The sequence below is a fragment of the Macrosteles quadrilineatus genome, unplaced genomic scaffold, assembly GCF_028750875.1.
Source record: "Macrosteles quadrilineatus isolate MER2022 unplaced genomic scaffold, UCM_ALF_1.0 Scaffold_5__1_contigs__length_97177068, whole genome shotgun sequence".
Lineage (NCBI taxonomy): Eukaryota > Metazoa > Arthropoda > Insecta > Hemiptera > Cicadellidae > Macrosteles > Macrosteles quadrilineatus.
Window position 1 is genome coordinate 13,175,146 of NW_026542598.1, and position 261,937 is coordinate 13,437,082.

General features: G+C 34.9%; 8 protein-coding genes across 14 annotated transcripts in view; 3 read left to right on the forward strand and 5 right to left on the reverse strand.

Annotated features, from left to right (window-relative positions):
* LOC128993829 (ADP,ATP carrier protein 2-like) overlaps positions 1 to 3,087 on the reverse strand; it is a 12,758-nt gene extending 9,671 nt beyond the window's left edge. Inside the window, exon 1 of the mRNA XM_054417877.1 lies at positions 2,850 to 3,087. Coding sequence (XP_054273852.1) covers positions 2,850 to 3,036 — 187 coding nt within the window. The 5' untranslated portion in view covers positions 3,037 to 3,087. The remainder of the gene's footprint in view (positions 1 to 2,849) is intronic.
* Positions 3,088 to 6,180: 3,093 nt separating this feature from the next.
* LOC128994831 (short transient receptor potential channel 5-like) lies at positions 6,181 to 8,448 on the forward strand. Its single transcript, XM_054419634.1, has one exon. It carries the CDS (start codon positions 6,320 to 6,322, stop codon positions 8,336 to 8,338), a length of 2,019 nt encoding a protein of 672 aa, XP_054275609.1. The 5' UTR covers positions 6,181 to 6,319; the 3' UTR covers positions 8,339 to 8,448.
* An 11,188-nt stretch (positions 8,449 to 19,636) lies between these two features.
* LOC128996028 (band 3 anion transport protein) lies at positions 19,637 to 95,180 on the forward strand. Of its 3 annotated transcripts, XM_054421146.1 has the most exons (26): positions 19,637 to 19,768; positions 24,884 to 25,015; positions 60,598 to 60,754; positions 64,576 to 64,685; positions 65,025 to 65,101; positions 67,594 to 67,766; positions 68,646 to 68,736; positions 69,028 to 69,167; positions 69,900 to 70,057; positions 73,192 to 73,372; positions 73,537 to 73,742; positions 74,557 to 74,637; positions 76,928 to 77,059; positions 77,660 to 77,857; positions 78,048 to 78,152; positions 78,602 to 78,797; positions 79,155 to 79,367; positions 79,996 to 80,144; positions 80,707 to 80,901; positions 81,654 to 81,772; positions 85,172 to 85,307; positions 86,205 to 86,461; positions 87,031 to 87,245; positions 88,238 to 88,446; positions 89,712 to 89,882; positions 91,230 to 95,180. In XM_054421146.1, exons 2-26 carry the CDS (start codon positions 24,968 to 24,970, stop codon positions 91,308 to 91,310), a joined length of 3,798 nt encoding a protein of 1,265 aa, XP_054277121.1. In that variant the 5' UTR covers positions 19,637 to 19,768; positions 24,884 to 24,967; the 3' UTR covers positions 91,311 to 95,180. The 3 variants fall into 3 exon arrangements, with proteins under 3 accessions (XP_054277121.1, XP_054277122.1, XP_054277123.1); XM_054421147.1 differs by lacking the exon at positions 74,557 to 74,637; XM_054421148.1 differs by lacking the exons at positions 19,637 to 19,768; positions 24,884 to 25,015 and adding an exon at positions 41,412 to 41,451.
* A 107-nt stretch (positions 95,181 to 95,287) lies between these two features.
* On the reverse strand, positions 95,288 to 139,854 carry LOC128994275 (ER degradation-enhancing alpha-mannosidase-like protein 3). The gene is made up of 19 exons (XM_054418691.1): positions 139,589 to 139,854; positions 136,539 to 136,879; positions 135,511 to 135,556; positions 134,391 to 134,491; positions 133,711 to 133,863; positions 132,561 to 132,714; positions 130,422 to 130,550; positions 126,135 to 126,338; positions 125,642 to 125,767; positions 123,311 to 123,415; positions 121,990 to 122,177; positions 119,408 to 119,570; positions 118,525 to 118,689; positions 108,037 to 108,135; positions 106,191 to 106,370; positions 98,002 to 98,121; positions 97,077 to 97,296; positions 96,525 to 96,625; positions 95,288 to 95,865 (listed from the first exon to the last, which is right to left on the reverse strand). The coding sequence occupies exons 2-19, from the start codon at positions 136,676 to 136,678 to the stop codon at positions 95,599 to 95,601; spliced, it is 2,661 nt and encodes an 886-aa protein (XP_054274666.1). The 5' UTR covers positions 136,679 to 136,879; positions 139,589 to 139,854; the 3' UTR covers positions 95,288 to 95,598.
* Positions 139,855 to 142,945: 3,091 nt separating this feature from the next.
* Positions 142,946 to 159,005, reverse strand: LOC128994415 (uncharacterized). The gene is made up of 7 exons (XM_054418973.1): positions 158,175 to 159,005; positions 153,491 to 153,842; positions 152,939 to 153,039; positions 148,052 to 148,262; positions 146,457 to 146,722; positions 144,248 to 144,399; positions 142,946 to 143,143 (listed from the first exon to the last, which is right to left on the reverse strand). Exons 1-6 carry the CDS (start codon positions 158,892 to 158,894, stop codon positions 144,253 to 144,255), a joined length of 1,797 nt encoding a protein of 598 aa, XP_054274948.1. The 5' UTR covers positions 158,895 to 159,005; the 3' UTR covers positions 142,946 to 143,143; positions 144,248 to 144,252.
* A 15,660-nt stretch (positions 159,006 to 174,665) lies between these two features.
* On the reverse strand, positions 174,666 to 184,873 carry LOC128995890 (piercer of microtubule wall 1 protein). 3 transcript variants are annotated; one of them, XM_054420925.1, is made up of 2 exons: positions 184,599 to 184,873; positions 174,666 to 174,910 (listed from the first exon to the last, which is right to left on the reverse strand). In XM_054420925.1, exons 1-2 carry the CDS (start codon positions 184,699 to 184,701, stop codon positions 174,720 to 174,722), a joined length of 294 nt encoding a protein of 97 aa, XP_054276900.1. In that variant the 5' UTR covers positions 184,702 to 184,873; the 3' UTR covers positions 174,666 to 174,719. The 3 variants fall into 3 exon arrangements, 1 of the variants encoding a protein (XP_054276900.1); XR_008490991.1 differs by lacking the exon at positions 174,666 to 174,910 and adding an exon at positions 176,934 to 177,016; XR_008490990.1 differs by lacking the exon at positions 174,666 to 174,910 and adding an exon at positions 177,400 to 177,502.
* A 10,339-nt stretch (positions 184,874 to 195,212) lies between these two features.
* Positions 195,213 to 236,724, reverse strand: LOC128994137 (synapsin). Of its 3 annotated transcripts, none has more exons than XM_054418438.1 (12): positions 236,669 to 236,724; positions 224,871 to 224,918; positions 217,436 to 217,546; positions 216,381 to 216,682; positions 211,024 to 211,114; positions 210,526 to 210,675; positions 207,801 to 207,936; positions 207,250 to 207,354; positions 206,030 to 206,235; positions 204,640 to 204,904; positions 203,447 to 203,639; positions 195,213 to 199,018 (listed from the first exon to the last, which is right to left on the reverse strand). In XM_054418438.1, exons 4-12 carry the CDS (start codon positions 216,550 to 216,552, stop codon positions 198,816 to 198,818), a joined length of 1,521 nt encoding a protein of 506 aa, XP_054274413.1. In that variant the 5' UTR covers positions 216,553 to 216,682; positions 217,436 to 217,546; positions 224,871 to 224,918; positions 236,669 to 236,724; the 3' UTR covers positions 195,213 to 198,815. The 3 variants fall into 3 exon arrangements, with proteins under 3 accessions (XP_054274413.1, XP_054274411.1, XP_054274412.1); XM_054418436.1 differs by having other exon boundaries at positions 216,372 to 216,682; XM_054418437.1 differs by lacking the exon at positions 236,669 to 236,724 and adding an exon at positions 236,534 to 236,591 and having other exon boundaries at positions 216,372 to 216,682.
* LOC128994319 (putative uncharacterized protein DDB_G0282129) lies at positions 221,397 to 223,679 on the forward strand. The gene has a single exon (XM_054418764.1). It carries the CDS (start codon positions 221,397 to 221,399, stop codon positions 223,677 to 223,679), a length of 2,283 nt encoding a protein of 760 aa, XP_054274739.1.
* Positions 236,725 to 261,937: the final 25,213 nt, after the last annotated feature.

Here is a 261,937-nt window from a genome sequence, read left to right on the forward strand (position 1 = left end):
AAGAGGATGTTTTAGAAGGCAACATAGCTCTGCCAACTGTCGTGCTGTTGAGTATAAAAGTGCGAACAAAACCTTTTAGAAGTGAAAATAGTTGTTGAGTAAAAGATGTTGTTGAGCAATGTGTTGACGTTATTTTTACAAATTTATCTCGAAGATGCGGCTAGTCCGGTTTATTTGACAACAATTCCTTCCTTTGGAGACCTCAAACAAATCACTCAATTCGAAAAGAAAACGTGGTAAAAACTCTTAAAAATACATAGGCCCACAAAGAGGGTTTTTAGCTTTATTTATTAGAACCCCAATACGGACCCGTTTAGAATCGAAATTTTGCTTTCAGGTTTTCCAACTCTTGATCATAATATTTAAATGACATTATGTCATACAATACCGTAATTGTTATGTCAACCTGTACTAATTGTTTTGTTAGATTAAAAGAAACAAATTGAAGGGCATCTTCTATATATTAATTACGCAAGCAGTTTTCTTTTCACAGTCATAACTCGATAACGGTTTGACGGATTTTAACGTTTGAGGTGTCAAATTAAAGGTATTTTCACGTAGATGTGCAAATACGTCTCAGAATATTAAGAAAGGGCACCACTTAAGTACACTTAAGAGCTAAAGTTTGGAAGGCGGCGCTATCTGTTGACATTAGATCAAACTCATTTCCTTTTGTTTACAAATAACATATGGACGTAGTTTGAATTATTTTTTAAGGTTAACCACAGACTGCAGGACTTAAAACTTCCAGAGAAAAGCTAGAATTTATGTTTTGTTTCAATCTGTTAACTAAGTCTGGTTAATAATAAAGAGTTGCCTAGCAATACTAGACAACAAAGTGTTTGTAATAGCATAGACTAACCAACGTATTGTGTGTGTATGTATGTTGTTAACGCATTAATTTCTTTATTTCTCAGTGTTTCGTGGAGGAAAAGACAAGAGCACCTTTGTTAATGAAAATTTCAATCCGAATAAAGTGTGCAGTAGTGAGGTTGAGGTGGTATTTTAACTACTTTTTACCGGTGTGAAAAGTAACTTTCAATTATAGGCCTACATTAGGGCTATGCCTCATAGATCTATAAAGCAATTCCTTTTATCATTAGATATAAAATATGGACTAACACGATCGGGAGACATTTAAATGCGAAGCATTCGTTTTGAATTTGAAACAGTCAGATATTGGATTTGCGAAGGTTTATTTGTATTCACATACAGTAATAGTTTTGCCAGCATATCTGGAAAAATGCACACTAAATATGCAAACCAACTCCTGTCCTGAATATAAGGTTTCAACTTACTACAATATTCCCGTACGTAGAACGGGCAAACAACTAGTATTTTTTTAAATTCTTTACATTAAGCTAAATAATGCGTTCTATAGCAATTCGCCTATAGCAATCCACTCAACAAAATTTCTTCTAGGATCCCCTTTCAAACACACCTTAAATAATACACCGTGTGTAGATCACCTTGGATATTTTTTCACAATAAATGCGTCAACAGTTATTTATTGGGCAGGTTAATTTTTCCATAAATCATTTAGAACTCAATATTATTTCGCTACAAAATTTGCAACAGGTTTTAAAAAAAATATCTTTAAACCTTTTTATTAAATAATTTTGTTTGCCAATTTAAAAATTACCAAACGGAAATTGAATCTATAATCAATTCTTCATCCCCATTGTTGATTACTGATCTCTTATCTACATTCATTTTGACCCACATGACCTTGAAGGGTCACCTTCAAGAATTGGCACTCTTGGAATAAATGAAACACCTTGAACTACTTTGCTACGTTATTTTTAGGATGTACAGTTACTAAATAATGTTAAAGCGCTCTCTTCTTCATAATGGGACTTTTGATAGTACACCTTATTGTAACAGTCCATCTATCACAAGTCCTAAACGTAATATGTAGTATTAACCCAGATTTATCAATATCAAGCAATCAGCTTATATTCCCTAGTGGAGCGATCCAATATAAATTCGTCAGGCTGTTAACCAACATGTAATATTGGTGATGAAATGTTTAGAAAAATTTAAATAAACAGTCAACTAGATTTATTGATTGTGATGCTATTCAAAGCTTAAGTGATTTTGTGAAACAGTAGTTCTTCATTACAAATTGTCAATATTATGACGAATTGTACAACAGTAATAGCTGTTCAATTTTGTACTCTCTAGAGTAAAATGTATGTACAAAAAGACAAAAAGACCAAAAGACAATCTCAAATAAAATCTCTCGTTTATCATTGGTCAATCCACTTCTAAATTTGGTCTATCTGTCCTCAATGTTTCGTTAGTTTGTTCAGTCAGTAGTAGGGCTAGGGATTACTTAAAATTCGATTCCTGCAGTTTAAGCCGTCACTGAAGACTTTTTCTTCCAAGTGCCACAATGTACCTACTCTCTAGTAGCTCTCCAAAATATACTATCTACTTAGCAGTTGAACATTTAACATTACATTACACGATCAACTTTCTGCTGAACTTAACACAGTTCCCATAGTCCAATCATGCTCGTTCGCAAACTTGTTTGATTTTATAGGTTTTCACAATGATCCAAACTGTCTACTTCGACAGTTTGCCTTCTCACGCTAAATTTAACTTCTCACTCCTAACTGACTGCCTACATACACTGTTTAAATTATTGTGATACATTGAAAAATGTAATCTAAATTGTTCAAACCCTTTGCACTGTATTCACTTGCGGTACTCGCACACACATGAGTTAAATATCAAACCGTAGATAATAGGATCTCTCACCACACTTCTCTCCCATAAACTCTGCATTTCTTTAGACGGACCCTCTGCAACTACCTCTACAGTTCACATGGATGTACAGGACTTACCCTTGTACCTCTGATCCTCGGGGATCTGCTTGGAGATGTGCTGGACCTGGAGAAGCAGCTTGACTCGCTCGATGGGGGCGACCGTGGTCTTGGAGATAGCGGCGGACACACCTCCCGCGATAAAATCCTTCGCGAAAGACATGGGATCCGCCAAGGCGGGTAACATGGTTGCTTCTTGGACGGACATGACGGACGACGTGGACCCTTGGTGAAGAAACTGAGCAATGTACGGTGAAGGAAGAGCGAGACCCGAGCACGGCTAAGAATATCGCCCCCACCACGGCGGCTGTGACGTCATGGCGACGCTGCTGCTACACGCCGCGACGTCTTGGTGTAGTACACGACCTTGTGGGGGGCGAGGGGGGATATACAGGACTTAAGTTTTATTGCAGTGGGTAAAGGGTATAGTTCATGTAAAAATGCTATACATGAAGAATGGGTAAAATTCACTGCAAAATTTAATGTCATTAGAAAGATTATTATTTAAATTTTAATTGTTAAATTTCGGTTGCTTAAAAATGGAGGGAATTCAAGTAATATAGAATTTGTTATTTGTTTTGTTTGGTTGAACCATATACTACTAGCCTGTGGTTGAACTCAATGTCGCCCCCAGGGTACATGAGGCTCCCGCGAAAGCTAAAGGGCGATTTAAAAAAGGTGTTGACACAAAAATTGTATATTATATTTATTAGTAATGAACTTCATACTGGCTGGGTAGCTGAGTGGTTTTCGACTAACAATCAAAAGGTTACTGGTTCAATCCTGAGAAAAGTCAGTAGCTTTTTGATGGTTCGAAACTTGTCCCACGTTTTATTGAGTTGAGTTACCTTTACACGAATGCACGAATACTAGGAAAATACCGATATGGATCAAAACCATAAACAAATGACGTTTTTGGCCCGAAAATAAACATTATTTTAACATTCCTTAAATGGAACTGCCAAAACATATGTTCATTGCTATTAATATAGGATTCGGGCCAACAACGTCATTTGTTTATGTTTATGATCCATACCGGTATTTTTCTAGTATTCGTGCACGATTGTTAATAAACGTAAAACGGATTTCTCCCGTTTTAGGGTAAACTGTACACGCTTTACTCCGTCGTAATAATGTCAAAACAAAACCAACAGTTATCAGATAAAGCGTTCTTTTTAGGCCACGCAAGTTTTATAATTGGTTAAGAAATTAAATACCCAATCCCATTGGAATGATAATCCTATACTCTTGTACGAGTTATGTCTGTTTATTTGTCTGTCTGTAATATAGGCCTATATCTTGAAAACCAGCGCAAGGATTTTGACTAAATTTTGGAATTTAGTGACTTTAAGTAATCAAAAGACTTGAAACATCAATTCATAGTACACTAGCAAATTACAAAATACAGTACAAAGGGGGAAACGTCAGTTGTAACTATTGAGCTAAGATTACACTCAAAAAATTACTCGGTGTAGGGAAAAATAGAGCAAGTGTTGATGAATGTTTCGTGTTGGTGACGTTTGAGTGCACTGGCGTCGACGCAATGTTTCACTCTTAAGGGTAGATTTTACATCTTTTACGCTCTCTTTTTTGTAGTTTACGTAATGTTAACAGCTGTATTCAGTTAAATTAGTATTAAAATTTATTGTATCACAATAATCTTTATAGTAAACAACGCTTGAATCGGACTTATCTGTCTTCAGCTAATCCATCATAGGAGAGCATTTTAGATTTAGAGAGTATTATCACGCTGAAGTTTTACTTCTAAAGCACGAGTTACCTTTATACTGCCTTTACAATAGAAATAAACTATACCGAGCCATGGCTCGGTCCCCAGGTACTAAATTTAATACCCAAATCAATGGGCCTGGAATGAAAATGAATATGGGACAGAATAATGCCTTAAAACCGTATTTTAAGTTGATCCGAATGGACGTTAAATTAAGAGAATATATTTAGTCCATGGTTCTATTGTGACAATACACCAAAATCAGACCAATTAATTTGTGTAACCAATTTTTAGAAAGTTTTTGAATGTACGTATGTTGCAAAGTCAATTTAAACGTGACATTGAAATGTACTGGTGGGTGATCTATCTTGGCACGGCCTTGCTCTAGTAGACCAAGACTATTACAGATGTTCAAACTATTTGGCCACTGACATGTTTGACGTTCTAAAGCCTCTCATCAGTCAAATACGGACTTAGTTAATGACTTAAATTTCGGGGAATAAAATAAGCAATAATCATTGAAGTACTTGAATGTTGGAGGTGAAATTAATACAGTATGTTTTTAAAACTTGATTTATCCAGAATAAAACTAAATTACATTTGGAAATTACATTAAACTTAAGATCTTCCAAGTATGCTTCCCATCCCATTTTAAAATTTAAAGCCTGTTTTGATGTGCTTTTCGTGTGTGTACATATGCCAACTGATAGCTATCTTAATTTATGGTAAACTTGTACAATATGAGCTTTTAGTCTTCAATATCAACAACACAGGAAGTGAGTCTGTTTTATTTTGCTAAAATGGTTTACACTTTGGTACATAGTAGGAGACAAAGATTAAATAAAATTAACACCCTTCATAATTAGATAGAAAGTATGCCTTTCTTGATTACTTTCTTATTAAATGGCGACCATACAAAGTAGGTATTTTAAGCCATGTATGAATGGAGATGAGTGTAGGATGAGTGGCGCGATCTTGTAGTCTTGTTAGTGACTAAGGCCGACATTCCTTAGACACAGCTATTAATTAATAGCCCATACAGCTAATGGCAACTAAGGGACCTACAGATTATAGTGGAATCCGAACCACATTTTTGCCTTGGTATATACGAATTGGTCTAATTATCAGGACAGTACTGCGGATAGTCGTAGTACTCACTCGTGCGGACGTTAATCCACACCAGGGGGTATCGCACCCACAGTGCATGCCTATAAATATCCACAATTCGTGACTACCTTAAAATTCCGTCCGAGCCATAATAAATTAATTTATGAGGATGTTTAAGTTTGTAGGCCTAGCTGTACAGTTTTGTTTAGCTGGGATGAAGAATAATAGAATAGTTATAATCAATTAAACCCCCTGTGTATTGATAAAGTAGTATACATAACTTGACATAAAATGTACTCAAATTATAAATTTATTGACCTCTATGGCGATTTGTTTTCAAAAAACCACATGTGAATGAAAACAACATAGACACATAAACAGAACAAGGTTACAGAATGGTGAGCTCATGAGTTTTTTTTATTCACCAGCCATGAAAATAAAGGTATCTTCTTTAAAAGATATTCATCAACCTTCAAAAACCTCATTGGCAGAGCAACATAAAGATGAGATAAAATTACTTGAGGAAGCCGAGCACGGGCGATTCAACGTTGTAAGGAAGGAGTTAAACAGGAATGAAAAAAACTACGATATAAACTTCGTAGATTACCAAGGATTCACGATTTTACATTACGCATTTAAGTTCAACAATGACGCTATGGTACAATTTCTGCTCGGGAACAAAAATTTAAAGTTGAACGACTGTTTGTATCATGTGATAAAATCCAACGAAATTTCGTATGTAAAGTTGATTTTGGAGCCCAAAGGAAAATATGAGAAGGAGATAATGTTCAGGGAATGTAAAGGATCATTGCACTTCCCGGGGTATCTAACTCCCCTAATGCTGGCTTCTCATTGTGGACATTTTGAAATTATGCAGTACTTAATCAAAGAAAACCACCCTCCGATACCTGTGCCACACGAACCAAAATGTGTTTGTAAAAAGTGTGTTACTGAACTGAGGGAGATGGACCCCCTGGAATGGGCCGCCAAAAAGCTGGACACTTTTAGAGCCCTGACTAGTCCATACTACATAATGTTGGACAGCGAAGATCCTATATTCACAGTTTTTCTGAGGGTAGAAGAAATTAAACTGTGGAAGAACGCTTGTTGGGAGTTTAGAAGAGGATTTGAGGAATTAATGAAAGATACTGAAACATTTGCTGCAGATCTGGTGTCGTTGTGCCGCACAGGACGTGAAGTTATCACTTTGTTGAGTGAGAAAGAAGGCTGCGACTGGATTGGAGAGGATTTTAAGTTTCCTAGATTGTTGATGGCAGTGGACAAAAAGCAGCATCTCTTTGTTGCCCAAACAAATGTGCAAGCTGTTCTAGAAGATGCCTGGGTTGGTAATTGGTATATGTGGAAGACTTGTGCGGACTCAAAATGTCTCTTATTCTTCTTCGGTCGCATTTTTACTTTGCCATTAGTGTGTTTGTTGTGTTTAGTCCCAGCTTTGAACTCAAAGTGGTCCAACTTCTACGATATCCCAGTGAACCGCATGATAACTTCTGTGGCGTCTTATTTAGTTTTCTTATTCCTTCTCTATTTGGCTTCTGATAGAGACAAAACAGGCCAAACTAGATATGAAATTCAAAATCACACTTTATGGCAGGTAATAATATTTTTCTTTGTCGTCGCTCATATTTGTTCTTCATTCCGGTTGTGGACTGTTCAAGGCACTCGACGCTTTTTCTCTTTTATGTGGAACACTTACGATCTATTCACCCAACTCATGTTCGCGATGACTTTCGCCTTTTGGATGTGTGCTCTTCTAACTCTGGAGACAATGCCGGACTTAGAACGCAAATACTGGCATTACCTAGACCCGCAATTGCTCGCTGAAGGTCTCTTTTGTATCGGAACAGTGTTGGCTTACTTAAGGCTTCTTCTTTTGGTGCAAATGCATCACACTCTAGGCCCTATGCAGATTTCCATGGGGAAAATGACAAAGGACTTCTCAAAGTTCATTATCATATTCGGTATCGTCGTAGTGTCTTTTAACGTCGCGATGTCTAGACTCTACGAATATTATGACGGGATGAAACAGATAGACCCAAAAACTGGAGCGGAGAGCGTCCAGGAAAGTTCCTTCGTGAGTTTTCAAGATACCTTTAAAGTGTTGTTTTGGGGATTGTTCACAATGTCGTCTCAAGAGGCCGCAGATGTAGTGATTGAGAACTTGCCTGATGTGGGCGAGCATCTGGGAAGTGTGAATAGCCACGACCTGACCCAGGCAGTAGGCTACGGTCTCTTCGGCGTGTACGAAGTCCTCACTGTCATAGTGATAATGAACATGCTGATCGCCGCCATGTCTAACACCTACCAGAACGTCACCGACAACGTGGACGTGCAGTGGATCTTCGGCCGCACTGAAGTCTACATGATTTACATGTCCCAAACAGCTGTTCCTCCTCCATTCAGCATTGTTCCTGCTGTGGGGAAGATCTTTTATGTGTACTACCAGAGACTGTTTTCGAAACAGTCACCTACCTCAATCAAACAACCTGAAGATGAAGAAAATCACAAAGGAATTGTTGACGAAAGCTATAACGACCTTATGAAGAAACTTGTTAAACGCTATTTGAACTTAAAAAATAATGCTGCGATTACAAGAAAAAACTATTTAGAACGTAATTCACAGGTTAAAGGTGACAGTTCTAAATTCATGTCGTAGTAGTATAGATATCTAGTAAGAATTAGCTATTTAGAATTTCTATTGGAAAACTACGTTTAATATTATTATCAAGCAGGCTGCTGATTAAATACTCGAATATCTTCTGTAGTACAGACCTAATAATAATCAATAATTTAATCATCGTTGTTGTTTCATTATTATGTTTTTATTGAATGAGAACATATAATGCAACTAAATATCTTTATTTGAATGAAGAAAATTACGATTGTTTTGCTTTGTTCGAACTGTTGTGTCGTATGAACTTACAGAATATAATGAATAGGTACTAGTAGTTTCATTCATTTTGTATTAGCGAAGACTAACCAACACAAGCATGTTTTAGTATCTATATGGTATTAGTTCATTCTTATATATACATATATTTACTTTATATGCACTATTGCATCATAACACCCATTATCATTGATTATACTGGGTTTGTTTCTGTATATAGAAAGCTATTGTTTCCTTTTGCTAAACACAAGCTACTCGTGCATTCAATATTAGACATTCCATCACCATGATTATGTTATCGCTTGTTTTCTAAATCGCAGTTGATGTGAGCCAACGACAGATTGTGCTGATCTAAATTACTAATTTCTGTCGAATACACAATATTGTTTAACCAAAACAAACTGTAATGGAACGAATTTCTGTGAGCTATGGTAACTAATATGTGTATCAGAAACAAAAAATTTGGTAGAAAATTTAATTTTAGACACAGCGCATTCTGTGGCTGGCTCACACAACTATGTTATTTTAAATACAAATTTGCGACTGCTGGTCCTTGTAGATGAGGGATGTCTACTTTTCAGCATCCAACAGTCAATGGACAATGGTAATATTCAACACCATGTGTAACTATTGATAAACATGAGTTTATTATCCACCTATTAAGGGTCGCCGGATTTCTACCCCCGGATATTTACCCCCATGAAAAAACGCCTACGTCACTTTGACGTCACATGTATGGGGGTAGATTTCCGGCCGCGAACTTTTAGGATGGATAAATTATTATGTATTCAATCAACTCGCATTTCACGATTTACTTAACAGTTGTAATTAATCAAAATGCTTATAAACCTGACACCGGAACTTTACCTCCGGAAATCTACCCCCAGACATCCACCCCCGGACATCTACCCCCGGACATCTACCCCAGGACATTTACCCCCAGACATCTACCCCCGGAAATCTACCCCCAGACATCTACCCCGGACCTCTACCCCCGGACATTTACCCCCAGATATCTACCTCCGGACATCTACCCCCGGAAATCTACCCCCCGTGCTACACTACGTATCGGCAAATATTCGTTGTTGTAGTTGATTTTAGTAATTGGTTTATAAAAATAATCAATGGCTCTTCGTTTAATAATTACCCTATAATATCTAGTATTAAGCATGTGATATGTCGTTGTCTTGTTTAATGTCATCTATCTTCCCAATTCATTAAGCTGTAACTGATTTAGGTGTCATTTTTAAGCTTAAGATTCAGTGCAACGCAAATGGTAATTAAACAGGATATTTTGATAAAGGGCTCCAAAAGTTTAACCCATAAGCTTTTGATTTATTTTCAGATAGTGATTTAAATGGTTGACCAATGTTCACATACATTCATAGCTAACGGCACATGTACGAGCCACAGAGCAAAGAATAATAATTATTATTCTTTGCTCTGTGGTACGAGCGCAGATCGTGAAATTTAAAACATATCACTGAAGGAGGTTATTTTCTGATTACTAGTGGTAAAAAATGCAATTAAATGTTGATAAAAAGCCTGCCACAGGTTGATTAATGAATTAATAATTTTTCACTATCAATTACCTCCTAGTAATACGAAATAGCAAAATCCCTATGTCGTAGACACTATCCGGAGTTTTACATTGGCTAAAAATTCTAGTTGTTTACACAAATAATTAATCGTAAAAAATAAAACATAAACATATTTTATGATTGGTTCTGGTTGTCAATGCTGGTTGTGAAATAACGGAGAATAATGTAAAAGAATAAAAATTGATATTTCGGGAGAGGGAAGGTACTTTTACCTCATGGTTCTTTTGGTTTTACGAATTTATTTTAATGAAATTAGAGTTTAGTATGAACATTGCTCAAAATTATATATTTTTTGGTCATTTTTACGTTTCATACATTAAAGAAGCCAAAACAAGTCTTTATCTCAATTTCTGTCTTGTCTGTCAAGGCCCAGAAGGCATTTTACGTGGCCTTCTCCTCAAAAACTAGAGCATCGATCGTGATTCGATTTAAATAGTCTTTTTGGATTCGGTGGATTGACACGACTAACTTAAGCCATTACAATATGGCCTCACTACTTTTGAATTAAAATACATTTTGTTCAAACCCCCAATTTTTTTGCATTTTTGTCAAGTTTAGACTACTCCTAATGTTTGCCAGTAATTAATGAAATACTAATAATTTGTTTGGAGAATACGACATCTATGAAATAACGAACAGCTGTAAAATATGAAAAGCTGGATAAAGATGATTTTTCTAGCTGTCTCTGGAAATTTGTTATTACATTTTGTTTACAAATACTACAACCATTTCCGATCACGTTTTATAATAAAATCCAAAACCAAGTAAGATAACAAACGTTGTGACTCACGTAAATAAACGGATCAAATAAATCGTAAGTGCAATAATATAAAACTAGTGTACATGTTGCTCGAATTCGAACAATTGCAAAGTACTAGGTGAAACCCGTCGAAATCGACGGTTACTTTCAAGGCTTACGTTAATTCATCTAACTGCGATAAATTGGGTGAAATATACATATTTTGAGCATTTAGCATTGTTTAAAGGGTAATAAGTGTAAAAAAATAATGATTTTAATTATTCGTTAGTTGTCAAATTTGGTTGATCATTCAATGATTAAAATATTTCCCATACCGTACGTCATCGGACTTATCGAAGTTATTGTTAGTATGTTATCTCTTCCTTTGGAAGAACCTTTAAATAGTATTAGAATCAAATTGGTGGGTCTTTTGTAGTTAAACACTTCTGTGATTTCATCAGTGTAAATATGATTTTATTTTAAAAGAAAATATTTTTTGGGAAGATATATTCTAAATTTAAAGTAAGGTATATACGTTACAGTGTAAGTTTGATTTTTCCTTCGTCACGTCGCGTCGATATCGTACTTCTGTGCAAATGAATGAACCCTCTAGCATAGTTTTGAGAAATTTATTGTGTGGTTACTAAAAGCTGGAATTCCTTGATATGGGGGATGTCAGTTGTCTCAGCCTTATCAATAACATAAAGTTGTCAAAATAATCTCTCTACGGAATGTTAGGTGTAGTGGAATACTTGAAGTGAAGTTGGCTTTTATTCTTGAACTGTTAGGGGCCTCCTCATTTATATGGTCTTGGCGGCTTCATTGGCAACAAATAATGCAAATGACATAGCAATGGGACATTTCGAAAAAGCAAAATACTGTAAATTGGCTGTTACGTATATTGACATTTACATATTGGTAATCAACGTATCTTATAAAGGATTATGTGATCTAGTTTAAAGGAATATGAACTTTCTGTCATGACAGTAGCTGCTTAAATCGTATTTTCTCTTTGTACCATATTTTACAGCCAAAATGTAGTGTTATTTTCAATAATGTTACCAACCCAGTGCGCCAAAGTCCGTAATATAGGCAGGTGCAAATAATCTGTCAAGATGGGTACCATTTTAGGCAAGGTTTCTATGTTTGGATTTTATTAGACACGATAAGAGCAGATATTTCTACATAAATATTTGATAAAACGAATAACAATGGATATTTACAATGAGTTTAAAAGAGTCAACTCAAAGATTACCGGTGTGTAACTAAAACCATGTTTATCTTCGTTATTGATAAACCTAAAGCATTCATCCGGCCGGTTTTCTCCTTCTCAAAATGCCTTGCTGTACAGGCAACACAGGTCATTGATAGAGGCCAATTGAGAACGAAAAGTCGTTTTGGTGTAGTGTTCCATCTCTTGTTTACAGTTGCAGACGATCTATTCTGGTTTTCAACCTGACTTAAAAATTTAACTGATTAGTAATCTGCTCACATTTCACCTTTAACACTGTTACTGTATAGTGTGAAAGTTGGTCAACCATTGGAAGCACCTTCTAGAAATAAATCAAAGGCTTAGGGGTCAACCTTTTGAAGCCCTAATCAAAATATCCTTTTTAATTACCATTTTGCTCTGCGCAAGATCTTAAGCTTTAAAATGACACCTCAATCGTAACAATCGGCGAAGTACTTCGGGTGAAAAAGGACTGTTACAGCTTATTGAATTAGGAAGATAGATAATGTTAAACAAGACAATGACATATCGCATGCTTTATACTGGATATTACAAGACAATGCTTAACCGAAGAGCCGTTGATTTCCGGGGGTAGATGTCATGGGGTAAATGTCTGGGGGTAGATGTCCGGGGGTAGATGTCTGGGGGTAGATGTCCGGGGGTAGATGTCCGGGGTTATATGTCTGGGGGTAGATGCCCGGGGGTAGAAGATATCCGGGGGTAAATGTCTGGGGGTAGATATCCGGGGGTAAATGTCCGGGGTGGATTTCTGGGGGTAAATGTCCGGGGGTAGATTTCCGTGCTATGGCAAATCACTTTATAATCAAACAATTACATGTTGATTATTTATTAATATATTGGGGGTAAATTTCCAGTCGCGGGCTGTTTCTCGACCGTGTATAGGCCCCACCCCTCATGACGTCAAAATGACGTAGGCGTTTTTTCATGGGGGTAAATATCCGGGGGTAGAAATCCGCTACCCCTATAAATCGATTAACATTCTGTAAACTTGAATAGTTTGACGAAAACTTTTAGGCCAATTTAATTTATATTATTATTAAAAAATCTAAATCAAAGAGCTTTATAGAGATTTGAATCTATTCTATCTTCATGATTGACAGAGAGGTTGCATGACCTGTAGGTGAATGGCGACATACTGGCAACCTGCCCTTGCCCAGCTGGTTATAGATTCCACTGACGAAAGGGGCGCATGTGACTCAAAATTGGGCCATGTTCAGAATTAGACAAATCACTGTAGGACGATCAAGCCTACCTCAAAAGTTCAACTGCAATGATGTTTTGTAGGAAACACATTGCATTGCATACTTCATGTGATGTTTTTTAGATCATGTATAGAAGGAATAGGAATACAGCATGCATCGACTTTAAAAAGCCTAATTGAATTCGATAAAACGTAACTTAACTTATTTTCGATCGAAGTTCATTAAAAGGAATAATTTCTATTGGACACTACATCAAAAGTCTTACCTTCATGATTGGTTTGTGTGGGTTTGCATTTATTCTGCTTAAAATTTTCACAAAAAATCCATGTCGTTGCCCAAAAATGTATAATTTAAAATTAATCAATTAATAGCTATAGATCATTCGCATAGCGCAAACGTGCCTTTTGTATTTCAAATTAAACTAATTAAATAAAACCTATTTAATTTAGCTTAAAGTAATTGACATCAAAATGAAAAAGTATATCGGTCCTGGACCCATGTCTTACCGTGCCACCTATGGTAATATAGCTACTTCCGGGAAATTCACTAAAAGAATAAAAATAAACCCCACCATATGTTTAAACGCGATCTTCAGTTAGGAAACAGTATTGGCTCTGGTTTAAGTTTATTGTACCATAATATTATTAGGGCCATCAACATGGAATTTAAACGGTAAACAGCTGACGAATGATTTATAATTAATTAATAAATAAAATTAGAGTTTTGTCTGTACATTGCTCAAAATTATAAATTTTTAGATTATTTTTCCGTTTTATACATTAAAGAAGCCGAAACAAGTCTCATCTCTATTTCTGTCTGTCGGTCTGTCTGTTACGGCCCAAGAGGCATTTTACGCGGCCTTCTGAAAAACGAGAGTACCTATCAAGATCCAAATCATTTTAATGTATTCACTGGATTAGCGAGATTGTCTTTAGCCATTAAAATATGGCCTCACTATTTTTTTAAATAAAATGACGGATGTTTAAAAACCCGATTTCGTGCGATTTTTGTCAAGTTTTATCCCAATGTCCATCACATAATCATCTATGAAATAACGAACAGCTGTTCGGATTAAGATTATTTTTTCTAGCTGTCACTGATATGTTTACATTAAATGTTGTTTACCAAATACCGCAAACATTTCCAATAACGTGTTGAAAGCAAAATCCAAACCAAGTGAGATTAAAAACGATTTTCCTTACATAAAGGATTTAATTTATCGAAAGTTCAATAATGTGTATTGTAACCGTAAATGAAATTGGAGATTCTTTGTGTATAAAATTGTTCTGAAGATTTGATAACCGGGAAAAAGACCTTGAATCAGTGTTGTATAGGGCTGGGCACTTACATTTATAAAATCATCGTTGCCAATAGCTTACTAACAAGGTTTTCACTCATTGACGGCGTTTCAATGGTGAAATATGTGAAGCGCAAAAAGGTAATTATATCGACCTCCGGACCTCACGCGAAATTAAAATTATTTTTTTCCAAAATGTTCGAAATTTCACGCTGATTTCAAAAATGATTGTCGTTTTTTTCGGAAACGTCCCGTTTTCCCGGAAAATGGGAAAAACGGGAAACATATTTTTTTGCTCAAAACCCATGTTGTGGGTACTCAGATTGTGCGGAATTTCCTCCTGAACAAGAATATGTAAATTGTATTACGATCGGACCACTATTAAGTAAAATATCACCGAAAAACGGGAAAACGGGGAAATTTTTCTTTGCTCAAAACCCATGTTGTTTTGTTGTAGGTACTACTGAACAAGAATATGTAGTTTTTATTACTATCGCTTTTAAGTAAAACATCACCGGACAAGTTACCTAACCTAACATAACCTAACTTAGGGTTAGATTAGATTAGGTTAGGTTAGGATAGGTTAGTTTAGGTTAGGTTAGGTTAAGTTAGGTTAGGTTAGGTTGAGTTTCGTTAGGTTAGGTTAGGTTAAGTTTGGTTAGGTTAGGTTGGTTTAGGTTAGGTTGAGTTTCGTTAGGTTAGGTTAAGTTAGGTTAGGTTAGGTTAGGTTAGTTTAGTTTAGGTTAGGTTAGGTTAAGTTAGGTTAGGTTAGGTTAAGTTAAGTTAGGTTAAGTTAAGTTGGTTTAGGTTAGGTTGAGTTTCGTTAGGTTAGGTTAAGTTTGGTTAGGTTAGGTTAGTTTCGGTTAGGTTAGGTTAATTTTTGTTAGGTTAAGTTTGGTTAGGTTAGGTTAGTTTAGTGTAACCTAACTTAACCTAACCTAACTTAGGAACTTAGGTTAGGTTAGGTAAATTTATCAATAACATGAGTATTGTAAGTAAACTAACCTAAACTAACCTAACCTAACCAAACTAACCCAACCAAACTTAACCTTACCTAACCTAACGAAACTCAAACTAACCTAAACCAACCTAACCTAACTTAACTTAACCTAACCTAAACTATACTAACCTAACCTAACTTAACCTAACCTAACCAAACTTAATCTAACCTAACCTAACGAAACTCAACCTAACCTAACCTAACCTAACCTAACTTAACCTAACCTTACCTAAACTAACCTATCCTAACCTAACCTAACCTAATCTAACCCTAAGTTAGGTTATGTTAGGTTAGGTAACCTGTCCGGTGATGTTTTATTTAAAAGCGATAGTAATAAAAACTACATATTCTTGTTCAGTAGTACCTACAACATGGGTTTTGAGCAAAGAAAAATTTCCCCGTTTTCCCGTTTTTCGGTGATATTTTACTTAATAGTGGTCCGATCGTAATACAATTTACATATTCTTGTTCAGGAGGAAATTCCGCACAATCTGAGTACCCACAACATAGGTTTTGAGCAAAAAAATATTTTTCCCGTTTTTCCCATTTTCCGGGAAAACGGGACGTTTCCGAAAAAAACGACAATCATTTTTGAAATCAGCGTGAAATTTCGAACATTTTGGAAAACAAATTTTTTAATTTCGCGTGAGGTCCGGAGGTCGATATAATTACCCGCAAAAATGTGAAGTGTGAAAAATCATAACTGCAGTGGGTGATTATAACAGAGGTTTGCCGGTTTACGGATGATGCTAAACTCGCTTTTCCAATGTGTCACTTTCGGTTTCTACTCACCGCTATGTGCTGCAATCGGTGGACCATACAGCCAATAAGCCCATTGACTGTATCTTGGGTAAGTAGGCCTACCCAATTATTCATGACAACCTATTCGACGACGATCCTTGATACCGGTACTTTTCTCTACGATACATGGCCTACCTACTTAGGAAATCAAATTAAAAACGTTAAAAAAACACAACATTGTGTGATTTTTTTTACATTTTTATTCGATTTCCTAAGTAGGGGCGTCGAATAGGTTGTCATAACTTTTTGTCAGAAAATCCAAAACCAAGAGAGATCAATAGCCTCGGAACTTTAAGTAAATTTTTGGTTTAACTCATTTAATTGGTCGGATGTACTAGTTCTTAACTGTAAACGTTGGTTTTTGGTGCTGGTTTTTTCCTTAGAACCGGTGGTATCAACAATAATAATTTTTACGTAGGTAACAACACATCACTATTTACAAATTAGTTATTGTTAGTGTTGCACCTTATTTATTACAGTAGTATTCAATTTAACTGATGTCTTACTGTATAAGTTTTGCTTTTTCTTGATATGTCATTACATTAGGTTTATATAATATATAATAGTTTTGCCAGCACATCCGAAAATATGCAAACCAACTGCTGTTCTTTATATAGGTAATAAGGTTTCAACTGACTACTTATAAGATCCCCGTGCGTAGAACGGGCACACAGCTAGTTCATCATTAAGAATTGTACTGACTCGACCTTTGAAGGGCTGTAGGTCGTAGCCCTTAGAAAAATGTAAATTCAAAGGAAATTCGGCAATAGCTAGGCTACGCATTATTTCAATTAATTTGACACATAAATCTTGTAGATCAGTCCAGTAGTCACTGAGAAAACAGACTTACAACTGTGTATTAAATATATAGATCCTGTAATATGTATTCTGAAATTACCCTCAACCGTCCATCTAATTAATCCAGTTCAAATAAACAGTGCAATTGTTTATAGGTACAGCTTAATTATATCAAAGACTGCTTTGTGTAGATACATTTTAAGGCAATTCTTAATCCTCTCTTGTGTCATTTCAAGAGCATTAATTATTTTGCAAATGGTACAATTCAAATTTAATACTTAAAGATAACGTGGGGATTTTGAATTTACAGTTTTTTTTATATTTTCTCCATAACCATTAAATGCATCAACAACCCGTCAGCGTACTAAATTATTACAATGGGAACATTCAGGTAATTGCCTATTTCCTATATGGGAAATTCGCCAAAATGACGTATAAGCGACTATAATGGAATATCTTCTAGTTACATTTTACACAAACCTAACAATAAAGATTTGGACAGAGACAATTCAGTACCAATAGGACAGGGGGTATTAAGTTAAATCCACGAACATGTTAAACCATTAATCACTAATGAAGGGCCACTAAGAAAATTGAAATAAATACAGTGGATATAGAATGATAAGAACCCTTAAACAGATTATTATTATAACGTTGTTAAATGAATAACTTTATTTTACAAGGAGTTAACCATAGTATCAAACTCCGCGGGTTCGTTTGTAAAAAAATGATAACTTTAGTGCGTTTACTATAGTACCATCATAGACTAACCAACAAGAGTAGACTTCTCATCCCATTGTAAATCTTAAAGCTCAGTCTTCGTGTCTAGTTCATAACAATTGACACTGATCGCTAGTGTCGAAGAAATTTTGATTCTATTATTTCAGTTTCCCCTCATGATTTGTTCTTTGCTGTTTGGTTGTATAACTAGGGGATGAGTTATTGTTTATGATTAATTTGGTTAAAAGAGGCTTCAAATGACTTAAATAACATGAAACAAACTTTGCAAACAAAACACGACCTCTAACAGCGCAACGGATAGAACTATAAATAAAATAGGCTTCGCTGTTCTATAAGGATGAGAAATCAACTAATATAAGAGAATATGTTTTATCATAGACTAACCAACTGTTTTATCTAGGTGCCATCATAGACTAACCAATACAAGTAGACTTCTAGAACAGTCACAAGGGGGGGGGGGCTAACCGGGGTCCTAGGGGTTCGGGGGTACCCCCCGAAAAATTAGTTTAAACTATGTCTCCAAAATGGCAGCTTTATACCATTTATTTGTCCAAAGTTACTGTAAACAATTATTTTACGCAATGTGAATGCACTACTGTATTACATGCAGTAAATAAATAAATAAAATATATATTTACAGTGGAACCTTGAAAAGAAGACCCTCAAAAACAAGTGGCCCTTGATAACACAAGTGTCATTTTCAAATACCCATAATTTTATATTGCCCTTATGCATATGTTACATATTTCAAACCTCTATAAGGAGTCAACCTTGATAACAAGTCATATTTGATTAATCCCCATAAGGGTCTTCTTATCAAGGTTCTACTTTATATATATATATACATGACCGAGGGGGGGGTGGTCGCCCCATTCGCCCCCCCCCCCCTCTGGATCTGCCACCGTAGACTTCTCATTTCATGCCATTGTTAACTTTGAAGCTGGGTTATCCAAGTTATTGCGTCTAGTTCATGTGTAGTGACACCAAACGCTAGTGTCGACGAAATATTGTTTCTATTAATAGTCGTATTGACTTCGAATAGTACAAGTTGACTTTTCACCCGACGGTGTATTATCAGAAGCCTGTTTTCATATGTGTTGATTGATTGGTTGAACTTCACATTGAGCGTTAGTGCAGACTACAAAATATATTCTCATTGTAGGGTACATTTATTTATTCTTGTTTTATCTTTTTGCTACACAGTAATAACATAGGACAAGTAAAGCAATGGATTTTTATAAGGAAGTTGTATTTGGTTAAAGTAGTTTTAAATTTAGTTAAATTACAAGATATAAATAGTAAACAAAATACGCTCTTTAGATGAACTGGGTGGAGGTGGGATAAACTTTAAATTCTTTCTTCGGCTGATCAACAAAAATGATAAATATATATATACTACATTAAGTAGTTTTAATCAATGATCAAACTTTAATAGTTTATGTAAAAATGCTTTTAAAATTTGCCACTATACTGCAATCTGCGTCAGCTGGTTCTACTAGTGAGAAGAAAAAGAAGACAGCGCCATAACCTAAACTAAACTGTAAACTAACTGTCATTACAAACTCGTGTTCTTGTACGAAAACGGTAAACAATTCGCTGAAGTGGTTACGGTTTGTCTTTGTCATTACTCAGCAGCTTTCCTTGCTGAAAGTGCACTGCATTTTGCCAACCTATTGGAATTTTTGCTGATATTATTTGAGTGAATAATTCAAACGAATCTGTTGTGTTCTAACTGTTGTATAATGAAAGCGCTTTCCATGCATTGGTAAGTTACTCACCAAACACATAAGTTTGTTTAAGTCTTAAGTTGTCCTACCTTGAAATACTCTTCTTAAATGTTTTCTTAGTCGTCTGGATAGGGAAGTACAAGTAATTTGTAACAGGAGGTCTAAAAACCAGCAAAAGTATTTAATTGATGATGTAAATTGTGTTGCTTGAACGTGTTGAAATTAACTGAATGATTATCAAGTGAGGTTAAGTTAGGTACTTATGTTTGTGTTGTGGTTCAAAATACATTGATGATTATACATAATAATAACTTATTGTGATATACATTTTAACTAAATTACACATCAAGGGGGTTCTCGGTTTTAACTCGGACAAAGGAAGAAAGGTCTGTTTTTGCAAGGCTAGGCCTAAATCAATTGAGTTAATAATTATAGATTTGCCTGTAGGAAGCTTGTTAATGGATACTTAGTACCTAGTCACTCATAAATTATCTCATAAAGATCCTAACTTGAAGGTTTACTCCCTTAAAAAGAAAATTTTCTATAATATTTCTGTTAGACTTACAAATTAAAATTTGGTAAGTTAGCTAAGTTAAGTTATCTTCTTTAGTTCCTCAATTTGTCACGGGACATTTAATCTAAACACCCCTCACACTTAACAATAAAACAATGCTAATCTACCTTTAATTCTGTCCACCTATTAGTAGTGATGGTTTTTGTTAAAATTCAATGAAAGAGACACAACTTCCACAAAAATAATTCACAAATACTATATTACTAGGTCAAACCCAAACCGAATAGTCTAGGCCAACCTCTTAAAGGTACAAATCACCTACGGTATTTGAGTAACTTTCTAAAAATATTGGCCATTACCTGTCGGACATGTGGATATAACACAAAAGAACAGGTCTGTGATCTAGAAAGTGACATAGCGGTACTGGTAGTATGAAAACATTATTGTGGTGATGGTTATGATTTGAGAATTCTTAGTACCGGTACACAAATATTAGTTAACTTTCAATTTCCTAGTTTTATCAGGTGAAAAAGAAAAGGCTCAAGTGATAGCCTGCTGTGATTGAGACATTCGTAACCCCCTATTAATTATGTGGATGGATCTTTCTGTCATTTTAGAGATTGTAGATAAACTTACAGACTGTATTCTATAATTAGGTAGTGCAACACCAAATTGCATTTAAAGCTAAAAATAACTAGACAAATGAAAACTCTCTGTCGATATTTGGCTCAGTGTTCCATCTGTTGGATTGTTGCGCCTTCTTGTCCAATATCAAGTCCTGACACTTTTACTTGCTATTGAAATCCTACTGTCTAAAGAAGGAAGCTAGGTAATTTGTAGACTATTATCATAAAGATATAGGAATATTCATTGTTTCCGAGTTTGGGCATATCTTAGCATAGAAACACACAGACAGTGTAGCGTAGGCCTACCTAGCACATTGTATGCTGTAGATGGTCTTAATAAGGCTCTGTCAAAGACGACTTGTATTAGTCTTGAGGAAAATACCTTTAGGTGGCAGTTTTTGATCAGTAGGAGAAGTGTCGGGGTGCATGAATTGTGTGAAGACAGGGACAAACATGGTGAATATCACCTCTTATTTCCAATCCTTAGGAAACCCAAGTCTCGGTACAGTATAGTCCCGCAAACTCGGCAACTCGGCACTCGATAACCCGACAGTCTGGATAACTCGACCATCACCTGGCTCAGAAAATTAGTGATTTTTGAGTCCGAGTTAAACATGGACTCAAGCCAGCTCAAGTCAAATCATTCGCAACTCATACCAATGATTTGTTGTAATATATCTGATGACTTAATACTGACTTGTAATATAAATATAAAAAAAGGCGGTTAAAAAAATATTCATTTTTTTTTACTCTACCGGTACTGAAAAAATAAAATTTTCCATAAAATAGGTCTAGACATATGGGACATACAGTAGATAAATTGCATGCTGCCTGATCAAAGGTGCGAAACATCTAAATCTACTCATCCTACTAGGTTCCACCTGAGCCATAGACCATTAATTTTCAGTGTGGCTTACCCACTGAGCTCTGTCGCAGACAGGTTCAAACTTGGTGGACTACGTTGCAGGTGTGTGTGATTTGAAATTTTGACCTAAGGTTAAGTTCCCTGTTTAGAGAGGCAATGTCATATACTAACTTTATTGGCATTAATGTACATAAAGCTGGTTTTTCCTAGGGAGAGGGAGAGCGGAGGCAGCTCTCCTTTTATCTTAGGTTCAGTAGTCACAGCTAGTCTGGGCTCGCGGCCGGGCCAAGGCGGGGGGTGTAGAGCGTAGTGTTTATTGCTCATTTCCAAAAACATCTGGCCCACACGGCTCTCTGGGATTATTCAGCGCCTCAGTGCTGTCTTCATGGCTTTGGCGTGGGGGACGGTTAGTACATAAGGGTCCGCGTGCCCAGGCTAACTGCGACTACTGTAATATTTAATGGTAGGCCTACTATTTTCCCAGAAGCAGAGCGGACTGCCACTGGACGATCCTAAAACTGCTTCCGCGTTTAGGAAAATCCAGCTTTAGTGAATGTTTTAAATTGTTACTCATGTCTTCCAAAAGTATTGGCCTTTGGTTGGAGTTTAAAGGGTTATCCTGATGTAATTAAATTATATATGTGTCAGACTTCAGACATGGATGATATGAAACCTTGTGTAGCTATTTAACAAAGACCAGCTTATATAAACATTAGGATATATCAATTAGCTATAAAAACATCAGGTGTAATGTAATTTATTCGAAATTTTAACAAACTCGCCTTCTTTACTGCTTCTGAGGTCACAAGGTGATTCCTCATTAAGTGTAGCTTGGTTAAATTTTCCAACATGCGTATGATTACATTGTATAACGAAGTTACACAGTTAACGAGGCATGATTGTCTTTTAACATTGTGTCGAACTGTTACAAGTCAAACCATTAGTCTTTGTGATACAAGCACTTGTAATGTCTTATCCAACATCTAGTGTGTTGTTATCAGTGATAATCATTGCATATACAGTAGAAAAGTTTGTACTCATATAATTATTCATATTCATTTAAGGTGGGGACATTTTTATATGCGTATTTTAACCCAAATATAGTTGAAGTATGAATGAAGAGTGAAGTGTGATGCTTGTGTAGCTTTGTTACTGACTAAGACCAGTGACTGCTTACAATGTTACATGTTTATCTCCCTCCCCAAATTACATTTCTTTGAATCCGCTGATTAAGTTAAAACTTTTGATTATCTTAAACTCTGAAGTGTTAAACAATTTTCTTGCCTAGAATCAGCATAATAATTGCGTGTTTACATTAATTTGAGTTTGCAAACGAGTACAGCTCGCATTCCACCTCGAATAAGTGTAAACCACAAATCTACTTGCATGCTAGTTGGCCTAGTGGAATGCGAGTACAAATTACATTTTGTCGTTCAAGTCACTTTCCAACCTGTCAGGTTGCTTTGATGTTCGGGTATCACCCATGGTGATGGTGGTATCCTTGTCTCAATATTATTGTTATCAGCTAGCTGGAAAGGTTTCCTTTCACTGCATTTTAAGAAATTATTTGAATTAGACAAAACCTTACCATAAAACCAGATATTAAACAATGACCCAGACATGTAGGCCTAGTAACATTTTACTTTAGTGGCCTAATAGGGAAAAAAATAAAAGTTAAAAAGAGTAATGTGGCTTAAGTTTTAGTGAGTTCTTGTTTCTGAACTCAAAACTAGGATTATGTTTAAAATCAATTTTCTTTTTTAAAAAATATGCTATTATAGGCTATATTTATTTTAACCTAAAATTGGTAATCAGAAACAATACCTGCCCCATTCTGATCATAACATAACAGACCCCCACATCTAATACTTATCATAAACTACCATTACTCAATCTACTGACAACGAACTACCCCTACTCACTGTACCGACCATGAACTGCCATTACTCACTGTAGGCCTTTTGATCACAAACTACCCCTACTCACTGTACTGACCACAAACTACCCCTACTCATTGTACTGACCACGAACTGCCACTACTCACTATACCGACCAAGAATCATACCCCCCTACTTTAATTTCTGACAACATCTGGAGTTTCATAACAATGTTTGTTTTCCATATTAATCTTATGGAGAAATACCATGAACTTAAAAGGGTCCCAGGGCCTCACTCTCTAATTATTTCCCTAAACAGAAAGTTTCCTGCACAACTTCACGTTACGCTCTTTCCAATGACACCAAAAACATGTAAATCGGTTCAGTAGTTTCGGAGGAGTAATTGTCACAAAAAACCTGCTTGCGTATTAAATAAGTACTGTATAGATATACGATTATGCTATATTTCCAAACAATAAACTGAACATCAAAGATAACTTCGTATTGATCCCCATCAATACGAAGTTATCTTTAAGATGTTCAGTTTATTGTTTTATCCTAAATTTTTCTATTTTGGAATTTTTTTCATCTTTCTGATAAGTTCAATATATTTTAAATAAAAAGTAAATGTATTTGGAAATTGAGTTCTAACCTAACATGTAACATAACATAACCTTAATCTGTTTTAATGAATATAAAAGTTGTGTAGGCTATAGAGAAGGTAACATACAAATATTTTCACATTCGCAGATGGAAAGTAATCAAAAGTCGAGAAATCATAGTCATTGTGTAACAATCTGCGATTTATTTTAAAGGTTCATAGAACTTGGTCGCCCTAAGCACGGACACCAAGATACTTTGTAAACTCAAGCAAAGAGTTTTCTTATTCTTTTTACTGCAGTGATACAGTACTAACAAATTGATTATCAGCAAGGATAAATCCCGAAATCAATCAAATGGCAAAGGAGGGGACTCATTTAAATAGCTAAACTAATTTGAAAAAATATAAAAATAATTTATAATCGATAGGCTACAATTCATTTTCCACGACAATAATCTACTTTTACTGAGTCTTTTGCGCTTACCCTTAACTCATGGTTTAACCCTCGAGACATGTGATAAGACCACGGTGACGTGCGATACTCGAAGGTGAGTATCACGCACACACACGCATGTACAGTACCCCCCCCCCCCTCCCCCACCGGCTTATCAGTTATCACTCATCAGTATCATTCTGTAGCCGCTCTGACATGCCGCGTGTGTGTTCGCAGAGGCACGCTCCACCTTCAGTTGCAGACTCCATATGACTGCCTTCCGCTACTTCACCGCTCTAGGAACTTCCCCAAGGAACAAGAATGAGTTTTTCCAGACGCTCGTCCACGTTGGCTCGTATAGGGATCAAGGTAAGCCACTTGTCATTGTTGATGTATGTTAGATGTAGGTTCGTGGTTCCGAATGTGCAGTTCATAATGTTATTTTTTTGTCTTTTAATGCTTTAGATTTATTGTTTGTTGTAAAATGTTTCACTTTTGGACATTTTGTAGTTTGATGTATTTGGTGTCTAGTGACTAGTGATTAGGTTATGTTGCCGCAAAAACCTAATTGAATTTACTTCGAGGATAATATAATTTGTCCCCATATGTAGGTTTTTCAAATATGCGACTATCGTTTCAATGATAAAAATATTTAAATTAGGTCAAAACGAATTTTTTTATCATCATTGTTAGTTTCAATAGTTTTACTTCGATGTGACACCGCAAAAGTTATCAAATTGTTATTTAAATATATGGCTTATATAAACCAAAATATTAATCTTAACGCCACTGATTTATACTGAATATTATTGTAACTACGTCAATTTTCAATTTTAAATTGTTAACTTACTGTGGTTTATACACAATGATATGGATTTTTGAAATTGTATATGGTGTCCCTTTCATATCCTATTAATTTTCAAGCTTTTCAATCATCGATTACACACGATAAAACATTATTTATATAAACAGTGTTATTTATGATAGTATGATTTCAGCCGAACAATAATAGGAGTTTGGTTTTGTGGTTGATGGTTATGATCAATGATAATAGTCTATTTATGATGGAAACGTGAGTTGAGTAATTCTGCTTATCAACAGACGTGATTACAGAATATAGTGCATTTTGAGTGGACCATCATGTTTATTATAATCACCATGTTCAATACAAGCATTTGATTTTTTTCTCGTGATCATAAATTAAATGGCCATTGACTTTGAATACATATGAACTAGACATCCTATCTATATGGAACCTGATCCTACTTATTAATAAGCCTACCTTATTGATATAGCTAGACGCCCACCACAATTATTAACCTGTATTGTAAAATTAATTCAGTGATGCATTTTATGAATCATTGTCACATTAATTTGACTTTTCACTGAATAACTGGAAATAAAATTGCTTGATATGTTTGAGCCCCCTGGTTTTAAATGTTTGTATTTTAAATATAGGAACAAAGTAGTGACAATCAAAGTTTCCGCTGTAACTATACAGTTACTTTCGTAACCATTTGATTCGCGTGTGTATCAGTAGTTTTGGTCCATCAACAGGGACGGTTTCATATAGTACAAATCCATATATAAATTCCAAAGTACCCATGAACTTTTGCGAAAACTACAAATCACACCACCATAAACCATATACTTAAAATGTTCGTCATGACGAGAAACCTTGCTCAAAACTATCCATTATTTCTTAAATTGCCCTTTAAGGTCGTAATTGTCGTAATTCCTTTCTAAAGGGAACGTTCCATAAACCTAATGTTAAAAATACCTCAGCTGTACTTATTTGTTTGCTATTTTTTTCAATTTATTACCTTATTAAAATCAGGTGTGATTATTTGTTTGTTACTGTGAAGGAAGTAGTAGGCTGGCATCGCAGAGTGGGGCCATGGTTTCCCCCGAGCAAAGCTCGGTCCCCAGGTACTTTCAGCTTAACTTACCAATCAATAGTTTTATTAATACTTATGGAGCCCGTGGGTAACAACTAGTTAGTTTCAACAATATTTAGAACAATTTAAACGTTTTCAAAGAAAATAAGGAGAGCAGCGGTTATATATTACAGTTGTAGTATAAGTTTGAATTGTAAAACAATGTGATTTAAGACAAAGCTATAACAAATCTCGAGTTTAATCACTTTTTGAAAGAAAACTGCATCTTAAATTTCAACTTTTACATGTTTAAAATCTTTTTAGCAGCTTTCCAAATTACTTGTAGACGTGACGAAACAACTTGCCTACCATTTGGATATCTAGTGTACTTATGTGCCATATAAACACCGGCCTGACATTCATCACGTGTTATAGTGTGTGCAGTATTAGCATGGGGTTGATTGATAGCGTGTTATTGTTGACACGCTGAAGGTAGGTAAAGGTAACGTCGCGTGCAGCTCGCTGAATAATGTTGAAAGTAACTGACTGTAAATGTAATGGAGAACCACCCCCAACCCCCTTGTTGATATATATCCAGTGCATACCATTACTATGATAGTATGCCAGTAGATTAAACTTACCACCGTCGTATTCTATTGTATAGTTATAAGTAATTTGTAAGGTATGTTTATATAGTTTATATACGGTGAACACAGTGTTTCGGCGTTTACTGGTCTAGTTTCTGTATCCAAATCCAATTATATGATTTGTACTATAATAATTACCATTAGTTACTGTAAGTATTTACTATTACATTATTATTGTCTTGAAATTATCTAAACTCCTCAGGACTTTTAAGTTGCCAAGTTAAAGCTTAACTGAATTTCTTTGAGTTTTATTGTTTTAAAAATACCAATAAGATTATATTTATTTATGCTAAAACGTGCTGTTGGAGTATAACAATCGGCTAATCACTGTAAAATCACGCTCAGAGAACGATATTTTACAGTTGTTGCTTCAGGGTGTGCAACTGTTTCGGGTGAATACGATAACCTATTTGACATCAGCAGCCATAAAAAATGGCTACTTTTATCTGGAGTGATGAAAAATATATATTCTATAATCATCAAATAGGTGTAAATTTTGTTTTGCGGTAAGATAGAAGAATTGCAACTTGCGCTCAAGACAGTTGTACTAACGTTATAAACGTGCCACTGTGAGTACATCGTGACGAACGGTTTGTTCTGTCGTGATCTCAGTTTATCTCTTTACATTCGGGGATCACGCGTAGCTTACATGACTCGACAAAATGTTACATTAAAATGTGTACCATATTCTGTGTTAATTTCAGACAACAAATATCGTAGGCTACAGTAGACTTTTCATTCCGGTCGGCACGGGACCGGGCCCTTGGCCGGGCGAATCCCAGTACAGTATGTTGTTTCTTTAGCAGTTTACCGACATTTCATTTCATCCTCGATTTATTCACCGTAGGCGCTCTTCATTTTCAGTCTCTGTTTGCCGTTTTCAATCACTTTGATATTCCATTTTCCTCAATCCTTTTTTTCTCAAAATCTTCACATTTGACGCTAAAACTGTCTCATGTCAAACAAAACTTTGGCACAAAGTCCAACACTAAATCAAGGACTGTTATGATTGGTTTTGAAAATTTGAGACTAGATTGTCCTGGACTTTGTGCGATTCATCCAAACAAGTCGGCGGTCTTTTAGACTTTTTAGTTTGTTTTCATACACTGGAAACGCATCATTATGTATGCGTGTTCTCCAATTCAATGCCTAACCAACACAATAGCTTAGTCATCGTATGGCGGACCGTTTCGCTTGTAATCGCTTCTTTGTCATTTTTATTAGTCAATTGTTTAGTTGAATCATTGCCACCTTTATATTGGCAACATTTACACTGAAAGTTTACTTTAAACACGTTTAGTTAATTTCCGACCAACTGTAGGTTTATGTAGCACATTTGCGGTTTGCTAATATTGTGGTTGGCCCAATCTTTTCAGACATCGATGAGGTAAGGATGGGTTCGATTCTTGGTTTATCCACGAAGGTTTGAGAGGTAAACCACTTTCCCTTAAAAGTGTATTTCAGAGATTTCTCTTTAGCCATAGAAGATGTAGGCTAAATATTACCAATTAAATATTTTGCTTGTGTATTGTTGTACCTGATAAATTAATTACCGAAGTATATTAAATGTTAGTTTTATGGAGAGTAATTGGGTTTCGGACATGGGATTTGTATTAGGGATTTGGTCATAGGATTTGTATTAATGTCTTAATAACATTTTTTCCATGACCGATTTTTAAAAACTACCCATACACATACAGTGGGAAAACACCACTGTCCATACTCATTCCTAGTTTCAGTACAGTCCTAAATGGGAGGTGATAAAACACATGTGTTGATAAACATCTGTTGATAAGGATTTAGGACTGCACTGAAACTAGAATGAACTCTTGTAGATGTAATGTGTGGGTTACTTAGAAAATAACTGTAAACGTTTGTCCGCTCACGTGCTGAAACAAGTCTATAAGTGCAAAAATTATTATGGACAGTTTATTTACACAATCTTCAATATGTACTAGCAATTCTGTCTCTATGACTTGCTGAGCATTACGAATTTCGAAAGTATATTTGCACCAAGTGCGCAATGCATGTAGATCACACTTAGCAAGCCTCACTCTAGTTAACACTCTGTTATGTTAATGTCGATATTAACACGTTATATTTAGCTCGGTGTCACAAATGTGCCTTTAAATGTGCTACCGAGGCCGCCTTGAAACCCTTATCGTGTCCCAAAATACAGTAACTGGTCTTAAAGTCTTAGCGCGCCTGTTGAGTGAGATTTATGACAGGTTTTACAATTGTTTTCTCAACAATTACATTAACCTTGGCACCCATTGTAATACTAGTTTCTACCACTTCCAAAAGATATTAGGGTACATTTATATATTAGTAGGCAAGCATGTTTCTTTAAAACCTTTTTTCTCAGCTCGTGTGCATCGTAGAGAAAATCTACGCATACTGTATATTTTCCTGTAGATGTGCAGAATCCCTTTATAAATTAAAGTAGGCTTCAAAATAAGCAAGCAAATTAAATTAAATTAAAAAAATAACATAAATAACATAGGCCTTATGGGTTGCCATGCTGGTGACGAAATGACAACGAAATACAAACATAAAATCAAAACAAATTGAATAAATTCCAATCACATGTTTTATTTACAGCGTGGGGTGAAATTAAAGAGGTTTTGATATTTTTGGTCGAGTATTCGACCGTTGGACGACCTCCAGTTTTAATAATTAGCTACGTATTATGCTTATTTTGAAAGGTAATTAAACCTAATTAATTCATGGAGTTTGTAGTACTGCAGCAGTTTACACTATATACTTTTTGATACTACAGTTTGATACTTTTTGGATGCTCGCTGAAGTAACTGATCCTGTTTCCTCGATCATTCGATAAAATACATACTTAAATACAAATACATTCAAGTAACGATTGTAATACATATTAAAACTTCAGTTACGACATGTAAAACCTCAATATACAGTCTTCCAATTCCACAGCCTTGTAAACCATTTTAAGAAACAGTCTAAATCATCGTCGTGTTGAATGTTAGCAGCTATGATTAATAACTAGTACAATAACAAACGGCAACTAGGTCCAGGAATCAGCTTTATCATAATCAGCAAACCGTAGCAAATGGAAATGTACATTACAACGTTGCAACAATAGAAACAGCTGATTCAATAGTAATTACTGTTATTTTTTGGTAAATGTAATAAGTCTAAATTCATTGTAATGTGTTGAATAGCAACAATACATTGGTAAATTTCCTGAAAAGAGTTTTCATTGCTCCTACAAAAAATTCAATTTACTTTTAAACGTTACAAAATATCCCTGTTACAGCAAAGCGACAAAACTACACATTTTTAAATTAATTATTGGACCTTCGAACAACTTTTTTTTGGCATCCAAATGATTGTTACTGTACTAATAAAAATGAAGTCATTTTTGTTCCTTCTGGGGTTGGTTTTTTGTTCTAAAAATATACATAGGTTCCAGACCTCTAGGTCTTGCAATAAATTCTACAAAACTAGCTAGGAATAATAGCTATACAAAGTAACCCTATATGGATGTAATTATACTTTTGAGGTCAAACACTTCTTGTTAGATGTTTCGGAGGATATCATTACTGCAAGTACCTTTTCACGTAAAAAATGTCATCCTCTCGTGCTCGTCTGCAATATTATGAAACTTCAGATTCAGAACCATAATCAAAAACTTTTTACTTGTATTGACATTATTAGAGAACTACCGATTGTTTGGAAAAACTTAATTTTCATTAGACATTTTTGGGTTTCTTGAAAAACTGTCCTCTAATTTCTATAAAATCTTACTAAAGATAAATAACCTGCAAATAAAATGTTTTGTTTATAATAAGATATGTAGATATATCAACGAAAAATTAATGTTTTCCATTTTATATGTTTAGGTATAACATAAAAATATTTGTTAGGTGATCTCGTAATAATTAATTATTTTACTTTTATAAGTTTTTCGTCGTTCTTAGCAAGGACTTTTAACGATATGCTAAAGTATGATGGTTTTAATTAATTTTAATTAACTAATTTAAACAGAAACTGAAAAGGAAATGTGGGATCTTGTTCTAAAGATAATGAGTGTAACAATGAGTTTGCAATCTCTTCGTTATCTTTGAATGCGTTTGCATAATGTATTTATCTTTAAGCCTTAAGCAATAATAGTAAATGGATAATCTTTTACGTTATCACCGCATTAGGTTTGTTAGATAACGGTGAACCATTGAACTATGTGATACGTATTATTACACCAGATATTTAGTTTTTAATATAATATTTAAATGTTTAATAATTTTTATATAATTTTTAATTTTTTTGTACCGGATGGAATTTTATGTCTAACTGAGTTGAAAGAAATTAATCCTTACAGTTAGCCTTTGATCTAATGTTTGAAGTACTTTTTCAGGACCGTATTAATTAGGTATTTAGGTAATTAGGTTCGAAATGTAACAAGTATTTTTTCTGGGAGAAAAAAAATAAATTTGTAAATCTCATTAGCAAGCGTGATAAATATTCTATATTCTACATCATTGTAAGAAATATTATTTCATCTGCATTGAATTTATGATTATGCTTACGAACTTCGTGCTCTATTTTTGATCTGATTTAATTAAAATGTTTTATATTATTTATCACAAGCATGGCAACCCATAAGGTCAATGTTAATTTTTTAATATTTAAATTTGGATTTTTGTGCTTATTTTGAGCCTATTTTCATTTATGAAAAGATTCTGCACATCTACAGGAAAATATCTTTCCAACGGTATGCGTAGATTTTCCCTGCGATGCACATGAGCTGAGAAAAAGGGTTTAAAGAAACATGCTTGTGTATTAATATATAGATATAGATAGATTGGTTAAAATTCGTATACACTTTATCTGTATATTTGGAGGATTTAGATACAATTAACAATGTGATACATAGACCATCTTGTCAGTAAAGATAAGATACAAAGTCTCATTGAAAACTTGTCGAATCTTGAGAAAGATTTGTAGGATGGGAGTCGTCATGCATGAACACTGAATTGATTTTTAATCGATTTGTATTGTTACCCTTACAAACTCACTTAATGAATTATCCAAAGACCCGGTCCAGCTAGTGACTTGTTATAACATTTTATCCACTAACAAATATATTTTGAAAACAATTACAGTTTGGTTCACGTAAATAACATGTAGTAACAGTAGAGTTAAGACATATTTTGGCAAACATGCGATTCAGTAGCATTAACATGTTTCTAAAGTAGCATACTTATAATACTTTATTTCAACGGCAACAATAATCAACTAAGGTTGAATGATTAAAAATTAAATTTACAAAAAGACAAACAAGTTGAGAAAAATAGTGTGAATTCTTGTGTCTACCACTATTTAACAAAGCAGTTCGGGAAATATTTGACGGATTACGATGCAAATTACACTATGAATCGGTGTACTGTCTGTTAATTTTTTGTACATGTTATTTAGTAAAATAAATTACAAATTTGATTAGACATAAATCAAGCACGAAATAAAATCCAGTATATGCCCAATATAATATAGGACAACATTTTAGGCCTGAAACCTAAGGACGACATCATAAATACACATGCGATGATCACGTACACTATATTAAATAACAAAACAATTAAATATTTCACACTGTAGCACACTAAAAGACACACAAATTAGCAATTAACTTCGATCATTGCATAACGTGTTATTAGTACGCTCTGAAATCAAAAGACAATGTCCATTATATAATCTTACTCAAAATTACACTCTTAAATGGGAATGTTTTGAGTTTTTAATCCGAGTCGAATATCTATATAATACATTTTACATGGAAGGTTTTATGTGTCGGGATTCTATTTGGCTTCAGACCAACGGAATCTACACTTAAAGACAACATGAATATAATCAATATGGAATGTGCAAAACCTCCTGCAGTAGTCAAATTAATTTTTGACGTCAGGCCTTACTATTTATCAAATTTTACTGCACTGTGTTCTCGTAGTAATGCAGTCTAATTTAGGCATTTTAACCCCAGTTTGACCCTTCCACTTACTGACACTTTAGTTGGACGCCGACTTATTATTATGTTGGAGTCTTGTCATCAATGTCTACTGCAAATGTGTTACTGTGTGTATACTACCGTGTAGTGGATGTTTCATTCCTATGTTGATTTTGTGTCTAGGTTTTATTTCTAGTTTTTCAATATTTTCATTGTGCCACTGCCAGGGTCTACTGTCTTAAAATATACTGCTTATACACAGTATGCGCCACAAATTATATGTAAGTTTTCATTCTTATACGCCAACTTTTTATTAATGTCCCATTTTGTTCGTGTTATCTTATTGTGAAAACGTAGTAAAAAAGTTGTCCTTCATTAGTAGATTCACTTTATAAGAGTTGTATGTTCTCGTGGAAATAACCTGGCCACAATCCATAAATGAGATTGCCATTTCTGTAGCCAAAGTCCAATAAAGTATAATAAATAGGACCTCTATAAACATTGTTACTACTAACACAATTATTAATGGACATGTGTGAGGTCAACATTGTTTTTGCGTTGCAGTGAGAGCATAGACTGTTGGAATTGATTGAAACACGATTGCAGTAATCGTTTGTGTAGGCCTATAATTATTTAAGTTTGTTGTAGACACAGACCAATATTCAGTGCAACATTAAATCTATACTAGCAGTTTAATTTTACTATTAGAAGGCCATACTATTACTCCTTTGACTGATAATATTTTGGAATAAAGGAATAGGACGAAAATAAGTACCTTTTCTTAGCCATACGTTTGCGAGGATTTTTCTATTACATTATATTTTAATTTTTCGTTCTTTTAACATTATACGCTCAGCTTGTCTGGCTTTTGTTTAAATTGTATACAACAAGGAAATTCCTGCATCCGATACGTGTATCTGTGTACTTATTGTTGAGAGGGCAGTGTTTGTAGATTGATCAAAATTAAAAATATTCTTCTCAGCCTCTTCAACATAGACAGGTAATCAAGTGATCGTGAGATGATTTTATAAACAACACCTTATCTGTGGTTCTTTAGATAGTCATTCGAGCCTTATCTGAATCTGCACTATTGCAAGAATACATTACAATAGGTAAAAGTGGAAAATATTTCTTATCAAGGTGTACAAATATGTAGACGTTGCAAAATCAAACGAAAGAGACTGTGATATGTATTGGAAATTCAAATCTCGATCCAGACATTAAGCAAAATTGTGCTTAATCAAATAAAGGTTACACATTTAGTTAGTGTTGCTCAGTACCGCCACATATGGTTTGTCACGCGCATTTGTCACCCATTCATATTTGCTTTGTATTATAGAAAGACGGGTTTAGTGAGGTTTTATGTAGAAGGCAGTATTTATCAATCTCTAGTTAACAGAGAAGTAAATTTGAAAAAAAAATAATAATACCGGTACCTGTACCTATACCGGTAGAATTTAGAAGTAGTTACACTATTGTATACACATTTAAATGACGATTCTATTATGCTCAGCATGAATTAATGTGACTTTCTTGCTTTCCACTGAAGTATTTTTGGCTTATCAACAAATGTTTTATCGCAGAGCCGTAAGACCTTAACACGTTTTACGTTCATAACTTAATACAATTTCTGGAATTATTGCTCTGTATCTCGAAGATGACGCATACGTTATCGTGTAGTCTACAGTACAGTGAAACATATACGTGACAATATTCAGATCATAGCTTTCTGAATGAGTTGGAAAACGCATGTATAATTACCAGTAATAATACACGTGTCTGCCACACCTACTTACTGTAGTTGGAAATTTTACACTCTTTTGAACTACGTTTAACATTTTTCATAGCCGATAAGTTGAAAACGTGTGAAATTTCGTGTAACCTAATTATGTACGGTTACAGCGGCTTACACGTTTTACTGCAAAATGTGGCTGTTTGCCTACTAGCAGTTTTGTAATTAATATCAGAAACAGATGACTATACATCTTATTCTCAGACTAAAGATGTTAAAAAGTGCTATTCAGCAATTATAAAATGTAAATGAACGTTTCAGTTGATAGAGCAATAGGCAGAGTGCTACTGGGACTTGCTGATTTCTGATATATTGACAGGCGTTTTACTAACCAAAGAGGGTATAATGGCACGTAAATTTTCAAAGCATGGAAAACTTGAAGGAAATAGAGTTTTGGTAGTAGCTCACTTGATTTGTTCATTCAACTAATAAACCGAAAGTTGCCAGCTCGATCCTAAGAAATGACAAAATCCTTTTAATTCTTCGAATCTAAACTCAGCTTTCCTAGACAATTCATCCAGTAACAACTCTGTGAAATCCATGCAAAACTAATCGTTCACTCGTTTTCGCCTTTAAGTACGAACCCGGATACAACTAGTCCTCTCTATATTTATAAGTCTCTCCTCTACTATTTTAAGTCAAAGGTTAAACATCACATGGAGAAACAAAAAATACAAAATCTGACAAAACATGCTGGCCCACCACCAACATAGCAATTTGAAGCTTGCATTGACACTCGTTTTATGATGTACACGTTTGTGTCGTACCTTGGATTATTCTCGAATAATCAACTACTTGTTTATTTTTATGGACATTCTATGAAATTAAGAATCAAAAATTAATATGTTGAAACTTGGCTAAGCAAATCTCTGATACTTATTAGGGCACAGTCGGACGCTGGCCCGAAGATCTGCAGTATGTTGTGTAGTGGGCGTGGCGAGCTACAGTTGACCTTCTGATGTGACTCTGACCTACTAGTAGATGACAGTGACATCGACATATGTATGTAACTGGTCTTACAGTGGGCGCTACAGTGTCGCCAATACTTGCCAAATAGGCCCCACTCAGGTGGAGAAAGGCAACCGTTAGTACTAGTAAGTATTGTGTGTGCTTTTGGGAAACAGTACCATTGATATGTTTAACAAAGCTGATGCTGTTCATGATCCTAAGATGTTCATGGAATTAATCGTTAAGTTGTATAAGCCAACGCACCAGTCTCTGTGATAATGTACATAGCTGAGTCCTGAGTTATTGTCTTCGCATAGCTTTCAAAAGGTTGTCGGTTCGATCATGTGAAAAGTCAGCAGCTTTTTGACGATTCTATAATAAGACCATACGAGAGGTCGTCCAGTGGTCGAAACTCGACCAAAAATATCTAATGTACTGTACTGTACTGTACTGTCTAATGTACTCACTCTTCTATTTTCACCCCACACTGTAAATAAAACATGTGATTGGAGTTTCTTCCATTTGTTTTGATTTTCTGTTTATATTTCGTTGTTATTTCGTCACCATGGCAACGCATAAGATCCATGTTAATTTTTTCAAATTTTTAAACTCATTTTTCGTGCTTATCTTTGAGCCTATTTAAATTTATAAAGGGATTCTGCACACCTAGAGGAAAATAGCTTTCTAACGGTATGCGTAGATTTTACCTACGATGCACACGAGCTGAGAAAAAAGGTTTTAAAGAAACATGCTTGCCTATTAATATATAGACGAGAGCACGCCCCGTGGTCGAAAAATCGACCAACAGTATGTTTTGTACAACCTTCTCTATTTTCACCCCACACTGTAAATAAAACATGTGATTGGAATGTCTTCCATTTGTTTTGGTTTTCCGTTTATATTGTGTTGTTATTTCGTCATCACCATAGCAACCCATAATACCCATGTTAATTTTTTAAAATTTCAAATTCATTTTTTGTGCTTATTTTTGAGCCTATTTTAATTTATAAAGGGATTCTGCACACCTACAGGAAAATAGCTTTCTAACGGTATGCGTAGATTTTTCCTACGATACACGCGAGCTGAGAAAAAAGGTTTTAAAGAAACATGCTTGCCTATTAATATATAGATAGATGGATAAAGAAACGAATGATCTTAGTCAGTGACAAAACTTCACAGATCATTTTAACTCCATTCTACACTCATCTTGAATTGACATTGACCTTAAAATACGCACCTCTCGTGGCTGTCTGTCTCCAAAATAATTATAAACAGCGTATAAAACCCCGCATTTATCATAGTGCCGTTTATAGAATCACTGCAAATGCACTTATCACTTACCACTGTATAGATATACTATTTACAATGTGGTTTATACAATCTATCTGTGTAGCTTTTACAACGAATAAATAAGCGATTGCATAGAGCATTTTAATCAATTGACACAGTTGCTAAATTTGATTAGAGTATGGCATTTGGAGGTCAATTAGAAACGTTGAAAAGAATCGATTTTACGCTTTTCCTGCTTCCTAGTCTTTCTGGTATTGTACTAAGAAGCTCTCGATTGAATGGATTTCGTATTTCAATAAAAATACCTATTCAGGGTTTGTTGGAATAATCTTATACGGCAGACATAACGATTTGTCTGCGTCTGGATATTAGAAACAGCATACCTGCATCTATACATTAGGAACAAAACTGTGTATCCGCATCCACAGATTAGTAACAACCATGTCTCTTCATGTCTACTATAGGATCATAAAATTAAACTATACAGTAGGTACAAACAATGTATTTGTATTTAGACATTAGGAACATAAATTTATCTGCAATTAGACATTAAGAATGACACTGTAGCTGTTTCTTAGATGAGTGTAACAGTGTAACTTTAACTCATCAGTTTTCTGCTCTGATGTGGAATGGCCATATGGAAATGGGTACTTCAAGTCCTATAAGTTGAAGGCCCTAAGAAACAGACTCCTGTTTTTGAAACGTATAAATTGACAATGAACATACGAAATGACACCCCAGTATCCATTGACAAATTGTGGAAAATATAGGTACTGTACTTAAACAAGCATTTTTATCTGTCAGATAAATGGTGAACAAGCAGATAAGTCTAGTGCTATCTGGTATCAGTTGATTCGGTTGATTTCTCCATTTAGCGAGGCACTTGAACTCAAGGAGAACTCGTACACGCATGGAACGAGTTGTGATAGTCATCCTGACATAGCGTGTGATCAGCTGGTCCAAAAATTTAGTTTCACATTGATTTTCAATATAGTGTTTGTTAATACAGTAGTGCTTTTAAAACTTGAATCTAATTCTGATGCTTGTTTCAAGCATAGACAAAAAAGTCAATTAAGTTTGAAAACACTCACATAGTCTAAATGTTCGTATTAGGGTATATTTTACAACTTTCTCTTTACTCTAGGTTGTAGTACAGTATAAACAAACAAGCATAGTGTACAACTAACAGGTTCGTTAAAGGTGTCATTGCTTATTAATTAAAAATATCCAACTAAATATCGACGTTAGAATCGACGTTAGAAGACCAAAATTTATAGAACTTTCCCCTTACAAATACTGAAAAATTCCAATAGCAGAGTAAACTAAAAAATAATGTTTGGTTGAAATCATTTCAAAATTAATTATCTTAACAAGAAATGCGAGCAGTAAAATGCTAAAAACTTCTGTTTCTGTGTGAACTGGACATAAACATAGCTTAAAGTTGACGTGGAGATGTTAAGCATTGGCCGTTTTGCAATTTCACAAAAAAATGTTGGTTTGTTAAATTACTACAATGATTATTCAGTTAGTCAAAATTCGAAAACTTTTGCAAGAACCAATGTGCTTGATAACTTTTAGACGTTGGCCGTTTAGATGAAACGTTTAATTTATGACTACATCACTAATTAATAGCAACTTTAATCCGTTAAAAATTAACAAATGCTATAATATCGCACTGTTTTGTATGCATCTCTTGTTTAATTAATTGAAGGACATTGTTGACCTATTATAGTGCAGCACGTACATTTATTTATATCTCTATCAATCATTGCTATAACTACATCGAGGCACGCTTCAGTTCGTACCCAGCGGAGATCTTCCTCGCTGATCTATCGACCACAGTCTTCTGATACATGGATGACATAATAGAAATATTTGGACCGCAAAATCTTCCTTTTATAAGTCAGCGAGTTTGTGTCCTTACGTTTCCAAAAGTATCACCAACAACGATGTCGAGTTACCATGTTATTTTAGCAACATTTTTACAGCACTGGCATAAAATTGGGTTTTAGCGAATATTGAACCGCTAAATGTCTAAGGACAACATTACTCGTTGTGGTTTGCAAATGTGTAATCTGAAATTTGGATTGGTATCAAGTTTAACTTGTGTTCGTTCCATGATGATTCGAATATGTCCTTATTTGATTAATTTGTACTTTAAGTGTACCTACATTTTTTGTTGTTGTTTAAAATACGATAGTTGAATCATGTTTAGACGTGAAATATGTTTCTGTATGTTTATTCTAAGTTTCCAAAACTGTGAGTCATATCAGAGATTTTAATCGTATTCTAAAGATTGTAAAGTCAAGGGAGATCGTTTTAATATTGTTTTATAATTTACAACACAGTTAAATATGCTTGAAAAATCAGGGTAGAATGGAATGAAATGTCTTGTGAAGCTGTTGAAGTTCAGATTGGACGCTTTTTAAAACCCCAATGATCAAGGACAGCTCAATAAAACTACTAACATATTATCAGTTCAGTGTAGACCTATAGTCAGAGGATTAGTAGATCCTTCTTTCAGATTAAGAAAAGAACAAAATAGCCTCTCAGCTCCTTATCCTATCTCACAATTTTAGAACAATATAGTCATACTAAACCGTATCATTGCAGATAACATGGACAAAGGTAGGCTAATACACCGCATCACTGTGTTGTGTATGCTACTTTGCACAATAGGTATGGGAACTCCATACACTTCTCACTTCTCTGAATTAACTTACCTCATCACAGCTGATTCATCTGTGTTAACATTATGCAGAATGAGATGTTTGGGTGCGGTGTTTTTAATGACATTGCTGGGAGAAAAGTCGTGAATTAAATTTATCGGTTATTTATGTTACGAAAGTTTATGCCCTAGGTAAGTTTAATTATTTTAATATTGACTTTTTGTTTAAATTTTAAGGCAACTTTTTTAAAGTTAAAACGCCCAGACTCATTCTCACCTAGTAATGATTTCAACCTGGAAATAACACCACACTCAAACACTTTTAAAGCAAATATTCCATACAATGCCATTCAACCCTTTTTGCTCTTAAGTCTTTTTCAATATCGATGCTTTTAAAGACACTTCAAGGTCTTTATCGCAAGAAAATGCTTTTTCAGTGTCCTTCTCAATTATTGAGCGGAGCGAATCTTTCTAACACTATAACTTAATAACGACTGAAAATATTTTAGCCAAACTTACCAAGGTTGTTTCGACAAATGTTTGGAATTTTTAGGACGCAACAACTTAAATTTTTGATAATGCTTATATAGGTATATATATTAAAAGTAACTCAAAGTTTTTAAATTTTATCATTGGGCTTATGGGGTGGTATGACGGTTACAAAATATCGACGTAAATGTAAACAAAACAAAGAATCTTAGCAGATATCATGTGTTTAAAATCTAGCAAATTAAACACAGTTCAAAGTATAAACATTCGGATGATGACCACTGATCAAATAATACAGAGACAGGAACACACCATTTGTAAACTACAGCCGATTGAATGGGTACAGCATTTTACAGATTTTATTTATGTAATCTAAATTAGGTCATAACAAATAATATTTATCTTATGTGATTGGGAATTAAAACAGCTACAATTAGATTACATTTATTTGTTCGTAATTTAGACATGAATAAATGTTATTGTCAATTTGCTGAAACAAATAATTTGTGTAGACATTTTTTTAGTAGACTTCTATTATACATACTAAATAAAAATGCAGAAATGTTAAAAGAATAGTTTAAATACGTTTGTCAAAATTGAGGATTTATACCACCTATTACAGTACAGTACTTTCGTTTTCGTAGTAGCCCTGGACAACGATGAAATAAATTCTGGTTTCAAATTGATTATCAGTCGAGTAACGTACGGTTATTTGTAAAACTTTGCAAATTTATTTTATTCGGTTATATGTGTTGTAGAGTATTTTATGTGATTCAAATTCTTCACAATTCTTTTATTAGTGTAATACATAGATATTTCGGTTCCAATTAAACCCTTACGGTTAAAGTGGTTTAACATTTGTTCAAGACGAGTTTCGACCAATATGCACAGACATATGGGCATTCTACTGTAATTACAATGTTTAATTTTTAATCTTATTAAGCGAGAGTAGCAAGTTGTGGAAGGTCAGATTTTCTCATCAGGTGGTGATTTGCTACCGGGGGTTGGTGAGGGGGTATGGGGGTTGGCGAGGGGGTATAGGGGGTTGGTATCGACTCTGACCCGGGCTACAGAGTCAGTGTTGTGCGGGATGTCATCCTCTCCACTTTAACACATATATGAGGTAACGATTACGTCCTTACCCATTGAAAATGTTTAATCTGTTGGTATATTAGTCGTATCAACTCAGTAATGCTGTATAGGTGTTAAATCTTTGTGTGAAAACAAGAGTACATATTATGATACAACAACTTTCTATGTATCAAAACCTGAGATTTTGTTATATTTAGTTCAATTTCAGGTGTATTTGTAATTGATAACATAGTTGTATTAATAGGTTTCGTTTAAATTATCCGTAGATATAATAATTTTGGAAACGGTTTATTGACAATCAAGGGTTGGGTGTCGATGGGTTTGTGCAAGTGATTTATTAGGTCGTACAGGAACTATAATACCACTTATACTCTACTTATATAGATTTCAATTATAATTAATATATTTAACGATAACAAAGTGGTCAAAAAATTGAGAGTTACAGAATAGTTGTTTCCAGGCGTATTGTCAAGGATTGAAGTCGAGGTTTGGCCTTGACACTGTATTAATGGCTACCCTGTTAACTTTTACTGGCCCGCTATTGTCATGATCGTTGAATTAAACTTACTCTCTCGTATAAAATACCCAATTTTATAACATTTATTTATGGATAGTATACATAATTGTTTTACAGTATTTACCACCTGTATACGATTAGGTCGTCTAGTTAAGGGATGAATAAGGCCTAGTTACAATATCGGGTATATTTACAGCGCCAACTCAATCCTAACAATTATTAGACATTTATATCGATAATATTGAAGGTCTTTTTATTGTTGAAAATGTTAAGTGAGTAATTTATCTCTTAGTGCTGTCAATGAAATCATCAGTACAATGAGAAAATGTAAAATATTCAAATATATAAGCGGAACGAAATGTTTGAGTGTGGAATGTGACTTCTAGTTTACCATTTACGTGTTCGCTTAAGTAAACAGGTTGTTAAATTTCTAGGTGTGGTGAAAATTAAACAAAGCCACCTGAAGTTACATAATGAAGAGAGTTACTGATTTACGTAACATTTATTCAGTTGGTGGCTAAACTACCTTAAATTTAATCCACTTCAGATGGACAATTTATTTTGCCCAATAAGTAAAATTATAAATGCTTGATTTGAGCATCGATGATTTATTCATTGGCCAGAAAGTACTTAAAATGTTTTTCGCTCAACATTTTCAAATGACAAGTATAGTCGAGTTGGGTATCATTTTACAGGTCTTGACGAAACATAAACATTGACATAAAGAAAACCAAAATCGGCTCACTAATAACAAAATGGCGCCCTAAAACGTTTCAAAACCAAATAACCATGAGGGTGGCAAAAAAATTAACTTGCACCCTCTTTAACTTTTTAACTATTCGAGATATTTGAAATCGGTTTGCGGCAACTCGTTTGGATATGAAGAGCGACAATAATTATGGTGAGTTTTGAAAATTTTGCCCTTAGGGGTAGCGGGGGTAGGACCTCAAAATTTTCAAACACCAAGTATAGTCGAGTTTGGTATCATTTTGTAGGTCTTGACAAAACATAACAATTAACATAAAGAAAATATAAATCGGACCATTAATAACAAAATGGCAGCTAAAAATTATTGAGACAATAGTTATTTGAAGTAGTATACCCCCGCTACCCCTAAGGGGAAATTTTTCAAAATTGACCATAATTATTGTAGCCCCTCATATCTAAGAAGGTTGCCGCAAACCGATTTCAAATATCTCAAATGGTTGAAAAGCTAAGGGGGGGTGCAAGTTACTTTTCAGCCACCCTGTATATTTTGATGTGGAAACTACTGAAGTACTTTTAAACTGAAGTTTGGAAAATGCGTTTAATCCTAAACAAGCTCATACATAATTCACACCTTCCGAACTACCCTTTTGATTCTCACGAGCGACAACTTTAAGCTGGCAACACCATTTAGCCCTTTGGCCAGTTTAACATCTTATAAAGTAATTATTCTAAACATAAATCTAAAATATATAAAAATTTTAAGGTATGTAAAATGTATTCTAGTAATTTAGTATGATACCTATTTAACAATAACCCCTGTAACAAATTAAGACCTATAGATAAGAATTTAATTTCGATGAGAATACTTTTTTTCTCAAACAAATCGTGCGTTTTATGTGCCAGTTTTAACACCGCTTCAACAGTAAAAATATACATAACGTGTTAAATACTATCCAATTAATTAGTCTTATGAAGGCCATTTAACTATCAATACTTTAAGTTCGTTGGAACAATTTTGCTTCTTAGTAAATATTTATGAACATATTACCAACGTAATAGTTTGTAATTTAGGGTCCCAATTACAAATCTAAACTGACAAAAATAGTATGCACCATCAAAATAAAACGATTTTGGAATATGGCAAAGATAAACAATAACAACTGTCTAAATGTGGGTTTATTCAAACTAGCTGAGATGTACCCGTGCTTCGCAACGGGAAGATGTACTATATCACCTAATCCAAACACTTGTTAAGTAGTTCGAATTTATAAAAGAAAAGCCACTAAATTTATACAAAAAATTATAACCTACATTGTAGTCCAACTGTTTACATGAAAATATATCAATAACATTATTTTCATAACTTACGGTTATAGAATCTTTATTTCATAATCAATTACATAGTTTTAGAATAAATAAACCAACCACATATATAATATATATAATAATTGTATACAATAATTGTACTTAACTTGTTTGGATCAGCTGTCTGAAGTTGTGAAATAAGCATTTGGTAGTTCTGTTTGTTTACATTGAAATGTCAACGTAAAGGTAAACATTGTGAATTTTCTCATGCTTCCATGGAGACCAATTATTAATATTTACTTTTTAATTTCTGACAACAGCTGGAGTTTCATAACAATATTTTTGTTTCCCATGTTAATCTTATGGAGAAATACGAAACTTTAAAGGGCCCCCGGTTCCCACTCTATAATTATTTCCCTGAAAAGAAAGTTTCCTACACAACTTCACGTTACACTCTTTCCAATGACACCAAAAACATGTCAATCGGTTCAGTAGTTTAGGAGGAGTAATTGTCACAAAAATCCTGCTTGCGTATTAAATAAGTATAGATATAGGTGTTTGTAATTGTAGGCTTTTAGAGTACGTTGACTGACGTAATATTTACCCATCCAAGTAATGGTATTATCTGTTGGCCTCATTATGTCATGACAACTTGCCAAAACATGTTTACTCAACCAGTCACTGAACGTAAGCCTGTTAACTTATGCTGTCTTGTCTGATACAGTTGATCGCGACACTTAGCATCGGTAATCCATTCGCAAAGTGTTTTAAATTGTCCTTACCTCCTCTGTATTACTGTGTAATGACTCAAAAACTAATGTTTATAAATATAGTCACTAGGCCTAATTAAATTACAAGCTAAGTCTTGTTATATTTTTAATATTTATTCATGTTCATTGTTAATATTATAAAAACCATATTGTCTCAACATATATATAATTTATAATTAAAATTTATTCATTGGCTTATTCAAAACTAATATTCAAAACAATTCCTCCAATTTAAATACGATGCATCTGGGTTCAAGATTATCAATAAATTTCAACCATGTTTTTATTTATGTGAACCCCAGAAATGATTTACAACAATGAACAGTGAGAGTGCAGTTAAGACATCCAAGAAGAACATACAGAAACTATTAGTTGTGATAAATAAATTGTAAAATTATAAAATTAAGTATTGTCAAAATATCCAGATAACCTGAAGAAAGAAGAATTTAGGCCTATATTATTCAGAATAAAATTATTTATAGAAGATTGGTGAGAAGATTCTATTTATTATTAACTCAAACTATAGACATCTCCAGGATCCATTTTGGGACTAAAACTACCTCCATATTTAATTAATATTGACAAAAGAAAAGAAAAATTAATCATCTTACTAAAATTCAGTATTTTTGTGGTAAACAAAAAAAACAGTTTTTTTAAAATTATTTTATATTACCATTTTGTAGCATTAATTTTCCCGTTTCCAACGATATACAACAATAAGTAGATTATTGACCCTAAAAATAATATAAAAATTCTTTCCTAGGAGTTTGTCAGCTGTTTTTCGACTGGGACAGTGCCTCCCGTTTTTTGTGATTTCCGAAAGTAAATTTTTTTAGCACATATATGTTCTTTTTTCTCGATAACCGCTAAAGATATCAATTTGATATTTTTTGGGCTTATAAATATTGCATAGATACATAACTGGAATTAATAAAAACGTCGTAATTACCAACAATACTAATTTTATAAATATACTAGCAGAGTACCCGTCCTTCGTACGGGGTTGGAATATCAGTATAAAATGCTTATTGCAGTTATACTCAAGCTTTGCGTTTGCAATAAGGAAGGACATAGTTTGATAACATTTGCTTTTTTAAATTTACAGTATTCTATAGTATTACATATCTACCATAGCCATAATGTTCTACCACTTCACCTAAACAATAGAGAAAAATAAATTATCAACAATTCGCAAAATATCACAAATTATTCATGAAATGAAAAACATAAACATAACTGTAAACAGTCCTACTTTGACAGTTCTCATTGCGAATCACAGTTTTTTGTTGCTGCTTAGTTCAAATTAGCTGTTTTCATAAATGCAAAAAAATATAGTGCTGCACCCTGTTGGTAAATCTTATAACTTTTTAATGCTTTTCCATGTCATAGAACTAACTTTTTTAGTTGAAACAGCTGACTAAATTCTTTAATTCCCTTTAAATATGAATACTCAAAAGGTTAACCTTGGGTATTACAGAGCCACAATTTTTATTTGAATCTTTTTAAATATTCTTTTTTTTTTTTTAAATCATATAAAATTTAAAAAAAAACTCAAAAAGTTATATTTTATACATTCCACATGTGCAATAAGACTAGATCTTTCAAATGTAAAAAAGGAGTCAGCTGTCTTTAATAGTTTTTAAAAAAAGGAACATATGTTAACATGGATAAGGATAGGGCGCACTGACCCCCTTAAGACAAAAATAAAATAACAACATATTTCGAGGTTTATTTCAACTGTTGAGTGTAGCAAGGACCAGCAAACTGCATCAATAGCGGTATCGTAATGCTAGGTATAATCGATTGATTGCGTGGTACTAAGAACGTAAATTTAACTATTAAATAACGAACGCAGTTTTACTATCTTTTCTTCAATATAGTTGTATCAGAATAACTTTGCACCGGTTTATGCGTATTACCTGACAGTGAGTTTAATCAATTGATTGCTTGGGTGTCAGAGTTGATGTACAGTAAATGTGTATCTGTAATCAGTCGAGTGTTAATTTATAACTGATTTACTATGTCATAGAGCAGGACAGCAATAAATGTTATTTGGCAAAGTGTTGTAAATTGATAATTGATAACAATTGTTCAATTGATAACAGTTATTTATTTGTAGGAGTTTAAATCATTTAAATTTACACTAGGTTATTATGGCAAACGAATGCCCCAAAACCAGCGTGGATACCCATATTTACCTTTTCAGAATAAAATTCAGTACTATAGACTGAATAAACATGTTATATATTATTTAAATTACTACTTGAACAGCATCGTACGTGTTATTAAATTACCTCAAAGTAAACATTACGTCAAATAACACTTGTAATAATACATTTACCCTTATACTCTTGTTGTGCCCTTAAATATATTAAATTAAAACCCATTTTGTTAGAGCCACTTCTTTCATTGTATTTAATAACAAAATCCAAAACTTAAAGTAAACATGAAACAATAATATATCAAACCAGATGACAAGCAAATAAACAAACTATTAATGTAGACCTCAGGACATCTCCCTCTTAAAGTTCTTCTATGAACCTCTTGGCAGGTTTAACAATTCTGGTAGGTCTGTGTATGGTTGAAGAATGATTATGTAGGTTGGATCTTGGTGTATGTGTCTGTCTTGGAGGAAGTGTCTGAGTATGGGGGTTTTCTTTATCAGGATTTTCTCTTTCTCCAGAGGAGAACATAGGGAATAAGAATTTTACATTCCTGATATATCTTCCTCCCTTTTTTGTTTCAACGTTATATTTCCTGTTCTCTAACTTCTCCTTGATTACCCCTTCTTCTCTTCGGTCCGATACCCAAACTTTAGCGTTTTCTGGGTAATCCTTGACCTGGGTCACTCTATGTCTTTTATTGAACTGTTGTTCCTGTTTCCTCTTTTCTTCCCTTTGTCTAAGTCTATATCTATTGTGATTTGGAGTGGCTGGAAGTAGAGTTGCTTTATTCACTGGTAGATTTGTTCTTAAAATCCGTCCCATTAATAGTTGTGATGGGCTATAACCACATTCCTTTGGCGTCGTATTGTATGCCAATAAGCCCAGATGTCTATCCTTACACTTCTTTAATATGTTTTTGAAGATTTTCACACCACTTTCAGCTTGACCATTGCACTGATGATGGTATGGTGAACTAGTTTCCACTGTGAAGTCGTATTCTGATTTGAATAGTTCCCATTCTTCTGATAGAAATTGCACACCTGAGTCTGATCTAATTGACTCGGGGATGCCATGCTTTTCAAACGATGTCTTCATTGATTTAATCAATATTGCCGTTGAACAGTTAGATACCTTATATACATCGATGTATTTGGAATAATAATCCATGAGAATTATGTATTTATCATTGTTGAATTCACAAAAATCTACTCCGATTTTCTGCCAGGGTCTTTCAGGAACCTCTGTAGGAATCATAGGATGGCGAGGAGGCACTCTGTCAGCAATGCATTGCGGGCAATAGGTTACTTTTTGTTCGATGTGATGATTAATTTTGGGCCACCATACTGACATTTTAGCCCTTTCTTTACATCTTTTAATACCTTGATGACCTTGATGAATATTATCTAACATTTCTTTTCTCAAGGATGGAGGAATCACTATTTGATTATTTCTCATAAGTATATCTTCATTGATCGACAATTCTGCTTGATGATCCCAGTATTCTTTTAATCTTTCATTTAATAGGTTCTTATTTTTAGGCCATCCTTGAATTGTAATATCTAACAATTCCTGTAATTCTTCTCTTTGATTTTTTTTTATTACATCTAATTTATTAGATGATACTGGGATTGATTGAACTACTGTTCTTACACATGCTTCTGCTTCTTCTGCAAGTTTCTCAATATCTTCCTCTTCAGTTTTGTTGATTGGCGCTCTTGATAACGTGTCGGCAGTTGTTAATTGTTTTCCTGGTACCCACAATATGTCGTACGAATATCTCATTAATCTCATTTTAAATCTCTGAACTCTTAGCGGCAGTTCATCCAAACCCTTACTACTTAAAAGAGGAATCAGAGGTTTATGATCAGTTTGAATTTGAAACTTCAATCCTGTTATAAAATTTTTGAAACGTTCACATGCCCATACTATTGCATAAGCCTCTTTTTCAATTTGTGCATATTTCTGTTGAGTCGGTGTTAAGCTCTTTGATGCGTAGGCCACAGGTTTTAAATGTCCTTGATGTTCTTGCAAAAGTGTTGCACCCAAACCATAAGCTGATGAATCGGCCGAAATTATAGTTCTCCTTTTCAAATTGAATGGTATTAAGGCAGGAGTTGTTTGTAAACTCTTTAAGGCTGTTTTAAATGATTGTTCTTGACTAGGACCCCAAACAAAAGCCCTATCTTTTTTTTAGTAGTTCCCTCAGTGGTTGAACGATATCAGCAAGGTTTTCTATGAATTTTCCGACATGATTCAACATCCCTAGAAATCTCCTAACACTTCCCACATCACTGGGTGTGGGGAAATCGATTATTGCTTGTAAGTGTTTGGGATCTGCTTGAATCATACCAGAAGAAATAATGTGACCTAAGAATGAAATCTTTGTTTTTCCTATTTCACACTTGTCATTTAAGGTAACTCCTTCTTTTTCCAATTCTTGTAACACTCGGTCTAGTCTGCTGTCATGCTCGGGTTTACTTTCTCCGGTAATTAAAATATCATCCATATAACACAAAATTCCTGGGATGTCTCCAATAATACTTTTCATCCTGTTACAAAATATTTCCGGGGCTGTTGAAATTCCGAAGGGAAGTCTTTTAAAACAAAATCTACCAAATGGTGTTATAAATGTTGTCAATTTTGAGGAACCCTCATCTAGCGGTATTTGCCAAAACCCCGAATTAGCATCTAATTTTGAATACCATTTGGAATTCCCTAGACATCCAAGTAAGTCCTCAACAGTATTAAAAACGTTATTTTCTCTCTGTAAATGGTTGTTTAAAGCTGAAGGATCAATGCATATTCTTACACTGCCATTAGGTTTAGGTCTTACCACCATTGGATGACACCACTCCGTAGGTCCGCAAACTTCTTCAATGATTCCCGCTTCAACCATTCTTTTAAGTTCATTTTTCACTTTTTCTCTTAATGGAATAGGTATGTTTCTAGGAGTTTTTAACTCCATCGGTACCGCATTTTGTTTCAGTTTAAGTTGAGCTCCTTTCTTCATCTTACCAATCCCATTAAATAAACTTGGATATTTATTCTTGATCTTCTGTAGGTCTGTGTTGATATTCTGGTTGCTACAATATTCACTTGACTGAATGTCATTTTTAACTCCTCTGATGACCCTTAAGAACCCTAGGGCTGAGATGCATGGTTTCCCAATCAATGCTTCCTCTTGACCATTGATCACATATATTGTTTGACGAGTTGTTTTATTCTTATACTGAATTACACCTTCAAATTTACCTAAAACTGTTAAATACTTCCCCCCAGGTGTTTTTAAAACAATGTTTGATTTAGTCAATAATTTGTTTCTAGCCATTCTTGGAGGCACAATCGTCACGTCGGCTCCACTGTCAATCTTGAAATGTTCCAATTTCCCATCAAGTTTTACATCAATTTCAAATTCATTCTGTTTATTGTAGTTCCTTGTTGTCGCTCTTATTTTCTTAACTTCAGCTCTGTTAATGTAATACCCGTCCTCGCTTCTATTATCCTGTTCCAATCTGTTCTCGGTATTTTCCTGAATTTGATTCAGGGTTGGGTTTCTGTATTTATTATTCTGTCTCTTTTTACAACATCGGCTGAAGTGTCCTTGCAATCCACAGTAGTAGCATTCAATATTCTGAGCAGGACATTCCTCCTTAGGATGCCTCTGTCCTCCACAGTAAAAACAATTAGAAGTATATTGTCTTATGTTTTGTTTCAAGTTCGGATGTTTTTTCACTTGGTCTATTTCTGCAAAATCTTGTTCTCTTGATCTGTTAACAGTAATTTGTTGGTTCTTTATAATTTCACTTTGTTTCAATCTATTTATTGTTTCATGCAAGGTTAGGTCAGCCATCAGTTGAAGTTCCTTAGATAACTTTGAATCTGTTATTCCAACAATGAGTTTATCCCTAATAAGGCTGTCTTTCATGTCTTTGTAATCACATGAAGAAGCTAATTGATGTACATCTGTTATAAAATCGGATATCGGTTCATTTTGCTTTTGTACTCGTTGATTGAATTTCGCTCTCTCATAGGTCAAATTCACCCTTGGTGTAAAATACTTATTAAGTTTTTCCACCACTTTATCATAAGTCTTTTCATCTTCTTCTGTTACTCCTGCTGCTATTAATACATTTTCTGCATTATCACCCATGGATATTATAAGGAAATTTACTTGCTTTTCTCCATCTATTTGATCTAAATTGGTAGCATTTCTGTACCTATTGAACTTTTTTAACCATGGGCCCCAATCTTCTGGTTTAAAGGAGTATTTATCAATGAAGCCCAATGTTGCTGAATGTTGTGTCATTTTAGATGTTTGTCTTCTTACTGTTATATCTGAGTTTTCTGAGTCTGACATTGTAATGCAGCATATATATTAGACACCCTGTTACTCAATTTATTGGGTCTTTACCGCTGCCACCATGTTGTGCCCTTAAATATATTAAATTAAAACCCATTTTGTTAGAGCCACTTCTTTCATTGTATTTAATAACAAAATCCAAAACTTAAAGAAAACATGAAACAATAATATATCAAACCAGATGACAAGCAAATAAACAAACTATTAATGTAGACCTCAGGACAACTCTTTACTCACAAGATGGTAAATACATATAAAAAGATTCGCCTATTGGGTCTGATGATGATTGGAGTGTCCAATCGAAATCGATCTCCATTTACTTATGTACTGATTTATGTATTTACCGTCTTGTGAGTAAACAGTATAAGTGTAAATATGTTATTACAAGGTGTTATTTGACGTATTTGTTGTACTTCCAGGTATATTATTTGGCAGTGTTTTAGTGTAAAAAAATTAACACCCTTCCATTTTTACTGTAAACACATTCCACGAGAAAAAAATAGTAACAAAATGTGTTGAACTGTTTTTTAAGGCAAGGGATCTCCACCAACAACGAACAACGGGTTCATTGTGACAGTAATTTAGTGTGACTAAAAATTCAAGGACGCTGATACGAATGTTGAGCAAGAAAAATGTGTAAGGTGTTGCAGATTTTAGCTAATGAAAGCCAGAAGGTGTTATGTATCACGGTCTGATAACAACATCTGTCTTGTTTTATCAATCTGCGAGATCACTCACTGTGGCGAGCGCAAAGGCTCTGGTGGTTTTGCAAATCAAATCACTTAGCAATAATTAAAACCTTTCTACAGTTTTACTTTTAAATACAGCAACACTTTGTGTCATATATGCGGCGTTTTCATTGCAACCGTTATAACTTTGTGTAATTATTTGGCGTAATGAAATAATTTTATAGACAATAAATAATTTTAATAAAAAATTCTATTACAATGCTATTGGTACTGATTGTGTATTAAATATGCATTCATTTTTGAATAAAGTAAGCGGGCAGCTCATTTTGCGGCCCTAGGGATAAAACAACCTGCTCGGTTCCTAAATAACGACGACAGCTGGCATGGCCATCAAAACGTAACTTTCAACCACCAATTAACGTATGTAAAATAGCTTAAAACATCGTAGTGTGGTGAAAAAGAGATTTTCCGAACGAATAAAGGCTTACCAATTGTTTGCAATGTCATACGACCAAACATTGTCAATTTTTTAGTCTTATAATCATGGACAAATATTTCATAGCATCTCAATCGTCACCGTTTAGCATATAACACCATTTACTGTGATCGGTATTTCTATTTTTAAACTTTAAATGAATTTAGTAATCCCATGCATGATGAAAATACGCCCTTCTCCCGAAGAGCTAATCTTTCGGAAACGTCAGAGGAAACATATTATGACATGTTAAACTGTACCAAACTTTTCAAAAACACAGTAAAATCCAGGGGGAAAATTTTTATCATACTGTCCGCAAAGCAGCCGTTTTTATTAGTTGTCTGATCGTCCGAAAAATCACCGTTTTCGGGTAGCTTCAAATAGAGAACACAAAAAACATAAACAATTGTAAATCTTTTGGTTCGCTAATCTCAATATTTGTTTATGGCAGTAGATATATACAAGTTCAGCCGTCTATCTGTGCGCGCGGGGGCCGGTGGTCAGGTTGCATGGCGGGAGGGTGGGAGGGGGCTCTTTTCTAAAAACATTGGCTACCCCAAAACGGCAACGGGAAGTTGAGGCAGCCCAAACTGGCCTGCAGGTGTAATCCTATTAGTGACGCTTCCGTGTACGACCTAGTACAATTTTGAATTATGTAAATTTTACTAAGGAAATACGAGGTCATTATCCTATATTATTAACAGTGACATAGCAATCATTTCTGTTTTTGTCACATTCCAATCGGACATATTATGCGGTTTTACAGCAACAATAAACGGTAAAATATTCACATTGCATATATTATTTACTAAATTGTTAGTTTCAACGATGTCAATAAGGATATTACCTTAATGTTGAAAATACCCCCGCCACAGCAAACCTGCAGACTAAGCGGATTTCCGTATGTCTGATTAGATTTAGGCCTACAATAAAATGTCTACTTAAAAATTTAACATTTATTTCCTATTTAAATAGAATTAATTTAACAGGTACTTAGGTTTGCTGCATTAGGGAGGGTAAAATTGTTTTTTTTTTTTTTTTTGGAAAATGTTAATAGTTAGTAAGAAATAAAAACATTTTCCAAATTTGATCAAAATATGTTCATAAACAAGCAAACTACAACAGTTTACTTAATCTCCATAAGAATAACATGGGAATTTAAAATTTACATTTTTTTTGTATGTAGTATATATATATTTGTTATTATTTCATATTTTCTACTTTTGTTTGGTGTACATTATAATTAAATTAGCTTTCTAAATACTTTATCATTCTCTTTCGATAATAACTACGTGTTGTGTATAGTATTTCCTTTTTGTTTATATTATCTTATTTTGTATAATGTATATAATTTAGCTTTTAAAATATTTGGTTATTCTTTTGAATAATAAATTACGCGTTGTATAATAGTATTTCTTTTTGTATTTTCATATTTTCTTTTTTTGTAGACTACGATTTAGCTTATTATATTTCATAGTTCTCTTTGAATAATGCTGTAACCAACACGTTGTATATAGTATTTTATTTTTATTTTGTATATATGTACATTTTAACTTAGCTTATTAAATCATTTATAAAAAATCTTTTGTTATTCTTATTAACTTGGCCTTTAGCTATACAAACATGGAATAGCAAGAAAGCACAATTATAATAAAATTTAAATATCTTTATGAGGTACCAAAGCACTTCTAAAGTGCATATTAAAGGTGAATATGAATGAAGTTCGAGTGCAAAATCAGTTGTGAATTACTGTTGGGTTGGTGGAAATGAGCGAACAATGCCCTCAGTCGCCCCTACCGTAGGTTTTCTGCAAGGATAGTAGCGAAGGGTTCGCGCGCACAGATAGACGGCTGAACTGTACATATATACTTATGGCACATTATAAGTGCTGTTTACCATTTGAAACACGCTTTATAAATACTGCTAATCACACGATATTTTAAGTTTTGTTTCTAAACAACAGAATTTTTAACATTGCTGACGTCTTTAACCTCAAATTATGTGGTCTAATTTTGTAACGATAGAAGGTTATTTCAACAGTATGATGAAAATAGTTGTTCATCACACTGAGCGAAAGTGTCTTTTTGGTACTGTATTTTCAAGCACGGCGATTGCGTACCGGTACCAAAAAGAACCAATTTCGCTCCTAGTGACGAAATATACTATTATGTTTTTAAAATAAGTTAAAATATCTTTTAACACTTTTTTTTCTTTTGACCATGAAGTAAATTAACGTTGAGAATCTCAAATAGTCTTTTTAAACCATCAGCGATGACGATCACTCAATTTTGTCTGGTAGAGTAATTGTCTGGTGCTATTTTCGTCCTAATTACTTGACTTTAATCTAGCACAGCCTTTGTCCATTAGCCCGTGGTTGTTCCTAGGGGTAGTCCGGGGAGGGGAAGGTGTTTTCGTGGCCCGTAGTGTTATACAACATCGGCGCCTTATATCCTAAGAGAGCTTTCTGCACCTCTCTGCTGATTAAATACTTTCGCATCCATTATTACCTCGGGGGTTCAGCCACGTTTTCCTCATTCGCAACTCTACTCTGTAATTTGATATGGTAAATACTGTGCTATATCTAAAACATAAATATAACAAACTGACACTGATTGCTTTCACTCTGTTGAATCGTCAACCGTTTTACTTTGCTGTGAATTAAAAGTCGCCATTTGTTTTCAACTACAACATTTGGGGAAACTTTAGAAATTTTTTTAAACAGAAGGTTATTGTTACTGTGTGCTTTTAGGCTGATATTCTTTGAAATGAATTATTATAGAAGTATGGTATTGATCAGTGATCACATCCTAAACTGCATCTATCCGCACTTAAACCTCGATCCGACCGCGTCTGCTATTGGATGGCTTGGTAATAACAGAGTTAGAAACTCATACGAATAATTCATTCGAGGTCAATTTTTTACCCTAATCCTACCAGTGCCAGTATTAACTGCGGGCGAGAAGTTCTGACAAAATATTCTGTGATGAATTGGTTATATATGATTTAAGAACTTTATTGAGCGGAGCGAAGCAAAGCGAGCGAAGCTCTTATACTACACTCCTGCTTTGGTTTTACAAATACTCCTCCTGAACGGTTGAAGCGGTCTGCACCAAATTTAGCACAATCATAGTAACCGACCATGGAAAGGTATACATCTGAAATGGTACAAATCGGACCACAGGGCTTTTCTCTACGTGAATTCAAACTTTTGGAAATTTAACATCGGCCTTATGGGTTAATTGGTTGCCATGTCATTATTTGCGAGATAACAATAAAAAGGTAAACAAGAGTCGCAACATATGTTAGTCAAAGAATCATCTAAATAGCATATTACAAATACCGTACAGAGAAAAAGGGAAGAACAATCGGATTAATATCATTGAGTATAATTTACTACAAAATGAAATACCAATAATTATGGTCGGTGGAATAAGGCTGATGCACCATTAAATAGACACTCCATTTATGTGAATAAAATGAACCACTGCTTTGGATCCTGCAAGTAGACAATTAATTTACATGAACCAAATGCACCATTGAGTTTGGATACTCCAAGTAGACAATTCGTTTACGTGAACCCGACGTATCATTGAATTTGGATACCGCAAGTAAATAATTCGTATCATTAACTTGGAATACTGCAAATAGACATTCCATTTATGTAAACCGTCAATGGCGTACCATTGACTTAGGATAATGCAAATAGGCATTTTATTTATCCGAAACAAATGTATCATTGGCATTGGATACTGTAATTAGACATTTAATATATGAGAACCAGATGAAACATAAACTTTGGTTCCTGCAAGTAGACAATTCATTTGCGTGAATCAGACTTATAATTGACTTAGAATACTGCAAATAGACATTCCATTTAAGTGAACCAAATATACCATTGACATTTGATCTGCAAGTATTTAATCTCATTTGCGAGGAACAGATGTAAAATTGACTTTAGAAAAGTATTGGATTAATATGCTAGCTCCGCTCAATATTGCAAGCATACAACCGTATTGCACACCTAGTATGATTTAGTTTTGGTGGAACACTTTGGGCGATACGTTTAGTACAGAACTTCGTCTGATCATTTGCTTGAAGCATTTCAGACCATAAGTTGGGAAATTAACTTTCGGTAATAAGTTTCGGGAGATTTTCTTATGGTGGAGAACTTCGGGCTAGGAGTTTGGTTGAAAACCAGAAGTCCACGTAATCGTTGAGGAAACTCGTGTGTTGAGATCTCATGTCGAGTACGTAGGACAAAGAGTTTTTTTAGCAAACTTTGGGCGATGAGTTTGGTCAGAACTTTAGTCTACTAGTTTGATCGAGAACTTTGGGAGAGGAGGTAGGTAGTGGGTAAACCAAGCGAGAAGTTCGAATGCGGATTTCACTTGAGAGCTTCCTGGTGGCAACTAGATTAAATTCTTTGAGTTGTTCGATACAAAACTTTTAATACAAACCAACAGCTTTTAGCTGTTAATACAAACCACCAGACCTGCTTGTGTAATCAATTAAAATTGTCTTAGCAGCTGATAAGTTGACGTTTGAAGTATTACAATTTTACTTCTTTTTTCTCAATCCATGAACCCCATTGGTCTGTTACTCGTGTTGTAAAGTAAAACAAAAATGCTGTTAAGTATGTAACACAATGCTGTTAAGTGAATATTTTAAATTCTAAGAACTGAACTGAGACGGCTAGTTAAACCAAAAACAAAACTGTCGTAGGTAAGTATAAAAGACATTTTAATGTATTATGCCACGATGTGTGAACTATGTAACGCAAGTAGTAAGGAGTGTGTTGTGTAGGCACAGTTATGCTTCCATGTAACTTATCTAGTGTGACTTTACGCCTGGTTGACCTGCCTTTATTACCTACGTTAGACACACACAACAGAACTTGCTTATACAGATTGGGACTTTGTCTATAGGTACTCCATCTTTTAATCTGTTTGTCCTACTTAAAAACTAGAATGCGATTTGGTTTTATGCGAACTACATCTTACTGACCTTATTTACGTTAAAACGTTTTGAAATAAAACTAATTTGAATAACGGACGTACAGTAATTTTTGTTATAAGCTTTTGTTAATGTCAAAAGGGATCACTAATTATTGTATAACTTCGTCTTGTTGTTTATATAATTTTTCACATTCTCATTTGTTGAAAAATAACTGTAAGGTAGTGCTGCTTGAAAAAAACAATTTATTGAAGAACAAGACAAATGAGGCTTGGATGTATTCTTAATAGATAGAAAAGCTCCAAAGATTGAATTAGCGATTCCTGATAAAAAAGTGGAGTAATATTTTTGTATACAAACAAGATTTAGGAAGTTAAAACTGACAAAACTAAAAAAAATCTTCACTTGTGATGCTAGACGTTTGACATTTACCTTTATACCCTTTGAACTTCTCATTTTTATGGATGGATGACCTTTGATACTTGTGCTGTTCCAAAAATAGTAACACTGATGAGAAAAGAAAATAACTTTGTATTAAAAAGTCTTTTAACTAACGCTAGTTCATTAAATAAACTCCCAGAATTTTTTATTTTTTTAGTTTTATAAATAGGCAATTCTTCATGTTATTATGGTTTTCTAAATTCATTACTAAGACAGTTAGTCACGAGCATGATGGTCTAATGGTAAAGCGCGGGACTTCGGTCCTTGAGGTGTCGGGTTTAAATCCCGCCAAATCACCAATGTATTTGATCTAAGTGATGATGCCACAACCCCTAGGTCTAGCCTGATCTAATATGAGATACGAAGTCCAAGCTAGAGGCCCTAGCATCCTAGGACAAAAAAGTCACTGATTTCCAATATAATATTTTTCATGATTCAAAAGTACATGATGGAAATCAAGCATTGGTCATGCTAACAAATAATTTTTATTTAAAAGGAATATTTGACAATTTCCTCTTTTTATATTTTTTTGCCTATAAATAGTGTGACAAAATTCTATTTCAGGATGACAGTGTGAGGTATTTATTGTTAGATAAGTGTTTTATGTTGCAATGTGATTCAAGTCTGATAATAACCTCAGTTTAACTCATGACAGTTTGTGATAGGCATGTCTTTGTTTCGAGGTTCTTGGTGGACTTTAAATAATTTCGTAAGCGATTTATTTTTACATATAGGCCTATCTATGTTTCCTTTTACGCAGAAGGAAATGTTATTTCTCTTGGTGTAATTATAATCCACATTTTTGTTGTTGTTGTTTTCTCAATAGCATTAAGAATAGTCGTTTTGTATACAGGGTGATTAAGTTTTGCACCTTTCATATCTCTATCTATGATTGATTAGTTTTGTACTTGATATGCATCTGTGGTATATGCATCTGTTAATTCATTGTTTGTCCATGCTTATACATTTTTTCTCTCTTCCCCTATACATAAGTACATCAAGAAAGTATTTTTTCGTCAAATTTTTTTTTTAGATTGAGTTTTAAGTGGAGTTATCCATTTTGGGTCCTCTTGGATCCAAAAAGCTGTTATCGAAGTGATGTCTGTAGGCTATGTGGATATGTGAGTAAGTGTGTGGATGTGTACAGAGAGAGCTACAGATTACACCTGTGGTCAGATTTTGATGACATTAGGTGTGTTAGTACTGATCTATCTATGGTATATCAAGGCATTTAAATTTTTTTTATGGTGATTTTTTCCTTAAAAACTTATTACAATACAACACATACGATATCAATTATTAATATGTTTAGCTTAGTATAGCTCTTTTAATTATAAACAAAACTGTACAATCCCTATTGCTGTAAATATTACGGTTCAAAAGGTAATTGCAACTTATGTGATTTTCCCATAAAAACCCATAAAATAATGGAAAATCTTATTTAAAAATTGACTTGACCAATTTTTATGAAAATTTGTTATGTTATAATCCATGTAACTCTACGAAAAATTGTTAACCCCCCTCCACTGTAAAAATGTTAGTTCAAAAGATATTGCAACTTTTGTGATTTTACCCATAAATATCATAGTTACCTCTACTGCTTGTTTATGATAAGGGTTGTCACAAGCTAATGGGAGAAAGTATGTGTCAGATTGCTGATACGGTACTGTTTACTTTATTTTAATTTCTTCAAGAGATAGGTTTTTGATGTTTTTATTAATCTTTGGCCATGTTGAATATGATTGTTTTTCTCAGTTATGTGTACATTTAACCATATAAATAAATTATCATTATTACACCTGAAATCATCCAGTTTTGGTATTTTATACTTGTAATTGAACATTTATTGCATTAGGACTGTAACTGATCTATTGTATCTGTTGTATCTGTTGTATGATGAACATTAAATACTTACTGTGTGGTGTAGTATCAACTGACTAATTTTTTTCCTGTTATGTGACTATATCTGACCATTGTTGTCTGTTATGTGACTGTAACTGACCATTTTTGTCTGTTATGTGACTGTAACTGACATTTTTTGTCTGTTATGTGACTATAACTGACAATTTTTGTCTGTTATGTGACTATAACTGATCATATTTGTCTGTTATGTGACTATAATTGACAACTTTTTCTGTTATGTGACTATAACTGGCAATTTTTGTCTGTTATGAGACTATAACTGACCATTTTTGTCTGTTATGTGACTATTACTGACCATTTTTGTCTGTTATGTGACTATTACTGACCATTTTTGTCGGTTTTGTGACTATAACTGACCCTGTCTCTGTCTTGTGTAGCTTTAAATGTCCTGTTTTGTATACTTCGTTCTTTTGACAGCTTATTTGGTCATGTCACTAGTTTTGTCTGTTTGGTAACCTGTATTTGACCTCAACCTTGTTGTTTTGTTACCATAACTGATGAGTTTTCTCTGGTTTGCGGCTGCATTTGATGACATTTATTTGTAATTTATTATAACTTGTTCCATCTCTTAGTTTTAGAATAGATTTCTTGTATCGTACTGTAATGAAGATGACTGGACGATGAGTGTTCAACGGATGAGGTGATAGCTTTGTCACTGACTAAGATCAGCTGTTTCCTTAGCCAGCACCATTTGTTAATTAAAATTCAAATAGCCAAGGACAGCTAAGCAGAGTTATAAATCATCAAAACACTATTAACTTTTCTCAGGACAGAACTAGCGGCCGGATTTTTAAGAGAGCTAACAAAACCACTCTGCTCCCAATCCATAAGCTATAGCTACTGTAACTGACCAGTTTCCTTTGTTTTCCAGGGTGATCGCGATGGGGCAGCAACAGAGACTGATCTGGACAAGGAGATGGAGAAAGTTTTTGCTATGTCCGACAACGAGCGCTTCAACTTGGCGAGCATCTCCAACGACCCGGAGTCGCTGCCCGACTTGCGCAAGTTTGATGAGCAAGACTACAGCTGTGAGTGACGAATCTAAGACGGTTCTTTCCGTGTTTCAGTTATTTCATAGCATAGCTTGAATGTTGAATACATACGTCACTATAATCAAAGTTTTCGACACTATCTGTACTGACAAATTCATGTCGTATGAACAAGGAAGAGTTGTCATGAAATGACCAATCCTCCGTTTTTAATACGCTATACAGGAAACACAAAACACAATTTTACTAGAAAGAAAATATGCACACAGTGAGAGTTAAAAAATATAAGAGTTTCATAAGTGAAATATATACTTGGTAAATTACAGCAATAACTCCTTCATGTCAAAGCATACACTACACTTCTGAGTTGATTTTGGTTAAAATTTTATGGCCATGATCATCCGAATTCAAGTGTTGGCCAAGCCAAGAAAATTATAGCCCAAAATACACACAAGTTACACCAAAGTTGACAACCAGGTTTTCGACTAGTTTCGGAAACTTGTTGCTTTTTCTACAAAATGCAGCGACTTTTTCTGTCGTCAACTAGTGGAGCAACAAGTTTTCCACTTAATTTTGGTTTCCCGCAGAGAGTCGGTAAGATCAAAGAAAGTTGACAACAAAAAGTTGAAGACTAGTTGCTACACGTTTTGCGCAAGCAACTTGTAGAAAACTAGCGGAGAACCATCCCCCCTCCCATATAGTACACATATTGTAAATGTGTATTATTGAATTATTTTAATTATTATAATAGGGTAAATGTTAGCTATCTTTCTATTTAAATATCTTAATTAGGCCTAATAACTCTGGATGTGTACAGAGCTAAAAAGACCACGCCTGTGGTCTGATTTTGATTAAAATTTGTATGTAGGTACTAATCCATAATATTTCCAGGTATTTTTGAATTTTTTTGAAATTTTGTTTTTTAATGGTGATTTTTTCATGATAAGACGGAAAATTTGATTTTTTCGGAAATGGCTGAAACGACTTTAATAAAGATTTAGTATGTTGTAGCCACCCTTTAAATTCTGAAAAAAAAAAAAAAACAGTATAAGCCCATTCCCAAAAAAACGCCCATTCCCACCCCCCATTCCCCCCCCATTCGCGCGCCCATTCGCGCGCTCCCATTCCTGTAAAATTACGGTTCAAAAGTTATTGTAACTTAAGTCATTTTCCCATAAAACCCCATAAAAAAACAAAATACCCCGCCGCAGCAAACCTGCAGACTAAGTGAATTTCCATTTGCCTGATTTGATTTACACTAAAATGTCTCCATAAAAAAATCACATTTATTGGATAAAAAAAAAACCGTTTTTGATTGAATTACTACCTTTGAGGTCCTTATAGTTCTAAACAATATAGTGCAGCCCCCCCCCCCCCCCTTATTGCTGCAGCCTGATTGCTGTAAAAGTTACGATTCCAAAGTTAGTGAGACTTTTGAAATTTTACCTATAAATTTTACCTATTTATAAATATCATAGTTACATAGTTACTAAATACCTATTAAATATCATTATTACTCTAATCACTTATCCATGATAATGGTAGTTGACAAGCTAATGGGAGATAGTATGTGTCAGATTGCTGATTCAATAACGTAACTAAAGTACACATTATTTTCTGTTTAGGAATGATTGTGTCTTCTTCGTCCAACGACATCCTTTGACACAACTGTGTAACTGTACTGATAATTTCGTGCCTGTTCTTTGGCAACAAGTTTTCCACTAGTTACTCTAAATTAGTAAGGAGCAACATTTAGTTGTAAACTTTTAGTTGTCAACTTTTGGTTGTCAACTTTGGTGTAAACGCGGCTTTATACCATTTTTCTTTTTAACGTGATTTGTTCCATTGGAGTGGGATGTTAAAGCCGATAAGAAACATGTTAACTTTTAATGCAGACTGAAAACATCACCCTTAAGAATTGCATTTTACTAAAAACCTTAAAAGGAAATATATTGATGTCCATAACTTTACCCTTTACCGGTTCATAAAAAAACAATATTAATCAAATTCCTTAAGAAATGCATTTTACTAAAATCCTAACAAGGAAATATGTTGTTGCCCATAACTTTACCCTTTACCGGCTCATAAAAAAAGAATGCTAATCAAATTCCTTAAGAAATGCATTTTACTAAAATCCTAACAAGGAAATATGTTGATGCCCATAACTGACCTTTACCTGCCCATATTAAAAAAAATTATAATCAAATTGAATTAAATAACAATATTCTTGATTTGCAGTTTCGTCAAGAAATTACAATGGCGTCATCGTCTGTAAATAAATATCATTCTGTAAATAAACCAACCATTAAAAAATATACTTTTGTTATAAAAAATATCCTCAATGCTCATCTTGTAGCAATATTTTTAGTATTACATAAACATTTCTTCCTTTTACTTTCAGAGTGGTATATTGTTAGTTTGAATCTAGATGTCCCTTGCAGATATTTTTGATTGATATTTGTAAATGAGCTCTTCCAGAAAGTCAATACCACTCTCCAATAACTAATAGGTCTCCATTATTCTTCCCAGTCCGTGGTTATTGATACCCTGAATCTACTCACAGATATTTTGCCAAAAATGAAAAAAAGATTGAGACCAAAATCATTAGATTAAGGCTTGTCTGGCATCGGTCATAACTAATTTAACATGATGTTAATGATAACTCCATTTAAAATACAAAGTTGTACAAAAATTCTAGTGCTGACAAAATTTTTTTATAGGCCTACTGTATGTATTTTTAATAGAAGTCTTTTATTTTTGAGAATAATTTTACAATGAAGACAGTTTTTACAACTATAGGCCTACTTTTTTTTACTTGTGCCATCTTTGAAAACTTGATTTTATTTTCCTTTTTTACTATACCTAAACCTGTTGAATAAGAGCTCTAAAATGATCTAAAGACATTGTGTACCTATATTTGTACCTAAATACGAAACCCAATATCTGTATCAAAATAGTAACATAATCAACCCCTTTGATAGGAAGAGCCACCCTATGTAGGTGGTTGTTATGTAAGCTTGTGATAATAACCATGATATAATCTGATGCTGGCAGCTAACTATAGCTTTAGTAGGTACATACAATTTGTTTTTTTAAGACTATTGGCTTAAGATTTTCTCTAGTTATGCAGTGTGAAAAGTTAATATTCCTTGTAGTGAATTATTCATTGTTATCAATTATTTTTGAAAATCCTATTGTGGCAATAAACCACCCAACAGTTTGACTGATAAAAATGTATGAGATGAATTTGTTTAGTTTATCAATAAAGTTGTATGGCACTTAACTTAGTCGGTTGGCTTAAGCATTAGAGTTCACTTATACTCCGTTCATAAAATGTAGGAGGTTTTAGGGGAAGAAATCTATCCCCTCCACTTAAACCTACTTTTAAAAATAATAGCTCAACAGCTGAGGTTTGCCAAAATTTAAATCAGCTGTGCCATCCATATAAAGTAAAAAAAAGTAGTAGGGGAAATTCCCCTCAAACCGCCAAATTTTGTGAACAGAGTATAGTATCTGTAGTGCTGTTCCCTGTGTAGTCCGGAGAAAAGTTTGAGTTACTTTCAAAGTACTAAATTATGACCTGGTTCACTGGGATTTATGACCTGTTAAAATAAAAAAGTTGGTTACAGTTTATTTATTCTTTACAAGCCTATCTGCAGTGTGCTTGAAATGCATTGCTTTTTTGCTGTTACCCGCATCCAAATCAGACTGATTAGTTCAAGCAGGTTGTGAATAAGCTGTAATAAACCACATTGCTGTGTTTTCTTTATTGAGTGTACAATACTTACTTCCTTATGATAAGAAAGTTTTGGCATGTAACTTTTTCATAGTTACTTCTAACTTTTTGAATTTGTTCACAGCTCACCGAGGGAAGAACTACCCCCATATCCATATGCCGCTCAAAATTATGCACTCTCGGTCTATGAGAAAAAGAACCAGTTCAACTCGGGAGAGCCATGAAGGACATGAGGTTAGTGTTTTGGTATTAATACCTAAGCTTTTTGTTTTATTTTGACAAGAATGAATTTAGATAAATGAAGTTTTGTGATGGACAAATAATTGTGCAGTGCAAAATTACAAGTTGATAAAATAAAAACAGTTGCATTATTTAAAAAAATAATCATTATGAACTAGTCTTTTATGTTGTGTCTTTCAAATTTTGTAATTTGTTTTAACAAATATCGTAGAACCGAAATCAAATTATTTGTTACACACTCTGTTTGTTCAGTTTTGTTTGTACTTAGTTTGACAACAGCTGTTTTGCATAAGTTTGCTTTGCATCCAAGTTTTTAATTTTGTTGTTTTACAGGAGTCAGAACAGAGAGAGACAGCAGAAGATTTGGACTCTCCTCCAGCATTAGATATTACAAGTAGTCCATCTTCCAGGTTGGATATGTAACACAGTATTATTATCATATAATTATAAATTTATGAAACAATAATTACAAGAAGTTAAAATGTTCTTATGCCTGCATGATGTGGCAATATTAAGACACTACAGGGTGAATAAAAAGTCAAGACCCCCCCATCTAATATTTTTCCAAGTAAATATTCAGAGGTATCCTTTTGGTGGTCGTGCTATCTTAGCAGGAAGTTTCATTTGATGATTTTGAAAATTTTGAGTGTCCCCCCAAAAGGGGGATTTGGGGGGCAACTTAAATATTTCAAATGTAAACCCCCTTCAAGTGACACCTCATTTTGAAGTGTTTACAAAAACTTAAAGAATGGTGAAAACTAGAGGTCGCTATCTCTTCTCTATCTAAAATTGTAGCCAATATTACAATTACGAACCAATATTAACCATTGATTTTCCACGACATTTGACGGGCTACCATTTTTGATAGAGAAGAGATAGCGACCTCTAGTTTTCACCATTCCTTATGTTTTTGTAAACACTTCAAAATGAGGTGTCACTTGAAGGGGGTTTACATTTAAAATATTTGAGTTGCCCCCCAAATCCCCCCTTTTGGGGGGACACTTATAAGTTTTAAAATCATAAAATGAAACTTCCAGTTAAGATTGCACGACCCCCATAAGGATATCTCTGTATATTGACTAGGAAAAAAAATAGAGAGGGGGGTCTTGACTTTTTATTCACCCTGTATATTATTGTGTGTATTGTGTCAGCATAAAGACATTTTCATATAAGATTAAATGGTATGTCAGCAGTATAAATAATAAAAAAAATAAATAAAATAAAAATAAAAAAAACAATGGAGCAAGAATTGACTCCTGGGGGAAACAACTATTGGATTTTTTAAAGTATACTCTGCATTATTTTTTGAGACATAATAAGTAATATTATAATAGTTAGATTGTAAAACTTGTCAAGGTATTTTCTCAAGACTGTTAAATGCTGCAGTTAGATAAAAAATGATAGGTTTTTATTTTTTCCTTTCCTCAATGATAGAAAAAATAACAATAACTTGGTCACAACAGTTGTGCCTAGATCTAAAACCAACTTGTACAGCAGCTTAGCTTCTTCTATAGGATCGACGTTGGTGTGTGGCAACTTCACACCTAATGCCATGGTAATAACAGGAATAACATAATCATTGTGCAGACGCTACATTATAAAATACTGCAACAGCTGTTTCTATATGCCATTCCTATGGCATTGTCACTTCTGACTTGCCGCCGCCTTGTAATAGAGGAGGTTATGACAGCAGGTATGCTGATGTATGTATGATGTATGATGGATGGTATGTATGATGATGATGAGGTATGTTGAAATGGGCATTTAGAATGCATAGTATTCTATCGTATAGCCTCTACAGTAAAAAAAATTTAAAAAAATAACCGCTTAGCCGACTATATAGCGGTAGCTCTATTTGTTTTGTACCAACAGGGTGAATTTTCTAGCCTAGAACCAGAAGGAAACAATTAAAAATGTTTGACGTCAAAGTGTTAACTTATCTACAAGGAAAGTCATGTCCACGAGTCCGTCCCAGTCAGGTGATAATCTAGTTAGACGCAATGTTTACATCCGCTGTAGTTATCACATCAAAGTGTTAAGTTCTTATTATTTTTGTAATGTTTATTCAATACTTCATTTTCATAGTGGGAGCTGTGTATACACTGTTTTGGGGATGATTCCTCCTTAAATAAACCATATTTAGGAAATTTATCAGTCTATTCAATCAATAATTAATTAAAGAAAGTAAATAATTAAAGTTAAAAAATTCCTGGTAAAATTAAATTACTGTTTACAATGTATTGGAATATTTAAAATACCTTTTTAAGCAATAACTGGGAAAGCAAACTTTTTTAGCCAGTTTAACCAATTCACCAAGCTATTTAACCTGGTAGAAACAAATGTGACACGGTTTTGACCTAAATTTAAAATTAATTGCATCTAGAAAAGTTTTTCAGCTCCTAAACAATCTCCCTGCAATGCTAAAGTCTTAACTGAAAGGTTTGTGAAATATGTACCAGTTTGTTACATTTGATACTATTGTAGCTTTTGTCTGTTGCTTTGAGTCTGTAGGGACAACTGATATTCTTGTATTCAAGAGAATATTGTTTATGTTTCTTTCTAGAGTAATATATATTAAAGTGGCAAAAATCTGGGGTTTTTTTTCTTTTTAGCCGATGGCTAGGTTATGGCTTTTTACGAATCCATCCAGCCTTTTTTTAGTGTGACTAAATTTATTTATATTATTCATCATTATGTAATAATATACCAAGAAAATTCCTTTTCATTGGCGATTTTAGTTGGCAAATCAACAAGATAAAAAATATATTCTGTAATGAAACATAGTCGAATACAATGTCACAAATGCCTTATTAGTAACTGGTTTGTACGCTTTAAGCCTTCTTGAAAAAATGAATTTTGCAAACTTATTAATTTGTGTAATTACTCAGTATTGTGATTACAGCCCAGAAGAAGTGCGAGCCGTCAGCACCAATGAGCCGGATGAGAGCTGTAGAGATGACTCACCCCCTCCCCCACCCACCCCTCCTTTGGGAGATGAGCCAGCTGCTCCCACCATCGAACTGTCAGAGATCACGGAGACGTTCTCACCTGACCGCCGGGTTCAGTTTGATATCGGTGAGTTAACTTGACAAAGTTTAACATATTTTAATTAAAAGCTCATGTATAACAAATTAAGCTTGTGTTACTCAATAAACTTCTTGATTCTTGATCTTTAAACCTGTGTTTAGTTATTTACGGGTTTCAAATTTTTATTTAGAAAATAAAATGTAGGCTAGTGGTATTGTTAGATTTAGTGAAAAAATCAATCAGTCTATTGACTAAGAGACTTAAGTTGGTCTTTTCAACCGGATAAAAATTGGGATATTTGTTATATTTTCCTCACAGTTAGTCATGTCACAGTTAGCTGTAAAATATTACTTAATGGCCAAATAATAAGAAATTCTTGAAAAGATAATACTGTACTGCATCAGTCTCCACATTATCACATTTTTCTGTTGAGAAAAAAATAGGATACCTTGTATTATGATGTATGTTTATTTTGTTGACGAATTTACAATTATTAAAATATCAGACTTGAAGTATGAGCAGCAAATAAGATCTTTTAATACTTATTTAATAATTCCTCTTTGCATCTGGTGTTAGCTGGAGCTATATTGCAAAAAACGGGAAGCCAAGAAAGAAACGTAAGCATTAGATTTCCAGAGACCACTCTTAAGGCCCATTGTGCTGGACGTCGCGCTATTTTTTTGTTGTCCTATTTTATTTGTTAGCAATGATCAAAATTCGAATGTTGGGCCGGTTTGATAAATTTATGAAATCAGTTATATTTTATATTCAGCTATATCAGTTGATTGTAAATCAGTTATATGAATGGTGTTACACCTTACTGTTTAACATAAGTCAGTAAACTACTTCCATTAACGAATGTTTAAAGTTGGTATTTTATATAAACTTCAACATAACTTATATTAACTGGTGTTTTTTTTCCTTGAGATGGTCTCAGCGATACACCTGAAGAATCTGATGCCAGAAGAAGAGACAAGGACATGCTGGAAGACAGTGAAAAGAAAAGGAGAAAACATAGGTAAAGAAAGATTACACATAAATATTAATAAAACTAATTAGTGGAGTTAGAAATAACATTTTCAGAAACTGATTATGAACCAGTGGCTAGTAAAAAGCAGGTGGGAGCTGCTTTAATTAAATTTTCAAAATTTCAGATAAAGGTTCCTCAGTCCCCTCCAGCTAGAGGGATGCTTCAAACACTCCAAACCCATGGTAGACTCTCCTGCCAAAGGGTGCTAAATAAAATCCGCCACTGAGGCCAAGAGGCCTTGCTAAGTAACTGTCTTAAAAAATATGTGACTTTTGGCAGAAAACACAAGAAATACTCGGAAGAAGACCCTGGATGGAGGAAAAAGTCGGGAGCTTTCTTGGCTGTGGACAACCGCAGGATGAGCATCCAACCTGAAGAAGCTCAGAATTTACAAGAGGTGGACCAGGATGACCTCACTAGTAAGTTCCAATCAAAATGGAAAATGTCATGATTTATGATGTATAAATAACATTGTAGTCCCTAACTATACTAGGAATATAGCAGTTAAAATTTCATGTTTGAATAAATATCGCGACTGTTTTAATAACAAAATAAAATGCCTTTCTTAAAAAGCATTTTAGGACTGGCAATTCCTGTCCATATATGAATGAACCTTAGGTTAGTCTCAAATAATTTCATCACAAATCGCCCATGCACAAAAACTGTCAAATGACTTGGTAATCAAAACCGAACACTTACTCATGCCTGCTCCTCAAAATAACAGATTCAAGCTCCACATCAAACCTTACATTGTGTTCTATGTTTTTAATGTAACCAGGAAGAAAATTCTACACTCTTAATTCCTGATTTTATAAAAAATTAATTTAAGCCTGTTGTGCAGTGAATGCATGTAAATACAGATCAGTTACACAGGTGCTAATGTTAAAAGGGAAAGGAAATTATTAATTAATTATTAATGATTATATTGATGACTGTATGTAAAAGGCAGAGTATATACCATTCTTGAAGTTTGTTCAACTTTATTTAGATAAGTAAGTGGAAATACAGAGCAACATGATCGTATTGTCATAAAGGGTGTTTATTGCCTTAACATATTTGAAGCGTGCATTCAAAAATTTATCGTTTGGAAGTTATCAACAGACTTTTACGCCTAAGTAACGTTTAAGTGCTTAAAATATATTTGATCGCAGGTCATAGATTTGATGTGCCCCGAGGTATACGAAGGTTTAGTGTCAAGTCCAGAGTATCGATGGCTTCTATTGGAGATACGAGCAGGAAAAGCTCAATGATTCCACAGACTCTGCCGTTCTACTCCTACAAGAAGTCGTTTGATCACAGTCCACACAAGGTTAGTATGTTATTAAAAAAGCCATAACCATAAACATTACGTTGAGCAAGTTGACTTGTTATTTATGACTATATGTATTACATACGCTATACATATTTAGATGTTTTCTCATAACCAGAATATTTAGATGTTTTCTCATAACCAGACTTTTAACTTGATCTCGATCTAATACAATTATCCTTCTTAAGTGCCTTTAACTCAAAACTGTAACTGAAGGAACAAAATGTTAAAAGGGACTATCACTTTGCATTTGTATGTTATCTATAATCTGTATTCTCATTATGAATTATATAATGTCATCACATTCACATATAAATATTATTTACTCTTCATATTTTAAATCATTTTCCATAGGAAGTATCTAGAAATTAAGTAGGCATTGACATTTAGGTATTAACTTAGTATTTCACATTTTCTTAATGATACTAAATTTATTAATAATCTCTTTCATTTTCCAGTCAAGTTCAAGGATTTATTTTATGGTATACTTAACTCATTAAGTAGTGTTTGCTTATATTACTCTTTAATTCTGCTCACAAAAAGCCATATTTTTTTGATAATTTTGCATCATTGTTACCTACATTTATGGTTTGAAACTGTCACTATAGAGAAAGGAATCAGTTAAGCTTCTAATTAGCTTTCTAACTAGGAAAAACTAGCAACACAGTTGTTTGACAAATTTTTTTTCACCAGTCCATCTTTATGTAGCAGGATTGGTTGCTGTTTATAAATGAGAGTGAACACTTGAAATTGTTGGCTCTCCATAATCCACCTCTTAGGGGCTGAGAGGGTGTCATATAATTGGATTTTCAAAAATTATATTAAAACCAACAAATAAACCAGGTTTAAAAGGTCAAAGTTTATGTACTCTCTGATCTTATAAGAGTGATGCCATTGAGTATAAAACACAATTGCATAGAGTTGTTTAACCCTCCCGTACAGCTTATAACAAAATGTGCAACACATTTTCTAAATCCAAAAATAGACGTTTCTAAACTAGGCACTAAACACTAGACATTAAACAACCAACAGGCACCTAGCCTTGATAAACAAATAATCAAGGAAAGCTCAGTACAATTTCTTAAAGGGTATATAGATAATGATTTGAGGATGGCGAGACTGTGAAGGCTCCTTTCTCTATTTGGCCAGGCAATAGTGCAATTGGATTAACAAAACTGTAATCAAAATTTAAATAGATAAATTGTTTTAATACTTAAATATTTTACATAGGCCTATTTGTAATAAACTAACTCATATTTGGTAGGTATACATTTCTAAAGTAATGTTCATGTTTTAAACTCGACTTTTCTTACAGTTGAGTTTAGGTATAGAAAACACTGGTTCAAAAAACACAAACATGTAACTTAATAATATTTTTGCCAAAAAAAAACTTTCTATTTTATAACGTTTTTATTAGCTTGCTTTCTTGTCCGGTACAAATTTTGCAATAGATTGTAAACTAACTTCCCAATGAGCTAGGGACCTGATATGACTTTATTTTCACATTTCCCTTGGGCTACGTCCCATGGGCATCCAAAGTTTCAATGTTTACATTTTCTAAGAAACTATTTTTTTAATTTTAGATATTGGACGCGCCCCACGTTTTTGTTTTAAATCTTACAAGTATTTATTTTCTCCACATATTTATAAAATATTTTATACGTTTAGTGCGTTTAAAGTTTTTTATTTATAAATTAATGTAATAATGTAAAATACTATCTGTATTGTTTTTATACATTGTTATCTTTTTTTATATTATTTTGTTTAGCTATTTTTCAATCAACTGATTTCTTACATAGAATACTAAAGTTTATATTTTTAAAAGCTTTTTTTTAGTTTAGCCCTTAGTTTATATTCCATTAAAGGTAGCTTGTTTTAAATAATCCACAATTTAAATAATCTTTAACTGAATAATTACTATACTAAAAGCACTTAACGGTGTTAACTAGGGATGGTCAAGTCTCGAAATTTCGGGAAATTTTCGGGAAATTTTAAATCTCGTTACACGAGACGAGATTTCTTTTTGGCCGAGATTTTTATCGAGACGAGAAAAAAAAAAAAAAATTAAAAACGCCTGCAGAAAGTCAATGCAATACCCGCAATACAAGAGCGTGTTGTAGTTGTAAATATTACTTTATTATTTTCATAATATTACTTTAATAACATTTGAGAAGTTTTGTTAAGTGTAAGCAGTGTGAGGAATGTTTTATTACTATAAAAAGTCAAAACAAGTAACTATTTTATAAAAATTAATATTGTTTTTATTTTATGATTTATTTTATTTTAGGATAAGTTGAACTCTATCCTAACTGATATCACTATGTTTCCTAATCGTAGGCATTTTTAATAAGTTAGGCGTGATTAATAAAAAAATGTTATGCTGATGTTTTTTAATAAAAGATTGTAAATATTCTTGCCTATTATCATTATTTTTGTATTTAAACAGTCATCTAACAATGTTACAAAATCAGGTAAAAATTTTGAACGTGCATTTCCCGTTGCGTATGAGAAGGGAAATCCTGTCTCGATCTCGTCTCGAAATTTTATGAGAAATAAAAAATCTCGTCTCGTCTCGTCTCGAACTAAAAATCCAATCTCGTCCATCCCTAGTGTTAACGCAATAAAAGTATTTGAATATTTAACACTTTTTAAGTAGTTTAGACTGCACTTTTTAGTTTATCTTTCATACAGATTGCATAGAGCACAGACTCTTAAACAAATCATTACCTGCCTGGTTTTCAGTGTTTGTTCTTTTTGAGCTATTTAGTGAGTTTAGTGTAGTTATAATAAGTTCATTTATTCTCAGTGTTGTACTTGATGCAGTATTTTTCTTTAGATTACTTTATTCCAAATTGTTTGTGAAACACATCTTAACTTATTTTATTTTAGGGTTGAATCATTTTCTGGACATTTAGATCATTATAGACAGCAGAGTTATGAAATCATCTAATTTAAAGGTTGTTCAAAAACAAATAGGCTGCTATCTTTTCAACACATCTGTACATTATTGTTTCTAAAACGTTTTATTTTTTCCATTTTGTTGTTTCTAAGAATCAAAATTTTCATTTGGATAATTTATTTACTTTCTCAATATAGTGTTTATTTTTTTTAAGTGTCCTTGTTTTGGCCAACAGGTGTTTGTACAACTCAATGAGCTGATTGGCTACGGAGAGGAGCTCGGAGAGTGGAAGGAGACAGCTCGGTGGATCAAATATGAGGAGAACTTGGAAGAGGGAGCGGAGAGGTGGGGGAAACCTCATGTCGCTACTCTCAGCTTCCACAGCCTTCTCAATCTGCGACGTTGTCTTGAGACAGGTATGAGTAGCAATTGTGTGCAATTTGTATACTCGTAGTAAGATACTGGGTTTCTTAACTCATCTTGTTTACATGTAAAGAGCTTGCATTTTAATAAATACAGTACAGTACTCAGTGTTGATAGTTTTCTTCCTGAAAGAAAACTTAACTCTCTTTTCCTACAGGTGTACTCCTACTAGACCTAGAAGAGAAGGACCTACCAGGCATCTCATACCGGATTGTCGAGCAGATGGTCGTAGAAGAGCTAATCTCACCAGAAGACAAACCAGCGGTTATGCGAGCGTTGTTGTTGCGTTACCGCTTCGTTGATGCTCACGAGCGATTCCGCTTCAGTGTGCGACGTAACACTTCCAGCTACACCAGCTTGCAGGTTAGTTGTTTTGTCAAACAATATGATCGGGAAAATGTGTTATAATATTATCAACCATGCAATGTTGATGGTTTTCATCTGTATTTATGATTTACTTGTATTGTCAGCTGAGAGTAGACTATTGATTGTACATTTTGTGGGATGCACAAAAACACATTTTTATTAAATTTAAAAATCTTTAAAACCAACCAAACCTCTCAGTTTCATGGGGAAATATTTAGATGTATAATTTTATCAAAATGTAGAGATTAGTTTACTGCATAATGTTGTTAAATGATTATAGGTAAAGCAATGGAAAAATTATACTTACTCTGTGTGGTTTTCAACGGTTTAACCTAACAGTTTAACATGGGGGTAAGCCAGAAAATGCATAAACATGTGTACAATTCCATATTTGTTCAGCCATAAACTAAACATATAATTCTGTATCTGTTTTTAATTATTGAATTTTTTTACGAACATCATTACTTTGTGCATTGACATCAATAAAGTAGTCAATGTTAGATAGTAGTCTTTGTTAGATGTTATTACAGTACTAATGCGAGTACTAATTTTAGTACTGTAATAACATCTAACAAAGACTACTATCTAACATTGACTACTTTATTGAAGTCAATGCACAAAGTAATGATGTTCGTAAAAAAAATTCAATAATTAAAAACAGATACAGAATTATATGTTTAGTTTATGGCTGAACAAATATGAAATTGTACACATGTTTATGCATTTTCTGGCTTCATAGACCTCTATAATGTAATTAAGAAACATTTTGTAAGTTTAATATAAGACTGTTTTGTAACCTTTCACACAACAGAGACACCGAGCTTCTCGAGGCACTTTGTATGAAAGTTTTCTACCAGATGACTTGATGTACATGGACAATATCAGTGAAGAGGTTTGTGATTAAGCTTGTTTGTGGTTGGGTGCAACAACCAACTGCCTTTAACAGTTTTGCCTCAAGGTTGGAGACTTTGCAGCTTTAACAGGTCGCCTGTAACACACGGTCAACAGCAATGTTCCAATAACATCACATCACCATTGCATTATTAATTATATCATAAGCTCTGGAACTACTAACTCATATCTGACGGTACATGTAATTTTTTGTCCTGTTTGTGAAGTGTTGCTTCCATTAACTTATTGGTTTTCAACCGGCCCTATACAATACATCCTGATCATCATTCTTAAGAAAGTGGTCCTAATCTTTTATTACTTTTATAAAAAATATTATATACTAATTGCAAAAACAAGCTCTCATTTTTTGTAAACAAACTGAAGTTTTTAGTTAGCTCAGTGACCTAGTTCGTTAAAAACTTGAACTTAAGAGCATTAGACCCAAAGTTAATTGTATTTATCATAAATCTTACAGTCCAATGACTAGACGTGTTCATTGGAAGATGACGTTGTTGCTATGAATAATTAATCTTAGATGACAATCTACTGAAAATTTACTGCGTTTTCTTTCAATGTTCAAATTTCTTTAGACTTTTCCGCAAATAATACTTCTTTGTTTGAAATTCAGAGTGTTATTAAGATTCGTTCTTAAGAAACAATTTGAAATTTGTTATAAGTCCAGAGGGCTGTCAGTTTCTTTTCAATTATTTTACGTGCGACTTAGCCCTGCTTTTCTTTTCCCACTTGGTCCATATTTCCTTAGGGGATTGTCATGTTGTTCTTTTTCAGGAAACGTGCAGAGATTATAACTTCCCTGATATTGTAACGCAGCACATTTAACACTGGTTTCGCTGTTGTGATACGTTTTGTTGTGTTTTGTGGTTTTGCCAGTCCTTGGAGGAGGAGAAGGAACGTCGGGCCATTTATCAACACGCTGTTCAACACTAATCATGCAGACTCATGTAATTCCCCACGTCATCTGTGTGCTTAACCCATTTTCTGGCTGGATTTATACGCTTTTTATTTTATTGATTTTTACTTTTTGTCCTATAGTTGATTTGTATATATTATTATTATTTTCTTTTTACTTGTATATCACATGGATATAATGCATTATAGCTAATCAAGTTTTATTTATTATCCAAGATCTCTATTGTCAGGGCTCTTGTAGTACAGTTATTGTGAAATTATCTTCTGAAAGTGCAAATAGATTTTGGCACTCGGTCATTTTGCTGGCATAGTGTGGTTAGGTTTATATCTGACTTTATTTTTTTATTTGCAATGATGTTATGTGCAAGTGATTTTTTGACTGTAACTGTGTGTGTATGTTCTTTGTCACCTTTTTGGTCCCAGCATTTTGGTAATTTTTAATTCATATTTACTGTTTAGTTGAATGAAGTAGGCTATCAATTTTTTCCCTGTTTTTTCTTCTTTTTTTTTTGCCATGACATGTAGAAGAAACTACTTATCTGGTTTTATATGTGTTATGCCTAAATGCCTAAATGTTTTTTTAACTATAAAACTGAATAATCTTATCCTATTTTATTGTATATGATTTTGTTGTCGACCAAAGATTTTTACAGACTCATTATATTTAAGGAAAATTACTCGTTTAAATTGATCAATATAGGGTGTATTTCTATTAAATACAACCCAAATAATTACAACTACCTTTAAGACACCTTTTAACAATACAACCAGCTCATATGGTGGTATCCCTGTTTTCTTCAGTCATCTATGATGTTTAGTGTTTATAATTTATTGTAAATTTGACGGTTTTTTATACACTCAAATAGAGCTTGCAAAAACGCCAAGCTGAGACTTATTCACAATAAATTCCCAATAACACTCACAATACTCATTCACTCAAATAACTATGCAACAATGCATATCAGCTGATTTAAAATTAAATTAATAATACAGGGATACCAAATTGTGTTTTTGTTTTGTCGTTAAGCAGTGTGTTATGGTACCAACTTGTAATTTGGTTTGTGTTTATAAAAAAAAACCCTGTTTAAAAAATCACCCTTTTATAATCAAGACCAAATGTTAAAAACTGCTGAATCATTGCCTCATGTTTAGTACAATTTGGTTTCATACCATGCAGTCTTTAATTTTCCAATAGGTCCATTTGAAAAAATGACATTTTTAATAGTAGGTAGAAAGAAAACTGGCACGGTTAAAAAGGAATTGGTTTGTTTCATCACTGCTATCCAAAAGTAAAACTCTAAATCACTAGTATTTTATCTATGTCCAAATGCCAAAAGTTAACATTGTTATAACTCCTACAGAACATCCAAGAAGAGGTGAAGAGTCGACCAAAGATGTCGATAGCTTCGTCTCTGGAGGTTCCTAAGATGTTGAACAACTACGCAAGTCTTCACGATGATCCTGCTAGAGCTTCGCTGGTCAACCATACAGCAGTATGTTTCTCTTCATAACCTTCATTTACCAAGCAAGTAGAATGTAAATAGCTTAGTAGCTGTGCAATTATATGCCTACTCTAAAAATGTTGCTAGTTCAATCTTGGAGAAAAGTGTAATAGTCCTGCAGCTGGCTATTCCTACTTTAGTGTGCAAACTTGTGTATACTCAATATTCTTGCATAACAATTTATTTCAGTTTAGAGTCTAGGGAGCTTAAAAAACCTGGGTGTTTCTGTTTACCTCCTACTCCCCACGTTTTCCGGCTATGATGTCATCAATATGGCGGCAATAGATTTTTAAGTGTATATTTCGCAAATTATTAGTCGGACTGGCATGAACTCTTTTTTTTTAAGATAAGTTACATGCCATCTTTCTTACATTTTACACATTGTTGTATAATTTTTTAGTAAATTTTTTTGTACTTTTGCAAAAACCCATATTTTTAAATATTTTTGTGTATAATAAGCAAAAATAATAATAAGCGAATACATTTGTCAAAATTTATTACATCCCAAAAACATTTTTGAAGCAAGAAAACGTATACTTTAGTAAATCACTCACTCAGCTGTCCATGGATTTAGTTGGGTGATGTTTTAAGGTAGAAATGAAAGAAGAAACGTACATGTCTTCTTCTGAAGATCTAACGAAGAAAGCAGCGAGAGAGAGCATCTTGAAGAGGATACCAGATGGTGCTGAAGCTGCTGCTGTGTTAGTTGGAGCCGTAGACTTCTTGAAACAACCAACAACAGCATTTGTACGACTCGCCGAGGGAACGATGATTCCGAGCATTACAGAGGTAACATCAGAGCTCCAAATTATTGAAATTATCGAATAAAATAATATGAAAAGAAAGTATTGTGTAATGGCCATCTACTATTATTTAAAGTACAAGAAAATCAATTTTATAGATGAATGTGATTCTATTAGATCAGAAGTGTGAGCAAACAAACCCCATTTGTCATTAATGTTATTCTCTGCTGTTTTAGGTGACTATTCCAGTCCGATTCATATTCGTCTTGCTTGGTCCACCAGAAGCGGATCTCGACTACCATGAGATAGGTAGATCCATCTCTACTCTCATGTCCAATTCTGTAAGTCAATGTTTTTTTAACTCATTCGCTACATATTTTTTCATATTTTTCTCGTTAGTTGGTGTTTATTAGTTAACAATTTTGTGAAGTATCGTCAAACAAAAATAACTAATCTGTGACTTCATTAGATGATGATTCTAAATTGCACGGTCATATCTCGGGATATAATTGATCAGCTAAAACTAAGAAAAAAGCCCATAAAGGTTTGGAAACGCTTTGTTTACTGAGTTACATTTGGCATAAGATTTTGCCATAATTCATAAAAGTATACTGAAATGCTACAAAGGTGTTAAAGTTTAAGTGGTTTCTTGTGGCTTTAACCTAGAAAATACAAAAAATGCATCTAGACTTGAACTTTTTTAGTTTGTAAGAATATTACTTGGCCAACAAAATAATAAACTATCTTCTGTTAAATTCCTCCATGCCTAATTTTATTTTTTTCATTCCAGGACTTTCACACTCTGGTTTACAAAGCGACAGAAAGGCGAGATCTGCTGTCAGCCATCAACGAGTTCCTAGACTTCAGCATTGTGCTGCCCCCCGGGGACTGGGACCAGCAGACACTGCTTCCATACTCGGATATCAAGGAGAAGACAGACGAGATACGAAGACGGCAGAGTAGGATACATCCACCTACCAAACAACGTAAGCTCCTCATCTCTGTATTGTGTGTTGCTATTCATACTGTGTAGCCTTAGAAACTGAGACAGTTGTGAATTGATCAATTAACTAATCCAACCTTTTTGTTTAGATAGCAGGCTTTCTTGGATAGTAAATAGTCTACTTTGGCTTGAGAAACACAAAAAAAACCTTACACTATACACAAAATTATATATAAATTCCTCTTGTTATCTTCCCAACTCTTTGACTTGTACTTACAAAACCTTCTGCGACTTTAGCTACACTCTTAACTCTTAACACTATATGCATATTTTGTTATTTCCAAACTCATAAAACAACTATTCTAGTTTTATATCTTAATCTTAGTATTTTTGTTTCCAGCTCTCACCCCTATCAGTGAGCGGAGAACCAAATACCCAGATCCACTGAAACGTACCCGTCGTCCATTTGGAGGTCTGTTCAACGACATCAAGAGACGATATCCTTGGTTTCTTTCGGACTTCAAAGATGGACTGAACCTGCAGTGTTTTGCTGCTGCGATATTCATATACTTTGCTGCTCTCTCTGCTGCCATCGCGTTTGGAGGATTGATGGGTTTGTTGCTTTAATATTGTTTATAACTGATTGGTATTATCTTATCCTATAAGTTTTGTATTTCCAAAAAAAGTCTCAATCTTGTGATTCAAATTAATCCTCAGAATGCATAGTCTAGTTGAAGTTAAATTTGTGTATCCTGTGTTTAAATAGTTTCCAAAAAAATAGCTTGTGATAAAGCAGTTGTGTATTTTATGGGTTTGTATTACAATGCAAACCCTTTAAAATGGCTAGTGGCTAAATTCAAAGTTTCTTTTTGTGTAGCTATAATGTTGATTGTTGAGTTGTTGACCATTCTAGAATTTATAGTAAAAAGATAGCAAAGAAGTTTCCTCATAATTTTCCAACTTATGACCTCCTACATTCATCAAGGGTTAACATTCTCAGTGTGGAAGATACCATTCTTGTTCAATTTGTTCTAAAGTAATTAATAGACCTACAAAATACAGTTTTAGAATTTTGTATCAAAATTTGATCTTATCTTTTAATTTGCGTTTGACCATTGATTTAGTCCACTTGTCTTTGCAAACAACACAAGTCAAATTTGATGAAAGCTCTAAAATTGCTCTCACAACATCAACATAGTTTCAAAGTGCATGGCTCTGGTTATATATTGTGGATATTCCAGCTGATAAGACCAACAACCTGATTGGTATCTCAGAGACGTTGGTCGCCACAGCCAGCTCCGGAGTGTTCTTTGCGTTGTTTGGTGGACAACCTCTGTTGATCGTTGGAACGACTGGTCCACTGCTTCTGTTTGAGGAGAGTCTTTACAGTGTAAGTTCTGCAGGACAACAGCACAGTTTAAGATGTGTTAGAACGCCCAAAAAAGTAAGGTTTAATAAATTAATATACATTTAGCCCTAACAAAGTCACTGTACGAGATTCGTGGAGAAAAATCAAATCAGCACATCTAGGAATGCTTTCCTTTTTTTGTGTACTTTACTTTTTGTACTTTAGTTATATTTACATTGTCAAAATTACCAAAAAAAACCAATGTTTGTTGAAAGGGGTTGTAAAGTATTGTTCAATGACGGTTGTAGTTCATGAATAATTCTTGTTTCATGCGGCTTTGCTTTGTGCCACACTTTACCAGAATGCATATTTTTAGAATGGATATTTAGAATGGTTTACCTGTACAGCCCTTAATTTTGGAATTATTGTGACTGTTTCAATATAATATTTTGATATTAGTTTGTTAATTAAAACCTATGCAGTGATGTGATCAAACATTTTTAATTACCTCCTGATATTTTGTAAAATGATTCATTATGTAGTGATAGATCTTTGTTTTGAAGGGACATACGCATCAAGTGTAATATTTATTTTATTGTTGCAGTTTTGCCAACAGAATGGTATAGAATACCTGATTATCCGTGTGTACATTGGTTTCTGGCTGCTGGTGATTGCTCTCATAGTCAGCTGTTTTGAAGGCAGTGTCCTCGTCAAGCTGTTCACCCGCTTTATATCCGAGATATTCGCCTCTCTAATCTCTCTCCTCTACATTGTTGAGAGCGCCATGAAGATATATGCTGTAAGTATAGTCATTAGAAATATTGGTCTCCACAAAAGTAAATGAAATTTCAATAGTGTATCAATAAAAAAAAATATTTGCTTATTATATTTGTTGAAAAATGTTGTGATGTCAAGTTACATATTAAGGTAGAGTGACTACTCATTCCGACCCCCTGGAACTGAACTCTTGTCTAAACCAAAGAAAAACTTAAAACCAACAGAAGGTAGGTAGTACAAAGATGGAATACATGTCAAAATCACAAATAATGTGTGACAATTAGTGAAAGACAGTACAATAAGTCTAAACAATAAGACTAAACAATAAGGGAATGCAGTGAAAAAATTTGTATGTATAATCAAAAGGGCTAGGGTGAATTAAGTGTCCAAAGTTTGAACCTGACGGATCCGAACGAGAGGAAGTATACTGTGATCATCTTCCATAGAGTTGTTATTTTCTTGCTTGTTAACTCGACAATTTGAAGTACAGTTTTCTTTCTTTAATTTTATGTATCAGTCATTCTGTTGAAGATTTCTTTTGATGTATTTATTTATGAGGTATCAATATTTTCCCAAGATAAGTCTTCATGTACTGTGTTATATATTTTCTGTCTTGCTTCATACTATACAGTACCAGATAACAGTAAACATGTAAAAATCGTTTATACTATTATTGGAAAACTACACTGTCTTAGTAAACAATGTATCCCCTTTTAAAATGTAAATATAATTATAGTTCTGACATTCAATAAATGAGGTTTTTATATTTTGCAGTTGTTTTTGAGGCATCCTCTGATGACCTTGTCAGAATACTGTTCAGAAGCAAACGTAACATCTTCAATGCTCAGCCATGCTGCTTGGATATCTAATTCATCAACCAACTCATCCATTGAGTAAGTAACTGGTTTGTTAACTCTGCCTTTAACACATTCACCACCAGGTGTCACAATTCCTCTCATGCAGAGGAGTGTGTTGGCTGGTAGGCAACGTTCCACTGATGTCCAAGACCCGAAAAGCTACTATTTATACCATTACTATTTATACCATTCATTCACTATTTATATCATGCATATTATATAATAATATTTTTCATATTATATTATTATTATGGTTATGTTTATGCCAATAAGAAAAGTTAAGTAGCAACTTCCCAACTCCTGAAAGAAACACATAATACCATCAAAGCAAACTTTCTTTCTTTTTTTTCTTTTATGTGTGAGGGTCATAGATCAAAATTATCTTAAGTGAGTTGTAGTTTTATTTCAGCGTGGCTCTCTTTAGTGTGATTAACATGGGAGCTCTCTCAATTGGGTATTTGATGGATGTTTAACCATATGGTTTATTTTTATTTTTACAATATGGTTGTTTATAACAGTATTTGTTTATTTTGTGTTAGGCTATATCTTATGTGTGAAATTATAAGGTTTGGCTTAAGTTGTGGCGGAAAAATCTGAACAAAATTAAACATTTATTATTTTTATTGCAGTTTGCAAATGTGAACTGTACTTTTTTAGGGTTTTTGTTAAAAAATTACTAAATTTATACTCAGTGATGCCAACATTATGGCAAAATATGTACTACTGAGCTTTACCAGCTTAATCTTTAGCCAGGATTACCAGTTGTTATGAAAACCAAAGGGTACTTTCCTGTTAAAGGGAACATTCATTATTATCGATGATTTTTTTTATATATCGATATTTTTGTTTACCGATCCATTACATATTGACAACTGAACTTGTTTAGGCTAAAATAGTCTATTATATGGGTTAAGAAATGAAACTGTTCTAAGCTAACCTAACATAACCAACCAAACTTGCTGTACTATTTAAAAATTCGTTTTGATAACAGAAAAGGCAAGTTAAACATGGAATGTTACACAGCAAGTTTGGTTAGTTATGTTAGGTTATTTTTTTAGAACAGTTTCATTTATTTTATTGTTTGTTGATACTGAACAATATTTATCGCAGTTGTCAGCTGATATGTTTCAATTTGTCAATATCGATATATCGAGAAAAAAATCATCGATAATAATGAATGTTCCCTTTAACAGGAAAGTACCAACCAAAGTTATCTGGAACAGCTAGCCAAATTATAATTTTTTAAATCGATTTAAACTAAGGATCAAACACTTAACTTTTGGATAACTAGGCGAACTCTTTAAACACTCATTCAGCAATCTTTAACCATTCAATAAACATTTGTACAGTAGAACGTCGATTATCCGAATTAATTGGGGATTGGGGGTGTTCGGATAACTGATTTTTCGGATAATCGGTCATTGACGGGAAGGGATAGCGGCCGGCGGCGATTTGCCGATTTTGCGTCAGTGACGTCTGTGGATACTGTACAATAATATAAATTTAATTAATTAACATCCAGATTTATTTTTACAATACAGTAACAAACATGTACAACAGTACTTAGAACTGGACTACAGAATCAGAATGTGTACAGAAAGAAATTTAAAAAAAGTCCAAAATAGATTTTTGCTTTAGTCCAGACACTCGTTTTTTTGCTGCTAAATCTCGCAGTCGTTTTAAAGACAGCAATTGAACAGAATCACATTCTTCTTGCTGCTCTAACCACAGCATTGCAGTCTCTAGGCAGTGAAAGGCTTCATCGTGGGATGGGCCGTTTTCATTAGGGAGGTCGATGTCATAATCCTCTTCTTCATCGTCATCGCCGTTCTCTTGGACGTGAGCTATGATTTCATCGTCCGTCATCACTTCATATCCAGGGTCATCTACATCACATTCAAGCCACTCTTGAATATTGTCTTGATCGCAATCTTCAAATTCTGGAGATTGGTTTATAAGGCCAACCAGTTCTGACACAAATTGGGTCGGGGGCTCTTCAGGTGTAGGAGCAGCCTCAGTTGGGCAAAGCTTATTCCAAGCTTTCTTAAGTGTGGTCTCCTTGACGCAGTCCCAAGCTTCTGCAGCCATATAAACAGCATCCTTCATGTTTATTGCTTTATAGAGCTGAAGAATGGGTTTGTCTTCTTCTTGCCCAAGCAGAACCATCCGTAACAATGCTTTTCTGTAATAACGTTTAAAGCTCTCAATTACCCCTTGGTCCATCGGTTGGAGAACTGAGGTTACATTTGGAGGCAAAAAAACCACCTTGAACTTGCCATCTTCTCTGTCGAGGTCCATCGAGGAAGGATGACTTGGAGCATTATCGATGATTAGCAAAACATTTCCAGAGCTCCCAGTTGCGATGTGTTGCTTTTTAACTTCCGGTATAAATACGGTATCATACCATTCGACAAAAATGCTTGTGTCCATCCACGAGTTCTTTGGGCTTTTGTGCTTTTTTTTGCTTCAGTGTCAGCAGACAGCTTTTCCCCTTGAATATCCAACTCCCTAATACCATGCCTAGATTTAAAACGTTTCAACCAGCCGGTTGATGCCTTAAAGTCAGCGTTACCACCAAGTTTCGCATTCATTTCTAGGGCTTTTTCACAAAGCAAAGGGCCACTTATTGGTTGTCCTTGTCCACGCACCTGCATAAACCAAGTGTACACTGCGGTGTCCAAGTCTTGGTTTTCCGCCATTTTCATGGTTTTTCTATGTAGGCTCCCATCTTCACTGTCGAGTACACACGCAAATTTTGTGATGGATTCACTTTTCTTTTTAATGTCAGATATTGTCGCATTTCCAACTCCATATTCCCGAGCTAAATTCGATCCACTAGCACCTTTTTTTAACTGCTCCAATATCTTAAGTTTATCAGAAACACTAAGCACTACACGTTTACGTTTGGACGACATAGTCAGTGTAGAATGAAACAGTACAATAGAAACCCGTACGAACTGTCGCTGTCGAATGCTCACAGGCGACTGAGACTTGAGACGGATACTGAGTCAGTGGCAGTAGGAGTGGCGCGCGCGGCCATAGTGCACGACAATTTCGTCACGTAGGCCCGCCCCGCCTCCCACCCTGCCTCCCGCCTAGCAGCTGTGCGGTGGCGTAGCGCTACGGCCAGTCGTGATTGGCGCGCGATTTTATTGATTTTTGCTTCTGTCTTCCTTTCGGTTAACCGACGTTTCGGATGATCGAGCTTCGGATAATCGACGTTCTACTGTATACAGCTTTGTGTCTACTATATCATATTTGTTATTAAAAAGGTTTAAATACCTGCTATTAAGCAATCCATTTAATTGCAGTTGCCGAGATTTTATTGACGCAACTGCAATTAAATGGATTGCTTAATAGCAGGTATTTAAACCTTTTTAATATTATTTGGCAATCCGGAGGCTACATCCACAATGAATATTTGTTATGTTGCAGAGTAGTAACACGACCTGTACCTGCGACGACCAATCAACCTAACACAGCTCTGTTCTGCACCGTGCTGGCACTGGGTACATTCTTCATTGCCTACTACTTGCGCCATTTTCGCAACAGCAAGTTCTTGGGACGAAGTGTAAGTGTGACATTTTGAAGCTTTGTACACAGGGTTTTCAGCATGAGTGTATCAAACTATTCACAATTGGATTCAGTATAGTTTTAAATGACAACAACAAACAGGATTTCTATTGTCGAGGAATGCTAGGCATGTAAATGGTTCAATTTTTGTGAGTGTTTACATTTCTCCGCCGAGGTGTGGGTGGCTCAGTTGGGTCTTAAATGATTTTCTTAACTCTGGTGTTAGATTTGTATTGTAATTAAATTGTCTACAATAGTTGATCCTTTTTGATTTTAATAATTTTCTAAATGTGAATTTTCCTATAGTTACCTGACAAAGCGGGCTTCCATGCACTGATTATATAGTACAGAAAGTTGCTAATTGCTGCATTTACTTACTTTTGCCGCATTTCTTTTTTTGTTGCACTCCAACCAAACAACACAAAACAGCGTGCTTTTATTAGGCACGTAATCTATGTACAATTGAAAATAAGTAGGCAACACTTAAAGATACTACGACTATACAGCTGTTGCAGTGTTTCCAATTTTGTTCAGCGCTTGGATTTCAACCTAACCTAAAACAAGTTGTTTAGTGTTTGAATGAAAGACTAATTATTGATATGCTCTTTAATAACTGTAGGAAAAATATAACGTGTAACACGAGTGCAAATTGCCTTTGCACACTAGTTACACAAATAACTATTTCATTGTACTAATTATTAAGTTTTATTTACAAAAAAAAACCAATTTAAAATAAAAGCAAAGTTTTCCATTTTAAAACAGCTCTACTTAGTTCTGCATAATAGCTAAACTACTATTTGAATCCAATCTTATAGAGACTCAGAGTCATAGATTTACTATAGTCTTCTACCCAAGTGTTAGTACAACTTATTTGTTTCTGATTGGTGTTTATTAGGCGAGGCGGGCGTTGGGAGACTTTGGTGTTCCAATCGCCATTGTGCTGATGGTGCTGCTGGACTACGTAGAGCCCGGGGTGTACACAGAGAAGCTGAAGGTACCCGAGGGTCTGAGCCCCAGCAACCCCTCAGTGCGGGGGTGGCTCATATCTCCCCTGGGACTGCTGGCCCCCGTACCACTGTGGGTGGCGGGGGTGGCTGTAGTACCTGCCATGCTGGTCTATATACTGCTCTTCATGGAGACGCACATCAGCGAGTATGTAATAATGGATAAAATTGTCTATGTTGATTAAGGGTGTTTCAGTATAGTTACTGTTTTATACATCAACTCTCATCGTAAAACTAGAACCACAAAACACACAAAATAATGTGTGATAAAAAGACCTTTTGGTAGTAAAAACAGTTAAACTTACTATACAAAATTTAATAATTAAACCCCAAAATTGTATTTTTTTAATCCTCTTTCAATGCTACTTAAGGCAAAATATACTGCTACCAAGTGAATCAAAATTCAATCAACCCTCTAGTTAATAAATTTTGAGGCATATATTTGATAATCAATTTACTATATTGCATAACAAATGTATAAAATCTGGATACTTTTCAGAAAGAATGTATTTCTATTTGCATAATTTAACAATGGCTAGCTGTGCAAAAATAACTCGTCTTGACAGAAAGATTTTCCTTTAGTATACTGTACTGTAGCATGATACTCAAATAGGCAAATCCAACCCAGTGCTGACTAACATAGTTTTATAAATACCCCCTCATAGTAAATATTTTACTTGAAACTCACTAAAGCTAGATTCCAATCTTTCCATCCAGGTTGATCATAGACAAGAAGGAGCGAAAGTTGAAGAAAGGTTGTGGATTCCACTTAGATATAGTGCTGGTGTGTATAGCCAACGTTGGGTGTGGACTGATGGGAGCACCTTACATGTGTGTGGCAACTGTGCGCAGTGTGGCACACGTGTCTGCTGTGACCGTCATGTCTCGGACACACGCGCCCGGAGACAAACCTCACATTATTGAGGTCAAAGGTGAGCTACTAGATGTGCTGTTTGTTCAATAGTTTTTTTTTTTTTTTTTTTTTTTTTTGGTGGGGGGAGGGATAGTAAAGTTTATTATTTAGTAAAATAATAGCCATGTGCACCCAAAAACACATACACAAAAAAGGTTACTTAGCGGACGGTTATTCAATCCTGTAAAGATAGTACTTTAATTAACAGCTGTGTCTAAGGAATATGTCAGCCTTAGTCACTAACAAGACTACAAGATCGCGCCACTCATCCTACACTCATCTCCATTCATACTTGGCTTAAATACCTACTTTGTATGGTCACCATTTAATAAGAAAGTATTAAAGCATTACATAGTAATTAGTCCGGAGTGGACACAGTGATTCTGAGTGGTGTCCAGGTTTCAAAGTAGTGAAGATTGAAATCAGGAGTTTTGAATGCTTGCTTGAACCGAAACTAAAACTTAAAATCAAATCCCAAATTTTAAAAACCAAACTCAAAATCTTTTAGACTCGCTTAGTTATGGTCACAAAAAAAAGTACAGTTAATGATAAAATATTTGGTGTGCAATCAAAACTAAAAGAAAATTGTCTCCTGACCTTGACGTAATTACATTATATGAATAATACAAATACACTTTGAACTTAAATTAACTTTTAACTGAATTTGAATAAAATAAATGTTTTAATTTGACAAATTGTCTATGATTTGTGAGGAATAAAATAACAAACAAGTTTAAGCTATTTCCCTTTAAGGACATTAATGGATTCCGTTCAATATTTTGAGAGAGGAAAGTAAATAAATATTTTTTATCTACAACGAAGATAGACGACCGATGACAGAAGGCTTGTGACCTTGGCAGGATACTAGTGTATTTTCTGTTTAAAAAAAAATTATAACACCAAAAATTCAGCATTTTTATTTTTTGTTTCAACCCTTCAACAAACTCCGGATCACCTAAGGACTTGACGGTATTGTACATCTCCCCCATTGATCATCTATGTGTGTTTCAGAACAGAGATTGTCAGCGTTGGCAGTGAGTATTCTCGTGGGGGTCTCGGTATTGTTCTCACCCTTACTTCGCCTTGTACCCATGGCTGCACTGTTTGGAGTGTTTCTCTATATGGGTATCTCCTCCATTGATGGTATCCAATTCTTTGAGAGGCTTATTCTGTTTTTCATGCCAGTCAAGCACCACCCTCAAGTTGAATACGTTCGCAGAGTAAGTAATGAATGTAGACATAGTAACAGAAAACTCAAATTTATAAATTAGGGCCTATCATATAAATGTGTAGTGTTAAAAGACCAGCTTGCTTGCTAATGTTACAATATCAAATACTGGCCAGGGCTGATGTTTTACGACTGTCTTCTACAGACTCTTGCTGTTTTTGGACCTACTATACCTGAATGTGAGACCTAGTTATTATTTTTTTTTTTTATTAGGCTTGAAGAACTCAAAGAAAGTTCTCCAAGTTAACTCTAAAATTAGAACCTTACTGAGAATATCACAGCTCTTTGATTACAGTAGAATTGCTCACATCTGACTTCAACACACACATCTGATAATCAATTCTTTGTGACATCCAACCCACCGAAAATCTTTTGCACTTTCACTTGCCTTTCAGCTTTGAAATATCAATTCAGGTCACTAGATTGTCTGTGTCTCAATTCAAATATCAATTAGTGTATGAACCAAATATGTTTTGAAAGTAAATAATGTATTTGCTTCAGTGTTTGTGTTTACGGTTTTGTCCCTCACTTGACATGAAAGCTGTAATAGTGATGAGGTTTTGTACTGTAAAAAATAAAAATAAGCGTTAAAATTTATACTGAAATGCTGCAATATTTTTAGTAGGGATGGAAGAGACTGGATTTTAAGTTTGAGCCAAGTATTTATTTAATTAATTATTTATTTATTTTACATATTTAATGTAAAACCATAACATGCAGACCACAACTAACTTTATCACAACAAAAACAGTCTATAAGAGATAACAGAAAATTGTAGTAGCTTGTACGATGGAACGTCGGCACGTTCGATATTTCAGATCTCAGTGATAATTATATCACAAAAGCAGGAGTGTAGTATATGAGCTTCGCTCACTCCACTCGATAAACAGCAAGACCTATTATATCCGGTATAGACGGGACCAGACCGATAACTGATAAACAAATTACCAGATAAACCAATTTTACCGATTTTTAAAATGTTCATAGTTAAAAAACCCCTTCAGGAACTCTGCAATACCCGCAATAGAAGAGTGTCCGTCCATGTTGCGTTTCCTTTGCAAAGGCGTTGAAACAATTTTTTATGTAATCTCGTCTCAAAAAAGTCTTGGAGGAAAGTTAATCTTGCTCGAACTATCGAGATTTTTTTTATTTAATCTAAAAAATTCGAGACCCGTACATCCCTAGTTTTTAGTTACCTCTTCGTCTTCACTGTCAAACATAGCATCCCTCTTATGAATAGAATTGCTTGTTTCTCAGGTCCAGACCATGAAGATGCACCTGTTCACGTTGATTCAGCTGGCTTGTCTTGCGGGACTTTGGGTTATCAAGTCTTCACCTCTCTCCCTCGCGTTTCCGTTCTTCATCATCCTCATAGTCCCATTAAGAGCTCAATTCAGATATCTCTTCACTGAACAAGAGTTGAAAGCCGTAAGTATCTATCTATCTAATTTAATCTTTTGTTAAAATAAGGTTGTTTTAGTTGTGTTTCTAGTTACTAATATTTGTGGTGTTAAGGCGGGGACACACTTGTCATACACTCTTCCGATCCTACTACGATCCGATTTGCGGGATTCCAGAAGGATCGGTGCGGGATCGGAGGGGGTGAACACACATGTCATACACGCTTCCGACCCATGCCCGATTTCCTCCACCGGTCGATCAACACTTGCCAGTCTGATTTGTAAACTACGTGCAGCAGAAGGTGGTAAACATGTTCAAAAACTTTGGACTTCGGGATTCAGCCATGATGGCGGTTTGTCTAGATGAAGAGGAAGAAAGTCAGACATCTCTGAAGGGCAGTGGGAAACGAAGAATTTGCGTTCATTCTGTATGGAAAGAAAGTTAGGTGGTTTACCTAAGTGTCCATCTTATATATTAAGCACATTGGGTTTTCTCTCTCGAGTTCGTTTGGCTCTTCTACCCGTCCGATTTTCATGATCGAGGTCTCAAATTGAAGGTATGCACGCACAGATTTCACGTCAAGCATCGGCATATATTTATTTTAAACCATTATTCTTAAATCTTAAGAATAAAGGTGATTTTTAAGAAACAACCCATCCTGCATCCGACAAACAAATAGACTGCAGTGTCGGTGCGTGATCGGATTCAAAATCGGAGTAGGATCGGAGTATGACGTGACGCGTGTCGGAGAGGTGTAAACAACCGCGTTCAAAGTTAAGTACCATTCCCCTCTCCGACAGTCGTACCACAGTATGATCGGAGTCGGATCGGAAGGGTGTATGACAAGTGTGTCCCCGCCTTTAAAAGGCCTATCTACCTGCTGAATACTGGTATCTCTAGATCAGATGATCAATCACTAATCAGTCGATCAATGTGTCGATTCACCAATATCTAAGAAAATATTTTAATTTAAGATTGGTGGGATTAAAGAATTAAGTCTAGTATGTTTCCCTCTGCCGTTTTAACAGCTACTGCCAACCCATTCGCCCTCTCAAAGCAATTAACATAATGAAATATAAATAGAATTTTTAAATTACCAACATAACTTGGGGGAAATTTTATTATTTATTTTGGGCATAACAATTTTAGAAATTTATGTTGTACTGGAATACTGGAATTGATTTTCACATTAAATACTTTACTTTGCTTTGAGATCCAAAACTCAATTTTGTTGGTAAAGAGTTTGGGTTGGATTTATTAATTTTAACATACCTACAAAATAAATGTATTTAAGTGTATTTGTGTCTTTATTTAGTGTTTAACTAAGGTTTGCAATTGAGTTTGTTATTGATTTGTTTTATTTTCTGTTAACAGTTGGACAGTGATGGTCCGGCCGACCAGATAGCTCAAGAGGACGAGCCCGACTTCTATGCAGAGAGTTTGCTAGCAGGTTAATGTGCGATCAGACTTTGTCTTTCACATTCCAAGCAATATCGTACACAAACACATCTCCCCACATAGACTAACGTGGAACAATATCAGTATTACCACTACCTTGTAATTCAACAATAAGAACCGGTTGGTAATGACAGTATTATTACATTGTAATTTAAGGAAAACTAAGCAGTAAGCACTCAAGTCAGCATTGGAGAGTAGTTTTATGCTGGCTGGGTTTGTTGGGTTAGAGTTATTGGAGAGTAAGGTGTTTTAAAACATCATGATTATTTCATTGAATCCTCAATTTTTACTTTGTTGGGTTCATATTGAAATTAGTTTACTCTTTTTTAACTTTGTATTTGATACATTATTCTTTTAGTTAAGTTTGATTAATAATTCCATAATTAGATTATATGCGTAGCAATTAGTTGATTTTTGCTATATTTTATAAATGAAGGTAGTTTTGAATTGTCTTCTTTACTTGTTAAATGATTGATCAGTGTGTAATAGTAAAAAAAAGTTAACTGTAATTTTAACTTATGAAATTCAACCATAATAATCGTATTGTAATCGTACCTTCTAAATTTAAATACTCTTCCTTTTTTAGAGACTGAATGGATTGTTTTAATTAATTGTATGATAATGGTTGGGATTGTTAGGGGAAAAGTATGCAATTTACATACATTTTATTTCTTTATACTTAACTTAGGAAGTTAGGATGTTGTGTTGTTAGTGTCTTAAGTATGGAACACACATTTAATAATATATTTGTCAAATAATACTCAATATTAAATCGTACAGTAATTTAAAAAGAAATAATTCTTGGAAACTTCTAAAGACCTTTATAATCATGTCTTACTAGAACTCAACCTATTTGTAGACGCCTGAACCAGTCACCTGTGGACCAAGACAATAGCCAGATATTGATTTTGCCAGTTACCCAAAGTCTATACTCATTCAATTACACTTACAAATTCAATTAATTACAGTTTTCCAATAACTATTTTTTTTTCCAGATTTGTTGTAACTGGTTTATCTTACCTTAAGCTTTATAAAACAAGGGTTTCATCATTATCATATAAATATCAGTACCAAGATTTAATGTATAGAATAATATTCTTTTCCTACAGTTTCCTAACAATGTACATGTTCTCTCACTGATTTGAGAAAGCAAAGTGGCCAATTCGCTCACCAGTGAGACAATGTTAACATTGTCTCACTCTAATTACTTTGTCTCACTCCAGATTTGCAACATGAAGGCACAAAATAGTGAGCGCGTAACATGCAGACAAGGTCGTATGCGCGCGAAATACGTTGGCAGCACTGGCTGTAAATCAGCTGGTCAGCTGTTGTACTGTTGTATCATTAAATGTCATATTAAAAGTTCACTTCTGTGTAAAAATATGTTACGTTTCTTTACCAATTTATTTGTTTTATGGTAAATGTAGGAAAAATATAATGTGCAACTCGAGTGCAAAGTGCAATTGCCTCACTCGAGAAATCATTCCTCACTCGCCTACGGCTCGTGAGTAAGTATTTCTCTCGAGTGAGTCACTTTGCTCACTAGTTGCACAAATAACTATTATCAAGTTATCATCAGCTTTTATTGCAAGTTGGTAGAAAAAGCCTCATAGATTGTAAAAATTGTCCTTTGAAAGGTGGCTGTGTGTAGGGTGTCCCCCTACTTTATCAATTTTACAATTTTTAGGTTTTGTGTGTGTAGAATTTATCAGTTGTACCAACTGTTGACATTCAGTATTGTATTGTATTGGCTGCAACTTTTCCCTTCATCAAATCAGTGAAGTCCTTTAAGTTTTACAGTAAAATATTCTCAATCAATCTCTTTGTAAAATCTGAAGCCTGTGTTTTATGTTCGTATCTTTTCAGTGCGCTGATGTTGGCTGAATTGTACCCTCTTGTAAGTAAAATTTAGAAATTTCATATTTTGCGATCAACACTGAGGTTAAAACCCAAAGAAAATATTGCCAGAGGAAGAAATTGCTTGTAAATAGATTAATCCACTTGGTTAAACATTATTTAAAGTTGGTTAAATAACACAAGATGAATAGTAAACATCAAATCATCCATTACATAAACCGGACAAAAAAAATACTTGAAACTTGTCTTCAGCTTTTCCAAAAAGGTGATAAATTTATACAGGAGTATGTATAATTTATAGATTGCTTAAAAACATTAAGGAAGAAAGGACAGACGCATCTAATTCACTTAAGAAATGAGTTCCAGACTTGATTGCACAAAAAAAGTACACAATACATTAAACGATTAAACTAGATTTTTCAAACCATCAATTGAAAATTAGAACAAAATTTGATTACAAACTCTGCTATGTTCTTCTGCAGAAGCCATTTTATAAGGGCAAATAAAGGAAATATTGAGTTTTATGTGGAATTTATTTGAGTCCAACTTAACTTAAATTAATGTAGTTGTGAATGTGTCCCTTCTTCCTCAATGAATAATTTTTAAGTCATATATTAGAAGTCTTCAACTACAACACAGTGAATGGATCAGAGGAAGTTTATATATGTAGTGAGACTTTCCCTCTCTATCCAATATACAATGTAGTATACTAGGTGACACCTAACTATACAGGTTTTCGTGGATTGGTGAAAAATGAGTGTTAGTTGCCACTTGCCAACAAATTTACCATCAAGTGTCCTCCTCTGGTCTTTTCTTTAGTTGTTAGAAAGGTCTATGCACATAATGATAATAAAGAAAGACCATACTTATTGTATTCACACGCAAATATTTCTGTTACTTCTACAGATTACTGTAAGTTTACCATAATTGTTTTCAATGGAATGATTTATTATGGTTGTGATAGCAATTATAACTTATCCTTCCCATACTGTTTTATCTATTGCTGTTCAGTGTGAATGAATTACTCGTTAGATTGTGTCATGTGCCTTTTGATGCTCCATTTCTCTTCCAGTATAACTGTACGTAAAACCTTCTTGTTATTAGGAATATCAATGAATTGTTCAATAAATACATTAGTCTAGTAAGTGTTGATTGATAAAGTATCTATAGAACACATGTTAATTGACGCTGTGTGATTTCGGTTGTAGTTATTAGTTTATTGTTGAAAAGAGATTTTAAACACATGGACTAAGGCTGTGTACAGAAACAGAAACAAAAACATGTGATAAGTTGAAACTGTCAAGGATATGAATGAACGCAAAGTGTGAATTTGATTGAAACAGCGTGATATTTATTAGTATTTTTAATTCCAACATGTAATTTTGTTGTGGACAGATATCAAAAGTGATTATGCAAATGTTGGTGTAGTGATGGTAATGAAAAAAAATGTATTCTTTGATTCTGCATTGTTTGATAAGAGTATAATGTTAACAATGATTTTTTTTTTACGAAATATGAAAAAGTATTATACAGAATCAAGATAAAGGAGGTTTGAAACATTGCAACAGTTACATAATACTGTCATACTTGGTTATCTTAAAACATATTTTTAATAACTATACACATTTGTATTTATTTACTAACTCTTAAAAAAACCTATATCCCTGTAGTATTTTTTCTCATACCTAAATATTTATTTATCAATACTTGTATACGGTGTTAAATTTATTGCTTGTTAATTTAAGGTTTCATCAATTGTAAAGACTTAAAGATGTGATAAGATAACATTACAAGGTGTATTGGGTGTAAAATGGTGCTCTATGTGTACGGAACAATGTAGAGATGATGCAATATATTTTTCTGTTAGGTTAAGATTTCATAACTCACTTGATTAAGTTCCTTCCGTATGATTAAATTTTGGTTTTAGAATTGTTTATGTGGATTCAAGTGAACCTTTGTGAATATTAATTTAGCATTTAGTACCTGATCAAAAATAAACATTTATTCTTATTTAACGTCTTATTACTGACCTCAAACTCTTGAGTTATCATCTTTATGTATCTTTTACCTACATGATTTCATTTTTATTTCGTCTCATCAAAGGTTAATAACAACAATTTTAGGAAAAAACAAATTTATTCAAATAATTTTATTTCAACAAAATATTCTGCAATAGTAATTCAACAACCATGTTCCATGGTCACATTTGGAATGCATTCTGTGAAAACACTTCAATAGATATATTATGATTATGTATAATTTACACACATTTTTTCTATAAAAACTAACCGTGACCAGATACATAAAAGACCCTGTAGATTTGTCAACACAAACCTTCATTCATAGATAAATTCAATACAAAAGACACGTCAATAAGACAGAATACTGTGTCCCGTGAAAAAAATAAAATTCGGTTGAGTGAAACGTTTTATAGTTCATCCGGTTGCTTGAGTACCATTCGGTTTCTTGATTGCACTTGAACGATTTCATCCTCTTTGCTGGTTCGTTCGTCCTGAGGTTTGGAGAATAGATCGAGGAGAATTGCTCGGAGAGTCTCGCGAGTAGGAGTGGTGGGGGGAACAATAGCCGTACCTTCGCTGCTCAAATAGGCATTGCGACGGGATATCTTGATCATGTCTTGGCCATTCAACAGATCTCCTACATCCACCATGGTCACTTCAGGCTTACCAAACTTCTGAAACAAGACAAAGGAAAGTTGGCGTAGTCTACCAATCTCTGTACCTAATATATGATTTTGTTTTTTGCAAAATATCAAGTTAATCAAGTTAAATGAAAATATAGCTATGGGACTTCTAACAGACAGAACGCTAAGTAAGGTAGCTTAAACTAAAAATTTCCATTAGAAATCATTTTACATTTAAAAAAATTAAATGCACAATAAATTTAACGAGAGGTCGTCCAGTGGTCGAAACTCGACCAAAAATATGTAATGTACTCACTTATCTATTTTCACCCCACACTGTAAATAAAACATGTGATTGGAGTTTCCTCCATTTGTTTTGATTTTCTGTTTATATTTCGTTGTTATTTCGTAACCAGCATAGCAACGCATAAGATCCATGTTAATTTTTTCAAATTTTTAAACTCATTTTTTGTGCTTATCTTTGAGCCTATTTAAATTTATAAAGGGATTCTGCACACCTACAGGAAAATAGCTTTCCAACGGTATGCGTAGATTTTCCCTACGATTCACACGAGCTGAGAAAAAAGGTTTTAAAGAAACATGCTTGCCTATTAATATATAGATAGATTTCATAAAAATCAACTACAAACCAATACATACAACTCAAAGTGCTGGTGTAGAAAATTATAAGTGCACAAATTATTTCTCACCTTTGGCTGTTCTTGTGTTGATAGAAATTCTTGGATTGTCTTTTTAATTTTTTGAAGATCTTCATCTTCAGAGTCAGCAGATGTGTTTGACTGATCAGTGTCTACCAGAAAATAAATATTAAACATAACCTTAAAAACAACCATCAGTTTTACCTAAATTAAAGTGTATCTAACTAGATACTAACTAGTTACATTTTGACTTCACATCACAAAACATTTTGCCGACTTTTTAGTAGGTTATGTCGGTGAAGAAAACTGTCTTAAGTATTTAGAAAAGCAATATTCTTAATTTAAAGACAAATAAATTAAAAATAGGAAATTCTTGGATAGCATTTATCATTTATAACATTATATTCAAACAGAAAAATTACAACGATCAATGTATTTGGTTCTCTGGGGACTTTGAAACAAAAGAAATACTGTCGAGACTTAGATCCCGACATTCAGACTACAGTAATATACTTGATAATATGAGGTAATTTTACCAATCAACAATATAACAAAAATTTAAATATCAACTTGTACCTACATAATAAAAACACAACTTATTACCTGACGTGCTTCCACTGAGAGTGACCATCATGGTTGGGTCTCGGGCCAGAGCTTGCAAAAGTTGCCAAGCATCTTGAGAGAACAAGAAGACAACAGGGATGTCAACATCATCAGTGCCGTCACCAGACATAGCGAACATTGGTGAAGTAGCGGCTGCTGAACTGGCCACGTTGTCTACTACGATGCAGCCAAGCGCTCCAGCCTGCTGTAGCCTGCGTGCCTGAAAACAAGTTGGTGTAAGAAATTAAAGTGTTATATTTCAGCTTTAGCTTAGTTCCTAGCCAAACAAAATGTCTTTGAAAAGATCTTTAATTACCTTCATACAACATACAAACAATCCCCTGGCATAGTTGGTTATGATCGTATCTGGTCATTGATATGGCCTCCTTTATCTTGTTTCGTCCCTTCACAGATCCCCTTCTTCTTCCATCTCCCATCTCACCCTTCTCATTTTTTTTCACCTCGTCTTGCCATGTGAATGCCTTGAGGACCTTCCTTTTTTTCTCCTTTTACTCTACTTCACTATCTATCTCCACCACTACCTACTCCATTTTCCGAGGAATTCTCTCACAAATCGTCTTAATCTTGGTTCTTCTACAATCTTTTTAAGCTGTCTCTAATTTTTGTTATTAACTCGAATTAGCGATTTGCTTCCTAATTAAAAAGTTCCAAAGTTATCTAATCGTAGTTAAAAATTATAGGAGGGAGATACTACAGAAATATTTTCTAGAGCTTGTCCTTGGTTTATGGAGTTTTTAATCTTTAATTTTCAGCAGTATCATAAAATAACTTGGTACTTTGTTTAACAATGTACTTTTCCACATGGAAACCCTACAAAAGACAGAATCTCTCCCTTATGCACATATACATATGAAAGCTGTTTTAGGATCATTTAGCACTAAATTTTTTTCTTAAAGAGATGTACCTTCTCAATAAACATGCAGTCCCCGCGCTCTACAATGGCAACACGTCCTTGCAGCCAGTCAGCATTCTTGAGAGCTTCACACGCCCGGAGAGGGTTGGCGACTCCAACCTTACCACTGACCTGCACAACACATGGATTTGTAAATTAATTGTTGGTTTGTTTGTGAACTTACAATAGACATAGTCTACATTCTGTGACATGGACAATGTTAAATGATGCTTACCTGGTCACTGACAGTCAGTTGTTTGCCAAAGTGAGCTGGACCTGCGTTGAGAGCCACAGTCTCTCCTGCAGTTGTGTACCTCACAGTCTGTGGCAGAGTGTCTACATTCTATGACTTGGACAATGTTAAATGATGCTTACCTGGTCACTGACAGTCAGTTGTTTGCCAAAGTGTGCTGGACCTGCGTTGAGAGCCACAGTCTCTCCTGCAGTTGTGTACCTCACAGTCTGTGGCAGAGTGTCTACATTCTATGACTTGGACAATGTTAAATGATGCTTACCTGGTCACTGACAGTCAGTTGTTTGCCAAAGTGTGCTGGACCTGCGTTGAGAGCCACAGTCTCTCCTGCAGTTGTGTACCTCACAGTCTGTGGCAGAGTGTCTACATTCTATGACTTGGACAATGTTAAATGATGCTTACCTGGTCACTGACAGTCAGTTGTTTGCCAAAGTGAGCTGGACCTGCGTTGAGAGCCACAGTCTCTCCTGCAGTTGTGTACCTCACAGTCTGTGGCAGAGTGTCTACATTCTATGACTTGGACAATGTTAAATGATGCTTACCTGGTCACTGACAGTCAGTTGTTTGCCAAAGTGAGCTGGACCTGCGTTGAGAGCCACAGTCTCTCCTGCAGTTGTGTACCTCACAGTCTGTGGCAGAGTGTCTACATTCTATGACTTGGACAATGTTAAATGATGCTTACCTGGTCACTGACAGTCAGTTGTTTGCCAAAGTGAGCTGGACCTGCATTGAGAGCCACAGTCTCTCCTGCAGTTGTGTATCTCACAGTCTGTGGCAGAGTGTCTACATTCTATGACTTGGACAATGTTAAATGATGCTTACCTGGTCACTGACAGTCAGTTGTTTGCCAAAGTGAGCTGGACCTGCGTTGAGAGCCACAGTCTCTCCTGCAGTTGTGTACCTCACAGTCTGTGGCAGAGTGTCTACATTCTATGACTTGGACAATGTTAAATGATGCTTACCTGGTCACTGACAGTCAGTTGTTTGCCAAAGTGAGCTGGACCTGCGTTGAGAGCCACAGTCTCTCCTGCAGTTGTGTACCTCACAGTCTGTGGCAGAGTGTCTACATTCTATGACTTGGACAATGTTAAATGATGCTTACCTGGTCACTGACAGTCAGTTGTTTGCCAAAGTGAGCTGGACCTGCGTTGAGAGCCACAGTCTCTCCTGCAGTTGTGTACCTCACAGTCTGTGGCAGAGTGTCTACATTCTATGACTTGGACAATGTTAAATGATGCTTACCTGGTCACTGACAGTCAGTTGTTTGCCAAAGTGAGCTGGACCTGCGTTGAGAGCCACAGTCTCTCCTGCAGTTGTGTACCTCACAGTCTGTGGCAGAGTGTCTACATTCTGTGACTTGGACAATGTTAAATGATGCTTACCTGGTCACTGACAGTCAGTTGTTTGCCAAAGTGAGCTGGACCTGCGTTGAGAGCCACAGTCTCTCCTGCAGTTGTGTACCTCACAGTCTGTGGCAGAGTGTCTACATTCTATGACTTGGACAATGTTAAATGATGCTTACCTGGTCACTGACAGTCAGTTGTTTGCCAAAGTGAGCTGGACCTGCGTTGAGAGCCACAGTCTCTCCTGCAGTTGTGTACCTCACAGTCTGTGGCAGAGTGTCTACATTCTATGACTTGGACAATGTTAAATGATGCTTACCTGGTCACTGACAGTCAGTTGTTTGCCAAAGTGTGCTGGACCTGCGTTTCAGTCTCTCCTGCAGTTGTGTACCTCACAGTCTGTGGCAGAGTGTCTACATTCTGTGACATGGACAATGTTAAATGATGCTTACCTGGTCACTGACAGTCAGTTGTTTGCCAAAGTGTGCTGGACCTGCGTTGAGAGCCACAGTCTCTCCTGCAGTTGTGTACCTCACAGTCTGTGGCAGAGTGTCTACATTCTATGACTTGGACAATGTTAAATGATGCTTACCTGGTCACTGACAGTCAGTTGTTTGCCAAAGTGTGCTGGACCTGCGTTTAGAGCCACAGTCTCTCCTGCAGTTGTGTACCTCACAGTCTGTGGCAGAGTGTCTACATTCTGTGACATGGACAATGTTAAATGATGCTTACCTGGTCACTGACAGTCAGTTGTTTGCCAATGTGAGCTGGACCTGCGTTGAGAGCCACAGTCTCTCCTGCAGTTGTGTACCTCACAGTCTGTGGCAGAGTGTCTACATTCTATAACTTGGACAATGTTAAATGATGCTTACCTGGTCACTGACAGTCAGTTGTTTGCCAAAGTGTGCTGGACCTGCGTTTAGAGCCACAGTCTCTCCTGCAGTTGTGTACCTCACAGTCTGTGGCAGAGTGTCTACATTCTGTGACATGGACAATGTTAAATGATGCTTACCTGGTCACTGACAGTCAGTTGTTTGCCAATGTGAGCTGGACCTGCGTTGAGAGCCACAGTCTCTCCTGCAGTTGTGTACCTCACAGTCTGTGGCAGAGTGTCTACATTCTATGACTTGGACAATGTTAAATGATGCTTACCTGGTCACTGACAGTCAGTTGTTTGCCAAAGTGAGCTGGACCTGCGTTGAGAGCCACAGTCTCTCCTGCAGTTGTGTACCTCACAGTCTGTGGCAGAGTGTCTACATTCTATGACTTGGACAATGTTAAATGATGCTTACCTGGTCACTGACAGTCAGTTGTTTGCCAAAGTGAGCTGGACCTGCGTTGAGAGCCACAGTCTCTCCTGCAGTTGTGTACCTCACAGTCTGTGGCAGAGTGTCTACATTCTATGACTTGGACAATGTTAAATGATGCTTACCTGGTCACTGACAGTCAGTTGTTTGCCAAAGTGAGCTGGACCTGCGTTTAGAGCCACAGTCTCTCCTGCAGTTGTGTACCTCACAGTCTGTGGCAGAGTGTCTACATTCTATGACTTGGACAATGTTTAATGATGCTTACCTGGTCACTGACAGTCAGTTGTTTGCCAAAGTGAGCTGGACCTGCGTTGAGAGCCACAGTCTCTCCTGCAGTTGTGTACCTCACAGTCTGTGGCAGAGTGTCTACATTCTATGACTTGGACAATGTTAAATGATGCTTACCTGGTCACTGACAGTCAGTTGTTTGCCAAAGTGTGCTGGACCTGCGTTGAGAGCCACAGTCTCTCCTGCAGTTGTGTACCTCACAGTCTGTGGCAGAGTGTCTACATTCTATGACTTGGACAATGTTAAATGATGCTTACCTGGTCACTGACAGTCAGTTGTTTGCCAAAGTGAGCTGGACCTGCGTTGAGAGCCACAGTCTCTCCTGCAGTTGTGTACCTCACAGTCTGTGGCAGAGTGTCTACATTCTGTGACATGGACAATGTTAAATGATGCTTACCTGGTCACTGACAGTCAGTTGTTTGCCAAAGTGAGCTGGACCTGCGTTGAGAGCCACAGTCTCTCCTGAAGTTGTGTACCTCACAGTCTGTGGCAGAGTGTCTACATTCTATGACTTGGACAATGTTAAATGATGCTTACCTGGTCACTGACAGTCAGTTGTTTGCCAAAGTGTGCTGGACCTGCGTTGAGAGCCACAGTCTCTCCTGCAGTTGTGTACCTCACAGTCTGTGGCAGAGTGTCTACATTCTATGACTTGGACAATGTTAAATGATGCTTACCTGGTCACTGACAGTCAGTTGTTTGCCAAAGTGAGCTGGACCTGCGTTGAGAGCCACAGTCTCTCCTGCAGTTGTGTACCTCACAGTCTGTGGCAGAGTGTCTACATTCTATGACTTGGACAATGTTAAATGATGCTTACCTGGTCACTGACAGTCAGTTGTTTGCCAAAGTGTGCTGGACCTGCGTTAAGAGCCACAGTCTCTCCTGCAGTTGTGTACCTCACAGTCTGTGGCAGAGTGTCTACATTCTATGACTTGGACAATGTTAAATGATGCTTACCTGGTCACTGACAGTCAGTTGTTTGCCAAAGTGAGCTGGACCTGCGTTGAGAGCCACAGTCTCTCCTGCAGTTGTGTACCTCACAGTCTGTGGCAGAGTGTCTACATTCTATGACTTGGACAATGTTAAATGATGCTTACCTGGTCACTGACAGTCAGTTGTTTGCCAAAGTGAGCTGGACCTGCGTTGAGAGCCACAGTCTCTCCTGCAGTTGTGTACCTCACAGTCTGTGGCAGAGTGTCTACATTCTATGACTTGGACAATGTTAAATGATGCTTACCTGGTCACTGACAGTCAGTTGTTTGCCAAAGTGAGCTGGACCTGCGTTGAGAGCCACAGTCTCTCCTGCAGTTGTGTACCTCACAGTCTGTGGCAGAGTGTCTACATTCTATGACTTGGACAATGTTAAATGATGCTTACCTGGTCACTGACAGTCAGTTGTTTGCCAAAGTGTGCTGGACCTGCGTTTCAGTCTCTCCTGCAGTTGTGTACCTCACAGTCTGTGGCAGAGTGTCTACATTCTGTGACATGGACAATGTTAAATGATGCTTACCTGGTCACTGACAGTCAGTTGTTTGCCAAAGTGTGCTGGACCTGCGTTGAGAGCCACAGTCTCTCCTGCAGTTGTGTACCTCACAGTCTGTGGCAGAGTGTCTACATTCTATGACTTGGACAATGTTAAATGATGCTTACTTGGTCACTGACAGTCAGTTGTTTGCCAAAGTGTGCTGGACCTGCGTTTAGAGCCACAGTCTCTCCTGCAGTTGTGTACCTCACAGTCTGTGGCAGAGTGTCTACATTCTGTGACATGGACAATGTTAAATGATGCTTACCTGGTCACTGACAGTCAGTTGTTTGCCAATGTGAGCTGGACCTGCGTTGAGAGCCACAGTCTCTCCTGCAGTTGTGTACCTCACAGTCTGTGGCAGAGTGTCTACATTCTATAACTTGGACAATGTTAAATGATGCTTACCTGGTCACTGACAGTCAGTTGTTTGCCAAAGTGTGCTGGACCTGCGTTTAGAGCCACAGTCTCTCCTGCAGTTGTGTACCTCACAGTCTGTGGCAGAGTGTCTACATTCTGTGACATGGACAATGTTAAATGATGCTTACCTGGTCACTGACAGTCAGTTGTTTGCCAATGTGAGCTGGACCTGCGTTGAGAGCCACAGTCTCTCCTGCAGTTGTGTACCTCACAGTCTGTGGCAGAGTGTCTACATTCTATGACTTGGACAATGTTAAATGATGCTTACCTGGTCACTGACAGTCAGTTGTTTGCCAAAGTGAGCTGGACCTGCGTTGAGAGCCACAGTCTCTCCTGCAGTTGTGTACCTCACAGTCTGTGGCAGAGTGTCTACATTCTATGACTTGGACAATGTTAAATGATGCTTACCTGGTCACTGACAGTCAGTTGTTTGCCAAAGTGAGCTGGACCTGCGTTGAGAGCCACAGTCTCTCCTGCAGTTGTGTACCTCACAGTCTGTGGCAGAGTGTCTACATTCTATGACTTGGACAATGTTAAATGATGCTTACCTGGTCACTGACAGTCAGTTGTTTGCCAAAGTGAGCTGGACCTGCGTTTAGAGCCACAGTCTCTCCTGCAGTTGTGTACCTCACAGTCTGTGGCAGAGTGTCTACATTCTATGACTTGGACAATGTTTAATGATGCTTACCTGGTCACTGACAGTCAGTTGTTTGCCAAAGTGAGCTGGACCTGCGTTGAGAGCCACAGTCTCTCCTGCAGTTGTGTACCTCACAGTCTGTGGCAGAGTGTCTACATTCTATGACTTGGACAATGTTAAATGATGCTTACCTGGTCACTAACAGTCAGTTGTTTGCCAAAGTGTGCTGGACCTGCGTTGAGAGCCACAGTCTCTCCTGCAGTTGTGTACCTCACAGTCTGTGGCAGAGTGTCTACATTCTATGACTTGGACAATGTTAAATGATGCTTACCTGGTCACTGACAGTCAGTTGTTTGCCAAAGTGAGCTGGACCTGCGTTGAGAGCCACAGTCTCTCCTGCAGTTGTGTACCTCACAGTCTGTGGCAGAGTGTCTACATTCTGTGACATGGACAATGTTAAATGATGCTTACCTGGTCACTGACAGTCAGTTGTTTGCCAAAGTGAGCTGGACCTGCGTTGAGAGCCACAGTCTCTCCTGCAGTTGTGTACCTCACAGTCTGTGGCAGAGTGTCTACATTCTATGACTTGGACAATGTTAAATGATGCTTACCTGGTCACTGACAGTCAGTTGTTTGCCAAAGTGTGCTGGACCTGCGTTGAGAGCCACAGTCTCTCCTGCAGTTGTGTACCTCACAGTCTGTGGCAGAGTGTCTACATTCTATGACTTGGACAATGTTAAATGATGCTTACCTGGTCACTGACAGTCAGTTGTTTGCCAAAGTGAGCTGGACCTGCGTTGAGAGCCACAGTCTCTCCTGCAGTTGTGTACCTCACAGTCTGTGGCAGAGTGTCTACATTCTATGACTTGGACAATGTTAAATGATGCTTACCTGGTCACTGACAGTCAGTTGTTTGCCAAAGTGTGCTGGACCTGCGTTTAGAGCCACAGTCTCTCCTGCAGTTGTGTACCTCACAGTCTGTGGCAGAGTGTCTACATTCTATGACTTGGACAATGTTAAATGATGCTTACCTGGTCACTGACAGTCAGTTGTTTGCCAAAGTGAGCTGGACCTGTGTTGAGAGCCACAGTCTCTCCTGCAGTTGTGTACCTCACAGTCTGTGGCAGAGTGTCTACATTCTATGACTTGGACAATGTTAAATGATGCTTACCTGGTCACTGACAGTCAGTTGTTTGCCAAAGTGAGCTGGACCTGCGTTGAGAGCCACAGTCTCTCCTGCAGTTGTGTACCTCACAGTCTGTGGCAGAGTGTCTACATTCTATGACTTGGACAATGTTAAATGATGCTTACCTGGTCACTGACAGTCAGTTGTTTGCCAAAGTGAGCTGGACCTGCGTTGAGAGCCACAGTCTCTCCTGCAGTTGTGTACCTCACAGTCTGTGGCAGAGTGTCTACATTCTATGACTTGGACAATGTTAAATGATGCTTACCTGGTCACTGACAGTCAGTTGTTTGCCAAAGTGAGCTGGACCTGCGTTGAGAGCCACAGTCTCTCCTGCAGTTGTGTACCTCACAGTCTGTGGCAGAGTGTCTACATTCTATGACTTGGACAATGTTAAATGATGCTTACCTGGTCACTGACAGTCAGTTGTTTGCCAAAGTGTGCTGGACCTGCGTTTAGAGCCACAGTCTCTCCTGCAGTTGTGTACCTCACAGTCTGTGGCAGAGTGTCTACATTCTATGACTTGGACAATGTTAAATGATGCTTACCTGGTCACTGACAGTCAGTTGTTTGCCAAAGTGTGCTGGACCTGCGTTGAGAGCCACAGTCTCTCCTGCAGTTGTTTACCTTACAGTCTGTGGCAGAGTGTCTACATTCTATGACTTGGACAATGTTAAATGATGCTTACCTGGTCACTGACAGTCAGTTGTTTGCCAAAGTGAGCTGGACCTGCGTTGAGAGCCACAGTCTCTCCTGCAGTTGTGTACCTCACAGTCTGTGGCAGAGTGTCTACATTCTATGACTTGGACAATGTTAAATGATGCTTACCTGGTCACTGACAGTCAGTTGTTTGCCAAAGTGAGCTGGACCTGCGTTGAGAGCCACAGTCTCTCCTGCAGTTGTGTACCTCACAGTCTGTGGCAGAGTGTCTACATTCTGTGACATGGACAATGTTAAATGATGCTTACCTGGTCACTGACAGTCAGTTGTTTGCCAAAGTGAGCTGGACCTGCGTTGAGAGCCACAGTCTCTCCTGCAGTTGTGTACCTCACAGTCTGTGGCAGAGTGTCTACATTCTATGACTTGGACAATGTTAAATGATGCTTACCTGGTCACTGACAGTCAGTTGTTTGCCAAAGTGTGCTGGACCTGCGTTGAGAGCCACAGTCTCTCCTGCAGTTGTGTACCTCACAGTCTGTGGCAGAGTGTCTACATTCTATGACTTGGACAATGTTAAATGATGCTTACCTGGTCACTGACAGTCAGTTGTTTGCCAAAGTGAGCTGGACCTGCGTTGAGAGCCACAGTCTCTCCTGCAGTTGTGTACCTCACAGTCTGTGGCAGAGTGTCTACATTCTGTGACTTGGACAGCTCCATCATCTCCTGCATAAACAACAGCCCTTCCTCTGCGTCTGACACTGACTTGGCCTTCAGCAAAAACAATCACATACAGATTATTCGAGTAGTTAACAACATTTGACATTTTGGGTGTTCCAAACTGGACCTAACTGTCCTTGATCATTTGGCTTAAATTGTCCTTGCTAAGAAGTAGCTGGTATTAGTCAATAAAAAAAAAACTACACAGATCATCTCAATCTATTCTACAATCACCCTTATTTATATTCAATTTAAAATACACTCCAAAATGTGTGTTGCTGTCTTAAAGAATTGAATTGCTATATGATTTTACGATTTTCATATTCTCGCTACCTTTTGGAAGTGAAAGGTTCTACAGCAATGATAGATTTTTCTTTGACTTTATCTGTTTCCTGAAACTATTTTGGAGGTTAGCAGAGTTTACAGCATTTTTCTAAAACCATGGCTCACAGTTTTGAGTTTTGTTTTATGTACTTCTTTGCTTGGTGATTGGGTGTAAAAAGAATGACCCCACAAATTCATACGAAAGGAATTTCCATGAAACTATTGAAAATAGCACATTAAAACAACAAATTATAAGATCATGATGGTAACAGAGAATTCTCTTATGATGAACCAATTGTCAGCAATCTGACACATACTTTCTCCCATTAGCTTGTCAACAATCTTTATCCTGGGTAAGCTATGAGAGTAACTAACTATGATAGTTTATTAGGTAAAATAACAAAAGTTGCATTAACTTTTGAACCGTAATTTTTACAGGAATGGGGGGTTGCACTATTTTGTTTAGAATTATAAGAACCTTAACAGACAAATTTTAATCAAAATTGGTTTTTTAAAAAAATCTATTTTTCCGTTTTTTATGGGGTTTTATCGGAAAATTACAATAACTACAATAACTTTTGTTGAACCGTAATTTTTACAGCAATGGTTGTTTGCACTATTTTGTTAAGATTTATAAGGATTATCAGATACTAATTTCAATCAAAACCGGTTGTTTTTCAAAAATACTATTTTCTCTTATTTTATGGGAAATAACATAATATACAATAACTTTTGAACTGTAATTTTCAAAGAAATGAGAGTAAATGAGAGATATTCATTTTGTTCAGAATTTAAAGGGATACATACTAAATACACATACTACACATACACATACTAAATTTTTATCAAAATCGTTCGGGCCAGTTTTGAGAAAATCAGATGTTTCCGTTATTTTATGGGTTTTCATAGGAAAACCAATATTAAAAATCAAAATTTCATAAAAAATGAAAAATTTACAAACCAAATTTTATCATAATCGGACCACAGGTGTAGTCTGTAGCTCTGTACACATCCACACATACAGACACACACACACAGACATCACTTCGAAAACCCAACAACACAAACTCAAAAATTTTGACAAAAACAATAGGTACTTTCTCCATATACAATGGTATAGGGGGAGAAAGTAATAAAATGGTAATTAATGTCATGTTTCATAACCATTCATTCGTACCATCGTTCAATAATGCTGACATAAGTCTTTATATTCTACTTGGACTGAACGCAAAACTTAGGCGCATACTACTGTCCAAGTCATGAAATTTGAGTTTTATATATTGAGAGCGATGTTACATAACATCATGATAACAAATATTTCATTCATTATATTGATATCTCGATTCATTATAGGCCTATTGACTATGGTTTGGAGGGGTTTCCTTATACTTACATTGGAGAATGTATGCAGCAGTTGTACCCTTCCATCACTCAGTATATCCACCGTGATGCCCATCTCCTTGACAAGATTCATGTGCTGCTCGTTGGAGGCCTGAAAAGTAATCAGTTGATCCATTGTTGATGAGGATACTATTTAACACAGAAAAGTAATGTAGAGAGTGCAAGCTTATGGATAACAAGCAAAGAAATGTATCTGTGATGAGCAATGATGTGCTCAAACGGCGAGCACTGTGCGGAAATTTCACCTTGAACATTGTAGAATATAAGGCCATGGGGAGGGGGATCAGTGGATCATTTACTGAAGGTCTAAATCCCGGAAGGTCTAAATATACCTTCGACACACATTTAGCATTTTGCACTTGTTGCTGAAGGTCTAAACTGGCAGTAACCGAACCCAGTCAATGAAGAAAACTTATCCAAGAAAACTTATACTGTTATGTTTTAGACCTTTTGGGATTTATACCTTGGGTACACAACCAATTTATTGATAATAAAAAAAAACCTATATTTTCTAATTACATGATTAAAAAATGAGAGTGGCTGAGAGTCTAAATACCTGAAGGTCTAATTAGACCTTCACCACACATTTTGCATTCTGTACTTGTTGCTGAAGGTAAAAACAGGCAGTAGCCGAAGGTCTAAAAGTACAGTCAATGAAGAAAGCTTATCCAAAACAAAACATATCCAAGAAAACTTACTGTTATGTTTTAGACCTTGCGGGATTTATAACTTGGGCACACATTTTCTAATTAAATGTTTATACAATGAGAGTGGCTGAGGGTCTAAATACCTGAAGGTCTAATTACACCTTCAGCATGCAGTTTGCATTTTGGACAAGTAGCTGAAGGTATTTTTCTGCAAATACTATAGTACCTCTTCAGATGCAGGAATACCATTTGAACTTTTCAGCATTTCAGGTAAATACAGTGTGTTGATAGATAGTAAGATTGATTAGATTTTACTAAATAAAGGAGATGAAAAACAATTGATGGGTTATTAATATGGTTGAGAACAAAAACTGATAAAATGTAAACAAGTAAGTAAAAAGATCATAACAATTAATAAGACATATGATTTTATCCTCAAATGGCAGGCAGTAGAGAGTATACATAGAGTACTTCTAACACAGTGTTTTCATAAAATTTAACTTATTATTAGTTTTAACTGTCTGTAAAACTATTAAATATTTCATATTGATACCCCTCGATCCGGTAGCTCAAAAAACAGTTTAGTTTTTAAGTTTACATGAATTACGAGTAAAAGAGCTGTGTGGATTGTTGTGCCAATTGACCCTACTTATCTTTTAAATAAACTTCAAGTTGTATGTTCTTGAGTGAAAATTTAAAAACGTACGTTTTCAGGAAAAGCACTTTGCAAATTTTTTTCCCCTTTTTTAAAAACTTTTATTATTTTTTAAATTTCATTAACATTTTAAGTTTCATAAAATGTCCATGGTAACGCAATATCTTTGGTAGTTATTTTTTAAAAGAGCATCTTTAGTGGAAAAACACAAAATCCTGTCACGACCATAACGGACGTTTAAATGAATATTAAAAATAGTTAATATTATTTTTATAACTATGTTTTGCTATAAACTAATTTACTTTTAAGACCATTATACAATAAAAAGGTCACTAAGCTTTTGGTGTATTTGGTCTTTCCAGAAAAAATAAAAAAACTAAAAAAATTGAAAAAAAGCCAATAAAATCTTTTTAAGTTTGTATAACTACGAAAAAACTTACCTGAGACCCGAAAAATCGTTATGTTTGTATAGAGGTGTGCTTCTTTTGTGTATAAATCATTGAAATATGACGATATTTTAATTTCTGAAATTGTTATGATAGAAATCATAAACATGATGGTCAGGGACAAGCGGTACGGTCGTGAATTGTCTGGAATAATTTAAATCTTTCTAAGCAATCCTTCAATTATACTGCTAGTTATAATAAAAATATGTGTTTCAATTTAACTAAACTGTTCAATTTACAATTATATTAAAGTTATTGTCACGACCAAACACACTATAATCCATAAGGCTGGATTGGTCGTGAAAAAACCCGCGATGGTCGTGAAACTTTGGTCGTGAAATTACGTGTTATTTGGCTCTGTTCTGGCGGTAGCCCTGCACCTCATGTATGAGGATACAAAGTGGACTTCTAGGTTAATCTAGAAATTGAAATATCTTATAAACAAAAATTAACACCATGTCTACTTCATCGAATGACTACGTACGGTCATGGACACACCAAAATTACAAAAAACACAATATTTCCTTTATTAATCTTGTAATTCCTCCTTTCAACTCGAAACGACGGGCACTACAATCCTGACGTACACCCCGAACTAGTCTCTCAAACCAACTGACTCCATCGACGCCAGGCTTGCCACTGTCGTGCTCCAAAGTTGAAAATTTTTCCCAAATGGTCGTGACGCCAAATCGAGGGACAGACTTATTTTGTCATGGTAGTCAGTTTGCAATGACAATAAAATTATAATATGCTCCTTTTTTGTAAGTTTAATAACCATTGATGACATAAAAATATGGCTTTATATATTTCGGCATGAATAATTAGTCTAAAAACAGCGTGAAAGTTGGAAAATGTACCCTAGGGACACGTCATGGTCGTGAATTTTGAGACTTTAAAAATACGAAAAAAATACCTAGAACCTATTTAAAACCAAATAAATGTGTGTAACATGTTGCCCCCGTCCCAAAAAATATTAAAACACATAATAATAAACTGCAAATCCAGTATCTACGAAGTAAAAGGCCAGGGACATGAAAACGTACGTTTTTAAATTTTCACTCTCTTATAAACATGTTTTCTGTCAACAAAAGGCTAAGTGTGTAACTAAGTGAACTAAAAGTCAGTGACTCTAGTACAACGACCATTTAGGATGTCAAAAACATAGTTTATTCTTAAAAAAAAATTTAGAATTTAGCCCACATCTACTAGAATGAACCAGAGATGCAGTCCCCATTGTAACAAGAAAAATTTTGCACGTTTGGGCTAAAATAGATCGTCTGGACGTCTGTAGAGCAATAAATGGTTGTTATGTTTAAGCTTATTACAGTCCAACCTCGGTATAACGTATCTGAAGGGACCGAACTGAATATTCGTTATATCAAGGATTTCGTTAAAACGAGGTTCGTTATATTGAGGTTAGGTTTGCAGGAATTTTGCTAAGTCGAGGTTCAGAACCAGCGTCAGTCAATATAGGTCGGGATTTGACTCACAAACACAATTAAAGTAGCCTAGGCTACAATACTTTACAGTACACTGTTTACATTGTTAAGTAGAACCTCGATTATCCGGGGTAGGCCTACTAAAGGGGAGGGATCTTTAATATTGCGCAATCATGACATTTCTAGTCGTTGACCTTATCTAATTCACCTAAAACCTAGCTAAACACTGTATTGTATAGCAATAAACCTTGTAATGAACAAAACAGTAGGGAGTTTTGTAAGCTACTGCGTGATAGGCCGGTAGGCTTACAGTGCTGCTTTAAATCACAACAGAGGAATGTCAATACTGTAATAATCATCAACTATAGCATTGGTGTTGCCTTAGTTTAAACAAATCGTATTGAAAATAATAAAAATAGTAGATAAGTCGTTAAAGTGTATAATCATAACCAACTTAAAGATTAATAAAAACACTCGTAAAAGGAATGTTAAGATAACGATGTTGTTATTCTCTTTGCTTTGTTCTTCTATTTTTTTTCTTTCTTAGGATTCTCTTCATCCAAAAATTGTACAAGTCACCATAGTTACTTATCACCCAATCACAGCTTACTACACATTACGTCGTCATCAGTCCTCAGTGAATGAAATCAGTTCTCAGTTAAAAAGTAACATAGCGCGCATGCAGCGACGACAGCAGACAGGGATAAAACGGAGCAGACGAATGTTAGCGCAAGCGTTGATGTCACCTTTCCATTTCATTTGATGAAGAAACTGATTTTTCAAAAACAATAATGAGGGGGGGGGTTCGTTGTATTGAGGGAGAGACGCAGACAATTTGTTAAGTAGAGGTTAAATTCGCTATGTAGAGGTTCTGACAATGATAAATTCGTTATATTGAGGTGTCTTATTTTAGCTGGGATCATGAAAAATTTGTTAAATCAAGGTCGTTTATATGGTTTGTTCGTTATGTAGAGGTAAAATATACATTGTGTCTTATGGAGAGTTCTAGGGGATTTCAAAAAAATTCGTTAAATCAAGGAATTCGTTATATCGAGGTTCGTTATATCAAGGTTAGACTGTAACTTAACTATGTATAAAATCTTTTTGATGTCAGGAATTCAACAAAATAAATAGTTTTCTTTTTAATTTCATAACTAAACCCCACCATTATTTTATGAAAACCCTGTATTATAACTTAAACTTTAATTCAGTAAACATCTCATTAGTAGGAGAACCGATTTTTCGGTTATTTTATGTATTTTTTGGGGAAAATCACCATTAAAAAATTTGAAATTTAAAAAAACCTGGAGATACCATGGGTTAGTACCCTCATACCAAATTTCATCAAAATCAGACCACATTTGTAGTCTGTAGCTCTGTACACATCCATATACACAAACACACACACAGACACAAACACAGAGTTTTTCATGTATGTTACATAAGGTCTACTGTAATAATGTTCATGACTCTGTTACATTTTCTAGTTTATAGTTTTCTTTGACAATGTCTATTGCACAACCGTGTCTAATGAAAAAAGTTTTAAGCTTTAAGATCAGTAGGCCTCGTTTTTTTTGTTTTTTTTTCATTCAGGGGGTCCCAAAACGGACATTTTCACCAAATACTCAGTCAAATATTTTGACGAAAATAATACTTTCTCCAAATACTATGTATAAGAGGAAAAAGAAATTGACAGCCAAGTAAAAAACATAAATGAATGTAGCAAGTGGATAGAGACACTGGTGTATTATTTAAACGGTTTTATTGTGGTGGGGGTGCTAAGGTTTACAAACATTGCTGAGATTCAAGCCAAATGTTTAGGAACCAAAGTGGTCATGAACATTTAAAATAAGCTATTAATAAGATGCTCACTTTTTTAATTATTAAGCCTTTAGTAATTGCTTGTACAGTAGAACCTCACTAATTCGAACCTCGATAATTCAAAAACCTCTATAATTAGAAATGTTTGTTCCCCTCAGAAAACCTCTAAAATTCAAAAAATAATATACCGATAATTCAAAGTGATTTGTACGCTTAATGCAGCCTCTACAATTTGAATTTGCAAACACTTGAGCCTCTAAAATTCGAATTTTGTTGCCATAATTCGAATTGTTGCCTCCAAAATTTGAAGTCAACCTCTAAAATTCGAACTGCATTACCCTAAGCCTCTGTAATTCGAATTTAGAACAAAAAATACGCATGTTCAAACATGAACTGACGCTCTTATTGATGTTCCCACTATGTGTTCATTAGTCTCCGTTCTCTCAAACTCAAATTTTATTTATTCTGACCTCTATAATTCAAACTCTCTATGTTTTAATTAAACTTCCTATATTTCAAAATATATTGGCTTTCCTCTGACATTTGAATTAGCGAGGTTCTACTGTATGAAGAAGTACTCGTCAATCGTTGATTATTAAAATCAGCACACACCAGTCTTTGGTGTAGCCTATACTATTTAGAGAGTATCACTATCATTAACTTTAACAACTAAAATATACAGTATAACATCTGTAGTCTGTTTTGGTGGTATGATATGTGGTAGATTACGCTCTGGTGGACTAAATGTTTTCCTCTATCTTCGGGTCAATTTTACTGTGAGTCCTTTAATATACTGTTATAACACCATAAGAAAAGCATTTCCAATATATTTTTCTTTTAGTTTTTAATGTTAGTAAAATAACAAGATGTAAATAGAAGACACCAATGCATCCAAGTGATACTGGCCATAAAGATATTTTAAATTTTTTCAGCTATTCCATTAGGATAATGTATTTATTTGGTACAGTTCCCAATAGGCTTAATCCTTGGTACTACTGTGTGGCAAACAAACACCCAATTTGTCAAAAGATAAATATATGTTATTGTATTGTCTAAATAAAAGTTTATAGAACGCTGGAGGAGTCAGAAAGTAGGAAAAACATGTCATATTATTTGCAGACAACCTTGAATTAAATAATAAGTGGCAATATGGACATTATATTGAAAAGAGAAAATTAATGAAGGCACAGAAATTAATGTGCTAAACTTGGTTGGAAAAAAAAAACTAAAATAACCAATGGGTGTATGTTGAATAAACCTTAACAATTATTGGGTATATAACTAATGTTTTATAATTAGGTGACGATGGAAGTCTATAGTTATTTACTGTTGGTACCAAGGGTCAGGCGTATTCTATAAAATTTATAATTAGAAAATTCAAAATATGAAAAAAATTGATACTGATAGTAAGGGAATCTAAAATATAAGGGTGGTTAGCAATGATTACAACTCAACAAAATTTTAAAATTTATTTAAAAAATCACATGTTTTTCTGAAGAAGTAACATTTTAAACTATTCCTAAGGATTTAAAAATATACTTTGACTAACAACCTGAAAATAAATATATAGGCCTACCCCCAATAAAAATCACAGTTTCCAAAAATAATACAAAGTTACTATCCCTAAGCAGTCATTTATCTCACTCTCTTCACCTTTTTATCTTTTTAAATACTTTTATTAAAACAAAACTAAAACAATACTCTAATGTGTTCTTTTATATACAACAACATCATTATTAAATTAATGACTTTTCATTTGGAATGTTCGAGGTAATTAACCAAAATTTGTTTAATTTCGGCGTAAAACATAATATATATAAATTTTAACATAGAAAATTATAAGTAAAAAGAAAGATATATAAAGGGTAAGGAGGTGAATCTGCTTGGGCCCTTCAAAAGTCTGAAACAAAATAATGAGGAAATAAATAATAACCAAATAAAACCCGGGGAAAACAAAACCATTGTTGCTGAAAAACATAAAGTAACTGAAAGTAGTTAAAACTGCAACAACAATATATGTAAAATTAAAAATATAATTTTTTAAGGGTCTAGAAATTTTTACTAATTAATTACAGTAAAAAGTTTCATTAATGTGATCTAGGGTAAATGGTAAATAAATATTAAAATATTAGACTTGTTCAACAGGATATGAAATCATTGTCATACTATTGACTTTGGTTGTTATTAACTTATGCTGGTTGAACTCAAAAGTTGACACGGAGGGACGGAGGGAACAGTATTTTGTTTATTTTCTTAAAAAAAGGTTGTTTTCAAAAATATATCATAGTTAAAAGACTTTGGGGCAAATATAAGACTGGTGCTCCTAAGTGGATTTAAATAATATTGCACTTGTCCAAAACTTCAAATCCATCAAATACTCAGTGTTTTAAACCACTGACCTAACCTTCAATTCAAATATAATAAACTGAATATTATTTTTCACTTGTCATATTATTTTGTTATTCATGGCTAAATAATGAGGACAAAGAACTACAAAATTGTACAAACCTAACTTACATTTAGAGGGTCATTTGGGAAACAAGTTCCATCCAGGTAAAGAACAAATAGTGGTGGTGAGTTAGCAAAAATAACCAAAACCATTCTCGCTTCTTTCTATCAGTGTTTAATCTTTCATGAGGGAAAAAATTGGTAAAAAATAGTTAAAGCTAAGTTTTTGTTTTAAAGGTAAAGGAAAAACCCCAGCCACATGGATGCATTAGTTTCTCCGATTTAACTGATGTATGAAGACATGTACTTTTTTAAATACAATTGCCAAAATCATAAATACAATAAATCACAAATGTAGATTATAAATTCTATACATTTTGTTGTGTATTGTTTACTTTAGTTGTGGTGTTATTTCTGGTTGTTAAATATTATGTTGTTTCTGTAAATTTAAATCTATAGTTCAAAATACACTAGAACCTTGGTTATCCGTATTACATTAGCAAGTTTCTTTAATATACACGAAGGTTTAATTTGTTTTGGGAAAGTAAAATGAAAAATGAAAATAGACAACACTCCATTGTCTGTTAGAAAGACAACCAAATGGGTGTAAGCTGAAAGAAAACTTTGTTTTCCATTATAGTAAAAAGAACTGCTTTCTACCAAGACACACTGACAGACTGGGACTCTGCAATGCCAACAAAATGACAAAAATGATTCTACTCCTACTTCTCTTTAAACTATCCTTAATAGAACTCACATTATGAACAGCCTTCGTATATGTGCATCTACACCCTGATAGTGTAATGATCAATTGATTTCATTAAAATTAGAGATGTGTCCACACCAAAATTTAATGATTCTCAATACCGATACCGATACCTGAAAAATCTATTCTCAATTCTTGATACCGATACAGTTTCACACAGATAACAGTTTCAGTCTGTTTTATTTTACAAAATTTTCCATTTGTATTAATCATACCACACCCAGCCTTTGCTTTTATGTTAAGACATAATAATTTGGGATAATTGCATTTTTTTAAGTAAGGGGAAATTTAAAGCAGCAATAAAAAATTCTAACTAGCCAATTCAAATTTAAACTGGAAACATCTTCACTGTCTTCCGCTATGGCAACACAATATTGAACATATCCTGCGGTCACGGGAACACCATCATCGGCTCCTGAATATACCCCAAGATAACGGAAACATCGCCATTGCCCCCCCCCCCCCACCACCCCCCCGGGGCAAAACCCTTTGTATCTTTATCGGTCACAGAAATATAATCTTTTTCTGCGATTGCAGCAAAATCCTCAAGATCTCAATCTGTCATGGAAACATCATCGTAGTCTTCCACAATCGAGGGGGGAATATTGATCATCTCTCGAAGTCAAGGAAACATCATCTTTGTCTTCCCCGATAGCGGCAAAATCCTGAATATCTCTATCGGTCATGGAAAAATCTATCATCATCGTCAACCACCATCTCGTCAACATCATAAACGTGTCCTGCGGTCTTGGAGACATTATTATCTTCATCCGCGATCGTGGGAAATGTTCATCTCCCGCGGCTGTCTAGACAAATCATCATTGCCTCCCACGGTCATGGAAAAGTTATCGTCAAAGCTAGTCATACGTGGTGTGTTTTTAATATTTTGATGTTTATGAACCGTGACAACTTCAGAAGAAGAAGCATGATCTAAAGCGAAAGTCACAAACTTGTAAAGCCTGATGATGGCTCCATTGTGAGCAGAAACTAGTTGCTACAGTAACCATTTGGATTACCAACAATAAAGGTATTTAAAACCACGTATAGTGAGTGGCAAATGATGATTGTGAATTTGTCAGTATTTGTGTAAAGAACGTCTAGTTTCCCATAAGATTGGCATTAAACTACATTTTAATTTTGTATCTAAACCACCACATCAAGCCAGTGTCTACAATCCACGCTATTTCCTTACGCACATTTGTATTCAATGAAATACAATACTGTGTCAACCTTAATTCAAACTCACTTAATTTGAGAATTTCATTGATTCAAAATTTTGTCTTGGTTGTTAGAACTACCACAGATTAAGTGTTGAAACTATGGTAGCTCAGATATGAGGTTGGTTTATTTGAGTTATCAAAGTTTTTAACACTGATATGGTAACTAGGGGTTTAACAAAAAACCTAAAAAAAAGTGTAAATACCCCCGCCGCAGCAAACCTGCAGACTTAGCGAATTTCCATTTGCCTGATTGGATTTAAACTAAAATGTCTCCTTAAAAATATCACATTTTTATTACCTATTTAAACAGAATTAGTTTAATGAGTGCTTAGGTTTGCTGCAACAGGGAGGGTAAAAAGGTTTTTTTTATGTAAAATGTTAAAAGGTACTGTGGTTTAGTTAGAAATTAATGTATTTTCCAAATTTGATCAAGATATGTTAATAAACAAGCAAACTACAACAGTTGACTTATTCTCCATAAGAATAACATGGGAATTTTAAAATTACAATTTTTTTGAATTTTCTCCGTAACAATTAGGCGCATAATAACGCTTCAATATACTAAATTATTTGTTTTTTTAAGCTCTACAAAATGGTTTAAAAAGAAATTGTGAAATTTTGTGTTTTTAGGGTCAAAAATGGGAAAAACCTATTTTTACCCCATAAAACCCCCCATAAACCCCCGTTCCCATAGTCCGATCATGCTGGTTCGCGAACTCATTCAAGTTTATCCCGCCTTACACCTTCAAACCAAATTTTATCAAAATCGGACAAAAATTACTCAAGTTATCGTGCGGATGGATGTATATATATATATCTATATATAGATATATAAAAATTTGAACGAATGGTGTTTTTGGCCTCTGGGGACATCAAAATGAAAAAGTAAATCGGTCTCGGGCTTAGGTCTTACCATGAGACCTACGGTAATAGCTACTTCCCTATAGGGAAATTCGCTAAAAAACTGGTAACCACACACGCTCAAAACAATCTTATATCAGAACCAAACAGATTATAACGAGAGAGAGCCTACTGTACCTGGAACTGTGAAGCAGTGAGTTTCCGCTGCCGAGTGTCTGAGGCTCGGGGACAAGAGCCCTTGACCATGTTGCGTAAAGGTTGTCTCACGGAGGCTGGGAACAACCTCATGTTGCTAGGGCATTGGTCAGCCCACTCTGAGTCGTCCTGTGGTGGGTCTACAGTCTGCACAGAGTATCAACAGTAAGGAAACAGCATTAGCTATGTTTGGGTTCATTGGAAATGGAAATATGCATAAATGAGTTTGAAAAATGTTATAGAGTTTATAGTATACACTTTTGACTTGACCTATAAAAATGAATGGTCATAATTTAATCAAAATGTATAGTGGCTAGGAAGATTCAGACACGTCTAGAGATAATTTGTGTTTCCATCATTTATTTCTGTAAGGAGGTGAATATAGATCGTCTTTTATACCTAAGAGACTAAAAACTGTAGTCTCATTCAGATTTTGAACTTATTTTATGGTTGTCGATGGAAATGTAATCTCTTTTGGACCCAACACATTCAAAACTTTAAAATAAAACACAAAAAAGTGGGACAGTTTTACCTACTTTTGTGGTTAGCAAACAGTTACACAATAGTTGGAATAAACTGAATCTCATTGTGATGGTAATATCAAAAGGCCTCTTTTTCATAGGACATTCTTCATAGACTTATTAACAAAATGAGAAATGGTTAGAAGAACAAAACGAATAAATTAACCAACACTGTTGACCCAATGACAAACATAATCAATTAGGCCTTATGGATAAAGGGACAAGTTTTTAGAAGAAAAACATTACAAATAAATAAATAAAATAAATAAATGATATATTAAAATTAACAATAAATGACAGAACAAAAACAGGAAAATGATGAGTAAATGAATGGTAAAACTTACTGAAAGAAAAGACAGATTGGACTGACTCCTGGCCAACGTGAGGGGCAGCAGATGTGCTTCTGTTGTGAACAAGAAATCATCCATGTTGAGCAACAAATCATTGTCCTCGGCAAATAACAGGTACAGGTACTTGAATGTCTCTGCCAGCACAAACGAGTCCATCCTGGTGAAACAAGCAATCGGTTACAAACAAGCTAATACGCATCACCTTAGGCATTTTCATTATGTCTGTTCAGTATGTGTAGTCAATTTAAATAAGATTTTATAATTGTGTATTAAATTACATGATTGCAAGAGTCTATAACATTGCTAGTTTCTAAACGTTAACGGTAATTTAATGTTAGAAACAAGTGTTGAGTAAAAAAATAATATGAATGATTAGTTTAATATCATAAATTTAATGCATTAGGGTGGATCAGAAATTTTCATTCCTGCACACGGAAAGGACCTAATTAATTGTGGATTTTTTGGTCAGAATTATCTGGATATTAGTGGAACACAATGAGTTGTGTAAGGTCAGGAAAAATTAACAATGTTGCTTTAATGGCAAAGATGATACCACAAGAGGTGTGTAAGCCAGAGATTTTTTTATCAAGCTGAACTTTTTCTGAGCTTAGCTTTTGCTTAGGCTATAATGAATGTGATGTAATGTCATATGCTAGGCCTAAGTTGATTTGCCACTGTAATCCTCTTTATCAAAATGCATTTTCATGTTATGATGTAGAATTAAAAATAATGTAGGCTACATGTTATAAGGGTGAAAATATAGTGGAGCGTCGAGGCTAGAGTGTAGCAGAGAGCGAAGCTAAGCGGGTTTTAGATTATATATATATATACGTAGGTGCGCCAAAACATAGTGGAGCGGGGAGCGTAGTGGGTACCCGCGGTAACACGCCAGCCTCACCGCTCCAAAATTCTACCCCGATTTCTTTACCTCGAGGGTTTGGTCGAGTGTCGAGCATTAGTGGTCAAACCGACTATAAAATGTAGTTTTATTTCGTCAGATCGTGAACGCCGTCCTGTTTGAGACAAGAATATAGTTATTTGTGCAACTAGTGAGAAAAGTTAGCAATTGACTCACTCGAGAGAAATCCTTACTCACGAGCCGTAGGCGAGTGAGGAATGGTTTCTCGAGTGAGGCAATTGTACTTTGAACTCGAGTTGCACATTATACTTTTCCTACAGTTACCATAAAACAAAAACATTTGTGAAGAAACATGAAGAAACATAACCTATTTTTACACAGAAGTTAGCTTTTAATATAACATTTAACATGAAGTGACAAATACAACAGTACAACAGCTGACCAGCTGATTTACAGCCAGTGCTGCCAACGTATTTCGCGCGCATACGACGTTGCCTGCATGGTACGCGCTCACCATTTCGTGCCTTCACGTTGCAAATCTGGAGTGAGACAAAGTAATTAGAGTGAGACAATGTTAACATTGTCTCACTGATGAGCGAATTGGCCACTTTGCTTTCTCAAATCAGTGAGAGAACATGTACATTGTTAGGTAACTGTAGGAAAATTTAATTAATTACAATGCGTGAAATAATATCGTGTAATTATTCTTGTCAAAAAGGTACAGTTTGGCTGTTAAGTGACATATTTAATATACTATTTATCCTATAAACAGTTTTTTCTTTTAACTTTTTTATACAATGATTAGAAATTTCTATAAATATACTATGGCAATTTTTATTATTTTAAATATGCAGGCAGTTTTCAATGAATGGGAACTTTACTGTGTTGTAATATTTTCACCATTCATTCACTTCTTTACAAAATCAGTACATTTTACCCTCATGATAGATGAATCAGGTCGAAAGTATATTGGAAAGTACTGTAATTCAGCCTCTTGACTCTCTACCATAGCCACTCCAATAACTTATATGCTCCGCTACCATCGGGAGTAAAAAAACTCTCATCTATGCTCTCCACTTCAATCTAGCCTCACCTCTCCACTATGTTTTCACCCTACGCATGATGAAACAAAAAGCAGAGTTTCGAATAAATATCACCTTATTTTTTTTTAAGACCACATTTTCTGGTACTAGTAACGTGACTGACTAAGAATTCAAATCAAATAAATATTCTACAAAAAATAAATAACTTATTAAAACTAAATTTATGAACTGAAAAGAACAAAAGTTAAAGTGCGTGATTGAAATAATATATTTAAAAGAAGTCTATGTGCTTTTACAAATAATATCAATAATAAAAAAATATTTTAATTTTAAGATAATCATAATCACTGGGAATTCATTAACAACTCCCATGATTGCAAAGTCATTGTCATCTGCCTCAGCGGATAATTGTAAACCCGCGATCGTTGTCATTAGCTGTAGGGTTGAAGTCATGAGCATCTCTTAAAATTATGGGGACATAATCATTGTTATCACTTGTGACGTTTCCTGCGATACCACATTTCTGTTAAACACAACTGCGGCAAAATTGCAAACTTTAACTAGGCAATCTTCGCTGTCTCTTTTTGCGATTTCGATAATAAAGGCTCGGTGTTTTTGGGCTTGGTAAAAAAATCGAGCCACTCATACACCGTTGGTCACCACGTGTACGTTACCTGTCCTCGTGATGGTTTGTTCGGACGTCCTTCACTGCAGCGTAGCCACAAGGCACTCTGGCAAAGGTCTGAAGAGCTCTCAAGATGTCTCTACCTACGTAGAGGTAGTGAGGATCACGGGTGGCTCTCCACAGGAAGTACGTGCTTTCTAGGAACTCTGGCCTCAACGGATGCTGACCCCAGTGTACCTATATTGTCACCAACCACATAGTAAGTTTTTAAATAGAACAGCTATTAATGACATCACACAAATCATTCAGCTTTTTCGGTGTCTAGTAATTGAAAATATTCAGTTATTACTACATCTTTTCTCATTTATAATGAGAAAACAATTTAACACGTTCGCTACTGCAATAGTACGAAATTTTCCATTCACATGGACCAGCGACGCACATATGCGACGGCCGGTTTCTACCCATAGACTGCCGTCGCATATATGCGACGGCTAGTCACATTAAAATAGACTGCCGACGCATATTTGCGTCGGAGTTCTAATGTTATTAAAATGCTTATATCTTTGTAGTGGTCTATTTGAAGGCACTGAATTCCCTGCAGTGGTCTACAGAGATGTCTGACGCACAACTGCGTCGCTTGGTCTGTGGATATGATGATTGGTGACGTCATATAATAGTAGGAAAAACTGGTCTTTACTTTTCTGCATCACTGTATGTATGTATGCAGTATGTATGCTGCATTATCCTATGTAGCTTTTATATTTGTTCAGTTATAAACTGTTCTTGAATAATCTGTTTATTTTTTTACTTACTTTCACCTTAAAACACAAAAAATGAGCCGTCGCATATATGCGACGTTTAGTCTATTTCAAGAAAACTATGATAATTTTCACTATTGTTTTCACTGTAGACCGGGCGTCGCAAATATGCGACATTACAAAAGGTTATAAAAAATACAAAAAAACAAGAACAATTTATTTACAAACACTATTGTAGCGTATTACAATGTAAATGATCACTGTTTTACAGGTTTTCGCCCGTGGTCTGTGTGTACTGTTATCCAAGTGACAGCCGGTCTATGTGTAAGATTGAAATGTATACATCGGTCTGTGGCAATGACCGCGGCGTCGCATATATGCGACGCTCAGTAGCGAACGTGTTAACAACATTGAGTTATAATTTAGCAAACTACTAAGAGACCTTTTATTTAAAGGTTAGTACTAAAGGCAGTTGATTTACGGCTAAACAATTATTTAAAGGCTGTTAAATAGTAGTACTAAAGGGAGTAAGCAAACCAAGATAATGGACTTTTACAAAAACTCCACTGGCTTAATAACATATTCTAGTCTACATTGTCTATTACAGACCTGGAAATCAGTTGTGAATGCTTCAGGAATGAAGTTGTGCCTCTGCATCACCTGGTAGAGCATTTCATGCGTCTCAACTGCAGGCTTCAGGTCGCCTTTTAGGACCTGAACATGGTTGAAATCGTCAGTATTGGATTATTGTTAAGCAAGAAGTAGTAATTTTTAATACAATAAAACATAGGATAGCAGAACGTTTGGAGACCTGTGATTCAAATAACAGGGGTTTTTATTTAGATTTATCACTTTGCTTTAATGCAATAGTATTCATTTATGAGGGAGTAAATATAGATTCAAGGTATTTGACACCCATTACATCACTTATATCTGTAAATAAACCGCCCCAAGATGATATTTACAAGAAAAAAATGTATTTCTGAAGTGAATACCTCAAAAAGGAGGTAAGAGAAAGAAAAAATCAGATTTCAACATTAAGTTTCTAACTCGGAAAAAAGTTAAAGAAGTAATTACTTTCTTACACCTGAATTTTGTAAAAATTCATCCTTCTCAATGTGTAAAAAACGTTTAGTTAACTATGAAATAAAAATATTGTAAGTTATCCTTTTTGGGTCAATGTCTTTATAATATAAGTGGAGGTGGAGAGAAAAATTATATCAAAGTCTCGATGCATAGACAATACAATAGATGAGGATTGTTTTAATCCCATAATACTCCCCCCCCCCTGGTTAATTTTTGAACGGCTGCATATATTCAAACGAGCTTTGATACACGTTACTAGGGTAATGTAAAGTACATTTTGGTGGTATTTTGAAATTCACCCCAATCCCAAATAGGGGTTGCTGGGGATAACTTAAAATGTTTAAATGGCAACCCCTATCAAGTAGGGCATAATTTTAAAGAGTTTTAAAAAGTAAATTAATGACGCAAATCCGACTTTGATATGACGAATTTTCAAAAGTTATGGCAAGAAATTTTAGACGTTAATATAAACCCTCTATCTGGCGCTGGTCGATTTTCGACCACTAAAACGTGAGTTCTCAGTGGCGCTGGTCGATTATAGGCCAAGATGACATGGGTCGGGTTTTTCTATTATTAAAATATGAAAACAGTTTTAAAACGCAATAAATCTTATACCATTAGAAAGATGAGATTCTGAGGATTCATTTTCATGCATAAAACATTATTGAGTGAGTATTATGTAGCGAGAAACGGTAGTTTGAAAAACTAGAGAGTTCAAAATAGATTTTGGCGGTGGAAAGTTTTAGTCACCTGACTACAACAACAGCTGTTTTTGGTGATTGTCAATTAAATTGAATACAATATTAGTACATATTCTGAAACTACAATAAATTCCCTACAATTCCCTGTGATTATATAAGGTTGATTGTAAAAATTTTATTTGTTTTTAAAAATGTCATAAATATTATTTTTTTGTAAAAAAATCTTCAAGATTTTACATTCCGATGTAAATTTCTCCGACATTTTAGATTTCAACTAAATATAACTATATATTTTCAGAAAGATCTTTTTATTACCTATTTACAGTATCATTTCATTTTTTGTTGATGCATTCTATTATTTCCTACGTGAAAAAAAAATTTGCTAGTTTTTCAAAAAAGAAAACATGTATGAAGAATTTATTTTTTTATAATTTTATTGTTATGAGTATTTAAAAAACATTGATATTTCTACGTAGGGAATCATATTTCACACAAACTTTACATTTAGATAAAATGTGTAAAAAAATTATTTTGTGTATTTCTTGTGGGTTGCTTTTGAAATTCTAATTTGCATAATCCAAAAATTTGCAAATCTTTTGCTACTACGCCTAAACGCATTGCTAGGAAAAGAATATTTTAATATTATTATATTATAAATTCATCACTGAAATATAAAATATATATATGTGTGTACTTATATTCACAAATAAATGTTCTGTGGCAAAATATTTGATACCACTACAAAAGCGCCAAAATATACCCGCCACTGGTGAATAAAATGACCGCCTGATCTAGGGTAAATGGAACTTTACATTCCATTACTATTATTTTTTTAATGGCTGTAAATTTTCAAATAACCTTTCAGTACACGTGACCAGGGTGATGTCGCACACTTTTTAACATGATTTTGAATTTCATCACCTACCCCTAAATAGGAGTGGAGATGTTCTTTTTAATCAAAACCACACCAAAAAGTACTTCACATTACCCTAGTAATGTGTATAGAAGCTTGTTTGAATATATGCAGCTATTCAAAAATTAACCAGGGGTAGTATTATGGGACACCCGGTATTTATAATTTCAGACTAATTAGTAAACTAAAAACGAAGGTTTAAAAAGAATTAAAATGGCATAAGACTAAGAAAGATTTTACCTGCAGGCCAGGCCAAAATGCAAGCAGAGCGTCCATAAAGTTGCGAGAATTTGTATGTGGCCGATGCATGTGGACATCTAGCAACATGGGGCCTTGACTGATGTATTTCATCACAGCAGAGTAGTGCTACAACAAAACATGTTAGGTTAATATGGACAGCTCCGTCCAGTTTTTAAACAGAAAAAGGTTTTGACTATATTCAGGATCAATCAGGCAACCTCCTAATTCCTAGGCGAGTACTATACGCACTCGGGTAAGCCTATTCAGCTATCTAACCAAGCCAAAATAATTGGAAAACTAGCAATTGGAGTTGTATTCTGAAGCAACTATGTGACATCACTGAAGAAAAAACACAATTGTATACTGTATCACACTCTGATAGTGGCTTATTCATCTATGTTTTTTCAGAAATTAAATATCGGTTACAGCTGATTTCATATAGTACGAATTACTACTTTATCCAAAAGTCAATGCTAGGTTACATGATCATTACCTTATTGAAGCGTGACAGGTATCGGTCGTCTCCCAGCAGTATGTAGGCCTTGAGGCAGTACTCGTAGTAGGAGTCTATCCCAGCCCCCACGCCAGAGTCTCGTCTCACCCATGTCCCCGACTGTACATTCAGCACTGTTCCCATCAGATCAGAACTGCGATGTCTCAGCCGCCACAACTCGTCCATAGCTCTGTGTGCCTTGTCCTGTACATCGTACATCTATATATATAATACGCTAAGCCGATTTTTGTGAACAGAACTCCTCCCTCATTTTTGGACCGATTTTGATGATTAAAGTGTCAAAAAAATTGCCCTGATCTGTAGTTTTGCAAAGTGTTTTTTTTTGTTTTTTGATATCTTTATTAGTTTGGGCAGGATCTTCCATCAAAGTTTAGTTTTCTCCCATAAGATTAACATGGGGGAATCTAAATATTTAATTGGAAACTTTGTATCCACTAATTTGAGAGAACGGCTGGGCGTAGAAACTTGGTAGAGGTGTCCAAAGAAAGGTCTTGGTCTGTAGATGAGTTATCAAAAGAAAAACGAAGAAAATTCGCTTAGGGCTCTGCCCCAGAAGCCTTTAAAAATCCCTCCACAGATTTGTTTACATTTTGGTCATGTGGATAATACTTTTTAATAAAACAGCTGTTAGTTTTAAAATTGTATTTTAAACAACACACATTTATTGGGAGTTACTGAACTGTCCAAAAGAAGTATTTGCAATGTTATTTTCTGATTTTAAAATTGATTTTCTTCTGTATCATGTCATGTGTTCCAATATTAAGTTCCATTACGAAATCAGTGGAAAATCCTTTTATGACAATAACTCTTACAATTATTTCTTATTGAACTATCTTATATCTATTTTACATATATAATTTGATTTCTGCCTTTTCACAACTTTTCCCTATATTTAATCATATTTTTCTAGACGGGTCATCATAGGTTCATGAGATTATTGTCATACTGTACATGCTTTCAATCATTGGAAAAATCTTCGATTGTGTAATACAATACAAAATAATACAAGTGCAGACGGTGCCAAATTGAGCCGTGTCCATATAAAAAAATTAATAATGGTTTACAGCAACTGGATAAAACATTGTACAATATTTATTTAGAAATATGTGCATGATTTAGAAAGTCATTAAGCTGGAAAACTGCAATATACTGCAGACTTTTCAGAGAGGTTACTTCGATTACAGGTAACAACCAATTAACATAATTTTTTGCTTTTTGGAAATGCCACATTACTGTCATTCGTATTATTTTTTGCCAATGAAGCTGCACAACTATATAAATGAGGAGGCCCCTAAAGTTCAAGAATAAAAGCCAACTTCACTACAAGTATATTCCACTACACCTAACATTCCGTAGAGAGATTATATTGACAACTTTATGTAACTGATAAGGCTGAGACAACTAACTGACATCCCCCATGTCAAGGACAGCTTTAACAGTACCTTCACCACCAATTTCTCAAAACTGTGCTAGAGCGTTATTCATTGGCTTAGAAGTGCGATACGAACTGACGCGACGTGACGAAGGAAAAATCAAACTTACACTGTAACGGATATACCTCTCTTTGAAGTTAGAACGTGTCTTCCCAACAAACAGATTTCTTTTTCAAATAAAATCATAGATTAATCTGCATTACACCGATGAAATCACGGAAGTGTTTAAGTACAAAGATCCACCAATACGATTTTAATACTATTTAAAGGTTCTTCCAAACGAAGAGATACCAGGTAGCATACTAACAACTCCAATGACGTCCAGTATGGGAAATATTTTATTCATTGAATGATCAACCATATTTGGTAACTAACGCAATTAATATCATTATTGTTTTTACACTTATTAATCTTTAAACATTGCTAAATGCTCAAAATAATAATTTCACTCAATTTATCGCAGTTAGATGAATTAGCGTATGCCTTGAAAATAACCGTCGATTTCGACGGGTTTCACCTAGTTTGATATATTAGTGGAGAAACATGTTGTATGGAGAAAATTCTATTTTTGCTAGTACACCTCAGTTTTACTAATCCGAACCAGTTGGGATGGACCCCTGATTGGATTTGTTCGCATTAGCCAGAACACTGTGATAGTCTCACAATCATCACAATGCTGTGATAGTCTCACAACCATCACAACACTGTGTTCGTCTCCCATCACTATGTCCTTCTTACTACACGACAATTTATAAAAAGATAACCAGTGGATCCCAGTTAATGTGTGGACTCTTAGCTATAAGGCCATTGGAATCATTCCAAAGTTCTCAGTTCTAGACAAAGTTCATTAAAATTAGCAGACTCTCTCAGTCATAAAAATTCTTGTATAGTTCCCGGTTTTTTTTTCCAGATTCCCAGTCAGCTAGACACGCCGGTTAGTATTCCAGAACATTAAGCTTTGTTTTTAACACAGTAGGTAAGCTTTTATACACACAACTAAATACGCTTAAAAATAAACATTTCCTTAACTTTTTGAACATGAGCAGAATTGGGCTCAATTGCAAATGTCTATATTCTATCAAGGCATTATTATAAATAGAAATGTAATAATCTATCTATATATTAATAGGCAAGCATGTTTCTTTAAAACCTTTTTTCTTAGCTCGTGTGCATCTTAGGGAAAATCTACGCATACTGTTAGGAAGATATTTTCCTGTAGATGTGCAGAATCCCTTTATAAATTCAAATAGGCTAAAAAAAAGCCCAAAAATGAACTTGAAAACTTCAAAAAATTTACATGCGCCTTATTGGTTGTCATGATGGCGACGAAATAACAACGAAATATAGACAGAAAATCAAAACAAATTCCAATCACGTGTTTTATTTACATTGTGGGGTTTATACTGTACAGTACATAGTGTAAGAAACGGCCACGTGGCCCTAACTTTGCCTGAATAAATAAAGAATTTTTCATTTAATTTAATTTTTTTTCACTTCATTTCATTTACATATTTTTGGTCGAGTTTTCGACCACTGGACGACCTCTCGTCTTGATAAATCCCTGCTACTCAAGGCCAAGTATATAGTTTTGAAGTTTGTTACAGTTTTATCTCTTGGCTTCACAATCAAAGCTGTAAACTTCCTCCAAGCTATCTTCACTTTCACCTTGAAATTTGAAGCAAATAGAACTGAGAATATTGATGTCAAGCTAGTTGATGAACTAGCTAAGGTCATTAACTTGAATGATAAATCCACAGCAAGGTCTCTTCCCTAAGGCAATTCTAGAACGTGTGTCTTAGCTTTTTTACATTTTAAACTTTAGATTTGGTGTGTTTTTTTAAAGCTATTGGTTCAGCTTAAAATAATTAATAGCCTAACTGTTATTTCATTTGTAGTTTTATATACGACTTAGGACAACTTTATAACTTTAAAACGAAAAGAGATATCAGAACCAAATTTTGTATATCATTACTGGTTACATTTACTGTGCATTTCTTTGTACAGTGGATATCAATGATTCAAACTTCTAAAATAAAAATAATTTAGAAAAACTCTTGATTAGTATTGATCAGTATCAAATCAAAATAACATGGGTCAATTTGATTTTCATGGAACATTAATGTATGACGACTAGGGTTTAAAAAACAAGAATAATGATGAAACCCGACATTGAAGAACAAGGCACAACACTTCCCTTAGATTTGAAATAAGGCCTAATGCTGCTCACCACTTAATGCAGTCACCTCCTCCAGCCCCATTATTACCCTTCTTGTTAAGTACATGCCACTTTGCCATTGGCTGGTTGCCACTATTTGACCTCCCCACTTCACTCTTTAATAATTCCCCATCAATTCTGTTTTGTACAGTACTGTCCATCAGTTGATTGGTCACAGTGAACTCAACGTATGCAAAGCCGGCCTTGGGTAGTGCGGGGACTATTGCAAAAATTCAGAGCAAGGCCCATTAACTTCCAAAAAAGTATTTCCAACAATAATAACTAATAAAAATCTCGATGTATAATATTAGCATACCACCCCTCTTTCCTTTTATCATAACTGCCAAAAATGTACAGACTTTTTATAAATTTTGGGTATTTTGTACCAAGCGCGGGGATGTGGCTAAGGAGTAAGGACAGCTCTGATAGTATGAGATCTGTTGTCATTTTCACCCAGTAACAAAATTGACACTAAATCAGCCTGAGACACACAGCGACTATTTTCAACTTGCACACTTGTTACCTTATCACAACTGGGTTATGACGTTTGACTAAACTGTGCTTTAATATACAAAACCTCAAACTTGGCCATTAAGAGTAACAATGTACAAAAACTACCTCAAATATGGGTTCCCCGGTGAGACGAGACAAGGCTGCCATTTCCAGCACCATCGTCCCTGCACAGGCAGTGCACGTCTCCTGTGACCACTCCAGCTTCTGGGTCTTCAGCCCGTACCTCAGGTTGATCTAGTAACACGTTTCTTTGATAAGAATCCATTTTACTCATGATGTTTTACACAAGAAGCCTACATAGGCTTAGTGAAAAATATAATCAAAATTGATTGCTGAATACATGTTAATTTATTGTAGAACTAGCTACTAAGCTTAAAGTGCTAAATTAGCATTTAAATGTTTAATTGTTTTAACTAATTGATTGAGCATAGGAAATTAAAAGTTAAGCAGGTCTACTGACTTAAAAGAACTCAAAAATATTTAGGATAGGCTAGTTTCTTCAGTTATGTTCGATTTTACACATTTACAGTCAGTTTGCCTAAAGTATAAATCATAAATCATAAATCTTTATTGGTCATTAAATAACATATGTTACAATAGACCTATAACATGGAATCTTCATTAAACTTAAATATAACAAAGACAACAAGAAAATAAAGCTAAAATCATTTGAAAAACACAGAACTATATATATGAAACAAAAGTGAGGTACCTACTTAAACAAGTGTTTGAAAGACTAGGTAACAGTTGACTAGGGACTAAGTAAGAACTAGATAACAATTTTACCATTACAATTGTATTCTGCAAAAAATTCATCTAAACTGTAAAAAGGGTGGTCAGCAAGCCAAACCATCAACTTTTGTTTTAGCCGAGTACAAGGAATGTCAAGTATTTCACTTGCAAAACAATTTACTATTTTTACTGATATACTAGCAAAACTTTGCTGTACTGTTGTTAGTCTGGTGTAGGGCCTATCCAAAGCAGATCTTCCCCTTGTGTAATATGAGTGAAAATTATTTCTTGAGCTAAAGAAATGTGAATTTTGTTTTACAAAAATAACACACTCTAATATATACAAATTTACAGTTGTCAGGATACCTGTTGCTTTAAAAAGAGGTTTACAATGGTCCCTCAACCCTGAATTGGTCAACAGTCTTACAGCCTTTTTTTGAAGCTTTAAAATTATTAGAATGTGGGTGGAGTTACCCCACAGTAACAGACCATACTTTAACAGACTTTGAAAAAAAGCAAAATACGCAGATCTAACATACAAAGGAGGAACAAAATCTCTTAGACGTCTAATTAAAAATAAAACTCTTGACAATTTCTTACTTAAGTTATATAAATGGGTTGACCAGCTTAAATCACTATCCAAATCTATGCCTAATAAATTTACACTTGACGAAAAATTCTTTTCTTCCTCAGGTGTGCGACCTAACCTAAAAACAATAGTTTGAGTCTTTTCAGGATTCATAAAAAACCCATTGACACTGAACCAGTTCCTAGCTTCATTGAGGGAAAGTTTGGACAGCACCATGAGTTCACTAAAGGTACCTTGACTATTTAAGAAAGTGGAGTCATCCGCATAAATCACAGAAGTACAGGACATACATTTATCCAAATCATTAATCATTATAAGGAAAAGAACAGGGCCTAACACCGAGCCCTGGGGCACTCCGCAAAAGACCTCACTCTCATCTGACAATATACCCGCAACATCAATATAGATGTGGTCAAGACAATTTGAAAGACAATTTGTTACTACAAAAAAATAAAAGAAGTATAAAATAAGAAGAACAAAACAAACTGAAATGCAGGTGGCACTGGAGAGAAGAAGACACCTCATGATTCAGTCAGTTTTATTTAGTCAGTGACAGTGATAAGACAGTGCTGGCCAGTCTTTACAGTATTAACCAGTTTTATAACTTTTTATTCCATTTTAATAATTTGATCAACATGACTACTGACTAGTTTTGACTATTGTGAATTTTACAGTATTTTAAAGAATTTTTTGACATACCGGTACCACAATGTATTAATACATTGATGATGTGGTTGCATACAACTACCTGACGAAGTTGCAAGGAACGAAACTAGTTGTCATAACTCATAACAGCAACTGTGGCTGGATAAGATAATCCTTTCATTTTATCAATACCCAAATTTGAATGTAGAGAAATATGAGTAACAACTTTTATTTAATGGACTAAGGGTGTACATCTTTGAGGTACAATTCAGACTTACTCTCGCATGAGGTATTCCCGTGGTGGTATTGAATGCAGGCAACAGTCTGTATCCGATATCCTTGGCCAATGTGAGCAGCTGGCCACGGTACCAGCGCAGAACTCCTGCTCTCTCTTGGAAATACTCAGCAAGAACATGCCCAGACAACAAACCACTAAAACACACAGCATCGTCAGAGAATAAACTGAATAATGGACTAACTATGGTTTAGATTTTTTTGTTAGAAAATTAAGATTAAGGATACAGTCCAAAATGAAAAAAATTGGAATCACCAGGGAATGTTTCCTTTTAATCATTTTTTATATAGTCTAGTGTAATCAACTAGCTGGGCTATACTAATAAATGAAAGTTGTTGCTATTATCTCAACTTAGTGTTTTAAATACCGGTACAAAACCTTATTTAAACTTAAACTAAATCATCCCTTTCTGTATTAAAGCTTATAAGTTGTAACAACCTTTAAGTTTATAGGATTTCTAATGTTTATTAAGTACAAAAAGAAGATTTTACTGAAACTCTTCTCACTTTCAGGTCTAACTTACGTCTGAAAACCTTTTAGCAAGTTCTTTTTTGATCCTAAGTGTTCAAACCAGAGGGGATTTGCTCTAGAATACGTTATTATATGTTATTATAGAATACGTTCATGAGTATGAACAACCATAATTTTCATCAGTAGATCAGATGGTTGTATAAAAAAAATCAAATTTATAAAATAACACTTAAAATCAGTTAGTATATTGCCAAAGAAAGTAATAGTTTATTGTAATTACTTAAAAATTATTCCATGAGCTTATTAAAATAAAAAAGTAATGATGAGGATGCATACAACTAAACAGCAGCTAGTACTTAAGTAAAATTCAGTTGCTATATTTTTAGAAAGTTCAATTAAACCAATGGCTAGGACTCCTTTGACATTCAAAATAGAATATATCCTCTAAATTCATCAGTAGTATCCCTTTCTAAAATACAATCCTGGCTAGATGTTTGCTCTTATTTTTAACCTATACACATAGTGTAACTAAGACAAAGCCAATCCTCTTTTTAATTACCGTACTACTTTTGTAATACTTTTGTTTGGATTTAAAATATACTGAATAGTGAATTTTAAAAATAAACTAAGAATAGGGAGTAGAGTAGTCAACAACAACTTACCCAAGTACTCGAATGTTTGTCTCAAAGACAGACACAACAACATCTGAATCGAATGAAACATCTTCAACAATAAGTTTTACTGCATTTTCAAACTCTGATAGATCTCCTAGTACAGCCAACGTGTCGAGCGAATCAATTAGTGTAAGCGAAAAACTGAAAGATAAACATAAAAATCAATTCTCATGAATAAACAATGTGTGTACAGCTGTAACCATGTGTTGGGTGTTGATTTACTTGAGAGTCCTTGGAGCCTAGACGTTCTAAGTCATAAAATAATGAAAGAACTACAAAGACAATTTCTAATCCCACAGTATACTAGATATTTAAATTACAATCACTCTGGTGTTTGAAAAAATATATTTGGACTGGAAATAACTCTTCAGCGGCTGTTTGAAATTAACGAAATTAACATTGCTGTTATGAGGCAAATCCAAGATGGCTGTTAGCTTTCATGGACTCCCTTGGAGAACAATACAAAACTACAAAGAACATTTCTAATCTCACAGTATACTATATATTTAAATTATAATCATTTTGGTATTTGATAAAATAGTTTTGGACGATAAATAACTCTTCAGCAGCTGTTTGAGATTATCCACGATGGCCGCTAGCCTCCAAGGACTCTTAAGTGTATACCTGAATAAAATCCCTAGTATGTAAGTAAATTCTGCGACACTTACTTTCCCAATGTGTCATCAATGTCGCCCCGGCTGGCGTGACTGCCACGGTATCTGCCGGAACAGCTCAGCGGCATCAGCTCATCGGCTGGATACGCATTATCCTGAAAACAAGGCTCACTCTTACAACCAAACAAAGTTTAAATACAATACTTAATTCAATCATTACTTATGAATAAACTCTACACTCATAAGTAAACATTAAGAGTGTCTATTAAGGGAAACCCCCCAAATTAGACATTTTGGCACAGCTAGGAACATTTTACTAAGTAAAATGTAGTCAAAATGTGAAGATTAGGTAAGTGAGATGCTTTGTGTAGTGTTTTTTCTTACCTAAGACCAGCTGACGTAAATAGCTTTTGATCTCAGTGTTAAAAGAAACACATGTTCAACACTGGATCCAGCTGTTCTTTATAGGGCGTTTAATCAATGGTCCTGGCTATGAAACAGCTGGTATTACTAAGTGACAAAGTTTTACAGAATGTCACACTCCATTCTACACTCACCCTTCATTCATATTCAGCTTCAAAAATGCACCTAAGAGTGCATCTAAACGCATTGAATTGATTCTTTTGCAGGATAATGTATTAAAAGCCTGAAGCATTTCAATTATCAAGTGTATCTGAATTCAGTTTCAAACATAACCAAAAGTACAGCCTTCCCTCAGTATAAAAGCGGCAACATTCTTCTTATTGGTAGACGAGACCAGGCAGCAGATTTTAGTAAATTTCTCTTGGCTTAGCAATTATTTTAAGTGGAATTTCACAATATTCTCTTTTGTCATGCATTCTGTCATCAAAAGGATTCACATTCAAACTGGTGAAATACTAGCATTGTTGAGGTGTGGGAGTCTTATTACGTGCGGGGAGAGGGGAAAGTGGTTATGTTGACAAATAATAATAATAGTATTAGTACAGACCAACACATTAAGATTTGTCTATTGTTAATATGCCTGCCATATACAAGTTAGCTGCAGCAGCAAAAAAACTGTGTCCCCCGTTAAAGTTGTCTTTCTGGCAGTAAGCCTACTACTAATTAACTTTACTACGCTTAACACATTGTACTATTCTGCAAGATAAATTAACAATTTTAAAGGCTACTTGGGTACTTTGGATTGACTTACCATATATGCTCGATAAGCATGATAAAACATATCCCTGGCTTCGTCTCTGAAAAGATAATAAGAACTGAAATTAGACACAACAAATGCCCATTGTCTATTACAACAAAATAAATAAAGGGTATTAGCAATAATCTAACACCTACGTTCTCTCATTAGATTGTCAACAACTCTTATCATAGGTAAGCGGTGGGAGTAAATATGATTTTTTAGGGAAAAACGCAAAAAGTTGCAATAACTTTTGAACCGTATTTTTACAGCAATTAGGGTTAGCCCCAATAACATATTGGTTGGAGTTAAAAAGAATAGAGGTTAATATTCCTAGCATAATAAATTTCAATCAAAACCTGTCCTTTTTTTACAGTAGTTAATGAGTTTTTATAAGAAAATCACCATTAAAAAAATTTCAAAAAAAATCTTTAAAAATTCCTGAAGACACTATACAGACACTAGGCTACATAGTTATCCTACCGTATCTATGGTCCTATTAGTTAACTTCACCACCTTTTTTGCAAAGTAAAAAGTAACTTGTTAACATAAAACTGTTGGTCTACAGATGATTACAAAGTGTACAAGGTTGATTTTCCAATAGGCCTAGTTTGGCAGTTGCAAATTTTTACTTCTAGACAATCAAACTGATAGAAGTAAATAAACAGCATAAGTAACTTGGCAAAGGAATACCTATCATTCACCCCCATCCGTTAGCCTTCAGGACACCACCACTTTTGTGATATCTATCAGCAGACAGACGCTACCTCGGTTGCAACAGCTAAAATTTTCCTTATAGGCCTACTGCGGCAATATACAGTTATCATTAGACCTTATAACCAAATGACCCCTGTCTTGGTACCTAACTATCAATACCAAGAAGTGGCGTAGAAATGTTTAAATGCATAAAATTTTCTTGAGATCAATGGTAGGCCTACATACCATGAATTTTCATGAGGTACAGACATCGCTAGGCCTACTCATATTTCAAAGTGTATTCAGTTTAAATTTGGAAATTGTAGACATACATTTGTCAGACCTACCTTAAGTTTTCCTTTTCTTCTTTTGTCATAGACTTTGATGGACTGGTTTCTCCTGAACATATTGAATTCTCGACCACTAACAATCCTAATGCTATCACAAATAACCATTTCCACAGAACTGGATTATTTAAATAGTTCATAGTATTTATTAAAGTAAACTGTAAACGTATATAAAGATGTTCTTAATCTCTTAGCTAGTGGTTATCTCATACTGTCAGGAATGCCTCTGATTAATGTTTGTAAACAAATTGACTGAACAATTGTTTAGTAATGTAAGCTTCTTGTTTTTAACTTTCTTCATAATTCAACATGAGCTGTAGAAATTCTCTACGTTTCCTTGCCTGAAAACAGTCATTCTTATTATAGAAGGAAATATGTTACTAACCATTTCCACTGTAAAACTTATTATTTATTTAAACTGTAAAAAATTGTAAAATAGATAACAAGACCACACCACAAAAACAAGTAGGCCTAACGTAATTACAAAATCAGTAGGGCATTCATTTATTTATTCTCACGGTAAACACCATTTTTGCAACAAATAAATACAGTGTTAGCAAGTTACAGTTTGAATAGCCTATTTGAAAATACCCCCAACGCAGCAAACCTGCAGACTAAGCGAATTTCCATTTTCCTGGCTGGATTTCTACTAAAATATTCCCTTAAAATTGTCAGATCACTATACATTCTTTGTTCGAAGTTCATTGTTGGTAATGGTGAGTTAATGTTGTTCAAAGGTTTACTGCAGACATTTTCCATCATGATGGTAAAAAACAATACACAACGTTTCGGGATCTGGAATCTGATCCCGTCCTCAGGTGAAAAAAACTTAACCAACACATTACAACTACAGTGCTAGCAAAACAGGAGTGCCGATGGAGACCAGGTCAAGTCCCTTCAAACGCACGCACCCCCACAGGTCCCAATCGGCACTCCCGTTTTACTATCACTAACGGGTCATGTTGCTTCAGTCTCATTGGTGGAGTCGAAAGGTGCTATTTAGTGATGCACGATTGCGAGATGTTACAAATCGAAACGTCTCGAGACTTTTCAATAGATTTTTTGCTTAGCGAGAGGTTCTTACTGAGAGGGTTTTATCGAGATATTTGTGGCGATTGTTTCATTTCAGCACAACATGAAAATATAATTTCTCTCCTATTCGTCTAAAAGAGAACCAAGAAGTCCTTACCGAGAGTTTTAACAAGATGTTCATGGCGATTGTTTTGTTAAGTACGGCACGGCACCGCACATTAGTAATTATTAGCATCCAATTTCTATTGTATCTGGCGGGGATTGACCCCCAATGAGAGGTCTTTCTTACTTCAAAACCGAGGAAGGGAAGGTTTATGGATATATTAAGTTAGGCTACTTACTTACTTTATCTACGGAATAGTGACTTAATACCACTCAATAAAAACTATTGACGATATATTTTACAAACAAAATGTTTGTATCTAAATCGAAATGTTATTTATAATGAGACTGGAAGCTCTTGTAAATAGCCTATGATGTTAACATTATTATTACCATTATTTTAAAATAATTTTCTATTTCTGCTGTCATGATGGAGTGGCGTAAGTGTTAGGCCTAATTCAAAATAATATGTTGTAAATAATAGTCTATTATTCTACAATAAACCTATAAAAAAAGAATTAACATCCTCGTAACAGCTCTCATACAATGTAGAGACCTGTCTGTAGACAGGCGTTTTGGCTTAAGGAATGCAACAATCGAGAGAAACATCTCGATTGTACAAACCTCTCGCTAGAAGTAATCGAAACAATCGATAAGCGGAACATCTCGAGAAGGAACATTTCGATTGTTTGAACATCTCGCAATCGCACATCACTGGTGCTATTAGTGTTCCATTGTGTGAGCTGTTCACGCTACACCTTTTATGGACTGTAGTGTTTTGTGATTGGTTATTATTTGCATGTTGTATCATAACTTGACTGCTATACAGTGCATATTTTTTTACTGGAACCCTCTGTAATGTATTCCAACTTGGTTGGGCGTTTGTGTATTGTTAGTTGTAACGTGTTACCCTAGTTTTAAAGTTTTTTTCACCTGAGGACGGGATCAGATTCCAGATCCGGAAACGTCGTGTATTGTTTTTTACCATCGTGATGGAAAATGTCCGCAATAAACCTTTAAACAACTTACCTATTACTATCGATACAGAATATCTGGGTTTTGGTTAGTTGTTAATAATAGGTTAACTTATCCATATTTTGGGTTTTTTGTTCTAATCTGATGGATTCGGATATGACCGCTTAAGTTAGGCTATTTCTTAAAATGTAAAATAAAAACATTAACTAGGCCTACACAAGAGATTAGAGAAGAGATCAAACTTGTAAGGTTTGGCTACCGACTAAGTTTAGGCTAGGCATATGATAAACTTACATGTTGTCCATGAGGTTATATTGCATTAGCCTACTCTTCCTTTAATCGTTTATTCCAAAAGATAAAAAAACAAAATGGGTGTAACATCAATTAACAACCTGATTGCCCATAACCTACGCTTAACCTCTTAAATCACTTCACTTCTTGTTCCTTGGTGTGTGATTTTCTCCGCGCCTTGAAAAGTACCTAGTTCTCAATTTTTGGTGGTTTCCACGCCTTAGAAAAATCTTTTAAAGGTATTTTATCGTTTATTAGGACCGTAGCCTAGGAATGGTTTAACTTATGAAGGTTTATTAGAAGAAAAGTCTATAAAGTTCAGAATCACCCAAAATTTAGTTTGTTACTGTATTGACTGGTGGGGTTTGTTAATAGGCCTAGCCTACCTAGCCTATAGAATTTTTTTAACAGGTCTTTATTTGTATAAAACCGTTAATGAATAGCCTATGCATAAGACTAGGTCAATAAGAGAAAACTATCAAACATTCAAGGTCTTAAGTACCGAGGTACTAAAGTGGATTGAATGAAACAGCCAACAGATTTAAAGAAATGTGTTGGCCCCTCAATCATAAATACCTATTACCTACCCCTTTATAAATTTAGTTTAGTACTAATTCTCAAGATTTGGAACTAAGTTAAGATAAACTTACCTATGCATTAGAAAACTAGGCTAAATATCAAAACGTACACTACATTCACCCATCCCAAATCATTTGATTACGAATGAAAAACAGATATAAATTAACAGTGCAGTAAAAAATATCTTAATAGAAGTGTCCTCATTTGTGCGCCCAACAACCAAACTGATTTGACTTTCACTAAAAAAATTAAAATAAATATGGAAATTGTAAGTAAAGAAATGAACACTAAATACTACGATTTTGACAGACGAAAAGTGTATCTTGTCTGCCCATTGTGGTTGGAGCAGAATACAGAAGCAGAACCGAAACGAAAATCAGGGTAACCAACAGCTAAAAGCTAAATGAGTTTAACCATAGTATAGATAAAACCATAGATAAAACATACTCCCTTTAAAAACGTAATGGTTTAACACTATGTTCCCCGTGAGGTCTCATAGTACGTAATCCCACAACGCCTAATCATGAATACAGTCCGAAGTTCAAAGTTTGTCCCATCACTGCAGAAAAGATTCTTGCTACTGGTTGGAATTAACTAATTGCTATTGGTTGGGCAAGGCAACGATATTGGAAAATGAACTTGTATGAAATTGTATGACCCTCCACCAAGAAAACGTGCCACCACGATAACCCGCCACCACATATTTATCCGAGGTAGCGGGTTGTCGTACACACTCACGTCAATGAGTGTGGCGAAAAGTTGTACAAAGGCGTACAAAGATAACAAAGGCGAAAAGTTATCTTGAAGCTACATGTTTGCTGCCGTCAACCCGCCATCTCGCACGTAAGCGACAACGTGCCATCCCATCAACCCACCACCACTCTTTTGAAAGGTATTTACTCAGGGGAGGTATAGAAGAGGCTACGATGACAGCTGTGGGCTTCTTATTAGCTGAGGGAACGCCATTATCGTAACAAAACGGTCAGTGGTCATCGGCCTCGGTGGTCTAATGGTTAGCGTGCCGGGCTGATATGCTGAAGGTCCCGGGTTCAAATCCCGCTCGTAGTATTATCTTTTTGTCCAAGATTTTTTTATTATCAGCAAGTTTGGTTGGTTTGGTTCGGTTATGACAGTTTAATTTTATTATTAAGTCATTATAAAATTTTAGTAGAGCAATTTCTAGTTTTATTTAATAAACAGAATTATTTTTTCTATTAATAAACTTTTGTTGTATTATTTCATTATCAGCAAGTTTGGTTAGTTCGGTTAGGTTATGATAGTTTAATTTTATAATTAAAAAATAATAAAATTGAATTTGAGGCATTTATAATTTTATTTTATGAACAGAACTATTTTTGCGATTAGTAAACCTTCTTTGCCAAAGTACTCTCTACTACAGCGCTGTTCACGGAGGAATTTTGAACTAATGCCTCATTCGTACCTCCCCTAAGTCAGACCCCTTTTGAAAGGTGGCGGGTTGACGTGTACGCTCAATGTTCAGTACAGTCAACCCGCCACCTCGCACGTAGATGTAAATTAGAAAATTGTAAAGTAATTTGTAAATTAGTAATATTTTATTTATCAAATTATTTTTAGACACATTATTAATGATAATTTTGTTGTTGTTCGTAGTAGAAACCGGCTAATTGGATTTTTTTGCATGTTTTATTTACACTGCGGAAATATGTGGGTTTTTAAAAGAATGTTATGATGACTAACTGACGAAAAATAATTAAAAGGCTTGTAAGACTTCACTTACAGTATTATGTAGGATTTGTAACATGAAATGTAGGTAGGGCCTTGCAATCATTAGGGCATTTGCTACAGGTGCGTATCATCCGCATAACAACGTTATGCCCGTTCACAAAACTTTGGCAGTAGCCTATGAGTTTTTTCCATCGATTTTGATGGGTTTCCCCGCCATTATTTCTGGTGAATGTTTGTTTACAGGCGATTGACTTGACGTGTAGGCAAACCTCAGCTGCTGAGCTAAAAGTAGGATGGAGGGGATGTATTTCACCACCAGGCCCTGTCAAACATGGCGAGTTTACTCGCCGCGACTAATAATCGCTTTGTGACGTGTGACATAGTAAGTAGCGGCGACTAAAAATTCACTCGCTAGGACATGTTCAACTTGAGGAGCGAGTAGTCGCTAGTAGCCGACCTTGAAATCGACGCTGTCCCCACTTGCCAAGTATCTTTAAGCAAATTTCCAGGTTTTTTTCGCATGGAATTGCCTTCCTCAAAAATTTATCTTTTTCTATCAGTCAGTGGCGTCGGTGATACCATATCCAAGAACTCATCAAATTTTGGAACGGTTATCCTCATTATCTTGAAATATGATTATTTCATTTGCTAATTCTTTCATTGGTATTGATGGAGCACCCTCTCGTCTCCCTAACCACTCCCGAACACACTTGCATTTATTCTTCTTCTTGATTTTTGCACAGATCACTTACACAAATCCGCAACAGACGTCTTAATACCAAAAAGTCCCTCTTTAATACAAAAAATGACATTTTCCTCAGCACAGTACTTTCCTACACAACCAAACTGAAGTAGCCGTTACAACTCGCCATGTGTGACTGGAAGTGTTTTTCAAGCCTGCAAGTACAGCCTGTACGAGCGGCAACTAATAGTGGGGAGTAAACTCGCCATGTGTGACAGGGCAACAACATTGAATATAAAACACCAATCAGCTACAGTTGATGCCGTCATCAGCAGGTACATATTGCTCACCTTTTTTTACATTTATTTGATAAGTTATTGTGTTTGTGAATCATTACTAACTTGTATTTGAGAAAATATTGAATGTAGATTAGTCAGTTAATTTTGATAAAACAACAAATGTAGTTGAGAATAGTAAATTGTATTTGAGAAAGTACTGTATAGAATTGAGATTTAATTTCATTTCAGAATGGGTTCTTTTTATTTAAGAAGTTGGTAATTTAATTAATTATTGTACATAAAAATACATTCTGTTACTAAGCTAAAATTTTATTTTCTCATTATTAAATCACCAGTTCACAAATACAGTACAACCTTTTTCAAATAGTTTAATTCACTGATATTAAATTAATAAGATGCCTTCTCATACACATCTTGCAATTCTTAACTTCATTACTTCATCAGATGAAGTATCAGAGGGAGTATCCCTTTCTTTATGCAACATAATATAAAAACAGACTGAACATGTTCTGATCCTTTCATTTGAGTGGCGAACTGTTACAGAAAAAGATTATGCGAACAAAGAACTACCGGAAGGACAAATTACGACCTCTTTTACTACTCCAGCAGCAAGTTTACAAAAATAAAACCATCTTATATCTCATCGGTTACTGACGGAGCCCATCGAACCAATGGGTTATTGCCTTAAAAGGTGTGGAAGGCGCAAAGGGGAATTAGAGGGTAGGGTAAGAATGTACAAATAAATTCTACAAACTTATAATTAATATTCGTAACAATATTTACAATTATTATAAAGAGAAAATTAATAAATGCAAAACAGCTGTTATGAAAACATAACATTTACAACTTAAGACTATACATAGTAATCCTTACTAAATAATAAAAGGACAAATTAATAACGAACGTTGATAAGGAGCTGACAAGAATACAGATATCACCTGAAAAAAAAACATGTAGTTAGTATATACATTTTTGCTATGACATTTCTTGCATACGAAAACAAATAATTCAAAATAATGTTCCTTCAAAAACATATTAAGGTTAGGACAAAGTCCAAAACTGTGAAATATTTTACTTCATACTACCATAAGTGCAATTTTTTAGCTTAGTTAACACAATACTAACTTATACAAATTTATACAAAACAACACACAAATTATGTTCTATCCTGATTATATATAACGTAACTCATCTATTTATTTATAATTTATAGGTTTGTATAACAATATAACACATTGTGACTCGGCTTCCAACATTTTGTTTCAAGAAACTGTTTGAAATTTGTTGTATCCCGGTTTTACTGTTTGAAAGTTTTGTAAAATCGACTTGCAATTTCCTTCAGGACGGCAAATGGAACATCGCATGGTACTGGAGAAAGTGTGTTTGTACGACCATCAATGTTACTTACGAGACCCCTCTCCCTCTCTCATTCCTATACAATTATCACTAATTTTAAATGAATTGGTGTCGTTTAATTACAAAAACTGAGCTATGTGTTTAATTGAACAAAATTTGTTTACTGTTTGGATGATAAAAAAAATATTTATAAATTTAATAAGGCATACACCATCTATCACTAGGACTAACGGAAAACAATTCTCGTCTTGCCGTCAAACTCAACTGGTTCAAATAAAGACCGCCCCATGCCGCATTCTCTGTATTCTTTCTCATTACAAAGTACGTATTTGTTTTTGAAGCGTCATGAAAAGCCGCACCGCCTCCTGTGTCTTAGTGCCCTTAGTTGTTCGTGTCAACCTCAATATTTACATTGTTGGTATTTAGATTTTATTTAACATTATTGAGTCATGAAAATGTTATTGTAATCCCTAAATATAATTTACCCTTTCATAAATCTATAGTTGTCATTAGGGCAAGATTTCCACTGGTCTCAAATTTGTTTTCACAGGATTTTAACAACCTAGATATTTAATCCAGCAGCTAAGGAAACTTGTATCTTAAGTATGTCAGTACTTCAAAAGCCTAAATTAACACTACTAAAACTCACTGTATGACAGAAAATTACATTTTATTTACATAATTACCTGGTTTATGACCATAAGATCTTGATGTGACTTTTACGAGTCTGTAGTTTCCTGACATGTCCATAAACTTTCAGTGCTGGACCCAATTTAAGATTAAGACTGGTCAAAACATCCATTCTTTTCATCAGAAGCAGTGACTGACCATCTATATCCTAGACAAACAGAAAACAATATAATTTCCAGGAAATTTTTACAACTAATTTATTATTTAAATACCTATATTATATTAAGTCAACAATATTGATTCACAATTGGTTAGAAAAGATTTTTCTCACATTTTTATGATAAAAAGTATCTTAATCCACTAGAATACGTATTTAATGCTGACAGGTTTACCTCTTTGAACCTCTTACTACTTTATTCCCTAAACAAGTTTATTTATGATATTAAATATGTTCTCGCAAATAGTAGGCAAACAAATGTGTCTTGTCGTTTCAAGTTTTGTGTTAAACTTTAGGGTTACTTGAATATAATGGAACCGATTTAGATTTGAAGAAACATATTTTGTTTGTTTTGATGCGATGATAAGGCCCCGGGTACAATACAAGTAGTGAGCGGTGCCGCTTTGACATCAGGTCTCATTTACTTGCGTATAGATTTGTTGAGGGTGGCCACGATACGTCTGAGCCATGAGCTCATGGATCCAAGTTCAAACCGATTTTTGCAAAACCGCCGCTCACCGCTCAGGTGAGTCATGTTTCAGTTCAGTAGAAAATGTATGTAATTCAGAGGATCAGCTGAAAGAAAACGTGCAAGTCTCCAGCCAAACTCAAGAAGACAGAGACGAAGTTGAGTGATTCTAAAATAGAAGTATTAATAAGTGAGGTGCTGTCAAGGGAATGTTTGTGAATGACTGCGCGGAGGTTTTAAAAACACTTCAGTCACCAGGAAACTATGTGTCGAAGTGGGAGCTAACTTTTTCTTTAAAAAAGGGATTTGTCAGGTAATAAAAATAGTTGCAATTTGTCTTGCGGGTCAGCACAGTTTGCTATATTCGACTAAACTGACTCCTACAATGGGGGAAATTCAACGAGCGTTATAAATGTGCCGCAGCTTGTAACGTAGTCACCAACGCCGCTTGCGAGCCGCTCCTATCGTACCCGAGGCCTAATGTTGCAAGTGCGTAAAAACATGGGTTCTACAAGATCACAAGGTGGTTTATGTTCAAGGATTAAAATCTTTGTTTCTTATGACTAGCCTACCATGATCAAGACAAACAACATCATAAATATATTTTAGTCTCCAATAAAGCGCTGGGGGCGTGGGTTTTCAAAGTAAAGTAGATTTGTCGGTCCTTTTCCGTTAATTCACTAATACTACATTTTTTTATTGCAATTACGTTTATTCACTACTAGAATATTTTCATAATCAGCAAGTTTGGTTGGTTAGGTTAGTTTAGAATAGTTTCTTTTTATAACTGATATATTCATAGACTAGGCTAACTGTTAAAAATATCGCAATTGCAATAAAAAAGTACTAGTAGGCTAAATGAACTAACGGAAAAGAACCGATTTGTCTCAAACTGATAAATATTTGTTTCAGCATGTTGATGTAGGTTACTTGCTAACTCTCACACAAACATCTATTACAAACATTTTTTTTTATTTTGTGTGTTTATGAACAATTAACATTATGTACCAAAGAAACATTTTTAGAAAGAATTTCACTTCATTAAAATATAGCCTATATCATATCAGAGTCTTGCTGATCTGAACCTATTAGAGCAGGACCCTGTTCAGACCACCAAATTGTTCAAACTAAGCTGGAAATTCAGTAAAAAATAAAGAAACCAGTATTTATATGATTGTAAATGGCCATATTTCTCTGGCAATCATGACAATAATGTGATCAATTCCCGTGATCTTGACAACATCATCATCATTATCCATGATTGTGTTGGTTGGACATGGTCTATTGGGGATTATTCATAAAATCACTGTTGCATTTGACAGACTTTTTCTCGGTCATTAACATTCACATAGCCTATAGCTAGTATTTTGAAACACACAACTATTTTTAAAAATTAAACAGTACAAAAATGAAAAATAACAGTACTGGTAACGTTTTTTATCAAGATATAGTATGGATCAGCCGAACGTTAGGTTTGGTGGGAGTATGGGGAAAGGATTAATATTTTTTAGCTAAACATTAGGCCTACTTTGAAAAAAATCAACCTTTAAGTTGGCAAAAGTTTAAAGTACAACAATACCTGTTCCTTAAAAGCCTGTGCTATCTCAGGTTTAAAATGTGTGCAGAAATACTGATAAACTTGGTTGTTGGTCCAATGCTTGGCATCAGGGATGGAGTCATCGATGGGAATGTCTTCAAAAGGGTCGCTGAGACAGTTGGACGGTACATCTCGGAGTCTGATCTCCATGGGAGGTTGAGGGGGTGGTGGTGGAGGGGGGGCTACAGGCTCTCTTTCTCTCTTTGGATTAGGAGGAGGCTCCAGCTTCTCCTTCACTGGGGTTTCAACTGTAAAAATACATTAAATTAAAACAAAATTAAGTATTTGTGTTCAAGACCGCTTAGTAAAAATTGAGCACCAGCATCACCCCCCAGATTACGAGAGTGGTCTGTGTGGCGTGGGAGCAAAACTACTTACCTGCTGTTAATGTTTTTAAATTAATGTCTTATCAATAATATTTTGAAATTCATATAAAACAAGTTGTTGGAGAATAAAACAAATAAGAATAAATAAAAATTAGCAAGGTGCCTGATCAGGGGTGCGACTCCCAAAGAATCCACTCATCCCTTGAACTTTCTCCTGAGTTGTCCTTGAAGATTAATTTTATTTAGATAGGCCTCTACCACCCGACACTTGTCATCCAGTCCTAACTTAGAATTTAACCTCTTAACTCCACAATCCTAGCTGGGGATGTACGCGTGGTTCGCAACTATAGATGTAAGAGAAGGTTTGGTTATATTGGGCATGACACTGACCATAAATTTTTAGCCACACAATCATTAATATCGCCACCTAATTATATGACATCCAATCTAGCTTTGTGCCTTAAAAGGCAAAATGATTTTGGAAAATAAAGAGCTTTGTCGTAAAGCTTAGTATTCATGTGACAGTTCTTCATATACTATCTTGGCATTTTTTTCAGGACATTATTGACCAATGTCCCGCAGGTGAGGCACAACGGACTGACGTTCTTAACATAGTATTGTGGTGACTTGTGTTTTAGGAGAGAGGTGACTGATATGGTAGCTCGTCCAGTTTTATTCAGTCAATGTCTCAGCGTTATGGACTGTGCAAATATTGTATTATTTGTTGGCTAAATCTTCCTCAAGAATAAGGCTATACCTGACTACGCTACACTTTACCATTGGTTTTGACTGATTATGTCATAGATTATAGATTCCAATAAGACTGGTACGGTAAATCAGCAGAACTGTTATTTTTGGGCCAATACAAAGAAAAATAATGCATTAGATCATTACACAGCCCAAATGTAACAATTGGCTGTGCTGTGATCAGTCCGTACCCAACAGTTTTTCTAAGTTTTTTTCCAAGATAACATAAAAATGCATCTGTGTTGAGGAACTTAAGGTTGGTGATCCATAAACTCTCCCTATCTAAAGAGCAGTTGAATTGTATACCTATCCAACGAGTATGATTTTAACAGCACTTAACGACAGCTTGGACTTCAAGAATTTCAATGGAAATAATTTGTGCTGTTTTGTCTGGTTTTGTGTTGATTCTCTGCAGATACTTTGTAAAATGGTAACATATAAACATAGTTAATTTATATTCAAAGATTATAACAGTTTATAGTATTTTTTTGAAAAACATCTGACCTTTCTGCCTATATGTTTCTCCTTCCTCTCTGCTGCTGATGTTACCTCTGGCAGGTTTCTCTTTGATCTCCGCAGGGGGTGAGGTAGAACACTTGCAGCAGTGCCAGGGTATCTGTTTACTCCGAGCTCTCTCGGGCACTGTGGGTGTATGGCAGTCAAAGTGGTACGCATCTCTGCAGACTACGCATATGGCCAAGTTCTTCACTTTCCCCTGAGAAAAGACTCATAAATTACTATTGGTGTGAATTACTTATTGGACCTTTCCCTTAATACCCTACCACTGTTTTCAGATTAAAATTATCCCAAGAATACATGGTCATTGGTTGGATAAGGTTATATTAGGTTAGAACCAATACATAAAAGAAAACTTCAATTGTGTATTACCAAAAAATATTTGAAAAAATAACTAATAAAATTTAGCCTAAAATTTCAAAATGGAAGCAAATTTAATTTTTATAGCCTATTTTTATAACCTAAAATTACTAAAAATGGCGGATTTTATGAAAAAATGCCAAGAACCCTTTTATTTTTAACATTTAAAAATTCTTATCAAACGACATCAAGTTCAAAAATATTGAATAAACAAATACCTGAAAGATTACAAATGTTTATGTAGAATGAGACTAAGCTAGTCAGGTTGCACTTCATTTTGCATTGAGTCCTGAACATTAGGCGTGATCTACATTGGAAGCAGATTTTTCTGATTAGCCAACCCGACCAGACCAGACTCGCCTCTTACCAGACCGGAAGCCGGGTGGACGCTCCTACACTGCAGCCAGTCAGTCTCACCTCCACGCACGGTCTTTGGGTCTTTACTCACAAACACTCCACAGTCACAGTGCACACGGTAAGGAGAGTTGATAGCCAAGAATTTTTGTTGTTATTAAAGTTATTAAGCTTAACTTGTTGTTATTGAACTTTGTTGTTTAAGTTTGTTCATAATTTTGGGCTTTTAGTTAGACAACTTTACCCTAGTTTTTGTTGTCTAGTTTTTTGTTACCGATTGTTTTCGGTTTACAAAATGGACAAGAAACGTTTTGATTTAATGTTAGTGGACAGAAATTTAGGTTGTGGTAGTAATCTTTATGGTACCCCAAAGCCACTTTCTCACGCACTAATTCAATCAACTTTCCCAGTGCCGGATTTACCACTAGGCCGACTACGCTGTGGCCTAGGGCCGCAATAGATTGACGATAAACTTTGTTTCAGAATAAAAATATTTTTTTAAATTATCAATTTGCTGCGATCGCGGGTGATGCCGATGATGTAGTCGTGATTGGGGCCCACGGGAGATATTCAAGATTTTGCCAAGCTCGCGGGTGACGCTGATGATGCAGTCGTGATTGCGGCAAACGGGAGAAATTCACGATTTTGCCACGCTCGCGGGTGACGCTGATGATGTAGTCGTGATTGCGGCCCACGGGAGATATTCACGATTTTGCCATGCTCGCGGGTGACGCTGATGATGTACCTAGTCATGATTGTGGCCCACGGGAGATATTCAAGATTTTGCCACGCTCGCGGGTGACGCTGATGATATCACCGTGATTGCGGCTCACGGAAGGTTTTCACGATTTTGCCGCGGTCGTGGGTGTCAATGATGATGTCTCCGTGATTGCAGCCCACGGGGGGTGTTCACGATTTATTTTCTACAATCACCAGGAATTTCCCCCATATGTGTGGGGCCGCTCAAGTAATTTGGCCTAGGGCCGCAGGTACCCTAAATCCGGCACTGAACTTTCCTTTGTCAACCATTTAAGCACAATCTCAAAAACAAACAGACAAAATACATACCCAACCTCGGTAAATGTTGACCAACCTCGGTCAAAGTTTTGAAGCGACTAGTCTGGTCTGAGAGTGATAATTTTAAACAATTCTGCTGGTAGGAAATCTACCCTGTGAAATGAGTTACTATAGTGGAATAGAATACAGAATAGGACTGGCCTCTGAGGAGGTAGGGGATGCGACGTTGCCACTTCGTTCTTGGCTCGCAGGCCCGTTTTTGACCATGTCAGCGCCCTAGGCACAACTAACAGTAGCGCCCCTTTGCAATATATAACAGGGTGACCACCAACCGGGAAATCCGGGAACTAAACGTGAATTTTTTTGAACCAGGAATTATGTGTTAATTTTCTATTTCTACCTGGAATTGTCAATTTACAACAGTGACGTTTCCGTGACCACGGGAGACGGGAGGCGATAATATGTCTCCACAAGGCCTCGAGGGATGATCAGAACTTTGCCGCGATCGCATGAGATGATAATAATATCTAAACGACCGCGGGATATGATCATGATTTTACCGCGATCGCGCAATACGATAATGAGATCCACAGAGCCGTGAAGGATAATCAGAATATTGCCGCGATCACATGATACGATGATAATGTCTAAACGACCATGGGATATGATGATGATTTTACCACGATCGCACGAAACTATGATAATGACTAAATGACCGCGGGATATGATCATGGTCCACACAACCACGGAAAACAGTCAGAAATTTGCCACGATCGTGGAAGACGATAATGATATCCTAATAACTGCGGGATATTATTAACATTTTGCCGTAATCGCGGGAGACAATTACGATGTCTTCACGACAGCGGGAGACGGTTATATGATGTCTTCACGACTGCGGGAGACGATTGCGATGTCTACAGGATCGCGGGAGTTACAATAATGATGTCTACTCTACACGGCTGCGAGGGATGATCAGAATTTTACCGCAATCGCGTAAGACGATGATAATGTCAACTCAACCGCGGGAAAGATCAGAAATTTGCCTCATTCGTGAAAGACGATGATGATCTCCAAACAACCGCGGGAGATGATTACCATTTGCCGCAATGGTGGGAGAGGATGACAATGCCTCACGACCATGGGAGGCGATGATGTCTTCACGGCTGTGAGGGATTATCAGAATTTTATCGTGATCACGCAAGAAGATGATAATGTCCACACGACCCCGGGAAAAGATTGCAATTTTGCCTCATTCGCGGTAGACGGAGATAATCTCATCACGACCGCGGGATGTGTTCATATATTGCCGCGATCAAGGAAGACGATAATTATGTCCACACATCCGCTGGAAATAGTCAGAACTTAGACGCGATCGCGGGAGACGGACGATGATGACGTATATACAACCACGGTAAATAATTAACATCTTGCCGCAATTGTGGGAGACTGTTAAGGTGTCTTCACGGCCGCAAGGGATTATCAGTTTACCGCGATCACGTGCAAAAACGGCCACAATCTTTTTTCTTTTTTCCAATTTTTTGGCGCCCCCCAAAAAAGCCAATTGCCTCGCGCCCTAGGCACGTGCCTACCTTGCCTATTCGGTAAATCGGCCCTGCTTGGCTGGTGAGCTGACTTTCACCTAGAGCCGGGGAGCGGGCGCGGGCATCCCTCTGACTCTGTCTTCCCACTTGTAGGGTAGTTCAACACTACAAATTATTAATTTTTTGGTTGTATCGGTTAGTGTTGTCATGTTTATATCACATGGAAGATACATTCATCCCTTACATGATTATGGATAGATTATTTGCACAATTAATGACTTAAACCGCTACTAGATTTAGTTTTTGAAAAATATTATAACATACAATTAATAAATATAAAATGAAAATACATTTTATATAGGGTCACCTTTACAAGTCTCTGGAAATATGTTGCCTATAGTCAAACGTTTGTCAACCCCAATTTTTAAAACAAATCACCGTAACAATAAGAGCAAATGAATACATATGGTCCAAAAACTTTTATAGCAGTTCTAAAAATCTTGTAAATTGTTGCCCTGCTTATAGTTTGATACATAAAACAAATTAACATGGAAATGAAGAAGGTAAAATCTTCCATATTAAACATTTACAGCAATAGTTTGGTTGTGTTTAGGAAACGAAGTTGGTCAATGTTTAGGAATTACCACAAAGCTGCCTTTCTTTGAACACCTATTGTGACCCTCACTCCGTTAATCTTATTATTGCCACTCGACTGAACTTAAACTTACGGAGAACAGGTAGCTCAATAGTAACGAAGACATTTCTGTAATATTGTGATTTGACAAAAAAGTCCGTTAGTTTTATATTGAATTTTAGAAAATTGAACTAACGTTTACATACATTACGTTATGTGTTGCATTCATTAAAATAGTCATACGATATATTCACTCTTCTATAACAAAAAAAAAGCTTCTAATGTAGGTACTCTAGAAATCCTCAAAAAACATACCAGGTAAAAAGGGAAATAGATAACATAAATGGCAATTTATTGCCAAAATGACATAACTATTTTTATTAGAAAATATTATTACATTGCACTGGAAGTTGTTACATAAAAATATTTACAAAAGAAAATATTGACGTATGAAACTTAAATACAATTTTTAAGGGACAATGACATTTTTATATAGGCCTATCAAGATATTTGCATTACGTAAAGGAACACCACGTCCGACGTTACGATATCGCAAACGTTTCACGTGTACTCGTGGTCGTCCACGTCACGTACTGTTGTCCGTATTCATTGGGCGAAACACAGTTCATAGACGAATTCTTGACAAAACAGGAGGGTATACTAGAAACGCACAGGTCGGCTATCGGGCAGAGACTGAGTGCGTGGCACAACTTGGCAACAGTGGACAGTTTTCTAAAAGCTGATTGGATGCCGCATGCCCCGCCCCACCCGACTCGAACTGGTTTCGGTCCTATTCTGTATTCTATTCCACTATACCTTCAGTATTCCACAACTTTGGTTGAACACAACACCTGCTTTAACGATTTTACTAAAATTTGGAGAAATAAAGACTACATAAGGCTAAAAGAAAATTATACTAGTAAAATATTAGGGAGTTAGGGAGCATTATTAAGAATAGAATCTTACAGCTGTTAGTTGGCAGGTAACGCAGAACTTGCATTGGGAACATTGCCACGTGCCATCCCTTCCAGGCCCATCATTGCTGTTCTCTAGGCAGCTAGGATGTGCTGGAAAATTAAACTTTTTAGTAAACCATTGTATCAAAATATTCTAAATGATGCAGATAAAACTAGAGCATATTAATACTAAAATATTTGGGACAGGTAAATACACACTTAGTTACGTTTCCAGTATTCTACAGTTACTGTAGGCACTTAACTACTGTGACAAAGACAACATTTTCACAAACAAAACATTTACCTAAAATTTCAGGCATAAAGACTTAATGCATCCCAAACACAAAATACATTTAAACGTAATTACAAATGCACAGCATGTTATAGTGTTTTGTTTACATTATTCCACTACTGAAATGGGGCAAGCCAACTTTTTAAAACCAATTACTGTAATAGTTGCAGGCCAAACCGATTGGAATGACATTAAAAGGTTAAAAGTAAATTAAACCAATTCCTAGGATTCACAAAACAATTCTAACCAACCAGCAAACAATATTCTTACCTCGAGCCACACAGTCAGTACATGATATCAGTCTCTCTGGAACGCCTTTGACTCTTTGTCCGTACGAGTGGCAGAGGTAACATAGACTAGGGTTGGCTGGAGGAGTGTTGACAACAGTAGTAAAGGCAGGCTTGGCTTGTGTGCCTGTGGTAACGCTTGATTTGGGAGAGGAACTTGGGGTTGTAACAGTCTTGGTAGAGGGAGGGGTGGCTGGAGGCGTTGTGGGTGAGGGGAAACTGTTGCCAGCAGTCGTAGATTTGTTTAGAGACCCCAGAGGCCTTCCTGGCCCTCGCTTCTTGGTTACTCGAGTAGGTAGATTGTTGTCAGAAGGGTCAAATACAATTCTTGCTCTCTGGAATATAGAAATGCCATTGATAAATGTTGTCTAAATAACATAGCTACTTTTTAGTTCTTAAGACTTTGTACAGCAGAACCAATACTGAGATACTAACGGCATACAGTAGCACTTATTGAATTTTGTGACACATGTCAACTTACTTTAACACGTTCTACCGAGTCTACCGAGCATGCGACGCTGCGATCATTGCCACGGACCGAGGTATAAAATTTAACCTTAACACATAGACCGGCTGTCACTTGGTTAACAGTACGTACGCAGACCACGGGCGAAAACCTGTTAAACAGTGATACACAGCAATGGTGTTTGTAAATAATATATTCTTGTTTTTTATATTTTTGATACTTAACCTTTTGTTATGTTGCAACGCTCGGTCTACAGCGAAGACAATAGTGAATATTATCATACTTTTCTTGAAATAGCCCAAACGCCTCATATATGCGACAGTTCATTTTTGTTTGTGTTTTGAGGTGAATGTAAGTAAAAAAACAGATTATTCAAGAACAGTTTATAACTGAACAAATATAAAAGCTACATAGGATAATGCAGCATACATACTGCATACATATATACAGTGATGCAGAAAAGTAAAGACCAGTTTTTCCAACTATCATATGACGTCACCAATCATCATATCCACAGACCTAGGGACGCAGTTGTGCGTCAGACATCCCTGTAGACCACTGCAGAGATTTCAGTGCCTTCAAATAGACTGTTACAAAGATATAAGCATTTTGATAACATTGGTAAACCGATGCAAATATGCGTCGTCAGTATATTTTAGACGACGGCAGTCTATGGGTAGAAACCGGCCGTCGCATATGTGCGTCACTGGTCTATATGAATGAAAAATGTTGCACTATTCCGGTAGCGAACGTGTTAAGTTATTTGGACCTGATAGCTTAGTGTTTCACAAGTACTGACACTGAGAAGGCAAACTATGACACAAGACACCAAAATGTGAAAATGTAGATGACTTATCAACTGTGTCTTTGGCCTTCAAACAGCCATGAACCATTACTAGGCCTATAAATAGACATTTAATGATTATGGCTACAAATTGAGTTAGGCCTAAGTTAAGACTACAGTACTGGTCCTACATGCATAACTAATAACCTCAACAATAAGTCTAGATCCAATTTAAATAAGATTTTAACCTGTTCGGCAGCGAACCTTGGATGTATCAGGTAACAATTAGGTACTTAGTCCGATAAAATTGTAGGCTATTGAATAAAATAACCCATTTGATGTTTATTGAATGTAACTTAACTAGGAATACCTATTGATTTTCTGTTAGATGGGACTTTTCAAGATGACTGCCCGCCACTCTTTTACAATGCGCTGTTGCGTTTAAGGTAGCCTAAGTTTAGTTTATAATATAATGGCAAAAAAGGTCCCGTATTTATAAAATTTTCCTTTTTTTAACCTCATTTAATAAAAGATGACAAGACATTGCCGTCCTTGTAAATTTGTCTCTTTGAATATATTACCTAGGCCTGTACAACATAATGTGATGTCTGTCATAACAGTTGATATTATTAACTTTTTCACAAATTTTACCTTGCCAAACACTTGGGGGGGGGGGGTTCACAGCGGGTGCCAGGGGTGGATTTTTTTACAAAATTAGTACCGGTATCTATCTCTATTTTATTGTTAGGCCTATTTTAAATAGACAAGTTAGTCTTCAGGAATTGCGTAGGGACTAACGTAATGATTCAAGATCGATGTAGACGATGCAACCGAGAACATGTACAACCGCAATTCTTAGATGTTAAAATTTTTTGACCAAACGTGCACACATGTGATCAACTGCAAGTAGCACAGTCAAACAACCTTAAGTAGGCACAAATTTTAGCCTGCCCAGTGCAGGGAAATAGGGGAAAGGTTTGATAATGGAGGAAAATAATGCCTTTCCAACAACTTTGGTACTTCTACGTTTTCATCTCATCTGCGAAGTGCCTTCTTATGGCCTTCTGTAGGCTTACTTGACTTGTGATTGTGAAGTGAAGTGCCGCCAGGTGTTTCTCGCTCCTAAAATGTATTAAAAATGTTTATACTATAATTTATTAACTTAACTATAGGTCTATGTGTGAGTTATGCGTAAAGTTTTAATATTTGTTATTGAAACTACTAGCTATTAAGTAATTTAAGTTATTGATATGGTAAAGCATTAACAAATTAAAATTTCAAAAAGAGAATTTCACTACGGTAAGTAGCCTGAATGTTTCTAATTGGTGGTACTTGTTAGTTTTTGTCTGTAGGCTTAACATTTATTTATCGAGAAAAAAAGTTAAGCTTAGATGAATAAACTAGTGTAGGCCTAGATAAGTTTAACACTAATTTTAATTTAAACATCCAAAAGGTGCACACAAATAAGAAAACTTATCCTACTTAATAAGTAGTACAAATTATAGCATTTCAGTTGCAAGATAAGGTAACTTATGGTATGGTAGGCCTAACTTAAGTTATGTATGTATCACAAACAGAAATCGGTGTAAAATTAGAGTTCATCTAATGCTTACAATGTGTAAAATATGCAAAAGCCCCTAAACTTGGCAGGTCTGGCACCCCATTTCCAAGACTCTGGACAGGCCTATGCTTCCTTGTTTGGTACAGTAGAACCTCAATAGTTGACACTTAGTGGACTTTAGGGGTGTCGAATTATCGAAATGTCGAACTTGGACTAAGTATATGGAATTTTATATTAATTAGACTACAAAATGGAAGTTATATGGAGAAATTCTGACAATTATATAAAGTCATAAAGCTAAACAGTTATATGAATAATTTGTTGATTTAAATAATAATAAAAGTTCAAAGAAAGCTCATAAAACAAAATACTTTAGGTATAATCTTAAATTGTTTCTCTCTCTGTTTTTTTACTCAGCCTGTGTCGAATTATCAGGTGCGTCTAAGTATCGAGTGTCGAACAATTGAAGGTTTACTGTAAATTAAACAAAAAAACCGCACAGTGTGATAAAGACTTAAATGTTTAAGTTATGGCTTAAAATTAATATGTAAAGTTATTCATATTCAATAACTTACATAGGCCTACCTCAAAATACTGTGTGAAAAACTATATCCGATACGATTTATAATTATATCAGGCCCAGCGCACACGGTGTGACTGTTTTACAACAACTGTTGCAAACCAGTTGCGTCTGGAACCAGTTTGCAACTGAAACAAAACTTCTGTCCGCACACGGTGTGACTGTTTTACAACTGCAGTTGCGTCTATTAGCAATCAGTGGAGTGCAAATTTAGTGCAGTTACGATGTTTTAAGGCCTTAAGTGCGTTTACTACGTCGGACTCAGACGAAGAAGACGTTATTAGCTATTATCAATACCAAAGACAGCGAAGGGTACTGAGAGAGCATTGGGTTCACCCTTATTTGAGCAAGAATGTTAGTACTAGGCTGTTTGTAGCAGCTAGAGCTAGTTGGATAGGAAATTATAAACACTAATAACACTATACGGCCGTCAAAATACCACCAAAATACCACCAAACACCACAAAACACCCCGTGGTCTCGTGCAACTGAAGTCTGCAGCGCAACTGCAACGTCGGGCCCACGGTTGCATGCAACTGGTTTTAAATGTTTTTTGAAATCGCATACAACCAGTTGCGTGGTGTGCGCTTCCCCACTGCAATACATTGCCGAGGTCACAAAACCGTTGCACTCGCAACTAGTTTGCAACGAAAGTTGTAAAACAGTCACACCGTGTGCGCTGGGCCTCAGTCTTATAGGCTATTTCATCCGATAAAGCATTGTCGGCTCTCTGCGGAAATGGACCCCATGTTCCCTGGCACACCCCTCTGAATGCTGAATGTATGGTCTAGGACCACCTGGTAATGACTCAGAGGTGTTGAGTTTACAGAACACTAGACCTCAATGGCCGTACACCCCCAAGGCCATGAGCTGTAAGTTAAGTTAGTTTACCTAACTAGGGTGCAAGAAAGGTCTAGTGAGGGACTCTAGACTTTGCCGAGACTTATGGTGCTGAAGATTTGTCTGCTAGAGCTGATATGCTGACATTGGTTTAGAGAATCAAAATTGCTATTAAATTACCATAATAATAAGATTAGTATTGTTCAATGTTATATACTCGAATCTTAAAATGGTAGGTTATGAGGACTTGTTAGCTAGCTTTAACTAAGTTAGAAAATATTTTGCTCACTTAAATTATAAATAATATTAATAGACTGCAATGACAACCGTAACTATACGACCAACATCACACATTATTGCAAACATTAAAATTAAAATTCACAATTTTGAATAAGAATGTGAAACCAACATGTTTAGATTTATTATTTTATTTTTACCTTTTGACGGCCTCCAACTCTAAATCCCACATTTGCTGATTCACTTGAATTAGACTGATCTTCTGGTTTCATCTTATCACTATCATTCGTATCGTTGGAATTGTCGTTTTGTTTAGATAATATTTTAATTTTCTTTTGACGCGATGCCTGTCTTGACGCCAGATTGGGTTTCGTGTGCCTCGCAGTGCTACCAACGCTAGAAGCGGACGGCCGATTCATTGTTGAACCAGAATTCATTGACGAGTGCTCACCCAAGGAATAATTTCCGTTTTCTAATTTGACTAAGGTTCCTATTTCAACTTCTCTTTTTAAAATTGTTTCCAAATTTTTCTTTGAAAATCGCTTGCCATCCTTTTGAGTCATATGTTGTTCCAATTCGAATTCAGGCACGCCTATGTCCAAGTAATCCGGTTCCAATACTATTAGTTCTGCGACAGCGCTACTAATTATGCTACTCGTATCAATTTCCTTTTTGTACTTGTATGACGGCAACATAGCCCATTTTGCGGCATTCCGATAACTCGTATTACCTTTATAGTCGACTTTTATCACAATTTCCGCATCAATAAGTTTCTGAAGGTCCAATTTTGTTTCTATACAGTTAACGGCGAAGCGACGAAACATAAAACTGCATATTCTATTTACGTCGGGCCGCGCTTTCCTTTTGCGCAACTGGTCTATCGCTTCTAAAATGCGATCCCGATGACGGATCTCACTCATTACCAAGAGTTAAAACACTAATGATCGCAACTAACTGCCGAGAAAGCGAATAAAGTTTACCTAGCCGGCACCGCAAACTTTCCGCGCAACCGACACTCACATCTCATCACTCGTCCGACTAGGCGCAAACTGACTCGGTAAACTGGCTGTTTTACGTCCCGCGCATGCTCAGAAGGGTCTGTCGATATCAGACAACGTGTGATAGCTAGCGCGCTCCACCGGCCAAACTGCTAACTGCCGTATTTTGGGCAACATGTGCGATGTACCCAACCATTATTTTAATCAATTATTCACTCACAAATTATACAAAGCTTTCAAGCTTTAGAATAGAGCATGACAACATTAGTTACCCTCACCACACTTTAAAAACAAGTTTAACTACGTTCTAGCCGCAGGTAACCACTAATTAAAATGTACCTTTGTAAAATGCTTCACAGTGAGCTATAAATAGCTTATGTCTGGGCGACGAGCTTTCATTCACCTAGAATTGTCCAAAGTGTGTTTGTGTTTAAAGGTTGTTTTAGGCTTACGAAATATTTAAGAAGCTGAAAAGTAATTGAAAACGTATCTTACTTTTGGTCAATAGCAACACAATTTTCCTAAAATGTGACGCAGAATTGAAACGCATTTGTAAGTGTAAATTTTTATAACCGGTGAAGAATATTGGACAATTTTATTTACCGTACTGTACTGTATATTCATTTCAGATTTCGCGACACAACTATGATAAATGCGAGGATTTATAATTCTTTCGCTTTTATATTCACTTCAACTAGAAAATTATCATCTAAACTCTTGGATTCATTTATAAAATATAAACCACCCATGAACTGAAATACTAAAAAAATAATATTGAAACCAAAATGGTCAACTAACTTCTAATTCAAACTTACGAAGAAGTAGAAATCAAAAGTTACGGTAAAAGTTCTGCGAGAAAGGTCTGATTTTCAAATCGAAGTTTTAACACCAATTACGAAGAACAAACAATAAAGTACTGTAGTGCCATAGGCCTTTTGTAAGTACGAATGTGGGAGGGGATTCGGTGGAGAGGCGCGGGAGGGAAACCAGCATCACCTGGCCCTACTCGCTTATAGGGAGAAGCGACGCAGAAAAGTGGGGACTTGAGCATCAGATCTGGAAAATACGCTGAAGACAACACAAATTCCAACTTTACACGCTCTCTATAAAATAAAAACTTTAACGACGTAAAACACACACACATCGTTTTAATGGTTAAGAATAAACTCAAGTATTTGATATTGCAGGCTAAGTGAATACAGTGAAGTCCAGAGCAAAATCAGCTGCTTTTAAAGGTTCTAAACTGGACCCAGAAACATAGCTGTCTTTAGTAATTTGGTTTGTAGTAAATTATCCTGGATACAGAACTAGCTGATTCTAGTCACTAGTCAATAAAACGCTTTAAAACAATCACCTCATCCATTAAAGAAATTAATAAATGGTTTAGTTCCATTATAAAGTGTAAATTTTCCCAACTGCTGGCGTCAAAAACTAACCACTTCAGCAAGTTTTTAGGTACCGTTAAGTGAAACGTGAAAAAATATCTTACGGTCTAAAAATAAACATGAAATCATTCACCTTAAAGTCATTTTCGCCTTAAAATACTAACTCTGGTGCGTGGATGTCGTAAAAGTCCACAAAGTCCAAAAGTTGATAAAATTAGTTCAATATGATTAAATTCCTTGTAGATAACGTTTTGGACGTTCATAAACTACAAATACAAAACAAGTTTCCAGATCCTGGTTTGCAGGCACTGTTTTTATTACAATACTTAATTGATGCGGACAGTAAAATAACGATTCTCCAGAACGATGAATTAATCACCTAGGCTATTTATATAGGAACATTTGTATGATCACAAAATCAAACTATGTAGTTTACATCACGTCAATTTCGCATTGAAATACTTTTAATATTTGAAAAATAGTAATTTCTTTTGAAAGAGCTCGAAAAACGTGATATAATATTTTCCATTGGTCAATTTTACAAACTCTACTATTTTCACCTGCGTTTTATCACATATTAGACCTACATTTAATCGGCGTACCATGCACTGATCTGCAAAAATCGTCCAAGTTGTTGATTTTTGTAAGGAATAATAGTTGTGCACAACTTATTCAACGCTATGTTTAAGCATTGACTATGGTATATAGTCAATGGTTTAAGCTAACCATAATAGTCTACCGAAGTAAGTTTGCTGTCTGTAAACACGAATGGCCAAGTTGTCAGCTTTAAGTTGTAAGTTTTGAGCGCATGACGTCCAAAGTTACAGATTATCGGGTACTCGCAAGTCGCAATGTAACAAGCCGCCATGTTTAGTCACTCTCAACCATGACTCATTACTCAAGAGGTTTACGAGTTAACTGTCGAATCCTCACAGACGATATTTCTATTACATTGTTTCGCAGATTTATAAAATTTGTTTACCAGTGACCGCTTTAGATTTTTAAGACCGATTGTTGATAATTAAACGTGTGTAGCAAAGTTCGATACAGTTTACATAGCTATTCCGTGCTTAAGTTATCATAATAATTACTATTATGGTAGGCTTCCATATCTGTTGGCACAAAAAACCGAGTAAAATATCAATTGTTCGATTGTTTCATTCGATATATCGATCTAGGCCTATATTTTCATTCGGATGTTTGTACTACAGTACTCTTAACGAGTGACTAACCCTTACCTTAGAATCGAACGTCATCCCTGCGTAAAGCTGCGTTGTCCAAGGCGCGTCTGTTGCGTCTGACGCAGAGCGATGATCGCCGAGCGATGATCGCTGAGCGTCGATCGCTTGGAGGCCCGTTGTCCAAGAACGCGTCTATTCAGTTCAACAGTTGGTTTCTGACTGTGTAAAAATTTATTTTGCTCTCACTATTAGCGTTAAGAGCCAAGTGTTGAAGATCCTATTCATCGAAGAGATAGAAAACGAGGAAATTCTGGACCTTTAGTGAACCTCGATTGTGTACCCACAGTGTTTTCAAAAAGAGAAGTGAGGAAGGATATTTTAGAATACCTATCAAAAACCACTTTAATGTAGACAAGAGTGCATTAATTGATTTTTTTTACTTTTAATGGCAACAGTTTAAGTTCCGTTAAATCCTTTAAAGTTTAAGTTGTAATAATTTAATTTAACACTAATTTATTATTATTTTGAAATTTTTCTTTACTTAAATACAGATATCTCCTATTCTAAATAACTCCCAATACGGTATGTAATCCAAAGCTAAAATAAAAGTCAATACTTTGGTGAATTATTTTAGACTATAACTTTAATTTAATTTTGATTTGATTTTGTGTTTTTGTTCGTAGCGGGTCTCTAGCTCGTCTGATTTCAATTATCAATAACTCAAATGGAAGCCCTTACATTACTGAATATTTTAAGGTTGAAACGAACTGCAAGCGTTAATAAGAACTGGAGATATTTAAAAAATGATAAAAGTACGAAACGTCTATAAGAAATGTATGGGGAAGAGTTTTCGTTTGAATTTCTTTAAAACGAAAAATAAATAAAAACGGATTCCCGCATTGAAATTAGCATGAAAATCTAGTTTTTTAAATTATGTGTCACAAAACTATCATTACATAAAAACAATATGTATATCCAATATGGCGGATCCAAGATGGTGGCCATAAACGTGTTTCCTATCGAAATGAAGTACTAACCACCCAATAAATACTGGAGGTGATCTTAAGTCAATATCTCGAAAATGTGCATAAAAGATGCATGTGGAATCATTTTTTATTATTTTTCCAATGTTGGGAAAAGCCACCATTTTTTATAATGATTTTAGGGGGTTTCTCATGGACCGATTTTTAGCAACCTTTAGTATATCAATCAGCAGACTCAACACTACAAAATAAAACCCTAAAACATTATCTTGCAATCTTTTTAGGTCATATTCTATATTTCTTTGACTATAGCCATTACATTAAGATACTGTATATTATGGAGTATACGGGAGAACACAGAAACAACAATGCAATAGACGCAATAGACGCTGGCCGTCAGCGATACCGTCTGCTCCCGGAGCAGTGCCCCGCGTCAGACGCTCAGCGTCTCAAGCGTCAGGCGCTAGAGACGCTCCCTTGGACAACGGGTCCATTGAAATCAATGCTTAGCAGTCACTGAGCGTCCATCGCTAGCGTCTATTACTCAGCGTCAGACGCAACAGACGCGTTCTTGGACAACGGGCCTTAAGATATTAAAGTTTTCTCTCGAGTGCACCACCACTTACTTAAAAACTGTATATGCCCCTAGCTAATAACCAAATAATTGTAATTTATACAATATATATTTTAAATGTTGTAATGTCCCATTTCATGATGAAACATATTGAGTTATGGAAAACTGTCGTGCCTCCTCTTAAGTCCAACTTTTGAGGAACACTTCCAACAAACGCAAACCAACTAATGTGTATCAAAACGCTACGAATCTGTCGATTAAGATTCCACAACATTTTCAGTTATACATAAAGAGGGTTTTAAAATAAATAACCAATACTGTAATTAGAAAAGTAAATATTTAAAAATGATTACGGATTCGATTTGAAAGATTTGAAACATTATAAACAAGAGCTTCATCAACTGTAAATTTGAAGTTGCGTATGCATTTTTCACACATTCCTTTTGTATGTTAGTTCGTTCATTTACACACGAGTGTTGTTCTTTGGTGGGATGAAAGAAAGAGTTTGTAAAAAATAATTATATTTTGTTTATCGCATTTTGGACGTAATTTTGATCGAAAATCAAAGACAAAATGTCTTCTGTAATCACATTTGTCGAAGGGATAAAACGTATAGAAACTAGTTTAAAAAACTTATGAAGGCTTGTAGATTACAAACAAGTACTTGAGTTCTGGTATTATCTCCCTACTACTTTAAATTAAGTCATTTTTTCCGCATTCTCTTATACAGTATTTGTAGGTTTGGTTTCAAGATAAGTACGAGAACTATCTATCATTTGTAGCCAGGGAATACAGTAGCCTACTACTTAAAAGTGGTCACTTACAACTGTTCATTTCCCTGTGAGAGGTATCCACACCAGATTCGCAATGACGTTAGTGCAATTCCTGGAAAAGTCGTAGTCGTAGTGCTGACGACAGGACGACAGCTACGAGACTGTTGGTCATTGGTCTGACTGAGTCAAATAGTCAACGATTCCCCTCTACGTTCTACGAGCATCACCAAGATGACAGTATCGCGAATCCGAATCCACAACCCAGATGAGCAGCGCTAACTTGGAACTTAACTGATGTAAATTTAGCTTTGTGACATGAACGATGTTACTAATCGTTTTTAAAGGTTATGTTTTCGTTTATTGTCATTGCCACTGAAAGTGATGCAACGACTTATTGTATAATCAGCTGATTTCATGTGAGTGTAGTTTCGTGTGATTTTGAAGAATTTAGGGGGATTTACATTGCCAAAGTCGTTGAAAATAAAATTACTAATACCTGTTACCATAGATTAAAGGAGTAGACAATAAGTGTCCACACTTTTCGATTTGAAACAAACATAAATCAAACTAACGAAGTAAATGAAGAAAAGAAAAAAAATTATGATTCTACCTTTGAATATTTCAAGCAAAATTTTAAAATTTCAAAAATTGAGGTGATTGGATTGTTTATTGGTTCTAGAGGAACATTATCAAAATTTTTTGTGAACTTTTGGAAACAATATGATTTGGACAGATCCTTTTTGAAAATTATTATTCATGAAACATTAAGAGGTTCATTGAACATAATGAGAAATCATCTATATGGCAAACATCAAAATTAATCAGTCTTATAGCTGTATAATCCTTCGATATTTTATGTGTACTATTTTTCTGTGTCATTGGCAACCTTATTTTTTAAGGCAGAGGTATTTATTTTTATAAATAAATTCTTTTCTCTATATATGCTGTTACTTACGTATAGACCTAGACGTGTTGGATAAATGTAAAGTAAAGACTAGATGGAAAAACTCATATCTCCAGCTAAGTAGCTGAGTAGATAGTGCGTCTCATCGAATGACACCCGTTCGATTGTGAGAAAAGTCTGTAGTATTTTGATTATTCGAAACTGGACCTAGAAGTTGTTAATCATTTGGTTCCTTTTCAATAAAAGGCCCTGGCCAAAGATAAAGCTGATCGTTATCAGTACAAAGCTATCAGTTCTCTTATTCTCCGCATTAAAATACGCACTTGGGAGTTTTAGTGCTGTTTATAAATCTGATATAATCCATAAACAGTCTTACTTTTGAAACCGCTGGTGATAATGTTAAAGTAGGTTTTTTCGGCACAGCGTATTTTAAAACGTTGTTATTAGCTCGCTTTCTTGTCTGTTCGGAACAAATTTTTCAATCGATTTCGAACCATCTTCTCGATGAGCTAGAGACTTGAAACTTGAAACATAGATGACAATGCAATATTAAATCATTTGATTTTTCATATTTTCCTTAGGCTACGCCCCATGGGCTTGCAAATTTTTAATTTTTACATTTTGGAAGAACAGTCAATAAAATAGATTTAACATACTTACTCATTTAAGACTAAATAAACGGTATCAGCATTCTGACACATACTTTCTCCCATAAGTTTGTCAACAACCTTTATCATGTGTAAGCGGTGAAAGTAAATATACGGGAATGTAATTTGTACGATTTTGTTCTGAATTTAAAGGACTACATACTAATTTTTTTCAAAATCGTTCGGGCCATTTTTGTGAAAATCTGATTTTTCCGTCATTTTATGGGGTTTTTATGGGGAAATAACATAATTTGCAATAACTTTTGAACCATAATTTTTACAGAAATAGGATTTGTACCGTTTTGTTCAGAATATAAAGGACTATAACATACAAATTTTTTATCAAAATCGTTCGGGCCGTTTTTGGGAAAATCTTATTTTTCTGTTATTTTATGGGGTTTTATGGGTAAATTCCCATTAAAAATTAAAATTTTTTAAAAATAAAAAAACTCAAAACTTTAAGGAACATAACATACTATGTTAAAATAAAACCGGATTTTTTTCTAAAATCCTATTTTTCGTTATTTTATTGGGTTTTTATGGGAAAATAACATAATTTACCATAACTTTTGAACCGTAATTTTTACAGAAATGGGATTTGTACCATTTTGTTCAGAATTTAAAGGGCTACAACATACTAAATTTTTATCAAAATCGTTCGGGCCATTTTAGAGAAAATCCGATTTTTCAGGATTTTTATGGGTTTTTATGGGAAAATCCCCATAAAAAATCAAAATTTCAAAAAAATGAAAAAAACACCTGGAGATACCATGGATTAGAACCTACATACCAAATTTCATCGAAATCGGACCACAGGTGTAGTCCCTAGCTCTGTACACATCCAGACACACAGACACACACACACACACAGACATCACTTCGAAAACCACTTTTTTGGGTCCAGGGGGACCCAAAACGAATATATCCACTCAAAACTCAAACTCGAAAATTTTGACGAAAACAATACTTTCTCCATATACTATGGTATAGGGGGAGAAAGTAAAAGTAGAAAATAATTTAAGAATGAACACTTTTACTTTCTCCCCCTATACCATAGTATATGGAGAAAGAATTGTTTTCGTCAAAATTTTCGAGTTTGAGTTTTGAGTGGATATATTCGTTTTGGGTCCCCCTGGACCCAAAAAAGTGGTTTTCGAAGTGATGTATGTGTGTGTGTGTCTGTGTGTCTGGATGTGTACAGAGCTAGAGACTACACCTGTGGTCCGATTTCGATGAAATTTGGTATGTAGGTTCTAATCCATGGTATCTCCAGGCGTTTTTTTCATTTTTTTGAAATTTTGATTTTTAATGGGGATTTTCCCATAAAAGACCATAAAAAACAGGAAAAATCGGATTTTCTCAAAAATGGCCCGAACGATTTTGATTAAAATTTAGTATGTTGTAGCCCTTTAAATTCTGAACAAAATGGTACAAATCCCATTTCTGTAAAAATTACGGTTCAAAAGTTATGGTAAATTATGTTATTTTCCCATAAACACCCCATAAAATAACGAAAAATAGGATTTTAGACAAAAATTCAGTTTTGATTTAACATAGTAGGTTATGGTACTTACAATTTTGATAGTTTTTTTTCATTTTTTAGAAATTTCGATTTTAGTGATTTTCCTATAAAACCCCATAAAATAACGGAAAAATAGGATTTTCCCAAAAATGGCCCGAACGATTTTAATAAAAAATTAGTATGTTATAATCCTTTATATTCTAAACAAAATGGAACAAATCCCTTTTCTGTAAAAATTACGGTTCAAAAGTTATTGTAAATTATGTTATTTCCCCATAAAAACCCCATAAAATAACGGAAAAATCGGATTTCCCAAAATTGGCTCGAACAATTTTGATAAAAATTTAGTATGTTATAGTCCTTTAAATTCTGAACAAAATTGTACAAATCCCATTTCCGTATATTTACTCTCACCGTTTACACATGATAAAGGTTGTTGACAAACTTATGGGAGAAAGTATGTGTCAGGATGCTGATACCGTTTATTTTAAATATGCCAACCACATTTTTTAACGCACTAAAAAGTTGAAAATATTTTATAAATATGTGGAGAGAATAAATACTTTTAAGATTTAAAACGAAAAACGTTGGGATCATACAATAGATAGGCCAATAATAAAGAGGGGGTATTCGTAGTAACTTCATGCGCCCAACGTTTTTCGTTTTAATTTTTAGAAGTATTAATTTATTCTCTACATATAGTTGTAAATTATTTTCTACTAGCTGGCCCGACAGACGTCGTCCTGTCCTAATGTGGTTTTATGTCAAATGCTCGTTCATTTTCAAGATGAGCTCGTTCGCATAGCTCTCTCACCTTTAGGTTGGAGCTCGTTCCCTGCGCTCACTTGCCTTCAGTTACATTTGACAACAAATATTCGTAAAAAACAAATGACATAGAAACCTATTTGACAGCTCTGTTTTTTTTTTAATTAGGTTATCATTACAACAGCTGTTTCCTTAATTTAATTTAATAAAGAAATGACGAACATGGCATGGTAAACAAAATACAATATTTTTCCATAAGATTAACATGTAAACTGCAAAGGGCCATAGGACGCTTCCCTTAAGGGTTTTTGAAACGGAAACAGGCTATTATGTTATTCTAGTACCTAAGGAATATCCTTGTAAATTTTCATCCTTGCCAATTGGTTCAGTAGTTTTCTAGTTATAAACGCTGTAACTAACACAACTTTCTTTTATATATTAAGATTTTTTAGTGCGTTTAAAAACGTGGAATTTAAAAAAGTTTTTATTTATAAATTATTGAGCGGAGCGAGCGAAGCTCTTATACGTCGACTCTTATGCATTTCGTAATACGCAAACTCCTCCTAGACGGCTGAATCAATCGTTTTCAAATTTTGCATGGTGATAAAGACCATATCGGTGAGTGCCAACATCTATATGGCGTTAAAAAAGTCTCTCAGGAATCCGCCCCACTGGGTCTCAAAGTTTCAATGTAATCCTTATGGAAGCAGTATTTGACACATAAACAAAAACATATGATCAGCTGTTGACTTTTGAATGCAGTAGATAAAGAAGTAGCTGATAGCATTAATCCACAGATATTAGAACAGAAACGGTATGGATCATAAATATAATCAAATGACGACACTAGCTTGAGGTCTATGGCGTAGGAAGTGGTAAAGGAAGTAGTAAAGGTGAGCAGCCTGGAGTGTGGAAACGGAAACTGTTTATGACGATTAGATTTAGGTATCTGCATTCCTAAAATTCTATGGGAAGGGAGGAAAACGGGTCCGCGACGTAGGAAGTGGTGAAGGAAGTAGTAAAGGCGAGCTGTCCGGAATGTGGGAACTGTTTATGACGATTAGATTAAAATATCTGCATTCCTAAAATTCAATAGGAAGGGAGGAAAACGGGTCCGCGACGTAGGAAGTGGTAAAGGAAGTAGTCAAGGCAAGCTGTCCGGAGTGTAGGAACTGTTTATGACGATTAGATTAAAGTATCTACAAACCTAATATGCTATGGGAAGGGAGGAAAACAGGTCCGTGACGTAGGAAGTAGTGAAGGTAGTAGTAAAGGCGAGTTGTCCGGAGTGTGGGATCTGTTTATGACCAATAGATTAAGGTATTTTTAATCCAATAATGCCAAGGGAAGGGAGGTATACAGGTCTATGACGTAGGAAGTGGTAAGGGAAATAGTCAAGGCGAGCTGTCCGGAGTGTGGGAACTGTTTATGACGATTAGATTAAGGTATCTGCATTCCTAAAATTCTATGGGTAGGGAGGAAAACGGGTTCGCGACGAAGGAATTGGTGAAAGAAGTAGTCAAGGCGAGCTGTCCGGATTGTGGAAACTGTTTACGACGATTAGATTTAGGTATCTGCATTACTAAAATTCTATGGAAAGAGAGGAAAACGGGTCCCCGACGTAGGCAATGGTGAAGGAAATAGTCAAGGCGAGCTGTCCGGAGTGTGGGAACTGTTTATGACGATTAGATTAAGGTATCTACAAACCTAAAATGCTATGGAAAGGGAGGAAAACAGGTCCGTGACGTAGGAAGTGGTGATGGAAGTAGTCAAGGCGAGCTTTCCGGAGTGTGGAAACCGTTTTTGACGATTAGATTAAGGTAAACCTAAAATGCTATGGGAAGGGAGGAAAACTGGTCCGTGACGTAGGAAGTGGTGAATGTAGTAGTAAAGGCGAGTTTTTTGTTTCGGAGTGTGGGAACTGTTTATTACGATTAGATTAAGATATCTGTAATCCAAAAATGCTACGGAAAGGGAGGGAAACAGGTCCGTGACGTAGGAAGTGGTGAAGGAAGTAGTCAAGGCGGAGTGTGGGAACTGTTTATGACGATTAGATTAAGGTATCTACAATCTTAAAATTCTATGGGAAGAGAGGGAAACAGGCCCGCGACGTAAGAAGAGGTGAAGGAAGTAGTAAGGTGAGAAGTGTGGAGTGTGGGAACTGGAAACCGTTTGTAGCAGTTAGATTAATGTATCTGCAATGCTGAAATGCTATGAGAAGGGATGGAAGCATGCCCACGACATAGAAAATGGTGAAAGAAGTTAAAGGCTAGCAGTGCGGAGTGTGGGCAATGTTTGTGACAATTAGATTAACGTATCTAAAATACTAAAATGCTATGGAAAGTGATGAAAACAGGTCCATGACGTAGGAAATGGTGAAGGAAGTAGTAAGGCTTGCAGTGCAGAGTGTGGGAACTGTCTTTGGCAATTAAATTAATGTATCTGCAATCCTAAAATGCTATGGGAAGAGAGGGAAACAGGTCCACGACATAGGGGGTGGTGAAGGAAGTAGTAAAGGTGAGCAGTGTTGAGTGTGGGAATGGATTAATGTATCTGCGATGCTAAAATGCTATGGGTAGAGACTGTAGACTGTAGGTTAAAATGATTACGAAGCACGAATCGATACATATTTCGATACATGCAATCGTTTACAATAGAAATTTACAACTGAGTTGACAACAGCTGATTTTTACTCCCTAAAGAGTAAAAATGCTACTTTAGACCCGCAACGCAGGCATTTAAAACGACTGTTTTTACTGCAGTATGACAAAAACAACATAATATGAACCCTTGATGACTCCGCTCAATTTTGTGGATGCCCCTGCAAACGCCACCTAGTTTATTTTATGATCCTAAATCAGTCTATCCTAAAATAAGTTAGTTAAAAACAATTATTTTACGTCAGCACATTGGAATGTAACTGGCGTTCATGAAACGAGGATAAAAATCATATTCTACAACAGGATGAAAATTTTACTTGCAGTATCCAAAATCAATGGCATCACCCTATGAGTGTACAATATAACTTATGCAATGACTGTGACTGTACTACGTGTTGGCCTTGTATCACAGGTCCGATGTTTTGGTGGAGTGATAGATAATACAACTTCGTATCGCAACAGAGAAAATGCTATCAGAGAGTCTGGTTGAGATTAGGCTTTGCTGTCCGTTGACATTCTTCCTACGAACCAACATGTATTTAAAATTCACTTCTTAGTTGTGATTTTGATACTCAGTTTTTGTTTGAACACGTATCTTTTTATTTCATAATAAAATTCTTCTCATGGCAAACAAATAAAAAACTATATATTGATAAACATGTGAATTGTTTGCATTCGTTCACTGGTAGAAGGTAGTCTTTGGCCAAATCTTGCACAGTAAATTAAAGTGCATGCACAGAACGATATCTAATTTTTCTAGGTCTAAATGAAATGTTCAAACTCATACAGCAATAGACTACGCATAATAAGTAACAATTTATAACGTATTTTTAGTATCAAACTTGAAAATCTCAAGATGAGAGAGTTAATTTAAAACCTTATCTTCCAAGATCAATAAAGATCTAACAAAACAATCAACCATTAAGGGTAACATCGTCCTTGCAATGCTAGAACAGTATAGGTTATTGTTTATTAGCATCGACAACAATGCAGATAGCGTCTTCACAACTAACATAATTGCGTCGACGAAATTTCGTTTCTATTATTTTAGAGTTAATTTCATGCTTTGTGCTTTACTGTTTGATAACCAGAGGATGAGTTATTGTATATGATTATATCGTTTTATTTGACTAAACGGGACTTTAAATTACTGACATAACAAGAAAAAAATTGTAAACACGACTAACGATAAATTGGCTTTAATTAGCTGTTCCATAAGGATGGGAAATCTACCAAGGGGAAGGGAATATGTTTTGTGGTTTTATCAATGGTTTTAGCTACGAGCATTGACTATAAGGTATATATAGTCAATGTATATATAGTCAATGCTACGAGTAAGGAGGACAGGAGATGGTACAGTATGCGCTATCCGGGTTTGCCGACTTAACAAAACTCTACTTTCGGACATCACGTTACGTTCCAAGAACTCCTGATATCAGTGATATCATCAGCGGTGAAAAGTGTTCGTGTTTGTCGAATTTCACATTATGTTATGGTCAATAACACCATTGCTTCCAGTCAATAAGAAACAGCTGAGCACATTTTTTAATCGAAATATTGAGATAAGATTGTGCTGCCCTCTTTAGCGAATTTCCCACTTAGGGAATAAGCTATTCCGTTAGTCTCAGGCTACATATTGAACACATTATTACTCGAATTCGAGCAACAGGTACACTGGTATTGTTTTCTCTAACCACGCCTAGTTAAGGAATAGAATCAGATAACAAAAAACTATTAATCGATTAATCGTATAACAGCTCACAATGTGATTGTGATCCATTTAGATAGACTGTTTACAGGCAGCAAACTTCTGAAAATACGTTGTCACAACAAATTAATTAGAAATCAAATCAAACAAATTTTACACCTGTAAAATGTTAAATTAAATAATATCACGTTGATTAAACAACTGAACTGAAAATACCTCGTTCTGAAATGCCAAAAAGCTCCAACTTTTATAAACTGAATCAGCAATCACAGGATTGCTAGGCATGCTTTCTTACCATTTAGATTCTGACAGGTGTAGGAAGCTTTACCGGTCGCAAGATCAGTGGCTACTTTTATCAGACGAGAGATTACCAGTGCATTGTTTAACGTTAGAATTAAATAGAACACAAAAAATCAACAATGTTGGTGAGATCTTTATCGTTTATCTATCAAAACCACAAACATGAAGTTGTGTCTAGTGGACTGATTAAGTTCAATAGTTTAGTTTAATATTGTTATTGTAGATCAGGTTATGACATGGATTAGTTTTCTGACTACTATGAACCTTGTTGTTCAATTTTGTTTAAAAAATGTCAAATGTTTTTTATTGTGACTGCTGAAATTAATTGTATAATAAATATTACAAATTTTACAGTATTCCAACACATTTGTGACGTCTCCATTTATTTATTTTGATCAGTCCTGTAAAGATGAGTAAATAGGCTTGGTTAATTGACTTTAAAATCTCAGAACTATTTTTTTATTTAATCTTGGCAATTCGGTCTTGGTCTTGAAATGTAAACGTCGACAATGACCTCATACTTTGATCGCCATTACACACTATGATGACAAAAAAGATAACATTTGGTATTTGGCAAAACATTGACACTGGCTGCAGTACAGTAACAGTAGCCAACTGAACACAGCCGAGCAGTAGTGGAGACCCTGTCCTGTATCCGCCATTTTCCCCACGGCCGCGCGTCGCTGTTGACAACTCCTCACACTCACACAATCACACAATTACAATCACAGCTCAGCAGCCAGCCGAACGTTCTAGATGAGATTGCTTTTGCTGAAACCAGTAGATTTCTGATATCCTCTTGATCCTTTCATCAGCAACTGTAAAGTAGCAGTGTGATTATTTGAATCATTTTATCATACAACCGAGGCGTTACCGAATCCTGTTACTGTATTGATTAGGCGGTCTTTACAACATTTTTCCGTTGCAGAAGGTTAAATAAAATATATACATTTTACAACAAATACAGGTCCTCGGTATACTAATTATATTAAACGAAAATTCAGTACGCCCGTCGTAATAAACTGGATATTCAATTAATTATTAACGAATTAAAAACCATAACTCACTTAGCTGCAATAAAACGTGGAAAGTACATTAGATTTTTTTTTCATTTTGTTTTACTCAATTCGCGTATTAATTTATTTTACCAACCATGATGCAGTACAGTCGATATACTGCGAAACATAGAGGGGCTGAGTAATCCAGGTTTTATTAATTTTAAAATATTCTACAACACGTTTATATTAAAGCTACTTAGTTCTTGTTTGTTTTATAGTTATTTATTTTAATTTTAATATTAAATATCCATAGTAATTTGGTAAATAATATTTTTTTGAAATTTTTGCACATTTAATTCTCGTGATATCGTCACCCGCTAGACGGCCGCAAGGCGGACGTGTCGGGTCCGCACAGATCAGCTGTTTAGTCCCCGCGCTAACCGCCAGGAAGCGCTGGCTTTTGACGCGCATGCGCACACCGCACACCCCGTGAACGCCCAGACCACCTGCTCTGCTACGTCACAACTCTCAATCTCAACCTGATATAGAATGCAGTGGAATTCCACGTGACGAATTTTCTAGCTTTTTTATCAAACAGGTTCCACGTAAATTCGAAAAAATAAATTTTTATAAAACTTGTAAATAGTTTTAAGTGACTCGACGCTTGCTGTTATATGGGAGCAATTACTTTTCACCTGGTGATCACCCTATGAAAAAAATACTTGATAACGCCTCAAATAATTAATGGAATTAAAAGATCGAAACTCGATATATTTTTCCATTTTATTTGCGCTCGAATACTCAAATTTAAAAAGTTTAGTGTAAAGTAAATTAAGAACAATTTGTAAGTAGAAAAATGTGTAAGTAGTAACATTCGATAATCAATTCCTTCACTCATCTTAATGGTACCGCATAAAGGTCTCTAGCAAACTCTGGGCAATGTAGGATATACTATTTCCTTTTTAACAATTTATTATTTTGCGAATTAAATTGCAAGTAACCTTTATCAATCAAATTACTAAAATCATGAAAGTACTCACCGTTTCTCTTGCTATTTCTTTAAGATGTCGATGTCACTAAAACGATTGGTGCTTAGTAATTTATGCTGTTGGTATTCACCTTTCAAATGGGTTCAAAATAATAAAAAAATTGACCGTAAAATACAACAAAATCACTGCTACAGGAACATTACTAATACAATTGCAGTAAATACAATTAGTACAGTTATGGTAAAATGTTCGCACAGAATACCGTATAAAAGATTAAAAACCGCCTGGAAATAAAAAAAAGTACTGAGGAAAATGAAAACAATTTATTTATTATCACAAACATATTGAGCGTCGTGCATCACACATTCAGCGAGAAGTTTCTGTACATGCCAGCCTTGGCGAGGGCGTTGGAAAACGCTTGGTTGCGAGGGTAGAAGCACGTTGGAACCGTGTGGTGACTGGGAGGATAGAACCCGTAGTCTGATGACGTGGTGAGGTAGAAGGGGTGAGCGGGAGGTCGTCTCTGACAACCATAACTGCTGAACATCTCTGTAACATAGAAACACGTGAATTATCAACCTCAGGGATAAATATTTGCAATTTACTGTACAGTGTGGCGACTGGGAGGATAGAACCCGTAGTCTGATGACGTGGTGAGGTAGAAGGGATGAGCGGGAGGTCGTCTCTGACAACCATAACTGCTGAACATCTCTGTAACATAGAAACACGTGAATTATCAACCTCAGGGATAAATATTTGCAATTTACTGTACAGTGTGGCGACTGGGAGGATAGAACCCGTAGTCTGATGACGTGGTGAGGTAGAAGGGATGAGCGGGAGGTCGTCTCTGACAACCATAACTGCTGAACATCTCTGTAACATAGAAACACGTGAATTATCAACCTCAGGGATAAATATTTGCAATTTACTGTACAGTGTGGCGACTGGGAGGATAGAACCCGTAGTCTGATGACGTGGTGAGGTAGAAGGGGTGAGCGGGAGGTCGTCTCTGACAACCATAACTGCTGAACATCTCTGTAACATAGAAACACGAGAATTATCAACCTCAGGGATAAATATTTGCAATTTACTGTACAGTGTGGCGACTGGGAGGATAGAACCCGTAGTCTGATGACGTGGTGAGGTAGAAGGGATGAGCGGGAGGTCGTCTCTGACAACCATAACTGCTGAACATCTCTGTAACATAGAAACACGAGAATTATCAACCTCAGGGATAAATATTTGCAATTTACTGTACAGTGTGGCGACTGGGAGGATAGAACCCGTAGTCTGATGACGTGGTGAGGTAGAAGGGGTGAGCGGGAGGTCGTCTCTGACAACCATAACTGCTGAACATCTCTGTAACATAGAAACACGAGAATTATCAACCTCAGGGATAAATATTTGCAATTTACTGTACAGTGTGGCGACTGGGAGGATAGAACCCGTAGTCTGATGACGTGGTGAGGTAGAAGGGATGAGCGGGAGGTCGTCTCTGACAACCATAACTGCTGAACATCTCTGTAACATAGAAACACGAGAATTATCAACCTCAGGGATAAATATTTGCAATTTACTGTACAGTGTGGCGACTGGGAGGATAGAACCCGTAGTCTGATGACGTGGTGAGGTAGAAGGGATGAGCGGGAGGTCGTCTCTGACAACCATAACTGCTGAACATCTCTGTAACATAGAAACACGTGAATTATCAACCTCAGGGATAAATATATGGAATTTGCTGTACAGTGTGGTGACTGGGAGGATAGAACCCGTAGTCTGATGACGTGGTGAGGTAGAAGGGATGAGCGGGAGGTCGTCTCTGACAACCATAACTGCTGAACATCTCTGTAACATAGAAACACGAGAATTATCAACCTCAGGGATAAATATTTGCAATTTACTGTACAGTGTGGTGACTGGGAGGATAGAACCCGTAGTCTGATGACGTGGTGAGGTAGAAGGGATGAGCGGGAGGTCGTCTCTGACAACCATAACTGCTGAACATCTCTGTAACATAGAAACACGTGAATTATCAACCTCAGGGATAAATATATGGAATTTGCTGTACAGTGTGGCGACTGGGAGGATAGAACCCGTAGTCTGATGACGTGGTGAGGTAGAAGGGGTGAGCGGGAGGTCGTCTCTGACAACCATAACTGCTGAACATCTCTGTAACATAGAAACACGTGAATTATCAACCTCAGGGATAAATATATGGAATTTGCTGTAAAGTGTGGTGACTGGGAGGATAGAACCCGTAGTCTGATGACGTGGTGAGGTAGAAGGGATGAGCGGGAGGTCGTCTCTGACAACCATAACTGCTGAACATCTCTGTAACATAGAAACACGTGAATTATCAACCTCAGGGATAAATATATGGAATTTGCTGTACAGTGTGGCGACTGGGAGGATAGAACCCGTAGTCTGATGACGTGGTGAGGTAGAAGGGATGAGCGGGAGGTCGTCTCTGACAACCATAACTGCTGAACATCTCTGTAACATAGAAACACGAGAATTATCAACCTCAGGGATAAATATTTGCAATTTACTGTACAGTGTGGCGACTGGGAGGATAGAACCCGTAGTCTGATGACGTGGTGAGGTAGAAGGGGTGAGCGGGAGGTCGTCTCTGACAACCATAACTGCTGAACATCTCTGTAACATAGAAACACGAGAATTATCAACCTCAGGGATAAATATTTGCAATTTACTGTACAGTGTGGCGACTGGGAGGATAGAACCCGTAGTCTGATGACGTGGTGAGGTAGAAGGGATGAGCGGGAGGTCGTCTCTGACAACCATAACTGCTGAACATCTCTGTAACATAGAAACACGAGAATTATCAACCTCAGGGATAAATATTTGCAATTTACTGTACAGTGTGGCGACTGGGAGGATAGAACCCGTAGTCTGATGACGTGGTGAGGTAGAAGGGATGAGCGGGAGGTCGTCTCTGACAACCATAACTGCTGAACATCTCTGTAACATAGAAACACGTGAATTATCAACCTCAGGGATAAATATATGGAATTTGCTGTACAGTGTGGTGACTGGGAGGATAGAACCCGTAGTCTGATGACGTGGTGAGGTAGAAGGGATGAGCGGGAGGTCGTCTCTGACAACCATAACTGCTGAACATCTCTGTAACATAGAAACACGTGAATTATCAACCTCAGGGATAAATATTTGCAATTTACTGTACAGTGTGGCGACTGGGAGGATAGAACCCGTAGTCTAATTATACCATAGTAATCTATGGGTCCTTTCATAAGGAGCCTCTAATCTATTATTACTGCAAATGAAGCAGAGCGGTTTACGATTTTTATAGTCGGAGAGAACGTGAAAGTTAAAGTTACGTGTTCAAAAATTAATAGCGTTGTACAGTAAATGACACATTAGTAGCAACAGCAAGTCATAACACTAGATCATGCAGAAATTTAACACATTCTCATGCCAATTTGCCATACTATGCAAGACTTAGGGTTTTTTGTACGGTGTATATAAATACTGTGTTATGTTTCAGTATTTATTTCTTGTTATTTAGTTGCGTTAAACTATTGTTATCAGACAATATGTTTTAAAATTTTAAGTTGTAGATTATCCCCTGATGATATTACCAAAAGCGTAAGGTGCACACAGGATAATTTATTCTAAAATATGAGAGGAACATTCAGTCGATGTCAGCGCACTCAAGCTTGACCTGACGCGAAGCACACATAAAGGGTTTTCGATTTTACAAAAGGATGAGAGGTCCAGTTACATTATTATCCTAAACCTCTGACTCTGCTAAACGTATCAGAAAAAAATATTGCAAAACATCAAAGTTCTACTCTTCTTTAAAATGTTTTAAGAGGGCGTTAACTCTTCTTTGTCAGTATAACAGTATTTGAACACCCAGTTTTAAGAGGTATTACTAGGTATATTTTAATAGGTATATACTAGTAAATAAGGGTATAGTAAGGGGTTTCTAAAAACGTGCATACAATAAATAAAAAAAAATAAAAAAGATACACCTTCTAAAAAGTAACTTTTATGTGATAGTGTCGAACACTCGTCCCCTTGTGGATTTGTCACGCTTACCGATCAGCTTATGGGCATTTCAAGGTGATCCTTTTTTATGTAAGTACCATGTACTAATAAAATAATTCTTAGTTATTATTTGTCGTTATTTGATAAACTTTATAGTTTATCCAATAACGACAGACACTATTTTACTAAATATTTGCTAGTAATAATTGCTTGCTCTCCGTTATTTAAGACTACTGTAATAACTTATTTCACATTGTCCAGATCACATTCAAAATAAAAGGGAAATATATATTCCCTGTCAACACCATTTGCTCACCCAAATTGAAAATAGGCTCCAGATTTTTCAATATGACAAGAAGAAGAATTTAGTATTCAAAACCAGAGTTATCATTTGCCTCCTTTACCTCAGATAAAGGAGTTTCCAGGTAATTCCTTGCTTTTGATTATTCATTGCGAAATCGACAATTAGCGATAACGCGTGCCTCATTTAAAGTTTCACATTTCATCTCCGTTTTCTTTGTTCCGTACAATCTTTAGTGAGTCAGTTTGTTGATATTCTGGACGTGTTATCAACAGCGATTGTAATTTGAATGTCAGGATTACGTATGGATACTATCAGCTACGAAACTGGTTGCGGCATTTGATTAACATTGGAATTTCGAAGGACAGTCGTAACCGCATAACGTACCTAAAATACATCATCGGTCGCGAATGTATTGCCGAAGAATAAAGAAAGCGGCGGTCCCTTACATTTTCATTTTTCTGTAGTATAAATGTTGTACAAAAATTCCGCTTCTTCCGATTTTCTGTGCACTGTACTTAACTTTCTTGTTTTGTCACCAAAGAGAAGTGACATTGAGTGTGATTTCCCGATTTCCAAAACCGAGTTACAAAACCAAAATCGTCACGATAAAAAGTATTCAAAATACAGTTCTGTCAAAATATAAATTGTTTTAGGCCTAATTAAGAAATAGTATATTTCACTCGACTCGCATGTAAACACTATCTCATCCCGAATGGGGCTTGTGTGGCGAGTATTGAACGATACTTTTAATCACGAAAAAAAAACTACTTCATAAAACTTGAAAAAAATAAAACTTCAGTTGTAACTTTGTTAGTCAGGCAAAGTTTGTGTAGCGAAATTAATGTTTATGTCAGGAAAAGTCAACTGATCACTATTTGTTTTTGGTGTATGGAAATTGACGATTTTCGATCTATATGTGGAAATGGGCATTTTTTTCGAATACAGAGTGATGAAAACATATTTGAGCTGTAGTAAATTTCTTTTTTTAGGGTTTTACAGAGAAACTAATGCATTATTTTACATCAAAAGAAGAATCAACACTTGTAGCCTATTATTTATCCTACTGAATAAAGAAGAAGCGTTAGTGTTGTTGTGTTCGTTCATTGTATTTTTTAACAATGAACCTTATCGGTCAAATTCCACAATAATGGATGACTGATGATTTTGACAACCTTTTCATATACTGACTATAAGTCTTTTGCAGAAGATTTCCAAAATTTTTTCTAAGCTCAGAGAGATGTAAATTGTTTAAATGTTTATCGTCGATGATTACAGAAAAAAAGAATGCATAACCTTCTTCAATATGGTATAGCCAAACCTAGCTAAAACGACAAATAAACCGAAAAAGTTAACCCAAGTATTAGGATTATTTAGGTATTAAAAAGCTACATCCCAAGACATAAAACACTTTTCATTTACAGATTGAAAACTTGTTATTTTAAGAGAAACGTTTCATAAATATATACAGTACAATCACACAAAACACAATTTAGTTTCTGAGCTTGTGGAAACAAAATCAGAAATCAGAAATCAGAAAATATACATGAATTTCCTGTATATTAGCCAAGCTATAAAACTATCCAAAACGAAATTATCTATGATTCATTCAATGCTGATATATACAATTAGCTGCGATAAGTACGCCATGATACGACCAAAAACTTTGTATTCATTCTACCGTTTGATCTGTAAACATGTCCAGTTTTCAAGTTATCGTCAGTTTAGGTTGGTAAACGTTGTATAGGTTGGTATAGTTACATAGCCCACGCACGTGATGATGCACATTAGGTCTAAGGGTCACTTAGATCGATCCCAGCATTGTCACCTACACTTACGTCACCACACACTAATGGTCTACTCTACAACAATATTTATTCAAATTTTAGACATAAATTACGATACGAAAAAAAAGACGGTGGTTTGGAATTTTGCATTTGAAGGTGTTGAAAAATCTTAATATCAAACACAAGTAAATTCAATGAAAGACAATTGTATTTCCGTGAAGATTTATCAGTAGGTATAGCTGTAATAGTGGTAGACTTTTAGTCACAGGTTCAAATCCCGCCAACCACCAATTTATTTTATAAATATTGTATACTTACAGGGTGAATAAAAAGTCAAGACCCCCCCATCTAATATTTTTCCAAATAAATATACAGAGATATCCTTTTGGGGGTCGTGCAATCTTAGCAGGAAGTTTCATTTTATGATTTTGAAATTTTTTAGTGTCCCCCCAAAAGGGGGGATTCGGGGGGTAACTCAAATATTTTAAATGTAGACCCCCTTCAAGTGACACCTCATTTTGAAGTGTTTACAAAAACTTAAAGAATGGTGAAAACTAGAGGTCGCTATCTCTTCTTTATCCAAAATGGTAGCCCGTCAAATGTTGTGGAAAATCAATGGTAAAATTGGTTCGTAATGGTAATATTGGCTACCATTTTGGATAGAGAAGATATAGCGAACTCTGGTTTTCACCATTCTTTAAGTTTTTGTAAACACTTCAAAATGAGGTGTCACTTGCAGGGGGTTTACATTGAAAAGTTTTTAGTTGCCCCCCCAAATCCCCCTTTTGGGGGGACACTAAAAAATGTTAAATGTAAACCCCCATCAAGTGACACCTCATTTTGAAATGTTTACAAAAACTTAAAGAATGGTGAAAACCAGAGTTCGCTATCTCTTCTCCATCCAAAATGCTAGCCAATATTACTATTACGAACCAATTTTACCATTGATTTTCCACAACATTTGACGGGCTACCATTTTGGATAGAGAAGAGATAGCGACCTCTAGTTTTCACCATTCTTTAAGTTATTGTAAACACTTCAAAATGAGGTGTCACTTGCAGGGGGTTTACATATAAAATATTTGAGTTACCCCCTAAATCCCCCCTTTTGGGGGAACACTCAAAAGTTTTAAAATCATAAAATGAAACTTCCTGCTAAGATTGCACGATCCCCAAAAGTATATCTTTGTATATTTACTTGGAAAAATATTAGATGGGGGGGTCTTGACTTTTTATTCACCCTGTATATCTCGACTCAACATTTCAGACCCCACCCTAATCTTTAGACCCCTCTATACAAAGAAACGTATATTTTTTCAGACAAGAAGAGCTTTCTCCTTATTGAGCAAAAACCCACATTTTTAGTTAGTAGTCTCTTGTTTCATAGTCCAAATTCCTTAAATGCACGGTGTTGTAACTACATTCGTTTAAGTTTATATTTTTGTTAGAAATGTATATATTTTATATTTTTGAAGATAATAAAATAAGAAATAACATAGCCTGACCCAACTACATTGAAATTACTCAGGGGATTAACCAAAATAAGGGATTTTGACAAAATCTTTTAAATTTATCTAAACGTAGAATTTTGAAATATTTTGTGAGTGGAGTGCACAAAGTGTTGTCAAACAGGCGTAGCTGCATCAACGGCATCAGGATCAGCTGATCAGCAGACAAGACAGATGCCCCGCCGGGCCACACTGCTACTGACTGACACAACAAAACACGGATATCAAAGTTGGGCCGCGGCGCATCGATTTGGCCGCGCGCGTCTCCTTCGCTTCCACTCAACGGGAAATAATCCCACGCACTAGCCGATTTGTACCATTTTATCCCGGATATTACCTAATGTCCCCTTTTTATCCCTCAAAATCCTTGCAAATTCATCAACTAAGCTTACAATTCCACGGTACACATTTTCACGTATCCTATTCGGATTTTCAATTGTTTGAACTTGTACATGTTGTCATTTACTGCTAGTCCTGGGTTTAAAAAAAAAAATCATAAAAAAATAAAAAAGATTTATATACAAAATTTGTATATTCGTTATACGGAAATCACTTTTTTACAGCGCACTTCGGCGGTTATGTTAGGTTAGGTTGTTTGTAGGACTTTCCTCGTTTCGTTATGATTCGAACGATACTAGATAAGCATAACAAATTTACGATTTTCTGCCTCAGCGTAGACTCGTGCTCAAAATGGATGACCCGGGTTTCAATTTATTTCATAAAATTTTTTAATAGGTAAGTAAACTAGTACATGAACCGTGATATTCATTTACCATAGTACATATTATAGTACATGGTAGTATACTTTACTAAAAGTAATTTATTAAATTGTATTCAAGTTGAAACATCTACTAGCCAATCATGAATGTCAACAATCCAACGTTCACAATAAATCCCTGTTTATCCCACAGACCACTTTTATCCCTGCTTTTGAGTTATAAAATCCCGTTCTGTGGCGAAAACAACGGCGTGTCATATGACGTGTGGTCATCGATTATGTATCACCCTGCAGGACACCTCACAATACACACCACAATACACGCCACAATACACACCACACAAACTCAATACACAATCGCAGAAGACGACACGTACTACGAAGGGATATAGGGTATTAAACTAGAACGATGCGTGCTTTATGATAAACGATAATAATGTAGGCATTGATAAGCCGGTCGCTCAGTCGAATATCTCGCCGGACTATGAGAACAAGGCAGCGATGTCGTGGGTTCGCTCCCTTGTGCCGCCACCAAAAATTCATCAGAACTGTATAATTCATCCACTGTCAGCCGACTCTCGCACTGCCTTTGAAGGCCCGTATGGCCGATCAAAACGCAAGCAAGAGGCCGACAACCTTTTTTAAAATAATTCTTTCAAAAATTTTTTCCTACAATGTGTCACATAAACTTGTTTACCCTCTAGTTTGCTCACATAAATTGGCATAAATAAAATACCTGCATGCAAAACTACTTTTTACTGAAAATTTATAACGTAATTTGTTGCAAATTTTAGTAATACCATGGCATTTTGGATATAAATTGTCAAAGGTTTAAAATCTTCGTCTCTTTAATAGGCCTATTCTAGCTAAACTAAACTAAGAGGTTGTTGGTTACGGTTACGCAATATGCATTTTATAAGGTTACGCAATACCTTACGCATTTTATACAATACTGAATACCAAGAGGAAATGAATATAGTACTGTCATAACGATAAACAGTTCAATAATACAGTAGACTACGTCAAAAAGTGATTTTAAGTATATAGAAGTAAATTATGATGAAACTTTCCACCATATAACGTAAATACAACTAAAACCGACTACTCAATACAAACATTGATGATACAACAAGTTTAATTATGAGTTAAAATTCTGTAGTTGATTTTAGGGCTTCTTTATTTGTCAAGAGACAAATTGTCATGTACAGTATATTGTCTGAGAAAATGAAAATTTACAAAATATAGGAGCTATAAAAGGAAGAGTCGCAATTTTTTACTTAAAACTACAGCAGCTAAAGATACCAAATTCGAATCTCAACGGCTCTCTTTTGTCAGAAAAATGAACTAGTTAAATAATGATAGGGTTAAAACACTGGCTTAATGTTAGACTATCACGGTGAACACGCAATAAACGAATAAACAAAATCAGTAGACCAACAGGTGAGAAAAACATTACTAGAAGCAAAGAGCTCTATTTGTCATAATGAGCAATTTTTACAGGGTCAACATTATTGTAGAAATTTTGTTGGTATGTAAAAATTACATTATGGGAGGGGGTGTGTTATTACCCTATTTACACACATTAAAATTGTAATCTAAATTACTTTCCCCCTTTGAACCTCGTCCATTCTACTTTTTCATGCAGACCAACGACAGTTTAATAGCTTAGTTCGTTTAAACACAGCATTGTGGTAAATGTTTCCATAATATTATGATAAGGATTTAGGATTTCCGTTCATGAACTTATCAACAATAATTAATTTCTCTCAATCTTACTGATATGAAAATTTGGCCAATCCTAATGTCAAGAAGCGCTATATTTTCAACTACGATTAACTAAATAGCAAAATAGCTTAATGAAACACAACTTTATTCAATTTCAGCGATAAACTTACGTGGGTAGTCGAATCTCTTTGGAAGTTTGCACGTTCTATAAAAGTCAGACGTTTTGACTTTGTCGATAGGATGGTCGGTCCTAGGTGCAGGTGCGCATTCCATGATTGTTGTTTGTATCTACCTCATGGAGAAAACTAAGGTGATCAGGTAGGGTTTTAAAACATCCGTTGGCTTGGAGAATACATCACAAAAATATTATACACAGCAGAAAATTTTAAACGACAGAAGAATGATGACAGAGCCCAACAGTAAACAAGGAATTGCTGATGTAGCTCGTAGCTGTGGCAACGGGTAAACAAATGTGCGACCCGGAAAATATAAACATATGTGTCACAAACAAAGCTCAGCTGATAACAATAACATGTATATCTTCAGCTATGTGAAGCATACAGTACGAATAGTCGGAGTGGAATTACTAACAACGAAATAATATTGGATATATACCATATATTAAACATTATATACTCATTACTCATTATTGATTTACCATCTTTGTGCAGATAAAGATAACTTTATGGTTAGTTTCTGTCTAGTTTATGTTGAGGGCGTTTGTACTTTACTCCTTTGCTTCTTGTATTCCAACTTAAACCATTTCAACTAATTATAAATATCTATTTGTAGACTTACTACTTTAATAGCTAAAGCTTTACTTTACGGTAGTACTAAAATCGCAATCCTTGTATATATCCGAAAAATTGTTGTACTAAACTAAAAATTAATTACACCTAAAAAAATGCCAAATATTAAACTGTTTGGTTAACATCTGCACATTCAAACATAATAAAATAGGAGATAAACTAAAGAGTAAGAAACAATTAAAAAATTTACCATAACATAGATAAGTACTAATCATATAAAACAACACAGATCAAACTTGGAGCGCACTTGGATCACACACTAAAATCGGCTCTTTTAGGAGAGGTCACCCCTACCCTTTTGAGGAATTTCATGGTTGTTTAAACAAAGGAAAAGAAATAAATTACTAATAAATATAATAACTGCACAACCAGTTCATAGCAAGTGCCATCATACGTTTATTATATTAACACTGGTGAATTTATGTAATCTACTCAAAACATAGTATTGGAGGTAGACATTAGTTAATTAACAAATCGAATTGTTCTTTGCTAAGCTGATAATTTTTTTCCAAATGAAATTTCTTCCCTCCTCTCGTTGGATTTCCTCCTGCTCTTTAAATTCTCTTCCATGTTCAGCCGCCCTTACGTGTCTGTCTGCATTGATAAAGAAAGTTTCAAAAAGGATCAAAAACATTGGGGTGCAGCAATGAATTTTTGTTATTCAATTTTTGTTATTCCCAATTTCAATTTTCAATTTTTGTTATTCCCAAGAGTGGGAATAGCACTATACAGAGTGGAAGCTATGGCTAACATTGGTGATATAAATAATTGTCATATTAGTATATCAGGTTAACTAAATGGGAAAGTGTCCATTTGTGAACAAGAAACCCTAAATTTGCATTTTAAGTAAAGATAAACAAGTCTCGAAATGTCGGTTAAGTTGAAATTTCGTCCTACGAGACGAGATTTTATTTTGATCGAGATTTTTTCGGGAATGTTGCTGAAAGTCAACAGTCCCGGCAAACATTGTAGATTTTGACCTAGCGGCACAGGTATAAATTATTTGACCTTCCGGGACTGTTGACTTTCTGCAACGCGTCCATATTTTATCTTATTTCGTTATATTAAAACTGCTGTTGCATTAGGTCAAATTCCCAATAAGTCAATTGCTTTAACATAGACCACGTTTTTAGCTCGGACTGTACTATTTGACTTACTGGGATTTTTGATCTACAGACACTGCAAACATTGTAGATTTTGACCTAGCGGCACAGGTATAAATTATTTGACCTTCCGGGACTGTTGACTTTCTGCAACGCGTCCGATTTTTTCAAGACGAGATAAAAAAATAATAAAAACGCCTGCAGAAAGTCAATGCAATATCCGCAACACCTGAGCACGTTGGTTGTAGTTGCGTTTCCTTTGCGAAGGCGTTCTTATTTAATTAATTCTTTACAGGTAAATATTACTTTAATTGTTTTATAATTTTTATGTTTTGACATCACAAATGATGAGAAGTTTTGTTAAGTGTAAGCAGTGTGAGACATGTTTTACTACTGTAAACATAGCCAAAACAAGTAAATATTTTATACTAATTAACATTGCTTTTATTTTATGATCAGTTTTTTTACGAGCTGAATTTAAATATAGTTAGGTACTTTATGTTACAGTTTTTAAATAATGTTCATTCAAAGCAGGGTGCCAACCAAACAGACGATTTAAATAAACCATTGTTTTTTTGTTATTGTATATATGACAGGGTGTAAATGAATTGTGAAAAATAAAGCACCTTTTTCTTTCTTTATTCATAGCCAAAACAAGTCACTCCTATAATATAATTTTAAAAATAACACAAGACTGAATAATTGTTACTTGATACTTACCCAGTAAGACTGAAGTTTAAGAATTTAAGATAAATTTGGTAATTTTCAAAGTTTAACTCTATCCTAACTGATATCACCATATTTCCTAAGCGCAAGAGTTATTTTTAATAAGGTAGGCATAATAAATAAACATTTTTTTATGCTGATGTTTTTTAATAAAAGATTTTAAATATTCTTGCCTATTATTATTATTATTTTTTTTTTTAACAGTCATCCGTCATAAATCAATACATATTTAACATTACAAAATCAGGTAAAAATTTTGAACATGCATTTACCGTTATGTATAAGAAAGGAAATCCCGTCTCGATCTCGTCTCTAAATTTGATGAGAAATAAAAAATCCCTTCTCATCTTGTCTTGAACTAAAAATTCAATCTCGTAAGCTAAAGGAGGTTTGAGTTGGGATGAGAAAAGTCCAACCGTTCGCAAGTAGAATATTCTACTGATGAATATTATATCATTTTCAACTAAGGAAAGTTTGACTTGGGAAGAGAGATGTCTTGGTGTAAGAGGAATACACTTTTGGTTTCTTATGCCAAAGTAGACTTTTACCCACGTAGGTAAGCCTGATATTACAAAAATATAAATATAAATATCCGTATCTGATAATTAGACCAATTTGTTAATACCAATGTGGTTCGGATTCCACTATTACCTGTAAGTCCCTTTAGTTGCCATGGGCTGTTTGGGCTAATAATTAACAGCTGTGTCTTAAGGAATATGTTGGCCTTTTGGTCACTAACAAGACTACAAGATCTCATCCTACACTCAACCTTCACTCATATTTGGGTTAAAATATGCACATAGCGCCAATAATTGATATTTGATAATTGATTACAAGTTGCCCTTTCTGCTTGGTTTGATTAAAGTTTGGAGTATAAAACAAATCAGCAATTGAGCAGAATATTCTGTCAAAGGCTTGTTTAATACACTTGTTTTCATTATAAATTTGGTTCCAGCTTTACTTAGAAAATGGAATGTATCAATCTATACAGTAAAAGAACACATCTCCTTGAACAGTGGTATGTTGACATAAAATATCAGTTCCCATAGAAACCATGTATTTAATTCATTCACTGAACCAAAAAATAAACTCAAGATGAAATTAATCCTCCTGTCAAAACTATTTTGAGGAAGGCTACAGACTCAAATATGTTTAGTGCCTAGGCACTAAGCCAGAAGGTAAAAAGTAGATCAGTCATGAAAAGTGAAAATTCAGAGAAAACTTGGTAGAATTCTTCCATTTGTATGCTACATAGGGACTCCTGGGAAAATGGGAGGTTAAATAACCTCACGGAGGCATGATGTTATATTGCTTCTGTAAAGCAAGAAGGATCTACATTGGTGAAAGGTTGCTCTTGCTCAGAGTTAAGTGCCAAAGGATGTTCCATGGGAACATGTTTAAGGGACATGATGCAATGTTGGAGATGAATGCAACAATGGATGAGAAGATATCTGGGAATTTTCAAGGAGAAGAAACTAAAAAGTTCTTCAGCATTACTTTGAGCCGTTTGAAGACAAGTAGGACAAGGACTGAAGGAAGATGTACGGTAAAAAAGTATGAGCTAGAACAGACTTGTTAGTATTAAGTATGTTATCTACTTTAGTGTTAAGTATAACATGTATTTAGTATTAAGTATATTTTGTACTTAGTGATAAGTATATGTTTTTAGTAATAAATCATTCCATGTAATCTGACCGAGTGAGGTAGCATCATGCTGCCTCACATTCGGGAGGTCTGACTATCAGGCCGACCATTCTGAGGAGAGTTTGTACGGTTTCTTTCCTCACTTAGGCGAATGCCGGAATGGTTCCCTCAAGGGCCGTACCCCGCCAGGCAGAATGGAAGACAGGACTTGGTCCTAATTTTGCTTGGTTTAAAACCCCCCAAATAGGTGTGTTCTTTTATTAAATAATCTAAATCACAAAAATCAAGTTATCTTTTTTTAATACTCTTGGCTTTTATTTTTTGTGTTTAAAAAATGTAGTCAGGTAAAACTCATCTCTTGCCTCTCCTGATTAGGCTGCGTTAAGGGTCAGTGGAGCCCTGGGCAAACTCAAAATCAGCGCCCCCTTTTTTCCTAAAGCGGGCGGGCAGTAGTTGTACGGCACCCGCCAGACCCGGCCCCTCATTCACTGGCGCCCCTGGGCATATGCCCAGTCTGCCCGTTTATAAAAGCACCTGGTTAATTCAATCCTGATAAATACAATCCAAGACTTTAAAATGTGATGTGGAAAGCGAATAGGAACCTCTTGTCGGCAATTTTCGATTTTGAGTTATATATATACAGGGTGAGTTTTAATTGTCCCCCCCCCCAACTTTTTTCTACATTTTTTCAAATATCAATCCCAGACCACTTCCAAACAATGTTGGGTAGTAAGTACTTAATTTTGACAAGGTGGTCATTTCCGGCCGCCATCTTGGATCCGCCATATTGGATGCAAAATATTTTTTTCAAATGTAAAGGTGGGGTTGTGACCCATTATTTCGAACTACATTTCTACCTTGATTACAATGCCGCAAACCGTTTTTAAAAATCTTGATTCCTTCCAAAGTTATGAGGGTTTTTTAAAGCTTTATTTTTAACCCATTTTAACATTGTGCATTTACAAGCTAAGACCATAATCTCAAAATAGTGATAGATAAAGATAAGTATACGCTACCAGTCATTGTCGACCTATTTTCACTTGGTTATTACAGATGTATTTTATTCGGCCGCCATCTTGGATCCGCCATTTTGAAATGTGATAAATTATTTTAAATATGAAGGACGTGTTGTGACCCATCATTTCAGATTTTTTTTTAAGCTGAACTCAATTCCATGATCCGTTTTTCATTTTTATTTTTTTATTTTGAAATATTGACATTTTTAACAAAAAATTTGCAATATATCATAAATAAAGCTTGATAACAAAAAATGGATTGCGGCATTGAGTTTAGCCTAAAAAAGTAGTTCGAAATGATGGGTCACAACACACCCTTCATATTTAAAATAAATTATCACATTTCAAAATGGCGGATCCAAGATGGCGGCCGAAAAAATACATCTGTAATAACCAAGTGAAAATCGGTCGACAATGACTGGTAGCGTATACTTATCTTTATCTATCACTATTTTGAGATTATGGTCTTAGCTTGTAAATGCACAATGTTAAAATGGGTTAAAAATAAAGCTTTAAAAAACCCTCATAACTTTGGAAGGAATCAAGATTTTTAAAAACGGTTTGCGGCATTGTAATCAAGGTAGAAATGTAGTTCGAAATAATGGGTCACAACCCCACCTTTATATTTGAAAAAAATATTTTGCATCCAATATGGCGGATCCAAGATGGCGGCCGGAAATGACCACCTTGTCAAAATTAAGTACTTACTACCCAACAATGTTTGGAAGTGGTCTGGGATTGATATTTGAAAAAATGTAGAAAAAAGTTGGGGGGGGGACAATTAAAACTCACCCTGTATATATATCTCAATTCCTTATTAAATTCTGAATCGATTGGTGCAAGTCCCACGCATGTATGATTTTTTTTAAGTTATAGGACTTTGAAATTTTACTATGCAAAAGGGTCATTTTGAGAAAAACTGTTTTGAAAATTTCTAATACGCATAAAAACTGTGTTTTTTGTATTTAAGAAACGATTTTGGTATCAAAATAAAGCTTATAATGTCCTCTTTAAAAGAAATACAAATTTATTTCTTAACTCACGGTAGTTTTCATTTAAATAATTGTTTTATTGAAGCAAGTTGTAACAATCGCTTTCAGAAAAGGGACCTCTTGTCAGCCCTATGTTATTTCACCATAAGACAAGAAAAGGTACCTCTTGTCGGGATTGCAAAATTTGTGAGATATTTTGTTCTTTGTGAACTAAACTTTGTTGTAGTTCTCTAAATTTCCACTAAAATGCAGGACAATACATTTTTTGGACTAAAATCTGTTTGAAAAGGGAATATTAGAAATGGGACCTCTTGTCGTAATGGCGAAATAACATTGAGCAACAAGAGGTACCTTTTCTAGACCGTGCAGAGGCTAACAAAATGATTTATTTCGACCTTTTGCAGCTTCAATTCGAGATTTTAACCGATACTGTCATGTTCTATGTTAAATGAGGTATAACAATCGATAAAAACTGGAAATTCAATATTTTCGACCTTAATTACTTATATCGGCCGTACTGAAAATTTTGCATCTCCGACAAGAGGTCCCTTTTCGCTTTCCACATCACATAGCTCAAAACTGACACACAAATAAAATTAACAATCAATAATTGATTGAATACTTTTCCATCAACTTTCACACTAGTTGTGTATTTTTTTAGATGGGCCTCTTGTACTATCTCTGTCATCATTAAGTGTTTTTTTTTACTTTAAGAAGTTCAGTTTTTCAGTGTTGTATCTTATGCAAACTTTGTCAAATGTGTATGAGGGTTTTCCGTAAATTCAGGTCTCCAATGAGCCCTCATAGCAGAATGAGCAAGCTAGTTCAAATCTAACACCAGTGCCGAGTTCTTACTTTGTTAAATACCATTCTAGCAGGTTAGGTTGTCACCCCTAGACGGCTGATAACAATGTGAGAAGAAATAAAGTCCACGGCAAAGAATGAATCAATGAATTAATTACAGTATTTTGTGTTCTGTGATTATATTTTCTCTGGTCTAAAGGTTCAAGGCGTTTATACACCTTGTAAAGGTTAACCCCTATTAAAGACCACCACCAGTTGATTGAGACATATGGAGAAAAGTGTTTGGATGTATTAAATTTGTCCAAGGGGTGAAAGGGAGTTTATGGAGTAGTTATACAGTAGTTATAAATATTTGTACGATGTTTACGATGTGTTTGATGGTGTAGACAGGCTGGAGTCTGCAGTCATCAAAGTTCCTCTGTTTATGGCCAAGTTAGGTAAATTTAGCATACAGATAACAGTTTGACTGAACAAGAGGTTACCGAATTGATATAAAACGTTTAATACTATCATCAACGATAAACCTATACCAAGGTACACCTATCTACCTTGGTAGTCTGAAATGTGTTGAGCAGCAGCAGCAGGCAAAGTTATATAAACTTTTATCTCTGTCTTGATGGAAACTTATGAACTACCACTATTGGCTCTGTTGTAGTCGTGCATATATGTATGACCCTCCCCATAGGGGCAGGAACCAGCTATAGTAGTAGTGAATTTGAATTAATTAAAGAACACAGTGCTCGTGTAAGACTTATATTTTTGCTTGGCCACAGCACGAACCCAAGGGGGCCTTTAATTTATTGACAGCCCTCGTATTTCTCAAATGTCCATAGCTAGTGCTATGTTTCACATCATTTTAGACTTGCTGCCTCTTGTTACATTTCTTGTTGCTTGTATAAATTAGAATAAGATAACTGTCGAGGTACACAGGATGAAAATGAAAGAAAGGCAAAGATTATTCACTAGAATATTATTCAAAAGTCTAATGGTGTCTGTCTGTGTGTGTGAACGTGTTACTCATTATGTAAATGTTACTGAACAGATTGGTCTTAAATATTACTAGTGTACCTGTTGCTCGAATTCGAGCAATTGCGAAGCATTACAGGCGACTCAAAGATTATGGAAATACTCACGATCTACACAACAGTTAGATATAATCAAAATCTTTTGTAAATATCTTATCTTTTTTCAAAAAGCTGATCTTGTTTTTTAGTGTTTTTAGGGTAAAAAAAAACATTAATTCTATTTCTTCTACTTGGTTGTGTTCTATGACTTTTTCTATGTTTCCATTGTTTGCAAATCGGTTATTTCAATGATTGCTCAAGAAATGTAGCACAGTGTTCAGTCCAGTTTTATTCAGTTTTATTTTTAGCCTATATCAAATTGTCCAGGATTTCTCGCTCTTTTCCATTGTAATAATTACACCAACCCAAGTTTCGTAGCCTACCAAAGAATATCACCTACGTACAATCTCCAAGAAGTGGTAAAAAAGGCAGAAACCAACCCATACAATAGATATAAGTTGACTCCATAAAAAATAATTTTAAAAGTTACTGTGATATTAGGATTTTCCACTGATTTGGTAATAGAACATTATATTGCAAAACATGACACGATGCAGAAGAAAATCAATTTTAAAATCAGAAAAATCCATTGCAAATACTGTACTTTATTTTGACAAATTCAATAAATCACAATTTAAATATTAACAGCTGTTGCAAAGTAGTGTAGAATTATGCATATGGTCGTAATGTAAACAAATCTGAAGAGGCAAATTTAAAGGCTTCTGGGGCAGAGCTCCAAGGGAATTTACCTCTTTCCTCTTTTGATGGCTCATCTACAGACCAAGACCTTTCTTTAGAGACCCCTACCAAGTTTCTACGCCCAGCCGTTCTCTCAAATTAGCTGTGACAAAAACCCCGTTTTCCTCCATAAGAATAACATGGGATGGGAATTTAAAGGCCATGGGGGCAGAGCCCCAAGGGAATTCACCATGTTTCTCTTTTAATGGCTCATCTACAGACCAAGACCTTTCTTTAGACACCTCTACCGAGTTTCTACGCCCAGCCGTTCTCTCAAAATAGCTGTGACAAAGACAGTTTCAAATTAATATATAGATAAAAATACACCTATTATACTGAGAAATAACTTCAGAAATCTCGGACATCCATAAAGCTTGGCTGAAAAACAGATGTGTCACAATGAGGGCCAGAAGATTCCCCGATTTGGAGGCTAAGTCCGTTTCCGTGACCTACAGGACTGGGAGGAAATCTCTCCCTTGGGCTATCAACTAAAGCAAATCTAGCTTTTGCAGGAAACTTCAGGAAAATGTTGACTCTAATCCTTAGGGACTGGGCTACAAGTTTCTAGCCTAAAAATTTGGCTTCTGATCTCTACCTTCCTTCATGGAGGGCCCCATCATGGATAGGATTGTCAACACCATGTTTTCATCTTATTCCCAGAGGCCCTATTTTAATTACAGCGGGGTAGGGGACATTCTTCTCTTTAGCATCGAGAGCTGGAAACATCGGTTCTCTCCCTGAAAAATATAAAAGAATTGTAAAAAGTCTTGGGTTTTACGTATATTATAACAGTTTATGAAAAAAGAAAAACGGGAAAGTATGAACACTAAAATTATACGTTGAGGTTTTTGTTAGTTAATATTGTATAAATATACTACATTTTTGTAGTAAGGGGCCGTGCTCTGAATGTTTGTACTGGGCTCCGCACCATCCAAGGCCGACTCTGAGTCAATGACATCTCTACTTCATGAGTGTGTTATAGTCAAATCTACCTTTCACTGGAGGAAGTAGTCTTCCAAGTTACAAGTTCGCAATCAGTCAGGGTGGCGATCAAACAGTGATTGTTTAGTGACATGAATGTAAAGGCTTTGGAAATGTAATGAGAAAATTATTAAGTTGATGGACAGAAGTTGATGAGTAATTTTAACAGATGAAGCATAATGACAGTAGGTTGATCAATTTCTTTTGCTTTTCAAACCCATATAAAAAAAATAAAATAAAAAAATGAACATGAGGACTTGGTTGCAGTAGTGTTGCACTCTGGGTTAACTCTCAACTTGTTCAACTATAACTTTTAAATGTTTCTTGACTTTTGATAACATTAACCTGGGTTTCTATGACTTACACACATTACACCTGTATGCTAACCTGCTAATGTGAACAGGTTTGGTTCTACTTGGCTTGTATGGGTATTCCCAATAGTGGTAAATTTAACAGTGTGGGAATACTCTGTGCCGTCTCGGAAAAACCTGGGGTGGCCTACTAATATATGAGGTTTTTGGCGTTACCACCCCACTACACGTTTGGGTATCCCCATTGAAACTTTGTATCCATTGCAAGCTCCTGTAGATATTGGACGATCCTTTCATTTTTGACATGAGTGACATTCATGCATGGTGCAGAATTTCAGCTGGATGCAAATGTTTTGGAGCTAGGAAACTTCCCCAAGTTTGCAGCAGACTGTCAATTCCTACCACTCATATATTCCCACAATTGCTTTCTTTTCAGACTCTGTCATAGTTACTCACCAAACCTGACTGAGAAGGTTTTTGAACCTTAAATCTGTCTGAAATCTTTGCTTTAAAAACCTATTTATTCATAAATAAAATGTAAACACTTCTGAAAACACTAAAAGGAATTAAAGGTTTAAAGGTAAAAAAAAAATATGTTTCAAATTTTCATCAATATTTTATTGAAGACTTCAGTAACAGTGTGATGACTATTTACCTGGTATCAGAATCCTAGGATCTTATTCAATACAATCGTTAACCGTTAACAAACATTACATTGTCTCATGTTTTAACATCATTTTCAATATTTTAAGCTGAATCTCATGATTATGAGTAAAAACAACAGATGATTTAACTTTCTTAAACATATAGCGGCATTTTTGAGAGTGATCATTTCATTTAACCCCCGTCATATAGTGATGGAGTACTCTACCTAATGAGTTGAAAATAGATAAAGTAAAAAAAGATTATCACCAATAAGCAATTTTATTTTGATTATTACCCATTACTTTAAAACCTATTTACTTAATCTTTTTCATAATATCCAGGTAAAAGTAATTTTTAAAACCACATAATAAGGTTGTTAATAAAATTCCCCAAACATTGTAATACATATATTTCACATCTTTTGGATCAAATTATCCGTTAAATTATTATAGAAAGTTAAAGCATCTATTGAAGCACATATAAAGTGAACATTTTATACAATAGCCTACACAGAACACACACATCAAGAAGTCACAATGCAACCTTTTGAAATGATTTATTGTATATTTAGAATACAAAATCACTGATTTTGAAAATAAATTTAACTTCTCTAAGGACAAAGAAATCTTAGTTCTCAAAATATACAGCTTCGCGATATGTATCGAATAGATATTTTTAATTATTGCTCGTTACATTCTTGCAACAGTCTCATAGAAAGTTTTAAGTAAAGGATTACAATTTTCAATAAATACAATTAAAATAGTCTGTACCAGAGTATTTTTATATTTTTTACCAACGGACGGGGCTAAAAAGGAAATGCTCTACAAAATTTGTGCTAAAATTTTCATCACTGATATTAAACCTGTATCATAATCAGAATACATATTTACATTTTCTAAGAACCAAGGCTGAGATGCTGTGTTAGTGATCTTGAATACAATAAACCATTTCAAGATACCCAGCATGTGTTAACATTAGCTTTACTATATTGCCTTATCTATAATGTTAAATAACATTCCCATTACAAAAGTAATAGGTGTAACAGTACAGTCTAATCTTTGGTTTTCAAGCTGTTTTCATAAGGAAAAATCAACAGAAAATGCTTAAATTAAATACTTTACATCAACTTGTTATTGCACATAATATAAACTTTGTAATTATTTTACAGTGACTAGTTTTAATTTACAAGTTTTATACTAGCTTTGATAAAACTACAGTTAAACAATCGGAAAAAAGACGATTAAACATGAGTGGGTTTTAAAAGGAACTTTGGTGCTCAAATAGATAATTTAAATGATAATATTTTTCAATTCAAATACTTTTTACATTTTTTAACGAAATAGCAGTGCTTTAATGAAAAATAATATATAGATAGATAAGTTGAATTGTGGAATAAAAATGTATAATACATTAAAGTCCTCTTTAAATAGTTTATTCTAATTTAAAATATATCACCTGCAAAATATATTGTTATCAAGTTTTATCTTGTCTATTCACATCAATATCATCAAAATCAATTAATGAACAGACAATTTTGGCAGTGGGCAAAAGTAAAACTCGTCAGATTAAAATTAAGTTTTAATGTCTTGGGTAAAATACCTTGTTTCTAATCAACTAATTTAAAATTTAGATAACAAATTAAGTGGTTTATTGTTTTACACCTCAAAATGATGTACACATGCAGTTTTATGATACAACAACTCTATCAACATAGAGTGTTCATTTAGTCTCACCAAACAAGTATGCAACCTAAAGTATTTCATGTGTCATGATCTATAAGAATTTATGGCAGTATTTTTTTTCAATCTGCAAACATCATCTGGGTTTTTTTCCGCTAAGGCACAAAAGCTTAGTGGCTATTGTTTGAGAAATATATAAATTTGGAGAAACCCAATTCCACTTATTTTTGTGTACTCCTAAAATAACAACATCAATACATGGTTAAACAGCTAACATTGTAAAGATCATTCTCTATAATTTTGAACAGTGTAAATTTCAGTATTGTATTAAAATAGCTGTAAATTTTCAGTTGCAAGGTTTGAGCAGATACACCAGAAATGCGGTACTAACTTTTCAATGAGAAAATTAAAACATTCATTCGATGCGGATTCAAAAATCTGTCAAGAATGAAACCCAACAACAATTTTACATAATATATTAACAACATTTATGAAAAAGAAGTAAGTATAAAACATACATACTAAAAGATATGTATACAGCACTTTTATTATAGAACTATTTCACTACAGAGCAGCAAAATAAAGTTGCAATATTTTTATATATTTTTTAAACTTATATGAAGTAAATGATCACAAAATATCATGAAAACAGTAAACAAATTGAAGAGGCCTCCTTATAAGTATATTGATTCTTAACACAATTAATGGGTAATATAAAAGTCCTTAATCTACTTGTATATTGTCTTAATTTCTTTAGAGATACATTTTATATAGATATTCTTTTCAAAACTAAATTCTTTCATTGTGCACCCACATAATTGCCATGAAACCTCACTTTTTGGTACAAATTAAGTAAGTATACTGTATCTAAAAAAATATTTGTTAACAATAAAAGCCTTTGTAACGAATGTACCTACATGTTCAATTTATTTCAAAACATTCACTTAGATCTAGTTTCGTTTTGATACACCAATTAAAAGTATAAAATATTTTCGTTAAGATATTGGCGTCTAAAATTATCTAGCAAACGTTTACCACACCATTATAATTTTTTTTGATCTTATAAAAATGGAGGCCCACTACTCTAAACTATGACTCCTAAAGAATTCCCTACAAGAGATTGGAAAAATTCCTCAGAGAAACATAGCTGCCAAACGGCTAACATGTTTAACAACATTTGTTACTCTTACTGCTTATTAATGGTATGACATTAAGACACTTTATGTTTTATTATTTATAAACACACCAACTCGTTTGTGTGAACTGCGATGGACATTAAATACTGGTTATGAGTTTAATGACAGCAAGATTAATGAAAGTGCCCACTGAAAGCTTCACTATAAGCGTTACACTCAACTGAAACTCTACAATAACAGTCTACGAAGATCTGAGAATCATTGGTTATGTATTATCAATGTTATGATATCAACAGTTTCATAATAAGTAATAATTAAATACATACATCACAAAACTTAGGGTCGACTGTAAACATATTTTTGTCAAGACAATATTTAAATTGTTTTTGATACAATATAACCATTGCATGAATATTTTTGTGCTAGAAAACCTCTTTCATACTAAATTACATAATACAACTTACAATGGAAAATACTATAAATAAGAATGTTCTTATGAGAAGTAATCATTCATTTAATTACAAAACTGTTTATACATCAACTATTACAACATTCCAATTACACTAAGATCACCTTCGATTTTGTATTGAGTATTTACCAGGTAACGTATAGTGAATCTATACGAGAATGAAACAAAGTCAAAATAAATATTAACGTATCACAGTGAATCAACTAGTAATATACATCAATAACTTAACATGAATGTCATAACATTTATAATAATAACCAATTTCATAATTTACATATCGCCGAAGATTCCTGCAAAGGTTTTCCGCAGGTTTTTCATTGTGTCTTCTGTGTCCTCACCTCCGCCCGGACCTCCTACACTGCCCGTGGTGGATCCTTGACGACCAAAAGCTGCTCGCTGACTCTGAGCCGAGTCTTCCGTTCGTCGCGCTGCTGACTGCTGACTCACGCTGCTCATTGTGCTGCTTTGCGATGCTGCAACAAATGGTCTTTACTACTCACCGCCGCTGACAACAAACAAGAAACACTCGTAACAACGATTACCTTACCTTCCTTGCTGGCAAATAGATCACTTCAACATCAGGCAGCAGTCCCTAGTGTTTACAAGCAATATTAAAAGCAATGGATCTACTAAATGTGTTTTTCTCGCCATGCAAATGAATTTAGTGAACCAAGCATAAAAGACTTTTTGATGATAAAATGTTGACTTTATAATGCAACTTACTAAGCTATCCACTAACAAGCTTTTGTAGTGAATTCTTTTCATGAAATCTGACAGATTAATATCCATAATGGCTTTATTGGAAGCTTTGAAGACATCTTTGACAGAAATTTAAGTTTCAACTTCTCAAAACAATTTATTTCTAAGTAAGAACCAGTAAATAATGTGTGTTTCAATTATACTTAATTTCAATCTATTTAGTAGTAAATAATTGTGATAGCCTATTTATCACTCTGCTGTCATAACAGTATTGATTCATGATAACATAGTTTGCCGTAGCAGAGGTGTATATCTCTATACCAGAAGTAATAGGTGGGCTTAATCCTGGTATTGGTAGTGTGGTTTGTGTGAACCACTCTTATGCTGCTTGGTTGAGCTTGGATAACAATGATTAAAATGGTTCAATACCAGTAAATAATTTTAAACCACAAGTATTTTGATGCCAAATTTACCATAAAATGGCCAAATAAACACTAACTGATATTAACAGGTTCGCTACGGCCCACCAAAGGCGCAACGTCGAGCGAACTTGTTTGGCTTTAAAATATTTCGGTCTGATGAATAGCAAATGACGTTCAGTGATTGCTGCGTTACGACGAGAGTCGACGTAGTTTGCTGAAACACTCAAAGATAGCAGCATTGTCTGGAACTAGCTAGCCAGCCTCATTTTATTGCCAATTGAAGGGAGAAAGACGGGTCAACAAGTTGATTTCTAAGCTTGCCAGAAGGGGATTTCACAGGGAAATTTACTACCAACCTACACCAAAATAAAGCAACCATTCCTTACTAAAGACAGACATAAAAATACCCGTTCTTCCCGGTGTGCGGTTGCGCAGAAATTGAATCCAATATAGGCAATACCGGCACTCACCGGTGTGCGTTCAGCGTGGCAGAAAGGAACTAGAGCACTCACCATAGTGAGTGGCCCGCAGCAAACGTGTTATCTGATGATTATTTAGTATGGAAATTTAAGGAACAGTCCAAAGCATGCCACTCAATCCAGATATTTAGGGCTTGCTATACCGGTACATTTTGATTTAGTGAAACTCCGTATACTATTTTTAAACTTAAGTAAATAATATTTTAAACCAATTCTAACCTTGTTAATTTTATTTATTGAAGAAAAATCTGACTATTTAAAAACCTGTTACAGATGTTCATAAAAGTCACTAACCAGAACACTTAAGACTATTTTATACTTATTTTTTTACAATGTTGATACACCAAGGGGTAAAGATGAATGGAGTCTACGAGTCTTGAACTCATGAGATAATTAATGGCTTTGCTCTTGCCTGAATTCTTTTAGGACTATTTGTTAAGTGTCGTGTCAAGGACCTTCTTAGTGGATAAAACTAGCAATCTTCTGATTGTAGATCATAAATCCAGTCTTTTGAAATGACACCCACCTTGTATATCACTATCAGCCCTTTTTAATACAGCTTTAAGGCTATTCGGTCATGGACGTTATTTTCATATTTCAAATTCATTTGAATTAATTAACTTAATTGAGAAGCAGTGTTGTAAAATCTATAAAAAAGTGCCTTAACCTAATAAATGGTTATTTATTAATACCACTTGAACTAGGCCTACTCTTACACAATACCATTATATGAACTGTGGTGTAAGTACATCCCTGAAAAATAGAAAAGTTTCTGGCCCTGTTGAGATTCCCGGGAGACTTCCTCTAGAAGGAATTTTCAATCCAACCAATGGCCTAAGTACATTGAGCGGCGCCCCCCACACTACATGTGGATGATGCCCATGTGAAACATCGCCACTCATGTTTTATTCGTTTATCTCAGCAAAAGCCGTTATCGCGGGAAAATCCAAAAACTCTCGTGTAAGTCTTTTCACCATTCGGTTACAAAAACTTCATCATCATTTTCCGTGATCGTGGCAACCTTGCTTTACCACCTTGGTGGGGGCCTTTTCTTGTACATCATCCGTGGTATTGAAGATATCACCATCGTCTCCGGAGGTCATGGAAACAGTGTCATATTTTATCCGCAATTTCTGCGAAATCATAAATTTTTTCTTTGGTCTTGAAGACATCATCTTTGTCTCCCACGGTCACGGTAACAAAGTCATCTTTTTCTGCGATTGCGACAAAATCATGAATATCTTCTTCAGTCTTGTAGTCATCATCTTTGTCTCCCACGGTCACGTAAACAATGTCATATCTTTCCGCAATTGGGGGAAAAATCATAAATTTCTTAGTTGGTCTTGTAGTCAACATCTTCGTCTCCCGCGGTCACGAAAACGACGTAATCTTTTTCCGCGATTACGGCAAAATCATAGCTATATTCTTCTGTCTTGAAGGCATCATCTTCGTCTCCCGCAGTTATGGAAACAAAGTCACCTTTTTCCGCGATTGAGGTGAGCGGTGGCAATCGGACCTCAGAACCCCCTGGACTTCGGCGCCCCCTCGATTGCTGCACTGCAGGGGTTGTGGTGTTGTTATTTATACCACTGTATATGATTAACGGTTGTAATGATTTGCTTCAAAATTTGTTTGGTAGAATGAGAAAAAAATCAATGTGATAAACAAAGAAATGTGATAAAGACCAGCTTAAATTCTTGTGGAATACAGGATAGTTTTCTCCTGACGTGCATAATATAGTGTTAACACAGGTATTTAAACTAAACATATGTAACAAGGATTTTATCTGAAAAATCTTCTCTATTTCAGAGATATGTAATTAAAAACCAACACAATCTTTTGGTAAAATCTAAAAAGTCAGATTTAAAATATTTTATTTTATAAAAATAAATACCAAGTGGAAACTAAAAATTCATAAACTAAAATTTATTTAGTCTAATTTTAATGTCATCAGTTATTAATCATTAAGTACTAACGAGTAAAATTAAAAGTGGACATAAATTACTACACTTATCAAGAATCATTTCAATTTATTTTTCTTCTTTGTACACAGTTAACTAAACATTTAAGAGTTATAGATAACTAACATTAAAATATCACAGGAAAGAATTGGAAGGTACTATATCTTAGATCACAGAAGTTGAAGAAAATATGACTATTTTGATAACATGAAGTAGAACTTTAAACAGTTATCTAAGTGTGGAGTTTTGGTACTTGTATGAGATAGATTGATAGATAAGAGCTACAGCTCATTCCTAAAAGCAGTTACAATTCCTCTTCTCACACATTTAATACTTATATCCTACACACCTTCAGTTATGCATAAAAAACTACTAGACTATGCTTTATGACTGCTTTAAATTAGTCGTAGTTCTTTAATTTATTAAAAAGACGATTATTTTTACTCCAATTTGTATTAAACTTCTATAATTGGATAATTTTGGTTTTAGTGACAGGTAGGTTTACATTTAAAGATATAACTTCAAATTTAAAAGCGCTCACTTTGCTAAAGAAAACACAAGCCATGCACAGCAGTTTTGCTTAAAGCCACAATCTTACCATCAAACTACAACTCCAAACAACTAACTACTTTATCCAGAATAACGGCTAGAAACCGTACAACATTACAAACAGTTTTCTTAGTTAATATTTAGTAGTATACAACATAGAGTATTTTTTTGTATAGAAATCACATAAACTTTTCTTCCATTTCAAAGTTGTGGCTGAAGTACAGTTTAAAACAATGTTTTACAGTCAAACTAGAATATCAATTATACTATCGATACTTAAAAAAATTACAAATAGGTATATCAGTTATTCAGACTATTGTTAGGCTCCCTCAATTCAATTACTTATATCATCAAACTACAAGAAATACAAAAAAATGATTGTCGATACATTGAACTAGTAATATAAGTACCGGTACAACATTGAATTGACATTAATTTACTCAATCTGGAAGTAATTGTTAATCATCTTTACTGTATTATTGCCATTAAAGGTTAGGTTATCCAGTTTGCATCATAGATTCTAATGTTATGCTGAGGATCATGTGGCTGTTTTGTGTACCTATGTGTGTGTAGAGAGATATCTGAGAAAATTCATCTTATCATTGGTGCATGATCAAACAGAAATGATGTTTAAGTAAAACAAATCTAATTATGTGTCATGTTTGAAATACTGATAATTATTGCAAGAAGTTTAATGATGCTTTTATAGGTTGTGAATCACTCAAAACTTGATGCCAGCTACTAGTACATAGCGTTACGCTGGGGCTGCAGACTGTAACGTCGGGATTTACCTTGAGAATCTCGGCGGGGTTGTGGGCTTGTTCCGGAAGCGGGAAGGTCCGGAATTCCCGGTCGTTCCTCCGGAGGAGTAGTGGGGGCAGCAACACTCCCCACAGATCCTCCGTAGCCGCTGGTGGTGCTCTGAACACTGGACATGGAGGTGCGGGAAGCAGTCTTGGTAAGGGTGGCTGGGCGACAGAGTTGCTGAAACAAACAGACAGGGTTTTTACAAAACCTGTAGCTGTGAAATTTATTTAGATGCAGACTGAAAAATGCCTGGGAATAAATCACATATTCCTTAGTGTCCCACCTTCCAAGATTTTTATGAATTTGCTGTGACCAGGCCGAGTTTTTGTTTTCGCAATGGCAGAAAGCGGTTGTGATAAGCGACTATAGGCGATGTTCACCGTTTATCCGCGATTGCAGGAGACATTGATGATGATTCTGCAACAATGGAAGATGTTCACGATTTTGCTGGGACCACCGAAGATATTCTTGTTTCTGCCATGGCTGCAGAAGAGATTCTCCATTTCATGTTAGCTTTGTACTATAACGTCTTTGAAAAAATAATAAATTCTGAAAATTAGCTCAGAATTGACAAATTTTCAAAATACGTTTTATATGTTTTACATTCTTTATTTTTGATTTTTTTTAAGAAATCTTTTTGACAATTTATGGGAAAAATATTAGTCTAAGTCTTTGGAAGGACATTGCCCCTCCATGCTATCAAGCAAGTGTGATGAGTATATGGGGCTAGTTTATGAGTATAGTAAAACTAAAAAAAATTGTAAAATGGTAGTAATGGTGGGATGGCTCAGTTGGTAGCGTCACGGACTTTGGGCCAAAGGCAGCGATGTCGTGGGTTCAGATCCTGGTCACTGCCACAAACATTTTATCAGTACAGTTCACCTTCCTACTGTACCGGCTCACACCCCTTGCTTTGCTGAATACGTTCCACGCACAGATCTGTAGTCTATGTGGACAGGCAAATGCAAGGTTAAAAGTGGGCGCCAACCTCTTAAAAAAAAAAAAAAAAAAAAAAAACTGACTAGTAAGTTAGCTTGTAAAGTCATTCTGTGTAATTGGAACTTAAGACTAAGATTTTTCAGCTAAGCAGCTGGGTATTTATAATTTGCTGGTTATTATGAAATAAGAAAATGTTATTATATTAGCATGATGACGTATATTAAATTGAATTACTTACCTGCATTCTCTGGGTGACCAAGTCAGCGATGTGTCTACGATCTTCCTCCTGAGTGTCTCCCATGAGAGACAGAGCACTGTCGTTGACCTCTATGATGAACTCTCGTCCGTCCCTCGCCACGATCATCTCCAGGGCGCAGATGTCTAGACCTCCAAACATGGCTGCTACTTCGTCCAGCCACATCTTGTACCTATCTGGCATCTGGATTTGCTCAAGCATCGCAGAACCTGTGTTCGTTTTCCAGTTTCCTGATATTGATTTCCTCCTGAAAAAATATTTTATTTTATCCTGGACTGTGAATACTGAATATTAAGTAATCTATGAAAAGTTTCAGCAAACTAATTATGACAGCGAGAAGAATGCATTCAAAATCAAAAGATTGGGACTTTGAATTAAAAATTTGTAATCACCAAGTAAAATATGACATTAATTTGCTCATGCTCAGTTTTTATACCGCATTGGATGTCCAGAAATCAAACTATGTTTACACACTCCATCTTACTATGTATTTCCTCATACTATGCCTCAAACAAGTGGGTCTATAAGATGCTATCCTCAAAGCCAAAGGGCGAACAAACTGATCCTGACAAATCCGGTTTCTAGAAACTTTTAAAATTGTTTTTGATTCCTTTCTGAATGTTATGTATTTGCCATAATTGGCATTATGATATAACTCAAGATTCCCAACCCTATATGACAATTATTTTTGTCATGGTATTAAATCAATCTTAGGGAAAATCAATGCTCTCCCACCAAGTATGAATCACGTACTGTGCGTTTCTGTGATTCTGTGGGATGGGAGACATTAAAATCCTTTGCCAGTTAACGGCTGAGTACACAGAAAGGTGTGTAGACTTATGAAATGTGTATAAGTGGCTGATGGAGTTTGCAGAAGGCCGTACACATCTGCAAAATGAGGCCAGCAGCGGGTGTTAATCAGTTCCCACCGAGACAGAGATTTAAGTGGAGCAGTGGAGGATACTTTGCTTGCTGATCGGCGTGTTTAAGACAATCAGGGTTTACCGTTGACTTTATTGTCGTAGAGAGACTTCCCACAACAGTTAATCGATATCTCTTTCATTCACAGCACAATCCGCATGCAAAATTAAAATTACGCTATGATTATCGGACATTTCATACTTGGCTAGAGCATATATTTCTTCACATAGTTTTTTGATACTATAACGAGACTAAATGTCACACAGTGATGAATACTGTGCTAGAATTAATCATAGTGAATAAGTTAAGAACATGATTGTTGTCTCAGATTTGATTTTGGTAACTTGAAATGACATGGAGCTTAAAGGAGAACTTGATTTACAAATAGTCCTTGTATATAACCAAATACAGAAATTTATTATTGCAGAAACACAAATGTTTAAAAACTCACATGAAAGACTTGTAGTTATCGCCAATTTTCTGCACATGAATGTCGTACTTGCTGTCAACGTAGGGCTCAGTAGTGCAGTAAGTATTGGCGACTGCCACAACTGAAGCCATGTCTTGGAAGTCTGCGTTGTTTTCTACTTTTACTTTTCCCAAGCCACTGTGTGCGTGGCCGATTTTGAACACAACTGGGAATCTAGGTGCACTCAGCTGATGAAAAGAATAAATAGATGAAAATCCTATACTCTAATACGATGCTATGTCTGTTTGTGTGTAATGTCTGTCTGTAATATAAAACTCAAAATCCAGCGGAAGGATTTTGACCAAATTTTGAAATTATAGGGACTTATAGCCCTAAAACATGATTGGCAACAGCCACTACCTCCTGAAAATTTGTATTTTGCCACACAACTCATTTGAAAATTTAAAAATTTAATATTGGCCATATTGGTTAAGTAACTATATTGGTTGAATAAAAAAACAAGGAAAAAGTAAACAAAAGACAGTTTGAAAGGTGTGTCTCTAACAAGCCATCCACTGTATACTAGCAAATTACAAAATACAGTACAAAGGGAAAAAATAAGTTGTAACTATTGAGCAAAGATTACACTGAAGATTACTCGATACAGGGGAATATAGAGCAAGTGTTGATGAGTGTTTGGTGTTGGTGACGTTTGAGTGTGCTGGAGTCAACTGAATGTTTCTCTCTTATTCATGGGTAGATTTTACAATTTGTATGCACTATTTTTTATAGTTTACATAGTTTGGACAGCTGTATTCAGTTGAATTAGTATTTAGGTTACTTGTATTACAATAATGAAAAATAACCACAAAGAATTAATTAAACATTTTTAAAAATTGACATGGGTCCTATGAGTTGCCATGCTGGTGACGAACAAACAACGAAATATAAACAGAAAATCAAAACAAAAGGAAGAAATTCCAATCACATATTTTATTTACAGCATGGGGTGAAAACATAGTAGTCTGCACATTAGATATTTGTGGTCGAGTTTTTGACCACTGGACAACCTCTAGTTATAACTTAAGAGGAAAGTGAAGAATGCAACACTTACTAAAAATAAGGAAAACTTATTTAGTCAACATCAGCTCACTCAAAAACAGGAAAGACGTTTAAAAACATAATTAAATTTTTTAGAGAAGTGCAGTATCCATAGTCAATGATATAGTACATAATAAAACTCAAAACAATGTTATTCTCACCATCTCTCTGAAGTTTGGATAGTAAGTTTGTTCAATAAGAGGGAAGTTTTCTTTGCCTAATCGTCTTTGTATTTGGAGGAGATGAGCAAATACCCAAGGTTTATCCTGAAAAAATACCAAAATGTTATGAGAAATTTATATGGTACCAGAATAAATAAGTAACTTACAAACAAAAGCTTATCATAAAATCAGATTATGCTATGTTTTTGTTTATAATCTCTCATTGCCACTGACAGTGATGAATCATTGTACCAAACACTAACTGCACCACTCATTTAAATTGGCCTGAACAGCTGTTTAGTTGAAGTTTAAAGTATTGCAATTTTACTTCTTTTCTCTCAATCCTTGAACCTTATTGGTCCACTCTAGTTGTTAAGTAAAAAAACAATGCTGTTAAGTAAGTAAACAATGCTGTTAAGTGAATCTTTCCAATTCTAAGAACTGAACTGAAACTAGTTTAAAAACCGGGTCGTATGTTAAATTGTTTACCATCTTTAAAATTGACAGCATAAATTAAAGCAAACTGTGTAGTAAGTGGTTCAATTTCATACCTGGAAGTTATATACAGCATGTAAGGTGTTTATGCTAGGTACTCCTCCAAACTTGAATCCCAAAAGCAGATTCTTATTATCCTCTCCAGCATCCCTGAGGTTTTGTCGAATCAGCACAAAGTCTGGCCTGAATGATCTGAAACATAGCTTTTGTGTGATTTCTTGTTGAGGTCTATTGGTCGAAAACTGTGCAAAATAGATGAAACACTATTTGTGTTTCATTGTTTTGCCTTCAATGTAGAATGCCATCCTGTCAGAAGTTAGGTCTCCCTGTAGGTGGCACTCTATAAGGAGGTTGAAGTATTTTTCATTTTGACACAGATGATGTCCGAAGACCAAGAATATACAGTGTGACAACAGGAGGCCGTTATTTTACCCAAATGTTTTGGTGTAAAAGGAGGAGAGAGGGGGGGGGGGAAGAAAATTGTCAGAGGCAACAGGAGGTTCAATGTTAAGGAACCCCTCATTCAAATATAAGTGTGTAATATATTTTGACGTGGTTGTTGTCCAAGAAGACCACAATCTACAGATAAATAGTTTTCATTACAGGATGAAGGTCTGTTGGCACTATACATTTATATACATACATATAGTCCCCATAAGCAAAAAATACTTGTTCAAATTACTACATACACAAATGTATCTTTAGGCACAATAGCACTTGTAAAAGTCAGGGCCGGATTTAGCATTTTTGCGCCCCTAGGCCCAAATAATTTTCCGCCCCCTAGTCTGGTCACAGTTTTTACTTTCCTTCAAACCTTTATTAAAAACTATATCATGCCCATAGGCCTAAGTTAATTGCTTGAATACCACTCCTCGTTGGAATCATTGCAAGTTTTTTTTTTAATTGACTTGTTTAGCCTTAACAAAATACCGTCTTAAACACTTTTAGCAATTTTATGCTTTTTTTAATAATTGCTCACGTTTGTGGCCGGGGTGGGACTGAAACAAAACAACTGAACCCACCGAGCATTCCTGCAAAAAAACATGGCCATTGATTCCAATTATTCCAGGCCCAAAAGCATGAACTCCATACAGTACGTGACACCATAGATTAAACATACGTACTCCTTTAGTAGATTTGTCATCATTTTGGATTAGCTGAAAACAATTCTTGTTATTTAAAGGGGATGTTTATCTATGTTTAAATCTAGTTTAACCAAAATAAAACGATCTAATCATCAACAATAGGTCGTCTCCTGTTTATATTACAAGAAATTAAAACACACATCATAGAACTAACCCTAAAATAATAGAAACAAAATTACGTCAAAACTAACGTGTCCAGTGTCACAACATGAACTACACATGGAAAAATTTTGAATTGACAATGTTATGAGAAGTCGACTTGAGTTATATTTAATCCATGGTCGTACTGCATCTAGGTTATATTTCCAAAGCAAAACAGAGCAATATTCCGCCCAACCGTACCGATCCTTAGGCCTGAGGAGAAAATGACAGCATTAATGGTTCTTTGGAGGGTACTGTATTGAATTTTTCTAAAATTCAATGCAAACTGAGATTAATATTTTTTCGTTAATTTTAAAGGTAAATTCATTGTTGTTTTGATATTCAACAAAACTTAGCCTATGATATATTTTAACTTGATCCTGCAGATAGTTGTAAACTAATCAAAAGATTAGTTAATAAAAATAACTTTTGTTTTGTGATGTGAGGGTGGTAACAATGTCATGTTTAGCACGCATGCGCCCCTTATCACTCTGATCAGTAGTGCCGAGCCCGACCCAACATAGTGGCAGTGCAGTGGCAATACGATGCGTACCCCTTGGGCGCTCGTCAACGTCAACATCCCTACAGCCTACTCCCGTATAACCAATGTTCGTTAGCAATTTTGCAACGAAATTGATGCGTAATTCTGAAAATATAGTTTAAATTTCATAACAAGTATTTCTTCTTATGAACTTCAGAATCACAATGCTTTGGAGTTTTGTTATCATCTATGACTATTTATTTTTATTTTTAGATAGCCTAGGTATAAAAAAAATACTCCGGCCGTGCGCCCTCTGGGACCTTGTGCCCATAGGCCCGGGCCTACCGGACCTATTGGGAAATCCGGCCCTGGTAAAAGTGCTTCTATTTGATGGCATTTGTATCAAACATGTAAACAAAACAACTATATTTGAGTTTTGAATGACCAGTCTGTGACTAGCCATAGTGATATTGGACAAGGATCAATTATCAATTATCAATTATCAATTATTTAAGAAGGGGACGCCACTGTGTGCGTATTCTCATCCTACACTCATCTCCATTCATACTTAGCTTAAAATACCTACTTAGTATGGTCGCCATTTCATTGAAAAGTATTAAAGTAAAGTAAAGTATTTTAACCCAAATATGAGTGAAGGATGAGTGTAGGATGAGTGGCGCGATCTTGTAGTCTTGTTAGGAGACCTAACGGTACTCTTAATATATCTGCTGTTTATAAATATGTTTTCTACCAATATGAATACAGTACATCCCACAAGGTGAACCCCAAAAACGTACCCGCACTGGAAATTTCATGGATACTCATGAAGACCATTAATGTAAGGATCTATTTAAAACCTTTTTTGGTAGATACACATAAAAAAACCAATGCGGAAACAAATATAAGTTCCGACAAATTTACTTAGTTTAAAAGCAACAGATACTACCTCCAACTCCTAAACAGCAAATGTTTCCAATATGTTTGAATTTGGCATTTGGTTTTTCCAAGCCCTACCTGACGACCTTGGTGCCGTTGCGGTAGACTCCCATGCTGACGGTGGTACCAGAGTCACTGTTGGCTGTCACAGATAGCTCTTTGAACTCCGCTTGCTCCACTCGAATGTCGTAATCTCCATGGAGCCTTCGCCCTCGGAAGTACTTAGACCTGCAACAGATATTGCGTTCAGGCTTTGTTACTATTTACAAAACTTGAAGGATTTCATTTTACTACTGCAAGAATACAAGAATTAAAAAGTTTATTTAAATGTTCTGTGAAAAACTGACAAATTTCAAGCCTATAAGATGGAGTCTGTTCTTCAGACTCAATCTTATAAGCAAAAACATTTGCATCTTGAAGAACCAACATGTCGTACCTTTATCACACTACTTCAAACCATACCTGATTGGCAGCAGTCAGCATACCTTTATCCGTGGTTATTTTTTATTGTGTACCTAAGAGTATTGTAAAACAGGTAGTATTATAATATTTGATATAAAGTATGTAAACTATTACCAGTCGGTGTTTTGGTCATCTATAACAAGGAGTGTGAAGCAGCGGTCTTTGTTGAAGACAGGTCTGCCAGCTGCTCCAGTCACTGCGGCCCCTGGTAGAAAAAAAAAGTTGCCTGGTTATAGAAGAGATTTATGCCTCACAGACAAACACAGATTTAAAATTTGATATATTATTGCCAAATAAAAGTTGTTACGGTTGAATTTAGAAATATAATGCTAAATGAAAAGTAACTTTGCAAAATTGTTCCAGCACTCAACAAGTAGACACAATAAAAACGAACCTACAATTTTTGTAGCAAAGACATTAATGTTTACCAAGTTGTTTTAGGACCTCCTTGCTAGATAACTATATGACAAAAGCATATAAAATGTTTAAAAAACTGTGTATGCCTAACTAATGAAAGTTTAATATTTATAAAAAATATTTAGTGTGAAACTAGCTGTTACCCACGGGCTTCACCCCGTTTGACATCATAAGTATTAATTGATAGTCAAAGGTATTAATAAAACTATTGATTGGTTAAGTTAAGCTGAAATAAACAAAACGGAATATAGTTATACAAACAAATAATCACACCTGATTTTAATAAGGTAATAAATTGAAAGAATAACACACAAATAAGTACAGCTGAGGTATTATTAACATTAGGTACCGGTATATGGAAAGTTCCCTTCAGAAAGGAATTACGACCTTCAAGGGCAATTTATGAAAAAATTGATAGTTTTGCGCAAGGTTTCTTGTCGTGACAAACATTTTAGGTATATGGTTTGGTGACTTATTGTAGTTTTATCAAAAGTTCATGGGTACTTTGTGATTTATATCTGAATGTGGCTAACTTAAGTATGAACTTTACAGAAATATAACTTAGTTTTGTACTGTACAAATAATAAGTTTAATGAAAATACTACAGCAAATATTTACTGCAAGGACAAGAACATTAATTGTGAATGAAGGCATTGACTACATATACCCTACTCATGAAGGTCATATATTGCATTCTGTTAATGATTGGCTGATTACTCCTTATCCTGAAGTCAAACATGATTCCATATTCTCTCTGATGTGTATTTGCTTGCACTGAATTATACAGCATTGTATATAGCTTTTTGAAACAGAATATAGGCTAATATATTCTCATTGGCAGAGAATTATTGGAAAACAGGCATCACAGACACAATGACAGACAAACAGATAGACAGAAATTGAGATAAAGACTCGGTAAAAACAAAACTAACTAAAAACTTCATGGTTCTAAGCAAAGCCTAGTAATTTTATTTATGAGACATATTATTTTAAAGTTTTATAATTCAATATTGTTGAATACAGTACTATTACTATATTTGATTATTATAGTACCTGGGGACCGAGCTTTGCTCGGAGAAAATCATTAGTTCACTCTGAAAGCAGTCTTAGTATCGGAGATACATAAATCTGTTCCCAAACTCCACACGGCTCGCCTTTACAACGTCATACACCATTTCCTACGTCATGGACCTGTTTCCCTCCATTCCCATAGCACTTTAAGATTGTAGATACCTTAATCTAATCGTTATTAACAGTTCCCACACTCCGGACAGCTCGCCTTGACTACTTCCTTCACCACTTCCAACGTAGCGGACCTGTTTTTCTCCCTTCCCATAGCATTTCAGAATTGCAGATACGTTAATCTAATCGTCATAAACAGTTCCCACACTCCATACTAATCGCCTTTACTACTTCCTTCACCACTTCCTACGTCGCAAACATGTTTCCCTCCCTTCCCATTGCATTTAAAGATTGCAGATTCATTAATCTAATCGTCATAAACAGTTCCCACACTCCGGACAGCTCGCCTTGACTACTTCCTTCACCACATCCTACGTCGCGGACCTGATTCCCTCCCTTCCCATTGCATTTAAAGATTGCAGATACCTTAATCTAATCGTCATAAACAGTTCCTACACTCCGAACAACTCGCCTTTACTACTTCCGTCACCACTTCCTACGTCGCGGACCTGTTTCCCTCCCTTCCCATAGCATTTTAGGATAGCCCATACCCTTATCTAATCGTCATAAACAGTTCCCACACTCCGGACAGCTCGCCTTGACTACTTCCTTCACCACTTCCTACGTCACGGACCTGTTTCCCTCCCTTCCCATAGCATTTTAGGATTGCAGATACCCTAATCTTATCGTCATAAACAGTCCCCACACTCCGGACTGCTCGCATTTACTACTTCCTTCATCACTTCCTACGTCACGGACCTGTTTCCCTCTATTCCCATAGCATTTTATGATTGCCTTTACTACTTCCTTCACTACTTCCTACGTCACGGACCTGTTTCCTTCCCTTCCCATAGCATTTTAGGATTGCAGATACCTTAATGTATTCGTCATAAACAGATCCTAGACTTCGCACTGCTACCCTTGACTACAATGTCTCGAGTAATCTTAAGTATAATCAATCTTTGGTATAATCTTTGCTCAATATTAACAAGTGATGTTTTTCCTTTTGTACTGTATTTGTAATTTGATAGTATACTGTGGGTAGTTGGTTTATTATGAACACGTGCTACAACTTCAAGTCTTTTGTTTACCTTTTCCTTGTTATTTAATTCAACCAACATGGTTACTTAGCAACCCATAAGACTAATGTTAAAAAAATGTGACTTTCAGTTTCGTTTTTCTACGTAATTAGATTTTTGTTGGCAGTTCTAACTGCATGAAACTTGTTTTTAGGCCAAAAATAAACTATTTACAAGATTTGAAGAAAATCGTCGGAGCCGTTTTCGAGATCTTTCTGCAAGCAAGCAAGCAAGCAAGCATACATACAAGCAAACATTGCTCGTATTAGAGTACTGTATAGGATATATTCGACTTTTTTCGAGCTAGTGATATAGTAATACACTTTTTACCGTTCTAGAGTTGAGATATAGTTACCAAAGTATGTGCTTGCATAAAGCTCATACAATAATTGACATAGGCCTACCACTTTTCCATAATTTCATACTACATAAATATTTTACCCTTTTCTTAGAATTTAAACATGGATAGAACATGATAAAACATAGTCCCTTAGTAGATTTCCCATCCTTATGGAACAGCTGAAGCCAATTTTATTGTTAGTTCCGCCCGGTTTTCTGTAGATGTCGTGTTTGGTTTACAATTTGTTTCTTGTTATTTCAGTAATTTAAACCCTAGTTTAACCAAATAAAACTGTCTAATCATAAACAATAACTCGTCCATTAGCTATATAACCAAACAGTGAGACACAAATAATGAGAAACTAACCCTAAAATAATAGAAACAGATTGTAGACAAAAACGACATCTACAGAAAACCGGACAGAACTACCAATAAAATTGGCTTCAGCTGTTCCATAAGGATGGGGAATCTAACCGTAGCATTTGAGTATTTTAGATACATTAATCCAACTGCCGCAGACGCTTCCTACACTCCGCACTGCTAGCCTTTACTACAAACATTGTATCCAGTAATCTTCAGCATAATCTTTGCTTAATAGTAACAACTGATGTTTTTGCTTTTGTACTGTATTTTGTAATTTCTAGTATACTGTGGGTAGATGCCTTTATGAACACATGTTTTAACTTACAAGTCTTTTGTTTACTTTTTCCTTGTTATTTAATTCTTCCAACATGGTTACTTAGCAACCCATAAGACTAATGTTAAAAAAATGTGACTTTCAGTTTCATTTTTCTACGTAATTAGATTTTTGTTGGCAGTTGTAACTGTAGTAAACTCGTTTTTAGGCCAAAAATAATCTATTTACAACATTTGAAGAAAATCGTCGGAGCCGTTTTCGAGATCTTGGTGCAAGCAAGCAAGCATACATACATACATACAAGCAAACATTGCTCGTATTAGAGTATAGGATTAGCATATAGGTTAATTATAACAAATGACTTTCAAACACCTGGTTGGACATCTCAAAGGTTTAGGACATTTTATTTTATCACACAAACAGTAGTTAAATGAACTCTCACAGACTAAGCTAACTGCCAAACTAATTCATCTCTTTTTTCTTTAGTCATCATTAGGTACTAGTGATGTAAACGATACTATAGTTTAAAATTAGTTGTCATTATGGTTTGACTTAGTTAACAATTATAGGGATATCCATCAGAAATTTGAATCTGTACACTTTGTCAGGGGCTCAATTCAACTAAGTTATTTATTTTATAATCCTTTATTTTTATTCATTTAAAATTTCTATTTAGCGTCCAATGTCCATGCATTATATCATATAGTTTCTGAGGAAGGTTTGTTAAACCTATCTTTGAGTATACTTTCACAAAACAAACAAGAATCGGTCTTCAACAGAAGACCTCTGAAACTGTAAAGGGTATATTAACCCTTGCTGCTCATCTATGCCGACACTCTGTTCACATTACACAAAGTCAACCAGTTGGTGTGAACCGAGTTCAGCAGAGCATCGATTTTTGAAATTCTTTTCCCAGCTGACGTGAGCTAGGCAATGAGCTACAAGCCACACATCCTATCAGTAATCAGCCAATGATAAGGGGTAATTAAGAAGATAGAGGCGGGGTGAGAGAGGAGACCTAGAGGACTTGAGGAGGAGGATAGGAGAGAAGATCGCGGGCTGCAAGGAGGTTCGGTCCCGAGTGTGTGTGCTTCCCAGGACCATTTTTATCAGTATGTAAAAGAAGAACTAAACTAAATTTATATGTAAAAAATTAAGTACCTAATATATATTGTTAATTGACACAATTTTTCTTCTTTTTACAATGTAACTTAGTATTTTGAACTTTTTTACATATTGTTATCCATTTTCCCAAGTTCATATTTACAGTTGCAACCCTCTTGTATTAACCTTTTATTTTTTATAAATTTATCTTTTTAAATTTCTTACACGTTAGTACCACCTATAGCTGTCTTATGTCTCTTTCACCCTTTTACCTATCTACAACAGCCAAGCACGGGCAACTTTATTTCAAAAGAGGCATGGGACTATATCCATGTACACAACATGAAATGAAAATTGTTCCAATTCAGGGCCCAAAATAGTCAATTAAGGGATTGTTTACAATAAGCAGGTATTTACAGTATTTTCAATGATTATTGGTAATCTGAAAGCTATATAGGAAAAGCATGAAATAAAAAAAAATAATCTCAATTACCGGTACTTTTATCCTTCTTTCAAATTACTTGACTCAATAAATGAGATGTGTATTGCTACTTTCACAATCATTCTCTACAATAGACAACAATATCACTAAGCTATTTATACAACTCCTACAAAACTTACTCAAACAAGTTCTACTGGAATCCAAAGCGAAAGAGTGAAGCCAACAGATAGAGACAGACAGGGAAAGAAGGTACAAACTAACCAACGTTACCAATAAGCGAGGCTCCCTGATCTCTAGCCACCCCCGTCAAGCTCTGGACCCTCTGCAGCAGGGACTCCCTGGTCTTGGCGGGGCTAGACGGGGCGCTGGTCGTGCGGGAACTCTGCTGCTTGGTAAGGTTCAGTGAGAGGTCCCCACTATTGGGTGGTCCTGTTCCCCCCATGGCCGGGCTAGGCCCTGTCCCTGTCGCTGTCGGTTGCTGCAGCGGGGCCGGTGGAACTCCCTGCGGTGGGGGTCCCTGCTGTGCCTGAGGATCATCGTCTAACTCCGAGGATAAATCCCCGGAGGAAAACCTGTTTACAAAGTTAGGTTAGGTTTTGTTTTTTGATATTGAGCTCTTTGTTTCTTGTATATTCATTTAGGACCAATAAATTATAAAACTAATGACATTATATATTTTATGAATTCCAGTGTTATCATTGTCTTTTGTATACTGAGGGCGAAGTAGAAATTCCATCTACTTGGACCAGCTGTCACAATTTTTTTTATCAAAAAAGAAGGTAGTTGAGTGAGCCAGACACAGTTTGTGCTGGTGTCTTAAATTCAATTTTCTACCTTAGTTTTTGTTACTTTATACTTTTATATACATTTAATATACTTAACTTTGATATGACGTTATTGAGAATCGTTATCAAGATATTTGACGTAACATAAAATATGCTATAGCTTACAATAATTCATTCTATCAAATTGACTCAGTTAAGAAGTCTGCATATACAACACAAATAAGTAATTTAGATCAGCGCAATCTATCAGTGACTCACTTCAACTTTGTCAATTTTGATAAAAAAAACTGGTGACAGAGAAGTTGGTGATAGAATGTCTTGTTGTTCTATCAATAGTCAAAGTTGTTATATCTTACTGTAATTATAGTTCCGGCTAGGAGATCTTGCCAGAGGTAGTTTAGATATCACTATACAGTATTATAAATAGTATTATATAGTATATTAATCAGGCTAGTTAGGCTCAACAGCCCAAAACTACAACACTAAACTTTTATGTTCAGTAAATAACTAAAGGTTTTAATTACTTTTTAAATGTCTTACCTTCGTTTTAAGTAATTGACATTTGTAGTGAAGGACTGTTTGAAGTTAATGAAAGAAGAAATTTTGGCGCTTTCTTGAGACAATGGAGGAAATTGACAGAGTGCTCAGCACCTGAAACAAAAGAAAAATAAACTATGGAATACCGGTAGTATTTTTAATGAGCAACAGTTGATTTGCTTGCAACACCAACAAGCAAAAACCATCATATATAGAGATTATTGACATGATATTTTGTTGATCTAAAGTAATAGTTAATGAAAAATTAGAATGTATTTGTTCTGAATATGAACTGTGGTTTATGAACAAATATTAGTCTATAAAAGAACATTAATAATAAAATGTGGATATTTTGTGTAATCAGAGCAACCTTTCTATGTAGGTGAGTCAAATGGCTCTCAGTTAGTAGCGTCACAGACTTCGGGCCCAAGGCAGTGATGTCGTGGGTTCGGATCCTGGTCACTGCCAAAAACATTTTATCAGTAGGCCTAAAGTTCACCTTGTACCGGCTCACCCCTTGCATTGCTGGATACGTTCCACTCCACGAACAGATCTGAAGTCTACTGTATGTGGACGGGCAAATGCAAGGTTTAAAGAGGCCACCAACCTCTTTTGTAAATAAAAAAAATATGTATACAGGGTGTCTTGGGTGTCATGTTAGGAACAGTCTGGCTTGTAACAGAGAATCTGCATGACAACTACAGCATTGCATTGCCAAGCATTGTATGAATATTCTCTCTCCCCCTCAACATCACATCTAATCTAGTGAAAACTTACTATCGATAGCACTATTGATAGTATCGATAGTTTAAAAATATCGATAGTGAGTCGATAGTATTGGACTATCGATAGTTTTTGTTTACGTTAAATTATGTAAAAAAATCCTTTTCCTACAGTTACCTAACAATGTACATGTTCTCTCACTGATTTGAGAAAGCAAAGTGGCCAATTCGCTCATCAGTGAGACAATGTTAACATTGTCTCACTCTAATTACTTTGTCTCACTCCAGATTTGCTACGTGAAGGCACGAAATAGTGAGCGCGTAACATGCAGGCAACGTCGTATGCGCGTGAAATACGTTGGCAGCACTGGCTGTAAATCAGCTGGTCAGCTGTTGTACTGTTGTATTTGTCACTTCACATTAAATTTTATATTAAAAGTTCACTTCTGTGTAAAAATAGGTTATGTTTCTTCACCAATTTATTTGTTTTATGGTAACTGTAGGAAAAGTATAATGTGCAACTCGAGTTCAAAGTACAATTGCCTCACTCGAGAAACCATTCCTTACTCGCCTACGGCTCGTGAGTAAGGATTTCTCTCGAGTGACTCAATTGCTCACTTTTCTCACTAGTTGCACAAATAACTATTTCTGTTACTCTCACATTTCATTGTTTGTCTGTTAATGCATACCTATTGTTAAAATTATAGCCTAAAGTTTTTTTTTTCAAAGTTTATTGTAGAAAAACTTTGTAGAAAATTACCTTCTTAAACATTTGAAAGAGGGGGCATTTGCTAATTCACTATACCAGACTTATGGGTACATTTGCCTTATGGGTTTTAGCATGGATTGAAAGAGTAGACACCGGTATACGGTAAATATTCTCTTGCCATTTTCTTTTTATTATTCACTAGCTGTACCCGCGGGCTTTGCCCCGTTTAACTTCTTAATTTTCAAGATGAACTCGTACGCATGGTCAGTCAGTCAGTGAGGGCTTTGCCTTTTATATATATAGATTTAAGAAATTATTTTATACTCACATAGCATAAATATATAATATTTTTGGTGAATAATAAAAGAAAATGGTAAAACTTATTGTTATTTTATACCAATGTTATAATATTTTGGAAAAGAAAAAATCATAAAGGAGGCACCAGGACGTCACTCACAAATTGTTAAAATTAATAATCTGATACAGCTTTATCTTCGACTAGGTAGAAACCATTGATTAAACCCATGCAGGAAGGATATACAATATTATATGCATTAAAACTCCATTTGAGATAGTAAGTTTTCACTAATCTAATCCACACCACTCAACAGATTGCAATTGGAAAATCAAACAGGCTAGTTTTCCTAGTTGTTTTATTTTCAAATATCAGCTTAAAGCTGGGTTTTCCTAGACGCGGAGTCGGCCAGCGGAGAGCGGACAACGGAGAGCGGACTCAGCTGGTCTTAGGTAATTTAATGTTACTGTTTTCCTAGCAGCGGAGTGGAATGCCATGTTAATTTCAATTCCGCTCTCCGTTGTCCGCTCTCCGCTGGCCGACTCCGCGTCTAGGAAAACCCAGCTTAAGTCAGATAAAAAAAAAAACTAATAATTTATCCAACTATTTTATTGGAGGTATCCAGAGTTGAGCTTTTAGACCTAGGCTGTATTGTTCTTTTTCTCTACAATTTCCTTCCGTTGTATGGGCATCTTTTAGAGGTTTATATACAGTGACAAAAGTAGTAGTCAATATTTTCATTATTATTGTACATTGATATGGAAACACCACCTATAGGTACATTTTTTACCCAAATATGAGCGAAGAAGAGTGTAAAGAGCTTGTAAAACATAAAGCCTTGTAAAACATAATCTTATAATCTTCTTATTACTGACTATGACCAGCCCTTTCATTAGCGGGCATTTATTAACAGACCAAAAATCAAGGACAGCTGGGTCCAGTTTCTTACCATCAAAAATGTTCCTACTTTTCTCAGGATCGATCCAGCAACATTTTGACTGTTAGGTGAGCATTGCTCCACATAAATAACAGCTGAACAATATACCCATTCAGTTTTTTGTCGTAGACATTTTTTTAAACTGTAATATTTCATTTCATTTCATTCATTATTTAGTATTAATTTTTTTTTTAAATGTTAACTTTTATTCATACACCTAATAATCACTCCTCAGAAAGGCTGCCCTAATATTCATTTTCCTAATTTATATAATTTCATTAATATGTTCAATTAATCATTAATAATATTCATTTCATAGCCTATATTTTTTTTTACAACGCCCACAACCTAATTATTTATTAAATATGTAAGAGAATTGCAATACATCAAAATTTCTTATAATATCATTTCAAAATTAGTCCTTAAGGAATCAAAATTTAAGTAGCAGTGAAAGTGATCCCATGTGTTCAACAATCAGTGATGTGAACATTGGAATTGAGAGAGAAGGAAGCCATTGAGAAGTTGAAATTATTAGAAGAAGGACTCAAAATTTTTACCTAAGTTAAATCAAATTCATTTATCAAGAATCAAGTTCATTTCAAGTTTCAAGTTATATCATATATAGTAGCCTAAACCTCAAGAGGACTCAACTCAATCATTATCTTCAAAATTAAGTATAACCTTTTCTTTAAACTCTTTTAAATTTTGTGCTAATTGGACTTACCTTTTGGACAACACCAAAATTAGATTTTTCATTGTTGGGATTTATAAGTTCAACACCTTAATTAGGCCTATTTGGACACTATTACATTTATTAATTATCAGCATTCAAGCCAGCACGACACCCTACCCTGAGAGATGTCACATCTAAATTATTTGGACCTTTAAGTTATTATTCAAATTTATTTTTATTTCAATTTAATTTCAACCCCATACACCATTGTCAATCCTTTCATTGTAACGTCAAGCCTTTTTTTCATTGCATGTTAATTGTTCATCTGTTTAAATAAAACACCTTTTGTAATCCATATCTTTGTTAACTTATTAACTTTGAACATTTATAGAATAGGCCTAGCCTAAATGAATATTTTAAGGTTAGTTTACAAATTGGCGCCCAACGTGGGGCTTGAATAGCTCATTAACTTTATTGCAATTCTCACCATAACTAGCCTATAAGTTTGTTAGATTTAAGAGTTTGCATTGTTAATTTGTCCCGTAATTGCCCCTGTTTCCCAAAATAATCAACATAACAACATCGCATATTTAATAACCACGCATGACCTAACACATTTCACATTAAAATGTCGGAAAATAAATATAATTTACGGCCTAAACGAAACTACGCGTCTCTGGATAGATTGTCGAGTTCAAGTAACGACGCCGACGATGACATAAATGACAGAACACACGGCAGCCATTTTGAGCAACGAGCAGAACAACAACAAACCCGAGAAGAAGCCTCAAGTTGCAACGACCACCAACCGTTCACCGGATCCATTGACCAATCAGACAGCGTTGATCATTCGACTTTACCCGCCTTTGTTCCGCCCGAACTGCCTCTAGCCGAAACGTCACCGACAAAAAACACAATTGTGCCGTCGTGCCGAATGCAACCGGACTTAAACGACGTTCCCCGAACCTCGACAAATGTGATATACGATATTGCAGACAGCCGTCGAACAGCTGATATAATTCAAACACAGTCTCAGTCCGTTCATAATGTGAATCACGAGCTCCTTACTCATTCCGACACTTCAACTGATGAATTAAACGTCACAAATCCTCCAGTACAGACACCCACAATCGATATGAACATGTTAGTTAACCTTATGACCAACTTGAGTAATAAGTTTGAACAAACCAGTGCTGAATTAAAGTCAGAAATAACTGCAGAATTAAAGTCAGAAATCCGTGAAACTAAAAACGAAATCCGTGAAACTAAATCAGAAATCCAAGAAATAACAAAACTGCAGATTAATCAAACTGAAGCTAAACTAATTCAAACATTTAACGATAAAATAAACGAAACCTACCAAGAAATCCAAGCTTGTAGAAACGCATTTGAATCACAAATACGTGAAACTAGAGAAAGTCAAATTGAAATAAAGTCAGAAATAAATGCCATAAAATTAACACAAAGTATTTTAACTGAAGAAACAGCTAAACTAAATGATCGGCTAATGTTAAAAATTGAAGACTCTCAAAATCAGTTGAAGCAATTTGTTGTTAATAGCATATCAAAACAACAATCTAATTCAGAAATAGAGCATAACAAATTCCAAGAACAAATAATCTCAACAGTAAAATCACAGTTAGAAGAACATAAATCTAATTTTGAGCAGAAAATAGAAGAAATCACAGTTAAAACACAACTTGACAATGAACGTAACTCAAAAATAAATTTAACTGCCCTACAAAATGAAGTATTGCCTAAAATCACCCTACAAACTAGATTAATTGAAACACAACAGCTCGAAATTCAAACTCTCAACCAAAATTTAATCAAATGTGAGTCTGAAGTAAACAACTTAAAGCAAGCTAACCCAATAAATGGACAAGCAGGTGCGATTCAAGTAATCTGTAGCGGTAATGAGAACAATGATCGTCAATTGCCGAAATTTAATGGACGAAGCGGTAACCCAATGGAATATCTGCGCAAACTTAAGCGATATTACGAGAGAGGGATCGAAAGGAATATGAACTGCGATCAAACCGAATACCTTAAAGACCTATTGGAAACGTCATTTGAAGGACCCGCATCCCGATGGTTACAACTAATCAGATCAGACATTCTTGATTGGGACCATTTTGTTAAGGAATTTGAGTGCAAATATTGGAGTCAAGCCGTCCAAAGAGGAATAAAAGCCAAGATTGAGTCTGAAAAATATCGAGCTAATGGAACCTTGAGCCGTACGGAATATTTAACAGAACGAGTACTTTTATTGCAATCCATCTCCCCTAGTTTAAGTGAAGAGGAGATCGTATCATTATTGGCAGAGCGATTCGATCCAATCATCCAGGACAGTGTTAATGTGCAAAATATCACCACAATAAGAGCCATGGAACGACTTCTACAGAAGGATGACATTCGAGACGGACCGAAGAAAGTTAAGAGCTACAACAACAGTCACCAGAACAGCAGACCGTCTAGCCCTAACATACAGAACCAGCAACGTTATCATGATCGATTTACCAACCAACAAGCTTACGTGCCCAAGATGAACCGCCAGAACTACCAACACAGCGATAACCATGCACAGAACAACCAACGTCATTGGAATCAACAAAATTACCGATACAACGGAAACAATGGTAATGAGTACCAACAGTACCAACGGGCACACCGAGACAACAAACCATACCAGCGTGACCACTACCCGGACCGGAACTATGGCCAAAACCACAATTATAATTGGAATCATCCTACTAAGGAACAAAACCAAATATGTGCGATGTTTAGACAAAATCCCAACTTGTCTATTGCCCCGACTGCTCCACCCATGGATCCACAATTAAACAGCCACCATTCAAGTTCTCGTTTTCCACAATCTCCACAGAGGTCGGAAAACCACTCGTCGTTGTAGATTACGGCCGAGAAAGAGTTATGTTGCCATCTGATCCTTCATTAAGAACAGTGTCGAAATACTTAATTATGTGATAAAAACGACTTTCTCTTAGAAGATGAATAATAAGATATTTAATAGTTTCAATTTTAATAAAGCCAGTCATCCTTGGATTATATGTACTATCTGCCCTTAAAATGGATTTGAATGTTAATACGAATGAAATAAACATGCAAATCAACAATAATAATGCTACAGTGAAGTTTAATTTGTGTCATCATGAAGGACAAATATGTCAAATAGTTGTTAATAATAATAGCCATAGGCCAAATAATAATATAAATGATAATTTTTATAATATGATGTACAATAAGTACCATAATAATATAATATATATGAATATGATAGCACAACACACAACTTCAGTGATCAACAAAGTAATCCACTAAAGGACAGCACATTGACATTTGAGGAGATTGATACATATCACCAAACACATCAATAAGTAAAAACTATTAAATAAAATGCAAAAACGTTTTCTCTGAAGAATGAAGGTATCTTATTCAGACCTTATCACATATCTGCTTCAAAATGATCATAGAAGAGGAGATGGTAAATGGTGAAGAAGATCTCGGTAACATAAACTCTCAAAACATTGTGTAAATACATCTTATTCAATCCATATTAATCAAGTGTCATAAATTATAGAGGAGATCGTCATGAACCTTAATCGCGAGTGCGTGTACCCTTTTCCCCATTTCCCAAGTGAAAACTGTGAAAACATATCCTTAACATTGCTTCTATTGCTATTCCCCTGTGTCAGGTCATGAACTATCTTAACCCTCACTAATTTCCCCATTTATGTTTGTTCCTGTGTTTATGTAAATTTAGATTAAGAAGTTTCTAAGCATCATCATCCAAAAATATCAATCATTTAAAACATAGACCAAATGGGTTTTGCAATATATTCACAAGTGAGAAAGATTAAGCAATAATTAATGTTTCTTTATCATCATTATCATTATGAGATGGGGACTCCAACTAAAGTGCGTTGTTAACCCAAATATGAGCGAAGGGTTGAATGTCGTGAGAGCTTAGTCAATAACAAAAAGCTATACAGATATATTTACAAGTTCAAACAAATAAACTATATCAATTAAAATGTGTTTGCAAACAATTCTTAAGTTAATAAAAAAACAGATCAGTACTTACAGCACTAGTGTGGAGGTGTTGTTTGAATATATTACTCAAATCAGCAGTCTGAAACATGATAAGGTAAAGGTTTAAAAAAGATAGGTAAAGTAAATGTAAAACAATACAAACTTTTCATTTGAAGATTCACTATAGGGAAATACACTGTTACAGTGGGAAGATTTTGAATAGTTGCTGGTTGAGACTTATTACCAACATTTGACATTGCACACACTTGTGATCACTTCAGGTTTATCAATATTTTAACTTAATTACATACCTATATTAATTTCCTGGGATTTTATACAAAAATGTAATCTCTCTGTTCCCTTTGTTAAAAGTATAGGCCTACCCATCATATAACTTATGGATGATAATTCAACAACTTTATCAAACAAAATTATGTTTAAAATATATTTTATTTCTTTAAAATAGAACATAATTATTCATAACAAGAATTACTGTACCATTAGGCTTGTAATACCGAAATTATGTTAAAGGTATATTTTATATGTCAAAGTAAGACATCATTATTCGTAACAAGGATTATAGCCAACCATTAGGTTTGTAATACCAAAATAATGAGCTGAATGCTTCATGTGTTCCTGAAGATAACAAGGGACTTGGTTTAGCTGTAACTTGGTAATGGAATTGATAATACCGAACATAACAACCCTGTAACTAACAAGATAAATTGTATTCGGATCGTGAATTCTTTGAACATCATTACTTTTCATAAATTTTATAGATGAGAATCTACATATTAATAGGCAAGTATGTTTCTTTAAAACCTTTTTTCTCAGCTCGTGTGCATTGTAGGGAAAATCTAAGCATACTATTAGAAAGATATTTCCCTTTACATATACAGAATCTCTTTATAAATTAAATTAAGATAAAAAATAAGCACAACAAATGAACTTGAAAACTACAAAAATTAACATGGGTCTTATGGGTTGCCATGATGGTGACAATGTACCAACGGAATATAAACAGAAAATCAAAACAAATTCCAATCGCATGTTTTATTTACAGTTTGGGGTGAAAATAGAAAAGTCTGTACATTACAAATTTTTGGTCGAGTTTTCATCCACTGGACAACCACTAGTTTGTATTATTTTCTACTGTACATGTATCGGGTAATTCACAAGAGATACTTATTGATGGTTATTGAAGTTCCTCTTTTACAGCTAACCAATTTCCTTAAAACATTGATTAAGGAATTTGGAAAATCTTACCTACAATAGGTCTCAGATTTTGTGATATGAATGCTTCTTTTTTCCATGTTAGGTTTGTTTTTACTTTAGACTGTATACGTTTGGGCTTGTACTTGTTAACTATCCACTCCTCTAAGTAAATAGGTGATTTGTGGTTTGATCTGTTTAGCAATTACATCAAGCGTACAATAATTCTGATTTTATAATAAGTAAATGTATAGAATTCAGGCAATTTAGAAGAATGTGAAAATATGTGAACATCCAACTAGTACAAGACAAACAGATCTTGAAGTTTTTTTTTGTGGAAGAAAGTTTTGTGGTTATGACAAATGATATTTCAGAATGGAATAATATATCACTTAGAAGTTTTTGTGGGAAATGGAATGATGAAACTTTGATGTGTTGAAGAAGCCTCTATTAATTTTGTGTGACTGAATGTGGAATTTTAAGCAAAATAAAAGACTCATGGGCATTTTACTCTTTAGTCATGCAAGACAGCATCTCACGCAGGATTCTTAAAGATAAAAGAGTAAAAATGTAAAGTTTCCACATTAAAAATTTTAAGAGGGTTGTTTTAATTAGTTTGTTTATACAACAGGATATCCACACCAGTGGGTTTAGGTAGCTAAACGTGTACAAACAGGTAGTAACTGCTTGATGAGTCATACCACATAAGCCTCATGAGAGTAACAATTACATGTAATTACCATGTAACCTCAGTGACCATTAGGAAGCTACACCTTCCAAAGCTATACTGTATCACAGCTTTCCAAGCTATATCACAGCTTATCTTCGTTATTGCAAATTTTCACCCTAATTCTTTAAGCTCCATATAACTTAGATTACATTGATTTATTTATGCATATTTTTACTTAGTTTCCCCTTATCTAAGTCTACAGAATATATTTTAAATATTTTAATATTAATTGCAGTGCAGTACCATACTTCTAGTGTTAAAATAACAACTGATCATAAATTAACAAAATTCCAAAAGTGTTGACCAGCTAAAAATAATATTAGGTACGTCAAAAAATTTCAAAATGTGTACCGTACCTATGGTTTGTACCTATTAAACATTTTTCCCTCTTGACTGGCAGCCAGCATCACTTTGTGACTTCAAAATCCGTGATACATTTTAAACAAATAACATTAAAATATTTTACTTGAATCTTTGCTTAAATTCACTAAAACATCACCAACTACTGTAATGATAACTCCATTTTCATGTGGATGTAAACAAAATTGTATCATGGCCATCTGTTTTGTTGTAAACAAATGTAAACTTGAAAAAGATCAGATGTAATGATAAATGACTACAGATTTCAGCACAAATTCTGAAATTTTAAAAGCCTATAGGATGAATATAGCATCCGGAGATATCATCCAAAACCGCAATAGCTTTAATTTGATACCCAATATGTATACAAGTAAATATTTAGGGGTCGATCTATTGAATAAAAAAATCCAAACAATTCTTTAACATAGATTGCTTTTTGATTTACAGTTTAAACCCAAAACCGCAAAAATTCTATACCCATACTGTATTTGAGTTTTAAATCGATATAAACTTGATATAGGATAATATTAAGATAATTTCCTTGCACATTACAATGTAAAGAAAGATATTATGTCTGGCCCTAGTCAAGTTTTTATTCTTGAACTGAATAGTGAGGCAGTTCCAAGAGCAGGATTATTCATGAATAATAACTACATCATTTACTAAGGGTGGATATGGTGGTTCACTTATAGAATGTTTTCTTTGAATCCAAATTATTATCATCAAGCTGTATATACCCTTGTTGGCCAACAGATTAAATGCTCAAGTTGAAATTGTGTTCATCTATAGTTTTTATATTTAAACCCCATCATGTAGTGTTATGAAAATACATTATTATTTTAATTCTTAAGGAAATGGTTATATTTGAAAGCAGTTGTAAAATATCGCCATAGGAAATGTATGAGACGATAATGGCCATATGAGGCACTTCAGTGGTTATCCGATGAGCTGCTAACATTAGGGATTAAATCAAAGCCTGGGCTTTCCTCTGATCAGGGCCATCATCACATTACTGACAACTTTGTTTCGTAAAGTGTGAAATTCTAAACCATCCTGGTTCTACTATGCATTTAACTTTAATAAAAATGTAGGGAAAAATTATAAATTCTGTTTCAATTGAATATTCATAAAATACCTATGCTTTATATATATTGTAAGGAAATATTATTTAAATCCTCATGTGGAAGTTTTGATTATTTAATACCTCAAATTTACACTGTTTACCATACCGGTAAAACATGTTATCTTAATACTATAATTTCACTCTTCCAAAGTTCACAAAAGGAAAGACTCTTTTATAGACCTAAACGTTTGTGCTTTTGTAAAGAAGATATTATTTTAATTATTTTCTGCAATTTTGGCTCCGCATATACTGTATTTAATTTTCGTAAATACAGTCGTTGAAACCTCAAACTATATCAATTATCAATCATTGAGATGGGGACGCACACTAGGTGAGTATTTTAACCCAAATATGAGTGAAAGATGAGTGTAGAATGGTGTGTGATGATCTGTGTAGCTTTGTTACTGATCAGCGGTTTCATTAGTCAGGATCATTTATTAAAGCCCAATGATCAGGAACAGCTGGGTCCAGTTTCGAACTATCAAAAAGCTACTGACTTTTTTTATATAAATACCATAAAAAAGTCAGTAGCTTTTTATATAAAGAACAATATAAATATACAGTTCTTTATATAAGTTTCTGCTTAGTATCATTCATTGTTCCAGTAGTAAAATAATAATCATGGTTTAAGAGTACAGAACTTAAAAACTTGGGTAGCCAAGTAGCGAGCCTGAAGGATGGGGATACAGGGTCGATATGGATCCTATATTCATGAGTTGCCGACGGTCACTAAAGATAGCGTTCAAGTCGCACTCTTCAGCATGCTTTATCAGGATTCAGGATTCAGGAGATCGCCGAGACTGATCTATCAAGATTCAGAAACAACGCGTGAAGACTGAGAAGGATTGATCAGGACTGAGATATCAGTAGAACAAAACTGTGACAAATTTTGGATCCTGAAATCAGGAGTGTGAAACTGTCTGATTTAAATCTGGTAAAAAATAAAATTGTCGATTTTAGCTACTAACTGTCTCGTGGATTCAGGAATAAAGTAGTGTGGCGGGAGATTATACATTTTCAGGAATCAAGGTAAGTATCAAACCCGTCGTACAGTATTTAGATCAATGGATGAAAGTACCGGTACTAAAAGTAACTGAACACGGATTCTGGATTTGAAACAGGTAACGAAATTGATATACTGTATATCAGCATTTATAATTTAAATATTTTTTAATAATTACTTAACTCAAAGAGAGAATTTATTACTAAAAATAAACACGTCTGCTTAAAAAAAACGAGGTTGCCAATAATGGCACGAAAAAATATTGAATGATTAATACAGAGATTGAGGATAAGTGAAATTCGAAGATGTTCCGAGGCCAAATAATCAATGTTGAGGAATCTAACACAAGCACCAAGAAAAACACATTTAGATAGACTAGAGTAGCCTATAAGTAAGAATATAAAAATTGTATTAAATAATGGGGGAAAATCTAGAATAAGTAACAACAATGTTGATTCAGTGATTTTGTGTATAAATGATTTAAAAACAACAACTTCCGTGGATTCATTGTTATAGTACTAAGCAATGAGAAACAAGTACTTAAATCGACCTATCAGATTAATAACATGGATTTTAAAACAAGCATCGATATTGATCCGAGCATCCTGGAATTATAAACAAGTCATACCGAGAATGAGGATTCAATATAGAAGAGCTGATACCAAGAATGCTTTATCGTGATTCTATATTCAACGCTATTCTCGTCACTTTGCTGATATTCATTGTCACGAACTTCAACATGTCAATCCTTTGAAGAATTATGTCAGACTTTTAATCATGTTAAAAGTTGATATTTCCGATTATTACACAGCATGTTTAAGACACCCTCATGTCGTGCTATCCATTGCGTTTTATTTATTTTTACGTCACCTATAACGTCTCAAGGCAAATTATATTGTTTTACAAACTAAATAGGTAATATAAAATTAATATAACGTGAAATAAATTATATTTAATTTGATGTTTAGTGAGTGATAATAACAAAACCATTGACATTTTTCTATTACGACACCTTCCTTTCCTAGGCCCGTTGCTATTCAAACGAATCCCCCGAAAGTCAGAGCATTTAGAGATGAGCAAAGTTAGTATAAACCATTCTTATAGGTTTTGCTTTTGGAAAAGAATTAGAACATCCCTTCCTGTAAAAAAATCCCTGGGACTTGTCTGATAGAAATAGAAATTAACTAGTTTCATTAATAAAATCGTTGGCAGATTATTTTGTAGAGCTTTATTTTAATACCAAACTTGTATTGAAATTTGTAGCCCAAAGAGGCAAAATCCTTCAAATAAAAACAATGAATTTTTGTAATAGGCCTAATAAAGAATTTGTTTCAATATTATAATGTTGTGTGATATTGACGGCGTATAATCATAGACTAACCAACATTTTATCTATGAATCCAAGCCAACAGAAATGTAAAATTGTCTCGGTAATATCAAAATAAGTACGAGAATTACCATTGTCAACTAATTAAGTCTCAAGCTGACAGATGCGTCGAACTTAGCAATGTTTGAGAAGAGGGCTCCCTGTCTAACAGTGTGGTGGACGGAACTTGCAGACTCTCATTCGTGACTGCTATAACTATCCGATGGTTCATCCACTCATTAAATCTAGTAAAATAAAATCATAAATCTGTATTAAAATAGAAGTGACTTCAATTACCATCTAAAAAAATGCTTGGATTTTAACATCGGATTTTCAGCGGTATTCTATACCTTTAGTTTCACCTTCAGTATCCAATAGTCAATGGTTTTACACACTCTAAATAATTATTTTGTATTATAAGAAGCTGTACTTTTCATCATGTTGCCTTTTAATTTTGTACTAGTTGGTTTTAAAAGCTGCTTATCATCAAATGTAACTTCTAGTCGTGTGTGTTTACAATCAAACTACAACCGACTTAAGTTTCTTTATATCACAATAATTTATTGCTATAAAACCAAGGAAATTTCCATATTCAGTATAAGTTATAAAACATTAAATATCTGTTTTGGCAGTAAATCCCTTGCATCGCAAGAATTCAGACTTGGTTACCACAATCGTAAACATCGGTGCATAATGCATTCATGCTTTGCACTCTGTAGTCACCATGCATACCAGCCATATGTCAGCATGAATGCATACTGTTCTGCATTCAAAAAGGACTTGATACAATTGTCTATTGATTTATTTCTACTGTATAGTACTTGAGTGATGAATATCCAGAAATATATTTATTCCCTCCATTTTGTAAGATTTATGCTTTGTGTTTGCCCAATAGCGCATTGTACATTTATCAATATTTTTCACTGTACTGTCATCGTGGTCCACATACCTTATAGTCACATAGTAAAATTAGAAGGAAATATTTTACAGAAAGATAATAGTTAACTAACAGTATTTTACAAGGTTGATTGATTTGTCTACATCAACTATTAAAATTAATACTACATGGTAACATTGTGGTCGATTTTCTCTTGACATAAAAAATAAAAGTAAACAAGATAAGTGTGGGACAGATATACCATTTTTTTATAGTATTATCTCAAGATTGAAGCACGGGATGATCCAGCAAGGTTTGCATCAATTGCTTTCAAATTGCCGTGATGAAGGCGGGTCCTGATTCTCTAAACGTGTCCATTATTTGGTTGAATCTCCCTCCCCCTCCCTCCCCCTGTCATTCAATAGAAGCAGAACCACCCTAATCCTTAGATAATGAAATCGTCTTGGAAAAGGTTATGATTCGATCTCTAATAAATACAGTTTTCTAAAACAAAAAAATATTTAATTGGGTCTAGTTAAACAGCAGTGGCGAGGATTGAACTGAACATATTTTCTCAAAAAAAGTACGAATAAAAAACCCTGTCATTAAATACTTGTGTCAATATTTTATGTGTTACATTATCTATCGTTAAACACAACCTGAAAACAATCTTTGTCACTTGATGATTTAAATGATCTGAACCCTCCATAAAAAAACACTCAGAAGTACTAGCTGTTACCCACGGGCTTCACCCCATTTGAGTTCATAAGTATTAATAAAACTATTGATTGATTAAGTTAAGCTGAAATAAACAAAACAGAATACAGTACCTAATACATACAAATAATCACACGATTTTAATAAGGCAATAAATTGAAAGAACAACATACAAATAAGTAAAGCTGAGGTATTTTTGACATTAGGTATATGGACCTTCCTTTAGAAAGGAATTACGACCTTAAAGGGCAATTTATGAAATAATGGATAGTTTTGCGCAAGGTTTCTCGTCTTGACGAAATTAAGTAAGCCTATGTGGTTTAAAGTATAGGGGCGTGACTTGTAGTTTTCTCAAAAGTTCATGGGCACTTAGGGATTTATATATGGATTATAATTTAACTATTTTATCTTTCAAACTAGTAAAACTATAATTCCTTAAATTTAGACCTAAATAAACTATTACTAAATCAAATTCGTCTACATTTTATAGTTTTGACAGTATTCTGACCCCAAAATAATTATATGTTCTTTTTACAACCATGGCGCAGTTGGTAAAATGAACGAGCAATTTGACGTTATTTGAAGCAACAAATTTGGAGACGTAAAGACAACTTGGCAGGTTAAATAAATCTTCCTGAAGATTTCACTGACCATAACTGTCACAATTCAGCTGCGAACAATCTTATCAAGAAACTTTTTGTCTCAGAGAAATACAATTTCTTCGCCTCCTACTAACCTCTGCTCGAGGTAACAGAGGAAAATTCGAAATAAATAGCACAATGATTGCAGTAAAGAATATAGTTTTGTATTTTCTATTTGTATTTAAAGTAAACAATGTGTATAATTATTCTAAATCAAGTGTAAACTTACTAAATTATCAGTCATTTACTGTATGTAAATGTAAAATGCCCGAATTATTCACTGCTTTATTTCATATGTAAATTCAATAACATATACTAAAGGCACAAAGATGAAAGTTCCCTTTATTATTTCATTTAAAAACAAATTCTAATTGCCATTATAACGTATACGTGGAAAATTATTATTTTCAAACTTTGTATAGTATAGATATCCTTACTTTAATATTTCGAAACTCTATTGAAAAGGCACAACTACTAATTATATTGCTGAAGTTAATACCAGCTGTTTTTTGTTTTGTTAATGGCTTGTTGTGAGTGGATATTTTATAAAAATATTGTTGTACGTAATGAAATTGGTTTGATTAAATTAAATAATTAGTGGTTTTGAAACTTCAAGTTTTCCAAAATATCACAAAAAAAATTAAGAACGATATAAGGAAATAAGGAAGATGGAGGTGAATCGAGTATATGACAATGACATTCAAAATTCTGGTAAGATTTTCTCAATTTAGCCTATACAAGATTTAAAATGAATTTCAACCTAAATAGCAATTTACTAAAGAATTGCCTAAATATTACTAATCTAAATTAACAGCATTTAACTGAAATGAAGTAGTACGGTTGAATTTGTTTTCTAAAACCGTTGGATGATGTGTTATGTAACTAATTTATACAACAGATGTAAAGAACAAATTCTTCTCTTTCACGTTTTATTCCCGTTGCAAACCACGGGTACAACAGCAAGTTAAAGTTAAAGTTATAAGTTATAAGTTATAAGTTAAAGTTATAAGTTAAAAAAAACTATTGTTCTGCTTTTAGAGAAGTTCGTTTTTTATATGACGCTTCGTTTTGTACGCGAACGGGAGTTTTAAAATGGAGATTATATTTCATAGAATATGTTTTCAATACGTTGAATGTATGTCCCTATCAACCTTTTTCGCAAATTCGGAATTTTCGGATTCCATGAAAAATCATTTGGATTCGAACATACACGTGGTTTTATGTGGAGATGCGTGACGAGGGAGATCTAAAATGTGCTCATGCCAACTCATGCATGTATAACTATTTTTCTGTTATGGTTTTAGTGCAAACATGTTACAAGACGCTTCGGGCTTTAAATGAATAATACGGTCATTAACCAATTCAACCGAACACTCTTTGTGGACCGGTGATGATGTATGTTTAAAATGATTTCAGTTCAGTTAACTAGTATTGTTTATAGTTATTCAAACCAAAATTCATTCATTACAAAGTGAATCGCATTTTTAACTATACAAACATGTTACGAGACATTGTCTGTGGGCAATCCCACGATTACTAGAAAAATTCTCCTTTCGGTCACTGGTAGAGAATATAGATTTAAATAACGAGAGCTCGCCCCGTGGTCGAAAACTCAACCAAAAGTATGTATTGTGCAAACTTCTCTATTTTCATTCCACGCACCAAAACATGTGATAATTTCTTCCATTTGCTTTGATTTTCTGCTAATATTTTGTTGTTATTTCGTTACCAGCATGGCAACCCATAAGACCCATGTTAATTTATTTAATTTAATTTTTTGTGCTTATTTTTTAGCCTATTTTAATTTTTAAAGAGATTCTGCACATCTACAGGAAAATGTCATTAATTTGGCACCAACCGCGTGTAATTCGGTCCTGTAGTATGGTCAGGCTAGCTGTCATAAGCTTTTCAAAAGTTGTTTAGTACCTATATAAGATGAGTGTTTCAGGCTTGCTAAATACGCCTGGCTAAATGTTACCAAGCCTTTGTCTCACAATTATTTTGATTGATTAAGAATTGGGAATTTGTGAAAAAGTGGTACGAGTTCGTAAAAAACATGACTGTAAATTATGGTTTTTAACTTTACTTCAGAGAAAACATGACATCGAAGCGCCACAGAAAACAGGCTGACGAGTACAGGTCGGTAAATGGTGTTGGACATCAGCTTCCCTCTAATCTAATGGTTACTATACAGGGTGGCTGAAAAGTAACTTGCACCCCCCCTTAACTTTTCAACCATTTGAGATATTTGAAATCTGTTTGCGGCAACCTTCTTAATTATGAGGGGCTACAATAATTATGGTCAATTTTGAAAATTTTGCCCTTAGGGGTAGTGGGGGTAGGGGGTATCTAAAAATTTTCAAATGAAAAGTATAGTCGAGTTTGGTATCATTTTACAGTTCATGACAAAACATAAAAATTGACATAAAAAACCAAAATCGGGCCACTAATAACAAAATGGCGCCCTAAAGCGTTTCAAATCCAAAATTTTCAAAATTGACCATAACTATTGTAGCCCCTCATATCTAAGAAGGTTGCTGCTAACAGATTTCAAATATCTCAAATAGTTGAAAAGTTAAGAGGGGGTGCAAGTTACTTTTCAGCCACCCTGTATAAGTAAAATGCACAAACCCCTTTAATGAATCAAAGTTATAAAGTCATTTTCATGAATCCCTGTAAAATTTATATTTGCCTAAACTCCACCGAGTATAAACCCCCAGTAGAACACTCGCATATTCTCCAATATTGAACATTCTATCGTCATAAAACATGATTTCTTTTTTTTTATTTTACTTACTAATGTGGGGTTTATGGGGTCAATTTATTGTAATAGAAGACAACGCATAACGTTTCTTGTACTTTTCTACAAGTTTTTACAGATAGGTACAGCTTATATTAAACAAATAGGCTATGCCTAATTAAATATGTAGTCATCATGCTACTTTTAGAGATACTAAATTTAATTCACAATACGATACAAAAATGATTGTACTGTAATCACAAATATTTATCAATTGAATCACATACATCTAATGGCCACGTAGGATCTGTTAAAGTAACAGAATAACACCGTAATTCATATGACCTTAAACATCTTCGTCATGTGTTGTATGGAACCAATTAATTATAATAAATGAGTAGGTTAATGTAGATTTTAAATTACTAGATTGTGTAGGTTTTGATATTTTAAATCGGTGCTGTGTTAATGTGTCGTTCTACAAAGGCTTACGTTTATGAACGATTAATATGTTGGCAATTAATTGTTTTAATCTAAAATCAATTAGAATACCTTTATAACAAAGAAATTATTTGGTTTCAATACAAAACCACAGCGTACTGCAGAAAAAAGAAGTATTATTGCTAAAAGACACAAACTACTTCAAAATCAAAACAAAACTTTGATTTACATCCAAAACGATAATGATTGCTATTAGTTTAGTGGCGAGCGCAACGCAACAGTCACGCAATCGGAAGCAATTTCTTCGACAAACAATGAGTCATATATAAATACTTATTTCTATAAATAAATATACAAGTTACTTTAAATAAACTGCTATAAAAATCGAATTTACTCAAATTTATACCACTATCGTAGCGAAGAAATTGTTTTACATTTTACAATCAACACGTATAAAACCATTAATCCCCTGCAATAATTGATCTACGAGCGTTTCATTCATACCTACCCTGGAGTAGGAGTAATCTTCTATACTATTGAGTGTCACCGAGTAAAAACTCAAATTAAACCACTGGTCAAACAGTTGTACAATCCTACGTCAATTTGACGATAAGTTTATCTAGGAAATCGCTGAATTACTCACCGAAAAATCCAAGTTCTAACACGGATAGACGACAAGGGTGGCAGACGACTGAGAAGGTCGATACTAGCGCTTACCTCCCACGCGGTCCGGACCTAGCGGCCGGTGCGGGAACTACGGGGGAAAGTGTGTGAGGGGTGGGGGCAAAAATCCATACCAGCTTAGGGTGGGCGGCGAGCCATTGCCAAATCTCATGTGCAGGCCTCATGCCCTTTCAAAACTTGGCTACGTCTGGGGTTTTAATCGATAACATTATTGCACTTTTGGTGGTAGATACCCTAATTTTTGTTTCATATCAAACTGTGTTAGAAAATTAAATGAGAAATGTTTGAGTTTGCGTAAATGCCCTTTTGTAAAAAATTGCAAAATTCAAGTAGGTGCATAATAAAATATGTTTTTGTGTGAATATGATACGGCTATGCCGTTTGAATTTTTTACGAGGGTATATAGTGGCGAATTCCGCAAGGGTGTTCGATGGCTATAATTTATACTGTTTTGCCGGGCGCGGTCAAAGACCTCAGGGTGGTTTTTGGGTGGTTCAGCCACAGGGGGAGGGAAGGGGCTGGGAGACAAACTTGTAGGAATTTTCAACGAGATCAGATACGTGACGACTGTCAAATCTGTTATTTCAATATTTTATTTTTATTTCATATGACTTGATAAAATGGAAAAGATGACAATTATTAATTTTATTAATCTACAGTATTGGCTTTTAAAAAAGATAAATATAGAGTAGCAGTATTTAAATTGTTATTTATAATCCTATTTTTACTTAAACCTTGGGTTCTTTTAGTTTGGTCCGTAAAAATGATGATAGCTTACATTCCCGATTAACATATAGGCATATTCTTATCTCAAAAATCCTTTCGGGCTCCGCCCCAGTGGCTCTGTAGTTCCCCATGTTAACCTTATGAGTATCTATCTATCTATATATTAATAGGCAAGCATGTTTCTTTAAAACCTTTTTTCTCAGCTCGTGTGCATCGTAGGGAAAATCTACGCATACCGTTGGAAAGCTATTTTCCTGTAGGTGTGCAGAATCCCTTTATAAATTTAAATAGGCTCAAAGATAAGCACAAAAAATAAGTTTAAAAGTTGTAAAAAATTAACATGGATCTTATGCGTTGCTATGCTGGTTACGAAATAACAACGAAATATAAACAGAAAATCAAAACAAATGGAGGAAACTCCAATCACATGTTTTATTTACAGTGTGGGGTGAAAATAGTTAAGTGAGTACATTACATATTTTTGGTCGAGTTTCGACCACTGGACGACCTCTCGTTCATATTTAAAGGGAATTAAAGAATTTAGTCAGCTGTTTCAATTAAAAAAGTTGGTTCTATGATATGGAAAAGCATTAAAAAGTTATAAGATTTACCAACAGGGTGCAGCACTATATTTTTTGAATTTATGAAAACAGCTAATTTGAACCAAGCAGCAACAAAAAACTGTGATTCGCAATGAGAACTGTCAAAGTAGGATTGTTTACAGTTATGTTTATGTTTTTCATTTCATGAATAATTTGTGATATTTTGTGAATTGTTGATAATTTATTTTTCTCTATTGCTTAGGCGAAGTGGCAGAATATTATGGCTATGGTAGATGTGTAATACTATAGAATACTGTAAATTTAAAATACCCCCGCCGCAGCAAACCTGCAGACTTAGCGAATTTCCATTTGCCTGATTGGATTTAAACTAAAATGTCTCCTTAAAAATATCACATTTTTATTCCCTATTTAAACAGAATTAGTTTAATGAGTGCTTAGGTTTGCTGCAACAGGGAGGGTAAAACGTTTTTTTTATGTAAAATGTTAAAAGGTACTGTGGTTTAGTAAGAAATTAATGTATTTTCCAACTTTTATCAAAATATGTTCATAAACAAGCAAACTACAACAGTTGACTTATTCTCCATAAGAATAACATGGGAATTTTAAAATTACAATTTTTTTGAATTTTCTCCGTAACAATTAGGCGCATTATAACGCTTCAATATACTAAATTATTTGTTTTTTTAAGCTCTACAAAATGGTTTAAAAAGAAATTGTGAAATTTTGTGTTTTTAGGGTCAAAAATGGGAAAAACCTATTTTTACCCCATAAAACCCCCCATAAACCCCCGTTCCCATAGTCCGATCATGCTGGTTAGCGAACTCATCCAAGTTTATCGTGCCTTACACCTTCAAACTAAATTTTATCAAAATCGGACAAAAATTACTCAAGTTATCGTGCGGATGGACACATATATATATATATATCTCTCTCTATATATAGATATATAAAAATTTGAACGAATGGTGTTTTTGGCCTCTGGGGACATCAAAATGAAAAAGTAAATCGGTCCCGGGCTTAGGTCTTACCATGAGACCTACGGTAATAGCTACTTCCCTATAGGGAAATTCGCTAAAAGGAAATTTTATCAAACTGTGTCCTCCCTTATTGCAAACGCAAAGCTTGAGTATAGCTGCAATAAGCATTTTATACTTATATTCCAACCCCGTACGAAGGACGGGTACTCTGCTAGTGGTATGATAAATGTAAAACAAAATAAATATTATAAATAACAAAAATAATTAATTGTAGCATTTACTCACGATCTTTTTGCACCAATTCATAGTTAGGTTGACATAAGAGAAATGCTTTAATGGTGAGCATTCATTTATATTTTTAAGTATGTTTAGTGATTGATAACTCGAATATTTGATGATTCTTCCAGACCTTTCAGGAGAGAAAAAATATTTTTTCAAGCGAAGAATAAAAAAAAACTTCTTAAGATGGTATAAGCACAAAACTTAAATTATAACCATTAAGCTCTAAGTATTAATTTAAGATACGAATTAAAACTGTATTTTATTCTTCGAAATTATTGCTGAGTATTGAAAAACACCTTTTCTTAAAATTAAATACTAAAGATTTTATGTACAAATTGTGTGGATTTATGTTATAAAGTGTGTTATATTTTAACAAAACTACGACAGTATATTTGTTTGGTAAGCATTTTTTGTAGCGAGGAAATGACTAAAGTGGTAAAGTGGAGGACCATAGTAAAATAAACATTACTTAAGACTAATGAAACATAAATTTGACCTAAGAGGTCCGTTGGGAAGTTCGTTTATTTTAGTAGGGAGGTCAATCTTTCCACAACGAAAAAGTTATGACAATAAAGATCTAGTGCAACATTGGTTAAGAATTATTTTGTCATAAGAACATACAAACAATATTCAGAAAAATGCCGTTTGTAAATTTATCAATGCAATGACACAAACACTAAATTTTTATTAATTAAGAGAAATTAACTGACACAAATATGTTTTACAACTTTTATTGCGTTAATTTCTGAGTCTAGTTAGAATTGCCATATAGCTCAGTGGTCATTGATACTACACGTAAGGTTATTGAAAATATCTTTTCCCAACAAATGTAATGGAAATGAATATAGAAAAATACCAATACAGTTTACCTCCTTCCTACTATTACTATAAAGTACTTTCGTTTTCTAAGGAAACCATAAAGTTTCGTATAAAGACCCTTACAATCCGTTGCATAACGTTCTATTACATGTCACATTAAAACAAACGCAATATTTCATTATTTAAAATTCAGTTGTCTCAACCCAACAGGTAAGTAACGACAAACTAGACATGTTTTTCATATATCTGTCCGAAATAATATGCTTACGTAGGAGCTGACATTATACTCTTGGCAAAGAGTTCCACAGCCTTATTAGTTTTTATGTAATGCCACCAACAATATTTTAACCACATACAATATTTTCTGACATTCTGAAATTCCTTTATTCAGAATCTTTAGTAAAATTTGATATATTACTAAAGAATACTTATATTGAAAAGTAAACTAATATCGTGTACAAAATATTTCAATTAATTTTGGTACAAATTCACTTTGGAACAATTTAAAAACTCACATGATATGAATTTATAATAGACTACACGTAATTTAAAATAGTTACGTCCAAAATTGTGTTATGATACATTTTAAGAAGTGCTCTTTTTCTTTCCAGTTTATTGAAGTTTTGCTGACATAAGCAGCGTCTAGGCAAGTCTGCGTCTACTACATGACTAGAAAGAAAATGAACAAGAAACCTGAATTTCACAGGTCTTCAAGACTCAACTGCAAGGTAATTTTCGTTTCTTTACCATTGGTTTTTTTCCAGTTTTGTACTTTTCATATATCTGCATAATATTGTAGAATTATTTTAGATGTAGTTTGCTGTAAAAATTAATCGTTTAAGCAGTTAGGTTGATATTCCTATGAAGATCACATGTTGTTGTTGTATTTTAAGAGACTATTTTGGTAATTTTAATCACTATTAGAGGTGAAAAAGAACTATTCATTATGTAAAATTGTAGGTATCCCGTCCTATGAGAGCATCGAAAATTCATTTAATTAGAAGATTATAGCAGACAAACCTAACCAAAGCTGGAAAATTGCCAGAATAAAACCCTAATAACATAAACCCATAATCGCAAAAAAAAAACTCCAACTCAAAAAGGCTGTTTTTGGCACACAATTGGTAATCATGTAGTGTTACGTTTTACTGGTTGATGAAACAAAGGAAGTAATTTCATAATGATTGCATTCATCGACTAGTTATTGTTTATATTTGATTAACCAACCACCGGAGGATAATCACCTCTTCCCCAATAACCACAATCTCACTCCGTTAGCCACATTGAAGTATCCTAGGATTGGCAGCGTATCAAAATTTCCCAATATCGTCATTTCGATGGCAGTCGCCTCCAATATAGCCGGAGAGCAATAACATAGAATCGTAAATATCGCACTTCAGAATGTTTGATCAATTTCATAGGCTACCTGTGTTTTTCAATTTATCGTATGAATTATGTATTTTGAACCACTCTATTCGATACACCACCTCTATCATTAAATAAGTTGGATACAAAATAAAAAAATAAATCTGCACTACACCTAAAATGCATAACAAGAGGTAATTAGTTAAATTTAATAACTTTTTTAACGTAAGAAACTAAAAATAAAAATGGTAAGTTGTAGTCTATAGACAAAATAGTGTGTGTCACATGACGAACACATTACTAGGGCCACACTGGACGAAATTACAAATACACGGTACCTATTGTTATAAAGTAACAACAATGACCATCAATTAAACGTACACTAGAACTAAGCTTTTATAAGGTGATAGTGATAAAACCGTTGCATCAATTTTAAAGCCATGCTTGTTAAGGTTACGAATTTTATAATTTAGGTTGCACGGTTTGGAAAGTGGACAATAATTGATTTATTTGCAGATTCAAAGGTTTAAAAAGATATCAAGTTTCTCTAACTTATAAAACTGAACAAAAGCTATCTCTTGTTGATATTCATGCATTTTTCCGTTCCAATAAAATATTGTTCGGTAAATGTCTGTATTCAGAAAAAATAATTTCGCTATATTAAAGTTACTTTTCGTTTCAACTTCAGTGAAGTTTTAACATGTAATTTAGAAGTGCATAGCGAAAGCTAGCATTTGTGTTAAGAGGATACTAATTTTATAATTTACTCTGATTTTGACCAAAATAATTTCGCCCACAATGAGCGTGCCAGTATAAAGGATGTAAAGCATATAAACACAAACAACGTCAAAGCTAAATTGTGATTGGACGTCAATATAAATGTCCAGCCACAATGCCCGACTCGAGTTATGACGTCACACACTAGGTTAACCTTCAATGGAGGCAATCTTCGAACCACACAGCTTTTGTCGATTGCCAAATTATCTTATATCAAATTGTCAAGTGATTGTAGTACTTTTTGGACGTAAAGTAAAAATCATCTTATATTTACCAACACTATGTAGGTCTCTTATAGTTGTCGCATGTTTTGAAATGCCAAATAATACATACTCATACGTCATAATACATGTGATGAAGTAATCTTAATCATATTTTGAGTATGGATATAGTTATTTGTGTAACTACTGTCCGAAGTGGCACTTTGCACTCGCGTTACACATTATGTTTTCCTACAGTTAAATGAATAATAAGTCTTTCAAACACTATACAACACATTTTTAGGTTAGGTTAAATCCAAGCGTTGAACTAAATGGGAAACGCTGCACCAGCTGATCGTAGTCGTAGTAAGTGTTGCCATCTTATTTTCAAGCGTTCACGTATTTCGTGCCTAATAAAAGCACACGGTTTTGTATTGTTTGGTTGGAATACTAGAGTGCGGCAAAAGTAAGTAAATGCAGCAATCAGCTACTTTGCGTGCTATAATCGGTGCAAAGAAGCCCAATCTTTTAGGTAACTGTAGGAAAAAACCGCAGAGAAAATACAGTATCCAATCGTGGCTTTTTGGTTCTCGCACATTTTTTGGTCACAGATTTGCCTTACTCGTTATCTTGCAAAGATATATATAGTCCAAGCAAACTAAACAAACTTACATAGGGATCGTTAAAAAAATTGCAAGAAAACGTTTTATGGTTTTATTTTGTAGAGTTGGGTTTGCAGAATGACATACTAAAAGTTGCCAAAAATCGGTGCACGAGAAAACCACTAAAATCACAATTTAAAATGGCGGCTTTTTCCAACATTGGACAAATTAAAAAAACATATTTCACATGCATTTGTTATGCACATTTTTTGAGATATTGACTTGGGACCACCACCTGTATTTATTGGGTGGTTAGTACTTCATTTTGATAGGGAACATGTTTTTGGCCGCCATCTTGGATCCGCCATATTGGACATAGATATTTTTTTTTTCAATGTAATGATAGTGTTGTGACACATCATTACCAACTAAATTTTTACACTGATTTCAATGCCGAAATCCGTTTTTAAATATCTTTACTCATTAAGAAGATATATTCAAACGAAACCTCTCCACCATACATTTCTTATGGACGTTTCGTAGTTTGATAATTGTTTTAAAATTATTTTTCTTATATCTACAGTTCTTATTGACGCTTGTAGTTCGTTCTAGGCTTAATATTCAGTAATGTAAGGGCTTTCATTTGAGCTCTTGATCATTAAAATCAGACGAGTTAAAGACCAGCTACAAACCTCAGAACAATATTAAATTTAACTTTTTAGAAATATATTTTTATTAAAAGATTTATAACTCGGGTTGTTAATACGTCACCAAGTTCTTTCTGGTCTCAAATTACTCAGTGAATGTTTAGCTTTGATTTTATTAATCGCTAAACAAAATCTGACAATTTTAAAATGAGTCATGGTTCTTAATTTAACATTAAAATGTATTTATTTTGAAATTTGTCTTTAGTTAAGGACATATATCCCCAACCCTAATAACTCCCGGAAAGTAATCCATAGCTTAAATAAAAGTCAATAATTTGGCGAATTATTTAAGACTATAAAGAATTTTGGGAGTTATTTAGAATTGGGGATATACGTCTTTAACTAAGGACAAATTTCAATAAAAAATCCATTTTAATGTGAAATTATGGTCCATGACTCATTTTTAAATTGGCAGATTTTGTTTAATGATCAATAAAATTAAAGCCAACTATTTACTGAGTAATTTGAGACCAAAAATAACTGTGTGTCGTATTAATAACCCGAGTTATAAATCTTTTAATAAAAATATATTTCTAAAAAGTTAAATTTAATATTGTTCTGAGGTTCGTAGCTGGTCTTTAACTCGTCTGATTTTAATGATCAAGAGCTCAAATGAAAGCTCTTACATTACTGAATATTTTAAGCCTAGAACGAACTACAAGCGTCAAAAAGAACTGTAGATATAAGAAAAAATGATTTTAAAACAATTATCAAACTACGAAACGTCCATAAGAAATGTATGGTGGAGAGTTTTCGTTTGGATATATCTTCTAAATGAGTAAAGATATTTAAAAACGGATTTCGGCATTGAAATCAGTGTAAAAATGTAGTTGGTAATGATGTGTCACAACACTATCATTACATTGAAAAAAAATTATCTATGTCCAATATGGCGGATCCAAGATGGCGGCCAAAAACATGTTCCCTATCAAAATGAATTTCTAACCACCCAATAAATACAGGCGGTGGTCCCAAGTCAATATCTCAAAAAATGTGCATAACAAATGCATGTGAAATATGTTTTTTTTTATTTGACCAATGTTGGAAAAAGCCGCCATTTTAAATTGTGATTTTAGTGGTTTTCTCGTGCACCGATTTTTGGCAACTTTTAGTATGCCATTTTGTAAACCCAACTCTACAAAATAAAACCATAAAACGTTTTCTTGCAATTTTTTAAGGTCATATCCTATATTTCTCCGACTAATACTGCAATGAATAAATTAAACTTGCCATACACCTATTTTAGTGTCTATTATCCTTGAAATCTATACATCAAAAGGCCAACAACGTATCGTATAGCAAAGCACGTTTTCCCGATAAGCATGTATGACGCATACATGCATATATCATCCTTCATGTTTCATCACAGAGTGAGGAGAGCAAAACATGTGATTTAATTTCTTAGTTCATCATCATAATTTCCAACATACTGTATAGTAAATTTTGAAGGAAATATACTATCATACTTTTGCAATACGTGAATTTACGGATCCGGGAATTGATAGGTTTTAGTTAATGGCAGAGTAATATAATTGTCTATGTGTTATGTAATAATTTCCTTGCGGATAATAACCAGCGATATGATAAATCAAGTACGATTCATGGATTTTAATCCTACTTTGGGCACTTAGATAATTAACCTGCAATACATTTTTAGTTGTTAGTTTGAGCAATGGTAATTTAAGATATAGTTTCTTAAAACATTATTAAAACTTTGGTACTGATTTGCATAGATACTCATACAAGTTTACATACTACTCTATACTCTCGTTTGCTAGATAATAAAAAATAAAATTTCATTAAATTACTACTTTTAAGTTCAAACGTTAAACTTGTAATGTTGTTCAACCTCTACAATTTGTCTAAAGGACACTAAAGGCTATATTTTACCTTCCTGCTCCTTTTGAAACAATCCTAAGTGTTAGCACTATTTGCTAAAATATTTTACTAAAGGCATCTACATTTTTTACCAGCTCCCAAACTTAAATAGTCGGTATTTTTGTTGAGATGTCCTGCCAAAAGCTCATATTTAATTTATATAAAAAATTTTATGGTAGCCTAGAAAAGGAGAAAGATGAAGTGGTAAAAAAATCTACAAATTATACATTCCAGGACTAGGTGTACCGGATATAGCTGTATTTTAGTAGTTAAAACATAGTTATTTAACAAATCTTACTCTAATTTTGTTTGTTAACATTTCTCCTTCACAATTGCAACAATGCCATGTCTACCGTGTTATTCTTACTTTTGGTAATATTTTACCAAGCAATTCATGTTTGACGCATTTTCCTGGTTTGAATCTTAGGAACACAAGTAAGTAAACACGGAGAACAAAGGATCACTTCTCTTTTCCTTTGCGTTCCCAGCGTTTGGGACAAATAACTTCATTCTTTATGAGTCGTGACCCAGAAATAAGGCAAAAGAAGTTTTGGAAAGAAAATGCTTTAACCAGTTTGTGCAGGTTCGAAAACGCTCATTTTCTAGTTTATTCTAGTTTTCTAATAATTTAAAACCAAACCTTCGGATTTATAACCCAATTTTCCTTTCAGCTAGACTCGGTTGGTAATTTATGTAAAGTTTAATAGTCGGGCAAGCAACGAGAGAGATATATGAAGGTATGCGGTGAGTGTGGAGGCTTCGCTATAGCTTGGAATTACTTGAAACCACAATATGGAGCACAATCATGTACAAATAATGAAGTTTTGGAATAATTAAATTAAACATGCACTTGGGTTGGTTACATCGTAATAATTTCAAATATTGTAAGTAGCAATCCCGAGTTTATAGTTGGTTTAGTTTTCACCGCATTGAAAAATTTGCTTTAAAATAAGTTTGACAGGTTTTGTGATGTTGATATTCCCATGGACTAAATATTCCTTTATAGCTTCCAATATTATTCCCTTCCACTAGTTTTTGTATTTTCCCGTAAATACTTTTGTCCTTCTATACTCTGAATTTCGGCAGAAGTTGTGGCAGTAGCCGATCTTTTGAAACAATTATACCATATCGTCCTTTTTATCAACACAATAAAAATATATCAATATCGATTTATCTTCATATAACAAAACTTTTTCAATTTTGTGTGGTAATATACACGATGAAATATTCATCGGGCTTCATATCAAATATACTTCATGAACCCGGCAACCATAAGGTAAATCTACATATTTAACACTTTAATTTCCTCTTCAAAAATGTCATAATGATCTAGTATGATTCTCAAATCTCGCAGCTAACGGAGTTATATTCCCACAGAGCTTATTACTGAACGCATTCTAGGCTGCATAATATAGTTTATTACAGTTAAGGCGAGACAACATCATCATTATAACAGTACATGGATGTAGCGGGCCCCGACTAAGGGCATTTACAAACAAAGCCTTCACATAACCATGGCCCGCGTCGCCCATCTCTTCATTAGTCATATCAATCTTTGTTCCATCGCACCTTTCAAAATGGCATCCATCAGACCTACTTGCTTACACAATATAATTCCTACGTGTAATTCAAACCAATTTAGACTTGAGCCACATGACTGCTGTCAAAATGGTCTGAAATGGATCGGAATAGTCGAATGAATAGGTGAATGATCGTTTGATTTTGGAGGGAAGTATAAAACTACAGTAATTTGCTGGTTGGTATTTATCACTCGAAATAATATCTTAGTGATAATATTTTGGAATGAACATTTACAATTTTCCAATGTTGTGTCCAAGAAGGGTATTACTTTTTTCATCAAATAAAATTTTAAACTGCTACAAAACGTATGATAATGACGTTGGCCAGAGTGGATTAACTCAATTTAAAGCTGCCAACTATTTTACTTAAGGTGAATCGACATTTATTGGATTCATGTTAGAGTATGTCTGTAGAATCAACAGTAGCCTTGGAAAGAGCAAATGCTGTGAACCTCTATAAGACGAATTTCAAGGGGTGCGGGAAAAATTCGTACTATAGAGGTATTCTTAATAAAGAGGGTCGTTTTATCGAGGTTTAATGCTACTGTTATTCTTCTTATAGAGGTTTCTCCTCGCTCCAAGGTTTCTCCAAACAATGACTGAGGAAGGAGGAGGGATGGGTGGGGGTTTAATGTTGAGACAAGCTTCTGTTTGTTTTGAAAACTACGTAATAAGGAGGTTAAGATTATGATAAATTCGTCTTATAGAGGTCACGTTCGTCTTGTAGAGGTTTTGTGCTAAGAATATTCGTTGTATAGAGGTTAAGCAATCCTAGCCAATGTCACAAACAAATTCGTCTTATGGAGGTTTTTAACTTAATTACTACGTTGTATAGAGGTGATTTTAGCATTGACCTATATGAAAGTGTCAAGGGGATTAAAAAAAATCGTCTTATCGAGGAATTCGTTTTATCGAGGTTCGTACAAACGAGGTTCAACTGTATTAACGTTTTCAAGGTGGAATGTAATAGGTTGCTATGAAGTACAACATTAGGAGGCAACATTATGATTAAGATAACCAGTTAGCGAGTAGCGGTCCAATCTTTAAAGATTGATATAATACACTTTAGATAATTGTTGAACATATATATTCCATGTTGGGACCGAATTCATAGATATTTTATTTTGCAGGGCCTTTCGACTCTATGAATTAGGCATACAACTGGCATCATCCTGAAATTCATGAAATAGGTTGGATTGACGCTATTTCTAAACCAAAGACCCTTAAGAATAATTATTGTTAAACACCCAAGCGGAAAGCTTAATAACACGTAACCTGTTACTAAGAGAATCTGAACATTTCATAAAAAGCGAGTACCAACTTGATCAAATTTCGCAAAAAACTGCACCAGTCCGATTTCTAGTAAAGTTTTTAAAAGACACAGGTGATACTAAACTGGATAACGTCACTCGACGACTGATAAATATTTACCACGTGCAGTGACATTGGCCGATTTGTCCTCAGAAGGCCGTAGTCGGGATCGCTCGGTAGGTGTTGTGTGGACGGAATACAAGGCCAACTTTCTGAGGAGGACTTATAAAGTCTTCTTCAGTTTTGATCTTGATTGCAAACAGTTTTAGCCACTTGTACTCTTCTGCCCTTCACAAATTTATGCGTATAATAACAAATTACAAAACCTATTGGGGCATGTATTGCCATGGAGAATACTGGATACCTAGGAGGTGTATGATATTGTCTACCAATTACGATGGTCCCATTCCAAGAGCATGTTGTACGTGATTGATTGCAATTTAAAGTTCGATTAAATTCGCTATCAATGTTCGTTAATATGTAGTTTTAGATGGTATAGTTTTTGGATCAGCTCAAATTATGTTGAGGAAAAGACAGATTTTAAAATATACTGATTAGAGAACTGCAAAACTATACAGCAAGTAAAACTATACTATGCAAGCTATACACTCACAACTTATTCAGATTGTTTTATTAAAATAGAATTATAACATCATAATTGAAAACATATAATTATAAATAATGGGAAGGGATATATTATTACAGATTCTTCATGGAAGAAAAGAGATACCGTACTTAAGTTCTCTCATCTATGAGTTCTAAAAGAGAAGGCTAGTTTTGAATATAGGTACACGAAAGTCAAGATTTGAGCACAGATATCTCTTGAGCTTTGTCTCTACTTTCAAATCAGATTGTCCAATTCGAGTACATTAAACATTGAATTAATTGGCGATCCAACGATTATTGCGGGTTTGAACACGGAGCAGTGAATCTCTAAACTCAATTATATGTGATAAACAGTAGTTTACATAAATCCACGAGGCAAAACTTGTATAATATGTTTGTTTGCAACTAATAACGTTCAAATCCACGTGGTTGACCTGTGGTAGGGCGCGGACTTCAGTCCCCGGGACCCGGGTTCAAATCTCCCATATCACAAACGGGAGTGTGATAATGCCGCAACCCTCTAGGCCTATAGCTTGAATTAATGCGTAACACTGTTCTGGACCAGACTGTGAAGGTGGGATACGAAACTATAAATGGCAAACAAACAGAATGTTCGCTAAGCTCAAGGTGTATTTCTTCAATTTACTTTCACCTGAACCAGTTGCGCGATGTCACCTGAGCTTTCTCACTCTTTGCCATCTGCTATCCACACGTGATTACTGCGATAATCGACAGAAAGTCACCCCTGAGCGAAAGCTCACACCGCGACCTGGGGCGGAGCAGGAAATTAGCGAAGAAAGCGAGAAACAGTCCAATTTTGAATCAAGAGTGCAAGTGTGACATAATGTCGACCGCTGAGAGCATCCTGTGTTACGGCGATGAAAGTGAATTCTTCTCAACTTCAAAGGGTCAAAAGTTAAGGGAAGTGTTCCACTTTGAAGACATTACAAGACTTCGATTTGAACTCTTTATAACAAAATACAGTTTCATTGAATTTGATTGATCCGTACAAACCATACTAACATGGCACTTTATACAGAATTGCAAAAATAATACGTATAGAGCGACAAACCTTGAAACAAAGTTGCTAGGGCATGACATTATTTAACACATAATCAGTTATACGCCACCTCTTTAGGGGGGCGGCCTGCTAGGAGTCAGAAAAAAATCTTAAATGTAAGGTTAGTTTAATATACACATAAAATATATGGTCCTTATTAGTAGAATGTCCCAAATAAAATGCTGCGAACTATGTGCTCTATTGCCTCAAACCCAAACACAATTGGACAACTGAACCAAAAAAGGCAGCCATTAAAAGTTTTTTTTTATTCTATGCTAAAAGTCATAAAGTAACCATATATTGAAATGCACACCAAATTAAAGTCGTTTATTCGTATAATACAATGCCTAATTCAAACGGGTAAAAACCGAATAAAAAACGGCAGTCATTCAAATATTTCTTTAATTTGAAATTTTTACAAGTTTTTTGGTGGCTAAATTCTAAACCCGTTTTATGCAGTCACAAACTATTTCGAACATAATAAGTATATCCAGTAGCCCATAATAAACGATAAAGTGTGGTCGGCCTATATTCTCATTCGTAAAACTGCCAAGTATATTTAGTGCATTAAACTAGTTTTATAAGCTATGACTGGTTATGACACACCTTACCTTTATTGCTCTTCCAGGTAAAACAGGAAATGTCACAGTAAACTATTAAAACTTTGCTAATAAACTTATGTTAGGTCGTTGTTGTTGTGTTATTAAAGTTAGCCTTGTGGATTTGCAGCAGTGGTTAAGCACAGTATTTCATATTATATGGAAGGGATGATATACAAAAGGATGAGGGATGACTAACTAATCTTTTAGTTGGAGTTTGTATGACTTTTAGCTTAAAAATTTTATTGTAGTGTTAGTTATATTTGGCAAATATCATCTAAATATATAAAAGGCAAAGCCCTCACTGACTGACTCACTCACTCACTCACTCACTCATCACTAATTCTCCCACTTCCCAGTAACCTAGGAGGCTGAAATTCGGTACACCGATTCTTTGGACATTAAATAGGAAAACTAAGTAGTTTTTATTCTGATCGGGCTTTCGGGCTCCGCCCCAGTGGCTCTGGAGTTTCCCATGTTAACCTTACGATTTTTCATATTTAAAAGGAATGAGTGAATCTAACAGCTGTTTCAATTAAACAAGTTGGTTCTGTTCTATGATGTTCAATAGCATTAAAGTTACAAGGATTACCAACAGGGTGCAGCACTAATATTTTTTAAAATTTATGACTACAGCCAATTTGCAACCAAAAGGTGAGTGAGCGTAGCGAACGAACTTCAACCTGGAAGCGAGTTAGCGTAGCGAACGAGCTAACCTGAAGGCAAGTGAGCGGAGCGAACGAGCTCCAACCTAAAGGTGAGTGAGCGTAGCGAACGAACTTCAACCAGGACGTGATTGAGCCACGCAAACGAGCTCACTTGTGAAGTTAAACGGGGCAAAGCCCGCGGGTACAGCTAGTAATTTATATTTTAACCAGAAAATCCGTTCATTACGCTACAATAACTTACTTAATATTTGAGTCGCAATTGGGCTTAAGGGATTTCGGTTTTCTCTTATAAAAAAGTTACTTACTATACATTTTAAAAACAACTAAATTAAAAAGTTTTCTAAAATTGAGTTACTCTTCAAACTTACATGTTTACGCTCATCTTTTTTTTAAGTAGAACAAAATTCAAAAAGCTCCAACTAAAATTGCGGGTTTTACATGTCAATAACAAAAGCTAAGCCCAGCCTATCTATTTATTCATTCACTTATGTATTTATAGCTCTTTAATTTCGTATTTCATTAAAAGCCTACTTTAAACCTTGTTCGATTTATATATCCATCAAAAATTTAGAGTTTACAAAAGTATCATGTTAACAATGTAAAAAAGATCGTATACGTGAGAAGTCACTTGCCTGTTGGCATAACCGTCATCACTGACATGAGGTGGAAGCGTTTATCAGTGGAGTTGCTTTCTCAACATTACTGAACGGAAGCATGCAAGCGCAAACGACGTGTGTCCTGCAGTGTTGCAAGCGTCCTGATACTGCAACTGAGTGTCCTGCAACTGGAAGAGGTTTTCAGCTGCAAAATGACTGGAATCGTGAGAGTCCTACTGCGAGATGTATAGAACTGCTAGAAGAACAGCATGCAACCGCAAATTGTTTGTGAGTGTGAGGTTTGTGAGTATCCTAAAACCGCAAATATCCTTCGGCTGCAAAAATGCTTAATGCATCTGTTAGCGCATCCGAAACTCTCGTAGAATATGATTGTAGCCAGAAAAGTCCTAAAAATACAATTTTGATCGTATAGTCTCCATCGAATTAGTGACATTCATTTTCATGTAACTGGCAATTGGACAATTCATTGGAGACGTAGGTATCCCGCAAACAATGAGCTTGCTTTAAAAGATAACTTTTAAAGTTAATGGTATTTGGGAAGCTGAGAGGGTAGCGTTTTTTGATAATCGCATTGTTAATGCTGATGTTCCATCGTACGCCAACCAAGAATGGGGAACGATATCTCGAAACCATGCCGTTCAGAAACACAATAAATATGATAAAGCAGCCGAAGACATCAGAGGAAGCTTTACACCATTAATATTTTCCACGGAAGGAGTCCCCCACAAAGAATATGGAGCGTTTCAGAGGGGAACAAGCGAGGCCCTGGCTGTAAAATGGAGAAAACCAGACTCCCAAATTATTGTATGGTTAAGGATCCAATACCAGCTTTCCATCATTCGAGCAGTTTCGTTTAGGCTTCTAGGAACAAGACGTAAAATTCGAAGCATTCAGTTTGAAGATGGTACCGCAATTCCCCCATTGCTCTATTGAACCTTTATTTTATGATGGAATGGCCTCTAGATCGTTTGAATAAACTAATATAGGTTTAAATTACCTGTTTTAGGACCTGAAGATGTGCTATTTTTAAAAAGCATGAAACAGCTGTAGTCATCATACTACCAAACTGATTGTTTTGACAGAAAACAGGTAATTTAAACCTATATTACTTTATTTTATTATTTTATATATATAATTTGTCTTACCAATATAATTAGGGAATTATCAAAATAATTTTGGTGTGTTATCAATATCCTGCAATATAATAACTATGCTATGATAATTTGATAGTTTGATACTATTTCCGACTATTTATATGTATCAAGTGTATAATGCATATTGCAAGCTTGACTCTTTAGAAAGTATTGGGCATTTCTGAGCCAGGATGGTTTGTATAAGGTTAAATGACATTCTAAAATTTTAGAATTGAAATTCTATTTTTCATTAAGTTATCTTTATGACAACCTGTAAAATTTAAGGTGAACTCTCTTATCTATTTCATGCCACACCTAGTAATGCTATCTAAAATTTAAATAAAGTGGAGATTAAATTTTTTAAACTTTTTAAACATGTGGTTCTTTTGTTTAAATTATTGTTTTCATTTAGCAATTAACGTGACTTGCCAAATGTTCAATATTAGATCGCTTAAATTGATTCTATGGCAAAAACAGACTTCCGTTGGCTTTAACACTAGTCTAGTAGTCTGAAGCAGAATGTGACATTGTGTCACAGAGCTACTTAATAGTTTTATTCAAAAAATACTCTTTTATTTCTTTAAATAAAAAAAATTAAAAAAAAATATCAAGTATTTTGAAGTTCCAATACAAAATCATACAACATTTTCTAAGATCTTACTATTTATTTAAGCTACCTTAAACCTTTTTTAAGTTTTGAGCAAGGTATAAAAAAACATAACAAGAGGTCGGACAAGATAGCATTGTGTAGTGAGCCACGTATCCAGTTTATTGAGCCTCTGTAACGACAGGCTTAACTGGTAGGTACAGTAATAACACTTAGTACACAGTTCCGTCTAAAAACTACATGTCCGAAGTGTATTTCTTTATTTTGTAAACCTAATAGTGGCAGTGGCATTGCTGAGTAAATTGTCCATAGGAAACTGTTGGTAATGCTGTAAATGAATTTCCAATAACTTCATACTTAAAACTATGTTTTGTTTTGGTAAAATAGTTTTTGTGTAACTAGTGGGCACTTTGCACTCATGTTACAAATTATATCCTTCCTTCAGTTACTATAAATTGTATAAATAATTAGTCTTTGAAACACTGTACAACATGTTTTTGTTAGGTTAAATAAATCCAAACATTGAACGAAATGGGAAACTCACCGGCTGATCGTAGTCGTAATATAAGTGTTGCCAAACTTATTTTCAAACGTACACGGATTACTTGCATAATAAAAGCACGCTGTTTTGTGTTGATTGTTTGGAATACTGGTGTGCGCCAAGTAAAAACCGTGCGCCAAAGTAAGGCTTTCTGTACTATAATCTGTGCAAAGAAGCCCACTTTGTCGGTTGTCTGTAGGAAAATAGCTTTACCTCAGTAAGAAAGCTACACAAGTCATCGCAATCATCCCAAACTCATTTTGATAAATTTACTTGTTTATGTAAACAGTAGCTGTGATTGTTTTGTTTACGTCTGAGCTACCAATTGTATTGTATATTGTACCAACATGGTAGATCTAATGTTTTGCCATTTAAGGACATGTTTTCTCGGGTAAATGAGTAAAATACTATTCGTATTGATTAGTGGTGTTCATCCCATTGATCAGTAAGCCAATTATCCCCTTGGTGTAATCTTTGCTCAACGGTAAACCAGACTATTCCAACTGATGTCATCTCTTGTAATCTACTAGAATGTGGTTTGTTAATACAAGCATAGATATTGTGTCATGGTTCTTTTGTTTAAATTATTGTTTTCATTTAGCAATTAACGTGACTTGCCAAATGTTCAATATTAGATCGCTTAAATTGATTCTATGGCAAAAACAGACTTCCGTTGGCTTTAACACTAGTCTAGTAGTCTGAAGCAGAATGTGACATTGTGTCACAGAGCTACTTAATAGTTTTATTCAAAAAATACTCTTTTATTTCTTTAATTGATATTGTCACTTAACACATTTTCCCGATTAATTTACTATGTTTCAACAGCGAAGTTTAGCAAGTCACCAATATTTATTAACTGGAAAATAAACTATTGAAAACATAGGAGATATTTGTGAGGGCCTAAATAGCGGAATAAATTAGGAATGTTGAAACATTTTATGTGATCGTTGAGAATGCAGCACAGCAATGCTATCACTCGTACGTTTGGGTAATTATTGACTTTTACGCTATGTGCATAACCGAACATTTCATAAACTTTTATGGTTTATATAAAATCAACAATACATAAACCATTTCAGTGTGTGCATGGAAATCACCGCATATGGTTACGGTCGTTTAAAACCCATTACTCCCTTGTCGTAGATACATTACTCGTTCGTTGTTTATTTCGAAATTAAATTTTCCCTGGTTTCGTTATAACTAAAATGGTCACTGCCTGTATTAGTAATATTGCAAAGATAACAATTGCAAGAGTATCGCTTAACGATACTTGTAATAGACCAGCCTGATTGCATCCAGTATTTAGTACTAAAAAATCTACCCAAACGTTTTTTTAAGTCAACTCAAGGCTAACACTGAATAATTGATTGTACAATTGATAGTAGTGTATAATCATTTTTTTTGCGATTACTTGACATCTTGAGATATTATGGCATCTTCATGACGAGAAGTACTCTACTCTACACCCGATGAAGATGCTAGACACATTTAATTACTGTCGTCTACAAAGAATCAGCCATATACTTTCGTAGTGTCCGCTAAAAAATCCCATAGGATGTTGTTACAGCTCTATCAATAAAAATGTCAAAACTTAGCTCCAACCTGCATTAGGAGTTCGTAAGCCTTAATCACGTAATTGTGTCATTTATGGGAGTTTACTTACATACTCATCCTAGCAAGTAAGAGTTCGCACTTAGGAGCAATTGGTTCACGGAACCACCTAAACCACATGGGCATTGTTAAGATTTTTATAAGGAATGTTTTTAAATCAATCGCAGCATTTTTGTCATTACATAACGCAAAATTTCGTGACATTGGATGACGTGAATCTTTGTGACTTACTTGACGTGAAATCACGTCAAGCGACATTTTTGTGACTCTACGAGACGCAATATTTCGTGACTTTACTACTTTACTTGACGTGACATTACGTGACCTGGCGTTATATACGCAGCAGTGAGGAAGGTGTAATTTCGTGAAAAGTGTTATAGAGAAAGTTTCCCTGTTGATGGTAAATAAATGATTGTTGTGCGTGGATGCCACGCTACAGCCGCGGGGAGATGGCATGACGAGAATGGTGTTAGGAACTGGACATAGGCTGACACGGTCAACACTTTGACCACAGACAATGGAAACCATTAAAGTATTATATTGTCTGTGCTTTGACGTTTTTTAAACTCCAAATTTGCCTTTATCAGTGTAAACTTGTAATAAGTTTTCTAGTTGCATTATACGTTCTTGTAAACCTTTTCACAAAGTGCGAGTTCATCTAGTAGGTTTAAGCAGAATGAATTGTAGAATTTAAATTAAGAGTATCATTGAAACTTTTATAAACACGATTGAAAGAAACGCGACAGGAAAAAATCTTTTTTCGGAATATGTAAAAGGATATCAGAAACTGACAATGAAGAACTAAACAACTATACAACTGAACAATAAACTAAGGAACAATTAAAGAATTTGACATGGATTTTTACCAGTTTAATTCATGAAATCACAATATAAATCTTTGATACTTTTCCACGCTTAAGGGGAAATGGTTTTGTCGTTAAAACCACACCAAATGATCAAAAGTATTCTGGTCTGTAAATTCAAAGAAAAAGTTGCAAACAGGTTCAGTCTCACGTTCTCATTCCCACATCTTTAAATTAATTACGATTTCAGAAAACAAGTTTTTGCACATAATTAATAAAGACATAATGACACTTTGGACATGTCAACTACTTAGTTAGTTACCAATCTGATCTAATCCTTGTAGGAAGTAAGAAGACCTTTTTCGCCAGCCAAGGAGCCAAGGCGGCATTTCAGTTGAATGATTTTATCGTTTTAATCATGTCATGTTTGATTCTCGACATGTCCTACGTGACCATGACGCAAACGGCGTCGAAACCATGGTTGTAGCTTCTATACAACATTATTGAGCTGTGACGAAAATACAAGGTAAATAAACCACTATTAATATTTGTCTTACCAGCTCAGGGGCAAACCACAACAATGAGTTAATCATGTCCATGCCGACGATTTTGTTGAAACACAAATCTCAAATCTGATAACACTTTTTAGCAATTGAAAAGGCTTTCGGGTGTTTATAAAACTTAAAATAAAATATGAAGATAATCTTATTCGCGTTTTATCAGTTTATCAAGTTGTAAATAATATACTCTGTAAGTATAACGTACAATCTTTTCATAAATAAATAAATAGTTAATAAACCATTGAATCCAATAAAAAACGTTTATTGCATTCAAGAGCTCAATATTTATTTATAGCGAAACTTTACCCATATAGAGCTTTTGGAAGTAGATGTTTGATAACATTTGAATTATCTATTACGTGCAGCGTATGAGAACGACAAAAATAACTATAACCCTAAACCTAAATGACTACTCTCTGAAAGCCTATTTCCCCTCCCTCTTTCCCCCACAGTTTACCACTCGTGGTCAAATCAACCATGTGATGAACAGGGGATTGTCTTGATTCGATAACTTTCAAAATGGAACACCGTAAGAGAAATTTTGTTCTTAAATTATTTAAAGTAAAAATTAAACTGCAGTTTGACATTCAGTGGTGGTGGTTCTCCAAAATAGATGGAACTTTTTTGTTTTCTAGGCAGGAAGACGTATAGTAAGTTAGCTGTTAACCACCATTATGTATTACGATTGACAATTGGATACTGAAGTCAAATGTATAACATAGCTAAACATTGGTTATTCGTGAAGGGCAAGATCATTTCCAGATTCAACTTCTAATACTCCTATACCGGTCGTCACTACATAAAACCATTTAAAACTTACAAATCAATTAGCAACAAAAATTCTGAATGTTGTACAGGTAGGCAATTACTCATACTTACCCTTTTTACTATACATATTAATAAGTTTTGTTTTTAATTCCCACAAAATATCATATCTTTTGGTAACCTTTCATTCCAACATTTTTCACTTAAATACTTTTCAATGAAATGGCGACCATACAAAGTAGGTATTTTAAGCTAAGTATCAATGGAAACGAGTGTAGGAAAGAGTGACGCGATCTTGTAGTCTTGTTAGTGACTAAGGCCGACATATTCCTTAGACACAGCTGTTAATTAATAGCACATACAGCTAATGGTAACTAAGGGACCTACAGTTTATAGTGGAATCCGTCACTGAAAGTCGGTCATCCCATCTTGGTTGGGTTAATGTTTGGTGCAAACGATCATTGGTGAAACCTCGACGATCAAGAGCGACGAGCGAGGTAGGTGCGATAAGTCACCTGATGATACTGTGACATTCACTGTGGCATTGTGCCACATGTTTGCCTCAGTGACATATACTTTGCCACAGTGACAGTGCCACAAACCGCTTTGTAGACCCGGGCAGTCTTCCAGCGGTCCAGTCATCCGTTCTACTTACTGACAAGCCGTCGTTGCCAATGTCCGGTAACAAGGTGATGTCAAGGCCTTATCAGTGATCAGTGTTAAGGACTTCCTTTTTAAGAACTGATAAGTGTAATTGAATTGATGTAAAGATTAATTTGCATCACTCTGTTTTCGAAAATAGCCCATCTTCGAATCGTCAATTTCCATACACCAAAAACAAATAGTGATCAGCTGACTTTTCCTGACATAAACATTACTTTCGCTACACAAACAATACTTTGCATGACATCAACAAAGTTACAACTGAAGTTCCCGGTTAGCTAAAAAAAAAAACAAGCACCATTATCTTAAAAAAAATACGTAACAGAAGATTTATTTCATTTGGTTGTTTGTTTTTGGCAGTTTTGATAATCAGCTGGATATTACACTAAAATTAATTGTACAGCCGCATTGTGTTTATATTAGAAAAATGAATGAATTATGAAATATCAGATATTTTTTTAACTTTGAAGAAGGAGTTTTTTTTTCATCGTGATAAAAAGTATCGTTCAATACTCGTCACGGAAGTCCAATTTCGGGGCGAGATAGTGTTTTAAATGCTAGTCGACTAGTAGTGAAATATACTATTCCATTGTAGATTGGGGTTTCTTTAATGTAGCATTTTCTTCATACAACATATTTGACAAAAATATGTCTGAACAACTCTATTTTTTCAAAATTAAAATGGATGTCCATTTGTGGTATATTGCCTCTATTCCTACAAAATGTCAAATAAATTAATTGGTTCAGCAGTTTTTACGTGATGAACTGTAATACTAACCGGCAAACATCCAAAGTTTTGCATTAATAATATTAAATTGATGCTGTTTAAAATGGGCAGTGAGGTTTTGAACAGCGTGAAGTAGCAATTACTACAAGGACCGACTCTTTATTCAAGTCCCCTGCGCTAGCTAAAAATAGAGATACTTATGCTAAACTCCATATTATCCAGTAGCCAATGAATATATTAATTTGCATATATCTAAGCAAACATATATAGGCATAAAAATAGTTTTTGATCAGAGAAGTTTGGTTTTAAAACAACCAATTTGTAAACATTACAATTAACCAGTCAAATCTGATGAGCCCATTTCAGGCCAAAAAATCAAATCGCTTTATCTTTTTTGCAAAATTTGTTGTTTCATTTCAAATGTATTGTTATTGCAATCAGATAAAAAAATAATATATTAGGCTAATTCGTTTACCATGCCAATAGGCTACTGAGGTATTGAAAGTCTTAGAGCAGAACGTTTTCTCTTATGTGGATGGTGGGTAGATAATAGTCTGCTGATGACATTAATGGAAGTATATTAATGAAATTTGCCTAATATCATTGTAAGTTCAATCAAAATAGCAAACGTAAGGGCTCATTATTACAACGTTATTTATATATTAGGTGTTGGTCTAAGTATAAACCTTTTCTTATTTATTATAGAACTATTTTGAGTACATGTCTTAACAAAAACTAGAAATTTGCCTATGCGGAATGTTTGCTGCTATGGTTTATTTTAATATACTTTACCCCACATTTTAAAGCAAGTAAAATAAAAAATATGACCGAAAATTGCATTATAATATTTATAACACTAAATAATTTCCAGGTTAGACTAATGTCTCTGAAAATGATAAAACGAGTATTTATCTTATATTATATGTTAACTTATTCACTTTGAACAATCTCAGCAGCTATGGATATAAAAGTAAAAATGATATTTTTCCTAATTTACTATGATTGATTAAACGTAGGCGTAATTTTACTTGGTAAACTAGTTTTAAGCTCTATATGAAAATCATAATTACAACTATACAATATTTTGTGGCCTTGCACTTTTATAGATCTTGTATAGAACCAGTCCAGTAGCGTAAACCCATTTAACAAACTTCGTACGTAGCCCTAAACTAAAGCAAATCCAAGATTATAAATTTGAATAAACCTGCTAAAGCTAAAACAACACTATAGTCAAAGTGTACTTTGTCTCGTATGTTATATTATTTTTTTTCTAACCTCGTATTTTGTGCGATGTGAGGGCTCAGAACCAAACAGGTTTTCCTTATTGGATGAAGATAAGTATAAAACGAGTTCGCCAGAGATCGTCTTACTAAACACTGTGTTACGTTCGTATTACAAACTGCAACAGTAAGGTCACAGTTTGATACAATCATTTACAATCCACTTTGTCTTCTACCAAACCTCAATCGTGGGTTATGTATAAAAGTAGTTTGTAGTAGTCTTATTTTAGTAATTTCTATCAGCTACGGAAATAAAAAAAAAGTTTCAAATATATAGTATAATTTATTTACAAAGACCGAAAGTGAGGTTGTTTTTCTCATTGGCTGTTAATTGAAAGTGTTGACAATCAACACACAGCTGTTAAACAGTTATTAGTTGTTTTGGCTACAATTAATTTCACTCCAATTAATTCGGTTTTATATAAAAGGAACCAGGAATCGTCACTCTACTCACTTTAAATTAATCACTCTAGGATGCCGATATCCATACAAACTGAGTGTTTGGAATTCCATAGCTTGTTTTTAATTTGGAACGAAGGCCAACTCAATGAGTCAAAACCTACAAATGTGTCTAACCTTGGACTTGTTGTCACCGAAATATCCATGTCATCCTGGGTTGAGGTAAATAGCTTTGTGTCAATGAGACTGTAGGGGTGAAAGAATGCAGGAAAGTGTATAGGAAATTATATGGTTCTTAATGGCGATTTCAAAATGTCCAATACAGTACAAAAAATACAACTACTTTGCTATTTTATCGTGTGTTTTATTCTGTTCTCGCTTTAGGATCCATTACTGCATATTCCTGGCAAACTGTCAAAAATGCATTAACATTTGAGTGCTGATTTTATTGATTATTTTACAGTCGAACCCACTCATCCGGGATGGGAGGTTCTAAGCTGAAATATTAGAAAGAGAAATAAGAAAACCCCTTATAAAAATCTGTGCACTTGACGAAAGATGTATACTAAAATACGTTTTTATACTAAAAGAGAACTCATAAACCGGTTTTCAGCGTTTCAATTGAAACTTAAACTAGGGGTGGGCGTTATGTACTTAAAGAGTTCATGGCGGATCTCTGATTTACCATACAGTTCTTAGTAACATCTGTGTGTTTAAAATTTGTGAAAATCCTGATTATATTATACGATTTTACTTTTAAGCAACGATGAACATTATTCGCGGAATAGATTGGTATAAACAA

Coding starts and splice junctions, on each gene's coding strand:
- LOC128995890 (XM_054420925.1), bottom strand. CDS start 184,701: ATGGAATGCGCACCTGCACCTAGGACCGACCATCCTATCGACAAAGTC. Junction 174,911..184,598: donor AAAGAGATTCGACTACCCAC/GTAAGTTTATCG, acceptor TCTATGTTACAG/AGATGTTCAGCAGTTATGGT.
- LOC128994137 (XM_054418436.1), bottom strand. CDS start 216,552: ATGGGGGGAACAGGACCACCCAATAGTGGGGACCTCTCACTGAACCTT. Junction 211,115..216,371: donor CTCGCTTATTGGTAACGTTG/GTTAGTTTGTAC, acceptor TTTTTCTACCAG/GGGCCGCAGTGACTGGAGCA. Junction 210,676..211,023: donor GATGACCAAAACACCGACTG/GTAATAGTTTAC, acceptor TATCTGTTGCAG/GTCTAAGTACTTCCGAGGGC.
- LOC128996028 (XM_054421146.1), top strand. CDS start 24,968: ATGAGTTTTTCCAGACGCTCGTCCACGTTGGCTCGTATAGGGATCAAG. Junction 79,368..79,995: donor CGCGTTTGGAGGATTGATGG/GTTTGTTGCTTT, acceptor TGGATATTCCAG/CTGATAAGACCAACAACCTG. Junction 81,773..85,171: donor TCAACCAACTCATCCATTGA/GTAAGTAACTGG, acceptor GTTATGTTGCAG/AGTAGTAACACGACCTGTAC.
- LOC128994319 (XM_054418764.1), top strand. CDS start 221,397: ATGTCGGAAAATAAATATAATTTACGGCCTAAACGAAACTACGCGTCT.
- LOC128994831 (XM_054419634.1), top strand. CDS start 6,320: ATGGTACAATTTCTGCTCGGGAACAAAAATTTAAAGTTGAACGACTGT.
- LOC128994275 (XM_054418691.1), bottom strand. CDS start 136,678: ATGAACTATTTAAATAATCCAGTTCTGTGGAAATGGTTATTTGTGATA. Junction 106,371..108,036: donor TGCTGCATACATTCTCCAAT/GTAAGTATAAGG, acceptor TTTTTGCTGAAG/GCCAAGTCAGTGTCAGACGC. Junction 97,297..98,001: donor ACTGCATGTTTATTGAGAAG/GTACATCTCTTT, acceptor ACTTGTTTTCAG/GCACGCAGGCTACAGCAGGC.
- LOC128994415 (XM_054418973.1), bottom strand. CDS start 158,894: ATGAGTGAGATCCGTCATCGGGATCGCATTTTAGAAGCGATAGACCAG. Junction 148,263..152,938: donor TTACCTGCCAACTAACAGCT/GTAAGATTCTAT, acceptor GTCTTTTCTCAG/GGGAAAGTGAAGAACTTGGC. Junction 144,400..146,456: donor CACAGGCTTTTAAGGAACAG/GTATTGTTGTAC, acceptor CTGTTTGTCTAG/GATATAGATGGTCAGTCACT.